At 41.3% G+C, this 243793-nt stretch overlaps 1 protein-coding gene across 2 annotated transcripts; it reads right to left on the bottom strand.

Moving 5' to 3' along the window:
• Positions 1-816: 816 nt before the first annotated feature.
• Positions 817-135995, bottom strand: LOC126094518 (E3 ubiquitin-protein ligase TRIM33-like). 2 transcript variants are annotated; one of them, XM_049908933.1, is made up of 15 exons: positions 135283-135995; positions 134950-135164; positions 134743-134868; positions 109410-109558; positions 109186-109296; positions 105464-105658; positions 105270-105382; positions 95953-96704; positions 91693-91920; positions 81163-81678; positions 76801-76969; positions 67580-67712; positions 58603-58792; positions 29775-29927; positions 817-3205 (listed from the first exon to the last, which is right to left on the bottom strand). In XM_049908933.1, the coding sequence occupies exons 1-15, from the start codon at positions 135578-135580 to the stop codon at positions 3044-3046; spliced, it is 3510 nt and encodes a 1169-aa protein (XP_049764890.1). In that variant the 5' UTR covers positions 135581-135995; the 3' UTR covers positions 817-3043. The 2 variants fall into 2 exon arrangements, with proteins under 2 accessions (XP_049764890.1, XP_049764891.1); XM_049908934.1 differs by having other exon boundaries at positions 817-3202.
• Positions 135996-243793: the final 107798 nt, after the last annotated feature.

Raw genomic sequence — 243793 nt, 5'->3', positions numbered from 1 at the left:
GAGTTCGACAAAAACAAGTGTGCTACAGCTGTTTAGTGGATGTTTAGAACCAAGTACAGTAAGAAGCCACCAACAAGTAAGGTCATTTACCACTGGCACAACAAATTCGTTGCGACAGGTTGCTTGTGCCCGGCGAAGAGAAGCAGACGTCCCAGTGTGAGTGAAATGAATGTGAAGTGCATATGGCAAGAATTTGATTACCGTATTGACAATTCAGAGTTTGTCTTCAAAATGCAATATGTATGACATCTGTACAATGTTTAGTTTTTGTGCAATAAACAATTGAAAGCGTTTCTGGACTTTATGTACACCCTGTATTTATTTAGGCTGGATGTATTTTGAGTGGCCTGTCTCAATCTGCCTGTATTACAGATAGAAAGACATGGAAAGGCAATGAAGGAGAATGGGGAAGACCTGGATACAAATGGATATGTTAGAGGAAAGAATTAAAAGACTCACAAGAGCTGAGTATATGGTACATTGCCTACTAGAATCCAGAGAGTTACAAACCAAGCAGCCATCAACTGATGTAATCTGCAAAACAAATTTTCTGTTTTTATTACAGAGTGTCTACAGCCATTTAGTATTACTAGTAATCCTGGGGCAGGTGTCACTCTGTCAATGCAGGAAGCTGAAAAGAATTTGTAAAGGCATTGATGGATATGTTATAATCAAAAAGTGGCTCTTCCTTTGGCTGTGTATGTCTTCACAAAGGTACGGGCTGGATCAGGTTGCAGAGGTGGGGTCTATGAAAGTTTGGAAATGGGACAGCTCTGGTCTATCACAACAGTAAGTGAATAATAAAAAAGAGACTGGTAAGAAACATATGACTTATATTTTACTGGTCAGGACAGCAATTATAAATCAAACATCTCAGAGAAATAAACTTTCCTCTATGAAAGTAACATACTACAATTTCTTTGTTTCACGACTTAATAGATCACTCGATGTGATCGTATAAGTTAACTGGCAGTGACAACTGACTAAGAATTCTATATTCACATTTATATAAGTACTACAGTTTCCATACTATTTAATCCTGTGTACATACAGCAGACATGATGATGTATAACATCTTCATACTGAAGATCCTGTAGTGGAAACTGGGAGTGCTGTACGATAATGGGTGTTCTTTGTCTAACACTTTCTTACTGATGCAAAATGCACAAAACTAAACATTGTGTGCAACCCATAACAAGAAACAACTGTTTCTTATCTCATTTGAATAACACGATAATTGTTATTTTCCTTTATACAAGAAATCAAAGATCTAGACTGGGATTCACAGGGAGAACAGTAAGAACCTCTTTCCCATTATAAATAATGATATACAAGTGAGCTAACAAAATGAATAAATTATGTTATCGTCTAAAGCCACAAGGATACTATATAACATGCTACTGAAAGTGTTGCTATTTTTAAGATACTTCTAGAACTACTGTATGAACTGCAACACTGATTACGTTACAAATACGTAACTCAGAAACCTATATGCTTTAAAACTGGCATACAGTACTGTATATATGTCATCTATACAAAAATTGTTCACTGTGAAATGATAAACATATGTGGACCATTTCCAAAATTAATATCACACAATTCTGTAACAGTAGCATGACAGCAAAACAATTTATCTATATACAATGCTACAGTTAAACAAACTAATCTCTTTAACATATGATTTTGTATACTGTTATCTTTGAAAATATAATAAAATAGCTGCTGTAACATAATTCTTGCCATTACAGCAACTCTCCAAAAAGTGATACACTTCATGAAAAATGAGCCATTACTCTACTCTTGATACAATTTGTCTAAAAGCCACTATATAATGCAATTACGATGCCATGTTTTGTGTGCTGAATACCTTGCACACAAACAGTTTATATATGTTACCTTTGTCATTACTGAATCTACTTCATACAAATCCACTGAACCTACGCTTACTGACAGATTATGTAATCTCTTGTATATTTTCAGTTTCATGTTATTTATACTTATTGCTTTAGGGATTAACAAAAGACACTACTACTCCTATGAAAGCCTATTGTATAAAAGAAATAGGCAACAACAAAACATACTTCACTTAAAAGTATCACAATATGTTTTAAAAACAAGTTGTTATCAATCTGTGAAGAACAAATAGTACAATTTTGAATGAGACACTAACAAAAAAGATTTACTGTATTGCAATGTTCAAAGCACTTAGCTTTAAAGTAGCTCAGGGTAGGAGGGCAATGCTAAAACGTGCTGGGATGGTAGCCACCAATGGCCTTACATTATATACATTACAACATGCACAAATGCACATAAATAACCACCATAGTGATAGTGGTTTGGAAAAAAAATTTGTACGAGATTCATTTATTTGCGGAGTGCTATTTCCTACAAATATTACAGAAGTATATTCCAACAGAGAACTCCAGATGGCAAGACATATTTCAATTATCATACAAGTTATACTATAACACGGACAAATTGTTTAACATTGGTAGTACATTACTTCATAGTCAGTCAACAGCGACAGGGAATATATAATGCTTCCTGAAACATATTCTACACCGTGTAAGTTGGGGAGTGAGGGAACTATGGAACAATCGAGTGTACAACTCCCAATTAAATTTAACATACAAACAAAATGTTTCACATTAACGACATTTTACACACACATAACAACTGACCAATGGAGCTATTACAGCAGTACCATCAGAATAGAATCAGGGAGAAAATACACATAAGCGCTTTTTTTAAAACATAAAATGGTATTGCTACAATACTTTAAAAGTAGTCACTGATATCAATATCACTACTGAGCAAATTCAGATTGGTCAAAAATGAAATGCCCAAGTTTTAGTGTTCAACAAATTCACTAAAATGGCTAAGATCTGACTGCATGATTCAATGGAAGTCTCCTATACCATCTTGCATTCCATCTTATTAGTAAACCATTCAGCAGTTTATATTATTAGTAATCACGTTTTTGGAGGGCCCTGCTGTAGGTGTGATCAAGCTGACAACTATATATAACATGCTCAGCGAGCAATCAATCTGATACTATTCGTCGTTGTCTCTTCTGAGGTGGAGATATGCAGTCATCATCAGAGCCTGCTGTTGTATCATATGCATACTGAGGAAGCCACTTCTGCAATAGGCTATCAAAAAATTCTTCTAAAGTTTTTGCATCTTGGTAAACTTGGCTCTCCTTCTGCAAAAGACAAAGAAAAGCATCTCTTCACAAATATTGTTAGGTATTAGTTCCAAACAGTAAACTACAGCAATTTTCCAATATACATTTTTTTCATTTGTACAGACAGACTGCTACACTCTCAAGTTGAGGATTATTCCATTACTGTTAACAAGTATCTTTTACAAGTCACATATTGGTTTTTCAGTTTTGGTTTTCTAATAAATTCTATAGATTGAACATATGAGAGGAAACACACAAATTACAGCTCTCGTGGAAAGATCGTAATCTCAAAAGGGTGTGAAAATTTAGAATGTCACATATTCACTATAACCTAAATGTCTGTAAATTCCTCAAGAACATTTTACTGCACAGACTACTAGCAAATTAAAAATCCAACTCAAATGGCACTGGGCCATAATTATGGCATGTTTGGGAAGCTGATACCATCTTTTCTACTGCAGTAATCCTAATTATGATTACAAACATATCTAGTGGCATTTTAAGTTGTAAAGATGTGATTAGCAACTGCATAAATAAATGTTCTGTGAGTACATACAAAATGTATCTGCAACTGCCAGAGCCAGACTTCACACAAGATTCTAATTAGGATAGCAATAAATCCTGGAGCAACACTAAGGAGGGAGGATGGTGAGTATAAAGAGTCAGCACATGAGAGGCAGAAAGTATTCCTAAAAGACTCACTTCCGACAATGCGCTCTGCCAGATGATTCAGATCAAGATCCAGTCCTTGTGAGGTACTGGTTAACAGGTAACCAATAGTAGAACTGAGAATCTGGTAAGGAATATATGGAGTTCAACAAAGTCCAGTGGACAATGGGAATGTTTCAACTATTCAAGTCATCAGGTCTTTGTTGCAACAAGCAGGAGAGTGATTAATCACACTCCTATGCAGACTGTTTAAGAGTCAGTTTTGGTGCAGTTGTCATTCTTAATACTTGGAGAACAGTGAACGTTGTTTCCAGTATGGTGCCAGGTAGAATGATCATACAAGGCTAAGGACATGAGACTTATCAATCTGTTCTCCTTTCACCTAAAGACATAAGAAAAACTGGTTAGCATGCACGTTGCATAAAGAAGGTGAATTGAAGTCTCTCTAAATAAAAACCAACACTCATACTAAACAGACAAATCACACAAAACAGCACTTCATCAACTTGTTGCAAAAGCACTACATTTCCAGGGAATGACACTCTGCATAATCCTGAATACTGTGAGGGCTCGCAGCAATACAAGCTTTGAACCTATGGTAAAAGTCACAGAAGGGCATGACATTAAGACCAACATATCTAGGTAGAATAGGTGGATTAAGACAGTGATGAGAAGACAAAAGGTCAACGCCACCATGATAGATGTCAAACTGGTGAGAAATACCACTAGAGGGTGTTTGCAAGATGGGATCTTGTCCCTGCTACCAGGGAACCTAGTGGTGAATGAACTCATTAAGGAGCTAAATGCTGGACTATTTTTGCCAAGGATATGCAGATGATTTAGTCATAGTAATATTTGGTAAGATTGCAAGAACTGTTAGAATATTGGCACACTGTGCTCTGAGAATTGTGTAAAATTGGTGTTTGAAACAGGATTCAAGGGTTAGTATCATTCTTGAGATAGCTTAACCAGAACAACTACTGGAATCTTCAGCTCTTCAACGAAATTCCATCAGTAGAGGGAGTCAGTGAAGTACTTAGGATTAGCCCTGAATGTGAAACTTACAAGCACCACCACAAAAAGAACACTTATGGGGCTACAATGTGGTGGAATACAATAGCAAAAAAGCTGGCTGCTCAAGGAGCTCAGGAAGATGTAGAGATTGGCCTACCCAGTAATAATGAGTGGAATTAGCCACACTCCCACTGCGGAGTTGGCTACCACACTCGACATGCCCCCCCCCCCCCCCCCCCCTTCTCCAATTACATCACTGGGTTACAATGAAAGCTGCAGTAGGGATCTTTAGGATTTCCAGAATCCCACACTAATATAATGAAAGTGGTAAACATAGCAGTGGTCGGGGAAATGCCAGCTGACTATACAATAACTTCCAGCTGCTTCAATAAACCTTTCTATGTAACCATAGGGAGCAGAGAGCATGGAAGGGTGAACCACAATACTGTTTTACTGACAGGTCAAAAATGGGTGAAGGTGCTGGAGGTGGGGTACACAGTGTGCAGCCTCAACTGAAGAGTACAGTCTCACTAAGGAGGCTGCTGTGGTATTCACAATCAGAGTATGCACATAGAAAAATCTACATAGGCATTACAAGGACTGTAACATCTACATTCATTCAGACAGTCAAGTAGCTGTGAAATCTGTGTCAGCCCCTGGAACAAGATCAAGTATCACTGCAGAACATCATGAAACCTTTGTGAAGCTAGGGTACAGCAACAGGGTAAACTTGCTGTGGGTTCCTAGTCACTCAGAATTAGTGGTTATGAACAAGCAGTTAGGCTGGCCAGGGCATGCACTATGACTCAGTCAGTTGGACCGGAACTTACCTCAGCCATCATTAAGGCAAAGGTAAAATCTAAATTAAATGGTCAGATCAGGAGGTACATGTAGAACAGTGGACTAAAACCGAAAAACAATCATGACAAGCAAAATGCCAAAATCATATTTTAAAAGAAGTTCTGTAACCTTGGGCTTGAACAGGAGGCAGCTTAAACTCTCATTAGGTCTAATAACTGGCCTCAGCACATGATGGCTATAGAGAAAGGAGCTCTAAGTGCAGTCTATATGTTATGAGGGACGAAACACATTACATTTAATCTTTCAATGTGATGCACTGGGAGCCAAAAGACACAAAATATTTGAGCCATAATTCATGAAGAAACTGTGGCAAGCAAAGATGTATTAAAAATACTCCTACAACTCTTTAAGTGTGCTGGTTGTCTTTTCTAGAATGGCAGAGAGATACTACATAATAAACTCAGTCTCAGTGCAGGCAACAGGGTGCTAGGACCACCGTTGTTTTATCTACCTGGTTAAATCAAATCAAACCAAACCAAATCAGTCACCTGAGGAGAGGGAGAGGGAGAGAGAGAGAGAGAGAGAGAGAGAGAGAGAGAGAGAGAGAGAGACTTCATTGATTTTCTTTAGAAGGAAATCATGCTTACAGACAAATTTATTATGGTCAGGTCTTTGTTTCAATACAAGAGAGATACCAGCCACGTACTACTCCCACATACCACTAAGCAGTCTATAAATTACACAGAACTGATACGGATAAGCAAACCCACATAACATAACATTTGAATTGATCTTTCGACATGGTGACTGGTTTTAAATGCGTGACCAAACAAAACAAATTTTGAATTACATAGAACCCACAAAACACGACAGTTGCATGTAAATAAAGAACTGACATTTTGTTATACATCCACTACAAGTTTTTCATGACTCCAACACTTCAATATAGTAAGAACTTATCTATTATAAAGCGGTATACTATACACTGCTAGGGTTACAAGACATCAGCCAAACACTGATAATGTAAGCCTCAACACTTTGTGCAAAATAAAACTGACAAGCCTGATCCTACTTTGGCAGTTGATAAAAAAAGAAAAAAAAGGGGTAGAATGCAAGGACAAGGACAACATCTCACTTTAAGTACTCTAATACAGCCCTGTAATTACATTTTTAATAGAGAACAGGAGTGTTAGAATGGATTCTTAAATAGAAACACAAACCTATTCACTTTTCTGGATATTCTGTAACATGCATTATTTTTCTAACTTATTGAAGTCATACCATTGTGACAGGCAATAATTTCTTTTGTTTTAAAAATAACTGTTCTCTGTTACACTTCTCTTGCTTTGTTTTTGCTGCCACCAAAACACACAGACATATACTTATGCACCCCCCCCCCCCCCGGTCACTCGCGCGTGCGCACACACACACGCAGGACACACACACACACACACACACACACACACACATATATATATATTCTGAAGTGTGTAAACCAATACTCACAGTACACATTAAAAAAAGAAAAAACCTATCCACACCTGATTTCAGTAGGGACATCTAAAACACTAACTAACACATACATGCATTTCCCATTATTCATGAATAATGCACAAGCTTTCAAAGAATGCATTGATACGTTGTTGCATTGAAAGCACTCTCCTACTTCCTACACTTGTACCATTAACAGACAACAGACAAATAGCTTAACCACCCGTCAGTGCAACAAAACAAGTTCTGTTGAAATGTAAGACATTTTTTTTTTTTTTTGGGCAGAGTAGGTTAGTGGAAATCAGTGAAGTGTTACATTAAGCACATGCACAAAATCTAAAATACATTCATACTGTCCAATAAGGTAACATCCAGTAGTTTCACTGCTTGCTCTGCCATGGGAAGTCAAATGTGATTTCACCTTTTAATTGTGGAGGTAGAAATGGAAAATTATGATGATTATAACAAGAGTCTACACACACCTCTCCCTATACTGCAGAACAGTGTAGGGAGTATCAACAAAAATGTGAATACACGGACAGTTAAAAATTATGATATGGTGAAGAAAGGGATGCTATTTCAAGAGAAACTCTTCCTGAAGTTTTTCACATAAGCAATTACATTAATGTTAATTCCTGGACTTAAGTAGTTACTGACTACCGATTCATACTCATCAAGTATGATGTGATGGTAATGAGCCTCGCTAGTTATTCAGATAGTATTCCGGGATATTTACAGTTGAGAAATTTACACCTTAGAAATAAACAGTAAAAAATAATCTAAGTACTGTGTCACAGATAGTTGTGTAACCCAGACCTTAAATAGAGAAAAAAATGTAGATGGCAAGTGTGAGATTCATACGAATGATGATACAAGAAATACCTTGCAGAACTGTGAACATCAATATACCGTTACTGGTCAACGTTAACTAACGAAGTAAAACACGTTGGTGTAGCCACTTCAGAAGAATAGAACACAAAAAAGAACTATATGGTGGTACTTTACTTCAACATAAGAGGTAGAAAATTATGATTAGGGACATTATTTACATTTGCGTGTTGGTGAAGTCAAAAACAAGGCAGAGACGGTGAAATTTAGGAAATATCTAAAACAAATAGAAATGCTAGAACATTAGGTGGTAGAGTGGAAATGCCTGATAAAGGGAATATATTTGCCTTCTCATTCTTTTTCCAGTCATAAGTTGAGACACAATGGATTTGCAAAACATTCATATCTACAAGTCATGGAATCCAGATGACAAAAATAAATAAAGGTAGAAAACAGTGCATCGTGATGAACGTGTGAAGAGTAGATTGGCAGAAAATGGCTTAATTAGTGCACCTGTAAAAATCTTAGATATGGTAGTATTGACTGTTTGCTTAAGAATTTGGTGTATACAATTTGGTAAGCAATCAGGTTGGAACATTAAACTTATCTAGATGACATTACATATAGTTGGATCACTGGGAGACTACAGATTGGCCATATCATAGTTAAGCAGACATTGAGTCGAAGAAACACTCAATGACAGCCTTCACACAGTCAACTATGTGCTACAAAATAATGCCTGTGCTATTTTCTTGCGTCAAGTGCCCGAAGGCATCTAACAAAATTCTTGCACTGGCCTGACCTTTTGGCAGCCTCTCAGTCACACATCCCTCTGTAAGCTCAGTTACCTGTGCCTTCACAAGAAGGAACCAAAGTTTGTGTTGTAATGAGTGAGCCTATGAAAAGTGGGGCAGTATGCTTGTTCACAGGTCAATCACAGTTTACTGTGGAGTATGAATTCCTCCCATGAGTATGTGGCATGCCCCCACCCCTGTCACAATCGACTAATATCGTGGAATGCGACAAAAATGAAATAAAACTTTCCAGTGCCTGAAAGATTCACAAAAAGGCAGTGAATCACTTGCATTTGTATTTCACTTCTACCATGCAAATGAATAATCCATTCACCATGCACAAGCCTTCAGTATATGTTTGCAAAACAAAAGCAACAGAATAGGCATGATGAGATGGCTTCATCAACATAATAACGAACAGCTTGAGTTAAGGATGCAAATATGTACCGCTAAGTAGTTTGTTTATATCTTCTGTAGGCAGCCTAGGTGGCTTACTATCATGCCTATACTGTCATAAAATTTAAATTAAATTTTTAAAAAATTATAAAAAATTTAAAAAATTCAATCTGTTCAGTTTCAAGAATTCAACCAATACTTCCAATACATTTTAAAAAAACATTTATTTTTAGTAGTATTACTTGATTGAAGTCTTAATGTTATTCCTTTACTGACTACACTTTGCCTCTCGTATAAATTCTTCTCTCGTCACATGAACATAGAAGTATAATAAGTAGTGTTGCAGTCAATGAATGTGACCATAACACTCAATTTATTATGTGGGGAATGTTTGTAGAATATACAGGCCAAATACCAGAACCCATAGTCTTTACGCAAACAATTTATCTGAATAACAGAAGACAATATTATGAAATGGATAGTTGCTACTCACCAATAGCAGAGATGCAGAGTCACAGATAGGCACAACAAAATGACTGGCAGAAAGTAAGCTTTCTTCGGCCAACAACGCCTTCATTGAACCCCCCCCACACACACACAGTCTCTGGCTCCTGACGCCTCTGCCAGTCTTTTTGTTGTGCCTATCTGCACTGTATGGTGAGTAGCTAACATCCTTTTCATAATGTTGTCATAGTCCACTCCGCACTTTCCCTTGTTGAATAACAGAAGACATTTGTTTCCAAGAAAATACAAAACATTATTTCCATGAACTTTAATAAGATGACTGACTCTGTTAACAGATAGTCCTATCACACAGCACTACACATAAACAGCGAATCAATGTGTACATGCTGTATAACTGTCGGTAAATATGACCCTGAATATGAAACTCATAACTTCATAATTTCATTCAAGTCAAAACTGAGCTGCATTTAAAGAAAAAATTCAATTTTTAACCAAATATGCCTTCCAACATGCGCCAGACTCTGCACTGGAACAAAACTTTCTGACAGACTCCCTCTTGCATAATAAAACAAATGTGTACGTGGAAAAACAATAAACCATAAGCTGATTTTTAAGTCTGCATTTTTGTACAGAGCAATAGTTGATTTAGATTTTACTACTTCACTAACAATTAGAGTTTTGAAATGAATCAAACAATATTTGTCCTGAAAGTATGAAGCACTAAATAGATTATGCTCACCATGAAGAATGCATTGTAACTTTTGAGATTATAACTACTGCCAAGTTAATGCTTACTGTTGAACCCTCTCAGTGAGCAGCATTAGAAACAATCCTATTTTGTGCATGAAACTTCAATGGGGCCTCAGAACTGAATGCAAGATGTATGGCATGTATTCTACGGAACATGATTCATTGGTTTCCTTAGTCCCATGAAACCACTTATTGGCTCTTGAGGTCCATAAAATGTGCCTTTGTCAGATGTGTTATAATATCAGAAGATGGCTAGTCTCACATAGGGCAAAAGGAGGTGCTGAGTTGACTAGTGAGGATCCATACACATACAGGATATTTTCTCATGGGACATATCTTACCAACAAATATACTTACTCAAATCAAGTTGGTGGTGTCCCTAAAAAGCCACTTGGGGACTTTCTGTATCTCTTTTTGTAATTCTAGTTCTCTACAAACTATACATTCCAGCATTATAATGCATCACACCATAATGGACAAAATGTCGTCCCCCCCCCCCCCCCCCCTCCCCCAAACAATGACATGATGGAGAGGTCTAAAGGGGGGAAGTCCCTACACCTTAAAATGCCAGAAAAATGTGGTCAACTATGAAAATAACATGGTCCAATACATTATCTATAAGTATTTTGTTACTTCATGAATCAGTGTAAGTTTACATTGCTGTATTTTATCAACTGGATTCTCTATAATAATAACTACCTATTCCACAACTTCTGCCTGAGTAGTGAAAAGCTAAATCTGTCCTCCTCTAGCATGCCCCGAACCTCCCCCCCCCCCCCCCCCCTTCAATCCCACTTCTTTCCCCTATTTATTACTCATGTAACTTTGTGTCTGAGTTCTACAGGTATTTTCAAAATTATTTCCCAGCTAATACAAGAGTTCAGTGTTGAGTATAATGAAGAATTTTGTGGTATGAAACTCTCTCAGCCAAAACCCTTGTTAGTTACCATTTTTTTAAAGCAGAAGCATTGTTCCTTTTAACCAATACAGTAGCATATTATGAGCCCCTTTTGTAAAAGCAATAGTCTTCTTGCAGCCATTCCTGTTACATATTGAAAACTAATGCAATTTAGGTGAAATTGGTTATCGACACCAACAAAGATTGCACATAAGCAGCCAAAGGTAAGTGGTCTTTAAACAGCTATGACTGCAATATCTACCACCACATTGCAGTTGATAGTTTTTTCATGGCAATTAAACAAGACCTTTTTCCAAGCTAGAGCAGCAATATAGCAAAATTAATGTCAGCTGCTTACCTTTGATGAAACCGCATTGAGATACACATGAAACGAAACAATAAAAATATTTGAGTGTACACACGTATGCATGACACAGACTTACAAAAATTCTCAAATGACTGTTGATTAATAAGAAATTGCAGAATAACTAGAGCAATTCCATGCAACTAGAACTGATCATTATTTTACAGGTGTGTACTGCAAAATTAAACAGAAGTGGTAACATCAAAAAGTAAGTGATAACTTTTATGAAAGTAAGAGGCTCTTCACATGACTGTTACACAGTAATATTCTATGACACAAATGCAGTGAATAGTAATCATCTGTAATCTGGACGCATGACTGCATTTTTGTCTCATTAGGTATCTAGCCCACAAATTTCAGTTTTGTGTATTGTATTATGAAAACAAATTGCGCACTACTTGGAAAAACTATAAAGCTGACATTTTGTGTAACTCTAAAAGTGAATCTCTAGTAATTGTTTCATGCACATCTATTGTCCTTAACTGCAAAATTAAGACATCAGTCAGATGAAAATTGAAATTTTCAAAGCAGTTGTTGATAATTTAGTTTGGTGACACTTTAAAAACCAATCTTCTATCTTTGGTCTAAAAAAATTCTCAGTGAAAATAATATATAGGCATTAATAATAATGAAAATTTATATAATTTATTTAAAAATATGTTTAGTTGATTTTTTTTTTCAATTTAGAAGTGAATCACTATGCTGATCTGAAGACAATGGTGCTATTGTGTTAATGATTTTTCTCTCTCTGTGCAGTAAAAAAATTACATAGTTATCAATGAAAGAGACAAACTGCGGATGTTCAACAGGATTAATTTGTTTCTGAACTGATTTTGGGCTTAGAAGGCCACCTTCAGGCTATTATCTTATTATGCACCATAATTACACTCTCCACTGTCTGATAGAATAACTCCTGGCATAATGCAGCTAATGTAAATAAAGTATTTATTTAGCAAGTGTGAGCAACAAGAATACTGAGCAAAGTAGATAATCACTTATGTTGCAAAGTTCTTTTATGAACTTTGAACTCCTACACACACTTTCCCATACATTTTCTTCTAAATGATATTTATAGCTGATGATTAACGTCAGTTTCAGATCAAATGTGGTTAACACAAATGATTGTTTATACAAAGAACCTGTAATTTTTTAACCAATTCAGAAGAAAAGAGAGATTTTATCTTACATGTCAGAATAAAATATTTGATTATCCAAATCCAAAAGTTGAAAACTCCTGTTAACAGTGTAACAAGAAATGAAATTCGTGGAAAAAGGGCCTTTTTCTTTCATCATGACAACATTAAACAAGAACTAGTAGATAATCAGCAATGATGTTCTACCTGTGGTCTTTCTCTTGATTTTCCAAGCTCATTTAAAGCTCTTCATGCACAAAGAATAAATGACAGTGAATGGGTGAGAATTGTTAACACAGAGTACAGATGTAGTTCCTGAAGCAGATTCTCTTTGTAAACAAAACAAAACAGTATGATAGTAGGGATTACTGGAGAACTTACCCTACACCCCCCCCCCCCCTCCTCCTCCAAGGTGCAAATCATGTGATCTGGAAAAACCACTAGTCTATAACAACTGGCTCAGCCTTTGGCACATCCACTACCACAAATGGGGGAATATAGCATAATAATAATAATAATAACAACAACAGTAATCACAATAGTAAACACTGTGTGGAACTAGACTAATCCAACATTCCCTGAAGATTCTTCATGACACGGTCTATATACCAAACTCAACGTGTGAGTAAATGACTGAACTTAAAACAGGTTGCATGCAAAAAATTAAAACTCATTGCCTGTTGCTCTTTTTCTTCACCACTCTCCAAGATTTCTGTTGGTTAAAGTGTCAGTTTTACACAATATTATGAAAAGGATAGTTGCTACTCACCATATAGCAGAGTTTTTGAGTCATAGATAGGCACTATAAAAAGACTGGCAGAAACTAAGCTTTCGGCCAACAAGGCCTTCATCGGAAATAGACACACACACACGACCACAGTCTTTGGAAGCTGAAGCCACACTATGAGCAGCAGCAGCAGCAGCAGCTGTGCATGATGGTAGAGGCAACTGGGTGGGGGTAAGGAGGAAGCTACAGTGGGGAGGGGGAGGGATAGCAGGATAGGAGTGGGTGGTGGTGATAAGCTGCTGGAGAGTGTGCAGGGATGAGGTGGGGAGAGGGAGGGCAACTAGGTGCAGTTGGGAGGTTAGTTGGAGGACAGGGGAGAGGGGTAGTAGAAAAGGAGATAAGTAAAATGACACACACTGTGGCCAAGAAACAGCTACACCACCCTATTGCTGAGCACGCCACCCAACACGACATTCTTTGTTTCAATGACTGCTTCACAGCCTGTGCCTCACAGACCCTTCCCACAGACACCAGCTTTTCTGAATTGCGCAGGTGGGAACTCTCCCTGCAATATATCCTATGTTCCTGTAACCCACCTGGCCTTGACCTGTGTTACTCATTGTCCTCACCCACCTTGCCCCTTCCCTGGTCACATTCCAGCACTTACACAGTCCTCTATTCCACCAACGCACCCAGTCTCTTTCTCTTTACTTATCTCCTTTTTCACTATCCCTGCCCTCCTGCACCTCTTCCTCGCCCCTCCCCACCCCAGCTTCCTCCTTACCCTCACCCAGTTGCTTCTCCCATCATCCACTGCTGCTGCTGCTGCTCTAACAAGGAGACAGCACGACTGTGGGGTCTGGGATCTGTCCGAAATTTTGTGTGGTGAAAGAGGACCCCTAACACCTCACGTGGTTAAAATATTAGGACGCACTACTCGGAAAATCATGAGAAAAATCAATCCAAAGTTTCTTAGGTGCCTTATGAGTATAAAACGTTAGTCCATTGCCGAGCCGCCTTCTGGCCTACATGGTTAGCGGTCGGACCCTTACGCTAGAGGTCTCGGGTTCGATTCCTCCTCCGGCACTTTTTTTTTTCTTCTTCTTCTGTTGCTTGCAAAATTGCAGCGCATTGTTACAGGAGAATCGTGAAATTAATTCCCGGGAAGACTGTATAAAAATTCATTCTATAATTCACCACCAGTTATCGTCACCAATATTCCGAAACGTGAGTCAATATGCCTGGTTTGGCTCAAAATTATCAGAAACTCAAACATTTTCGTAAATGTTAATGGGGCATATTTTTGTACAGATTTATTGCAAACGCCCTGTGATTGTAAAAAATCCGCTTTTATATGTTGCGCAAGATGTCACAAAAATTATTGCTTTGTTTGTTTTTACGATATTTACCACTGCGGTTCTTGTTTACAATTATTATATGTATAAGAATTGAATGTTTCCCAATCGAATTTGTTATTCTGATTAAAAACCCAATGATTCTCCAATGAAAAATGGAAAACCCACCGCCATGAATTGTGTTGTTGGACAAAAAGAAAATAATTTTTATTCAATAATGTAACTAATTTGTTAAAGATAATGTAGGTTTGGGAAACTTTCTGAATAATTGGTGGAATAACAAAAGAAAATGAAACAGAAGAAAAAAAAGTGCCAGAGGAGGAATAGAACCCGAGACCTCTGGCGTAAGAGTCCGAGCCCTAAACATCTACGCCAGACGGCGCCTCGGCAATGGACTACATTTTATAGTCATAAGGCAACTAAGAAACTTTGGATCGATTTTTCCCGGGATTTTCTGAGTAGTGCGTCCCAATATTTTAACCACGTGGGGTGTTACGGGTCCTCTTTCACCACACAAAATTTCGGACAAATCCCCAACCCCACGCTCGTGCCGTCTCCTTGTTAGTGTGGCTTCTACTGCCAGAGACTGTGGGTCGTGTGTGAGAGTTGCATATGTGTGTGTGTGTGTGTGTGTGTGTGTGTGTGTGTGTGTGTGTGTGTGTGTGTGTCGTCTATTTTTGACAAAGGCCTTGTTGAGCGAAAGCTTATTTTGTGACAGTCTTTCTGTTGTGCCTATCTGCGAGTCAGCATCTCCATTATATGGTGAATAGCGACTATCCCTTTCATATATTGTTACATTCCACCTTGGGTTTTCCATTGTTTGTTTCACACAATAAAAGTAGATGTAATATATCCGGTTCTTGACTTCCTTGTTTCATTGAATATATCCATTCCTCAGTATTTTCTATATGGACCTAATTGTATCAGACACTTTCATTTACTTCAAATTAAGAAAGATAGAAAGATGGGAGCTAGTGGGAAAAAACACAACACACATTCCTCTAAGAATAACAAAAGTGCTCTCATTTCTGAATATCACTGCCTTCGCAGATGAGAAAGGAAGTAGAATGAGCAGAATCCCACATTCCACCAGCACTTAGAAACATACTAAAAGTGAACCAACTTAAAACAAAGGAATATGAAGATGAAGAAACAAATACATCCTTAGTAGATTACCCAATTTATCATCAGTTTATTTATTAGAAACCACAATAACTAACAACAGAGAGAAAATTCTATAACCAGTTCAAGACTACTTTCCATATTTGCACAGTTGAAGATATGAATCAAAAACACAGATAGTTAATAACGTAAACAATAATTTCTATAAATAATTCCAGATTATGTGTTTGCAGCCATTCAAGACTTGGAGGTCCATGGAGATGATAGTGATTCAATAGAAATGATTAAAGACAGAGGTAATGGTATACAAAAGAAGATAGCACAACTGTGTACAGAATATATGCAGAAGAAGCTAATTTTTCAAAATGAGAACAATTTTGTAATTATTCTGCTTCACAAGAAAGGAGACAGGCTAGGCACAAAACTCTACAGACATATCTGCCTCCTCCTACCATTTACAAAGTATTCACCAAAATTATTGTGCACCACATTAAAAAAAAAATAGATTTTGATTTTGTAAGAAGCCAGTCGTCCTCTGAAGTGGATATATCTGATGGTAGCTACTGTTGCCTTTGGTGTTGGGTGTTCTAAATCCATATTTAGCATGGGTTTTTTTGAATAATATCTTTCTTTTGATAGATCACACATGAGTAGGTCATGGAAATAGCCAATATCCTGTTGTTTCCTTTACTATTTGTCTCTGATGTTCTACTTGCTCATCAGATACCCAGTGTGGTCGCTGTTAACGAAATAAGTTATCCTTGAATATATTGTAAAAATTCCTGGTGTTATTTTTGAAGTCCTGTTTTATATCCATAAGTGAAACATAAGAGCATTTTGTTTTTGCGAATTATTTTGGAGGCTTTTCCTGCATCTTTAGGAAAGTCTCCCATCTTTCAGTAGTTCTACGTCTATTCCACTGATTCAGCACTTTGGTTCAGTCCTCCATCATGCTATCACATCAAATACTTCAGTGACCAACATGGGCATACCCAGCACAAACACAACACAGTACTTGCATACTGCTCTGCAATGCAAAAAATGTGTCAGTTTAGTAACAACTGGACTACAGTTGGATATCTGATTAATATTTACATATCTATAGCCATTTGCAATGAAATCTGGGAACAATTTTGCTGTTCGCTATTTTCTTTGTGACCGAAAACACCAGATGGCTCCATGATCTAAAAGCTTCCAGCAGTGCTGTACCTTCAATATCAAATGTTTTTTCTCATGTTGCTGGCCAATGGCAATAAGCTCATAAAAAAGTTAATGCAGTAAATATTTGCATGTATAAAAGTCTCACAAAAACTATATTCTCTAACATCTGAGCTACCGAAGCACGACTCACGCCCAGTACTCACAGCTTTACTTCTGCCAGTATCTCGTCTCCTACCTTCCAAACTTTACAGAAGCTCTCCTGCGAACCATGCAGAACTAGCACTCCTGAAAGAAAGGATACTGCAGAGACATGGCTTAGCCACAGCCTGGGGATTGTTTCCAGAATGAGATTTTCACTCTGCAGCAGAGTGTGCGCTGATATGAAACTTCCTGGCAGATTATAACTGTGTACCCGACCGAGACTCGAACTCGGGATCTTTGCCTTTCGCGGGCAAGTGCTCTATCATCTGAGCTACCGAAGCACGACTCACGCCCGGTACTCACAGCTTCACTTCTGCCAGTATCTCGTCTCCTACCTTCCAAACTTTACAGAAGCTCTCCTGCGAACCTTGCAGAACTAGCACTCCTGAAAGAAAGGATACTGCGGAGACATGGCTTAGCCACAGCCTGGGGATTGTTTCCAGAATGAGATTTTCACTCTGCAGCGGAGTGTGCACTGATATGAAACTTCCTGGCAGATTAAAACTGTGTGCCCGACCGAGACTCGAACTCGGGTCCTGAGTTCGAGTCTCGGTCGGGCACACAGTTTTAATCTGCCAGGAAGTTTCATATCAGCGCACACTCCGCTGCAGAGTGAAAATCTCATTCTATATTCTCTAAGTTAAAAACATGGTAAATACTAGGTATCTGTGTAAAGTGGTAACACTGGTATATTTCATGATAAAGAAATTGAGTTTCTCAATAATTATGAGTTTTATTTTGTAAGGATCTGTGCTACATTTCCTCCAGCCCTCCCACTTACATGAAACTTGTTTTCAAACCCCATCCCACTCCCTAAGTATAGATCCTGGGTGCATTCCAGGTGACCAGTAACTGGGATGAAAGTACCATGAAACCCAATATGTTGCATTGACAAACATATATTGATAAGAAGTTGAGCACTCTTTATGTTTCATACATAGTGAAATGATGGCATTTAAATTGGTGCTCCAATGGTGAGGTGGGTGAGGCAAAGCCAATCAGCTGTGATGGCAAGAGTTACAATGTTCAGCATCTGCTGCAAGCAATTGCCTGTGTGAGGAAATTAGACCAAGTCGATTAATTGTTGTGATGTAACAAATTGAATTTTCAGTTCATCAATAAATTGAGTAAAATAAGTCTTTTCATTTGTCACACTAGACACTTATTAATAAAGGAAATAAATTTCCTGAACGAGTCTGCAATCATTGCGGGTTTTTGAAAAGCCATGTATATTGTTGAATACATTTCGTTACCCATAATATCATTTTGGCTACTGCCATCATTGGATAAAAACTTAGAATTTCTAAAAGAATATTCAGTGTCAGTTTCCATAAAATCCACAAATTTTACCAAATCTACATATTAAATTGAGTCTATGGGTTTCATTGAAACAAACAGTGAGTATTGTTTTACAAGTTCTAAGTTTAGATTTTTGATGGTGGTACACTAAACAATGTCATAAACAAAGAAAAGCAGGGTGTCTGGGTTAAACGGATAATAATATAAAATGTAATAGCTTGATACATAATCGAGCTATTTATTGGCGAGTTGCTTTCACAAGTACGGTAACTCAAATTGTTGCTTGTGCCACACAGAAACGTGCATAACTGCTTTGTTCGCGTAAATGAGCATTAGTAGCCATGTGTAAACCACAGCAGATGATGTTCTGTGTGCTTTCTGTCATGGAGCTAAAGTCTGTGACACTGATACAATGTCGTTTTTTGCACAAGTATGGACAGAGATCAAGTGACGAAGTTCCCACTTACATAACAATGAAGAAATGGCACAAGCAGCTCTGAGAAATTGGGAGTTTGCTTTTGATATTGGGCCATCATGCCAATCATGCAGTTCCAGAGGCTTCTGTTGAATTAATCTGTATGTTCTTCCAGCAGATTGTCAATCCGACCATCTGTCAATCTGACAATCAAGTAGGCAGTTACGATTACCTCATTCTAGAGTACATTATGTCGTGCATAAAAATTTGCACATATGGGCTTACAAACTCTAACTTCATTACAAATACAGATTATATATCTACGTGCTACTAATGGTGCACAGATAGAGGTATATTAGGTGTTTAAAAAAAGCCCTTTGAGTTAGATTCACATCCCATAAATCATTTTGCACAATAAATCATAATGTTGTGCAATGAGTCATTATACACTCACAGTGCAAATTAATTTTTTCATATGGTTACATTCTACATTTCTAAGGTCGTTCCTTTTTCCCCTACGTACTACCTTTTACACATCATGATAAGAGAAAGTCTTCTACAGAATAGAAGATGTCACGCAGAAACTTTCTTAGCTTGTTTTCAAATTTTACTTTGCAGTCTGTCAGACTATTTATATCATTGGGTTGCAGCACTGTGCATCCTTTTCTAAACTAAAAACAACCTTAAAGTGGAGTAATGAATGTTATTTTTCCTTATGGTAGTGTAATTATACACACCATTGTTCCTTTTGACCTGTAGTGGATTATTTATAACAAACATCATGAGGGAATAAGTACATTGGGAAGTAGTAGTCAGAATCCCCAGCTCCTTAAACGGATGTCTACAAGATGATTGTGGGTGAGCTCCATATATTATTCTTGCAGCATGTTTTTGAACAATGACTTATTTTCTTAAAGATGAGTTGCCCCAGAAAATTATTCCATATGACATTATTGAATGAAAATACGCAAATTATGTCAAAATACTGATTTGTCTCCCACCAACATTTGCAATCATTGTAAGTGCAAATGGGGTTGAGCTAAGTTGTTTTAGGGGATCCAAAATTTGCTTTTCTCATTTTAAATTCTCACTGATAGGGACACCTAATAATTTTGAAGTCTCCACCCTACTTATTATTTCCTTAGCACATATTGCACTTCGCACTGGCGTACTACTGCTAGATACGCAGAAAGCATATGTGGAGTCTTCTTAAAACTGAGGGTGAAACCATTCTCAGAAGACCAGACAATGATACTTTTAAGAAATTTGTTTGTGACTTTTTCTGTTCCTGTATGTATGCTTGGACTGATTCCAATACTAGAGTCATCTGCAAAAAGGACCAATTATGTTTGTTGTGTATTAGACGGAAGATTGTTTACATATATCAGGAACAACAGAGGACCTAAGATTGAGCCTAGAGGAACCCCATGCAAGATTTCTCCTGACTTGGTATTATATCCCTGGACTATATTGGCTGAATTACTATGTCAACTTTCTGCATCGTTCTGGTTAGATACGACATTATCCACTGGTTAGATAGTTCATCAATCCCACAAAACTTCAATTTATCTACGTGAATACTGTGATTCACATAGTCAAATGCCTTAGATAGGTCACAGAAAATACCAAGTGGCGCTATTTTATTATTTAATGTTTATAAAATCTGGTGGGTGAACAAGTAAGTAGCATTTTCAGTAGACAACCATTCTGAAATTGCTGAGGATATTATTGTTGCTAAAATGAGGTGCTGTTCTAGACTACATCACATTCTCAAAACGTTTGGCAAATGATGTCAGTGGTGAAACAGGTTGATGGTTTTTGACATTTTTCTTATCACCTCTCTGAAAAAGAGGTTTAACAACTACATACTTCAGTCTCTCTGGCAAAATGTCTCAAGTTAGTGATGCATTCCATAAAGACCCAGCTTATTATATGGGAACAAATCTTCAGTACTATATTGGAAAGAAAACTAAATGAGCTTTTATTTTGAGAGAATGCATAATTTTTGTAATTTCTGAAGGATAATCTGGCAAGACATTCATATGATTATGCATGTTATTTTTCAACATACTTCTGCATACTAAATGCAAAACAATGCACAGGACCACAAATACAGAGATGACATCTGGAGGGCAACAGGTGAAACCTCCAATAACTACCATAGGAGAACCTTGTTGAAACATCTAGAGATATTCTTGAGTCTTCAGGTATTGCTTATGTAGGAATAATGAAGAATCAGATTAATTATAACATGTATGAAGGCATTTAAGCAGTCAATCTCCCCACATCATGTATTTGACAGACACACAAAGAGACGCACACTTGGTATCATGCCAAGTGTCCTCTGCCATACACATCACAGTGGTTTACAGAGTATGTAAGCAGCTGTAGATGTAGGAAAAAAGTGAGTTTGTGAAGAAAACTTAAAGAACAAATATTACCACTCATCCAGGAAGATAGAATAAGATGATGTAATAAACTGCCTAGCATTTGTAGATTTTTTTCCATATTAAAGCCTGACAAATGCAGTAACACAAGCCATCTCCCAGAAGAGAGCCCGAAAGCCAGGCTTACAAATCTCTATCAAGGGAAACAAATTTATGACCAACATAAACGTAATCAAAAATATTCAGGAATATATGTTGTTCAATAGAAAAGGTAAAGCAACTCAAATGTTTTGTGGGAAACAATCCTAGAAAACATTTAGAAAAATCAGCTATGGAGGAATACACGAGATGGAAAGAGCTTATGGTGAAACTAAGAATTTCTACAACAAAAAAGCTTGTCTAAAAACATTAAAACAAAGTACTATAACACAGTAATGAAACTGCAATTCCAACAAATGTTTGGTACAGAATTACAAGCTTGATAAATTAGAACATTAGGAAGAAGAATTATAATAAATATATTAGGTCCTCTAAAAACATCAACATTTTGGAAATGAAAAGTAACTGAAATTTATGACAACATAGCAATCCTATCAGAAACAGTGAGGAATAGGGTACTGATATTACTTGGACCTATGTAGAAAACGAACAACAGAATAGCCAAAAGGATTTCTAACATCTTTGGGGAAAAGGTCAACAACTACCAGGATTGCTTGGTCAAAAAAGACTTGAAAAGATACAGCATTAGCCAGGAAGTAGTAATGGAAAGAGAAAGATTTAGGAGGAAAGTTTTAAAACTAAAGGTTTCCAAAGGAGGAAGGAAAATAAAACAGGTACAAAGTGGTGTGAAGATAGGAAAAAGAGGCACTGTGAAATAATGAAGGAATACTGGAAGAAAATGATGGAACAACAAAACAAAGAATTGAAAATGGAATGTGGTCCCTTTAAGACCCTACCATAAAAAGAAGAACCAGATAATCAGTAGTTTTATCACCTGATAGTAAGACATCTGAATGGCAAATTTATGGACATATCCTTCCAATGATGAAGCTTGAAATAACATTATCCTAGTATCATTCTCAGGACATCAAAATATATAATACATCCCACGGAACCTACACATAGTTTCTAAAATACTATTGTGATATTGATATTTCTTTTTGATTTCCATGTTATTTATCTGAATAATATATACATCTGCAAAAGTGTGTTGAATCTGATAAGCACCCAGAGATCCATACCATAATTAACAAATATACATGGCGTAATTAAGTAACTGTATAATAATAATCCTTTTTTCAATTCAGCCAAGAAAATTAATGAATGATGTCGAAGAATGGTTCAAAAGAAAGCAAGTAGCATGACTGCCAAGTTCAGGGAAGTGGTATCTTGATTTCATACTGGAAATGAGAGCCTACACCAAATGACTGACTATTTCATTTGACTGGAAAACAGAAAACATTAGTAAATATCGTAAGTATTCATAAAAATCCACTTGACCATACCCAAAAGACAATTAGCAGTTATTTATGGTTTCATAAAACTTTTTTTTAAATGAGTAACAAGATTTAGTAATTTAGAACTATGCATGGTACAAGTTAAGAACTGTACTCACTATTATTCACTCTGAGATGTATTGTACTAATGAAAATCAGAAAATTACTTTCAGAAGAACAGATCCCTTTTACTTGCTGTGTGAACAGCAGCATGTTATTGACGTCAGTTTAACATGAACATTTGTATGGGAAAATTGAAGGATGGGGGAGGGGATGGGGATGGGGGGGGGAGGGGAACCAAACAATATGACGTTTCACACACAGTCCCTTCAAATAGGAGGATTATATGACTAATTAGTTTGTAACCTCAACACTTTAAGAGTGAAATACAATTTCACTTTCATTTTGACACCTCTTCCCTAAGCTTAATCACATATGTCTAAAATATAACATCTGAGGCAAATGCACTCTCTTTAAGGGAAGAAGTACGGAAAATTGTACAAGAAAACTTTTCTTAACATGCGTTTTCTCAGACAAATTAATAAATTAGATGGCCACAAAGAGGACAACATTTACTACCACCTGTGATCCTGAGTTGAGTTTTCCATAAATGTTTTCAATACTTCTATTTCTAAAATATTGATGAAAAGTTGTTTTTTACATGTTTAATGCCAAATCTGTGTTGGTGTTAAACATTTTAAAAAATATTTTCTTCAGGTGTGTTTTCCAATTGCAAAATTACATAAACTGAAACGTCAAAATATCATTCTTCTAGTGACTAAAAGTTAAGGACAGACTGTGGAAGATGGCAGGTGAAAGCTACCACAAAAATCAGAGCTAAATTTATAACTTTCTCCTTTTGAACCTCTTTTATTCCCTATTTTTCTTTTTTTGAAATAGACGAAACCTCTCTTTTTCTCTTTCCTTTTCCTTTTATGAAGTAGATGAAGACTGTGATATTTAATTGATTAGTACTGCCACATCATGTATGTCAACACTGGCTTCTCAAATTCCATCACACTCTTGTTTTCATCCAGGGATGATGTAGCACAGCATTTTAGTTTCTATCACCCACAACTCTAATACATTTTCTTTGCATGGATATCATGAACCATGTTTGTGGTAAATGAATAAAAGACAGAGATAATAAAATATGATGACAATAATGGAATGTGGTTCATGGTGTGGGTTCCAGCAGTCATGTCCCAGTTCATGAGCCACGGGCAACGTATGAGTGGCCAAGTAAGTGGTCCCGACAGTCGGGATACCAGTTACTTTGGAAGAAGGCTGGGCATCTCGGACATATTCTGAGTCGCGGTCACCTTTGTGCTCATACGGCAAAGACTACCAAATCCACCGGTTAGTCCCTCAACCGTTAGGGGTAAAACCCAATGGGACTCGGGGCAAGTAAGGCTAGCAACCTGCTTCCCTGGTACTTTAAATATGATGCTGGCAACAATCAGAGCAAAATGCCTCTGACCTTTGGAGGTGACTAAGTCCCACCTCTAACTGACAAACCAGGGACTCCTAAGATATGACTTGGCAAACAAATGGTAATGAGATGGGAAGCTATTAATATCAATGGGGGGTACTCTGGGAAGAAGGTAGAGCTGGCAGAAGCTGCAAGTAAGATGGGGCTGGACGTTTTAGTTGTTAGTGACATTCGGGTAAGGGGTGAGAAAGAAGAGGAAGTGGGAGAATACAAGGTCTACCTGTCAGGAGTCAAAGCAGGAATAGCACAATGGGGTGTAGGGCTTTACATTAGGAAAGAAATGGAACCCAGCGTAGTTGCAATAAGATATGTAAACGAACGACTGATGTGGATAGATTTGACAGTGTCTAGCAAGAAAATTAGGATTGTGTCAGTATATTCGCATTGTGAAGGGACAGATCAAGATAAGATGGATAGTTTTTATGAGGCACTCAGTGAAGTATTTGTTAGAGTAAAGGACAAGGACAGTATTCTGCTCATGGGTGATTTTAATGCCAGGATTGAAAATCGAACAGAAGGGTATGAAAAGGTTATGGGTAAATTTGGAGAGGACATGGAGGTCAACAGGAACGGGAAACAACTCTTGGATTTCTGTGCCAGTATGGGCTTAGTAATCACAAACTCCGTTTTTAAACATAGGAACATTCACCGGTATACTTGGGAAGGCAGGGGAACCAGATCTGTCATTGACTATATAATAACAGATCAGGAATTCAGGAAGGCTGTGAGGGACACACGTGTATTCAGGGGATTCTTTGATGACACTGATCATTATTTAATCTGCAGTGAAATTGGGATTGTGAGGCCGAAAGTGCAGGAGGTCATGTCCATATGTAGGAGGATAAGAGTGGAGAAACTTCAGGATAAGGAAGTCAGGCACGAGTACATAACAGCGATCTCAGAAAGGTACCAGTTAGTTGAATGTAGTCAATTACAGTCACTGGAAAAGGAATGGACAAGGTACAGGAACACAGTACTAGAAGTGGCTAAAGAATGTCTTGGAACAGTAGTGTGTAAAAGTAGGATGAAGCAAAGAGCTTGGTGGAATGACACAGTCAAGGCAGCCTGTAAAAGGAAAAAGAAGGCGTATCAAAAATGGCTACATACTAGAACTCAGGTAGACAGAGAAAGCTATGTTGAAGAAAGAAACAAAGCCAAACAGATAATTGCAGCATCCAAGAAGAAATCTTGGGAAGACTTTGGAAACAGGTTGGAGACTATGGGTCAAGCTGATGGAAAACCATTCTGGAGTGTAATTAGCAGTCTTCGAAAGGGAGGTAAGAAGGAAATGACAAGTATTTTGGACAGGTGAGGAAAACTGCTGGTGAATCCTGTGGATGCCTTGGGCAGATGGAGGGAATATTTTGAAGAGTTGCTCAATGTAGGTGAAAATACGATCAGTAATGTTTCAGATTTCGAGGTAGAATGGGATAGGAATGATGATGGAAATAGGATCACATTTGAGGAAGTGGAGAAAATTGTCAATAGATTGCAGTGCAATAAAGCGGCTGGGGTGGATGAAATTAAGTCGGAACTCATCAAATACAGTGGAATGTGAGGTCTTAAATGGCTACACAGGATAATTGAAATGGCCTGGGAGTCGGGACAGGTTCCATCAGACTGGACAAAAGCAGTAATCACACCAATCTTTAAACATGGAAACAGAAAAGATTGTAACAACTACAGAGGTATCTCTTTAATCAGCGTTGTTCGTAAAATCTTCTCAGGTATTGTTGAAAGGAAAGTGCGAGTATTAACTGAGGACCAATTGGATGAAAATCAGTGTGGGTTTAGGCCTCTTAGAGGTCGTCAGGACCAGATCTTTAGCTTACGGCAAATAATGGAGAAGTGTTACGAGTGGAACAGGGAATTGTATCTACGCTAGATCTAGAAAACGCACATGACTGGGTTCCTAGGAGGAAGTTATTGTCTGTTCTATGAGATTATGGAATAGGAGGCAAACTTTTGCAAGCAATTAAAGGTCTTTACATGGATAGTCAGGCAGCAGTTAGAGTTGACGGTAAATTGAGTTCATGGTTCAGGGTAGTTTCAGGAGTAAGACAAGGCTGCAACCTGTCTCCACTGTTGTTCAAATTATTTATGGATCATATGTTGAAAACAATAGACTGGCTGGGTGAGATTAAGATATGTGAACACAAAATAAGCAGTCTTGCATATGCGGATGACTTAGTTGTGATGGCAGATTCGACTGAAAGTTTGCAAAGTAATATTTCAGAGCTAGACCAGAAATGTAAGGACTATGGTATGAAGATTAGCATCTCCAAAACGAAAGTAATGTCAGTGGGAAAGAAATATAAACGGATTGAGTGCCAAATAGGAGGAACAAAGTTAGAACAAGTGGACGGTTTCAAGTACTTAGGATGCATATTCTCACAGGGTGGCAACATAGTGAATGAACTGGAAGTGAGGTGTAGCAAAGCTAATGCAGTGAGCGCTCAGCTACAATCTACTCTCTTCTGCAAGAAGGAAGTCAGTACCAAGACTAAGTTATCTGTGCACCATTCAATCTTTCGACCAACTTTGTTGTATGGGAGCAAAAGCTGGGTGGATTCAGGTCACCTTATCAACAAGGTTGAGGTTACGGATATGAAAGTAGCTAGGATGATTGCAGATACTAGTAGATGGGAACAATGGCAGGAGGGTGTCCACAATTAGGAAATCAAAGAAAAACTGGGAATGAACTCTATAGATGTAACAGTCAGGGCGAACAGGCTTAGATGGCAGGGTCATGTTACACGCATGGGAGAAGCAAGGTTACCCAAGAGACTCATGGGTTCAGCAGTAGAGGGTAGGAGGAGTCGGGGGTAGACCAAGGAGAAGGTACCTGGATTCGGTTAAGAATGGTTTTGAAGTAATAGGTTTAACATCAGAAGAGGCACCAATGTTAGCACTGAATAGGGGATCATGGAGGAATTTTATAAGGGGGCTATGCTCCAGACTGAACGCTGAAAGGCATAATCAGTCTTAAATGATGATGATGATGATGATGATGACAATAATGGAGAATACAGTGCTGTAAAAAAATTGAAGAACATATGAGAATGACAACAAGAATCATACAATGTGACAGATAGTAAAACCACAAAATAAGGGTGGAAGACTTGGGCACAACAGATTTGGAATTTTTAATAAAAATACAGTAAATTTCTGATAAAAAGCTCAGTGATTACTGTGGCATGCTTTATCAACAGCATGTCACATTCGAAGAAGTTTTGAGCTTGCAGAAATTCAAAGTTCATGTGAATGGATGACATTTCGACTGGACACATGTCAGTCATCCTCAATTGAGATTGAGGAAATCTTCACCTGTTCTGCAATTTGCTAGTGTGCTATATGTATTCGGTACATGCTTTAAGATCATGATAACAGACTGACAACATTACCTGGTGGGCAGCACAATCACTGGTGGAATTGCAGAACTCAGACTCCTCAGAGTTGCCAGTCACAATGGCCACTGGTGTACTCTGTCACCTCAGTTTCAAGTAATTAGTCGAAATGATGGGGTTCCATGCATTATTCATCAGGTTCCTGCTATCACGATTCATCAGAGTTTTCTTGGATTCTTTAATAATCGAGTCTCAAAAGTATGTTGGTGTGGCCAAAATTATTGCATTATCATTCTTCACTGAATGTTCGGTGGAGATATAATGTTCAGCAATAGCAGACTTGGGTGGTCCCAAAAGGATAGTACAGCAATGATGTGTGGTACAGTATTCTTCCACAGTGTGTGAGGTCTGGCTCATATAAGGCATACCACATTTGCTAAGTATTTTCTTTAGTCCAGCTTTCTGGAATAACAAATCATCTTTCACCAATTCTAGAAGGTCCGCAACCTTGGACTGTGGGCAGGAAAGCATTACTCTAAGGCCATCTGAAGTGTGCTAATAAATTGTAGGCAGTGGAAGTCTTCACCAGTCTTCAATGGCTCACCCAAGGACAATACACAGGCACACAGTCGAAATATCGTGGAGTGGACTGAACTTTGACTTGCTGCAACCATGAAACTTCTTTGAATATTCAGTTTGTCAGGAAGATTTTAAAATTGACGCAGTACATCATGTTCCTATAGAATTAAAAACTGATGTATTAACGGGTATGGGGAAGTCCACTTGGGATTGTTACCATTTGCTTTTATGTTTCACAGTGAATTATGACCTTCAGTACGAATGGCTAGAATATTACTAAAATCCATAAATATTTAAGACAATACCGTTGTGCACCTGACAGAAGAGAATTCAACAAGGAACATAAAAGGATGGTTAAATATGTTTTGTTAATAGACCAAATATATGAAAGGAAAGGATATGGCTGACTCATGGAAATTATTGATGCAGGAATGATGCATTAATGTATGGCCACAAACCAGAGTTATGAGTAAATTCACTTTATTTATCCAAGTATCACTAACAACAATATAGGATTTGTCATCATAATGCAATGGAGACAAGTACTTAAGATATACATATGCACAGAGTATATAAGTATGCTTTTACAAGGATAGGGCACTCATGAAACTGCTCACCTCCATCTGTTGGCAGATCTATTTCCCAATGCATCAAAAATATTGCTTTTTCAACTGGTTACTATTCATTTTAAATCAACTGGTAACAATTCAATTTTTGCCAATTAAGTTTTAAATTAATAATTGTTTCATGTTGTACTAGTTATCAAATGAGGATTTCAAAAGCAAACCCATATAATTAATAAAGAAATAAATTATACGAAGATGAAAATGTTAAGTGATTCCAAGAATTTATGAAGTTCCCCAACCCTTCCCAGTAGCTTCAGGTACTTTTAATGCGGTAGATTTCCTCTACCCCCTTCAAATTCCCCACTTAACATTCTGCAATCAATGATTTTTGGGAGCTAAGTAGCAAAGTTTATGAAGCAACACTTCCCCACATAATTCAAATCCAAGTAAGTTGCAGGAAGAAGGCAATCACACAATTTTGAGGGAGGTATTATAAAACAAATACTCAAGCATTTCAAATCAGATTTTCTGGACAATCTTGACTGTGTAGCCAGTTAACATTTACTATCTTGGAGAAGAACAGACCCCACTGCAGTGTTCTCTCTAGTTGGCAGTGTCTGCCACATAAAATTTTGAAAACATCTTACAGCTGAAATGTTTCGTCATGGGTTATAGTTAAGTAAGATCAGCAAATTATCTACAGTAAACAGCAATTTTGTAATTATTTTGCATATAAATACCTTGCAGCCACACAAAATGGACTACTAACATTCACAGAAAAACAAGACTTTACCTAATGGTACTTGATATATTGTAAAGTGGAATTAAGTTACTTACCGGATTGAACAAATATGCATTGTTGAATATAAGACGAACATCAGCAACAAAATCACGCATGCTACTGTAGTGTTCTGGATGCGTCGAATCCAGTTTTCTCCTGATAATGTCTAATGACATTGGTTTCTTTATTTTCTCATGGTACTCCGTCACCTACAAACATAAAATGCTACGAATAAAACATTTTACCTAGTACAGACATGACACAGGTAATTACAGTCCAACCAAAAGACGACAAAAATGTATTCGCCATTTGCTGGCACAAGGCCTAAAAATCACTTGTGGTTCTGAACTGAATGCTAGCTTTTTGAGTCTTCATACTTCGTATGTTTATTTATTAAAGCAGCATATCATTGAGTCACACAAAGAATGCTATACAAATGCTTACATCCAATGTTCAGTGTCTCTCCCACAGTAATTCTCTGTACAACACATTTTGACTTCATGCGAAAAATGAGTGTGCATCAAAGTGTAACAATTACTCACTTAACTTTCTAAGATGCTGGTGGTAACAGTTCTACCATAAAAAATTTACATACAAGGTTTCATGATGGCTGTCCACCCCTCTGCACACCAAAGTTCTACCAGGACTTCTACTCTGTTCCCAGCATTTTTGTATTGAAATGCCTATCTGTGGGACTACATTGCTGGGCACTGCTCATTTTGTTGGCAAATGTAAACTGCTTAATTGTTTTGTGTTATTTTCCACAGAACATGTTTATGGTAAGTCAAGCTGAGGGCTTTTGAGATTTGGTGCAGTAATGGCTTGTTAGAAATTTCATGACAAAGTAACATATAAACACTTCTGGCCCCTAGCCAGACTATACTCAGGTTTGATCACATACAAATAGTATTTCAGAACTACTCTCATTATTCTCTTGGCTAAGGCACATAACTCATAATGTGAATGTTCACAGAGTTGCCAAACACTTTCTGAAATGTTTCAAAGACTAACTACATCATGAACAGAAATGATGTGTTTTGTATCCTTCATGAGCACCTTTGTCTTCCTCCTGTAATTTCTTTTTTGACACCGACAGACGTGTGTCATGTTTATGCCAGAGATGACAAAAGTTACAAAATGAGCTATATTTGGTAACATACACTATCCACAATATGCAATGAGAGCATCCAATTAACAGACATTCAAACATAATGGGAGGTGGTGCCAAACTGATCATAATGGGACACACACACACAGTTCCTCACCCCCACCAACTACCCACTATCAATCACCCTGCACCATGGGAGAGGGCAGACTGCTCCCTGAGGCCACGAGACTAGCTATATAAAATTGATACAGATGTGGAATATTTAAGGATGTTCTCAAAGTGAGCTAAAATATTTATGTTTCAATTAACTCATGTTCTGCAGAGAACATCTACTTTGGTTGTGATATGCACCAGTCAATTTTTGTGTTGTTCACTGTACTTCTCTCAGCATATGATATCGTTACAGCAGTAACAGGTGACAATGGGCTTCTCGTCACAATGCTATCTGTCTGCTAATAGTACTGTTCACTGAATAAAAAGTAAGTGGAAGTCAACACTAGTCAAAATATGTCTGTTAATTCAACACCAAACCTAACCTCAACATGACTACATGACTTCCTGTTCCACCTTCAACTAACTTCAATTAACCATAACATATCAGGCAGAGGAATACTACTGAAGAGACAGACAACACAAAACTGATTAGAATATCAGAGTCATTCAAATGCATTCCCTCTAATTCATGTAAGAAATCTGCTGAGTTCTTAACATTTGCTACACAATATGTCAGAGCACCAATGTTATTCACAATCAGACAAAGAGGAACCCCTTCTTTGTAAATATTTGGAATGCCATATAACTTAAGGCAAACAGCACAATACATATTATGACTCTTTATAGTTTCATGTAACAAGGAACTTTTCTTCAGGATACTATTAGTCTTTCTCTTGACACTTGTTGTGGGGTTGGCACCAGTTCTGTGATATGCTGAATCAGCTAGTAAACACGGCATCTTTTCAACATAATCCTGCTTTTCCACATGTAAAATAACACTATCCGAATCAGCTCTAAGTGAACGTAAAGCAGCCCTCTCTGCTGCTGTTATAAAACTCTTGTGTGGGCGTGCGGCAGTTAGTGTATGACATGCCTCCTGAAATTCATCTGCAGCCTCAGAAGACCATTTACAAATAGCCTGTTCAACAAACTAATAAAATCAATCACTGGCAAATACTTGAGCACTGGTGCAAAATTTAAACCTTTTCCTAGCATGGGCGAAATTTATGATAGAACACTGAGATATAGTATTAGACTCTGAGCCATGGAAATATTCCGACTTCACCAAATGTCAGGTAGTTACAAAATGAAATTCCTAGTCAGACTGCGAGCATGAAGCATCATCCAGCCAATCACAAGAAAAAACTAACACTCTTGACTTTCTGCTGGCATATACAATGTTCAAATAACTTACAGGAATGTAGCCAAGCGACATCATTGACAACCACTGACAAACAAGCAAACATTGTGTAAGGAATTTAGAACCTTCATTTGCAGAGCAATTCCAACAAGATCCCCCCCCCCCCCAACAAACTCACTCTCTCTCTCTCTCTCTCTCTCTCTCTCTCTCTCTCTCTCTCTCTCTCTCTCTCTTACAAAACACTAGCACCATCACACAAACAAAGATCACTGAGGGAGAGCGCAGAGTTTAAGCAAAAGCCTCCACCTCTATTTACAAGGTTACTTCCTGATTTTATTTCAACTGCTTCCTTAATAACACTATCCCTGTAGCTGGAAGTGCATGCCAGTATCTTCACGTTATGTTCCATAGGATGACTGGTATCAATACAACGTTCTGCAATAGCCGATTTGCTCGGCTGTTATAAGCACGCGTGACCTTGTGCTCAAAAGCCCTCTGCAAACCAAGGTTTTAAATTCTCTTGCCTAGCACTTACTTGCTGCAGTTTTGCCTTGAAAATGAGGGGTGGTCATTTATCAAACTACTGGCGTTTGTTGACAATGTCACCCGATTTCATTTCCATCAGTTATTTGAACATTATACGTGCCAGGAGAAACTCAGGTCTCTGGTCAAATTGATTGACGCCTTATGCAGATGATTTTGTTATCATACGGCAATGTTGCATCCACCTGATAGGGAACTCCAGTTCATGAAGCTGATATGAGTTTCATTAGAAATTTGGAACAGTTGAGAGAAGTTTTCAATTAAATTGATACTAATCACACTTGGCTAAAAGTGATTGGACAGACACACTAGCCCAAAGGACAGAGCAATGAAACTGAGATGATACAAAGTGTCAAGTGTGGTAACGGTTCTGCACATTTCTGCCAGAGCACTGTAATAAAGATGAAAGTCACAAATTGAATGGATGTCTGAGACAGAAACGTATTGTCAAAGAGTACCTTTATATGAAAAAAAAAAGAAAACACACACACATACAGACACACACACACACACACACACACACACACACACACACACTCACTCACTTTAGTTTCGATTCAAGATACACACTCACATTGTAAAATTACACCAGCAAAAATAACTACAAGGAAATTACATAATAAACAGGCCATGAACACTAAAATGCTATTTGTATCATCAAGAGTTCAAAATACTGCAATACAAATTTTTCATCACTGGTGCAAGGACTAGACAGTATTGACTGAGGTGGCACAGAGGTAAGATACCAGACAAGCATTTTGGCAGATGGCAGTTTGGATCCCTGTACATCATTCCCCTAACTCACTTATGTAAATGAAGCAGTTGTTCCTTCGTAAAGGACACGGGTGATTTCCTTCCCCAATTCAGATTTATGTTCCATCTCTAATGATCTTTTTGTCAACAAAATGCTAAATCCTAATCTTCCTTTCCTGCTCCCCTCTCCCTTTTCTTTTGATAGACTGAAGAGTCTCTATCTATAGTTTGAAAATACTGCAAAAATGTGATGTCTTATGCCCTCTTGGTTCATCACAATACATAAACAGACCTATTCTTTGAGTTTATCCAAAAAAGAAAACTGTAGTTCTATCAAATCTGATGATTATGCACATCAACTGACAATTTCCTTCACGTGCTATCCAGCAACACGATGAAAGAGCCGACTTAGTGCTTTCCTAGCCACAAGCAAGCAGTGAACTTTAACACATATTTCCTCTGGGAGAGCTGGTAACACTTCGGAACAAAATTATATTTACCTGCTACCCATAATGGTTTCTTGAATGAAGTTACGGCCAGTTACGTAATTCCTACTAACCCAAGCCAAGCCCGCCCATTCCAAAGCCTCTGATGTTCAACCTACCTTGGCCATTGCAATTTCCACACAGCCCAATAATGGACACTTCTTACATCTGGCTTTCCAGGATTTGTAAAATACACCGAATCAGTAACATAATTTGCTGAAGAAAGAAGCTACAGTCCAGATGTTTCTTCTGAAATTCTACTGGTTTATTTGCTGGCTGAAGCGTTCCATGATCTGAAATGTGTGTATGTTTGAATAAAATTATGATTGTCATTACTTTTAAATAATGTTCTGCATTTTCTTCATTAACCATGCTCCTAAACTGCAGCTTTTTTTGTACATGGACTGTCTCCCGTGCAACTCTTCTGGGTGAGCATCTGTAGTTTCCTCAATACTCACTTTCTACCAAACAACAGAAGGTCCTTCTTCATAAACATGCATATACAGACAATTATTGGACACTGTCTCTTTCAGATGTATAACCTGTCCAACTCTGGACAGATCTGTCAGACTAAAATAATGTAATCTGTTGTGATATTATCCTGAGTGCCATGGTCTTCTCTATTCCATGGCATGCAGCATGTCTCCTAGACAGGATTTCAAAGCATGGAATAAACTGCCAATCCAGCAGATATCACAATGCATAGAAAAAAACTGTTTTTGCCATCTCATTTACAAGATGCGCAGCATCCAAACGCACCAAAATACATGCACAAATAGAAAAACAAACTTCCATATAGTTTGCCATTCAAAATTACTTAACGTAAAAGATATACTGTCACAGGTGGCGATCATCAATCATTGGTACTGTAGACATTGCGCAACACATTACTTTACCAAAGGGATATGCTACACCGTATGGTGAAGTAACACGACAAAGATGAATGCTGTTTGTGCGCAACAAAATGCAATCACGCAGGACTGAGTCATTACAGGAAATGGTAATACCTCAAGAGCTTACATTTAGATTAAGAAGCAGCAGCCACTAGAACATCCATTTCACTTTCTTGCTCACTGCAGGTTTCCCACTTATGCTCTTTATACCATTCCATTGCCATTTCAATAAATTTTTTTTGCACATTTACTGAACTGTCATTCTTGTTGGACAACATCTGTCACCCTAACTTTTTTATGTACAACTTACCTGTTCTCCTCACATTCCTTTAGCATAGCCCGTAAAGAAGTAAAATATTTAACTTTTCTTGGTTTACACAAAACATTAGTTTTCCCCCTAAACAAATAAGCCCTTGATAAAAATGAAATACAGATAATATAAAGGATTTAACTTTTACAAGCTTTTGGAGCCAGTGGCTACTTAATCTGGCAAAATTGAAGGGGAAGTTAGAGGAGTGAAGGAAAAGCATTGGAGAGGATTAGGGAAAGGGGTACAGTTCAGAAAAGTCACCCAGAACCCCGGGTCAGGGGAAGATTTACCAGACAGGATGAGAAGGAACCTCTTCCTTCCCCTTCAACTCTTCTGCCAGAAGAAGGAGCCACTGGCTCCGAAAGCTTGTAAAAGTTAAATCTTCTTGCGTGTGTGTTCCCTGCCGCCGCTTGGGGAGTGGATCTTTTATCTATCTGTTTATACTATATTATCAATAACTGATTATTTTCGTTGTTATAGCACATGAAATACAGAATCAAAATTGAAAGCTACAATTCCTCTGCTATCACAACAGTGCAACACTGTTTACTCCTCATCTGACACAATTTATTTCTTTATTCTGTTATGAAATTGCTGTGTTCATAACTCAAGACGTACACAGGAACAGTTAATTATGAGTGTGTACAATGTACTTTCCGTCATAATGATTAAATCACAGACTTCCAAGATACAGCAAAATTCTTTAGATTTAATTGTATCAGGTACATTACTCCAATTCCACACATACGAGGGTCATTCAATAGTTAAAGAGACAAACTGGTCTGGAGAAAAAAGTGTTTGTTTTTACAAAACAATACTTCTCCTATTTTTCAACATAATCCTCTTGAACATTTATGCAATTGCTCCAATGGGCTGCAACCTTTTTTTATTCTGGCTGCAAAGAACTCTGTGTCTTTATGTTTGAACCAATTTCCCACTAACTTCTTCACATTCTCGTTGTCTTGGAACCTCTTCCCACGTAATGCCTCCTTCAGTGCACCAAACAAATGGAAATCACTAGGTGCTACATCACAACTATAGGAGGGATGACACAGTACTTCCCAGCCCATTATGTCGACTGTTTCACGGGTTGGTTGAGCAATATGAGAATGTGCATTGTCTTGCTGGAGAACCACACATCTCCTCGGAGATCCATGACATCTCTCTCATGGCTGGCTCAATTCTCATTTCCATAGTCACATGGTGGTTGGCACAAATAATGTCATCAATTCAACTTTCAAGTGAGGGAGTTGAAACTGCAACTGGTCAGCCAGACCGGTGTTCCATCAGTCACTGAGATGTAACCATTCTTGAACTGTTCTACCCAATTGCATGATTCATACAACCTTCACCATAAACTTCAGACATTCTACAGTATATATTCACTGGTTCCTCGCCTTCAGCAAGTAAAAAAACGAATAACAGAACCCTGTTCAACTAATGTGGACATTTCAAGCGGACTAACCACCTTGAAATGTATTTTAGAGGTTATAAACAAAACAACGTTGATACATCAGCTGATCAGAGCTCATCCCAGTGATGCCAACTTAAAGCCATAAAAGTACCTACTAACAGTTTTTCCCCCAGACCAATTCGTCTTATTGCAAATATGCAATGTTAATAAATTATTGATAGCATGCCAACATTGCCTCCTTATCGAGAATAACAACAGAAATTTTGTTCTCTGTAGCTGTGGATGTTTAGGCTGAACTGATAACGTCCAGTTACAACATCACAACATTGGTACTGCAGACAGAACATCCAGAATTACTGCAGAAATTTCATCAGCTACCAACATTGGCGAAGAGGAAAAGTAAAGACTGAAGAAAATTTTCACCAGTTTACAACGCTAATGACAAGGAACATGATTCAGGAAAAATGAGGCAGTGCAAACCCACAGAATTATTCTTGTTGCAACAAAGGGAACGAGAAAAAAGAACCAATACTGGCATCAACACAGAACTAAGCAAGTGTTTTTCCCATTACTTTTGAAAGCATGTTTGATTTTGATTTTTGAGGAATCACTTTGTTTTTTACTGCATGCTAATCAGTTTCCTCTCCAGGATGTTTTTTGACAATTTTGTCAACTGTTCTAAGCACGGCTCAACAGAGGAGCTTGTGGTGGTGCACTTGGTCAGACTTTAAGAATGAAAGGAAAAAAGTCAACAGCAATTCCAAAATATTAAAATGTTGCCACCACCCTTTCTGGAATATGATCAGAAATTTGAGGCTTGAAGCAATTATATTCAACACACAGAGCAGCACTCCATTATGTACCACATATCAGCTGATGTAGAAACAAATGCATTTTCAGTATCACCCCACTGTCATTTCAACTCCTCCAGACACTGCCACCAACCTGTAAACCTCTCCATTCTGCCATTAAAGATATTCTTGAAAAATATTACGAGTCTAAAGTCCATGTTGTTGCTGCCAGACATAGGATTTTTTTTCAATGTTTTAAGAAGTTAAATCAAAATTATAAGGAGTGGAGTACTCAATTACAGGGCTTAACTAGAGAGTTTAAATTTCACTGTGGAGATGACTTGTTTCAGAAATCTTATGCATATTCTCTAATTTACGATATGCTTATCAAGCACTTCCCTGGTAATAAATTAAAGAAGAGCCTGCTTAGCCTAACATATCCTTCTTTACAAGACTGCCATTAATTTGGGCACATGAACAATTGCCTTTATCTGCTGAAACGTTACAGTGCAAGGATGCTGATGTGTTCACTGCGTGTCAACAACCAGCATTGGCTAACTGACTGACGAGGACAGATCCGGAAAATAGAGGGTGAGTACATTATTCGACTGAAATAGGTGGTAAACAAGTTCAGAAATGCTGAATTACAATTTTATTCACACTGTGGTGTGGTGCAACACATTGCAATTATTGTAAAAATAACAGACATAGGGCAGAGGTTTAAAAAAACGAAGCACTATTAACAAAAACATCAGATGCTCAAACATACTGCTGTAGTTAACCATAAAAAGGCAAATGTTGTTCATAATGAACATGTGCAAATTCAAAAACTTCCACAGACAAAGTGTCGTCTGAATGTCATATTTTCTGTCAGTTGACAATGTGCTGATCAACTTTTGAATTGACACAGGATCATCAATTTCAATCATAAATCTAGTCATACTGGAAATTGGGATCACCAAAGTTAACCGTTCAGTTACAGCAATCAGCAGATTCCAGAGAAAGGACAATTTTCAACAGATATTATGTATAGACAATTTACAAAACAAGCTACAATCTTAGTTCTAAATTCAAATGAAGCAACAAATTTACTAGGTCTGGATCTCATCTATGCTTTGGGCTTCACCATTCATGAAGAAGTGAATCAAATTCAAACTGATGTTCTGAATGGGATTTAGCACATCTGTTCCAACAAAGGTGATAATTTTTTTCTAAAGTAACAAGTAGAACTAAAGGTTACAAGGCACACATGATGATGAAGTCAACTGCAGTGGCAACATTTTGTGAAGCACACAACATTTCCTTTCCATTAAAAGATAAAGTAAAACAAAGAGAATGAGATTATTGAAGCCACAACCATTAGCCAATGGTAAAGTAACAGAACTGTTCAACTGTTCATGGTGCATCTCCAGAGCTCACTTTAATACTGACTCTTATTCAGTTCCCAAGGTGGAAGAAATGATGTCAAAATTAGCGGGTGGTGTGCACTTTGCCAAACTGAATTTACAGAAGCATATTTGCAATCTCTTTGGTTGAAGGTACGCAGAGATTTATGACAACAGTCCAAACAATTTTTTTAAAAAACTAAGTGATCTAGTACCCATTGAAATGTAGAAAGACAGGGGTACCTGACACAGACACAGAACAGCTTGGCTGTGTACTGTTGAAATTTAATTGTTCACATGGTGTCACAATGGGCTGTAAAAATAAAATCAGACTGCACTGCACTCACACGCTTAGAGGGAGACCTCCTATGCTGCCTTCTTTCACAAACTCAGAAGACCTGGATGCAGTCAGCTGTCTAAGGAACCTGCTGATGCTGATGGCAGCCGTCCCACCAGTGCATCCGACAATGGTTCCCAGCTGCACACAGCCAGCGAGGAACCGATGGAAATGGATGTAGTGCTCATACTTCACACAAAAACATAAAAATGTTTAAGACTTGACCAGTCACCACTTTACTGTGGTACTGACTAGGTTTTGAACAGTGCAATGGGAAAATGCCAATGGAGGCAAGGTGAGTGCCCACAAGCACGGAAGCAGGATGTTAATGAAGCCATTCAGCTTCGACAGTTTGCCCTCCAGGGGAGATGATGTGTACATTGCTCAAGGGGTACACAGCAGTAACACAGAAGTCCATCACCACACAAAAGCACATCACTTGCCAGCACCACCTCAGTTTTACACAGCAGCCTCCAAGACTATCTTCTGCTTCCACACCATGTCCGTCAGTGCATCATATCCATCTGCCAATAGGGTTGCCAGCTGCCATGGAGAGCAATGTCAACTGTGGCCTACTTTGCTTCTGCAAAACACGGGTGCACATGGAGATTCTTTTGCCAACACAGACAGAAGTCGATGCACCACTGACACTCGCTCAGTTCTGTCATAACTCTAACAGTTCCTGCAATTAGGCTATGGAGCATGGTTCTGGCAGTTCCGTTCAGAGGCTAATGCAGTTCCATCTCTTCTATAAACAGTTATGAAGTTCTACAGTGATTACAGTTCTGATATAGCAACCAATACTTACAGAGCAAATAGGGAATAGTTAACTACGAGCGTTAATAGTTAACTGCGAGTGTTAGATATAGGACTCCAATGCCATGCACCCAACTACTAAAGAAGTTATGTACATTTATTGCAAATATTCAATGTTAATAAACTACATGTATGCTCTTAAACTGTGTTGCCACATTTATGTACTAGAGCTGCCCTGTCACAGCTGTGTATGTTAAGATATTAATAATGTGCATATACCACCACTTTAAAAAGTACAATAATAGAAATTTCATTTGCTGCTAGAGTGGTGTTTGGGCTGAACTGATAGTAACATTCAGTTACAAAATCTCAACAGAAGCTGTGAAACTACAATCAGTCTGATGCCAAAACAGAAAAAGCCCTATGATCCATATATTATATTTTCTCATGAACTACTTACTGGACTTTGGGGAGTTAAATGTGGTTGACTTTATCTCTCTAATATTTTCAATACTATCAGCAGAAATTACAATGGGTTTATTCAAAAAAGCAAAGTTGACACTGATATCTCTAATATTCCCACGACAACCAACTAAGCAAGGACTTCCTTAAAACGTGACTGGGTGAAAACAAAATCACAGTATCTTAAACAGGTCTGGAAATAACAGAGCTTAGTTGAAATACCACGTACAGTTAAACAACATATTAACAAACTCGATTCTAATTTCTGCATTTAACAAATATTTTCTTTGGTTCTAGTGATACAGCTAAACAATGAAACTGAGGCATATTTTTGACAAACCAAACTTCAGGAAACATGCTCTTTTTATGGAATAAGAATTAAAAAACTTTTAATTAAAATTCATATTTGAAGGAATCCCTAACAATACAGCAGTGAGTCTGTGACTGTTTATCTAATTTTCAGGCAGATTATGCTAACCTGCTAACAAAATAAGTCAGTAATTCAAATTACATTCTGTTAGTTAAGGGGGAGATCTTAATTTTACAGTCAACAACTTTGACTTTCACTGTAGCAGATTCGACACACACACACACACACACACACACACACACACTCACACACTCACTCACACTCTCTCTCTCTCTCTCTCTCTCTCTCTCTCTCTCTCTCTCTCTCTTGATTTAGGGTGTTTTAAAAACACCTTTCTTAGTAGATCAAAGATGTTGTGTTGAGAAAACCTTTCAAAGCTGCTAATGTGTCCCTGATTATGGATGACGGAAAAACAGGCCTGAGTCAAGACACTGAATGGATACTAGATATTTCTACACCAATGTGCGAGAAAATTCCCATGCCTCCATGTGACAAAAACGTAGAGATACTGAGTCACAGAGAGCTCTTTGAAAATTTCACTAGGCATACTTCTTGTTGCCTGGGATGCTGTGACTCAACAGCTGCCATTGCACTGTTTTGCAAATGCTGATTGTGGTACTGCTTCAGTTACCAGATGATGCTGACCACCATAAAAAGGAATGAAAATTCGCCCAAATGCTTTAGCATATTTCCAGACTCATTCTTGTGACAACACCATGCCTTTCAGAAATCAGAAGGATGTAAGAAATCCATATGATGCTTCTGTGATAGAACAAACTGAAAGAGATATTGGTCATAATGGCTGTGTAAAGGATGAAGAAGATAAGGACTCACCTCCAAGCAAGTGTTTCTATGGCAGTTCAAGGATCTAATACTATTAGGAGTTATTTTTCCTCATCTTGGTCAGTTTTTGCTAGCATCAACCAACTAAAGCAACGACTCTTTGTCAGTATGTTACACAGGAAAGGCAAAACAACCTATAGCATTCGTAAACTCCCTATGCAGAATACATGCTCCACTGTGCTCTGTGAGTTTTTAGTGGGATAAACTAACACTACAATTTTCATTTTTGGTACACAGTGCAGAAGGTGTCATGAAACTATCCGAATGGAAAATCTATGTGTTTTGCACGTTTATAATACATAAGCATTTATAAGCCAAATTCTGTTTTTTCTTTGTGTACTACAAAAGGCAGACGTGTCGCATAAATTCGCTTAGAGAATCTAGATCATAACGTTACACAAAATTTAAACATTTTTTTCAAGTGGCGTTGATTGTTTCAAAGCTCGTGTGTATGTTGTGATATTTATGTATTGTCGATTGCTGAGTGCTGCGAAAAATGTATTTCACACTATAGTATCAGTTGTAGTCTAGATTGTGTTCAAACAACTGCTGCAGTAGTATCCTTGTAATCGTTCCTCCTAACATCCGAATATATCTACATTAGCAATGGTATATTTTTGTAAATTTGAGGAAGTATACAAGTGCTATCTTCCTTTGTTTGCACACAAGTATTGCAGTAGTACTCTTGTTAATTGTTCCCCCTACATCAAAATATATCTACATGAATAATGGTATATTTTTGTAAATTCGAGCTACTGCACACTACAAATTCTGGCAGTATAATCTGGTTTGGAAAATTGTTTATCCTATATCCACATAATTAATGCAACATCTTCACCTCTTTTTTCAGATTGTTGATCAGTTTGTTGTAAATAAGTATATGGAAGTATATCACCCCATGACATAAACAGCTTTTACAAACTTCACTGCTGTGTGTGAAATGGCATTTCATGGCTTTTGTAAATGTCTTATAGTGTTACATTTAGCGTCCCCTTTCGACAGCAGTGTATACGAGGGCTGTTCAAAAAGTAAGGTGATTTTTCAAATTGCGCAGGCAATGTACATTCGGCTATCAATTTTTTTTTTATGTTTGTAAACATTTCCTGAACATATGTTCACAGTTTCAAGTGTACAGCATACTTCGTTTGCTTTTGACAGATAGAAATGTCAGACTCTTTAGTGTGCTCAGCGATTTTCGATTATTATAAAAAATGGAGCAAACAATTTGTATCAAATTTTGTGTGGAAAATGGAATCAAGTGCTCTAATAACACTTGAAATGTTGACAGTGGCATACAGTGAGTCTGCTCTAAGCAAAAAAACTGTTTACAAGTTGTATGGGCTCTTTCAAGATCGCCGTGAAGATGCCGATGACGAACCTCGCTCTGGACACACCAGCACATCAACAACAGATGATAATGTTGAAGTTGTAAGATAATTACTTTGGAAAATCGTCGAGCTACCTTAAGAGAAGTTGTTGAGGATGTTGGCATATCAGTTGACTTGTGTCATGCAATTTTTTCGGATGTTTTGGACATGAGATGTGCATGAGTGAAGTTTGTTACAAAATTCTCAATTCTGATCAGAAGAACCATCACACGAGCATCACTTAAGAGCTCTTGAATGATGTCAATGATCATCCTGATTTACTCAAAAGGGTCATAACTGGTGACGAAACATGGGTTAACAGTTATGATGTCGAAACCAATTAAAGCATCCCTGAGAGCAAAGACCTAAAAAAGCACAACAAGTTTGATCAAATGTCAAAGTTTTTATCAATTACCATGATGTAGTGCATCATGAATTTTTGCCTCAAGGTCGTACAGGCAATAAGGAGTATTACCTTGATGTTATGTGCCGTTTGCAAGAAGCAATACACAAAAAACGTCAGGAATTGTGGAAAAACAATTCATGCCTTTTGCATCATAACAATGCATCTGATCATTCAACATTGCTTGCGAGATATTTTTTGGCCAAAAACAACACGACAATCATGCCTCAGCCACCATATTCACCGGATCTGGCCCCCTGTGACTTTTTCCTGTTCTCAAAACTGAAGAGACTTATAAAAGGATGAAAATTTTCAACGACTGAGGAAATAAAAGCTGCATCGCTGGAAGTATTGAAGGCTGCACCAAAAAGTGCTTATGAGAAGTGCATCAAGGATTGGAAGAAGCATTGGCACAAGAGTATTGTATCTGAGGGGAATTACTTTGAAGGAGACAACATGAATATTGATGAATAAATAAATATTTTTTCATTAAAACATAAAGTCACCTTACTTTTTGAACACGTCTCGTATACACTGATGTATAAAACTTAAGGACAAAAGTAGCTTCCGTACGATGTGTCATTGACAAACAACATAGCTCAATGAAACTTAGGACACACACAGAAAAATCTGCTACGATGTAGTACAGAAGCTAACGGAAATAAATACACAATGAGATGAACAGAAATGACACTTTCATCAAAGAAAATATTTACAATGAATTCATCATAATTCATGACTGCCCCTGGACATTACAAATGATGGGACATTGTTCTTAATAGGATGTTTGATCACCATGGACAGCAGTGCATCCTCTGCAACAAGCTCCCATGCTGCCTACAAGGTTGGTAAAAAGTTCTTGTTGGAGGGGCTTCCATTACTCACAGCAGCACAGTCGATAATAGCTGGATGGTCATTGGTGCATGAGAACATGCCCCAGTACTTCTCCCTAACACATTCCACACATGCTGGATGAGATTTAAGTCAGGGGAACAGGGAGACCGGTCTATTTGCTGAACATCCTGTCATTCCAAGAGCTCCTTCATGTACACTGTTCAATGAAGTCACGCATTTCACACATTGCCATCCGTAAAAATAAAGTCAGAGCTGAGTGCACCCCTGAACAGACGAACATGGGAAGGATTACAGAGTATGGTGTTACAATAACGCTGACCTGTGAGAGCACCATGTTCAAGGATTTGGAGGTCAGTTATACTCATGCAGCATTATGCTTCCCAACACCATAACAACTGGACCACCAAAATGACCGTGTTTGGCAATGCTGGGCATACCGCCATATGGCGAGAGGTGGGATCCTCACAATGGAGCCAGGAACACAGTCGAAGATGATCGTTTTGGTGGTCCAGGTATAATGTGCGGGGAGGTGCAACGTTTCATGGGTGTACTGACTTCCAAATCTTCAAATCCTTGAACACAGTACACTCAAACACCAGTGTTATTGTGACACTGTACTCCTTTCCCATTGTGTCTTTTCAGGGTTGCATTTCATTTTTATGGATGACAATGCCGACTGCATGAAACAATGTACGTGGAGAGGCTTTTGGAAGGACAAAATAGTCACCAAATGGGTTAGCCTGCTCATCCCCCCCTCCCCCTCACCCGACTTACATCCCATTGATCACATGTGGGATGTATTGCAACACGCCCACATGCAGCAACAACCACCCAGCACCTGTTGCTCTACCACAAGAACTTCTTGCCAACCTCATGGACAGCATGAGAGCATGTGGGAAGCATGCATTGCTGTCTTATTGTCACATCCTATTAAGAACCATGTTTCACCTTTTAAAGTGTTCAGGTGACTACCATGAAACACAGTGACTTTAGTGTAGTTATTGTCTTGAAATAAAAGCGTCATTTTTGTTTGTCCCATTGTCCATTTCTTTCAGTCACATTCTGTACTATACTATAGCGGTTCTTTCTATGTATGGTCCAAGTTTCATTAATCTATGCTACCTAGCAGTGACACATCAAGCGAAAGTTACTTTCATCATTAAGTTTTGCACACCAATGTAGTTTCCATTTCTAAATCTACACACACATGCTACAAACTGGTGTGAAGTACATGGTCCAGGGTACTTAGCGTGGAACACCACATTAGGGTTTCGTCACATTATAATCGTGTATGGTGTATGGGAAGACTGACTACTTGAGTGTCCCTATATGTTCTGTAATCAGTATAATTTTTGTTTTTTCATGGTCCTGTGGGAGCAATATGAAGGGTCCAAAGAACATCTCTAGATTCTTCGCTTAATAGTGGTTCTTGGAATTGTGTACATTGGCTTTTGCTTGATACTTTGTCTCTGTCTTCAAGAATCTTCCAATTTGCATTTTTTATCATATCTGTGATGCTGTGCCAAGAGTCAAAATAAAGGTGTGACAATTCATGCCACCCTTCTTTGTATGCATTCAGTATCCCCGGTTAGTCTTGTCTGCTATGGTTCTCACATGCGAACAGTATTTTAAAAGGGGATGCAAGAAGTCTCCTTTGTGGACTGACAGCATTTTCGTAGTATCCTGCCAACAAACCAAAGCCTGGCACTTGTCCTGCCTAGCAATGAGTCTGTGTGATCATTCCATTTTGTATTTATACAAACTGTCATAATCAGTTGCAGTAAAATCTTGATTAATCACAAGCAGATTATTCACTTTGTGGATTGCCCACAGCCTAGGTCTCCCATTTATTTATTTTTTAGCAGCAGAAAATTTTTCTTTTACCCGTGAGAGGTCACCCACGGACGAGAATGTCACGTTACAACGTAAGACTAGTAAAGGACGTGCTGCTCGAATGCTTCAAGTGCTGGGGTATTGTTGCAGTTGATACTGTAGTCATTTGGTTTCTATTAGTGTTGAACAATGTCTGAAAAGCAAAAACGGCTTGTGCTGATGATAAAGCAGAAAATGGAAATAATACACAAACTTGAAGAAGACTGTATTGATATGCGGAATCTGGCACTGATTTACAATGGGGGTGAAGCTCCAATCCGTGATATTTGGAGAAAAAAAGACATAATAATTCAATGTGCTAGGGAAAATATCTACATATGGGATAAAGCAATGTTGGAATGGTTTCAGCAGAAAAGAGCAGAGAGCACACAAGTATCTGGCCCAATGTACACCAAACAGGCCCAGTTTTTCTTCAAAACCTTGGGGTTGAAGGAGGTTTTAATACATATTCTGGCTGGCTAACAATATTTAAACAGTGTCAGATTATTCAAGGGATTGCCACCCAAGGAGAAAAGTTAAGTGCAGATAATAATGTTGCTTCTGAATTTTGAAAAAAATTCCAGGAGTTTATTGAATGAGACAATCTAGAGCTGAAGCAAATACACAACACGGACAGAACTGGGCTGTTTTGGAAGTGTCTACCAACAAAGATTTTAGCTTTTGAGACAGAGCATCTTGCGCCTGGCTGTAACCTGAGTAAGGAAAGAATAATTGTGTTGTGTTGTGCTAATAGTATGAGATCACATAAAAGTTAAGCTTGGTTTAATAGGTAAAGCTAAAAAACCGTGCTGTTTCACTGGAAAAGAAATGCACTACTTATCTGTCCATTATTATATGAGAAATGGGGCTGGATGGACCACACAATGTTTCAAACATGGGCCCATAATTGCTTTGTGCCACAGATGCAAGAACATTTAACACTGAAGGGTCTACCTGCAAGGGCTTTATTGTTACTGGACAATGCACCATCACCTCTGAAAGAACTTGTTCTAATATTGGATGACGTGATATTTGTAAAATATTTAACCCCTAATGTGAGAGCCAATATTCAGCCAATGGATCGGAGTATCATTGCTGCCACAAAGAAAATTTATAGAGGAAATCCGCTACAAACACTTATTGATGAGGGCAGCAATCTTCAAACCTTTTGGAAACTGACTGTGCTATACACAATTTACAAAGTGCCAAAGGTGTGGTATAAGCTAAAACAATCAACCATACGTCACTTCATGGAAAAACTTAATCCTAAAACTGATGAAATCAGTGATTCCGGTGACAAAGAAGACTGCTCACTAGCATCATTAGCTGCTGTTTTGAAAAGTACTCCAGGGTTTGAAACTGTTGACAAAGAAAATATTTCTGAATGATTTGACATGGACTGCACAGAGCTAGGTCATGCGCTGTTGAGTGACAGCGCTATTGTTCAGCAAGTACAAGGAAAATACAAGGAGGTGAATGACAGTGACAAAGATGATAACATTCTTCTAATTCCAGAGACAGTAATTAGTCATGCATCAGCACTTAAACGGGCCAAAGGATTACTGGACTACCTTGAACAACAAGATGATGCTCCCCTTTCTGACTGGTTGGTGTTTCATAAAATCTGTTGTGTAATATTGTTAAAGGCAAAATACCTAACAACAACAGAAATCAGTTCACGGCTATTTTGTTTCAAAGTAGTGTAGTGTAATGTGAAACTGGCTTGCACTCTACTCTTTTTAAGTACTGTATTCTCACAGATAAATGAATACAGTAACTGTATTAACACGATTCACACTGTCCGTCGCACTTCACATAGTGTAGACCGGGAACTGTCTGCTAGGCATGCCCAACGTAAAACTGACTGGGCACGGCCTGTACTGCCTGAGTTGTTGTCGTTTCGCCGGCAGAGGGCATGGCCGAATTCTCACATGCCCTCTGGTGGACGGGACTTTACTTGCGGCCACTACTGTCCGTGACGTGCCGTGCTGATGTGTGCCTCCCGCGAACTTTCTGGTGGCTACTGCACTCCTCCTCCTTCGGGGGGTGAAGCCACTGTGATCCACTGCGTCGGAAGGTGGAGCGTCGTGCAGTAGCGATGATCTCCACCTCCATTGGAATGCTGGAGTCGGGGGGATCTTCGAATACGGTTGGAAGTGACCCACACGAAGAGGCCCTCATCGTCCCACCACCGGAGCCCAGGACAGAACGGGCGACACGCTGTCGAACTCCGGATCCCGTTCCACCTCAGGAGGGGCAAGACCCAGTGGTGGGGACGACGGGGAAGGCACGAAAACAGGTGAACCAGCCTCCTGAGAAACCAAGCCTGCGAGGGGGGCCGGATCTCGCCGGGGCATCTCTAACAATGGCGATGCCTGTGCTGGAGCTACTTGAGGCCGCTAAAGCTGAGAACCAACACAGTGTGGCGGAGTCACAGGTGGGAGGGGCGGTAGCGTCCCCTGAGAAAACAACACGGGTGCCGGCAATGGGGAAGCCGGCGGCTGAGGGGTCGGAGGGTGGGTGCCCAAACGTGGACGTAGCTGATTTTAATGACGACATACCTCCCGGTCCCCAGCCTGCAAGGTATAGAGCCAGCGGCCATTGCGGCGCAGGACCACCACTGGTATCCAATGTGGATTGCGACCAAACCCACGTGCCCAGACCGACATACCCGGTGGAAAGCGGGGTACCCCGTTTTGCGAAGACTGGCGAGGACCAGGCCGGAGGAGGAGCAACTGAGTCCTAGGTTGGCGCCTGTAGAGGAGCTCTGCGGGGCTGCGTTCTCCCATCAGTGAGGTCCGGTATCCCGTCAGGAAAAATGTCAACGCCTCCTCCGCAGGAAATTTGTGCACATACTTTTTCATCTGCGTCGTAAATGTGCGCACCATGTGCTCGGCTTCCTCATTCGATTGTGGATGAAAGGGGGGAGAGCAAACGTGCCGAATACCGAAGCACCTACAAAAATCCTGGAAGGTCTGCGAAATAATCTGAGGTCCATTGTCCGATACCAGAGTGACTGGCAGACCTTCCACAGAAAAGATTTTTGCTAGTGCCTGGATTGCAACTTCTGAAGTGGTTGAGGAGCAGTGAACCACATATGGGAATCGGGAATAAGCATCAATGACAATGAGCCAAAAGCCATTGAGAAACGGGCCTGCAAAATCTATGTGAACACGTTCCCATGCCTGGGTTGCAAGTGGTCATGAAGAGAACGCTGACCTGGGAGATGCCTGTTGGCTCGCACACTGGGAACAGGCGGCCACCAAGTGCTCAATTTCTCTGTCAATACTGGGCCAGTACACATGTCTGCGAGCCAAGGTTTCAGTACGGGAAACACCCCAGTGCCCCTCATGTAATAACATGAGGACCTCCCTTCGCAAACTAGCAGGAACAACCACGCGAGGAGTTGTATCATCGGTAGCTAGAAGGAGAACTCCTTCCAAGACTGAGAGGCGGTCTTGTAGAACAAAATAATTACGAAGAGGGTCCGAGGCCCGGCCTGGAGGTCGGGACGACCACCCCTGCTGAACGAGGCGAACTACTTGCCGGAGAACCGGGTCAGCTGCCGCTTCCCTGGCGACTCTAGAACTAGTGATCAGGAAGCCATCAACAGCTTGGCGGGATAATCTCCTCCCGATCGAACTTAGGATCCGGGCCCACCAGAAGACGGGAAAGAGCGTCGGCGTTGGCATGCTGTCCAGTAGGGCGAAAATGAATGTCGTAATGGTACTTAGAGAGGAACAAGGCCCAACGCTGCAGTCTGTGGGCCGCACTATCCGGAATCTGAGAGGCGGGGCCAAATAACGATATTAATGGCTTATGGTCAGTGATTAACTGAAACTTCATGCCATACAAGAAAGGGTGAAACTTGGTAACAGCGTAGACAATGGCCAAAGCCTCTTTTTCCACCTGGGAGTAATGGGCCTGCACGGGACTAAGAGTTTTAGATGCAAACGCCAGTGGCTGCTCGGAGCCATCCACATTGCGACGGGCCAGGACCGCCCCCACCCCATACTGCGAAGCATCTGTAGCCAGGACCAACGGCTTATTGGGGTCAAAAGTAGCCAAACAAGGCACTGACATGAGGAGGCCCTTCAACGAGCTGAATGCTCGCTCGCATGCAGGCAACCAATCAAAAAGAACACCCTTGTGCAGAAGGCAATACAGGGAGCGGGCTATGGTGGAAGCCCTGGGAATGAACAGGTGGTAATAGGCAATCTTGCCTCAAAAGTTTGTAACTCCTTCAGCAAAGCGGGCCGTGGAAGGGCGACGATACCTTGGACCAAACTTACTAGCGGCTGGACGCCGTGCCGAGAGATGGTGTAGCCCACATATTCAATGGACGGTTGGAAGAAGTTCGACATAAGCAGGTTGCAAAGCATGCCCAAAGACCTGAATTTGAGAAAGAGGGTTCAAAGATTGTGCAAGTGTTCCTTCGTGCTGCGGCCTGTGACAATTATGTCGTCCAGGTAATTAATACAATGAGGGATTGTGGACGTGACATGCTCAAGATAACGCTGAAATATCGCCGGGGTACTGGATATTCCGAAGGCCAACCACTGTTATTAGTAAAGGGCAAACGGGGTGTTGACGACCGCCAGCCTTTTGGAGTCCTCATCAACTGGTATCTGATGATAAGCCTCCGAAAGATCGATATTCGAAAAACATTGGCCTCCCGCCACGTGGGAGAACAATTCATCAGAACAAGGCAAAGGATAGGTGTCCACCACCAACTGAGAATTAATGGTGGCATTGAAATCGCCACAAAGACATAATTTTCCCGAGGGTTTCCTGACAGTAGTGAGAGGTAAAGCCCACTCACTGGAAGAAATGGGAAGAACGACCCCGAGGGCCATCTACATCTACATCTACATCTACATTTATACTCCGCAAGCCACCCAACGGTGTGTGGCGGAGGGCACTTTACGTGCCACTGTCATTATCTCCCTTTCCTGTTCCAGTCGCGTATGGTTCGCGGGAAGAACGACTGTCTGAAAGCCTCTGTGCGCGCTCTAATCTCTCTAATTTTACATTCGTGATCTCCTCGGGAGGTATAAGTAGGGGGAAGCAATATATTCGGTACCTCATCCAGAAACGCACCCTCTCGAAACCTGGCGAGCAAGCTACACCGCGATGCAGAGCGCCTCTCTTGCAGAGTCTGCCACTTGAGTTTGTTAAACATCTCCGTAACGCTATCACGGTTACCAAATAACCCTGTGACGAAACGCGCCGCTCTTCTTTGGATCTTCTCTATCTCCTCCGTCAACCCGATCTGGTACGGATCCCACACTGATGAGCAATACTCAAGTATAGGTCGAACGAGTGTTTTGTAAGCCACCTCCCTTGTTGATGGACTACATTTTCTAAGGACTCTCCCAATGAATCTCAACCTGGTACCCGCCTTACCAACAATTAATTTTATATGATCATTCCACTTCAAATCGTTCCGCACGCATACTCCCAGATATTTTACAGAAGTAACTGCTACCAGTGTTTGTTCCGCTATCATATAATCATACAATAAAGGATCCTTCTTTCTATGTATTCGCAATACATTACATTTGTCTATGTTAAGGGTCAGTTGCCACTCCCTGCACCAAGTGCCTATCCGCTGCAGATCTTCCTGCATTTCGCTACAATTTTCTAATGCTGCAACTTCTCTGTATACTACAGCATCATCCGCGAAAAGCCGCATGGAACTTCCGACACTATCTACTAGGTCATTTATATATATTGTGAAAAGCAATGGTCCCATAACACTCCCCTGTGGCACGCCAGAGGTTACTTTAACGTCTGTAGATGTCTCTCCATTGAGAACAACATGCTGTGTTCTGTTTGCTAAAAACTCTTCAATCCAGCCACACAGCTGGTCTGATATTCCGTAGGCTCTTACTTTGTTTATCAGACGACAGTGCGGAACTGTATCGAACGCCTTCCGGAAGTCAAGGAAAATGGCATCTACCTGGGAGCCTGTATCTAATATTTTCTGGGTTTCATGAACAAATAATGCGAGTTGGGTTTCACACGATCGCTGTTTCCGGAATCCATGTTGATTCCTACATAGTAGATTCTGAGTTTCCAAAAACGACATGATACTCGAGCAAAAGACATGTTCTAAAATTCTACAACAGATCGACGTCAGAGAGATAGGTCTATAGTTTTGCGCATCTGCTCGACGACCCTTCTTGAAGACTGGGACTACCTGTGCTCTTTTCCAATCATTTGGAACCTTCTGTTCCTCTAGAGACTTGCGGTACACGGCTGTTAGAAGGGGGGCAAGTTCTTTCGCGTACTCTGTGTAGAATCGAATTGGTATCCCGTCAGGTCCAGTGGACTTTCCTCTGTTGAGTGATTCCAGTTGCTTTTCTATTCCTTGGACACTTATTTCAATGTCAGCCATTTTTTCGTTGGTGCGAGGATTTAGAGAAGGAACTGCAGTGCGGTCTTCCTCTGTGAAACAGCTCTGGAAAAAGGTGTTTAGTATTTCAGCTTTACGCTTGTCATCCTCTGTTTCAATGCCATCATCATCCCAGAGTGTCTGGACATGATGTTTCGAGCCACTTACTGATTTAACGTAAGACCAGAACTTCCTAGGATTTTCTGTCAAGTCGGTACCTAGTATTTTACTTTCGAATTCACTGAACGCTTCACGCATAGCCCTCCTTACGCTAACTTTGACATCGTTTAGCTTCTGTTTGTCTGAGAGGTTTTGGCTGCGTTTAAACTTGGAGTGAAGCTCTCTTTGCTTTCGCAGTAGTTTCCTAACTTTGTTGTTGTACCACGGTGGGTTTTTCCCGTCCCTCACAGTTTTGCTCGGCACGTACCTGTCTAAAACGCATTTAACGGTTGCCTTGAACTTTTTCCATAAACACTCAACATTGTCAGTGTCGGAACAGAAATTTTCGTTTTGATCTGTTAGGTAGTCTGAAATCTGCCTTCTATTACTCTTGCTAAACAGATAAACCTTCCTCCCTTTTTTTATATTCCTATTAACTTCCATATTCAGGGATGCTGCAACGGCCTTATGATCACTGATTCCCTGTTCTGCACTTACAGAGTCGAAAAGTTCGGGTCTGTTTGTTATCAGTAGGTCCAAGATGTTATCTCCACGAGTCGGTTCTCTGTTTAATTGCTCGAGGTAATTTTCGGATAGTGCACTCAGTATAATGTCACTCGATGCTCTGTCCCTACCACCCGTCCTAAACATCTGAGTGTCCCAGTCTATATCTGGTAAATTGAAATCTCCACCTAAGACCATAACATGCTGAGAAAATTTATGTGAAATGTATTCCAAATTTTCTCTCAGTTGTTCTGCCACTAATGCTGCTGAGTCGGGGGGTCGGTAAAAGGAGCCAATTATTAACCTTGCTCGGTTGTTGAGTGTAACCTCCACCCATAATAATTCACAGGAACTATCCACTTCTACTTCACTACAGGATAAACTACTACTAACAGCGACGAACACTCCGCCACCGGTTGCATGCAATCTATCCTTTCTAAACACCGTCTGTGCCTTTGTAAAAATTTCGGCAGAATTTATCTCTGGCTTCAGCCAGCTTTCTGTACCTATAACGATTTCAGCTTCGGTGCTTTCTATCAGCGCTTGAAGTTCCGGTACTTTACCAACGCAGCTTCGACAGTTTACAATTACAATACCGATTGCTGCTTGGTCCCCGCATGTCCTGACTTTGCCCCGCACCCGTTGAGGCTGTTGCCCTTTCTGCACTTGCCCGAGGCCATCTAACCTAAAAAACCGCCCAGCCCACGCCACACAACCCCTGCTACCCGTGTAGCCGCTTGTTGCGTGTAGTGGACTCCTGACCTATCCAGCGGAACCCGAAACCCCACCACCCTATGGCGCAAGTCGAGGAATCTGCAGCCCACATGGTCGCAGAACCGTCTCAACCTCTGATTCAGACCCTCCACTCGGCTCTGTACCAAAGGTCCGCAGTCAGTCCTGTCGACGATGCTGCAGATGGTGAGCTCTGCATTCATCCCGCTAGCGAGACTGGCAGTCTTCACCAAATCAGATAGCCGCCGGAAGCCAGAGAGGATTTCCTCCGATCCATAGCGACACACATCATTGGTGCCGACATGAGCGACCACCTGCAGATGGGTGCACCCTGTACCCTTCATGGCATCCGGAAGGACCCTTTCCACATCTGGAATGACTCCCCCCGGTATGCACACGGAGTGCACTTTGGTTTTCTTCCCCTCCCTTGCTGCCATATCCCTAAGGGGCCCCATTACGCGCCTGACGTTGGAGCTCCCAACTACCAGTAAGCCCACCCTCTGCGACTGCCCGGATCTTGCAGACTGAGGGGCAACCTCTGGAACAGGACAAGCAGCCATGTCAGGCTGAAGATCAGTATCAGCCTGAGACAGAGCCTGAAACCGGTTCGTCAGACAAACTGGAGAGGCCTTCCGTTCAGCCCTCCGGAATGTCTTTCGCCCCCTGCCACACCTTGAGACGACCTCCCACTCTACCACAGGTGAGGGATCAGCCTCAATGCGGGCAGTATCCCGGGCAACCACAGTCGTAGTCCGATCGGGGGATGCGTGGGACGAGCTGGCCGTCCCCGACAAACCCCCATCCGGACCCCCACAGTGATGCCCATTGGCAACAGCCTCAAGCTGTGTGACCGAAGCCAACACTGCCTGAAGCTGGGAGCGAAGGGATGCCAACTCAGCCTGCATCCGAACACAGCAGTTGCAGTCCCTATCCATGCTAAAAACTGTGCAAAGAACGTCTGAACTAATCTACAGAGAGCGCAAACAAAACGACACAAAATTGAAGCGGTTATTAAAATACAAGATTGCCTAGTAAATGCAGTAATGCTGCCACTTGTGCACTGCTGACACACTGCTCGGCGGCGGAAGGAGACTACGCGATTTAACACTATTCGAGTACTAAAACGTGATGCTACAACTCTCAAATACTATAATACGCCCGAAATTTATGAATTAAACAATGCAAGTACCAAAAACACGCAAAGAAATTAAGAATTAAACTATGTAACAAATGAGTGAGCTAGGAGTATACGACTTGCTGCTGCAGCTGCTTATCCAACGGCGGCAGGGAGCACACTGACTGTGACCAACCGACACTGGCCGTTCAAAACAAAAACAGTTGACAGACGACTACGCGAATTTACACTATTCAGGTACTAAAACGCGATGCTACAACTCTCAAATACTATAATACGCCCGAAATTTATGAATTAAACAATGCAAGTACCAAAAACACGCAAAGAAATTAAGAATTAAACTATGTAACAAATGAGTGAGCTAGGAGTATACGACTTGCTGCTGCAGCTGCTTATCCAACGGCGGCAGGGAGCACACTGACTGTCTAGCTCTGCTTTTACCCGAGGGCAGAGAGCCAAGGGGATCTGCCTCGTGCGTAGAAAACGCGGGCGAGCCGATGCCTTCAACGGTAAGTGAGCTTCAAATTCTGAAACACGCCCCAGGCCCTCCTCAAAGATATCCTTAAAGTCAGAGGTCAAAGATTCCAATGATTGATAGGGATCGTCTTTGGAGACCAACTGTATGGTGTCTGCGATAGAAAAACCGAAAGCTTGAAAGGCATCCAATCCAAAAAGGTTAGCGGAGCTCGCATCACTGACAACAATAAAAGTAAGAGGCCAAGTGACTGATTTGTAAGTAGCGTCGGTAGTGAATTGACCCAGTAGGGGAATGAACTGTTTACCATAACTGCGGAGACGCCGGTAAACTGGCGCCAACGGGGGTGACCCAAGGTCGGAAAAAGTTTGTGCATTCAACAAGGAAACTGCCGCGCCCGTATCTGCTTGCAGTTGTAATCGGCGCGACCGAACCGACACCTCAATAAAGAGTTTGAGTGCCGATGCCGATGCCCCGATAAAACTTCCTGAATGTCAACGTCCATGTCCTCTGTACCTGCTTCCTTCGATTCTTTTGAGGCTGAGCGGCAAACTTTAGCTATGCATCCTTTTTTATTACATTTGTGACAAACGGCCCAACGCTGGGGGCACTCTGACCGATCATGATATATATAGCACGGCGCACAGGACGGTAACAGGGGCTGGTGGCTGGAACCCTGTTTACGCACCGTGCGGGAGCGGCTGTAACGACCGGATTATACCGCTCGCACGTCGTCCACCCCGGATGCAGTGGATGCGGCCGCGCCACCCTGAACCGCGCGACGTCGCACCATGCTTCCAACTGTTGACCTGCGATGTGAGATACTTCATACGATTGAGCAATGGACAGTACTTCCTCAAGGGAAGGGTCTTCCAACTGCAGGGCCCATTGCCGGACCTCCCCATCAGGGGCCGAACGAACAATGACGTCTCATACCATAATGTGGGCATACGACTCTCGCAACTACTGCGTGACAAAATGACACTTGCAACTAAGATCGTGCTCAACCAAAATCCGCACTAAATCCTCCATGCCGTGGATAAGCTGCCAAACTGGAACGACAACACAACACACGAAAGAACGACCCAACTCGTCGCAAATTGTGTATTAACACGATTCACGTTGTCCGTTGCACTTCACATAGTGTAGACCGGGAACTGTCTGCTAGGTATGCCTGATGTAAAACTGACTGGGCACGGCCCGTGCTGCCTGAGTAGTTCGTGCTGCCTGAGTAGTTGTTGTTCAGAATTCTCGCGTGCCCTCTGGTGGACGGGGCTTTACTTGCGTGACGCGCCGTGCCGACGTGCGCCCCCCGCGATCTTTCTGGTGGCTACTGCAGTAACATTTATTATAGACTTTAGTTAAGTGATTTTAATTATGACATTGTAATTAATTTTTGTTTATGAACAATTCTAATACATTACTGTTTACTTTAATTGTGGGTTATCTGCGGAATTCAATTATCCATGGTTTTCAAGTCCGATAAGCAAGAGTACACTGTATTTTTATTGGTTGATTGATTCTAATTATAAATCACTGAAATTGCACACATAGGAAACCTTTGTTAATTTTCTTACATGTATAATTTTACTTTTCTGTACATTTAAAGCAAGTTGCCAATCTTTGCACTACTTTGAAATCCTAATCAATATCTGAGTGAATATTTTTGCAGCTTTTTTCAGACAGTACTTCATGTTAGGCAACTCCATAAGTTGCAAAAAAATCTTAGGTTGCTATTAATATTGTCTATGGATCATTAGTATATAACAAACAATAAGGGTCCCACAAATTCTCAACGTAATTACATTTTGTTGACACCTCATATTTTATTTAATGAATGATGGTGTGGTATACAGTCAATTAATTTTTGGCAGTCAAGAAATATTGCATCTGCCTATCCAAGGCTTTCAGGATGTCAAGTGACAAAACCATAAGTTGGTTTCCACATGACTGATGTTTTCAGAATTCATGATGGTTGGTGTGGAAGAAATTATTCTATTCAAGATACCTCATTATGTTCAAGCTCAAAATATGTTCTAGGATTCTACAACAAACATACGTCAAAGACATTGAACGGTAGTTCTCGGTATCGGCCACAAAATGAGGAAATCCACTGATATAACTGAGCTTGTCAAAGGACGAAGGGGTAAGGTCCTGGCCCTTGAATGAGAATTTCAGAAGCTGTGAAGCTGATTGAAGCTGATTAGTTTTTCATGTGCCACTGTTGAGACAATTTACAGTAAGCGGCTGAAGGACAGCAAAACCACGACTAGTTGACTAGATGTTGGACGTCTGTGGCCCATCATGGAACATGGGAGGTCAAGAGGTTTGCCCCTCTGTAAAGCAGGATAAGGAATGATCTGTGGGAGATCTGATTACGGATTACACTGCTGGTGCAAGCACAAGTGTTCCAGAACACTGTTCAGCGTATGCTATCGATCACGGTGCTTTGCAGCAGACAATCACTATGTGCTCTCATGTTGACCCATAGACACAGTAAATTATGATTGCAGTGGGCACGGGATTATCCAAGGCTGCACTGTGGGTCAATGGAAACCCGTCTCCTGGTCAGATAATTGAGGAGAAGTATTATGTGACGGGGGATATTCATGCAGGCTTCCATTGAATCTGCGGTACTAATGGAAGACACCGTGACAGTGTGGATTAAGTGAACTTTATTACTGATACCTACATCCATTCATGATCGATGTCTTCCCTGATGACAAAGGCATCTTCCAGCATGATAATGTCTATGCCTCAAGACTAGACTCATGCTATAATGGTTACAGAAATGAGATTGTGGGCTCATATTGATGCCTTGGCCACCAACCTTATCTGAACCCAATGGATAGGAACGCTATTGGGCATCAGCTCCATCCCCCTACACACACACAGAGAGAGAGAGAGAGACAGAGAGAGAGAGAGAGAGAGAAATGGGCAATAAGTCTCTCTCAGGGACTGAGAAAGCAGTAAAAAGACAGAATGGAAAATTACATAGAAAGAAAGACCAATACAGCTCAAAAAGTCAAACAATGAATAATTTTTTATTTGGCCATAGTTTGTAAGTACTAGCAATTAATAACAGCATAACAGCAATTATTATTGTTTTGATAACTGCAGTACACGTAATATTTGATGTACATTTCAGTGACAAAAACATGGGTACAAGAAAATATCTCACCTCTGGTCCCACAACCTCTCTGAAATGCAAGCTGGGTTCATACTGGCAGTAGAGTTCCAGAAGCATTCTCTCAGCTAGTTTCTGCTCAGATTTCGACAGTTCTCTCCCTCTAGGGTCCAATGAATTCTTCATGTTGCTCAGGTAGTCCCTCAGCTCGGTACACAAAAGACATTGCCATGTTTCACTTTCCCTGTGGACGAAAGATAAATATATCTTATTTTGATTATTTAATGTACACACAATTTTTCATTGTTTGACTACTACAGCAAAAATTTAAAAAATAATTGAAAGAACACGTCAAATGTATTGTGAAATGATTTTTCTAAAAGTAAGAACCAAAGTAGATCAGAGAAACATTTGATGTGTTTTTGAATGACAGTCGAAGTAATGTACAGCAGCTGAGACGTTCTTACATTAATGATGTAAGGAGACCACTGAGTGAAATTCCACAACACAAATATCTTCTAGTACTCTATAAAATTATCAGATTTTATGTTAAATGTGTTTCAAATGTTTCCCTTATCTACCATGATTCATACTTTCAGACAAATTACTTCGCAAAAATTGGATCTCTTTTTTCCTCCCCAAAAGCTTTTTATTGTCAAACTTTGTTAGGATAGCATGAAATTAACAGAAATACCCATCTGCATGAGGAATTTGACAGAGCACTGAAAGACATAAGTCAGAACAAGAACCTCGGGAGTAGACAACATTCCATTAGACCTACTGATAACCTTGCGAGATCCAGCCATGACAAAACTCTACCATCTGGTGAGCAAGATGTATGAGACAGGTGAAATACTCTCAGACTTCAAGAAGAATATAATAATTCCAATCCCAAAGGAAGCAGTGCTGACAGGTGTGAAAATTAGCAAACTATCAGTTTAATAAGTCACAGCTGCAAAATACCAACACGAATTCTTTACAGACAAAAAGCAAAACTGGTAGAAGCCGACCTTGGGGAAGACCAGTTTGGATTCCAAAGAAATGTTGGAACATGTGAGGCAATACTGACCCTACAACTAATCTTAGAAGATAGATTAAGGAAAGGTAAACATACGTTTCTAGCATCTGTAGACTTAAAGAAAGCATTTGACAATGTTGACTGGAATACTCTCTTTCAAATTATGAAGATGGCAGGGGTCTAATACAGGGAGCGAAAGGCTATTTACAATTTGTGCAGAAACCAGATGGCAGCTATGAAAGTCAAGGGGCTTGAAAGGGAAGCAGTGGTTTGGAAGGGAGCGAGACGGGGTTGTAGCCTATCCCCGATGTTATTCAATCTATATATTGAGCAAGCAGTAAAGCAAACAAAAGAAAATTTGGAGTTGGAATTAAAATCCACGGAGAAGAAATAAAAACTTTGAAGTTTGCCAATGACATTGTAATTCTGTCAGAGACAGCAAAGGACCTGGAAGTACAGCTTAACGGAATGGACAGTGTCTTGAAAGGAGGATATAAGATGAACATCAACAAAAGCAAAGCAAGGATAGTGGAATGCTGTCAAATTAAATCAGGTGATGCTGAGAGAATTAGGTTACGAAATGACACTTAAGATAGTAGATGAGGGTTTTTTTTATTAAAAGAAAAAATAAGAAAAAAAAAAAAAAGAGAGAGAGAGATGCTGGCAGTGTGGCCTCAGCTAGAGATGGTGGTCTTGTGTGTGAGTTGCGGTTGCATGATTTGGGTGTGTGTGTGTGTGTGTGTGTGTGTGTGTGTGTGTGTGTGTGTGTGTGTGTGTGTGTAGTCTATTCCTGATGAAGGCCTTGTTGGTCAAAAGCAACTTTCTGACAGTCTTTTTGTTGTGGCTACCTGTGACTCAGCATCTCCGCTATATGGTGAGTAGCAACTATTCTTTTCATAATATTGTTACATTCCATCCTGGATTTTCCATTGTTTGATTTCCTTGTTAGATATAGAATAACATTTACAGCATGTGTTTTCTCAAATAGACTTGAAAATTGTGGGAAAGAGTTTAGACACTCTAGAAATAACAGTTGATGAGCAGCAGGAGCAGATGGGACACTCCAGATACTTACCACATTTTTCTGTTACGACTAGGGACTGGCAAAATTCGTATTTTGCAATAAATGTGAAATAGATGTGAATTATGCCTCAAAATGTGAAAGCACTAAATTATTTAATAGACAGTATTTTTTACCAAATTGTATCCATATGAAGTATTTTATCAGAGATAGTTTGAAATAGCTTTATTTTTTGCATATAAATATCGAAAATATAACCAATTTTCAGTTACTGGTATTTCTAATCATCTGGCGAACCCAATTTGGAAAAATAATGCGCGTAAGAACTTGTTTTCAAAATAAAAAGTGTACAAACGCAACGATGAATCAATGCACACAATGATCTGGTGCCATTCCAATTGTGGACAGTTGAATGGTCTATTGAAGATAATGCCACATAATGTGATGTAGCAGTACTCAGTTGTGGCACCTAGCATTTTAAAACAAAGAAACCGTACGTTTGTTTGATAGCCAAAGCTCAAAAGATGATACGTTGTGGAAACTTTTACTGCAGCAAATTAGGTGGCTGATGTTTTGAACTGTGGTTGCATCAAATGCCGCTAGACGTTGGGTCTGAACTACATAGTTAGTAATACGCTGCTAACCTCAACAAACAATTGCCCACTGCTGTCTCCGAATGTCTTGTGTCGTGCACTGCTTGTGGTTTTCTTTTCTTATTTTGAAAAATTGTGAAGTGACTAATCCTGGTCTATCACACATTTTGATTACCACCCTCACAACACTAGAAGAGATTGGTGATATCTGTAACAATGTGTCAGTCCTGCTAAAGGGAAGCGGGGCTTGTTTCCCTGTACCTCTCCCCACTCGTCTGATGGTCAAAATTCTGGTTTGTTTACACTTGTGGCTATCTGCCGCTATAGCCAATAATGCCTGCACTCTGTGCTACAGCAACTGGAAAACGAAATCTGTAAATTGTTTTGACTGTGGCAAAATCCTTTACCTAACATAAGAATAGAATTACTGTATGTTCGGTTCTACTTAGATGCAAAATACTTTGTCATTTCAATTTGTAGCATTGTCAAGCATGCGTTGCACAGCTATGAATGCCCACAGAAGGTCTAAATTAATAGTCTGCAGATTTTGTAATGATTGAACTGGGCAGGAAAAGGCAAGTAATGTCTAGAAACTCCCTAAGATGGCAACACATTCAGATCACTGGTGGGAAAATGCCGCTGCTCTTCAACAGAACAATCATTCTTGAAAGCTTGAGTACAGCAAAACCCAGAAAATAAAGGCCACCTCGGAACAAAATGTTTTGTGCAGAAGCAAACAATCCATTCAAAAAGTTCCCAGTCTGCACTTTTTTTAAAAGTCAATTTCAAAGAACTAACGCTTTGTTCATCTTCACTAATGTAGCGTGATAACCTTTTATATTAGTGCATTAAAACAAAAAAGATGAAGGATGAAGTAGTATGTGTAAGGAGTTCTAAAGACCAAGATGAGTCAGTATCCTTTAGGAACAGATATTAAACTGAAGGAGGACAAATGTTGTAACCATGGTAGACTAATGTTTGAACTATGTGAAACTTAGATGGGAAAAAAGGAATATGTATTGGTGGAAAGAGAATACAATGTGTAAGAGTTGCTGATAACATGGTATTGGTGGCAGAAAGTGAGTGTACAGTGAATAACATTATGAAAGATCTGAATGAAGCTTGTGTGGAATATGGCATCCAAATAAACACAGCAAAAACAAAGAGTATGGTCATCAATACAAGACACAGACTGTCCAATATTAAAATAGGACAATCTACCATTAGCCAAGTAAGTGAATTTAAATATCTTAGAAGCACAATAACTGAAGACTTGAGATGTCACCAGGAGGTGAAAACTCGAATTGCCATAGCGAAGGAGGCATTCAACAGAAAGAAGGCTTGGTAAATGTTTTGTCTGGAGTGTCGCACTATATGGGTAAGAAACATGGACACTGAGATGAGAGGATGAAAAAAGGTTAGAAGCATTTGAGATGTGGATGTGGAGGAGAATGGAGAGTATAAGCTGGATGGAAAGAGTGAGTAATGAAAGAGTACTGGAAAAGGTTGGTGAGAGAAGATGTCTGCTGAAGGTTGTAAGAGAAAGGAAAAAGAACTGGTTGGGTCATTCACTGAGAAGGGAGTGCTTGCTAACAGATGCTTTGGAAGGATTTGTTTGTGGGAGAAGACTGAAAGGAAGAAGGAGATACAAGATGATAGACGACATACAGGGAAGACGAAATTATTCAGACCTGAAGAGGATGGCAGAAGACCGGACAGCGTGGAGAATTACCATGTGAAAACCTGCCTTTTGGCAGAACACTGATGATGATGATGATGTGAAGTTCATGTGTCCTATTTCAAAACAATTATTGTAATCATGATAGAAAATCATGGTGTGGGTTCCTGTAGTCATGTCCTAGTTCATGAACCACGGGCAACGTATGAGTGGCCAAGTAAGTGGTCCCGACAGTCGGGATACCAATTACTTTGAAATAAGGCTGGGCATCTCGGACATATTCTGAGTCGTGGTCACCTTTGTGCTCATACGGCAAAGACTACCAAATCCACCGGTTAGTCCCTCAGCCATTAGGGGTAAAACCCAATGGGATTCGGGGCAAGTAAGGCTAGCAACCTGCTTCCCTGGTACTTTAAATATGATGCTGGCAACAATCAGAGCAAAATGCCTCGGACCTTTGGAGGTGACGGAGTCCCACCTCTAACTGACAAACCAGGGACTCCTAAGATACGACTTGGCAAACAAATGGTAATGAGATGGGGAGCTATTAATATCAATGGGGGCTACTCTGGGAAGAAGGTAGAGCTGGCAGAGGCTGCAAGTAAGATGGGGCTGGACATTTTAGCTGTTAGTGACATTCGGGTAAGGGGTGAGAAAGAAGAGGAAGTGGGAGAATACAAGGTCTATCTGTCAGGAGTCAAAGCAGGAATATCACAATGGGGTGTAGGGCTCTACATCAGGAAAGAAATGGAACCCAGCGTAGTTGCAATAAGATATGTAAACGAACGACTGATGTGGATAGATTTGACAGTGTCTAGCAAGAAAATTAGGATTGTGTCAGTATATTCGCATTGTGAAGGGACAGATCAAGATAAGAGGGATAGTTTTTATGAGGCACTCAGTGATGTAGTTGTTAGAGTAAAGGACAAGGACAGTGTTCTGCTCATGGGTGATTTTAACGCCAGGATTGGAAATCGAACAGAAGGGTATGGAAAGGTTATGGGTAAATTTGGAGAGGATATGGAGGCCAACAGGAACGGGAAACAACTCTTGGATTTCTGTGCCAGTATGGGCTTACTAATCACAAACTCCTTTTTTAAACATAAGAACATTCACCGGTATACTTGGGAAGGCAGGGGAACCAGATCTGTCATTGACTATATAATAACAGATCAGGAATTCAGGAAGGCTGTGAGGGACACGCGTGTATTCAGGGGATTCTTTGATGACACTGATCATTATTTAATCTGCAGTGAAATTGGGATTGTGAGGCCGAAAGTGCAGGAGGTCAGGTCCATATGTAGGAGGATAAGAGTGGAGAAACTTCAGGATAAGGAAATCAGGCACAAGTACATAACAGCGATCTCAGAAAGGTACCAGTTAGTTGAATGTAGCCAATTACAGTCATTGGAAAAGGAATGGACAAGGTACAGGGACACAGTACTAGAAGTGGCTAAAGAATGTCTTGGAACAGTAGTGTGTAAAAGTAGGAAGAAGCAAACAGCTTGGTGGAATGATACAGTCAAGGCAGCCTGTAAAAGGAAAAAGAAGGCGTATCAAAAATGGCTACATACCAGAACCCAGGTAGATAGAGAAAGTTATGTTGAAGAAAAAAACAAAGCCAAACAGATAATTGCAGCATCCAAGAAGAAATCGTGGGAAGATTTTCGAAACAGGTTGGAGACTATGGGTCAAGCTGCTGGAAAACCATTCTGGAGTGTAATTAGCAGTCTTCGAAAGGGAGGTAAGAAGGAAATGACAAGTATTTTGGACAGGTGAGGAAAACTGCTGGTGAATCCTGTGGATGCCTTGGGAAGATGGAGGGAATATTTTGAAGAGTTGCTCAATGTAGGTGAAAATGCGATCAGTAATGTTTCAGATTTCGAGGTAGAATGGGATAGGAATGATGATGGAAATAGGATCACATTTGAGGAAGTGGAAAAAATGGTCATTAGATTGCAGTGCAATAAAGCGGCTGGGGTGGATGAAATTAAGTCGGAACTCATCAAATACAGTGGAATGTCAGGTCTTAAATGGCTACACAGGATAATTGAAATGGCCTGGGAGTCGGGACAGGTTCCATCAGACTGGACAAAAGCAGTAATCACACCAATCTTTAAACATGGAAACAGAAAAGATTGTAACAACTACAGAGGTATCTCTTTAATCAACGTTGTGGGTAAAATCTTCTCAGGTATTGTTGAAAGGAAAGTGCGATTATTAGTTGAGGACCAATTGGATGAAAATCAGTGTGGGTTTAGGCCTCTTAGAGGTTGTCACGACCAGATCTTTAGCTTACGGCAAATAATGGAGAAGTGTTATGAGTGGAACAGGGAATTGTATCTATGCTTTATAGATCTAGAAAAGGCATATGACCGGGTTCCTAGGAGGAAGTTATTGTCTATTCTACAAGATTATGGAATACGAGGCAAACTTTTGCAAGCAATTAAATGTCTTTACATGGATAGTCAGGCAGCAGTTAGAGTTGACGGTAAATTGAGTTCATGGTTCAGAGTAGTTTCAGGGGTAAGACAAGGCTGCAACCTGTCTCCACTGTTGTTCATATTATTCATGGATCATATGTTGAAAACAATAGACTGGCTGGGTGAGATTAAGATATGTGAACACAAAATAAGCAGTCTTGCATATGCGGATGACTTAGTTGTGATGGCAGTTTCGATTGAAAGTTTGCAAAGTAATATTTCAGAGCTAGACCAGAAATGTAAGGACTATGGTATGAAGATTAGCATCTCCAAAACGAAAGTAATGTCAGTGGGAAAGAAATATAAACGGATTGAGTGCCAAATAGGAGGAACAAAGTTAGAACAAGTGGACGGTTTCAAGTACTTAGGATGCATATTCTCACAGGACGGCAACATAGTGAAAGAACTGGAAGCGAGGTGTAGCAAAGCTAATCTAGTGAGCGCTCAGCTACGATCTACTCTCTTCTGCAAGAAGGAAGTCAGTACCAAGACTAAGTTATCTGTGCACCGTTCAATCTTTCGACCAACTTTGTTGTATGGGAGCAAAAGCTGGGTGGATTCAGGTTACCTTATCAACAAGGTTGAGGTTACGGATATGAAAGTAGCTAGGATGATTGCAGGTACTAGTAGATGGGAACAATGGCAGGAGGGTGTCCACAATGAGGAAATCAAAGAAAAACTGGGAATGAACTCTATAGATGTAGCAGTCAGGGCGAACAGGCTTAGATGGTGGGGTCATGTTACACGCATGGGAGAAGCAAGGTTACCCAAGAGACTCATGGATTCAGCAGTAGAGGGTAGGAGGAGTCGGGGCAGACCGAGGAGAAGGTACCTGGATTCGGTTAAGAATGATTTTGAAGTAATAGGTTTAACATCAGAAGAGGCACCAATGTTAGCACTGAATAGGGGATCATGGAGGAACTGTATAAGGGGGGCTATGCTCCAGACTGAACGCTGAAAGGCATAATCAGTCTTAAATGATGATGATGATGATAGAAAATGTTTGTTGTAATTGTTGTTCTTCTGTGACTATGTTATGTATTTTATTTCAGGACAAGTATTGTAAAATCATTTTTGAATTCTGTAAAGCACAGTATTGTATCTCAGAACAATCATTGTAATCATACAATAATATTTGAGTGTCATTGTTATACTGTTGTAACTATAGAAAAAAAAATTATTAATAGTAATAATAATAATAATAACCTAAGAAACTGACACCACTCTGAAGGATAATGCCAATTTTTCCAAGGGGAGGGGCATCATGTCTGCAGCGAAAAATTCAAGTACTAGTAAAGAATTCAAGTACTAGTAAAAATATCAAAGTTAACTACGTAAAGACAGAGTCTGAGCATAGGAACAGAAGCAGACACAGATAGGACAAATGACCACATGCCTGAGGTTCTAGGCCATGGACCAGAGAAGACCTGTGCAATAAATAAGGAAGCAGATTTAAGGAAGCAAGAGCTAGGCAATAACACAAGGAGTTATGAGACAGATTCATGAAGGGAATCCATAGATGACAACGGACTAAAAACTTCAGTTAGCCTCTGAAAGATAATTGAAGAATAACACATAGCCAATAATGCTATGTGAAGCCTTTGACGCTATGTCAAGGACTGGTAGGGTCAAAGAGGAAGGCGAACAAAAAGAGAGGACCACAGCCGAGTCCAGAGCGAACTTAGAAACATGTAGGCAGAGTTGGCCAGGAGATGTACATACTGAGAGATATGTCAGTAGACAGTACAGGTTGGATGGAGAAGCAGTCATGGACTGAAGCAGACAGATTGTTCAGCTGAATTTGCTGCAAATAAGATAGCTACAAGGGCTCTGCTGGTCTTAGAATTTATATACAAGAGTTTAGTAAGTGGAAAGAATGGTGATAAAAGTCAATGTCATTGTGTAAGTACATGGCAGCCAACGTACAGCCACCTCAGCTATGGCAGTTAGCTTTGTAAATAATATTTGGAAATAAAATCTGATGTCACTCTCCTCCTCGCTATCCTCCAATCCTGTACATGCTGTTCTGAAATTCTGGTCAGACAATCACGTCCTCCTTCACTTTGATAAAATCGGCTGAATTCAGTTTATCATGAAGCCCTGTTGCTCTATCCCTTGCAAAATCCAAGATTGAGACTGAGACACGACAATGGTAAAAAGAACCACAAAAATGTTTTGTATTTAAAAATATTTGTTCTTTTTGTTTTTATATATAGCATCACAAAAAATAACTCTTACGCAGGAATTGCTTTGAGATGAGGAATGTGGCAGTTAACGTGGAAGACCTTTGGACATTTGTCACAGCATACTAGCTCACCACCATCCATACACACAGCACACCAATCTTCATTCGGATCATCCTTCTGTGGTTCTGCAAAGAAAAAAAAAATAGTATAACCAAATTGGAACTATGTCATGAAGTAATATCACATCTTGTCTCAAATAGGATGCAAACACATTAATAGTACAGTTCAACAGCTGTTATTGACTGCACCTCATTTCAAACTGTCCTCATCTACGTACTTCAAGAAGCTGCAGAAAATTACCATGGAGCTGCATTCTACGAGGGAGCATTCATGGACGTTCTTGATTCTTTCATATAAAAAATGTTGACTGTTTAAAGCTTTTCAGTACAATGTACACACCGAGCACTATTTTTTGTATCATAATTTCATCTCCACTAACATTTATAATTAATACACTGTCTTTCAACAGCCTGATTATAACCAATTTTTATGGTACCCATAAGACCTTGATGTGTGTGACTATTCATTACTGCCAAATCACCTTACACCAACACATTCAATGAGCTTGCTGAACACATTATAATCACTGCACTACTGATATGGGTTGTATCAAAAATGTGCCCTCACCTTCAACTGGGGGAAAAAGAAAGAAAGGAAAGAAAGAAAAAAAGAAAGAAAAAAAAAACACGTGTTGCACAAAGTACCATTCTTACTTGTACAACCCTACTTGGGCCACTCCATCTTTAACGGATTTCATACTGTATTTGACCCATACATTAGGGAAATTTTATCCTGAAGCTTTTAGCACACACAAAAACGGTGTTTCTAATATTTAAATCTGAAGAGTACATCTGCAGTTGATGTAGTATTTTTAGCTGCTATGAGATGTTTTCCAGAAACACCACAACAGAATACTGTTCCGTGCCTACACGACTCGTGATCTGAGTTTCTATATATTTTAGTGATATGCATAACTTGCTATTCACGTTTTCCTTGCAGCAAACATCACACACACAATTAGCTGCAGCAATGCCTGAGGCGTCAACTTATTATTCCTGTGTGCCTGCTTAATCACTGCAGTATTCATCAACTAGAAATATTTTGAAGTTTACAACACACCCCTAAGGCATCTGCAATCTGAACTCACTGAGTAGTCAAATAAAACTGTCGACAAGATGAACATATTTGTCCCATTTGAGAAATATAGAGGCATCCTACAACTAAGACGTGATTTATGTTGTTCCTAAATTATCTGATTTAGTCGAGGAGAATTTGATCCTGCTGAAAGTATGCACACACTGAGTTTATAGTCAATGAGCTCTGTGATGCAGTGCATTAACTGCTACAACTAAAATACTTTATCGCCAAGTGTGTTGTGGAGTGAAAACTGATGATTAAACAACAGAGAGTTGAAACTCACATGTGTTATTTGTAATGATGCCCTATTTAGCCAGTTTTCTATCAAGTAAAGCACCTGAGTGTAACACAGGCTGTCTCAAAACTATCACTGTGACTTGCATTCACAGTCATCCCATCAAAACATTTAATAACTGTAAACACTAACATCCTTATAAGACATATGTATTTTGCTCCCTAAGTTTTTAAGCTGTTTTTGGAGTAAACAACACATGCAAATCAAATCTACATCAGCTAATAGGGGAATTTTTAATTACAAGAGGAAACAGAAATATATGAATATTATAATGTCGTAATAGGTTACTTGAAAAATTGTTAATTAAACCAACAACTATGTTCTGAAGAACAATTAAAGCACCAATCAAAATGACTGTAATCAAAATATCTAAGTATAACATTATATTTAAAAAGAAAGATGATGAGACTTACCAAACAAGAGCGCTGGCAGGTCGATAGACACACAAACAAACACAAACATACACACAAAATCTAGCTTTCGCAACCAACGGTTGCCTCGTCAGGAAAGAGGGAAGGAGAAGGAAAGACAAAAGGATATGGGTTTTAAGGGAGAGGGTAAGGAGTCATTCCAATCCCGGGAGCGGAAAGACTTACCTTAGGGGGAAAAAAGGACAGGTATACACTCGCGCACACACACACATATCCATCCACACATACAAGACGTCTGCTTGTGTCTTGTATGTGTGGATGGATATGTGTGTGTGTGCGAGTGTATACCTGTCCTTTTTTCCCCCTAAGGTAAGTCTTTCCGCTCCCGGGATTGGAATGACTCCTTACCCTCTCCCTTAAAACCCATATCCTTTTGTCTTTCCTTCTCCTTCCCTCTTTCCTGACAAGGCAACCGTTGGTTGCGAAAGCTAGATTTTGTGTGTATGTTTGTGTTTGTTTGTGTGTCTATCGACCTGCCAGCGCTCTTGTTTGGTAAGTCTCATCATCTTTCTTTTTAAATATATTTTTCCCACGTGGAATGTTTCCCTCTATTATATTCATAAGTATAACATTAGTAAGATGATGAGACTTACCAAACAAAAGCGCTGGCAGGTCGATAGACACACAAACAAACACAAACACACACACAAAATTCTAGCTTTCGCAACCAACGGTTGCCTCGTCAGGAAAGAGGGAAGGAGAGGGAAAGACAAAAGGATTTGGGTTTTAAGGGAGAGGGTAAGGAGTCATTCCAATCCCGGGAGTGGAAAGACTTACCTTAGGGGGAAAAAAGGACGGGTATACACTCGCACACACACACATATCCATCCGCATATACACAGACACAAGCAGACATTTTCTGACATTGTCTGCTTGTGTCTGTGTATATGCGGATGGATATGTGTGTGTGTGTGCGCGAGTGTATACCTGTCCTTTTTTCCCCCTAAGGTAAGTCTTTCCGCTCCCGGGATTGGAATGACTCCTTACCCTCTCCCTTAAAACCCAAATCCTTTTGTCTTTCCCTCTCCTTCCCTCTTTCCTGACGAGGCAACCGTTGGTTGCGAAAGCTAGAATTTTGTGTGTATGTTTGTGTTTGTTTGTGTGTCTATCGACCTGCCAGCGCTTTTGTTTGGTAAGTCTCATCATCTTTCTTTTTAGATATATTTTTCCCACGTGGAATGTTTCCCTCTATTATATAAGTATAACATTAGAATAGACTAAAGAAAATAGATAAAACTAACTGATGAAATCCTCCCAATCACCACCTACACCACATACACCATCTATCCCACCAGAGGCAGGAGTATATGTGAAATCAATCATGTGATCCACAAGCTAAGCTAAACCACAGTGCTGCATTCTAATATTGGTATGACAATCAACAAGCTGTCTGTGGGCATGACCGACCACCGACAAACTGTGGAAAAGAAACAGCTGGCCACATAGTTGCTGAGCAATCTGCCCAATAAAATGTTCTTCTTTTTAAAGACTGCTTCACAGCCTGTGTCAGCTGGAATCTTCATATCAACACCAACTTTCCAGAATTGCACAGGTGGGAACTCTCCCTGCTGTATATCCTATGTTCCTGTAACCCAACTCACCTAAACCTTCATTAGTCATCGTCCTACATCCACCTATCTCCTTCCCTGTTCCCATTCCAGCATCACACAGCCCTCTATTCCACCAATGCACCAACAGTCTTTTTCCTTCTCTCCTTTTCCACTGCCACCCCCCTCCCCCTGTCTAATCTTGTGACTGCACCTAGCTGCCCCATCCTCTCTCCAACTTGTCCCTGAACACTCCCACAAGCAGTACTTTACCATCCCCCCACCTCTACCCAGCTAGCCCTCTCCCTCCCCACCCCAGGATCTTTCTAATGCCCACCATCCAGATTGCTTCCCCCAGCATGCATTACTGCTCGCAGTCTGGCCTCAGCAGATATAGACTGTGGTCATATGCGTGTGAGTTACACTTGTGTGTGTGTGTGTGTGTGTGTGTGTGTGTGTGTGTGAGTGTGTGTGTTTGTGTGTGTGTGTGTGTGTGTGTGTGTGTGTGTGTGTGTGTGTGTTGTCTAATTCCAATGCAGGCCTTTTTCGCCAAAAGCTTACTTGTTTGGCAGTCTTTCTGTTGAGTCTATCAGCGATTGAGCATCTCCGCTATATGGTGATTAGCAATTTATCCTTTTCATAATACTCTCATTATTCCATCACGAATTTTCCACTGTTTGATGAAATTTGTTGTGTTTGATAACTTATAGATATGTGAATAACATTAAAAAAGGAAGCTTGGTAATAAATGTGTAAATAATGTAATTTTCCCAAGTGTCAGAAGCACATTTCTTTTTTTTCTCTTTTAACTACAGTTGAACATATTGCTTAAAAAGATGCTATTAGCTATGAGAAACTTAGCCATGGCCTTGTTGAATGGGCAGTTTTAGATAGTGCACACTGTAATGCCCTAAAACTACATTAACTTATATTAATACAACTAATGACCCAGTCTGGCTGCGTAAAGGTAGCATTAAGTACAGGGTGGCACAGATAAAAGTACCCCATGTAAGCACAAAGGAAATACGGTGAAATTAAAGAAACCAAGAGCTGAACTGGACTAACCATTTATTTACAGTGAAAAATACATTTACTGAAGACACTGGAAGTGACCTCCTGCCACATCAATACATAGCTATGCACGTCTAAGCATCTACATATATACTCCGCTAGCCAACAAGCGGTGTGTGGCAGAGGGCACTATTTGTGCCAAAGTCACATCCCCCCCCCCCCCCCCCCCCCCCCCCCCCCCCCGTTCCACTCGCGGATTGCGCAAGGGAAAAATGACTGACTGAACATCTCAGTATGAGTTCTAAGCTCTAAGTTCCCTTATCAAGGCGCAATCTGAAAGTTGGTGGTAATAATATATGCTCTACATCCTCAGCAAAGATCTGATTTTGGAATTTAGTGAGCAGCCCCTTCTGTTTAGTGTGTCGTCTATCTGTAAGTGTGTCCCACTTCAAACTTTCTATGAGACTTGTAACACTCTCGCGATGTCTAAAAGTACCAGTCACGAATCTTGACACTCTTCTTTGGACCTTCTCAATCTCTTGAATCAGACCCAACCAGTAAGGGTTCCAGACAGATGAACAATACTCTAAGACTGGACAAACTAGAGTATTGTAAGCAATTTCCTTTGTTGAAGGACTGCATCGCTTCAGGATTCTACCAATAAACCACAATCTATAGTTCGCCTTGCCCGTTACTTGTGTAATCTGATCATTCCATTTGAGATCATTTCGAATAGTTACACCCAGATACTTGATGGATGTTACCGCTTCCAAAGACTGGGCATTTATTTCGTACTTGTACATTAACGGGGATTTTCGCTTTGTTATACGCAGTAGGGTACTCCTACCAATATTGAGAGATAACTGCCAGTCATTACATAACGCATTTATTTTCTGCAAATCCTCATTGATTTGTTAACAACTTTGTGTGATACTACTTTCCTGTAGACTACAGCATCATCGGCAAACAGTCTAACGCCACTGTCAATACCATCAACCAGACTGTTCATGTAAATCTTAAAAAGCAGCGGACCTATTACAATGCCCTGGGGCACACCTGATGTTACACTTGTTTCTGTTGAAGTCTCCTCATTCAGGATGACATACTGCTCTCCGTCTGTTAGAAAACTTTCTGTCCAACTGCATAGTTATCGGGCAGACCATAAGCGCGCACTTTTTGGAGCAAGTGACAGTGTGGAACTGAGTTGAACAGCTTTTGAAAGTCGAGGAATATGGCATCAACCTGGGAGCCAGTATCTAGAGTCTGTTGTGTATCATGCACAAAGAGGGCCAGCTGTGTCTCGCATGATTGCTGTTTCCTAAAACCGTGCTGGTTTCTGCAGATGAGCTTTTCAGAGTCTAGAAAGTTCATTATGTCTGAACGCAAAATGTGTTCCATGATTCTACAATAAATCGATGTCAGTGAAATTGGCCAGTAATTATGTGCATTCAATTCTCTACCCTTTTTATAGATTGCTATGACCAAGGCCTTCTTCCAGTCATGTGGAACTTGATGCTGTTCCAGTGATCTCTGATAGATAACGGATAAGAATGGTGCTATATTTGTAGCATGGTCAACATAAAATCTTACAGGGATACCATCTGGGCCAGATGCCTTCCTGGCGTCTAAGAATCTTAACGGTTTTACAATCCCAGATGCAGTAAACACAATGTCAGCCATCTTTGAATTGAAAGCATATTCAGACACACATGGTTAAAAGTTTGGATATCGATGGGGGCAACTTCACAGTTGATGTTGTCTTTCAGTTCCTGTATTGTGTGTGGATTTAGGCTCTTCAAGTGTCCCCATAGGGAAAAATCACATGTCGTTACATATGGTGACCGGGGTGGCCATAAATGTTTGCTGACAGTTCATCCTTCAGTGAAGACATCATGGATTCATTCCAAGGATACCTTAAACGTGTAGCATGTTGCCCCTTCTTGCTGGAAGAAGCAGTACCATCTTTCAAATTCAGTGATTAGGAAACAAACTGTATCAAAAATATGCAGCTGTGTTGAAGGTAGTGTCAAAAAATAATGGTCCAATGATATGAATTCCTGTTAGACCACAGCAAATGCTGATTTTTTAAAATCATAGATTGGTTGCTGACACACGATGTTAGGGTTCTCCATTGCCCAGTATCTCATGTTCTGTGAATTCCCGTGACCGGCAAAATGAAACCATGCTTCATCATTCACGATGTAAAGGAAAGTGTCTAACAAACCTTCAGTGATGCTATTCAAAAGCCACATGCAGTAATCTACACTTTCCTGACCGTCATCTTCCCATAATTGCTGCACAACAATCACACGATATGGCTTAAAATTAAGACTCTATGTGTAGACTTCTTTGGACTCTGAATGTCTTTGGCAAATGTCTGCAATAACTTCTGGTGTGCGAACTGAAGGAATTCTTTGTCATTTTAAATTTTGCACAGATCAGAGGGTGCGTCAGTTTTTATACAGACTTTTTATTGCTCTCTTTGCTGGTAGTCCTCTATCCAGATACTTGACCCCAAAAATTTTGGGAGTTTAATTTATCGAACCTGTTTTCACATATGCTTCAACAATTTCAATTATTTCTTCTATCGAGAAAGTCACTTTGCAGTCTGCAAAGAGAAATGTCTAACTTGCCTGATGTAATAAACTGAAATATTGACAGAAGAATGCTAACAATCAATTATTACATAAAACTGTGCATTTTCATTGTTGTTTACTCTATTTCAGAAGTCAAAACATTGCATGCACATTCAAAGGGGGTGGAGTACTTTTAACTGTGCCATCCTGTATCTACGGCCAGGCAACTTATGTGGCAGGCCACTGCATAGAGTTATGAATAAATTTCAGAGAACGAAGCAATGTAAGCAGCGGATGTCAGGAAAGGTGTCTGGAGGGATGAATGTTGTGTGTTCCATATCGCACTGGTGTTTGGAGTGACATTTCATGCCAGTAATGGGAGTACTTTGGAATGTAAGTTAACATGTTTTTAGCCAATGTAAATACTGTATGCGAATCGTGTGTGTGTGTGTGTGTGTGTGTGTGTGTGTGTATATTTCAATATGTATCATAGGCTGGCTGAGGTGGCATAAATAAAAGAAAAAAATAAGAAAAAGCCACATATGACATACATGTTTAGCTTGTCTTACAGCACTTCTCTTGTGAAGCTTAAAACACACAGTGTTGCATTGTTGAGACTCTTTGTCACAATTCTTTGTCATGGACTCTCTATGGCAGACTTCTTTGCCGTGTCATGCAAAAGATCACGCCCACATCAAGGTTAGATTCAAGGAAGTCAGAAAGCCAAAAGTTGAGTAATCTGCTGTACTACTGAAAGAGCATTCTGCATGTAACTCAAGCAAAGCTGCTGAAGTAATTTGATGATGAGGTGGTTATATCTTCGTAAGTAATCAACACTTATTACAATACTTTAAAGCTGAGTAACTCACTGCCCATTGTCTGAAGAACTGCAGTGAATTAAGAGTGCAAGCTGTGAGTGTTAATGCGACGGAAGCAGCAATTAGGTCTGAAATTGCCATCATATTTCTAAATGTGTATCTACACATCATTGTGAGGTGAATGCCAGGTTAAAAGGCATAGTGGGAAAAAGTGATCCACCCGAGATTTGACTCCACGACCTTTCAGTTTCCAACGACATGCTCTATTGCCAGATCAACACACCAGGTGTGAATTTGATCCTGCTTGCTGTGTCCTCGAGGCACTGCTCCTCTCTCGAGTTATGGCAGCTGTTCACTAGGTGGCAATGGCATCGTTTTCACAAAATAACTTTAAATTCATCACAATTCACACAGTTTTGATGAAATATTTATAAATTATATACAAAGCATTTCTCTTGATCTATTAGTCAAAACCGGATCAAAATCCCTACAGCAGTTCCTGACATCAGCCTGTATATACAAACAGATGCGAGCGAGAGACTTAAACACACACACACACACACACACACACACACACACACACAAGAGAGAGAGAGAGAGAGAGAGAGAGAGAGAGAGGGAGAGAGGGAGAGAGGGAGAACGCTACATTGTCATGGTAGCCTAATTGTCCTCATATGGCAGTCACCCATGACAACATAGCCACACGTGTGTGCGTGTGGATTGCATTAGTCAGCTCTGAAGGAGACCCCCGTCCAAGCGTTCAGCAACAGACTCAAGTTCATTTGTGTGTCTCCCGATCACTAAGGAGGAGTGGTTACCCTTATACCTTCCATTATTTGTATTTTACCCATAACTACTCAGTATCATATTAAACTTGTAACAGGACCATTAGACAGTCATATAACATATAACAGGACGATTAGACAGTCATATGAAATCAGCTACTCCCAAACACATGCATTTTAGCTACAGGCCCACATTCATTGCTGACAATGAGTATTAACTTAAAGCTCTTGAAAACAACACCCAAAGAGTAAATGCTTTAAAAGAATTGATGCAAATAAAGCTACAAACAAAATAATCTTACTACAAGTACTCTAAACCACTGAGCACACAAAATTTTTCAGGAAGTCAAGTGTGTGCTAAAAAATATCAAATCAGCAATATTATTACAGAAGTAAATGAACAATACTGGTGGTTTACAAGCATGAGTTCAGTACAAATAAGCTAAAAGACTTGGGTAATAATTTTATTTCTTACTCACATTTACAACTTAGTAGCTAATGTCAAGACTGTGTCAAATACAAGTGATTTGAAACTGTTCAATAATTTTTATTATATTTTCTATTTATGAAAAAAAAGAACACAACTGACTTCAAAGTGCTTTTTAATACAAACCTTGCTCAAGACCACCATTTGAAAGTGGCAGCCCAGAGGTTTCATCGAGTCCAGTGGAGCTGTCTACCAGCGGTGCATCATTGGAACCTACTTTCTGTGTCTCGGGCACCACCTCAATACCATTCCGATCGAGCTTTGCTATTGTTGCCATAAGGTCATTAACAGATTCCTTAAAACAAGAAAGAAAACGAGTGAAATTTTACACTGAAATGTGGTATCACAAAGAATGGCTAGAACATCAAACAAATACTATAATCTATTAAAAACAAAGATGCCATGACTTACCAAACGGGAAAGCGCTGGTAGATAGGCACAATAAAAAAACACACACACAAAATTTCAAGCTTTCGCAACCCACGGTTGCTTTGTCAGGAAAGAGGGAAGGAGAGGGAAAGATGAAAGGATGTGGGTTTTAAGGGAGAGGGTAAGGAGTCATTCCAATCCCGGGAGCGGAAAGACTTACCTTAGGGGGGAAAAAGGACAGGTATACACTCACTCACTCACTCACTCACACACACACACACACACACACACACACACACACACACACACACACACACACACATATATATATCCATCCACACATATACAGACACAAGCAGACATATTTCTGCTTGTGTCTGTATATGTGTGGGTGGATATGTGTGTGTGTGCGCGCGAGTGTATACCTGTCCTTTTTTCCCCCTAAGGTAAGTCTTTCCGCTCCCAGGATTGGAATGACTCCTTACCCTCTCCCTTAAAACCCACATCATTTCATCTTTCCCTCTTTCCTGATGAACCAACCGTGGGTTGCAAAAGCTTGAAATTTTGTGTGTGTGTTTGTGTGTTTTTTTTATTGTGCCTATTTACCAGCGCTTTCCCGTTTGGTAAGTCATGGAATCTTTGTTTTTAATATATTTTTCCCATGTGGAATGTTTCTTTCTATTTTAAATACTATAATCTAGTTCATAATTAATTTATCTAAAAACAAAGATGATGTGAATTACCAAACGAAAGCGCTGGCACGTCGATAGACACACGAAGCAACTGTTGGTTGCGAAAGCTAGAATTTTGTGTGTATGTTTGTGTTTGTTTGTGTGTCTATCGACGTGCCAGCGCTTTCGTTTGGTAAGTCACATCATCTTTGTTTTTAGTTATATTTTTCCCACGTGGAATGTTTCCCTCTATTATATTCATAATTAATTTATATACATCAAACAGCCACCTTTTTTTTATACAAAAAATGACAACCTAGGTAACAGCACTACAAGAAACATTATCAAGTTTCTGTAGAAAATATTCTTCTGTGTATTGTGCTACATGAAAATTTCTAGCCAGTTATTAAGATACATGAGTGATGCTAAAAAACTGAACTTTGCTTACAACATCCTTATTGCTCACTGAACTACATTTTAAGCACTGTACCCATCACAGCAGTCACTTCCACTGGTAACGTTTCTTCCATTTTTGGAAAGCCTCCTGCAACGCACTTTCCAGGATGGCACACAGGTGTTTTGTCACATTGCACACATTGTCCTGAATCTCCTCTGTGGTTTGAAAACAATGTGTTTTTTTTTTCTTTTTTTTCAATATAGTTTTAAGGTTAGGAGACAATAAAAAGTCTGCTGGGCCTCGGTATGGAGAATAAGGTGGACTATCAATGTTTCTCGAGATAGTGCAGACGAGGAGTGATGCTTAAGCTGAGGCAACTCAGGCCTGTTCCTCTGCACAGCCTCCCTCAAACACATTAAAATTCTTTTGTGTACTTCCTTGTTTACTATCTGACCAGGCAGTACAAACTCCTGATGGAAATTACCTTTGCATTAGAAAAAAAAGGAACACAATCAACTGACCAAAATCATCTTGATCTTTGTCCAAGCCATGTATACTTTTTGCAAACAAGGAGACTCTTTGTTCACCCACTGTAAGCAACTGAATCTGCCAACTGAGGCACTATTTCAAAAGTTTGGTCTTTTTCTGAATGCTCCTCGTGTATTCACAATTCCCGATGTTTTGTAACCCATTAACTTGATTTAACCCTACAAAAAGAAGCCACAGGGGTTTGTGGGAGAGGAACATGTAGTCGAAGGAATTGGCCAGCCTTTATCTTTCCACTGATGCATTAAACTGTGCTTGAGCACACACTGAAACATGCACAAATGCAATGCTGTGCCTGAAATACATCTTTGTATGTACTGCTAAAAGTATGTAGTGTGTTGCCCAAGGAAGATCCACCGTTCACTACTGTATGTTTGTTTAGTAAAAACTGGATCTCAATGAGAAATCACCAATAATGCCAACTCTGATTTGACTGAGAATCTCTGCTGATATGAAGTTTGACCATCTGGTCACACCTTTGGAAGCCTAAACATAAGTGGTTCATGTAAGTTATGAGAGATACCGTATTTACTCAAATCTAAGCCGCACTCGAATCTAAGCAGCACCTGAAAAATGAGACTTGAAATAAAGGAAAAAAAAATTTCCTGAATCTAAGCCGCACCTGAAATTTGAGACTCGACACTCAAGGGTAAAGAAAAGTTTTAGGCTGCACCTCCAAATCGAAACAAAGTTGGTCCGTTGTAATATGGGACACAATTTAGGTCGAATGAATGACGATACAGCTACAGTAGTTTGGTTCCAGTCGTAAGCTTAGCAGTTAAGTTTTACCAGGTAGCCATTGCTATGCGTCAGGCGCTCCGTCCGTATTTATACAGGTACCCTTCCTTTTTCACGTGCTTTGAATCGATTGCTTATTTTGCTTTAACCTGATAAGTGCTATTTTCTTTGTTACAGTTGTTTACGTCACTCTAAGCTGAAAATGCATTACTGCACTGTGCCATGCATTGTTTGTCGCATTCTGATAGTGCGTGTTTACGGCCTGTCGCCGCTCATGGAATGGCTTGCTTTTGTGCAAGCTACCGTCGCTTACAATTAAAAAAAAAAAGTCACATTAGCGAAACAATGGCAAGAGACTGCTATTTGTTGTTACTTACACTGCTGCTTTCTTTGATAATGATCAACAAGAACAAAATAATAGACTGCGTAAGATAGAACATGTTCTGAACGAGAGTTAGGCGAAAATTTTTCTCCGTTTGAAAATCTTTGTGGCCGCTTCTTTAGTACATCAAATTCTGCACAGAAATTAGAGTCACCTTAGATTTAAAAATCTAGTCAGTTGCCGTGCTTCTTTTCCGACTGTATCATTATCAGGCATAAGAATAATACGAATATAAACATGACACGATATGTATATTCTTCCGCGTCTGCTGTTGTCTCACTCTAGTTTCATAGTTTATTAGGCAGACAGGATTTAAATGAGATAGCAGCAAACACGAGAGAATACATGGCAAAATGTTTATATTCATATTATTCTTATGGTGAAGAGAATACTGCATGTGATTCACATTTCATCTGGTTCCTATTAACAACCATCTCTTCCCACAGGTAGGAAAAAATTCAGAACATAGAGTTGGCCATATTGACAAACATCCCAAACAGTCTTGCCAGTCGGATTTTCGTAGTACATTGAAATTCTGCTATATTCGAAGATGAACAACACGGAATTTGTATTTACTTCGTTGGATAATGTATGAAAATGCAGTGGTCGAAACTCGGGGCGGAGAAAAAAAGCTCGCCTTCCACCTTTTTTTTTTTATTTATTTACTATTTACTTACGCAGAGGTTTTGGCGCCAGTATTTATCTTTGCACCTACAAAGCATCCCTGTGTAGCGCTACATATATTCGACGGTAGAAGTTAGTTGTGGCGGCACCTACCAACATTTTTCAGAACTTCCGCTTGCTTTGCACTCGATTCTAAGCCGCAGGCGGTTTTTGAGATTACAAAAACCGGAAAAAAGTGCGGCTTAGATTCGAGTAAATATGGTATATGCAAATACAGAAACCCAACATTTAAAGCATCTTTCTTGTTGCAATGATGGGGGTTAACTGGGTTCCCATCCATCAAGCCATAAATGAAATATTCTGCTACTGGTTTTATTACTGAAGTACACAATTAACAACATGTTCTAGCATCTAACACAGATGGTAACATGGGTATTAAAGTGTGTGTGTGTGTGTGTGTGTGTGTGTGTGTGTGTGTGTGTGTGTGTGTGTGCGCGCGCGTGTGTGCGCGCGCGCGCGCGCACACGTGCGCGTTTTAGCTGAATTTTCTAGAAGTTCACTGAATTGCTTATTCAAACGTCATAGAAGCCATAACAGTCATTCTTATTATTTGAAAATTAGGGTTCATTTCCGGGAACAATATTGATTCAAATTCTGGTTAGTTTCGAACATCTCCAAAAGTCTTGCTCACTTTTTTACAAACACACCACAAATGAAATAATACTGTGACAGTAGAATGTCCACCAAAAGCCAAAACTCACCTGACAGAGGTTATCGAGGCTCTTCTCTGTATCCTCTGAACGCCCCTGGCTGGGGCTAGGCGTCTTTGGTACAGAAGAGGTTACAGCCGACGACACCCTCCCCGACAGCTCTCCATTTTGATTTTGAGCCACTGCAGGCACTGTACCTCCTGTCACCCTCTGTGCCTGTGGCTGCACCTGTGACTTCAGCGTGATTTTGAAGGACTCGTCAACCGGCCCCTGCGGCTGTGCAGCTCGGGCTACAGGTGGGTAAGCGTGTCCGTTGGCATTAGATCCGACGCCCTGTTGTGGTATGTGCCACTGCACACCAGAGTGTTGCATCATCTGCGCACTGGAACTGTGCGGGCTCTGGCCGCGGGTGTGCGTGACGGACACTCCTGCTGCTGGCACGACATGCTGCATCCCCACTGCCTGCCGTTGCACTTGTCCTGCAAATGTGTGCCCCACATTCTGTGAGGCCATCCTGTTGTTTGGTATCTGCTGAGGCTGCTGCTGGTGGTGGTGCACAGTGTACAGCTGCAGAGGAAACATTACAGATTCCATGATATAGGCACCAATTTAAGTGACAGAAAACTAGTGGTACAATCAAGAGTGCCACTCTAAATTAGTAAAACAATTACAGACACAGAGTTATTGAAAACCTGAAGGTTGTGGAGTCATTACTTAAACAAAAAGGGGTTTTAGGGATATAATAAATTACTGATTTCCAAATGACAACACAGATCCAAAGGAATAATCTCATCAACACCCCTATCTTGCATAAAAATTGTAGAAAGAAGATTACTCCAGTTATTAATATAAATAGAAAATAAAATGTAGACACTATAACAAAAAGCCATACAGGATGTGCTTCTTAATTCCAATGCTAAAACCTGTTACAGATGGACAAAATCCTAATGGAAAACCCCGAAAAAGCGGAAAAGTTTAAAATAAATTCAACTACCTTAAAGGTAATTAATAACAGTAAAATTTTATGATATAAAATTATGACTGGAAATTAACATTTTGCAAGCAAATTACACACAGCTTACAGAAATTAAAAGTACTTAAGGATTAAAATAATCTTTCTTCGGTGCCCATAACAAATTACATATAAGAAGCAGTTATGATGAGATACATGTCTACAAATGACTTCCAATGAAGAAGGAATAATAATTTAATTTTTAATGCTGTATCACGTGCTAACAAGGAAGGACAGGTCGACACATGGATGAACAGACAGTCACCCATATGTGCTCTCTCTCTCTCTCTCTCTCCCTCTCTCTCTCTCTCCCCCCCCCCCTCTCCCTCCAGATTTACCTTATTGGACATTTTTCTTGAAAATGTTATGTCCATTCCTCTTTTGTCTGAAATGCATTGATTTAGGAAACTGATATGAGCAAAGAGAAGAGTGAACCTTACTCCCTGTAAGCTGGAGGAAATGGACCCAAAATCAGAATTTCAAATCATAAGAGGGCACAAAATTAATGCCGTTGAACAGATGTATCGAAATGAAGTATTCTTGTAAAAAAGTTTTTTGCAATTTTTACGAATTGGATAACACCATGGAGGGGGTAAAGAAGAAAGAAAAAACACCTGTGGACTGGCAACATGCCATGCCACTTCCAACAAAAATGTGTGGCACTAAAAAGCATGATCTGCATTCCTTCATTGATAGTGACATCACTTCTGTCTAATGCGCAACATTTTGGAGGTACAGTGTTACAGGTTTCTACAGAGATCTTTAAGGTGTTTTTGCCATTTGTTTAATAATGAGATGTTCTATCACAGAAGGATTTTCTATGTGTAAGGCAGTTGAAGAATGTCACCAGAGCAACTGACAAGCTTTATGCAGAAAGACATCAAGAATATCCATTTCATCATGACTGTTTTTCAGTGTCTGTAGGCAAGGATTGGAAGTAGTGGTTATGTGTAAGCCACTCACACTTATAACTTGCAAGTTAGACTCTGTGTTAGATATGACAGAAGCACAGAGATACTTCCTGCAATAAATCTGAGCCCACTTTCCAGAAGAAGAATACCATGGGTTTCTGGAATAATCAGAAGTACTCGAGAACTCTACACAATGGTGGTTTACTTCTATGTCACGCCCATATTCAATGGACATTAAGCAGAGATGATTTCCAGACTACAATCACATTCTGCAAATGCTTTCTAAATAAAAATATGGAGTTTATAACTTTTATGCTGTGGATGTTATTGGAGTGAACAAGCTGAATGTTGAAAGCAGTGTTCCTCATTGTCTGACAGGGTGATGCTACAGTGTGTACTGCCACTTAATGAGATTTACAATCTCTTCTTCAAGCACATTACAAGAAATGAGACAGCATTATTTGTGGGAAATATGGCTTTCATGTATGTTCCCTACTACAGAAGCTTCAAGATGCCCTTATTCCTGTGGAACAATTCTTACTCTTATGCTGTGCTGATTTTTCCTCATTGCCTTTGAAACACTAAAATATTGCCTTTGGTGGGTGGTTCCCCCAGGCCTGATACCCACTGAACATACCTGGGATCAGAAATGAAAGTAATCAGTTAGTTACGTGTTCCAGGGATCATAATGACGTGGAACAAGTCATTTTAAATTCACATCACAAATTAATTTGTACACATAGTTACATTCTGAACATATCATTTTTTTTAAGCAAAGATTTGGAGCACCAACTGTAACAGTTGTAGCTTGTTTAGGAGATCAATACAGAGCCTTCCTGTCCTATGTGGAAAAAGAGTAAATTACGCAGTATGTCATCAATATACACTCTCATTTAACAACAAAAAAGGTATATATTACAATTTTAGGTGCATTTCAACCATCTTTTGAGCACAATTTAGCATCTGCTTCTCAGTTTTCAGCCTTTCTGCTCCACCAAGCAAAGTGGTGCAGAAGTTAGCACACTGGAATTGTATTCTGGAGGACGATGGTTCAAACCCGCATCTGGCCTTCCTGATTTAGGTTTTCCGTGATTTCCCTAAATCACTCAAGGCAAACACCAGGATGGTTCCTCTGAAAGGATACAACTGTGAAATCCCATTTAAAGTCACATCACAGTCCGAGGTCTAGGCTGATTCACAGTATTCTTTACGTCAATATAGTTGAATTTTTGGTGGCAGTGAGACAGAAGGGAGTGCGCGGTCCCCTGCTGTGCAATTTTTTACATGGTAACACACATAAGTCACAAGCAATATCTATGAGATATTTCTGCCAGGACTTATGGTCACTGCCAAATAGGCGCCGAGATGATGACCAGCAGTCAGTCGACATGCCTAAATCCTATTGCAGCTGACATTTGGGTCTGAGCAGGGTGTCATACACTTGCTTACCCAGTCCCCAATCTCCTGTGAAACCAGCAAACAGAGGGCTTGTTAGTTACCTGGCATTGAAGAAGTGGTAGATGAGCAGCTCTTTGATTGCTTGTGATAACTATCCATGTCTCTGTTGCAGTCACGCCAAGTCAATAATTCTTCCATCTCCTTGGTCAGTAAATCCACTGTGGTGGACAGCATGTCACAAGTGGTCAATGTTATCGATTGTGACAACAAGTTGTTGCACGCTGGCACCACTGTACTCACTGGCGGAGGCATTATAGCATCAAATATATTGTCAGCTAACTCTGCTACAGTGTCTAAAGACATGTTGGTTTGCGATGCAATAATGGCTTTCACCTGGGGTGCAAACAATTGCTTACAATGTGCACAAAAGACTTACTAAATATTGTGAGGGCCTTCTGTTGCCTGTGTCTTATTGGTTTTGGACTTGTCTGATGTGTTCTTCCTATGAAGTGGTAATCCATTGTATCTTCCCATATGCATCTGTCACAGGTGAAGTGGTGATCACACCTTCAATCTCCATTATGTACTTCTGATCCAGATGGCTCATAACAATTGCAAATTTGGTTGCGTCTGCTGTTATTCAGGCATAGAGAAAACTTCCTTCCACCTGTGCAAACCATTAAGCCAGGTTATGTGACCAAAAGGGTGGCAAACAAATGGTGAGTTGAAACTTCCTGGCAGATTAAAACTGTGTGCTGGGCCGAGACTCGAACTCGGGACCTCTGCTTTTGCCTAAATGGTGAGTTGTCATAACGAAGCCATGGGATCCATCGACGCACCCATCATGTCGAACTGGGGTCCAGACTATTAGCCGCCGATATAGCAAAAGAGAATCTTCACATCAGAATTGGTAACACTTCAATCAAATGCACAGAGAGATGATGATGATGTTTGGTTTGTGGGGCGCTCAACTGCGTGGTTATCAGCGCCCATGCAATTACCCAATCTTTTGCTCAGTCCAATTTCGCCACTTTCCTGGATGATGATGAAATGATGAGGACAACACAAACACCCAGTCATCTCGAGGCAGGTGAAAAGCCCTGACCCCGCCGGGAATCGAACCCGGGACCCCGTGCTCGGGAAATGCACAGAGAGTTGGTTAATAATAAATGTTACATCGAGGCATTTTACATGGAAGTAGAATCAACCCGAAAATTAGAACACGCAATAGTCAAAAGCAACTCCATAACTAATAAAAAATGAAATAAGAAACTACTCTAAGAGTAAGTGCACAAGCATCACAGATTACAGTGCCTCTGGCAGCTGGTGAAGAAGCACTTTGACAATGTTACAAAATTTTGTAAACAAACCATGTGACTTGCACTGCACTGTAGTGTCACTTCTGCACAACCGCAATAAAATACATGAAAACATGAAATGATAAAATGGAAGAAATTAAATCGAAGTTAATACATAAAAGTAATTAAAACTACAAGCAAAAGGAGTCCAGAAGCAAAAAAGAATGACTGGAAGACAAAATAAGAGCATGAAATAGTTAATACAATGATTAAAATGACATGAAAAAGGTTTAAAAATTTAAAAGAATATTATTTATAAAATTACATTTGAATCAATTACTTACATAAAAATAAGTATCAAATTCATTTCCATAAAGATTTAAAAATAAAGAACTTTAAAGGATCTGATGAGATTCGAACAACCAACTTTCCACACACCACGGATGTACCTTTTTAACAACTAAGCCACTTTACGTAGTTTTAAAAATTTTAAAGGTCTAGAGCATGGAGGTCCCACCCTCCAGGACCCATGGATCTCATGGAGGCTTGCATGCCTCAGCGATACAGATAGCCATACTGTAGATGCAACCACAACGGAGGGGTATCTGTGGAGAGGATAGACACACATGTGGTTCCTGAACAGGGATAGCAGCTTTTCCAGTAGTTGCAGGGGCAACAGTCTGGATGATTGACTGATCTGGTCTTGTAACATCAACCAGAAAGGCCTTGCAGTGCTGGTACTCCGAATGGCTGAAAGAAGGGAAAACTAGAGTTGTAATTTTTCCTGAGGGCATGCAGCTTTACTGTATGGTTAAATGATGATTGCGTCCTCTTGGGTAAAATATACCAGAGGTAAAATGTTCCACCATTTGGATCTCCGCACGAGTACTACTCAGGAGGACGTCGTTATCAAGAGAAAGAAAACTGGCATTCTACGGATCAGAGTGTGGAATAGCAGATCCCTTAACTGGGCAGGTAGGTTAGAAAATTTAAAGAGGGAAATGGATAGGTTAGTGCTAAATATGGTGGGAGTTAGTGAAGTTCAGTGGCAGGAGGAACAGGACTTCTGGTCAGGTGAATAGAGAGTTACAAATACAAAATCAAGTAGGTGTAATGCAGGAGTAGGTTTAATAATGAGTTAAAAAGTAGGAACGCAGATAAGCTACTATGAACAGCATTGTGAACAAGTTATTGTAGACAAGATAGACATGAAGCCAGCAACTACCACAGTACAGCAAGTTTACATGACAATTAGGTCCACAGATGATAAAGAGATTGAAGAAATGTATGATGAAATAAAAGAAATTATAGAGAAGTTAAGGAAGGCATAAATGTAATAGTCACGGCGGAATGGAACTCGGTGGTAGGAAAAGGAAGAGGAGGAAAAATAGTAGGTGAATATGGAATGGATGAAAGGAATGAAGGAGGAAGCTGCCTGGTAGAATTTTGCACAGAGCATAATTTAATCATCGGTAACAGTTGGTTAAAGAATCATGAAAGAAGGTTGTGTACATGCAAAAGACATGGAGACAACTGAAGGTTTCAGACTGATTACATAATGGTAAGACAGATTTAGGAACCAGATTTTAAATTTTAATTTTAAGACATTTCCTAGGGCAGATGTGGACTCTGACCACAATTTATTGGTTTTGAACTGTACATTAAAACTAAAGAAACTGCAAAAAGGTAGGAATTTAAGGAGATGGGACCTGGATAAACTGAGAGAACCAGAGGTTGTAACGAGTTTCAGAGGGAGCTCTGCGGAGTGATTGACATGAATGGGGGAAAGAAATATGGTAGAAGAAGAATGGGTAGCTTTGAGAGATGAAGTAATGAAAGCAGCAGAAGATCAACAAGGTAAAAAGACGAGGGCTAGTAGAAACTGGAGGGTAACAACTGATACTGAATTTTACTGGCAAAAGGCGAAAATATAAAACTGTAGTAAATGAAGCAGGCAAAAAAGAATACAAATGTCTAAAAAAATGAGATTGACAGGAATGCTAAATCACAAAGCAGGAATGGATAGAGGACAAATGTATGGATTTAGAAGAATATATCACTGGGAGAAAGATAGATGCCACCTACAGGAAAATTAAAGAAACCCTTGGAGAAATGAGAACCACCTGTATGAACATCATGAGCTCAGATGAGAGACCAGCCCTAAGCAAAAAAGGGAAAGCAGAAATGTAGAATAAGTATATAGAGGGTCTACACAAGGGAAATGTACTTGAGGGCAATATTATGGAAATGGAAGAGGACATAGATGAATATCAGATGGGAGATATGCTATGGCGCAAAAAATTTGACAGAGCTCTGAAAGACCTAGGTCAAAACGAGGTCCCAGGAGCAGACAACATTCTGTTAGAACAACTGATAGCCATGGGAGAATCAGCCTAACAAAACTCTTTCATCACGTGAGCAAGTTGTGTGAGACAGGCAAAATACCCTCAGACTTCATGAAGAATATAATAATTCTAATGCGAAACAAAGCAGGCGCTGACAGGTGTGAAAGTTACCGAATTATCAGTTTAATAAATCATGGCTGCAAGATACTAACACGAATTCTGTACAGAAAAATGGAAAAACTGATAGAAGTTGACCTCGGGGAAGGTCAGATTGGATTCCAGAGAAATGCAGGAACATGCAAGGCAATACTGGCCCTACAACTTCTCACAGAAGATAGGTTAAGGAAAGACAAACCTACATTTACAGCATTTGTAGACTTAGAGAGAAAGCTTTTGACAATGTTGACTGGAATGTTCTCTTTCTAATTCTAAATGCAGCACAGGTAACATAAGGGAGCGAAAGGCTATTTACAATTTGTACAGGAACCAGATGGTAGTAATAAGAGTCAAAGGGCATGCAAGGGAAGCAGTGGTTGAGAATAGAGAGAGACAGAGCTGTAGCCTACACCAGATGTTATTCAATCTGTTACTGAGCAAGCAATAAAGGAAACAAACGAAAAATTTGGAGCAAGCAATAAAAGAAAAATTTGAATTATAGTCCAGGGAGAAGAAACAAAAACTCTGAGGTTTGCCAATGACATCGCAGTTCTGTCAGAGACGCCAAAGGACTCAGAAGAGCAGTTGAATGGACTGAACAGTGTCTTGAAAGGAGGATATAAAATGAACATCAACTAAAGGAAAATGAGGATAATGGAATACAATCGAATTAAATCAGCTGATGCCGAGGGAATCAGATTAGGAAGTGAGACACAGTACTAGATGAGTTTTGCTAGTGCGGTAGCAAAATAACTGATGATGGTCGAAGTAGATAGGATGCAAAATGTAGACTGGAATGGCAAGAAAAGCGTTTTTGAAGAAGAGAAATTTCTTAACATCAAGTATAGTTTTAAGTGTCAGGAAGTCTTTTCTGAAAGTATTTGTGTGGAATGTGGCCATGTAAGAGAAATATGGACAATAAACAGTTTAGAGAAGAAGAGCACAGAAGCTTTTGAAATGTGTTGCTACAGAAGAATGCTGAAGATTAGATGGGCAGATCATACAACTAGTGAGGAGGTACTGAACAGAAATGTGAAGAAAAGAAATTTGTGGCACAACCTGACTACAAGAAGGGATCATTTCGTAGGATACATTCTGACACCACCATTTTAGTACTGGAGGGAAGCGTGGGGGGTAGAAATTGTAAAGATAGACCAAGAGATGAATACAGTAAGCAGATTGAGAAGGATGTAGGTCGCAGTAGTTACTTGGAGATGAACAGGCTTGCACATGATAGAGTAGCACGGAGAGCTGCATCAAACCCATCTTTGCACTGAAGACGACGACTACATTATGAATTATCTTCTAGTCGATTACTCACAAATGAGGGCCCACAAGGGTGAATAGCTGCAGGGTGTGATAATTGGGACCCTAACCAACACATAGTTGGTTTCAAAAATTCGATCCCACACTGACGACTTCTCCTAGTAGGACAGTGACCATAACACATGTTCCATGCAACTGGCACTACTACCTCATTCATATGTATAAAGTTGGGTTCAAGCAGCTATCCATAGTCTCAGTATTGTGTTTCAACTTTCCATAGAACCAACTGTTCAAGTGCATCTCCACTATTGTTTAACAGAGCTGCTGGATATTGGAAAACACAGTATACATGGGTGTTAACTGTTGCAATATTTAATGGGGGGACTGTGAGCCGTCTGTCATAATGTCTCTGGCACTGTGTCATATGACCTAGCACCCTGGGCCTATATGAAGCTTACAATAGGCCTCTGTTAAAGCACCAAACCTGCTATGCAACCTACAGAAATGTTGATCTTTCCAACCAGAAGTTAAATATTTGAGACACATTCTTAAAAACGTAGCATCTGGTCAAGAAATTACTAAGTAAGGGGTATCTGATAACTATACCAATGACCTAAAAAAAATCACAGAATTGTAATTAGCATCTGGGAGAAATATTATCTTCAACCCTGAGAGTAGTATAAAGGTCATGTATAGCTGAGTCAGAGTAAGTTGACCCCTGACAGCAGCCGTGGGCTGGGTATGACAGCTTCATGGGCCTACATCAATCAGCAACACAACATGATTCTGTAAATGTCGCTGCAGCAAGGCCACTGTGTTGTCACAGCTCTGCAGGTGGCTACTGTTTGCACCTGCAGCCATTAGCGCTTCATAGTTGAAAGCTGGCAACAGCACTACGAGCTGTCAGGGAACATCTTACGCTATCTCGACTAAAGGATAGTGCAATGCCATATAAACCAGTCAGCCCCACCTTGTTTTTTCCTTCACCGATACTACATATACAATGAAGGGTGCTGCACTATCACCATAATTAGAGGTAAGGCATCACACAGTGCTGTTTGTCCCCACCACCCCAACAACCACCACCTTTTGGTGGATAAAGTTCAGAGCATATCTAGAGGCTAAGATGAAACATCCATCAAAGAACAATAGCTCAAATAAAATACCTCTGTGATTGACAGATTACACTGGTGGCAGGCACTGTTACTAGAGTGCAGCCAGTCATGCAGCACAAGGCTCTGCACATATCTACGAAACAGGCAACATAGTGAGCACATTGTGCTTGTGAATGAACTACGAATGGCTGTGCTCTACCATTCAAATTACACAAACAGCAGCCGTAAAGCTATAATGACTGCTCAGTTTACCGTCTGGTATTTGTCCATCATGACAGACTAAATCACTAACTGAAGACTGTAGTTCTGACTCAGTCATCAGGTAATTCAAGACAACAGCAATTTTATATTTCATCAATGTGCATTTCACATGGTAGTCATCTAATCAGACAAAACTGCCTCATCATTACAGAAGAACTTGTGCACTGCTGGTATAAGCCAATACTTATAAGAAATGTTGCGAAATACCATCTGTAACGCAAAACAAAAAGAGCTGGCCACGTTTTACATTAACTGACATAGTAGCAAACACTTACAAGAGACAGTTAGGCCCCCCAAATCACTTGCAACTGTGTCACAAGGAAGTGCAGATATAACTGTGGTGGAAAGTCAATGGAGGAAAAGAAAATGACATTATATTTTACAAGCAAGTACTGGATAGATGACAACGGTATTATTTTACAGCATCAAGGGTAGGCACCTTGTCCTACATAAAAGAAGAATGATAAATATTCAATGCTATAAAGACACGCAGGAAGAACAGCACCAAACAATCAATAAAATGTGCTATAGAATGCTTCACATGGGATTACAACTTTCCTTTCAGTAACAAATTTTAAAATGGGTGTTAAGACATTGCCCAGTAAGCATTTCAACACCTGTCCACAGTCCAAAACTCTCATCCCACGATTTTCACAACTGTGACAATCTGAGCAACAGCAATCCTGTTAACGTTCGTAAATATTTGAAACATTATTTTTGAGCTAATAATTCTTAAAAGATATTTTTTGACAAGTAACGCATTTCCTCTTTATTTTCCTAGAAGCTTATTAAAGCACGTAAATATAATACATGGCATACCTGCTGCTGGGCAGAATACCGTGGTGGGTGCTGGTACGCATGTCCAACTGGGACACGGTAAGCTGCGGGAGCTGCACCAACATGTTGTTGGACAGGTTGGTTCGACACACTAAGTCGTATCACTGGTGCACCACCACCTTGCTGATACACTTGATGTGACAGAAGGCCACGGAGATTAGCATTCACACCATCAGTGCCAAGCTGCTGGGGATGTGTTGAAGATGTAACCTGTTGCAAAAATGACAACTAAATTACAACTGTAGATCTTGGTACTTTTCACTGGGAAATTTAGCAACACTTTCTACTTTTTAAATGAGATTAAAATAAAAAATTAACAAAATAACATTGTTGTTATTCTCTATTATGCTTCTAAAATTGAGGTAGTTTCAGCATCTGACCACACGTACCCCTGCCACTGTGTAGTTGTACTGTCACATACCAGCTAGTAAATCACTGCTTGAGCTACTTGTACATGGTTGGTTTTGGCTTTGTTCTGTGAACTCATTGTACTCTGTAGTTCTGTACCATCTGTCCCGTATATTTATTGGTGCACCTGCACAAATGATCTGAATGAAGAGAAGTGATATACTGGTTTTACAAGCACAACAACAACAATATTTTCCTAATGTCAGCAAAAACAGATCAGATCTAAGCCACTAAATTGCATATGAGCCCTAAGAAACACCCACTCCTTACCTTCTGCAAAATGTTAGTCTGAAGTTAAAAAATGTAATGACTGACATAAATTGCTCTTGAAACAAGCAAGGGGTATTGCCTCCTCGAGAGAGATATTTTTGTAGGCACTGTGCACATCATCAAATTCAAGTACTTCTGTTAGTCCTTGGTTCACCTCCAGGACTTCTGTTTCTTCTCTTCCTTTCCCCATAGTTGATGTGTAAGAGCATGCCGAAAAGTAATGACTCCAAATTTTTTATGTAAAACTCTTAATGAACATTATTAACATTCTACATCTTTACTCTTCATGTTGTATATCTGCAACCCTCTGTCACTAGAGGGCTATAACTTGTAACTTGGCTGTGTGTAACATAACTATGTTGGTGCGCAAGAAACAGTGATCTGTAAAGGAGTTTTGAACTCAAAAAGGATTGTCCATACATGGAGCACCCTCCCCTTCACAATAATGCCACACAATAATGCTGTGACCTGCAACAATGCACCGCCTTGGGTTCACTGTTATCGACCATCCTCCATAAAATCCAGACTTGGCCCCATCCGACTCTTCACCTGTTTCCAAATCTTAAAGAAAACCTTCCAAGACTTCATTTTGATGGTGATAAAGTGGTGCAAGGAGTGGTGAGGTTGTGGCTCTGTCAACAAAGCCAAACATTCTGCAGCAATGGTATCGACAAGCTGGTCTCTTATTGGGAGAAATGTGTTTGTTGCCAGGTTGGGTATGTTGAGAAATAAATATGTAGACATAAATAATAAAGACAAAAAAATATGTAGACATAAAGAATAAGTAAAAATAAATATATAGTCATGAAGAATAAAGCCAAACATTCTGCAGTGATGGTATCAACAAACTGGTCTCTTGTTGGGAGAAATGTGTTTGTTGCCTAGCTGGCTGGCAATGTTGAGAAATAAAGGAGTTTAGACATGAAGAATAAAGACGTGTGGAGTGTTAATAACATTTTTTTTAATTTAAAAATCTTTAATGAATTTTCACACAAAAAAATTCTGAGACAGTTTTTCAGCATCTCCTTGTAGCTACATTTTCTGATTTCACATGTACTGTTACTGTCTATAGCATATTTTATAAACTTTCACTATGGTTGTCAGTGTAGTCAACTGCATTTATTCAACGACAGCTTTTCACCAGATAGTTACAAGGGATGCGATGTTCAAATTCATCCTATTATCAATTTAAGTATGTATGCCATCCTCAAAAGATTTTGAAAGATCTTCACATTATCATATTCTAGATTCAAGCCATAATGCGCCAAAATATTTGAATTCATCAAATTTCATGGCTGTACACAGGATAAACATGGTGCTGGAATTAATATTACGAGTTCCACTTGATGGTGATAGTAGCACCCAATTTATCCTGTGTATAATTATGAAATTTGATTATGTAAATTTTTTGGCACATTGTGGTTTGTTTTAGAATGTGAGGTACTGAAGCAATTCATTACGTGATGAAGCTATTCGAAACAGTTTGAACATAGAAAAGCTGTTCCAAATGATTGTAGAATAAACTAATCATCATATGCTTTACATTCATCTAGCAAAAATATTATTTCACAAACATTTTCGGTTTTCTTTTGTATTCTTCCTCAGTTCTGATTTGCAGTTTCAGTTTCTATCACATATAAGACTGATAAGGACAGCCCATCATTTAAGGTGAAGTAAAAGGTTGTAAGTGCACTTTAAACCTGCAGTTGCTTGAAATAAACATTCTACTTTTGATTTGGACAATCTGATGTTGGTACCTTCAGCAATGTTTTATAGCAAATGTCATGTTAAATCAGATATGTTTCTTGTTGATAATACCACTGCTTTGTTGAAGATTACAAGCTTGAGTTATGGCCATTTCTATAACTAACTTGTTCTGCTATTAGCATGAAATTTACTCGTAGTTACTAAAATGATTCAGCAAATTAAGAAGTGAAAAATATGTTGAGTTTATATGGTGGTTTTTATTTATATATACATCACTTGCACCTCTCTCGAGTTTTCTGTTACTTCTGGTTTATCTTTTGATGTGATGAACAGCTGAAAAATATTTTGAACAGTGGAGATACAGTGAATAATGAAGTCCTTAACCGATTAGCAGTACCGTGGCAGTTAAGAATAATGTACTGACATCAACTCTTATTTGTATTTCATGTTATATGGGAACACAAGATGGTGAGGAAAAAAACCAACACTTTGAATGAGGAACAAAGGACAGCTACAGCTAGTGGGTGCTGGATGGACAAGGTAATTGTGCCACTCAGTGTCTATTATAGCAAGTAACAGATGGAACTACAGGGCATGGTGCATGTACATCAGTGTAGGAGGTGCTGAAATTAAATGAGGAATACTGCCAATACCAGTTTTAATGCGTTTTCAAAACATACAATATTAAAATGTATTACCTCTGTATAACCAGATGTTACCATATATCACTGAGACACTTTCCTAAGGGGAGAATACAGTTAATTGTATCTTTTATAAAGAAGGTATCAATGAGTCTGCTTTTAGAAGATCTCTCTCCTATTTGCCTGGTTGGTAGTTGAAGTAATATGTTTCACAATTTGATTATTCACTTCCTTATGAGGATGAGCCAACTGTCTGATTTCCTTAGAAAACATTTTTTTTATATATTGTTATACGGGCATTCACATTTAAATATAGGAGTGAGAGAGCCTTCACATAGAAAATTATTTGTTCTCCATTACAGGTTGTAATATTAAATGTGGATGTTGTATGTTATTGTTTCGCCAACTTTGGCAGACACGAGGGTTTTTGAGGCATTCTTTAGTAATAGATTAGGCAATGTGTATGGTTTGTTCTGATTTATTCTGTAGGGTCAAGTATTCCTTGCTAATCAAATCTATCCGAAAGAAATTTTAAATAATTTTACAAATGGGAAAGGATTAGTATGACTATTAATGTTCAATAATCAAACCATGATATTCAAATATTTCTTGACATTTAACTGTACTAAATTTCATTATAAAGGTCCATTGCTTTTGTTACCCTGAAAGTTGAGAGGTTTTCTGTTGGTGACAATAAACAGAACCTACCTAGCACTGTCAATATCTCCCCCCCCCCCCCCTCACACACACACACAAAGCAATTACTCATGAAAGTTTTATAGAATATTTGAAAGTATTAGGATTGTTGCACTTCATGGCATTCAAACTGACTAGTATTCAGTATGCGAAGGTACCGCTGAAGATGAGTGCTACTCAAAACTGTGTTGGTCAGTTACAAATAAAGTGCGTTCCTAACACAGTAAATGGCAGCTGCTCCTGTATACATCACATAGCACCTTGACAGTTCTAAATCCTACTCTCTCCGATCAGTTATGACTGTTGACACCAACACAGTAAAATGTGAATTTTGTAGATAATTTCCAATATCAAGCTGTAATAATAAAATTTCAAAGAGTGAGAATTCGGCAGTAGCTCCATCCAGAACGACCAAATAAAATATCACCTAAGGAAAAGAAGTATATTGTAAAACAATGGGCTGAACATTTACTCTCTCTGAGGTTTCATTTAGCTTTAAAAATACAGAAGCTAATCTAACCTGCTGATGGTGGTTGGTCTGCATAAGTACTGGCACATGCGGTGGCTGTCGCATCATGTTACGACCGGGTGTTGGTCCCACTGGCACACTCTGGTGAGGAGACATTCGGCTGTGTGGGGAAATACGGTGATGAGGCTGTGGGCTGGGTCCTTGCTGCTGCGGCTGCTGATGCTGATGATGCAGAGGCGGCGGCTGAGGTTGCTGTCGCTGCACCTGCTGAGGGGTTTGAGGATACGGAGGAGGATTTCCAAGCACAGGTGGTGGTGCCAAGGGAGCCTGCTGATGTGGAGGTTGTACATGGCTTGACTGCACAGCTGGATGTTGCTGCTGATGTTGCTGCTGTGGAGACTGCGCGAGGTGCAGCGTCTGCTGAAACTGTGCATGCTGTGGCTGTGGAGATTGCTGAAGATGCTGATGTTGTTGCTGTTGGTGCTGCTGCTGCTGGTGTTGTTGTTGGTGGTGCTGCTGCTGCTGCTGTTGGTGTTGGTGTTGCTGCTGTTGTTGTTGGTGCTGTTGCTGCTGCTGCTGTTGGTGGTGGTGCTGCTGTTGTTGTTGTTGTTGTTGATGTTGTTGTTGTTGCTGCTGCTGCTGCTGCTGTTGTTGGGGTTGGGGTGGTGGTGGTGGAGGTGGTGGAGGTGGGGGTTGTGGTTGCTGCTGTGGTGATTGAGACTGAGCTGGAGGCTGATGAGCTCCACCGCTTCCTGATGTATACATCCGACCATCCACCACTATCCCACCAATACTAGAAACCGCTGCAACAATATATTTGAAAAATGCAATATCCATAATCACTATGAACTGCAACAACATGAACCACTGGTGGTACTGCAATGTGAGATGTGTTTTTATGTATACATAACAATGGACTTGTTAGAACAGATCACTTTAAACATTTAAAAAATGGCATCTCAGAATATAAAGTACTGATAATAAGCTAAATATAGACAGAGTACTGATCAGTAGTGAAGGCTAGGGAAAAAACAGTTATGACCTTTTCAAAAGGATTATTCCAGCCCCCAAGTGAACTAACTGAATGAACTATTGGTAAACCTACAACTGGAAAGATGGATGGGGGGTTTGAACAAAACTTCTCCCAAATGTGAGTGCAGTCCTCACCACAACATCACCTAAAAAACTACAATATCACCTAACGCAGTAGTTTCAATTTTTCTCCTTACTCTTTGCACATAAAACATGGTGACAGAAGAGTTCCCTTTTACAGCACCCAGCTGGATCTCTCTCTCCTCTAACCCAGTCCTCTTATTTCAAGATGAAAAAAATTCCTCCATTCCAAATGATAGCATTTGTGTTGTATTTGTATGTATCCCGTCTTTCCCATTGCTCAGCAAGTACCAATTTTTATTTGACTGGGATCAGTATTTTTCACCTAAATTGTTTTATTACTAAGTGAAACTCTGCCAAGGGCTTTTCAGCAATACCGTACATGACATTAACCTCTGCGCCACTGCATGTCTCGATCTCATTGGTGAGCAGAGGGAAGCAGAGTTTCACACAATTACTGCTTGCATAATTAGTGGTAATTTCGATAGAGGAATTTATCAAAAAAATGGTTCAAATGGCTCTGAGCACTATGGGACTCAACTGCTGAGGTCATTAGTCCCCTAGAACTTAGAACTAGTTAAATCTAACTAACCTAAGGACATCACAAACATCCATGCCCGAGGCAGGATTCGAACCTGCGACCGTAGCGGTCTTGCGGTTCCAGACTGCAGCGCCTTTAACCGCACGGCCACTTCGGCCGGCAGGAATTTATCAGTTCTATTGACTGCAAGAACAGTATAGTCATTATATGTGTACTAAGCAAAGATGTCACTAATTCCAAACATTGGTCTGAAGATCACTGTTGTCTTCCTCAGACTTCTGAAATGACTTACCAAGGTAGTTACTGGGAGACCTACATTTTAATTTGGACTCCAAACCATGGTGAAACTAAGCATTTTCACATCAACAAACACTGTCAGTGACAGATAAAAATTCTAGGACTGACTGGGAATAAAGAACAAAGTAAATTCATATCAAATAGTCAGATTAAATGCTCTTTACATAAGCTGAAATAATTTCAAAGCAAACACAAATAAAGATATACCAACAAAAATAATAAATTTTTGAAACCATAATGTAACTGGATAGATAAAAAATCTACACATTAAGTAGTGCCTGCAGAACATACATATAAAGGTATTTAAATCTGCAAGCTTTTGGAGCCAGTGGTTCCTCATGCTGGCAGAAGGGTTGAAACAGAAGAAATGGGTATAAAATAAAAGGACTGGTGAGGTTTAGGCAATGGGGAGAGCTCAGAAAAGATGCCCAGAACCCTGGGTCAGGAGACACTTACTGGTCAAGATGAAAAGAAAAGACTGATTGTTGGGGACTGCTCTGGACGAGATATGAAATATTGAGAGCTTAAAGGTCGGAGATAAGAAAATAATCAAGACAGAGATTACAGACAAAACATCACGCATGAGTTAATAAGAGAGAAAAGTGAAGTGAGTAGTTTGTAGTAGAGGTGAGGGTGGGAAAAAATAGACAGGTCATAAAACAAAAGATGTAGAAAATTAAAAGTAGTGAAGAGGGAATTGTTACCGAGAAGAAATCAACGTAAATTAAAGACAGGTGGATAGTGGAAACATGTTGTAATGTGAGTTTCTCTTACCTTTGGAGTTCTGAGTGGTCTGGGGAAGAAACCAGACAGCACGTGTGGTGAAACAGGCACCAATGTCACAATGTCATGTTGTAGAGCATGCTCCGCAACAAGATAATGTGGAGGGCAACATAAAGCAGAAAGCTACAGTAGGCATCGTGGACAAAATGTCAAGACAGAATGGACCCCATTTTAGGGTATGATTTTAGGAATTCATAACCTTGTCAAAGCAGGTGATTAATGCATTCAACACGAGGGTAATACTGAGTGATATGAGGTGTAATCCTAAGGACGCCTGGGAAATCTGCTTTTCCACTCGACTGGTGGGTTAATTACACCCAGTGAATGGTGATGTACTGCTGTATGGAGTCTGCATCTAAACTAGACTCACTCAAAAACTGTGCCCGGCGGGCGCGGCTGTGCTCCGCGGGCACAAGGCATTGTAGTTCAGTGCCCCGTACTCGGCTGTGTGTCGCTAGTGTTGGCATAGGAGTGAGAGAGAGTGAGTGACAGCGCTGGACTGTCCCACGGTCAGATCCAACATACACAAAATAACAGAGGAAGTGCAGCTCTGTAAGTGGCTGATGAGTGGTAAAACAAGCAAACCATTTACTGTTTAGGTAACAATTAGTGTTCATGTGGCACAATTACTGCACAAAGCTTTACAAAACAATATCCAAAACAAGAATCAAAGAACAACATAGTAGTTTTCTGACCCACAGGTTGATTCTATTTGTATTGCCCATGCGCACTCATCATACGTATAGTAGATGTCTTTTGAAATATATATCAATTTCTTAAATGAACTAGTGTCATAAATATTCTATTTTAGAAATAATTTTACATAGGGGATATAGAGTCTCATTCTTCTTATTAGTAGTTACAAGTAAATATTTTTGTTGTATTCATGCTACAGCTTTTTGTATCCCTTTTCAGAGTATAGACATCAAATCCTTAGTTTGCTATTTTGTATGCAATAATTTTAATTGATCAAGTTTGAAAACTTATTAAAAAAATAGAAATAAGGTTGTAAAGACCTTTAATCCTTACAGTCAACATTGTTAAAGAAGACCATTAACTTTTTACATGTTTTTATTTTTCAAGGAAATGGTTTTGTCTAGGTTTGGTACAATATTCCGGGAGACTGCTAACCTCAAAGAATTAGTCAAATTTTTATCGCTAAGTAGTGAACGGTTCTTAGTTTTAGCAAACTTTAAAAGGGCGAAAAAGTGCTCACAAATATACGTGAAACCAAACACTGAGGGATTGGCGGCGTGCTTGTGCAAGAAAGGGTACTTCACTCATGGAAAACAGCTGTAAAAGTCGTCCAAAGTTTTACACAAAAGAAAGCGGTCCTTCAGGTGGATATCGCACTGCAGGTCAATCAGCTCTAGTTGAAACACTTGTGGGAAGTCCTTTGTCCAAAGGGAAAACGGCCAAACAAATATATCTAAGGCCGGTTGAAGCTCACTTATTTCTAAAAATCTGTTTTCAAACTCTTCTTGTCATTCGCAAATAATTTTAACATAATCTGAAAAATCTACATCTTCTTTAACGCTGTCTAATGCAGAAAAGTGTCCACAATTCTCCTTGTGCAACTGTTTTTCCCCACTTTTTTTTTTTGAATCCTCTGCACTAAATCAACAACAAAGTGATTTTGACCTAGGAGTGAAATGTTCAAAGTATTTAAATGACCAGTCAGGTCACTCAAAAATGCCAAATTCACCACCCACTTAGGATCACGAAGTAATTCTTCTGGATGTCCTTCCATTTCCAAAAAGGTATTGATTTTGTCCCTCAAGGAGAAAAACTGATGAAGCGCCTTCCCTCTGGTCAGTGATCTTGCTTCAGCGGGGTAGGGGATGTCCGGGTATTCCACTTCGATATCAGCCAGAAATTCTTTAAATTGGCGATGTATGAGTCCATGGGAGCGAAGATAATTAACCGTTGGAACAACTGTGTCCATAATATTTTCATGTTGATAATCTTCGCACAAAGCGTGTCCTTGTGTATGAGACAATGGACTGCCGTGAATAAGGAACAGCTGACTTCAGCCATTTTTGACCTGACGTAAACCAGGAGTCCAGTGCATATCCCTCGTAGTGCAGGGGCTCCATCCATTGTTACACTGGTCAGGCGTTCGCATTTTAAACCCACTGACCAAACATGTTTTCCACGGCTAGAAAAATATCCAAACCCATGGGTTGTGTCTTTTAATGGTAATGTATAAGGTAGAGAAATTCTTCTGTGACACGCATATTGTCGTCGATGCCCCGAATGAATTTGGCGAACTGAGATATGTTAGCAACATCTTTGGACTCGTTAAGAGTGATAGAAAATTTAATGAAGTTTGCTTCTCTCTCCGTTAATTGCTGCTCCATATCTGAGGCCATATCTTTGACTCAGCGAGCAACAGTTTGAGGCAAAAGAGCTATTTTTTCAAATTTTTTCCATAAGGTCTGCTGGACAAATAACAGCTGCCGAGTTGACCAGGTAATCCTTGATGTGATTCCCAGCCGCAAAGGGTTTCCCTGATTTCGCAATTCTCAGCGAGCATTCGTAACTTGTGCGAAAACTTTGCCCACCTGTTTCCTGCTCCTACCACGGCAATAAAGAAAAAATTATAATTAAAAAACACTATTATACACTATTATAATTTTAACATTTAATTGTTTCACTATTTGAAACCCAAATAAAAAACTAACCAAAAAAAGTTTGTTTTAGGTGCGTTTATCCTCACTTCTTCTGAAAAGCAGTCATAGACGCTAGCAAGGACAGTGGAATGTGGTCGCAAAATAAATTTTTATCTACTGGAATAGATGTGTTTTAATTAATTATAAACATAGATCAAACTACAACATATCTCTTTCCATCCATCCAAAACACAAAAACAAAGAATGACTCTTAATGTCACTTTGCTGTCCAAGAGAGAGTTTGTGATGGCTTTTCAGAAAGTGGGAAAAAGTAATGCACCTGAAACTTTTTCTAATGTCTGTGCGACACAATTTAATGCAACCCAAATATAAAAATCAACAGAAATGTTCCTCGTTGCTGACAACCTGATATTCAATAACTGGCACATTGCTAAATGATGTATTATAAAATATCTTTATAAATAATAAAAGAGTCATACAATAGGAAAAACTTACTTCATTGTAATGCAGCTTGAAATTTTCTTTTATTTGTTCAAGCTTCGAATGGCGTTCCTCTAGCGACAAATTTTCGAACTGATCTTTGTAATGGGTATTAAAGTGCCATTAAATCGAGTACTTTTTTTTAATACAAGTGGTTCTGATGGCATACTAAATATTTAGCATGATTTTCGATAGCAGTACAAAAAATGTTAATTTCCTAGTCCGGTTTAAATAGTGCGAATCTGCTGCTCCTACTTTCTACTTTTTTTGTCTGCTGCTGTGGACCATTCATCTCGATCCACTGTAGCCTTGCATCTGTTGACTAACAGCTTTGTGTTGTATCAATGCCTTTGGCTGCTGCTGGCGAGGCAGTCTGTCTTCCGTACGAAGCACACGTACAGCGGCATGGCGAGACACAGCGGGCAGACCACACAGTCAGCTAAGCGGCACGGCTCGGCCACTGCCACAACATACAAATTTGCTTGGGGCACTGGCCTCGGACGATTGCGGGCACTAGCACCCCAGGGGCACAGTTTGCACGAGCCTGATCAAAACGAATACTATTTTGCCTCTGAGGGACAAACAAACATATCAAGAGCATGGCCATGGGAATTAGAAAGGATCCTTCATACGCTAACCTTTCCACGCGCCACTTGGAGTGGGCTTTTCTGGGATCCATATGCCTTCAGATCCTGGTTTGGTTTACACACATTGATGGCATCTTTGCCATGTGGACTCATTGTGAGGCTGACCTGTTAAAATTCTTGAAATCTCTAAATACATTCTCCCAATTAAATTTCACACAACCATATTCCAAATCCCATGCCACCTTCCTTGCTGCAGACCTCATCCTCAACTGAGGCTCAGCTACACTCTTCTGTTCACATAAAACAAATTAGGATCACATCTCTTTGTCACTCAGTATTATCCTGGTTTTGAATCAGCTATTTCGACAAGGCTTTGACTGCAAGAAATCATGCCCTAAAATGAGGTTCACTCTGTCCCACATTTTTGCTATCACACCTAGAATAGCTTTTCATCGTCCTCACAATCTCTGCAAGATCCTTGTCAGACACTATGCTCCTTTTGCACCCTATCCCATGGCTCCCACTCCTCTGACCATCCTCACTGTAACACTTGCCCTGAGCATCCTTACCACCCACTATACCTGCCCTGCAACTGGCAACATATATACTATCAAGAGGAGAACCACCTGTGAAATGACACATCATGTAACAGCTGTCATGTAAATACTATTTGGTCTTCTACACTGGCATAAATACCATCAAGTTATCAGTTAGGATGAATGGGCATAGACAGAGGATGCATACTGGCAACACACTGAGCTATGTCAACTCATATCGATTTCTCTTCCAGGTGACTTCGTGTGCTTGGTTTTTCCCCTGGTCGTCCAGTGGTGCTGCCACCACACTGCAGCCGGTGGGCCAAATTTTCGCGGTGTGCAGCACTCATTTGGAAAGCGCTGGGAGGAAGTGCGGGCTCGAGCTGAAGCAATCAGGACAACGGTTGGCTGATTGTGCAGGAAGTGTCCAAAGGCTCAGTTCCATGAGAGACTGATGGCTATTGGTTTTACATCAAAGGTATGTTGCTGCCACTACCTATATTGTTGCCTTCTGTCGAAATGACCTCTTGGTAACAAACTGTCAGTTGGCGATTCACTTGCAACCTTTCCCCTTGCATGTGATTTTATTGGGAATGGGAACAACCATTGGTCGGTTGATCATCTCAGTGGATCACAGTGTTGGGTTTTTGGACGGTTCTGGGTTGTGTGTGCCACTTATTGCTTGCAATTCATCCCTGTTGCTATACAATGACTGGATCAAGTGGGGAATTATTCTTGTGTTTTACCGGTTACTGTCTACATTAATCTAACACTAATATCATGTTGTCAGTTTCGCAGACTGGGCTAGTTAGCCATATTGTATGCCAACCCAGCTACTGTTTTTGTACGAATGGCCAATAAATTGTTCCAGTGTGCTTCACCAGATAGCTGACTTGGCAATGAGAGAGGAGTGGGCATGGTACTAGGACCTCATTGGGACAAATATTCCATGCCGAGTTGCGGTTGTGGGTCATCAGGCACTTAAGTTCTTATGCTTATTTCACCACTCAGTCCTGGGAATCATCTTAATTTTCTGTTCATCATTAAATTTGCCCTTGCCTGCCTCCCCTCATGGTATCAAGTCTCAAAATTGTGCATATAGGAAGGTTTCAAGTCATGACACAGTTACTGAATTTCACCAAGTTAAACTCTATTGGTATAAACATTTATTTGGAATTATTATCAATTTATGCTACTTGCTGTCTCTGTTTTTACATTTGTTGCAATCTTGTCAGCCACCACCGTGGCCTAGTTGTTTTGAATCAGGGCATTTACTCACTTAAATTGTTTTGGAAGAATTGTAAAATATCTTGATCTATTTCTGTTGAAGTGCCCCCTCCACCACCCTTTTTTTAAGGGAATATTTCCAAACCTTCAAGGGTTCTGTATCGATCTTGATCTTGATGTAGTCCTTAAAAATTTCTAAGCTTTCTGGTGTCGGATAATTATTGATTTTGGTCTTATTCTAAATTATTTTCAAAGAGAGAAATTTAAAGTAATTCTAAGCCTCCTGGCACTCTGCCTTTTTTCTATTTTTTTATACATTTCAAAACAAATTTTAAGCCCTTCTGGCACTCCATGATTATTGGTTGTTGTTAACTGGCTTTTTGCTTCATTGCATTGTAAAGGAAAATTTTGAATGTTTTCACAAAATGAATCTAGATGTTTTCAGCCATAAGTGGTGTTGAACTTGAGGCTTGGCCCTTCCACGAGTTCCTGCCACCACCAATGAAAGTCCATTTAACACACAATATCCTGTTGCACAGTATGCTATATAATATGACAGTCATGACATCGGTGCCTTTTTCAGGCACCAGTTTCTCAGAACTCCGCACATTAATTTCTTCTAACTACCCCTTCTTCACTCCCTCTTATTTTTCTGTATCTTTTATTTTCTGAACTGTCTATCTTTTACCTGCCCCCATCTCTACCACTAAAATGCACTTCATTTCCACACTTATTAACTGCTGCATGATATTTTGTCAATGATCTTTGTCTTGCATATTATCCTATCTTCAACATTTAAGCTCCCAGTTTTACAAACCTCGTCTGGTGCAGTCCTCAACAATCAGTCTTTCCCTCTCATCCTGTCCAGTAAGTTGCCGCTGATCTGTGGTTCTGAGTGACTTTTCCAAACTCCCCCCATTTCTTAAACCTCATTAGTCCTTTCCCTTCATCCCTCTTCCTTCCACTTAAACCATTCTGCCAGATGAAGATGACACTGGCTCTGAAAGCTTGCAAATTTCAGTACCTCTATATGTGTACTCTCCTGTCACTGCTTGGTGAGCAGATTCTTTAGCTATCTAATTACAAATAAAGATAGGGATCAGAATGTCCCAATATGAGAGTATTATCACATGAAAAGACATATTTAAAAAAAATTAGGGTGAACTCTTACCTTTAATGAGTTCATTAACTTTCTCAGAGGACAAATGAATTCTAACTGGAATTTCTGGATTAGGAATATCAGCCCTTCTACTTTTAATCCTTTGTAAATGATTTGTGACTGCCCTGCAAGATTAAGACAATTACATGATTTATTTTCTGGTAAACCTGAGTGCTTTATAGTATGAAAATAAAAAAAAGAAATACCTTTTGCTAAAAAGCAGGGCCATATCACTGCTCTTATTAAGAGCATTTTTCACAAAATCAATGCAGTGGTCTGTTAACTGAGACAACTGCTCCAGAGCTACCTTTTTATCCATTAGTGTATGCTGCTTATTATCACATATCTCATTCAACTGCAAAATCAATTGCTTTCCTCTGTGATTTATAGCCTTTGTCAGCCTGCACACAAAAAAACAAATGTGAATGATAAGCTTGTCACTCAAATACAGTTACAGTTGTTTTCAGATGTTTCTAATATTATGAACAGTGACAAATCAAAGCATTTGCTGGAACTACAGCTGCAAGACACTGATATCTCAAACAGTTAACATTACTCTGTTGCTCTAATGACAGAAGTGTTTCCTTGAAGATGTTTTAGAGAAACTAAACTTGAGATACATTCCTATCACACACAGATTATTTTGCTACAAGGAGACAAACACTAAAGCAACTACTTCAAGAGACATCAATGTGTTTTGCAACAACAGGCAAGATCGCTCTGTCTCCTTCTTTATTGAGTACTGATGTCCACCAGAGTCTTGTTAAACTATGTAAACTTTATCTGAAGAGACCTGCACACTTACAGTAGAACAATAATTTCTCTCAGTTCAACAAGAATTGTTCTACAACTGACAAAGACTGCCTTACAATTTGTAAGTTCTGATCAAATTTATTTGGCCATCAAGGCCCTACTGAAAGATCTGTCAGGGTCACAAGCAAAATGGCCATTGAACTTCAAGGGTACACTGTCACAACGGTAAAGGAAAATGGATGCAAACAAAGTATGGTATATGCTGCCGAATGCATTTGAAGAACACCGCAGCATAGGTGGTATTCCAGTCACCACATCATTATAGGACATGGCTGCTGAACAAAGTGAAGTTACAGAATTGCTAAAGACCATATGAGGTGTTCCCAAAAAGTACAGAACCTCTGGCTGGCAGAAATATAATTACTGATCAGGAAGTATAGAAACCTAATCTCATTCATCTCTTTGGTAATGCACAAATTTCTGTCAGTGTTCCCACCTTTGTCAGAAGCACTTCTGGAATATGTCTTTTGAATGGTGATCAGTCAGATCGTCAGTTTCCACATATCTTCTCTTGATCATACTGTTTTTCTTATAGGGTAATTTTCAGCTTTGGAAATAACCAAAAGTCACTCAGAGCTGTGTCTAGAGAGAGAGTGCCTGACCAACTACAGGAATGTTGTATTTGGTAAGAAACTTCTGAATCAGACATACTGTACAGCATCAAAAAGGTGCTGAAGGACCTCCTAGTTGTATTCCTTTGTGATGATTTGGCCATGGAGAGAGTACTCATGATGCACCATCCCATAAAAGTTGAAGGAAATGGTCAACAAGACCGTGCTGCAGACCTAGCAAACTTTTTCTGGCCTCAGGGATGTCAGGTGTTTCCACTGTGATGACCACATCTAGGTTTCTGGGTTGAACCTAAAAACCCACGTCTTAACACCCACAAACAAGCAAGGTGTTAAGAAAGTTGGGGTGACTGCTTGCATTGTCCTGTGTGATTTCCAGACAGCTTTGCTTCTGCTCCATTGTCAGCAGCTGTGGTACGAATTTTGCATATACTCTCCTCATGCACAATTCATTAGTCAAAATTATATGTACTTATACAGTGCTTAACCCCACATCATTCAAAAGTTCTCGTACTGTGATACAGTGATCTTCCATGACCAAACTCCCCACTTGCTCAATTAAATTGTCATTTTGGCTTGCTGAGTGTTTGCCTGAATGTGGTTTGCTGTTAACTGATGTACAGCCATCTTTGAACAAGTTGTACCACTCTTTTATCCACATGTCACACATAGTGTCAACCTCGAAAGCCTGTTGAAACTTGTGAAAGGTTTTCACTCAGATATCACCACACTTCTGGCCAAATTTGATGCAATATCAATGCTGAATTTGTTCCATCATTTTACAACTTACTGGGATCTGAGGAGTGCTCACCACATGTCCTAACTCATAGATTGCCAGCGACTGATGCTTTTAACTGGCGGGAAAAAATTCACAGTAGCTATGAATATGTCCCACCAAATATTCACCGAAGAAAATCTCCCGCACTTCATTGGTTCAAGTGGGAAAGAAAAAGGTTTAATACTTTTTGAACATACCGGTAAGGGTACTAGAGAAGGAAGATGTCATAAGACGAAAGCACTGATTAATAGAATGAGTATGATACAAAATGAAATGAATTAGACTCCAATGAGATGGAAATTGTTCTTTGTCATTCCAGATACTTTACAACCATCATCTTAAAGTATTTTTATGACAATCCAACATCAGGTAACTTGGTTTTCTTGCAGAAATTTGACAGAACAAGGTGCCTGCAGGCCTCCATAATCACTTCCATTGTGACGTTAGTTATGCATCGCTCAGTCTTCATGAGCAAGTTACATCAACCTATCACTTAATCAATCCTCACAAACAAGTGCTGAAATAGCAGAACAAAAGAAGGGAGGCCATTATTAATAGAGGGCTCAATTGCCTGAGCACAAATGAGATGGAATTATGTGTACATCATTCTGTAGCATTCAGTACATCATCATGTGATGATCTAAAACTAGTGTCATAAGTAATTTTATATTGCAACATCATCCACAGGAATGGTATATGACACCAATCCACAGACATATTTTACTAACATATTGGCAGATATGTCCCTCACATTCATGGAGATTGAGTAGAAAGACTAGTAACATTCATATACAGCACAGGATGGTTGCCCAAATGGAACAAAAACAAGGGACATCCCGTGTCCATTGTCTGATGATAATCAAGAAGATCACATCACACAGCTCACTACCAGAACTGTAGAAGCAAGAAACCTGGCTTTCATCTGTACTTCATTACTTCAGCTAAAGGACAAGAGTATAACAACTGCAAACAGTGGTCAATTACGTCACAGCTCAGGTGATTCAGGACACCCATATGGGAAACTGGGTTATTAAAAACATTAAGAAAACAGTGCATTGGTGCACATAGAAGCCTGTGCTACTCGTTAAAATCCTACAGTAAAAAGACAAAAACAACACAAGAGACTTCTGTACATTCAACATGAAGATTTGTTAAAGTCCTCAGGTGCAAGAAGAAGATTGGAATTTACTATGTAAAGTTCTTGGAAGACATTTGGCATCTGCAATGATTCAATCAGAGCAGTTACCTTCAAACATCACAATAATGGTGGTAAGGATGTGACAATACAAGTAGACAATTAGAATTATTAAGCACAGTCATATTACAAACCTTTGTCAACTTCCAGCCTATATTTTGTAGCGCATTCCATAACATCCACTGAAAAAGCAGATTATCAATTTCCTGAGAGATGAGCTGCAGCCTGTACATCATCCTGTGTAGTGTGAAAGGTAGAATCACAGGCCAGTGTGCGCTTGTTCTAAATTTACTGACCCACTGTCAGTATTTGCCATTTAATTAGTAAGTTTTCTTGAAGTTTCCAGAAACCACTCATTAACAAAATGTTTGCATGATACAACGAACTCTGTGTCTTTTCACAAACAGGAACACACTCCGTTTAGAAGGCAGTTCAATTTCTTCTGAGCTTTTTACTGTGTTTGCATAATAAAACTGAATTCAGTATTAAAAGTTAGAGAGTTCACTGGCAACCCTACTCTTGCATTTTCTATAAAATTCTGTCAATTTTGGCAATATTAATTTATGTACTTACTTGAAGACTAGATTTTTTATTTCTTCAACAGTAACTTTTTTCTTCTCTAAGATTAGTGTTTGTCGATCATCTATAACTTTCATTGCACTTGTCAACAGCACACGTTTGTAGCTGTAAAAGACATAACAAGCTTCCTGAACAAAACTAGTAAACATGAATAATACACTGTGCTAAAATTAAATGCTGGAGAAAGAAATACAGAATATTCATAATGTTAAAATTACCTGACTTCTGATAGAAGGCCAGATATAGTTTCCCTTGTTTCAGCTGCAATTTCATGTATAAACTTGTATTTGTGATCTCTGTGGTCAGTTAGCTGACAATCTCGACATGTCAACTTGTCACAGGTTTCACAAAACAAAGATAGCCGCTCCTATAAAGATACATGTATTTTGTTACTGCAACCAGAAGAACACATTCACCACACAACTACATTTCAATGCCTGCGACGTTTAATAAAATACTTTGAATGCACTCTACACATATTTCTAGTTTCATAAGCACACACTTAAATTAGCACCCTGTAGCTCCTTTAAATAATCCAGTTACTGGAATGTGTGTGAACAACTGCAATTTTGTGGACTATATAAAATCACAAATTGACATTTTCAGTTACTGATATTGTACACCAAACATACAAAATGTATTCATGACAAAAAAGAAAATTATGCTAATTTCATGTACCATTAGTCTATGCACATCTTGTACATATGTATTTAAACAGTTAAGAACATTAACAGTCTCCCCCTGCTACATTAATTTTCTGCTAATGTATCTTACTACAAACACAACACTCAAAGGAATAATAACTAAACTATACCATATAGACCAGTTTCGAAGTTTAGCAATGGGAGGCTGCAGGTGACAGATTATATCTTGCTTTCTTGAACATTTAACCTAATTATAATTTCTCTTTGGATGAGAGATTCGTTTAGCAATAGTTGTGGGTAAGTTAACACCATGAGAAGTCACAATGAAACAAAGAAAAGTGTTACACAGATGTCCATGTTGATTTTTCAGGAAGGAAGAGATGAACAATATTTCAAAGAACTATCTCCAGTGCCTGAAACAGACTGTCTACATTTCTCAGTCATTTTCAGATGACTCGGAGTTTTTTTTTAAATATGACCTAGAGACTAACATCGCTGGCTATTCACACATGGACTTCAGGTTCAATTCCCGGTGAGAAACTTAGATTTTCCTCACATGGGAATGTCTTCAACTTCAGGTGCCCAAATAAGAAACGTTATAGGTAAATAAGCTGTGAAAATGACTGCCACTATGCGTCAGACAAGAGAGTGATAGATGTTGGGAGCCATATGTACTCTAGCTTCAGAGGGATAACTACAGCTTCGAAAGTACTAACCACTCACATCAACCATCTATATTGCTGTGACTAAAGTGGTTTCTCACTGCATTCCTTTGACCTTTTATTGAGTGTTTAAGTGTATTCGTATTGTGTGGATGATTATATGAGTCCGTGTGCATTTTTACATTTGTTTTGTCATTAAGGAACAGTACAGAACATAAGGGGATATTGTCCAACAGACTACACTTCTTGAATAGCACCAATGGTTCTCCTGAGCTTAATGCACTCTTCCATATTGATAGACAACAATCAACAATGTCACATCCCTTTACTACAAGCGATTTTGTGAAGAGGTTTGAAATGTAAGCCAGAACACGGACACAAAGACAAGTAATTATGAACTGTAGATCACCACTCTGTTTCCCCTTGTATGTTAAATTGCTGGTTGGTTAGGGGTTAAGGAACTAAACTGTGAGATCATCAGTTCCCTGGTACGGTGTTAGTTCACTTAGAGTTATAATATTTGCCAGAAATGTGATCAGACAATTAAAGTGCAAAGGAAGGGTAAAATCGAGGCACTGAAGGTAATACTGATGCTAGAGCTGAGAAACAATTCACAGAAGTAATAGTATGTAGTCCAGGCCGGTATGTAGGTCAGGACAGACAGACAGACAGACAGATAGACAGACAGACAGACAGTACTCCAGGGCTCATCTGTGGCACAGGAAACCCCACTCTAACTGAATACCTTCCCCCCACCCCAATCCCAACTCAATTAAGGGCACAAAGACAGTTACAGTGTAAAGAATGCATTCTAGTCACGAGATTTCAGTAATGGACATCAGTTTGCTCATAAATAATGAAACAAGGTACGAGAAATAATTTAGGCAGCAAGTGGGGGGGGGGGGGAGGGGGGGCATTCACCTGTGAGTGTCCCCTAGGACTTTGCATGTGGTGGGAGCTGTGCCTTCCACAGTACTGCCCTCGATCCATTACAGTAAAAGTATTAATGACTTAAAGAAGAGAACAGCGTCCACCGTTCAACAGAAAAAGAGGGTGTGGCAGAAAACACAGGGAACTGCATCTAAAAGTAATTAAAAGGAGTTAAAAGGAGTGAAAGAAGAGTGACAGAGGTACCTGGCAAAGGAGGTGTGGTCGGGGTCTGACGGACCCAGCATGTGGCAGGCAACACCTCAACCCCAACTACGCAGCCCACATCCTGGAGATAGTTTGGCAGTTTAAGGGGTTAATTCTGAGAATAAATACCACTCACACAGAGAAAACAGAGAACCAGTTCAATTGGCCAAGCCATCAATATTAGAGGCAAAGAATCTGGAAGATCACATTTGGAGAATCACAGGAAGAGGTCTTTCCACAAGGATATGTATGAGCTACTGTATATAAGGCTCCACAACCATATTGTAGGAGTGTCTCATTACATAAAATAACACTATGAGTTAGTCTGGTATGACTGATGTGGTGCAACACAGGACAGTGGATTCGTTAAGGTGGAACGGAAGGAGAAGCGCAATGCAGCAGTAGTCTCCTCTAGAGTGTGCAGTTTACATTAGCCCACCAGATGTTCTATCTCTGAATGAGGAGAGGCCTTATATGCACCCGAAAATCCGCACCTGGTATTGTCAAAATGAAAGCTGGGCAGCTAATCACTTCTAAACCAAATGGTTGACCAGACTGTTCGCTGGGACACCCACACAACTTGTGACCCAAATCAACTCTTTGTCTCAACTGACTACTTGAGACAAGTGCATCTACTGCTGCGCCCCTGGCGTTATATTCCTGTACTGAGTCTTGTTTGCTTTGAGAGGTCACTTTTGTTCAAAAGTTAGCACCAAAAATGCTAATGTAGTGAGAGTTGTTTGTTGTGCAGTTTGGCATTTGAGTGGTGAAAGTGGGATTATGAGGGACTTTCCTTTTTATAGAAAAATCAAAATGTAGTAACAAACAATGACAACACAGTTTATTAATGACCGAAGCAGATTTCATAGTGGAAGTTCTTGTCAACAGTCTTGTGGTAAATTCTCTACTGTCATAAAAACATATGCAAGAATTTTCTCTAGAAAATACGTTCATGCAAACACATGCCACAATATGTAGAACACAGTAAATAGTGCCTTTTTGCTTTACCCTTTGTATCTTGTTTCCTTGCTAAGTGCCAAATAAAAAAAATATTTTTCTCGTCCAATAAATCAGACTTTTTCACTATTGAAATAACTTTCATTACATTTTTATTTTTGCATAGTACAGTTTTATTCTCTGTAAAAAGTGAATATTTTTGTTTTCAGATATTTTGTCTCTCTTGTAGGAGAATACGAGTAGGAAAAAATACCAGGACATCATGTAACTTTTCAATGTGCCACAAATACAAAGAAAACAACATAATAAGGATTATTTTTGGAATACAACCTACGATCAGCTTAGAGACAGAACTGATGACACTTTCTGCAGGACCTGACCATCATTTTGCAGGACAATGCTCAAGCACGTACAGTACAAGCTGTTACTGATTTACTTTAATGTATGTAGCCCTCTAATTAGAGCTTTGTATACAACTTGTAGGTTTGAAGATGACCACAGTAGTGGTCGAAACTGGTCACCTTGTTAAACAAATCGTGATCAAGACTGTTTTTAATAGTAATTATTTGTTACTGATTTGTTTGATTGATGGAGACTGCTCACTGAGTCACTATGAATTAAGATGTGTTTGAGGCAGTCTTTTTAGTAAAACATAAGGCTATGTTAATGGGTATTGGTGCTGCCATAAAAACATTAAATGTTCCATGCAACAAATCTTGTTCCTGACTGGTTGGAGATGAAAAGTATATCAAATACTACCCTTCATTTTAGAAGTAACAGTGTAAATGACGGCAGCAACTTGATCCTCTAGAAGAACGAAAGGGATAAATGCCACAGGATAAAATCAATACTAATACCTGGTCTGGATGCCGAACAAGGGGTCAAGGGGTTTGAAGGGGGGCGGGAGGGGGGGGGGGGGCAGAAAAACACAGGGAGCACATTCCAAGGAGGTTAGGTGGAGGTCTTGTCAGAGTACCTTGAGGTGCATTCAAACAGGTAATTTCACTCAAGGGTAGGAGTCAGGTCGCTGATGCCCCCTTGTATGCAAAAATAATGTGATAAGTTCGACGATAAAGAAATTGTTGAATAGTGTTGATCCATAAACCTGGTAAATGGAGTCCAATCAGGATGAGACAAGGGACAAGGGCCAAACAACTATAGGCGAGTGAAGCGTTATCTGTATGAATGCATGCTTTCGCGGCGATATCCGTTAATAAAACATTCATGGGTTTCAAGCCGCGTCAAGTGGTTTACTGCCCACGAGCTTTTGGCAGAGACCTCCTCTGCCATTGTCAAATGGATGACTGTCGTGTGGTTGTCACTACCGCGCTTATGTAGCCGCACCGTCACTCGTGACGAGACTGGTGCTCAATCCCACACCATATATGATAATGTTTTGGCCACGCAACGGCCGGGCCCACTTCAACTCCCTAAACACCAGATCCCACGCTGTACTCAGCTGCAATCCACTGTCTCCATCAAAGGTGGTGTCAGATCTATTCTAATCTCTATGGCCTTGTTTATCACGCCATCCCAGAAGCCATTAGTCCGTTTAATAACAGACGTCTCATTGAATGCAATCCGGTGTGCTACAGCTGACTTCTCGGGATAGCGCACACAGTAACACCTTTCATGTGCTATGCGGCACTGTTCAATATTGTGAACAGTCTGGCTTACATAGAACTGCCCACATCCACATGGTATCTTGTAAATTCCTGGCATTCTGAGGCCTACATCGTTTTTCACAGATTTCATTACTTTCCGGAGGCCTGAAGATTGTGTATTTTATGCCTCTTCAGGAGCCAACTACTCTTCCCTGTTGTCGAACCACAAAAAGATAAGAATGCAACCTGCTTGGTGTCTTCTTCCGAGGTCTTCTTCCTTTGAGGCTTGGATGACACTGCTTGTGAGATATGTTTGTTGTCATAACCATTTTCCTTAAAAACTTTGCCTAAGTGGCTCAATTCTCTCGGCAAGTTTTCAGCATCTGGGACAGTTTCAGCTCAATGTACTAAGGTCCTCAGAACTGACTATTTCTGTGCTGGGTGATGGAAGCTGGTGGCGTGTAGATACTGATCCGTGTGGGTGGGCTTGCGGTAAACACTCTGACCTAGAGACCCATTGGGTTTACGGCAGACAAGCACGTTCAAGAACGGCAGGGAGCCCTCCTTCTCCACTTCCATTGTGAAGTTGATGTGGTCGTGGATGCTGATGAGGTGCTCCAGGAACTCTTCTAACTTTTCTTCTCCATGTGGCCAAATGACGAAGGTATTGTCAACGTAGCGATAAAAACAGCTCAGCTTTGCAGGAGCCGTGTCCAAGGCGATGTCTTCGAAATGCTACATAAAGAGGTTGGCTACTACTGGAGCTAATGGACTTCCCATCGCCACACCGTCAGTTTGGTTAAAATATTCTCCATCATGTATGAAATATGAGGACGTGAGAGTGTGCTTAAATAAATCCACGATGGTGTCAAAGAGCTGGGACAGCAAGTCAACAGAGTCTGTGATGGGGACACACGTGAATAAAGAAACCACATCGAAGCTAACCATAATATCCCCTTCAGCAAGTCGCAGATCTTTAATCCGATTGATGAAGTCCGCCGTATTCTTTCTATGGTGTCCACAGCATCCAACGTGTGTAGAGAGGAGGCTGGCCAGATGTTCAGCAAGTTTATAGGTCGGCGATTCGATGGTACTCACTATCGGCCTTGATGGTGTGCACTTCTTATGCACCTTTCGCAGACCGTAGAACGTGGGCAGTCTTGGTGCCTTTGGGAGGATGACCATTTGAGAAGCTCTTAAGTCTTCCTCACTTTTCTGGATTTTTTATCCCGAGGTAATTTTTGGTACGTGTCTTCCTCCAACATCCATCTGATTTTTGCGTCATAGTCGGCCCATTCAACTGAGATGGCAGAAATGCCCTTGTTAGCTGGTAGGACGACGGTGAGAGAATCATTCCGGAGAGAACGGAGGCCACTGTGTTCAGCTCTAGTCATGATTGAAGCTGGTGGTTTGGGTTTTAAAAGAAGATGGCTCGTTTCTATACTAATTTCCTCAGCTACATCAGTTGGAAACTTATGAACCGCTTGTTCAACACCACTCAATATGTCAGCGAAGGGGATGCTTCATGGCAAAGGAGCAAAGTTACGTCCCTTCTTAAGTGCTGAGATGGCACCTGCGTTGATGTTTCTTGCTGTCATGTTGATCACAGAATGTTCCACAGCTTTTAGCTTTATGTTCTGCTCCATGCTGTTGCAGTGAAAGCCTACTGAATTTCCCTTTCTGCTTCTCCGTTGCTCTCTGTCTCGATGATGTTTGCTGTGCAACTGTTGCTGCACAGAGTGTTATAAGCTTCCACAAGCAGCTAGTCTTTAGTTGAGTGTGGTCTCAGCTCTCTGAGACTGCAGACGTGTGTGCAAGTTGTGTGTGTGTGTGTGTGTGTGTGTGTGTGTGTGTGTGTGTGTACTGCTGACAAAGGCCTTAATGGCTGAAAGCTTTGATAGTGTGAATCTTTTTATTGTGCCTATCGCGACTCAGCATCTCCGCTATATGGTGTGTAGAAACTTTCCTTCTCTGGTATTGTTACATTCCATCCTGGATTTTCCATTGTTTGCTTCAGTTGATAGAAATAATATGGGGAAGCCAAGTCAGCTTTTCTTCACAGCAGTCTCAAAAATTGGGACTGTACAACAACAACCAAGCACTGGGAGTTCTGTGTCACGATGACAACAGAAAACCATCACCCGCATTTTTGCAGGAGGGAACTGAAAACCTTAGGAAAGGGTACAATTGGGGGCTCTTTGGATGGTGCCTTGGAGCTGGCGTTCAGCCAAGACAGCAGGGGGTGAACTATACCAAATGCAAAATGCGTTAACATGGGTAATCAATGGCACAATGGAGGGCACTAGACAATTGATGGTGATGAGAAACGGTGTAAAATTCAGCAAAGAGCCCTGTGGGAGCTGAGTGTCATACAATTTCTAACCTGAAAAAACAGGTGGGACAAAACCTGAAGAGTAAAAATCAGTAGTGAGCCTCGGAAGTCCCAGTCACAGCAGTTAAATACAAAGTGATGGTGCCAATCAGTATCATATGCCTTATGCAAGTCAAAAAAGACTGCACTGGGGTGTTGATATTTAGATAAAGTCTATAAGGCTGCCATTACCAACTTAAGCAGGTGGTTGGCAATGGAACATCCCTCCCAGAAAGCACAATGATGGAGGGACAAAAGGCTCCGAGATTCGAGAACCCCGTATAATTGGCAAACAGTTTGCAAAGCATGTAGGTGAGACTAATTATGTGATAGCTGCTGAATGACATTGTGTTTCTGCCTGATTTTAGGATTTGGATGATGATACCACCCACCACTATGAAGGGAGACACCTTCAAACCAAATACAGCTGAAAATCCCAAGTGAACAGAGCCTTTGAAGGCCTTCTTGCTATCATGGATGATGCGACGGCATTGCGCACGTAACTGCTTGTCACAGATACAGTTGGCCAACATAGGATGATGGCAGAAAATGCCAAGAGCATGTCTCCGCTCATGTATTGCATCACGGCATGCCTCGTGCCACCAAGGAACTGGGGGAGGGAGGAGGGGGGGGGGGCAGGGCAAAGGGGAGGTACCAGGTATTGAACATTCCATGGCTGTAAGAATAACTTCCGTAACATGAGTGACCTGATCGTTGATGCTAGGAAACTGAGGGTCATCAAATGTTGCTAGAGAGGAGAAAAGTGTGCAATCGGCCTGGGAAAACTGCCAGCATCTAGGGTACATAGATGGCAGTTGTGGCTGTAATCAAAGGACACTTGGAAAATGGTCACTAGAATGTGTATCAGCAAGAGCAAACCATTCAAAGTGCTGAGATAGCTGAACAATACTGACCGAAAAGGTCCAAATGAGAGTAGGTTGACATGGAGTCAGACAAAAAAGTAGGTTCCCCAGTGTTGAGGCAAACAAGATCCACTTGGTGGAAGAGGTCAATCAATAGGGAGCCTCTCGGACAAGGATGTGGAGATGTCCAAAGCGGGTAGTGGGTGTTGAAGTCTCCAACCAGCAAATGGGGTGTGGGAGTTGACCAAGGAGATGAAGGAGATATCTCTTGCCATTGGTGCGGATGATGGAATGTATATGGTACAGAGAGAGAAGGTGTATGCAGAAAGGGAAAGACGTACAGTGACAGCTTCGAAGGAAGTGTTTAAGGGGATTGTGTGATAATGGACATATCAGAGAGAAGTATCGTAAGTCCTCCGTGTGCTGGAGTGTCATTAACAGATGGGAGATCAAACTGGACTGATTGGAAGTGTGGAAAGACAAAGTGATCATGGGGATGTAGCTTTATTTCCTGAAGACAGAAGACGGCAGGAGAGTAAGATCATAAGAGGATCGACAATTCATCCCGATTGGAATGAATTTCATGGATATTCCAATGGATAATTGACAGAGAGTGGACAGAAAAGGGAAAAATCTCACCACGGTTGCCATCAACTCAACGACCGCTGAGAGCCGGCGGCTGACGGTGTGGAATGGCATTCAGCCAAAGGCAGAAGCCCTGATCCATAGGTTGTTGGGGGGCAGCTACCGCCGCCAGTGATCAGCTGGTTGGTCGGCCACCAGCAGTGCATCTCAGCAACACGGAAGGAGGCCGAGGGCAGCTACTGCTGGGTGGCACTGTAGAAGAGACACGCCGCGGAGAAGGAAAGGAACTTTGTTTCTTATGAGCCTTCTTGGAAGCAGGATGTTGAGATGAGGGAGGATTCAATGGTTGTGAGGTCTGGGTATGCAAAAAATCTTCACAAATAGGCTCTTTTTTGGAAGTACGGGTGTCTGATTTGGGGGCCAGTGATTTTGAGCGGGAAATAGTGGGGAGGTTGAACAGGTGATCTTTGGGCTGGTTGATCTAACGACCATAGTGCTAAAGGTGAGATCACAAGTCTGCATGGCTACCTCCTTAGTAGATCAAGGAGAGGCGATGACAGTGCTATATTTCCCCGCTGGGAGCACAGTGGGCTTTCTACTGGCAAATAACTTACGAGCAGCAAGGGTAGACACCTTTTCCTTCACTCGCATTTCCTGAATAATGTGTTCATCTTTAAAAATAGGCCAATCTCTTAGAGGCAGCAGTGTGGTCACCCATACAGTTGATGCAACGAGGGGATGGAGGTGGACAATCACCCTCATGGTCACAGGTAACACATTTGGCCATATTGGAACGTGACTGGCTGGTACCATTAAACCTCTACCACCGATAGCTACGTGTAGGGTTGGGGATGTAAGGGTGAACTGAAATTATCTCATATTCTGCTTTAATGTTCGATGAAAGTTGAACTCTGTCAAATATCAAGAAGAGAGTGTGGGTCGGTACCAATTCCTTTTCAACCCTTTTCATGACTCGACATATGGCCGTTACACCCTGATCAGACAGGTAATTTTGAATGTCCTCATTGGATAATCCGTCAAGTGATCTTGTATAAACCACCCCATGCGATGAATTTAAAGTACGGTACACTTCCACCTGGACAGGGAAGGTGTGTAGCAGTGTAGTTCGAAGCAATTTATGTGCTTGGAGGGCACTGACTGTTTCTAAGAACAAGGTGCCATTTCGTAACTGGGAACAAGACTTTACAGGACCTGCAATTGTGTCGACACCTTTCTGAATAATGAAAGGGTTTATTGTTGAGAAGTCTTGACCTTTGTCAGACTGAGATACAACTAGGAACTTTAGCACTGACGGAAGAGGTGTTCGTGGCTGAGACTCATCTACCTTTCTCTTGTAAGCATCAGTTTTAGAATTGGATAAAACCATTGTGAAAGTATCCCCCATGATTACCGGCGCCTCCTATAGTGTGCTCCTTCCTAGTGGGGGCCCTCCCTGAGGTCACTCCCGCCTTAGGTGATTGTCGACACCTCAGGTCATACCTCCCGAGAAATGGATGGAGGGACCATCGGCACATTCGGAAGGTACCAGCTCGGGTTATCGCCCCTCCCTGGGCCTGGCCTTTACCAGGGGGTACATACGTGTCCTACTTGTCTACCCGGGGCGGGGAATTACGCATTACCCTGTCAATGGCTACGTGTGGGAACGTGTAGGTCAGCCTTCAGAAACACACAGGGAGGAAAGAAATAGAATAGGGGGGAACAAAAAAAGGAAAGAAGAGAAGAATTCTCAAACACCGCAGTGGAGAAGAAGGTAAAGAGAAGAATCAAGGAAAAGAGAAGGACAAAGTAAGGCTAGAGACTTTCTAGTAGAGAGATAAAAAGAAAAGAAACCACATCTTACAGTCACAAGTGTGTTTCTGGACATAGGCACAAAACATACTGCCAAAGAGAGGGAGAAGGGGATGGGGATGGGGAAGGGGAAGGGAAGGGGCAGGGATGGGGGCAGGATGGATTGAGGGTAGGGAGGGGGGGATGGATTGGGGGCAGGGAGGGAGGGGGATGGATTGGGGACAGGGAGGGATGTGGAAAGGGAAGGTACACAGCCTGGAAAGGAAAGAGAACTGCACTACCTTGGGATTCTGCGGTTGCCATGCATGTATCCACAAAACCCCCTAGGGAGGGGGGTTGTTTAATGTGGTAGGTATTTTGCAGGGCTTTTAGTCCCTGATATCTTTCAGACTGATTCCTGTAACTTTGTTGCTGCTGTGCAGTCCAACTTTTTTACTGCTGACGGTCTACTGAGGCAATAGTTACAATGTTACACGCCTTCACTTCATGTCAGTCATCACAGAAAACTGCATCAACGTAGCACTCCACAATAAATGTTGATATAGCAGGAGAAAAGAAGGGAGGTTGCCCACCGACACTGGGGTCATTATTGATGGAGGGCTAACTCCGACAGGCGACAAATGAGAAGAAATCAGTCACGACTTTGTTGAAGAAATAATATCAGTATTTGAACTCATTAAGCGACACCAATGGAAATCTATATTTTATTAAATACACGGATTCAGCTTGCCTTGCCTCTCTTGTTCATACATCTTTCTCTGCTCTGTTACGATCTGACAGGGCAAAGAAACAACTGCTAGATGTAGGTAGCTCAAATGTTAGGTGTGTGATGACCCCTCTAAAGGAAACAGCATCACAGGAGGAGAATGAATTAAATGCGCACTTGGTGTGTACCCCTGGAGAAATCACAGAGCATGCTAAGGTGGCCATCCCAAGAACAACTGAAAGAATGAGTTTCATTCAGCTACAGAATGTCACTCATACTGGCTTTGCCTGGAATCGGAGGCCATTCTTGGTTCTTCCCAGAGAATGGGAAAAATGATGAAGAGTGTGTCTGTTTGCTACACTATTTCAAGAACTGATCGGATTTTACTAATCTGGAGCCAAGTGGGGGGGATTCTGAATTTTTGATAACTCAGGGAACATATCTGGTATTAGAAACATACATTAGAATATCCAATCAAGGTATGTTTTTAACAACAAGAAAACCAGACCCATTAAGCGAGGTAAAAAAAAAAACTGCAAATTCATAAGTGCAAGACTATCTAGGATTGGCACTCAGATTATTAACTGCATGTTTCAATTTGTCAACAGATTCAGATACATTAGTCATAGTACGATTCAAACATGGACTAAACTTGATAGCATGGAAATTGTTGGGGGTGACTTTAATTTGCTTAGTAACTAATGCAAAAAATTACGCATAATTACTGGTAACAAGGACATACAGGTTTAAAAAGTAATACCAAATCCATTCCTAGTAAACAGCCTCAAATAACTAGTGCAACAGCCCATATGGGGAAAAAAATCCAACAAAAATGCAGAAGAGCTTTGATTGAAGCTAAAAATCATCATAAATGATCAATGTAACTACATATCAAGTAGTACAGTAAAATCCTCAACTTGATTTAATGATATCATTCAAAGAATGTTGCTAAAACAGGCAATGTTACTACTTCACTACAAAAGTAGTTACAGGGAAACTGATAAAGAGAACTTCTTGGCAATGCGTGCATCCTTAAGAGGGGTTATGCATGAAGAAATGTTGACCAAAAATCTATCACGAAATTCTAGCATATTCTGATCATGTATAAAACCAATGAACAGGCCCAGATTATTACTCTCTCATGGATCAGCTTGATGTTAAAACTGGAGAAGACAAATAGAGGGCCGAAACAGGTGAAAGTGCACTTGTGGTTTCTTTCAGCTGAAGATAAGAACTGTTTACATTTGTTTTAGATATATAGAACACCAGAATAACTTTTAGTGGTCTGGGTATTTTAATATTGATTACTGACTTTTGTATTACTTTGATTACTCAAGAAAGATGGATGTGCTGGCAGACTGACCTGTAGTGAACCCCAAGGCGTAGGGTACATTACAATATGGCAGTTTGGTTGTGATATGGTGAAGCCAATGAATATAAATGGAAGATAACTAGATGTAGTGGCAGACTGATCTGCAGCATAGCCTGATGCTAGGTCAGACTGGAATGTAATCATTTGTATGAGTTGTTGAAGCGAACAACTATCAACACGAAAATATGATTGCCATACTCAACTGACCTGAAGCGTACCCCAATACACGGGATGTCAAAAAAAACACCCACAAAACTTAGTATGTTATGCAGGAAAGCAAACTGATCGGTTTTCAAGAATGAATCCATGTCCCGCAAAGCATGGCCTGAGCACTGGAAAGCACGGAAGTCTGAGAACGAATAGTTGTGACAGTTTGTTCCAATACTTCTTGGGTCTGAATAAGGAAGGTATGCAACCCTTTAGCTATCTGTGTACTGCAGATGGATGACCTGTGCCTAATAACATTCCTGGGCATGTGCTACATTCCTCTGTCCAGCCCTTGTGCACACTCTACTGTGGACCTTGGACTGCAAGTGCAGTTAACATTATTCACACCAATGCGAAATGTACCAGTGCACAGCTGCAGAAATGACCGGCACGGTATTTGCACACAGTAAAGCAGATTGCAATGGGAGAGCTACTTCAAGATTGTATGCGGAATGTTTTCCAAACAGCCATAACCCACATCATTCCAAGTTCGTGGCTATCGAGAGATGTCGCAGAGAACTGGAAAGTTGCATGTACATATTTTGAGCATTATGTGCGTCTGTTGTACAGTAAAGTAGTAGCACTTCAGGGTGGTACTTGTGAATAGTATCCCCAGTCTACTGTTTTACCTCTGTGGTAGAAGCCAAAATGTGATGTGCATCATCCACACTCAGCTCGAACACTACAGTTGGAGAAGGACATACTAACTATATCTGACGAGGACACAGCCACCAGCACTCGGCTCACGTTTAGTAAAAATAGCATATTAAACTTACACAATATGGATGTTTGGGTAGTCAAAAACCTGTGTGCACAGGTGATCACAAACACAGGGTCAGTATTAACATCTGGGCCAGAGTAATTGATGACCACGCCATTGGGCCGCATGTATGTTTTGCCTACCCTATTGGATGTAGTGCCACTAATCGTTAGGATGGACTTGTGGCGGCAAAATGACGGAGCTCCAGCTTCCTTTGATGTCAATGTGCAGAACCACTTCAACACTGCAAATCCCAATCGATAAACTGGCAGGGTGGACCAGTTCCATGACCAATATGGTCATCAGAATTGACACATCTTGACTACTTTCTGTGGGGCAGTATGAAGAGTGCAGTATATGCTACACCAGTAATGTCTATGAAGGACCTTATTACTAGATCCACAGAGAGATTGAAATACTTCAAAAACAACTGCATGTATTGGCTCATGTGCCTAAGGATCACGTGTTATTTTTAGATTTTGCCAAAAACTCTGATATTGTGATTAATTTCTAACCTAACAGAAGAAAATACCTGCTAACTTTATTTACAAAACATAGGAAATTATTGTTGCTGTGGTCTTCAGTCCAAAGACTGGTTTGGTGCAGCTCTCCATGCTACTCTATCCTGGGCAAGCCTATTCCTCTCCAAGTTACTACTACAACACACATCCTTCTTAATCTACCTAGTGTTTCCATCTCTGGATCTTTCTCTGTGATTTTTGCCCTCCAAACTTCTCTCCAGTACTAAATTGGTGAGCCCTTGATGCCTCAGAATGTGTCCTACCAAATGATCCTTTGTTCTAGTCAAGTTGAGCCACAAATTCCTCTTCTACCCAATTCTATTCAGTACCTACTCGTTAGTTACATGATCTACCCATCTAATCTTCAGCATTCTTCCATAGCACCACATTTAAAAGCTTCTATTCTCTTCTTGTCTAAACTGTTTATTCTCCATGTTTCACATGTATACAGGGCTACATTCCACACAAATACTTTCACAAAAGTCTTCCCTACACTTAAATCTATACTCGATGTTAACAAACTTCTCTTCTTCAGAAATTATTTCCTTGGTATCGCCTGTATACTTCGACCATCCTCCGTTATTTTGCTGCCCATATATCAAAACTCATCTACTGCTTTAAGTGTCTCATTTCCTAATATAATTCCCTCAGCATCTCCTGATTTAATTCAACTATATTCCATTATCTTTGTTTTGTTTTTGTTGATGTTTATCCTATATCCTCCTTTCAAGACACTGTCCATTCCATTCATCTGTTCTTCCAAGGCATATGCTGTCTGACAGAATTAAAATTTCATCGGCAAACCTGAAGGTTTTTATTTCTTCTCCCTGGATTTTAATTCCTACTCCAAATTTTTCTTTGGTTTCCTTTACTGCGTGTTCAATGTACAGATTGAATAACATCGTGGATAGGCTAAAACTCTGTCTCACTCCTTCCTCAACCATTGCTTCCCTTCTACGTACCGCAACTCCTATAACTGCCTTCTGGTTTCTGTTCAAATTGTAGATAGCCTTTTGCTCCCTGTATTTTACCCCTGCCACCTTCAGAGTTTAAAAGAGAGTATTCCAGTCAACATTGTCAAAACCCAATTCCCAGTACCGGCACGGATTTTTCCTTGGTGTGAGAACTGGTACGGTGTGAGTTCACATTGTTATAGTTCTCACACAAAGGAAAAATGTTGTGCACCATCTTGAAGGACAAGTAATGGCTCCTCGGTCTGCAAAGCTGACAACAGTTGGGAGGGCACAGTGCTGAGCACACGCCCCTCCACATCACATCCTAATGACATCGTTTGACAGAGACTAAGGGGGGTGGGTAGTGGTTTTCTTGGTAATAACGTAAAAGAACGGAAACAAGACCTCGACATATTAGACTCAGAAGAGATACGACGAGAATAATTCAACTAAGAAGATCCAGTGGGGGGAGCGTACAGCTCTCACACACATCGTGGTGGCGCCACTGACACCAGTTGCGATTCACTGGTGCTGACCTGCTTCCACAGCTGCCTACCGACACTGACACCGTCTGACGCCACCGGCTTGCTGTTCACCGGTGATGACTCGCCGTCACATCCGCTTACCTACATTGCAAGAATTCTACATCCGGTGAGCGCAAAATAGAACTTTAGTACCTCAGCAACAAGTGATACAAACAGCAGAGTGACTTTTATTGGTGTAGTTATTATACTTAGAGTTGAATTTTTTAAAATGATTACTAGGGCTAAATCTCATAAGAATATGGATCAGGAACAGCAAATTGGAGAAACGTCAAAACCAGGCATGGTTATGAAAATTATTAAACAAGGGCCACACTGGTCTGAATTGGTAAACTTAATCAAAGCTCAAAATGCTAAATTAGATACCCAGAGTGCAGATTCAACTGCTCAAAATGCTACTTTAAGTAAAGAAATAGGCTCAGTAAATTCTCAATTAAATTTGTTAAATGCCAAAGTAGAATCACAAAGCAAAGAATTTGGTAGTCTATGTGTAAGCATGGGGGCTTTAAAGACTGAATTTGACAATTTAAATAATAAAGTAGAGGATTTGCAATTAGAATTAAAGAATGAAGTAACTAACTCTTTAAACCTCCATGTAAATCAACTGTTCACTGACTTTAGTCAGAAACAGAATGAGCAAATTCAGGATTTGATAAAGTTAGAATTTCTTACTGAAGATAAATGTAATAATGTGGAATCTGAACTTAGTGGAAGGTTAGGATCATTTGATTCAGGATTTGATCAAGTTAGAATTTGTTACTGAAGATAAATGTAATAATGTGGAATCTGAACTTAGTGGAAGGTTAAGATCATTTGAAAATGTGTGTAATGTTAAATTTGATTCTGTAATACAGAGACTGCATACTTTAAAAGGGAGCGTCGATAAGAATAGCGAATCAATAGCAATAATCCAATCGCAAATTACAGTCGTTAATACATCGAGTAGAAAATGTAGAAAGAAATTTCCAAGAGAGAATAGCTAACTCTGATATAGTAAATATAAGTAGTCTGGAGGAACAATTTGAAGGAATTATAGATCAAAAAGTCACCAAGAGAATAACATCTGGGAATCTGACACCTATGGCTTCTTCCGAATTTACTTATAACAGGAAGAGCATAGACGAACTCTGGAGAGAATTCAAACTTATCCAGGAACAAGTAGAAAAACGAATAATTTCACCTAATGTTGCGTTATCTAGTGAAGTAGTGATTGTTTTGCAGTGGGGAGACTTTCAAACAAAATTTAACAAGAAGTACTGGTCTGCACTCACTCAAGCGAAGTTAATATCAGATCCATGGGATCCGGGCGGAGTCATATATCTCCCAGTGACGTTAACATTCTTAGATAACAGGTGGAGTGATGACCATCGGGTCCCAGAGTTGTTTTCGGTGTTTCTCCTGTAATAATTTTCCTGCACCGAATTCCCCAAAACTCTTAACCTATTATATCCCCCCACACTTAGAGGTACTGGTAAATACCTAACCAGCAAGAATTTGTTATTACATCATTCAAAATTGTTGCTGGTAAGAGATTTACTTGTTACAGTCATGTAGACTACTAACAACCTCTAACTCCCAATAAATTTTTGATTGTGTTGTACTCGGTTTTGAGAAAAACATAGCAGCGAGCATTTGTTATTACATCATCCAAAATTGCTCCTGGTAAGAGATTTACTCTTTCCAGTCAGGTAGATGTCCTGATTTTGTTCGGCTGCAACATGAGGCAAAGAACTGCAGACATGTTGTCTCTGATCTCAGTCATTTGGCACAGCCTTGGGACAGGATATATTAGGTGCTTGGTCAGTTCTTATCTCCCTCGGTCATGGGAATACTATTCTCATGTAGAATGTATTATAGTCAAACCAGCTTTTGCCTTTTTGCTCAACATGAGGTTTCCGTCTTCGCTGAGGTGGCCTTAGGACAATTGCATTATTCTTTGACAGAGAAGTGTTATGAGTGGAACAGGGAACTGTATCTATGCTTTATAGATCTAGAAAAGGCATATGACCGGGTTCCTAGGAGGAAGTTATTGTCTGTTCTACAAGATTATGGAACAGGAGGCAAACTTTTGCAAGCAATTAAAAGTCTTTACATGGATAGTCAGGCAACAGTTAGAGTTGATGGTAAATTGAGTTCATGGTTCAGAGTAGTTTCAGGGGTAAGACAAGGCTGCAACCTGTCTCCACTGTTGTTCATATTATTTATGGATCATATGTTGAAAACAATAGACTGGCTGGGTGAGATTAAGATATGTGAACACAAAATAAGCAGTCTTGCATATGCGGATGACTTAGTTGTGATGGCAGATTCGACTGAAAGTTTGCAAAGTAATATTTCAGACGTAGATCAGAAATGTAAGCACTATGGTATGAAGATTAGCATCTCCAAAACGAAAGTAATGTCAGTGGGAAAGAAATATAAACGGATTGAGTGCCAAATAGGAGGAACAAAGTTAGAACAGGTGGACAGTTTCAAGTACTTAGGATGCATATTCTCACAGGATGGCAACATAGTGAAAGAACTGGAAGTGAGGTGTAGCAAAGCTAATGCAGTGAGCGCTCAGCTACGATCTACTCTCTTCTGCAAGAAGGAAGTCAGTAGCAAGACTAAGTTATCTGTGCACCGATCAATCTTTCGACCAACTTTGTTGTATGGGAGCGAAAGCTGGGTGGATTCAGGTTACCTTATCAACAAGGTTGAGGTTACGGATATGAAAGTAGCTAGGATGATTGCAGGTACTAGTAGATGGGAACAATGGCAGGAGGGTGTCCACAATGAGGAAATCAAAGAAAAACTGGGAATGAACTCTATAGATGTAGCAGTCAGGGCGAACAGGCTTAGATGGTGGGGTCATGTTACACGCATGGGAGAAGCAAGGTTACCCAAGAGACTCATAGATTCAGCAGTAGAGGGTAGGAGGAGTCAGGGCAGACCGAGGAGAAGGTACCTGGATTCGGTTAAGAATGATTTTGAAGTAATAGGTTTAACATCAGAAGAGGCACCAATGTTAGCACTGAATAGGGGATCATGGAGGAACTGTATAAGGGGGGCTATGCTCCAGACTGAATGCTGAAAGGCATAATCAGTCTTAAATGATGATGATGATATGTATTGCCACAGTCGCTCCAAAATTCAAATTTATATTTCCTAACGCATATTTGTCTTAATAAACGGAAGTGAATATTACATTAGCAGAACATATAATATTGGATGAATAATTAAATAATGATGATACTATAGCATATAATGTTCTATTTTGTATAGAATATTTTATACCTTTTATGAGATGTGATGTAGATGGGAGGGTGTGTATTGATTTTGAAAGGGTGGGCAGTGTACATAAGAGCATGATTTACATCAACAGATAAATCAAGGCTAACACAGAATACACATCACATCTTTCAAACAACCCTCGCAAACAAGAGTGACTGCTTCTTCACCATTTGCTGTTTCCATAGAGTTGCTAAGATTTTCTTCGGGGAACTCAATGGTGAAGGTGGGAATGTCCATTCTGTAGGAGACAATTTAACACCATACCTCCTCTGGCTTCTCACTCAAGTACCGGCAAGGTAGGGATCCAGGGGAAGTGGGGTGGGAAGGGTTTCCTGTCTTTGGGGCTGTCTTCTTTCTCTTCTTCAATTTTAACAACCATTTCTATTTTTTCCTTTCTTACTTCTCTTTTGAGAAGCTAACTATTTTTTCCCTCTTTCCATATTCATATACTTCTATCGCAGAAGTCCTTCCTAGTCTCTGTGGTTTCCAATAACCTACAACTTATTTTCACATAAGGAGGCCGAAGAATCAGAACACACAAACAAACTTACGCATACACACAAAGAAATACAAATACACAAACAATGAAGCTACAGATCAGAAGGATGTAAGAACCGCCAAGGGTTGTAGGGTAGAAGATGTATGTACATCTAGAAAGATGCACACATTGTTTTTATTATGACAGTTCTACATCACCTATTTACCTGAAAAGCCATCATATATATATATATATATATATATATATATATATATATATATATATATATATATATATATAATAGAGGGAAACGTTCCACGTGGGAAAAATATATTTAAAAAGAAAGATGATGAGACTTACCAAACAAAAGCGCTGGCAGGTCGATAGACACACAGACAAACACAAACATACACACAAAATCTAGCTTTCGCAACCAATGGTTGCCTCGTCAGGAAAGAGGGAAGGAGAGGGAAAGACAAAAGGATTTGGGTTTTAAAATCCTTTTGTCTTTCCCTCTCCTTCCCTCTTTCCTGACGAGGCAACCATTGGTTGCGAAAGCTAGATTTTGTGTGTATGTTTGTGTTTGTCTGTGTGTCTATCGACCTGCCAGCGCTTTTGTTTGGTAAGTCTCATCATCTTTCTTTTTAAATATATATATATATATATATATATATATATATATATATATATATATATATATATATTTTTTTTTTAAAAAGAAAGATGATGAGACTTACCAAACAAAAGTGCTGGCAGGTCGATAGACACACAAACAAACACAAACAAACACAAACATACACACAAAATTCTAGCTTTCGCAACCAACGGTTGCCTCGTCAGGAAAGAGGGAAGGAGAAGGAAAGACAAAAGGATATGGGTTTTAAGGGAGAGGGTAAGGAGTCATTCCAATCCCGGGAGCGGAAAGACTTACCTTAGGGGGAAAAAAGGACAGGTATACACTTGCACACACACACATATCCATCCACACATACACAGACACAAGCAGACATTTGTAAAGGCAAAGAGTTTGGGCAGAGATGTCAGTCGGGACGGAAGTACAGAGGCAAAGATGATGTTGAAAGACAGGTGAGGTATGAGCGGTGGCAGATTGAAATTAGAAATTAGCGGAGATTGAGGCCTGGCGGATAGCGAGAAGAGAGGATATGCTGAAGGGCAAGTTCCCATCTCCGGAGTTCTGACAGGTTGGTGTTGGTGGGAAGTATCCAGATAACCCGGACGGTGTAACACTGTGCCAAGATGTGCTGGCCGTGCACCAAGGCATGTTTAGCCACAGGGTGATCCTCATTACCAACAAACACTGTCTGCCTGTGTCCATTCATGCGAATTGACAGTTTGTTGCTGGTCATTCCCATATAGAACGCTTCACAGTGTAGGCAGGTCAGTTGGTAAATCACGTGGGTGCTTTCACACGTGGCTCTGCCTTTGATCGTGTACACCTTCCGGGTTACAGGACTGGAATAGGTGGTGGTGGGAGGGTGCATGGGACAGGTTTTACACCGGGGGCGGTTACAGGGGTAGGAGCCAGAGGGTAGGGAAGGTGGTTTGGGGATTTCATAGGGATGAACTAAGAGGTTACGAAGGTTAGGTGGACGGCAGAAAGACACTCTTGGTGGAGTGGGGAGGATTTCATGAAGGATGGATCTCATTTCAGGGCAGGATTTGATGAAGTCGTATCCCTGCTGGAGAGCCACATTCAGAATCTGATCCAGTCCCGGAAAGTATCCTGTCACAAGTGGGTGATGATGATGATGATGATGTTTGGTTTGTGGGGCGCTCAACTGCGTGGTTATCAGCGCCCGTACAATTTTCCAACCTTTGCTCAGTCCAATTTCGCCACTTTCCTGGATGATGATGAAATGATGCGGACAACACAAACACCCAGTCATTGTCACAAGTGGGGCACTTTTGGGGTTCTTCTGTGGAAGGTTCCGGGTTTGAGGAGATGAGGAAGTGGCTCTGGTTACTTGCTTCTGTATCAGGTCGGGAGGGTAGTTACGGGATGCAAAAGCTGTTTTCAGGTTGTTGGTGTAATGGTTCAAGGATTCCGGACTGGAGCAGATTCGTTTGCCACGAAGACCTAGGCTGTAGGGAAGGGACCGTTTGATGTGGAATGGGTGGCAGCTGTCATAATGGAGGTACTGTTGCTTGTTGGTGGGTTTGATGTGGACGGACGTGTGAAGCTGGTCATTGGACAGGTGGAGGTCAACGTCAAGGAAAGTGGCATGGGATTTAGAGTAGGACCAGGTGAATCTGATGGAACCAAAGGAGTTGAGGTTGGAGAGGAAATTCTGGAGTTCTTCTTCACTGTGAGTCCAGATCATGAAAATGTCATCAATAAATCTGTACCAAACTTTGGGTTGGCAGGCCTGGGTAACCAAGAAGGCTTCCTCTAGGCGACCCATGAATAGGTTGGCGTACGAGGGGGCCATCCTGGTACCCATGGCTGTTCCCTTTAATTGTTGGTATGTCTGGCCTTCAAAAGTGAAGAAGTTGTGGGTCAGGATGAAGCTGGCTAAGGTAATGAGGAAAGAGGTTTTAGGTAGGGCGGCAGGTGATCGGTGTGAAAGGAAGTGCTCCATCGCAGCGAGGCCCTGGACATGCGGAATATTTGTGTATAAGGAAGTGGCATCAGTGGTTACAAGGATGGTTTCCGGGGGTAACAGACTGGGTAGGGATTCCAGGCGTTCGAGAAAGTGGTTGGTGTCTTTGATGAAGGATGGGAGACTGCATGTAATGGGTTGAAGGTGTTGATCTACGTAGGCAGAGATGCGTTCTGTGGGGGCTTGGTAACCAGCTACAATGGGACGGCCGGGATGATTGGGTTTGTGAATTTTGGGAAGAAGGTAGAAGGTAGGGGTGCGGGGTGTTGGTGGGGTCAGGAGGTTGATGGAGTCAGGTGAAAGGTTTTGTAGGGGGCCTAAGGTTCTGAGGATTCCTTGAAGCTCCGCCTGGACATCAGGAATGGGATTACTGTGGCAAACTTTGTAAGTAGTGTTGTCTGAAAGCTGACGCAGTCCCTCAGCCACATACTCCCGACGATCAAGTACCACAGTCGTGGAACCCTTGTCCGCCGGAAGAATGACGATGGACTGGTCAGCCTTCAGATCACGGATAGCCTGGGCTTCAGCAGTGGTGATGTTGGGAGTAGGATTAAGGTTTTTTAAGAAGGATTGAGAGGCAAGGCTGGAAGTCAGAAATTCCTGGAAGGTTAGGAGAGGGTGATTTTGAGGAAGAGGAGGTGGGTCCCGCTGTGACGGAGGACGGAACTGTTCCAGGCAGGGTTCAATTTGGATAGTAACTTGGGGAGTTGGATCATTAGGAATAGGATTAGGATTCCTGATGAAGCAACCGTGGGTTGCGAAAGCTAGAAATGTGTGTGTGTGTGTGTGTGTGTGTGTGTGTGTGTGTTTGTTATTGTCTCTATCAACGTACCAACGCTTTCATTTGGTAAGTTACAGAATCTTTGTTATATATATAAAAAATAAGAACAATGAAGATTCCATAACACATATGTACATAAGTATAGAAAAACTATGATGATCTTACAATCAGTACACATAAGCAGGAAGCATGAGTAATGAAGGAGAACGCAAACCAGATTGGAGTTAATTGTGATGCTTATTTAAGAAAAGTCAGTGTAGTGAATACTCGGATAAATTGATGAATATTAGGATAGCGAGGCCTGAACAAAATAGGTGAACATAGTATCTCCATGAATTGAATAACGTGTGTAGACAGAGAATCTACTAAGATTATAGAAGTTGAAAAGTAGAGGAGGATTCTAGGGTGTTAAATGAGGTACTAAGAAGTGAGAGTGAAGTGTAAAATAGATTTTTATTTTACCAGGGAATATTTAATTATAGTGCACATAAAGACGTATACTAGGGCAATGAACCATGAGGCCTACTCAAAGGATAAGGGGGATGTACCCAGCATTTGCTAAGGATATAGGGCCGGCGTACCTATGTAGAGTAAGGATGTCCTGTGGCCTGATGAATAGGGATGTTTTATAAAGAGTCGTACCTACCAGAACGGAAGGAGGAAGTGCACTCATAGGGTCAACCCACATGTAAGGTATAGGTACTGATCCTAGGGGAAAAGGACAGTATCATGACAAGTAACACATTCAATAGGAATTATTCTGGTAAGTTTGAATTCTATACACCACTAGCTTTATTAGGCCTATGTTTTATTTGAGTTTACAAGTGTCGAAAAGAACACTTTCAGTTGCTCCGAGTACCTCTGGACTACAAACTACCTCCAGACTACAAACTACTATAAATAATGATACTATTAAGTACTAAGGAGAAAATAGTACAAGGAATTACCTAGAATAAAGTACTCAAGTGTCATGAACACCTGGAGCTTGCGACTGGAAACTAAAGGTTTAGTCCTTACAATTCCTAGATATAAGAAAACAAACTCCAACATTGATTGAAATGTTCACATTTTATAATTAAAGTAAAACGCAAAAAAAAGGAATAGCTAAATAATAAGAAAAAGGGTGTTCACAGTTATGAAAGGAACAAAGTATACTGTTGAAATATGAATAATTGTTATATGTGATATAATGCACATAATGATTGTATATAAAGTATCGCGTGTTCGATCTGAAAGGGGGGGGGGGGTGGGGGGGGGATATGTAGAGCTTCGTGAATTTCTGCGTAAATTGTAGAACAACTTGGCCTTCCCTCGTCTCAAACACATGACATTTTAAATAGAAGTGAGAGAGAGACGAATCTGACCTAATGCGCATTGCATGCTTGTATGTGCAGGTCTAAAAACAGTCACGAGCGAAATGTGGACGCGGCCACCAACAAGTACCTGCTGTACAATCCATAGAGTTTCAGTGTATGTGTAGAGAAGAACAAGGAGTGTTTATGTATTATTCTGTGCTTTTAGTGACTGTGATGATTGTTAAGGACAAATGAAGAAATGAAATTAGACTTTTAAGTAATTCATGTGTTGGACTTGCTAGTAGCAAGACATGTTCATAAATTATATGGTTGTTAAACCAACACTATTGTAAATTTGTAAATGTATTTAATGGAGTCTAATGTGAGATAAATCGGTTGACTTGCAAACTTCTGAATATTTATGTGAGAAATGGTGAATTTGTTCTTTGTAGAAGTAGAAATATACCACGACTAATCTTCAGAGAAGAAGTTTTTGGAGATCGACTATCCAGAGAGGAACATCAGCTGTGCATACCAAGTAAGTGAAATGATGTGAGAGGAGTGTGAATTTGGCAAATCAGCTGGAGACACTAAAAGGTATCAGATAGATTATATAATGGTAAGACAGAGATTTAGGAACCAGGTTTTAAATTGTAAGACATTTCCAGGGGCAGATGTGGACTCTGACCACAATCTATTGGTTATGACCTGTAGATTAAAACTGAAGAAACTGCAAAAAGGTGGGAACTTAAGGAGATGGGACCTGGATAAACTGAAAGAACCAGAGGTTGTACAGAGTTTCAGGGAGAGCATAAGGGAACAACTGACAGGAATGGGGGAAAGAAATACAGTAGAAGAAGAATGGGTAGCTTTGAGGGATGAAGTAGTGAAGGCAGCAGAGGATCAAGTAGGTAAAAAGACGAGGGCTAGTAGAAATCCTTGGATAACAGAAGAAATATTGAATTTAATTGAAGAAAGGAGAGAAATAGAGTAGCATGGAGAGCTGCATCAAACCAGTCTCAGGACTGAAGACCACAACAACAACAACAACAACAACAACAACAGCTCCACGTCGACTCTTGTCGTCGAGAGCGTTAGAGAACCTTCTTATGCTGTCTTAACTACAGCCCTACACAATGTATTTGTGCTCATTTAAAACTGTCACAGTTCATTTTTCAAAGGTGAATTGTGTTATAAGTAACATGTTTTCTATAGGTTTAGGGTAAATATTTTGCTTTCTAACTACAGATACATGTTGTAACTGGATTTTTACTAGTATTATTATTACGCTAATTTAGTTGCCGAGATTCATTTATTTCCTTACTTAACTACAACAGCTGCAGCAGGAAAACTGATATGAAAACCACATATTCATGTAGTTTATAAACGACTTAAAATATTACACTCTCATACCTGTCTATGCACAGCACAGTAGAGACTTCTGGGGGCATTCGTAACAGCTGAAGCTTGATTGTCATTTTCAGCCTCTTCCTTTGGCTTTATGGTATGTTCTTTCGTAATTTTTAAACGTTGATGTGCCTACATCAAAGGTTCATTAAGTACATAATATTTCTTCCGTTACACAACAGTGAATAGGTCTAATTAAAAACATATGATTACCTGAACACAACCATCACAAATATATTCAGAGCACTCCACACACCAACTTGTGACAATGGAATTATCTAAACAACTTGTGCACTTCTGATCACTAACTTTAGAACAGCCTTGACCATTTTCATTGTCACCCTCTGCTTCCAAGAGAAACTGGTTTTCAATTATGTTGGCAGCATAACAGTGAACACGACATATGGGGCACACCACATTACTATTCTCTGCAATATAAGAAGAGCACTTGTAGAAAATTGTTTAAAAACCTAATGCCAAAATGTAAAGCGCTATTTCGATTTAGTTACTACGCTGTTGATTAACGTAAACAAAATATAATCTTACCAACTACTTCAACGTCAAGTTGCTCCTGTTCGTTAAATTTTAATGACAAGCAAGAAGAACAACTGGCGTGAAGACAATCTAAAAGTTTTGGAGCGTCTCCGGACGATAACACATGTTGGCAAAAAACACATTTTGTATTGCACCAAGGGTTTCCAGTTGGGTTGTCACCAGTTGTTGGACTAGGTATAGTATCTTCACTACAGTCGTTCATCTGTTTGTCCGAGGTTACTGATGCATGAGTGTTATTCTCGTTTGCTTCTTGTTTCACAACAGCGATAACTTGTTCTTGCCTATCCATTTCCCCGACTAAAAATCTTCTGTCACGCTACGGTTCAAAATTCGCGACCTAAGCCATCAATGTAAACAACTCAGTATCGGTACGCAGGCCAGTCACTGCGGTAACACACTTTCCACTACTACTCTCAGTTATATGAACGCAAATATGATTTTTAAAATAATTACGGCTTTCTGATACAATTCATCATTTACACGGCATTTCTGACAACAGCCATTTCTCCGTGCGGCCGTGCCAGGGATTTAAGAAGGTCGAATTAGCGTTAAACGCATGGACTTCAGAGCGATAATAACAGCATTATAGACACATAAGTCATCTATGTTTTCAAATTAATGTAAATAGTCGTCCCACGTATCATTAACGCATTCCATCCTGTCAATATCCTACATTTTCATACCGCCAAAACACCACCTACCACCATCTAATTCCTCTTATCGATATATTCCATGGTCGATATTACCAAACTCACTTCCTGCAATTGCAACTACACTCCGACCGTTTCAAATATCGATATTATCGATTAAACCGAGTTGCGATTTGCATGCAGATAGTAATTGCGGCGCGTAATTTATCATGACAGGGTGTACCACACTGTTATACATGACTGATAGAATGTTATAAAACTAAACTATCTTTAAATTCTTAGCGTAATTAAGTTGTTCTTGATTATTTCACTGCAAAATAATTGATTTATTGATTGCAGACGACAGTCAGACACTATCATAGCTGAGTAACTGGATATTTCGTTACATGATATGTTAAAAACGAGTCATCATTAATAAAGTGTCGCGCATTAGTATTTCTTTTGTCCATAATTGATATCGGAAGGTACCAAATATTAATGGTGAACAGTGCCACGTGGATGGCGTTTCCAGCTAGGAATGCATCAGTCAATACACGCTGTAGTTAAATTGTTCGTGGTTGGAGGCATACTAAGTCTACATGTGAAATCGTTGTAACTGAAGACACCAAAATTCGGTTTAAATTTGTACGTCATGGGTAACTGAATATTTTCAGTTTTTCGTAAGTGATATGCGATTCTTTCCAAATTACAAAATTTGTTAGACTAGATACACAGGAAACGTGCAACAAACACCGTAAACAATATGGCGACAAAACGTGATGTTATTGGCGATTTTTTCAAATGGGATAAGCTATATATCAGTCTTTCATCACAACCAGATTTATTTACTTTCAGATTCGTTGGCTTCGCCAACTCACAACCATATTGTCACCTTCTAACCTAACCTCAGGCTAAGCCACAGATCAATCTTTTTGTCTTCTAAATTGGTTGGCTTCGCCAACTAACGACAAAACTGTGGATATATGCACAAAAAACTGACGTGACAGCAGCCATTAACATTACGTGACTGGCCAAAGCCGACGATTCGTATCGAATTTTCCTCTTCACCCGACATAAGAGTTCGATCGTTGAACTCCATAACAGGGGTTTCGAAGCCCGAGCCCGCACGCGGTCTAAAGCATGCATTAGTGCGGCCCAAGAAGTGAGCAATTATAACATAACCGGTAAAAATAAATAAATACAATAGAGCTATGTAAAGTTATGATAAATTGGATATTTTCAGTCTGAAACACCCGCCACATGTTGATATTCTCTGCTTGGTCCATCACGATTTTTTTGTCGGCAGTTATTGTTGGTAGTGTTAAGGATACTACGTGAGGCCCAAGAATACTCGCCTTCTTCCAGTGTGGTCCAGGTAAGCTAAAAAAATGGACATCTCTGCTCTACAGCTTTCGATGGCCTAGTGAGAATGCGTAAAAACTGAATTATAAGGTGTGAAATGTGAATTAAATTGCTCAAAGGTATATCGATTACAGTAATTTGAACTGCAGCCTGAGATACGAAGCTAAGAATCACATTTAGCTGTAGAACGAGCTAGGACGAAAAGGCCGTTTTATAGAAAAAAAATGAGTTAGTCGGGAGTAAAACAATTTCAGAAGAATAAACAATTCTTAGCAGTTTGGAAGTGATGGAGCCTAGTGCAAAGGAATAACATAAAACATGTAAAAAGAATGTTTAAAAAATTATTTTCATCGTACGCTTCGCTTTAATGTTAACTGCGTCATAAATAATAATATAATATTGTAAAATTGTGTGCCGCGGGGGGAAAATTATAACTAGAAGCTTAGGGAGTTATGAAATAAGTCTATGACACGAGACTGTAAAATTAGATAACACGCCTACCACTTTTCCATAGCCAGTACTAATTTCTTCGCACAGATTTATAAACAACTGATCCGTTTTGGCGCGATTGTCTCATGAATGCACGAGAAAAAGTAGCTGTAAAATTTAATAACATTTATGGCGTGCGTTCAAGGAAAGCCACCATCGTTTCCATTACCAGCAACACACGCAAGCAATTCTTTAATTTGAGCGCTATCACAAAGCTTATGTGGGAGGTCCACCATTTGGCACAAGAGACACGAATTTGCAAAAACTGGCAATTTGTATATCTGATAACGGATTGTTATGCGTTCGGTTCCCCAGGTTCTGAATCGCTAGAAGTCGGAGTACTTCGGCCCGTTAGCTAGTGTTTTGTCTTCTATCACTGCCAACGTAACGCACGGCAAAGCCATTGCCCGCAGGCTGCAAAGCACTCGCTAGGAATTAAAGTGCAGATGAACCGTTACTGGTCGCATATTACTTGCTTTATTAGTAGTTTCGTTACATAAACGACAGTGTCTTGAAATATTCACTAACCTAATGTTGACATGCTTGCTATATGTTCAAAGCTGTTCTCAGCACAATCGTCAACACGAGGAGCTGAGAGAAGCTTTGAGACATTAACATACTGCAGTCGGTGCAATGAATATCTGAAGAGGCTCTCTTTTATAGAGAGAGACTAGTAAAATAACAAATAATATACGACCTGCTGAGGTTTATCTATGCATTAGTTAACCAGTATATTCGTGAGACTCCGGCTTCTATGCTGCGTTCATCATAAGAATAAACCTGATGTAAACTGTAAACATTATCCCATGTATTCCTTCACGCTTGCTGGAGTCTCATTAGATTTCGTTCCACGTGGAGCGGAAGCCAAGCTGTCTCTAGAACAGCAAAATACGGCAGTAGAGATACGTTTTGTGCTGTGCGTTACGCTCACATCGACTGAGCGATAATACACGGTAGCAACTTCACCGGCGCATTTAACTTGGACGACACCGGCCAGCAAGCTGGTCTAGCTAACCTGCAGTGAGGTGGGCATTTGCAATTACGATGTAAAAACAGAGGAACAAAGAAACAATATAGTTTAGAATGTCATTTCATTTTTAAAGAGAGCTCCAATACTGCACGCCTCCTAGGGGACCAGACGGGAAGAATAACATGCTCTCGTTCTTGGCTAACATCGTATTGTAATTAAAAACAAGAGTGATGAAAATTCCTAACTTAAACACGAGGTAATTTTTCTGCGCGCGATATGTGTGGCGTTACAGCGTATTGCAGGGGTTTCACCGTATAAAAGTATTGAAGCCACTGAATGTATTCGCAAAATACATTTTAGTGCTTGAACTGTCATCTGCTACACTGATAACAAGTAGGTCAATAACAGAATCCACGAAATTATCCAAGCACAACATTTTCTCATCTGGCGTGGCGTTGTGTGTCTCGCCAGCGTTAGGCAGTGACGTGCGACAAAAGCTTTGTGCATTAGTTCCTATATGTCTGGAAGCTTAAAATGCCTTGTTATTTCTCGCGAGATATCCCATAACTTGGCTCCAGATCAGTTGAGTTCTGTTGGGACCGGCCGCTGTGGCCGAGCGGTTCTAGGCGCTTCAGTCCGGAACCGCGCTGCTGCTACGGTCGCAGGTTCGAATCCTGCCTCGGGCATGGATGTGTGTGATGTCCTTAGGTTAGCGGTTCTAGGCGCTTCAGTCCGGAACCGCGCTGCTGCTACTGTCGCAGGTTCGAATCCTGCCTCGAGCATGGATGTGTGTGATTGGGTGACCAGACGTCCGGATTAATCAGGACACGTCCTCCTTTTTAGCTCTTTGTCCGGGGTCCGGGTGGATTTTTACAGTGTCCGTCTTTTTCGCAAAGTTGAGCGTAATACAGTTAAATTTACAATTCGTCCCGTTCTATTGCTCTTTTTTTAAATACTTTAACTATTGGACAGCCTTCGTGATAAACACGCGCGAAGGCGGTGTTAGTAGGTGGCACCAGGATCGTCGATGTTATCGTTGATCTACCTATAAGCGAATGCAAAGTATTGGCTTGGCTTCCTGTAGTGCACGTGTGATTTGTGAGTGTAATTTTTAACCGAGTGAGTTACGTAAAATATTTGGCTATGCCTAAACGAAAGTGTATATTTTCTGATGTCCTTTCCTGCAAATATCCGGCTTTAAGAAAGGGACAAATGAATTTGAAGCGGAATGTAAGATATGTGGAGCTGGTTCGTACGTCTCAGTGGCCAATAAAGGTAAAAAATAACTCGACAGATTAACTGTCATGGTTTTATTTCATTGCTTCATAGTCATTCAATTTATTTGTATTCGGAAGGTTAAAGTGCAGTTTACATGTCGTCAGCTGCTGCTTGAATTGTAGATGTTGGTAGCGGTGCGTTGAATGAAGGGAGGTAAATGGTCTTAACGTTTTTCGCTTTGTAAACAATTCCGTGTTGTTGACATAACAAAACAATTGACGCCACACTGTCACCACAATCATTGTTTTAATTTTTTTATATTGCTCATTTAACCACCAGCTGACCATCAGTAACAATTAACTACTAGTTTTACCGGTAAGTCCCGGCAGTCACGTGACTTATCCAAATCTGGCGGGTGGTATCCTGATCTGCAGTTGACCCGTTTGATGTGTCCTCTGTTTTTCTTCCTTTGTCCTCCTTTTTGAAGCTGTTTGTCCTCCTTTTTAAACAATTGCATCTGGTCACCCTATGTGTGATGTCCTTAGGTTAATTAGGTTTAAGTAGTTCTAAGTCTAGGGGACTGATGACCTCAGATGTTAAGTCCCTTAGTGCTTAGAGCCATTTGAACTATTTAGTTCCGTTGGGTTCATACTGCAGTAGAACGATAATTTTGATGCAATATGTTATTAGAAGCAAGAAGACGTATATTTTTCGTTAAAATGGTGGTTAGATGTGCGTTAATTAGCATATATTTGATGAGTTTTATGTTAAAGAGTGATGAAAAAATATTATTTATAGGCAAGAAAACATTTTATTAGCTTTGTAATTACACCCTGGATACGGAAAAACAAAACATTTACTGTAAGAAAAAACACAGAAGTTACACACAAGCCAAGAATAAAGATATTGACAGCAGAGTCATGGAGCAGCACATAAATATAGACGTCAAGGAATTTTTTCTTTTCTTTTAACACTTCCTCCAAAAGAAAAAATCATGAAATTGTTGCTTTGTCTCTTGCATGCCAATTTCTGAACATAGAAAATTAAATCGAACTCGTTCAAGAGGTTTCGTCAAAATATCTGCCAACTGGTTGTGTCCATCAATGTGTTCCAAGAAAATCTCACCGTTCAGATATCTTTCACGAACATAGAAATGTCGGACCTCTATATGTTTAGAACGTCGATGATATTCTGGATTTTTTGCCAACTTCAATGCACTAGCATTGTCAATGTAAAGAACTGGAGGCTGCCCCGACATTTCCACTAATTCTGATAGCAGACGACGTAACCAAACTAACTCTTTTGCTCCTTCACTAGCTGCAATTATTTCCGCCTCGGTTGTGGATGTGGCCACTACTTTCTGCAACTGACTTGTCCATGACACTGCACCACCTGAGTACTTTGCAAGAATTCCAGTTGTTGAGCGCCTTGTCCGGTTATCACCTGCGAAATCTGCATCAGCGTAAATCTTTAACTCTTCTTTTTTATTATATACAATTCCAAAATTTAAGGGTCCTTTCAAATACCGGAAAATGCGCTTTACTCTGTTCCAGTCTTCAGTGGTTGGTTTCTCTATAGCTCGAGCGGCTTTATTGACTGCAAAAGTGATGTCTGGACGAGTTACTGTTGAAAGGTACATGAGACAACCAATTGCTTCACGGTAGGGTACAGATGACGAAACTTCTTCGTTTTGATTATTGTCCTCACGTCCAATAGGAGTTGAGATTGTATTGCATTCTGCCATTCGAAATCTTTGCAGAATTTCTTCTGTGTATTTCTCTTGACATATCATTATTGCTCCATCTTCATATTGCTTTATTTTTATGCCAAGAAAATTGTCAAGACTGCCAGTTGTTATTTCGAATTCATGTTGTAAAACATCCATAAAAACAGCAATTTCTTTCTTGTTACTGCCGACAATCAGGCCATCATCAACGTAGATTGCCACATAAAGGCTATTTCCATTTTGTCTACGATAAAATAGGCATGGGTCTGCATCACTGTTTGAAAAACCAGCTTTCTTCATGAACTCAACAAAACGTTTGTTCCAGCAACGTGGCGCTTGCTTCAACCCATAAAGACCTTTTTTTAAGAAACATACTCGGCCTGTACCATCTTCGAAACCTTCTGGTTGTTCCATATATACTTCATCTTCAAGTATTCCATTCAAAAAAGCTGTCTTTACATCGAATTGTTCTAGCAGCATTTTCTTTGAAGCAGCTACAGCCAACAGAGTTCGTATGGTGTCATAACATGCCACAGGGCTAAAGGCGTCGTCATAATCAATTCCTGCTTTCTGAATACAACCTTTTGCAACCAATCTGGCTTTAAAGCGAGTACCTCCATTGACTGCGACCTTTCGCCGTAGAACCCAGCGGTTTTGCAATACTTTGGCATTCTTCGGACGGTCAACCAGCACCCAGGTATTGTTTTCCTTAAGTGATTGAAGTTCTTCACTGATAGCTTGCATCCATTCTTCCTTCTCGTTTGACTGCAATATTTCTGAAAAACAGTTTGGATCTTTCTATCCAAGAGCATCAACTTTTGTTGCCATACAAAATTCACCACTTTCCATCCAGGTTGGTTTTCTTCGTTGTCTTTTATTCTTCTGTTTCTTTTCATTAGAAGATTCAGCAGCTTCTGCTGTTAATTCTTTATTTTCTTCAGATTCACTCGACTCTTGACTTTCTCTAGAATTGAGAGTGCCAGTTTTTTCTTGAGTTTGGCTTCCTCCAGAAGTGTACAGCCTAGGAGATTTACATTGGTCATCTTTAGATGAATTCGGATCATTAAATTCTTCCCGAGGGACTTCAAATTCAACATGATCACTATGTAAATGACAAACAATTTCTGGCTTAAATTTTACATCGTGACTCAACACCACTTTTCTTTTAGATGGAATCCAAACTCTGAACCCATCTTTGTCATTAACATATCCAACAAGTCGTCCAAAAATTGCCTTATCATCAAACTTGGAACGGAATTGTTTGTTAATGTGAACATAGCAGCCTGTGCCAAAAATTCTGAGATGATCAAGTCGTCCTACTGGTCGATTAAACTATAGTTCATAAGGGGTTTTATTTTCAACTGAAGATTTTCCAGTACGATTTATTAGGTAGACTGCTGTGTTACATGCCTCTGCCCACAACCCTTTAGGTAATTTAGTCGGATTTAGCATTGACCGGGCAGCTTCAACAATAGTCCTATTTTCCCGTTCAGCCACACCATTTTGTTCAGGAGTGTAAGGAGGAGGAATCAGTAGCTCTATTCCCCTGTCTGCAAGCAGTTCACCGACATTCTTATTGTTAAATTCTTTTCCACCATCACATCTAAATTGTTTGACAACATGTCCATTAGTTCGTGCTTCATTTAAAAACTGCTTAAGCACAGTACACACTTCACTTTTGTGTCTTAAAAAGAAAATTCGACGAAATTTACTAAAATCGTCTTTGAAACATACATAATAATGCTTGCCTCCAAAAGATTTCGTGCTCATTGGTCCATTTACATCCGCGTGGATTAATTCACCAGTACTGGTAGCGCGTATTGTTCGTGTTTTGAATGGCAGCCTATGCATCTTTCCAACCGCACAGCCGTCACAAAATTCACTCTTGGCATCTTCCACATTAATGTTCATTCCTTTTAAAATATTCTTCACATGTTGTTTATTCTGATGACCAAACCTTTCATGGTACACTTGCAATGTTTCGGATGAAGTCATCAAGCTCATACGATTCATTTTTGCATTTCTAACAACACGCATGTTCAACACATAAAGTCCATTTTTCACATAACCTGTCATAACAATATTGCCACTGACTTGTTTTCGAACACAGACATTATTATAACTAAAATTAGTACTGTGGCCTCTGCAGGCAATGGCTCTCACAGAGAACAGATTAGCACTTGCATCAGGGACGTACAAAACATTGTCCCTTCTAGCATTGTACCATTTATTGTTTCGTCGGATTTGGATGTAAACTGTTCCTTGACCGTACGCACACATTTTGACATCTTGTTTTCCCAATGAAATTACTTGAGAAACATCAAATTCACTATACGAAACAAAATACTGTTTGTTGGGAGTGATATGATTTGTAGCGCCACTGTCGCAATACCATTTATTTGGGTCACTGTGATTACTGGTACACACACCCATAGCGTATGAAGTAAATGCAGCGTGTTCACTGTCTCGCTTCTTCTCTTTTCTTTTATTGCTGTCACGAGTGTTCTGTGGACACACTGCTGCCCAGTGACCTAATTGTTTGCATTTATTACATGGAAACTTCTGTTTTAATTGTGACTTCGTCATCTTTACTTGCTGATTACTTGTTTGCCGTTTTCTTGTTTTAGAAACAACAAAAGCTGCGCTTCCATTAACGTCTTGTTCACGCAGTTCAATAGTACAGAGTTTTTCAATCAATAAATTCAAGCTTTGCTTTTCTGTCGGTATCGTATCCCAGAGATCCTTAAAATTGTCGTAGTCTTTTCCCAGTGTAGACAAAATTCGACCATTTAAGATTCTTTCAGATAGCGTATTTTCTTCATGTTTTGCTAATTCATCGTTCAGGTCCACAAATAACTTTTGCAGTTTGGCCACATGTGCACTAATATCTTCCGATTCATCACGTTTAACACGGAAAAATGTGTCAATCAACATATTCAAACGCTGAGTACTGCTACGTTCAAATCGGGCGCGTAATTTGTCCCAGATTTCTTTAGCATTCTTGCACGTTAAGACGAGTTCTGCAACAGGTTTACTTAGCGCACTTGCTATAAGACTTGCTGCCTTTGCGTCGTCCTTGAGCCATTCCACATACGCTTCTTTTTGTTCACTTGTCGCATCTTGCGGCAACTTTACACGTTCACGTGTACCGTTAATAATATCTTCTAGTCCATATGAACGTAGCACCATAGAAATATGCCATTTCTATTTGGCCCAGTCGTCAGGTCCTTCAAGCTTATCAATGTTGACCTTATAATCGCCGCTAGCAGTCATGTTTCTTTACAGACATACGCTCATTTCAAATATTGTTTTAATTAAACTGTGTTGTTTGCCTTTACACGTGTACTGGGCCCATAACCTGATGAAAAACTATTATTTAAAGGCAAGAAAACATTTTATTAGCTTTGTAATTACACCCTGGATACGGAAAAACAAAACATTTACTGTAAGAAAAAACACAGAAGTTACACACAAGCCAAGAATAAAGATATTGACAGCAGAGTCATGGAGCAGCACATAAATATAGACGTCAAGGAATTTTTTCTTTTCTTTTAACAAAGAGATTTAGAGATGTCAAACTGAACGAAAACGAAGAGAAAACCAAATCAATATTTGTAACATCGATCCATGATTTGTATCGATTTATCATTCTACAACGCTATCTATTCAGCTACACATTCGGTTTTCAAAATTCCCTTAACTTTAGTAAATACACTTAGTCAGAACCTCAAAGCTTATCTTTCTGTAAACCAATGAACAACATTTAGAACAACCTGTTTCTCGCCACTTTTTAACCGTGTTCTACGCGCATGTTTCACTACGGAGCAGCAAGCATTGTCAGCCGTTTTCACAGTACATATGAACAGAACGACAATCAGTGCACAACATTACAGAGATAGACCTGTACAAGATTTCTGAAGTAAAAACTACATATCTAAAGTATGACTAAGAAAAAAGTTGATAGCTTTTAATACTTTAGAATATCGTAAAGTTTCATTTACTGTAACTTAGTAACAAGAAGAAGGACCTACTTCCGAGAGCGTAACATCAGTGTACGTGAGCTACGATTGCTAACCAACTATCGCACAGGACGTAGCAAGGAATTTCTCAAAAGGGGTTGGGGCTCGGGTTCGCTTTGTTAAAGATGGCCTTAAAAGGGCTCATGCTTTTCATTAATTCTGAAAAAAAAACGTTTATTTTTTTTTAATTTTATGTACAAAATTTACATTCAGGTGTCCTTCATACAAATAGCATTTGGTTCATAAAGTTAAGCAACAAAAACCTCTTTAAAAAGTGTAGCATATACTCTCAACAGTATGTAAGAATACCCAAAAGCACAATTTAATATTTATTTATTTGGCAATGTGATAACTTTACGCTATTGCGAAACGAATTCTAAGTCTAATATAATATACTGCCTCTTTACTAACAAAACACAGCTGAGCCTTCTAACATTAGGTTCACCATCACCTTCCCGAATCCCGGAAGCTGCGTGCTAACGGGTGCGGCTATCCGTGTGGGTCGGATGAACCTTAGTCATTTGAAACAAATTATTACCATTCGTGCTATATCACAGCATGAGGCAATCTTAGGTTTTCTCGGTATAGCTTGCATATTTTGATCTTATAGGAAGTAAATTCATGCATACTACATATTTTGATTTTCATATACTTAACTTGACATATTTTACACTTAAATCATGCATATTAATCACCTTTTCCTGCCATTAGTATATTGTCCATGATACTGCGTTATGGAATTTCCATAAAGAGATATACACCGTTTTCACCAAGCAGAGATCTAATCTCGTTCCTTATGAGTGCTGCATTTTGGCAAACAACTTAGAAGCCGTCATGCTCTAATCTCCCGTCCCACTCAAAGGTTATTTTACGCTCTTCTTCTGTCAATTTAGGTCTGAGTTGAGGAAGTGATCAGGATTCAACGGACGTGAACTTTTTCGGACACGACGATTATTACCGACAGTATTGTTGAAATAAATAGATCGAACATTATTGTGTTAGACAGAGAAGTACAACAATTTCTGATGGCGAAAATGGAAATGATTTGAAATTATCCAACCTTACAATTTCCCAAACTATCTCATTTAAGTATTCATGTGTCACTTCTTGCAATGGAAAAAGGTCGTTTTTTACAGATAAACTCATCAGCTTACCAGTGGGAAAATGCTCCTGTCGGAACAAAAGAAAGGCGAATATGTTCCTGTTTAAAAGAGTCCGAGGGGACTGATGACCTCAGATGTTAAATCCCATAGTGCTTTGAACCATTTGAAAAGAGTGTGACTGAAAAGTCGGGTGTCAGCTGCCACACTCTGTTCTCCTCAGCACTTTTAAAAATTTTCCCAAACATTTTGGCATGCGAATGTAGGCCATTAAAATTGCTACACCAAGAAGAAATGCAGATGATAAACGGGTATCCATTGGACGAATATATTATACTAGAACGGACATGTGATTACATTTTCACGCAATTTGGGTGCATAGATCCTGAGAAATCAGTGCCCAGAACAGCCACCTCTGGCTGTAATAACGGCCTTGATACGCCTGGGCATTGAGTCAAACAGAGCTTGGATGGCGTGTACAGGTACAGCTGCCCATGCAGCTTCAACACGATACCACAGTTCATCAAGAGTAAAGAGTAGTGACTGGCATATTGTGACGAGCCACTTGCTCGAGCACCATTGACCGGACGTTTTCGGTTGGTGAGAGATCTGGAGAATGTGCTGGCCAGGGCAGCAGTCGAACATTTTCTGTATCCAGAAGGGCCCGTACAGGACCTGTAACATGGGGTCGTGCATTATCCTGCTAAAATGTAGGATTCCGCAGGGATCGAATGAAGGGTAGAGCCACGGGTCGTAACACATATGAAATGTAACGTTCACTGTTCAAAGTGCCGTCAATGCGAACAAGAGGTGACCGAGACGTGTAAGATAAGATACCATCACGCCGGGTGATACGCCAGTATGGCGAAGACGAATACACGCTTCCAATGTGCGTTCACCGCGATATCGCCAAACACGGATGCGACCATCATAATGCTGTAAACAGAACCTGGATTCATCCGAAAAAATGACGTTTTGCCATTCGTGCACCCAGGTTCGTCGTTGAGTACACCATCGCAGGCGCTCCTGTCGGTGATGCAGCGCTAAGGATAACCGCAGCCATGGTCTCCGAGCTGGTAGTCCATGCTGCTGAAAACGTAGTCGAACTGCTCGTGCAGATGGTTGTTGTCTTGCAAACGTCCCCATCTGTTGACTCAGGGATCGAGACGTGGCTGCACGATCCGTTACAGTCATGCGGATAAGATGCCTGTCATCTCGACTGCTAGCGATACGAGGCCGTTGGGATCCAGCACGGTGTTCCGTATTACCCTCCTGAACCCACCGATTCCATACTCTGCTAACAGTCATTGGATCTCGACCAACGCGAGCAGCAATGTCGCGATACGATAAACCGCAATCGCGATAGGCTACAATCCGACTTTTATCAAAGCCGGAAACGTGATGGTACGCATTTCTCCTACTTACACGAGGCATCATAACAACGTTTCACCAGGCAACGCCGGTCAACTGCTGTTTTGTGTATGAAAAATCGGTTGGAAACTTTCCTCATGTCAGCACGTTGTAGGTATCACCACCGGCGTCAACCTTGTGTGAATGCTCTGAAAAGCTAATCATTTGCATACCACAGCATCTTCTTTTTGTCGGTTAAATTTCGCATCTGTAGCACGTCATCTTCGTGGTGTAGCAATTTTAATAGCCAGTAGTGTATTCACGCTCTTTGTAATGTGCAGCTCACTTCACGCTCCCACAAGCTCCCCTAACCGTAAGTCGCTCTAAGTTTCTCGTACCCATCGATTCCTAGTTGCCCTTTCTGAGTCACTCATTCAGCCCAACTCATTAGCTCTTTGTGTCTCTCTGTCATTGTCTCCGTGTCACAACCTCGGTCCCCTTCATTCCCTCCTAGTACTGTTGTCTGCTCTCACTGTCGCTGACTTCCACTTGCCCCCTCTTACTGCTACTGTCTCATTTATTTCTTCCCACTGCTGTTGTCTCTTCTCACTGTCATTATCCCTCTCTTCCTCGTTGTCATTGTCACAGACTCTGTCTCTCATTATCACTGGCTCTCTCCCTCTTTCACTTTCGTCCGTGGCTCGTGGTCTATCGTAGCATCGTAGCTCAGCGTATTCGGTCAGAGGGTTAGCTCCACTATAACAAAAAAACTGAGTTAATGAATCAACTATGAACTCGAATAAGGGTCCTGGGACGTCCTCCCCGAACAAATACAACGACCATTAACGAGCAAAATAAGATCATCCCCCCCCCCCCAAAAAAAAAATATTGGCTAGCGTTGCTGCCTCTGAATCACAGGGTCCCGGGTTCGATTACCGACCAGCTCGGTGATTTTCTCTGCCCGGGGACTGGGTGTTTGTGTTGCCCTCATCATTTCATCATCATCATTCGTGACAGTTGGATTGTGTAAAAATTGGACTGTGTATTTGGGACTTTGTATGGGCTCTGAAGATCACGCCGTTGGGCGCCCCACAAACCATACATCATCATCTTTCACTTTCTGCGCCCCTTTATTCCTCTCCCACTGTCACTGTCTCCTTCACTCTTCCTAGCACCGTTCCGCCAGTGTGAACTGCGTTCCACTGCCACTGTGTCCCTCTCTTTCTCTCACACAGACATTGTCTCCTTCGCTCTCTCTATACCACAACCACTGTCTTCTATCTTCTAGTATTTATTACCCTTCCATCTCTCTGCCACTGGCCCTGTTTATTTCTCTCTCGGCATAAAAAAGTGCGAATATATTCGCATCATCATCATCATTTATTGCGTTAACGGGCCTTTGAGGCCTACAGCAGAACAACAGGAAAAAAACCATTACAATCAGAAAGATCCCAGTAAAAGGAATGTCTGTCAATCACAAGAGAGGAGGTATTTGCTGCAGCTGGCATTCCATCTTTTTCGGTCTCTAGCATCATCCTCCACGCCCGCTGATTCCGCTTCTTGAAGGATCGTCGTCACTCGATCCTTCCATCGCGTTCTTGGGCGTCCTCTCGGGCGTTTTCCCGTGGGTTGAGAGTGGAGGAATGGATCCGTCCTCTCGTAAGATGTGGCCAAACGATTGTAGTCGCCTCAGTCCCAATATTCGTCCAATGTGTGGCTTTCCAAACCTCGGGTACAGGTCTTCTTTCTATTTTCTTTCCCATTTACCGTCCATGTTATTGTAGATATGGGTCCATACATCTTCTGAAGTACCTTTCCTTCAAATGCACATATTGAATCTGTTGCTGGTGTCGCCCAAGTTTCACAGCCATATATAAGTACTGGTCTCACCAGTGTTGTGTACAGATGGACTTCGTACTTCTGAGATATCAGATGAGATTTAAAAAAATTGTTCAGACTAAAGAACACGCGATTAGCACTTGTTGTAAGTTGATGAACTTCTTTCTTCACTTCACTTTTGTTGCTTAATATTGAGCCCAGGTACGTGAACTCTTCAACACGTTCGAAGGCATACCCGTCTACAACAATGGCCGGCCACTGTGTCCGAGCGGTTCTAGGCGCTTCAGTCCGGAATCGCACTGCTGCTACGGTCGCAGGTTCGAATCCTGCCGCGGGCATGGATGTGTGTGATGTCCTTAGGTTAGTTAGGTTTAAGTAGTTCTAAGTCTAGGGGACTGATGACCTCAGATGTTAAGTCCCATAGTGCTTAGAGCCATTTGAACCATCTACAACAATGGTGGGAGGGAGAACTCGACGATGTGATACTCCAAGATATTTAGTTTTCTCCTCGTTCACCTCCAGCCCAATTTCCTTTGCAGTTTTGGAGGAATGGGGAAGTATCAGAACACATTTGCTCTAGAGTTTCGCCAAGGATCACAACATCATCAGCAAATACCAGAATTGTGTCTGCTCCCAACATGTCCATTTTTCTGGTTCGGCAAGTGTCACGGCTTTTCCAAGGCGAAGTTACATAATATTAGTACCAATGGATCTCCTTGTCTCAATCCATTTTGGATAGTGAAAGATGGTGATAGCTGGTTGCCACACCGTACTTTAGAAGTTGACTGGGAGTAGCAAGCTGCAGTTAGACGGATATATTTCGATGGGATTCCCAGTTCCTCTAACATTTCCCATAATGTGACGCGGTCAGTGCTGTCATAAGCTTGCCGAAAATCGATGAAGATGAGGTGTAGTTTCCGATTGAACTCGTAGAATTTTTCTATCAACTGCCTCAAAGTAGATATGTGGTCAATGGTAGACCGTCCGGGGACGAATCCACATTGATATGTGCCTACAGTTTCTTCAGTCAGTTGTTTCATTTGGTTTAGCAGCAGATTTGTAAGGACTTTGTATTCAATTTCAAGAAGTGAAATTCCTCGGTAGTTGGATAGTTGGGTTACATCATCCTTCTTGAAGATGGGTCGTATAATTGCTCCCTTCCATTCTTCAGGAATTATAGCAGCAGAGTTGTAAAGACTTTGTATCCAATTTCAAAAAGTGAAATTCCTCGGTAGTTGGATATACCTGGGTTACATCATCCTTCTTGAAGATGGGACATATAATTGCTCCCTTCCATTCTTCAGGAATTATTTCTGCTGCCCTGATGGTTGATATTAATCGTTTCAGTGCATCCATCAGTGGTTGCCCTCCCAAGCGAGGCATCTCAGCTGTGATACCTCTACCTCCTGGGGCAGTTTTAGGGCAAAACTGATTTCTTCCTCTGATGGTTCAGGAACTTCTACTCTATCAAAACGGGCTCCTGTCTGAATTGTCACCGACAGTTCGCATACCAAACTTTTGGGGAAAAAAATTTGAAGGTGCTGAGGCAGATAGAATGAGGCAGCTGATACCGCAACTTTTCAGTCAGAGACTTTTAAACATGAGCTTATTTGCATTTTCTGTACTCCGATAGGAGAATTTTTCCGTTGCTTTCTTTTGTCCCTGCACCAGCAGGGTATGTCACTAATAAGAAAAGCTGTAAGGATCAGTAAAATTTTGATAGTTTACTTATGTGGAATTCACATAATGCAAAATTCATTTTACACCTCATACTGGCTTTTACGTACACAAAAATTTTGCTTGTGCTTAAGTACTACAACAGGGGGTTCCCAGAACCATTCTGATGATAACGGAGACACGCAACAGCATATTCCTCCGTGATACGCCACTTCGTAAACCGTGTTTTCACCTGACGCCGGGCTTTACGTGTGTATTCTGCATCTACAAGTACGGTAACTTTGAACCTCTGAATCTCGAGAACGGGTAACGACACCAAGAAAATTTTCAAGCTTGTTTCAGATCCATATCTTAGTAATATATAGTAAAGAATACACCCATTTGCTGTGCATAACCATTTTGGACTCTGTGGCTGTGCTTTGGTACAGAAAAAACGGGTTTCTGGGGTATTTTTCGATAACAGATGAAGAGTTTTGAAAACGGAAAGATGACACTTCTAGATAAATGCCTAGAGGATATAAAGTTAAAATTTGACCAATTTGCTGCGGTTATTTATTATTTAGGTTTCCCCTTGTAAGGTGTCAGGCAAATCCAACACCTTCCATGAAAACCCTGACATGATAAGCAAATCCAGTAGTATGTCACATAGCTCCGAATAAATCAAATGGCTCTGAGCACTATGGGACTTAACATCTTAGGTCATCAGTCCCCTAGAACTTAGAACTACTTAAACCTAACTAACCTAAGGACATCATACACATCCATGCCCGAGGCAGGATTCGAACCTGCGACCGTAGCAGTCCCGCGGTTCCGGACTGCAGCGCCTAGAACCGCACGGCCACCGCGGCCGGCTCCGAATAAATCGTGACATTAAATTAACCAAAGTAATACGAGTAACGAGTGAGCAAATGGAATACCACAGACTAACACAAGAATGCCTAAATGCATGTCATACCTTCCCACCGTGAGACAGACGCAGTTCCGAGGGGAGAAACTAGAACAGAAGCTGAGAGCAGAACCGTGTTAAGCTGGAAGGCCCTACGATAAGGGACGGACACCCACGTCGCCAGCTAACCGCTAGGACCACCCCCCAGCCCATGTTAAAAGCTAGAGCCCTCCAGAAGAACAGTATAGATCTTACGACAACACAAAAAGGGCCACCCGAGCCGCAAGTTTTAGCGTGAGACTTTTTCGCGTCTCTGTTACGTCAGGACCCCCCCCCCCCCCAGCCCATGTTAAAAGATAGAGCCCTCCAGAAGAACAGTATAGATCTTACGATAACACTAAAAGGACCACACCAGCTGCAAGTTTTAGCGCGAGACTTTTTCGTGTGTCTGTTGCTTAAAAAACGTTGCCCTACCACGAAAAGTATAACGTTTCTCATTGGATAGACAGAAATTTTGTAGGCAGAGCTTAAGGTTAACATTGAGACCCTGATTGGTCAGATGAAAACACAGCCAGATAGTATTTTTAAACCAACTTCGGTAAATTGTAGTAAGGAGAAGTTAGGGGAGAGTTGCTTCCGAGACGGCGAGGTGAGCGGAGCTGTGCTGCCCGCCGCCCCTGACGAACACCGACAAGGTAATGAACGCACGCTATGCCGCGTAACAGCGCATAAAGCTTCACTCAGAACTGCAGAAGTCTCAACTGTTACACCCCATTTTTGCGTAATACTAGTGTCGATCGTCAATTAAAGCTCATGGTGTTCACAGTTGCCACTTGAAGTAAAAATCTGAAACGCGATGATTTTTCTGTTATATAGTTATTGAGAAGCAACATCAGCCACTGTAATTTACGACAAGTTAGATAAGTAATTAAAGATAATTGAGGGTCACTGTAGACCGTTTTGATAGTTTTCTCTTTTGTGAAACTTAATTTAAACCTAGATTATAGATGTGATATGGCATAGGTCATCCTTCGATCCATTGTAGAACTTGGAAACCCATTCAGGGAATATTCGTTCACATTTTTGTTGAACGCAGTTGGTTTTTACCATCCTGTATTAAAACATTTCCTTTTATCAATAGTGCAATCTATAAACAATGTTTTGTGAGTAGAATAAAATTTCCAATGGTAAACTTAACTGCTTTTTCGACGTTATTTTATCAGCTAACTAAAAATAGGAAAGCCTTGAACCCCTTCCACTAAATTTAGTTAGTATTAAGATTCTTTTACAGGGAGTGCAGTGGAGCTGACGCTGAAATCATTAAGTATTTGGTTATATCATCGCTAGTCTCACTGAACTCTACATGTCATGTGTGGTCTGGCGTCTCCTTACCAGCAACAGGTCCCAGGTTCAAACTAGTCAATTCCCTAAAAAACACGCTCAGAGCGTCGTTGCGCGAAAGTGGCAGGGAGACACGATATAGAACAAACAGACACCACGCAGAATGTTAGACCCGCACACCGGATTTTACGTGTACATGTAACGTAACCGCGCTGATGAAATAAATGTTAATAAACAATAGGAAGAAATAAGGACCTCTGTAACTGAAGCAGCTGAAGAAATTCTAGGAGACAGAAAGCTAACAATGAAGAAGAAATGGTTCAATGAGACATATGAACAAGATGTGAAGACCCGGAAGAGAGCAAGGGCGGTGCACATGCTGGACAGACAAAGTGCTGTACTACAGGAAGCGCTCATGACCGTAAGAAGAGAAACAAATAGGATTCTGAGAACAGCAAAAAGAAAGTTCTTGAACAATATGATAGATGAATTCGAAAAGAGAAATACAATATCAGAAAGCAGGAAAATGTTTCAGATGTTGAAACATGTGAGGAATGTCACAGAAACGAAGCTTTAGTTGTTAATGATAAGGATGTAAATATGTTAACAGACAAGAAAAAAATTCTGAATAGGTGAAGTGACTATTTTGAAGAGCTATTGAATGCTGAAGATGCAGAGAGTGTCTTTCCACATGAGAATAATACAGAGGATGAAGGAGAAGCCGCAAACATTCAAGTGACTCATCAAGATGTAGAAAGAGCAATGAGGAAACTAAAGAATAATAAGGCACCAGGAGAGGATAGGATAACGGCAGAGATGTTGAAGGCAGGAGGAGAAACACTTCAGGAGGAGCTATACAGTCTCATAAAAGAAATATGGGAAAAAGAGGAAATTCCAGAAGCGTGGAAATCAGCCGTCATTCTCCCACTGCATAAAAAGAACAGTGACGGCCATTGTGACCGAGCGGTTCTAGGCGCTTCAGTCCGGAACCACGCGGCTGCTACGGTCGCAGGTTCGAATCCTGCCTCGGGCATGGATGTGTGTGATTTTCTTAGGTTAGTTAAGTTTATGTAGTTCTAAGTCTAGGGGACTGATGACCTCAGATGTTAAGTCCCATAGCGCTTAGAGACATTTTGAAAAAGAACAGTAATAGGTATTGTAGCAACTCTGGAGGCATTTCTCTCCTAAGTGTACTTTATAAAGTTCTGTCTTTAATAATACTTGAAAAACTTACGTCGTTTTCAAAAGATATTGTGAGAGAGTACCAGACAGGCTTCCAGGAAGGACGGTTGACCATCGATCAAACTTTCACCATGAGGCAAATGTGGGAAAAGTGCTGGGAATTCAACCATCGGTTTCTGGTGACGTTCGGGGACTTCTCAAACGCTTATGACAGTATCCACAGATTAAGTATGTACAACATCCTGAGAGAGCTTTGTATACCAATGAAGTTAATAAATGTGGTCAAGGTGTGTACAGTGGAGACAATAGCCAAAGTCAAATACCAAGGGGAGCTGCCCGAGGAATTCCATATCAGAACGGGTGTGAGACAAGGTGATGTTATTTCACCACTGTTATTTAATCTGGTCCTAGAGAAAGCAATCGGAGAAATGAAAAGAGAAAACAAAGGGGTGACACTAAATGGTAGGACAGATTTATTGGGTTACGCAGACGACATCGCAGTTCTAGCAGAATCAGAGGAAGAGATGGCAGAAACTGCGCAAAATGCAAGTAAGATGGGGTTACGGATTAATGCGGAAAAGACCGAGGTAATGGAGGTATCAAGAGAAGCCCCTAAATACATCCCATTACAGGTAGGGATATGTAAATTTGCTAAAGTGGAAAATTTTAAATACCTTGGTACATGGTTCAACAGGCAAAATAATTTAAAACAGGAAATAAACCAACGTATTGTGAACGGGTCTAAAAGTTATTTCAGTCTAAAGCAGATAATGTCATCCAAGAATCTGTCAATTAAGATCAAACTTAAAGCGTACAATGCCGTGATAGTGCCAGTATTGTTGTATAGGACAGAAACCCTAAGAACAACAAAGAAGGATGAAGAAAACTTGTTGGTTTTCGAAAGAAAAATTATGAGAAGGATCTTTGGACCTGTCCAGGAAAGGAGCTCGTGGAGAAGTATAAAAAACCAAGATTTGTATGAGCTGATGAGGCAACCGAACATCGCTCAAAAACTGAAAGCGCTGAGAATAAGCTTAGCAGGTCACACTGCTAGGAGACCAGACACCCCTCGGGCAAAAGCCATACTCATGGGTAGACCTGACGGTACCCGTCCAATCGGAAGACCCAGGAAGCGATGGGAGGATGAGCTACAGAAAGACCTCTGTCAACTAGGAGTTCGTGGCAAACGGATCCAAAGTTCACAAGATCGCCGTCTATGGAGGAGCATTGTGAAGTCGGCGCATGATCTACGGGGTCCTCGATCGCCGATTTGATTGATTGATGTAACGTAATTTTGAACGTCTGTATATCGGAAGTGGATAAAGATATCAACAAAATTTTCCAGATTATTCGAGATCGGAATCTTAGGAATGTATTGTAAAAATTTCAGCCATTTGCTGTGCATGCATAGCCGTCTTCGAATCCACGTATTGGTTTTTGTACGAAAAAATGGTAAAAAATCCTTTTGTGGGGATTTCTAATGAGCCGCCCATGAACTAATGATGCCTCCATAAGCCCCTTAATCCCCTGTAATCCACATCAAATACAAAAATAAACAACCCATGTGTTCCATCTGCCTAAGCAGGACTGAGTGTGTAATACTCATATTTTGACCTTGTACTGTAGGATGGCGACTCTAAGACGATACTTCTGATGGGTATACAAATGGTCCCATGCTGTTGCATACGTACCGATTTATCGTGAATTTTCGTGCTGGACGTCTCCGAAGATATTTTCTGTTCGCCTTCGATGCAGCTCTTTTCATGTAAGCAGTAAGGAAAGAATGGAATTCGGAAGGAATTGCCTGTGACATTTAGTAAGGGACCAACATCGGAATTCGTCAATATTGAGAATGGGAAACCACAGAAACATATTTTCAAGGTTGCCGGCAGATGGATTCGAACCACCTCGCCTTCTGAATCCAGGGATTGCAAGGTCAGTGCCTCAAGGCGCAGAGCTTCTCCAGTCGGTGGAGAATTTGGGAAAACTGGTTTTCGTACATTGTTTTCAGATAAAACGATACGCATCACAACAAAAGGAAGGAAGGAAGATTGAGTTTAACGTCCCTTTGCTATTGAGGTCATTAGAGACGGGAGCACAAGCTCGGATTGTGGCAAGGACGGTGATGGAAATCGGCGGTTCCCTTTCAAAGGAATAATCCCGGTATTTGCCTGGACCGATTTAGGGAAATCAGAGAACATCTAAATCTGGATGGCCGGACGGAGCTTTGAACCGTCGTCCTTCCGAATGCGAATCCAGTGTGCTACCCACTGCGCCACCTAGTTCCGTGTCACCAGGGATAGAATTCTGATACTGCATGTTCCCCTTTAATCGTGCACGTTTAGTCATTTTATAGTGCACGAATGCATGTATATTTTAGGGTTTAATTAATGAAATTCCCGGCTTCTGTTACGATAGCTTTACAAGAGGGTAAATAGATTTTGAACGAAAGGGTGTGGAATGGGGGAGGGGGCGGGGAAGAGATGCAAGGCGCAGTCGAATCTAATGAATTCAAGTAGCCTGCCGGCCGCTGTGGCCGAGCGGTTCTAGGCGCTTCAGTCCGGAACCGCGGGACTGCTACGGTCGCGGGTTCGAATCCTGCCTGGGGCATGGATGTGTGTGACGTCCTTAGGTTAGTTAGGTTTAAGTAGCTCTACGCCTAGGGGACTGATGACCTCAGATGTTAAGTCCCATAGTGCTTAGAGCCATTTGAACCATTTTTTTTCAAGTAGCCTGCTGCAAAAAATCTTTTAGAAACAAACGAATGGGCTATCATCGTATACCCTTTCCGCTCAACGTAAACCCATTGTTCCGTGTCGGAAATGATTGGAACAGATTGGACGATGTTTTGTCATTTGGGCTACTGCTGACAGAATTTAGAGCAAATTTTATCGATTTTTTGTTGATCAAGGCGATGTATGGGTGACTCAGGCAAATCCAAGTGTGTTTTTATGTAGCGGTTTTAATATAATGTTATTTATCGTTTCGCTGTCTTGTGAAATACTGAATTTTGCAACCCTAAAGTTCTACCAGTGGCCAAACGACCCCAGAGCTAATATTAAACAATTACATAGGTAATTAGGCTATTATAGTTGTTGTTGTTGTTGTTGTTGTGGTCTTCAGTCCTGAGACTGGTTTGATGCAGCTCTCCATGCTACCCTATCCTGTGCAAGCTTCTTCATCTCCCAGTACTTACTGCAACCTACATCCTTCTGAATCTGCTTAGTGTATTCATCTCTTGGTCTCCCTCTACGATTTTTACCCTCTACGCTGCCCTCCAATGCTAAATTTGTGATCCCTTGATGCCTCAGAACATGCCCTACCAACCGGTCCCTTCTTCTTGTCAAGTTGTGCCACAAGCTCCTCTTCTCCCCAATTCTATTCAATACCTCCTCATTAGTTATGTGATCTACCCATCTAATCTTCAGCATTCTTCTGTAGCACCACATTTCGAAAGCTTCTATTCTCTTCTTGTCCAAACTATTTATCGTCCATGTTTCACATCCATACAAGGCTACACTCCATACAAATACTTTCAGAAACGCCTTCCTGACACTTAAATCTATACTCGATGTTAACAAATTTCTCTTCTTCAGAAACGCTTTCCTTACCATTGCCAGTCTACATTTTATATCTTCTCTACTTCGATCATCATCAGTTATTTCGCTCCTCAAATAGCAAAACTCCTTTACTACTTCAAGTGTGTCATTTCCTAATCTAATTCCCTCAGCATCACCCGACTTAATTCGACTACATTCCATTATCCCCGTTTTGCTTTTGTTGATGTTCATCTTATATCCTCCTTTCAAGACAATATACATTCCGTTCAAATGCTCCTCCAAGTCCTTTGCTGTCTCTGACAGAATTACAATGTCATCGGCGAACCTCAAAGTATTTATTACTTCTCCATGGATTTTAATACCCACTCCGAATTTTTCTTTTGTTTCCTTTACTGCTTGCTCAATATACAGATTGAATAACATCGGGGAGAGGCTACAATCCTGTCTCACTCCCTTCCCAACCACTGCTTCTCGTTCATGCCCCTCGACTCTTAATATTGCCATCTGGTTTCTGTACAAATTGTAAATAGCCTTTCGCTCCCTGTATTTTACTCCCGCCACCTATAGAATTTGAAAGAGAGTATTCCAGTCAACATTGTCAAAATCCCTCTCCAAGCCTGCAGATGCCAGAAACGTAGGTTTGCCCTTCCTTAATCTTTCCTCTAAGATAAGTCGTAGGGTCAGTATTGTCTCGCGTGTTCCAACATTTCTGCGGAATCCAAACTGATCTTCGCCGAGGTCAGCTTCCACCAGTTTTTCTATTTGTCTGTAAAGAATTCGTGTTAGCATTTTGCAGCTGTGACTTATTAAACTGATAGTTCGATAATTTTCACATCTGTCAACACCTGATTTCTTTAGGATTGGAATTATTATATTCTTCTTGAGGTCTGAGGGTATTTCGCCTGTCTCATGCATCTTGCTCACAAGATGGTTGAGATTTGTCAGGACTGGCTCTCCCAAGGCCGTCAGTAGTTCTAATGGAATGTTGTCTACTCCCGGGGCCTTGTTTCGACTCAGGTCGTTCAGTGCCCTGGCAAACTCTTCACGCAGTATCGTATCTCCCATTTCATTTTCATCTACATCCTCTTCCATTTCCATAATATTGTCCTCAAGTACATCGCCCTTGTATAGACCCTCTATATACTCCTTCCACCTTTCTGCTTTCCCTTCCTTGCTTAGAACTGGATTTCCGTCTGAGCTCTTGGTATTCATACAAGTAGTTCCCTTTTCTCCAAAGGTCTCTTTAATTTTCCTGTAGGCAGTGTCTATCTTACCCCTAGTGAGATAAGCCTCTACATCCTTACATTTGTCCTCTAGCCATCCCTGCTTAGCCATTTTGCACTTCTTGTCGATCTCATTTTTGAGACGTTTGTATTCCTTTTTGCCTGCTTCATTTACTGCACTTTTATATTTTCTCCTTTCATCAATTAAATTCAATATTTCTTCTGTCACCCAAGGATTTCTACTAGCTCTCGTCTTTTTACCTACTTGGTCCTCTGCTGCCTGCACTACTTCATCCCTCAAAGCTACCCATTCTTCTTCTATTGTATTTCTTTCCCCCATTCCTGTCAATTGTTCCCTTATGCTCTCCCTGAACCTCTGTACAACCTCTGGTTTTGTCAGTTTATCCAGGTTCCATCTCCTCAAATTCCCACCTTTTTGCAGTTTCTTCAGTTTTAATGTACAGTTCATAACCAATAGATTGTGGTCAGAGTCCACACCTGCCCCTGTAAATGTCTTACAATTTAAAACCTGGTTCCTAAATATCTGTCTTACCATTATATAATCTGTCTGAGACCTTCCAGTATCTCCAGGCTTCTACCATGTTTACAACCTTCTTTTATGATTCTTGAACCAAATATTAGCTATGATTAAGTTATGCTCTGTGCAAAATTCTACGAGGCGGCTTCCTCTTTCATTTCTTACCCCCATTCCATATTCACCTACTACGTTTCCTTCTCTTCCTTTTCCTACTATCGAATTCCAGTCTCCCCAGACTTTTAAATTTTCGACCCCCTTCACTATCTGAATAATTTCTTTTATCTCATCATACATTTCATCAATCTCTTCGTCTTCTGAGGAGCTAGTTGACATATGAACTTGTACTACTGTGGTAGGCGTGGGATTCGTATCTATCTTGGCCACAATAATGCGTTCACTATGCTGTTTGTAGTAGCTTACCCGCATTCCTGTTTTCCTATTCATTATTAAACCTATTCCTGCATTATTCCTATTTGATTTTGTATTTATAACCCTGTATTCACCTGACCAGAAGTCTTGTTCCTTCTGCCACCGAACTTCACTAATTCCCACTATATCTAACTTTAACCTATCCATTTCCGTTTTAAATTTTCTAACCTACCTGCCCGATTAAGGGATCTGACATTCCACGCTCCGATCCGTAGAACGCCAGTTTTCTTTCTCCTGATAACAACGTCCTCACGAGTAGTCCCCGCCCGGAGATCCAAATGGGGGACTATTTTACCTCCGGAATATTTTACCCAAGAGGACGCCATCATCATTTAACCATACAGTAAAGCTGCATGCCCTCGGGAAAAATGTACGGCTGTAGTTTCCCCTCACTTTCAGCCGTGCGCAGTACCAGCACAGCAAGGCCAGATCAGTCAATCAACCATACTGTTACCCCTGCAACTACTTAAAAGGCTGCTGCCCCTCTTCAGGAACCACACGTTTATCTGGCCTCTCAAAAGATATCCTTCCGTTGTGGTTGCACCTACGGTACGGCTATCTGTATCGCTGCCGGACGCAAGCCGCCCCCCCCCCCCCCACACCAACAGCACGGTGCATGGTTCATGGGGGGGGGGGGGGGGAGTGTACTAGAGTGTGTACTTATTGTTATTGTAATGCAAATGGAAGAATCAAATTCGGATCTCCTCTTTTTTCGTATTACAAACTTATACATAATTAGAAACCATCATAACACCACATACCACAAAAAACAGTAAACGGCAGTAAATTCAACTGCAAGTAAGAAGTGAAATGATTAACAAAACGAAAACTGAACTGAAGTAAGGCGAAGAATGTACAGTAATTGGTCTTGGCTAAATTATGGATGAGCGATAGCCGATAATGCTACAGACAGTTTAAACCTATCAATGGCCTTGTTAGCTATCACTAATGCGTGCCGCTCTTCCGTCGTATGATTTAAAATCAAAATATCTTTCAGTCTCACCACACGGCAACTAAATCGTGTGTAGCTTCATTTAGGTGTTGGGGTGGGAGGTCCGGATCCCCTGACAGCCCCTTTCGCTACGCCCTTGTTACCACATTTGTATTTCGATCGTTCGATATGTATGTTGTCTCTCCAATCATTGCCAATTTCGTGGTTAAAAAAAGGTAGTTACACCACGACCGTCGTAGTTATTGCGACTGCATTTTTTTGATGATGTGTGTGATGGAAATGGCTGAAGGTATCAGCAATTACTTCTTGCAAAAGCAGATTACTATCACAGATGCTCGGAACGAAATACGGTACTAAACAGCCTGACAACAGTAACAATTCCTAAATTGCTTGCAGCAAATACCAACCTTCCTTGCCTTCCTTGCGCTCTGTCCCCGTTGGTCCTGTTCTTGCAGAATCTTTTTCGGCCGCAGCGATGTCGGAGATTTGATGTTTTACCGGTTTCCTGATATTCATGGTACACTCGTGAAATGGTCGTACAGGAAATAACCCCACTTCATCGCTATCTCGGAGATGCTTTGTCCCATCGCTCGTACACTGATTATAACACCACGTTCAAACTCACTTCAATCTTGATAACTTGCCATTGTATCAGCAGTAACTGATCTAACAACTGCGCCAGACAGTCTTTGTCTTATACAGGCGTTGCCGACTGCAACGCCGTGTTCTGCCTGTTTACATATCTTTGTATTTGAACAGGCATGCCTATACGAGTTTCTTGGGCGCTTAAGTGTACGGTACATTAGTTCTGACTAGTTAAAGATATTTTTACAATTTTTAGACGTGTTTGAAACTCAGTATGTTCCTAGAATTTGTAGATCTGGCCAATGAGCCATGGTTTTTTTTCTGGGTAGGGAATTGCAATTCGCTGTCTCAAGTCTACCAACCACCTGTTACCTTTATACATGCAACGGCATGCGCACCTAATGTGTTTGAAAACGCCGCGTATAAAAACGAGATTTTCGGTGCTCATAGTTCTGGATAGCCTTGGGCTAGGGACCATCTGTCTACCGAACAGACGGACCGTCTTATTGTCACTCTCAAAATATGTTTAGGCAAATCGAGAAAATCGGTTCGTTCTTTTTGCATTTGATGTGTTACAACATAGACCTTATGTTGGTACCATTAGTTAACGGTAGGTTCCTCGAAAAGCCCAATAAAATTTTTTAAAAACATATTTTCGCCGTCACCAGCACCCCAAAACCAAACAGAGGATTCCAAGACGGCTATCTATGGAAAATGGCTGAAATTTTTACGATTAATCCAAAGATCCCGTTCTCGAACAACCATGAAAGTTTTCTTGATATCTTTATCCGTTTCCAAGATACAGACGTTCAAAGTTACTACTTCTACACCTAAAGACCGGTATCAGGCGAAATCAAAATAATAAATAATCGTCGCAGATAGCTCAGATTCTAACGATGTATTCTCTAGGCATTTATCTAGAAGAGCCATCTCCACGTTTTCAAAAATTTTTATCCGTTATCTAGAAAAACCTCAGAATTTTTCTTTTTCTTTTTTTTTTGTTACCAAAATCCAGCTGCGGATTCCGAGACGACTACACAGACCAAATGGCTGTAATTTTTACGATGCATTCCTAAGATACTTATCTCGAACAACCTTGAAAATTTTCTTCATATCTTTATTCTTTTCGAAGATACGGAGGTTTGAAGTTAGGTTACTTGTAAACGTAAAATACGCACATAAAATTCGACGTGAGGCGAAAACGTAGTTTACAAAGTGACGTAGCATGGAGAAATATGCTGCAAAGTGTCTCTGTTACCATCTGGGAACTTTATGTTGTAACGCTGAAGCACATGCAAAATTGTTTTGTACGCAAGATCCGGTCTGAGGTGGGAAATTAGTTTTGCATTATTTCACTCCTACATAATCAAAGTATCTAAATTTTACTGATGAATATATTTCTTTCATATGAATTACATGCCCTGTTGCAGCCGGGTAAAGGAGGGAACCAACGGAAAAGTGTTCCTGTTGGAGCACAAAAATTCGAATATGTTCCTGACTCTGACTGAAAACTGGGGCATCAGTTGCCTCATCTACTTTCCTTAGCACCTTTAAAATTACTCAAAATTTTTTGCATGCGAACATATTCGCGCTCTTTTAAGTTGGCAGAGAAGAGGACTTTGGCAGTAGCAAAGAGAGCGGATGGTAATAAATTCTGGAAGGTAGACGACAATGCTGTGGTATAGAAAAAGCGAAGGGGACAATGGCAGTGTGAGAGAAAGGCAGGAGAACTGGCAGTGGAGCGTAGTTGACAATGACAGAACGGGTTAGGAAAAGAGTGAAGGAGACAGTGCCAAGGAGGTGGAAGAAATAAAGAGAAAGAGAAAGTGGAAGTGGGTGAGAGCCAGTGATAATGAGAGAGAGAGTATATGACAATGACAACGAGGAAGAGTGAGAGGTGACAGTGGGAAGAGATAGCAGTAGCAGTAAGAAAGGAATGAGATATTAGCAGTAAGAGAGAGCAGGAGGGAGACAGTGATAGTGAGAGCAGATTGTAGTAATAGAACAGGACGAAGGGGACTGTGATTGTGACACAGGAGAGAATGACAGAGAGATAATGACAATGAGTTGGACTGAATGAGTGAGCAAGAAAGGACAATTGGAAACGGATGGGTATAAGTGACTTACAGCAATAGACTAGTGGGTAGGCGGGAGTTACAATAAGAGGAGCTTGTGGGAATTTGAAGTGAGCTACATTAAGAAAAAAAAAGCATGAATACACCGACCTACCATCGACATAAACCCGTCCAGGCGTTAGCAGTGTCAGCTGGCGAGGAATGACTGTTAGTGAGACACTCACACGTGTCAGGGATCACTGAGCGTGCTGCCCGTGTGTAGAATGGGGAAGGCGCGCCATCTATCTGGTTTGACCAAAGGGAGACTGTGAATGCCTAGAGGCTCAGCATGAGCATTTCGGAAACTGCACAACTTTCCGGGTGTTCGAGGAATGCTGTGGTCAGTGTCTTCAGCACGTGGCGAAACCGTGGCAACGCCCGGCAAGTTGAGCCTCTGGGCCATCACAGTCTCCCCTTGGTCAAACTCAGATAGATCGCGCGTCTTCCCCATTCTACACGCGGACTGCACGCTCACTCTCTTCAACAAGTGGCGAAATCATGGTGAAACCACGTCCAGACTTCGTGGGGTTGGACGGTCACCCCTCATTGCGGATGTCGGACGTTGTAGGCTGCGCAGACTGGTGAAACAGGGCAGGCGGCAAACTGTGGCGGAACTAGTTCTGGGCAGAGTAGAAGTGTGTCTGAACACTCCTAAGGATGGGCCTCCGCAGCCAACGATCGACGCATGTGCAGATGTTAACACCACGACATCGGCAGCTACGATTGAAGTGGGCACGTGGTCACCTTCACTGGACGTTGGCGCAGTATCAGAGCGTTGCACGATCTGAAGAGTTCCGGTACCTTCTTCAACATGCTGATGGGAGGACGCGAATCCGTCTTCTTCCAGGGGAACAGCTCCTTGACATCTGTACTGCAGGACGGAGACAAGCTGACGGTGGCACCATAATGTTCTGGGGAAAATTCACATGGGCATCCATAGGTTCAGTGGAGCTCGTGCAAGGCACCTGATGCCCAATGAGTACCGCACACTGGTTGCAGACTACGTACACCCCTTCAAGACGATCATGTTTCCCGAATTTAGTGACTTTTTCAACAATATAACGCGCCATGTTATAAGGCCAGGATTGTGATGGAGTGGTCCGAGGAACACAGTGGCGTGTTCCAGTTGATGTGCTGGCCCCCAAACTCGTCAGATCTGAACCAGATCCAACACATGTGGGATGTGATAAAACGTGGTGACCAGAGCTCATCGCCCCCTCCCCCAGAATTGACAGGAGTTAGGTGGCTTGTGTGTCCAGATGTGGTGCCAACTGCCTCTCCAGCGACCTACCAAGGCCGCATTGCTCCCATGCCACGACGCGTCGTCGATGTTATCCGTGCCAAAGGTGGACATATCAGCTACCAGGTAGGCAGTCATAATATTCCGGGTGATCGGTGCCGATATTAACACCACAACATCGGCAACTACGACTGAAATGGGCACGTGGTCATTGCCAAAATAATGTTTGGGAAAATGATTAAAGGTGATGACGAAGGTAGAATGAGGCACCCGGTATCCCACTTTTCAGTCAGAGTGTTTTAAATTAACAGGAACATATTCGCATTTCTTGTGCTTCGATAGGAGTATTTTTCCGCTGGTAGACCTTTGCCTTGGAATATAAAACTCGATACTGAGCTCTAGACGCGGATTAACAGACTATCTGGAAAGTTTTATTTCTAATATTATGGAAGTGAATTCTACAGTTCACCTCTGACCTGTAATTCTCTTTTGTTGGAATATATTACGAACTAAAACAGGTGTAAGAATCCCTGTATCCCTGCAGGCACTTTTGCAAGATGTTTCATTATCAACTGACCGCAATAGTCTAACTTCACTTTCCATAAGAATAAATAGCGCCCGCTTTTTTCTACACTGTGATGTAAGATTGTGGCAAACGAAAATACTGAGAAAGTATGCTAGCAATCTCTCTTACAGATCAAAATAATAAGAGAGATATGTAACTACTAACCAAGCAGAACTGAGAAGTTTGCTTAAGTTATCCACATACCAATGGCACATCAGTTTGATTAAATGATTTCTATCAGTAGCATCTAAAAGAGGATATGGGTAAAGCTCTACGTTAATATCTACAGTTGTCACTTGTATGCTTTTTATCTTGTGGACAAGTGAATAGGGTTGCAGAAGACAAGTAAAAGTTATTGTTATCTACACGATAAACTTTATATTGTGTTTCCTATGATACATCATGATTGTACTCTCCCAGAAAGCAGATGAAGTCGAAATACCACAAACTTGGGTTATGTATTTCACCGTCGGCGGCGTCAGACCTAATAGACTTCGTTACTTTGCTTAGCTCTTTGAGGTCAACAGCCCGCAACGAATGTTTTTACTATTGTTTCCCTTTTTGTCGCAGCATCAGCCTCTCCTAATTTCTCTAGTAAAGATCAGTATATACAGGGTTTTACAAAAAGGTACGGCCAAACTTTCAGGAAACATTCCTCAAACACAAATAAAGAAAATATGTTATGTGGACATGAGTCCGGAAACGCTTAATTTCCATGTTAGAGCTCATTTTAGTTTCGTCAGTATGTACTGTACTTCCTCGATTCACCGCCAGTTGGCCAACTGAAGGAAGGTAATGTTGACTTCGGTGCTTGTGTTGACATACGACTCATTGCTCTACAGTACTAGCATCGAGCACATCAGTACGTAGCATCAACAGGTTAGTGTTCATTACGAACGTGGTTTTGCAGTCAGTGCAATGTTTACAAATGCGGAGTTGGCAGATGCCCATTTGATGTATGGATTAGCACGGGGCAATAGCCGTGGCGCGGTACGTTTGTATCGAGACAGATTTCCAGAACGAAGGTGTCCCGACAGGAAGACGTTCGAAGCAATTGATCGGCGTCTTAGGGAGCACGGAACATTCCAGCCTATGACTCGCGACTGGGGAAGACCTAGAACGTCGAGGACACCTGCAATGGACGAGGCAATTCTTCGTGCAGTTGACGATAACCCTAATGTCAGCGTCAGAGAAGTTGCTGCTGTACAAGGTAACGTTGACCACGTCACTGTATGGAGAGTGTTACGGAAGAACCAGTTGTATCCGTACCATGTACAGCGTGTGCAGGCACTATCAGCAGCTGATTGGCCTCCACGGGTACACTTCTTCGAATGGTTCATCCAAGAACGTGTCAATCCTCATTTCAGTGCAAATGTTCTCTTTACGTATGAGGCTTCATTCCAACGTGATCAAATTGTAAATTTTCACAATCAACATGTGTGAGCTGACGAGAATCCGCACGCAATTGTGCAATCACATCAACACAGATTTTCTGTGAACGTTTGGGCAGGCATTGTTGGTGATGTCTTGATTGGGCCCCGTGTTTTTCCACCTACGCTGAATGGAGCACGTTATCATGATTTCATACGGGATACTGTACCTGTGCTGCTAGAACATGTGCCTTTACAAGTACGACACAACATGTGGTTCATGCACGATGGAGCTCCTGCACATTTCAGTCGAAGTGTTCGTACGCTTCTCAACAACAGATTCGGTGACCGATGGATTGGTAGAGGCGGACCAATTCCATGGCCTCCACGCTCTCCTGACCTCAACCCTCTTGACTTTCATTTATGGGGGCATTTGAAAGCTCTTGTCTACGCAACCCCGGTACCAAATGTAGAGACTCTTCGTGCTCGTATTGTGGACGGCTGTGATACAATACGCCATTCTCCAGGGCTGCATCAGCGCATCAGGGATTCCATGCGACGGAGGGTGGATGCATGTATCCTCGCTAACGGAGGACATTTTGAACATTTCCTGTAACAAAGTGTTTGAAGTCACGCTGGTACGTTCTGTTGCTGTGTGTTTCCATTCCATGATGAATGTGATTTGAAGAGAAGTAATAAAATGAGCTCTAACATGGAAAGTAAGCGTTTCCGGACACATGTACACATAACACATTTTCTTTCTTTGTGTGTGAGGAATGTTTCCTGAAAGTTTGGCCGTACCTTTTTGTAACACCTTGTTTATCCATAAATGTGTGTAACTCCAGTACGTTTCAGTAAGTTCAGCAGTGAGCATTTACCTGTATCTGCCATTTTAAAATTCAGAGTGCACAGTGCAAGCAGCTGCAGTTTTGCTTAAATCTTCACCTCCAACTCCCAATTTTGTGCTCATCTCGTATCTGCGCAACTCTCCCATTCACACGCAACGAACTGTCTGCGCAGATATGACGTGTGATGACAGATCGTTGCGTGTGGACGGGTCTTAACGAATATAATAATGAATCATTAGCATAAGGGAGATTTACAGAGCATCTAAACCGGGCAAGAAGTGAACCTCTGCTAAAGATAGATAACGCAGAAGACATACAAAACTACCGACCCACTTCTCTATTACCATCATTCTCAAAAATCATGGACCCAAGTATGAGAGACATTAATTAATTACGTGAATAAATACAACCTTTTAAGTGAATCACAGTTCGGTTTCAGAAGAGGTAGAAGTTCAAAATCAGCGATAGTAGAATTCACAAAAGTGTTAGTTTCTTGATGCTCTTGACAAAAGCATATTTTTAGATATTTCCAGGATTTTTGATACTGTTGACCATGAGATCCAACTACAATGAAGCTCCATAAAAACTGGTGTAGGCATGTGTAATCAAATACAGAGATATGTAAACAGGCCGAAGCGGCTCTGCGGTCGGCAACGCCTATATAAGACAACAAGTGTCTGACGCAGCTTTTAGATCAGTTACTGCTGCTACAGTGGCAGGTTATCAAGATTTAATTGAGTTTGAACTGTAAGTAGACTGTTTAGGTTCTTACATTGGTAACGCCGCCGCCACGTAGCGCTCTCTGTATGAAAATCACTGGCTGTGCTGTGTGTAGTCTGTGGCTAGTTTGCATTGTTATCTGCCATTGTAGTGTTGGGCATGGCAGCTGGATGTGAACAGCGCATAGCGTTGCGGAGTTGGAGGTGAGCCGCCAGCAGTGGTGCATGTGGGGAGAGAAATGGCGGAGACTTGAAATTTGTAAGACTGGATGGTATATATATTATGATTATTAAGGTAAATACATTGTTTGTTCTCTATTAAAATCTTTCATTTGCTAACTATGCCTATCAGTAGTTAGTGCCTTCAGTAGTTTGAATCTTTTATTTAGCTGGCAGTAGTAGCGCTCGCTGTATTGCAGTAGTTCGAGTAACGAAGATTTTTGGTGAGGTAAGTGATTTGTGAAAGGTACAGGTTAATGTTGGTCAGGGCCATTCCTTTGTAGGGATTTCTGAAAGTCAGATTGCGTTGCGCTAAAAATATTGTGTGTCAGTTTAAGCACAGTCGTGTTGTTGTTGTTGTGGTCTTCAGTCCTGAGACTGGTTTGATGCAGCTCTCCATGCTACTCTATCCTGTGCAAGCTTCTTCATCTCCCAGTATCTACTGCAACCTACATCCTTCTGAATCTGCTTAGTGTATTCATCTCTTGGTCTCCCTCTACGATTTTTACCCTCCAGACTGCCCTCCAATGCTAAATTTGTGATCCCTTGATGCCTCAAAACATGTCCTACCAACCGATCCCTTCTTCTGGTCAAGTTGTGCCACAAACTTCTCTTCTCCCCAATCCTATTCAATACCTCCTCATTAGTTACGTGATCTACCCACCTTATCTTCAGCATTCTTCTGTAGCACCACATTTCGAAAGCTTCTATTCTCATCTTGTCCAAACTAGTTATCGTCCATGTTTCACTTCCATACATGGCTACACTCCATACAAATACTTTCAGAAACGACTTCCTGACACTTAAATCTATACTCGACGTTAACAAAGTCCTCTTCTTGAGAAACGCTTTCCTTGCCATTGCCAGTCTACATTTTATATCCTCTCTACTTCGACCATCATCGGTTATTTTACTCCCTAAATAGCAAAACTCCTTTACTACTTTAAGTGTCTCATTTCCTAATCTAATTCCCTCAGAATCACCCGACTTAATTTGACTACATTCCATTATCCTCGTTTTGCTTTTGTTGATGTTCATCTTATATCCTCCTTTCAAGACACTGTCCATTCCGTTCAACTGCTCTTCCAAGTCCTTTGCTGTCTCTGACATAATTACAATGTCATCGGCGAACCTCAAAGTTTTTACTTCTTCTCCATGAATTTTAATACCTATTCCGAATTTTTCTTTTGTTTCCTTTACTGCTTGCTCAATATACAGATTGAATAACATCGGGGAGAGGCTACAACCCTGTCTTACTCCTTTCCCAACCACTGCTTCCCTTTCATGCCCCTCGACTCTTATAACTGCCATCTGGTTTCTGTACAAACTGTAAATAGCCTTTCGCTCCCTGTATTTTACCCCTGCCACCTTCAGAATTTGAAAGAGAGTATTCCAGTTAACATTGTCAAAAGCTTTCTCTAAGTCTACAAATGCTAGAAACGTACGTTTGCCTTTTCTTAATCTTTCTTCTAAGATAAGTCGTAAGGTCAGTATTGCCTCACGTGTTCCAACATTTCTACGGAATCCAAACTGATCTTCCCCGAGGTCGGCTTCTACCAGTTTTTCCATTCGTCTGTAAAGAATTCGCGTTAGTATTTTGCAGCTGTGACTTATTAAACTGATAGTTCGGTAATTTTCACATCTGTCAACACCTGCTTTCTTTGGTATTGGAATTATTATATTCTTCTTGAAGTCTGATGGTATTTCGCCAGTCTCATACATCGTGCTCACCAAATGGTAGAGTTTTGTCATGACTGGCTCTCCCGAGGCCATCAGTAGTTCAAATGGAATGTTGTCTACTCCCGGGGCCTTGTTTCGACTCAGGTCTTTCAGTGCTCTGTCAAACTCTTCACGCAGTATCTTATCTCCCATTTCGTCTTCATCTACATCCTCTTCCATTTCCATAATATTGTCCTCAAGTACATCGCCCTTGTATAAACCCTCTATATACTCCTTCCACCTTTCTGCCTTCCCTTCTTTGCTTAGAACTGGGTTGGCATCTGAGCTCTTGATATTCATACAAGTGGTTCTCTTCTCTCCAAAGGTCTCTTTAATTTTCCTGTAGGCAGTATCTATCTCACCCCTAGTGAGACAAGCCTCTACATCCTTACAGTTGTCCTCTAGCCATCCCTGCTTGGCCATTTTGCACTTCCTGTCGATATCATTTTTGAGACGTTTGTATTCCTTTTTGCCTGCTTCATTTACTGCATTTTTATATTTTCTCCTTTCATCAATTAAATTTAATATTTCTTCTGTTACCCAAGGATTTCTATTAGCCCTCGTCTTTTTACCTACTTGATCCTCTGCTGCCTTCACTACTTCATCCCTCAGAGCTACCCATTCTTCTTCTACTGTATTTCTTTCCCCCATTCCTGTCAATTGTACCCTTATGCTCTCCCTGAAACTCTGTACAACCTCTGGTTCTTTCAGTTTATCCAGGTCCCATCTCCTGAAATTCCCACCTTTTTGCAGTTTCTTCAGTTTCAATCTGCAGTTCATAACCAATAGATTGTGGTCAGAATCCACATCTGCCCCAGGAAAAGTCTTACAATTTAAAACCTGGTTCCTAAATCTCTGTCTTACCATTATATAATCTATCTGATACCTTTTAGTATCTCCAGGATTCTTCCAGGTATACAACCTTCTTTTGTGATTCTTGAACCAAGTGTTGGCTATGATTAAGTTATGCTCTGCGCAAAATTCTACAAGGTGGCTTCCTCTTTCATTCCTTCCCCCGAATCCATATTCACCTACTATGTTTCCTTCTCTCCCTTTTCCTACTGACGAATTCCAGTCACCCATGACTATTAAATTTTCGTCTCCCTTCACTACCTGAATAATTTCTTTTATCTCGTCATACACTTCATCTATTTCTTCATCATCTGTCACAGAGTGATGTACTTCTCGCAAGTGAGAGACTGTTTGTTTACTCTTTGGACAATGTATCTTTGACTTGTTGTATTGTATGTTCTGTGACTATGGAATCAAGTGTTGTTGGACTGCTAATCGCTGCTCTATTGTGATTCACGACATATTTTGGTGCCGAAACCCGGGACAGACTTTGCCGGAGACAATTTCCACGATTGCCGTTGTGAAACACGAATTCTGGACGCACGTCACGCGGCAATACTACGACGGGGTTTACTGCAGCGATTTGTTACACCACGCAACAAGCTCTTCGACGACAACCGCCATCATATACAGCTAAGTTCAACTGAATTATCACGCAACATGTTTTGTAGTGCCATTTGCAAAAGGAACTGATTACATTATTGCCGCTGTGTACTGCTATTGTAGCTGTTCGATTAGCGCTTTAACGAATTATCAGATCCTACGCTACGCCTACATATTGTTTATGACTAGTGCTGCCATCTAGCGACCATCAATTGAACTACTTCGACTAGCGATCCAAAGATAACGCCTTACTAGGACCAGCTGATCGTTAGCCGACACTGCTTTAAACTTTCGAGTAATCGGACGGAATGGACGTGCCAGACCATAAACCAGAAGCGCAATTACACTCTCTAAAGAGAAAACGTACGAGAGAAAGAGCAAACATTACGCGACTCGTGGCGGAAGTTGCAAGGTTGCCCGACACATCAGAAATCGCGGATTATAAATATTACAATGACAGATTGGGAAGCGTTCTGGACCGCCTCGTTAAATTAGATGAGGATATTCACGAGTTGTTAGACGATGGCGAATACGAAGAAGATGTTCCTAAATGCGAAGATTATATAGACACCGCGAAACTCACAATTTCCCGATTGTCTCACGAAATAGAGAAACAGCTTGCGAAATCGGTAGCAGACATAAAGATTCCCGACAATCCGCCGGCACAATCTGTAACAATGAGTGTTCCCACAGCTTCAGTAAAACTTCCGCCGATCAAACTTGAGCCTTTTTCAGGCGATATTGAAACATGGGCGCGATTCTGGGAGCAGTTTGAGCAGTCGGTTGACAAAGATCCGACGGTAACTACAATCAATAAACACATTTTTCTTCGCGGCTATCTCTCCGGAGAACCAAAGCATTTAGTGGACGGTATTGCGGTGACGGCCGAGACGTACGCAGAAACGAAGAGGATTCTCCGAGCGCGTTATGGCAACAAGGATCGAATAATTCAAGCCCACTTAGATTATCTCGAAGCCATAAAACCAATTAAGCTGTCCACCCCAGAGGAACTTAATTCAACATTCATTGAATGCCAGCGACGTATTCAAGCTCTCCGGGCACTTGGAGAAGACGTGAACGGATACGGCCGAGTCCTCGCGCCGAAAATTTTACGCGCCTTTCCGGATGACATATGCCGCCGCTGGATAATTCACGCCAAGCGTACAGGAATATCCGAAGGGGACATTTTGCAACTGATGGAGTTTCTGAACGAGGAAGTCGACGGGGCGCTTACCACGCAGAAGATACGCGGTGAATTTTCAAGCACTTCTAGTAACCTTCCCACAGCGTCCACACTTCATGTACACGCGAAATCTAAAAGATCGACTCCGAAGGATACCAGCATAAAGGAACCATTCTGCGTCTTTTGTGAATCTGACGGTCATTGGGCACAAGACTGTAAGAAGATCGTACGCGTTAATGATCGAATAGATAAATTGAAACTAGCAAACAGATGCTTTCTTTGTCTTCAACGTGGGCACAAGGTGTCAAATTGCAAAAAGAAGGAAAAGGCTCGGTGTGTTAACTGTAAAAGACTGCATCATAAGTCCATTTGTGAGGAACGAAAGGATATTAGGGGTCCTGCGGGTCAGACAAACGTTACTTCCGTGGGAAAGGTATCTGTCGCTCCTCACGGATATACGTACCTTCAGACAGCTCAAGTATGCGTCTCAGGACCTACAGGATTGAGCAGGACAATGCGATGTCTACTGGACGCAGGTAGTCAGTCCAGCTTCATAGCAAAATCGCTGATTGATGATCTGAAACTGCAAACGGTAGACCGACAAGAACTAACTGTTTGTTCCTTTGAATCAAACCCTACACGCCCACGCCACCGCAGGCTTGTTCAGTTTAATATGAAGGGGCTTTGGCAGGATTCTTCAGTGCCGCTTACTGCCTTCGAAAGTACTCACGTTATTTCTCACCAGCCTTCGGTTCCACAACATATAAAGAGTCTACCAGATGCCCGTAAGATTACGCTCGCAGATCCGAAAACCGATTCAACAGAAGATCTTCCCGTGGAGATTCTTATAGGAGGCGATTTTTATTGGAAGATAGTGAAGCACAATTCGCCCATACGCATCTCTGTTTGGCTGGATACTTAGTGGTAACAAGTCACAAGCCTGTGTGCATGCAACCGTGGTAAATTTTGCTCAGACTGACCGATCTCCTCTGCACTCTGACAATGATTTCAGACGCTTTTGGGACTTGGAAACTATAGGGATTACTGCCGATCAGGATCTACCTGTGAACAACAAGGATACGAGACTTCTTGAAGAGTTTAGAGCATCTTTCTCTATAAAGGATCATCGAGCAGTAGTTACACTTCCAAAAATGCAACATAAAGTGCTTTCGAGTAACAGACCTATCGCGGAAAAACGATTCAAGCACCTCAGGGAAAGATTTCAACGTCAAGAGACATTTAAGCAAATGTATTTCGATCTTATGCTAGACTACATTACGAAGGGGCAAGTAGAGGTCGCTCCCACCCCACTCTCAGGAAAGGAGCTATTTTATCTCCCTCATCATGCAGTGAGGAAGGAGAAATACGGAACCACTAAGTGGAGAATAGTCTTTGACGCCTCATCTCACGAAAACAATGCACCTTCTCTGAATGAGGTATTAGAAGCAGGACCGAACCTATTACCAGAGATTATGGAAATTTTACTGCGTTTCAGATTATATTCTACGGCTATCGTCGCGGACATCACACAAGCTTTCCTTCAATTAACCTTGAGCGAAAAGGACAAAGACTTGACCAGATTTTTCTGGTTCAAAATTAGCCAGGATCAAACAGGAAATCTTCAAACGACGGACGAACTAACAGAATACCGTTTTAACAGACTCCCATTCGGCCTGACCTGCAGCCCATTTTTACTTTCTGCAACACTAAGAGAACTTGCCGACAAGTGTATGACAGCATTTCCCACCGTAGCGCCACTTATAAACAAGACTGCATATATGGACGATTTTGTGATATCAGTAGAAGGTGATAATTTGGGGATAACTATATACTATGAACTTGTAACCCTAATGAAATTGATCAGTCTCCCCTTATCAAAATGGGCTACCAACTGTGAACAACTCCACACTATCTGGAGGGCAGAAGGGCGAGAACTCCACACCCAGACTCAAGTTTTAGGTGTAGACTGGAACACCGCAGGTGACTACTTCTGTATCGATCCTAGCGAAATCATCAGAAGGTCGTCAGAAGAGCCAGCCACCAAACGACTCCTTTTACAATGTACGGCTAAATTCTATGACCCACTCGGACTGTTTTCCCCAGTTTCTCTTGTTGGGAAATTGCTATTCCAGGACACATGGTGCCGAGGAATTGGCTGGGATGAACTTATGCCCTGGGACTTAGGGGCACGATGGCGCACTTGGATATCTAGCTTACCTTCATTGTCACATATACGTGTCCCTAGATGGATTGCTACAGCTCATGGAAGAGACTCTCAGCTGCACGTATTCTGTGACGCCTCGGAAAAGGCATATGGAGCAGCTTTGTACATTCGTACTGTCTTAGATGATGACGTCGTAACCCATTTAGTCTGTAGCAAGAACAGACTTGCTCCTATTAAGAAGGTGACATTGCCTCGACTCGAACTTTTAGCGGCAGTAGTTGGGACCAGACTATTGTGTTACTTTTGCCGTGCAACAGACTTTAAAATTGCCCATGCGATATTGTGGACGGATTCTACAATAACACTAAGTTGGATTCGCTGTGATCCTAACAGATGGAAGACCTTTGTTTGTAATCGGGTAACTGAGATACAAACACACACGACTCCCACGCAATGGAAACACTGCCCAGGACCAGACAATCCTGCTGACCACCTCTCACGTGGACTCCTCGGCTACCAAATGAATTCTCTGGATATTTGGTGGCATGGGCCGCCTTGGCTTACACGCCCTCCTGAATGGTGGCCAAATAACGATACTCCAACGATGGTACGACTTCCTCCCGAAGAAAAGAGGAAGAAAACCCAGAGCCAAGTTTTGTCGATATCTACGCCAACCAGCCTTTTGAACTTACTTAAATTCAGCTCCTACTGGAAGCTCATTCGTATCACAGCATGGACTCTCCGTTTCCTACACAACATTCGTCAGAAGAATAAATCTTCAGGAGAACTTACAGCCACCGAATTATCAGCTGCCAAAATGTATTGGATTCGAGTGGGCCAGAGAGATTCCTTCCCCAACGAATTACATGCACTTCAGAATAACTTACCACTGCCAAGAGAGTCAAAAATCGCACGATACAATCCTTTCCTAGAAGATGGACTGATACGTCTAGGAGGTCGACTGCAGTGCACTAGCCTAAATAGGGAACAAAAACATCCTGTACTCCTTGACGGTTCCCACCACTTCACACAATTGGTTATTCGAGAGACACACATCCGCCTTCATCACTTTGGTGTTCGTTCTGTACTATCCGAACTGCGAACCGAATTTTGGATCCTTAGAGCTCGTCAGGCCATCAAAAGAATCCTATACTCATGTCTCGCATGCAAGATCTTGAAGAATCCACGAGGGCAACAGATCGAAGCACCGCTGCCACCTGAACGAGTTTCACCTGCCAAACCATTTGCTGTAACCGGAATAGACTTTGCTGGCCCACTATTCATCAAAGTGGGGAAGGAAACGCACAAGTCATATATCACTCTTTTCACATGTGCTACCACACGAGCTGTCCATCTCGAACTCTGTACAGACTTGTCAACGGACAAGTTTCTTATGGCACTTCAGCGATTCGCCGGAAGACGCGGACTACCCCACACGATATATACAGATAACGCGAAAACATTCCACGCCACGAATATGGAACTAGCCCAACTTTGGAAGGCATTAACCACCACAAAATCTTATCAGTTCCTCGCCCACCACGGTATTACTTGGAAATTCATTGTCTCCCGTGCGGCTTGGTGGGGAGGATGGTGGGAAAGAATGGTGGGCACTATAAAGCGTTGCCTACGGAAGGTATTGGGACTCGCAAAGCTCACTGAGGAACAACTGAATACCACCTTGATCAGTATTGAAGCCGCGGTGAACTCCAGGCCCATCACACCAGGAGATGATTGTGATGCACTCACACCATCCCATTTTCTGACGGGAGAAAAACTTACGACTATTCCGACGGGACCAGAGCCTTCAGCGAGCACAAATTTAACAAAGGAATTCCGACTGAGACAGCAACTCTGTGACAGTTTTTGGAACCGTTGGGTTAAAGAATACCTATTGGAGCTCCGGAACTACCATGAAGTTAAACGCCCATCGGGACGAGTCATCCCCTTTCGCCCTGGCGACATCGTGCTGATCCAAGAGGACCTTCGTCCGCGACATATGTGGAAGAAGGCCAGGATAGAAAAGGTACTACCAGGAAGAGACGGCAGGGTAAGGACGATAATACTCCGGACACCAGAAGGTCACATCATTAGTCGTCCTGTGCAGCTGGCCGTACCTTTGGAGGTCGACCAGGGTGGGGAGGATGTCACAGAGTGATGTACTTCTCGCAAGTGAGAGACTGTTTGTTTACTCTTTGGACAATGTATCTTTGACTTGTTGTATTGTATGTTCTGTGACTATGGAATAAAGTGTTGTTGGACTGCTAATCGCTGCTCTATTGTGATTCACGACATCATCTGCAGAGGTAGTTGGCATATAAACTTGTACTACTGTAGTAGGCATGGGCTTTGTGTCTATCTTGGCCACAATAATGCGTTCACTATGCTGTTTGTAGTAGCTAACTGGCACTCCTATTTTTTTTATTCATTATTAAACCTACTCCTGCATTACCCCTATTTGATTTTGTATTTATAACCCTGTAATCACCTGACCAAAAGTCTTGTTCCTCCTGCCACCGAACTTCACTAATTCCCACTATATCTAACTTTAACCTATCCATTTCCCTTTTTAAATTTTCTAACCTACCTGCCCGATTAAGGGATCTGACATTCCACGCTCCGATCCGTAGAACGCCAGTTTTCTTTCTCCTGATAACGATGTCCTCCTGAGTAGTCCCCGCCCGGAGATCCGAATGGGGGACTATTTTACCTCCGGAATATTTTACCCAAGAGGATGCCATCATCATTTAATCATACAGTAGAGCTGCATGTCCTCGGGAAAAATTACGGCTGTAGTTTCCCCTTGCTTTCAGCCGTTCGCAGTACCAGCACGGCAAGGCCGTTTTGGTTAGTGTTACAAGGCCAGATCAGTCAATCATCCAGACTGTTGCCCCTGCAACTACTGAAAAGGCTGATGCCCCTCTTCAGGAACCACATGTTTGTCTGGCCTCTCAACAGATACCCCTCCGTTGTGGTTGCACCTACGGTACGGCCATCTGTATCGCTGAGGCACGCAAGCCTCCCCACCAACGGCAAGGTCCATGGTTCATGGGGGGCGGCACAGTCGTGTATAATTGTTGAAAGGGGACGTTACAGAACGTGGTGTTATAGTCGGCGCACGAGCGATGGGACACAACATCTCCGAGGTAGCAATGAAGTGGGGATTATCCGGTACGATCATTTCCCGAGTGTACCGTGAACATCAGGTATCTGGTGTCCGCCCCATTGGGTGAATGGTCAGCCCATGGAATGCCACGCACGAGGGCCCAGGGTTCGATTCCCGGGTGGGGTGGGAGATTTTATCCCCTCAGGGACTGGGTTTTGTGCTGTTCTCATCATCATTTCAACCCCATTATCGACGCGCAAGTTGCCCGATGTGGCGCCGCACTTACACTTGGCGGCCGAACTTCCCGCCTGGGAACTCCCGGCCACTGACGCCATACGATCTTTTCCACTTTCCATCAGGAATCCAGTAAAACATCAAATCTCCGACATCACTGCGGCCGGAAGAAGATCCTGCAAGAAAGGGACCAACGACGACTGAAGAGAATCGTTCAACGAGACAGAAGTGCAACCCTTCCGCAAATTGCTGAAGAGTTCAGTGCTGGGCCATCAACAAGTGTCAGCGCGCGAACCATTCAACGAAACATCTTCGATATGGACCTTCGGAGCCGAAGGCCCTCTCGTGGACCCTTGATGACGGCAGGACACAAAGATTTACGCCTCGGCTGGGCCCGTCAACACCGACAGTGGACTGTTGATGACTGTAAACATGTTGTCTGGTCGGACGACTCCCGTTTTAAATTGTTTCGAGCCGATGGACGCGTACGGGTATCGAGACAACCTGATGAATCCGTGGACTCCGCTTGTCAGCAGGGGACTGTTCAAGCTGGTGGAGGCTCTGTAATGGTGTGGGGCGCGTGCAGTTGGAGTGATATGGGACCGATGATACGTCTAGATACGACTCTCACAGGTGACACGAACGTAAGCATCCTGTCTGATCACCGTATCCATTCAAGTCCATTGTGCATTCCGACGGACTTGGGCAATTCCAGCAGGAAAATGCGACGCCCCACACGTCCAGAATTGCTACAGAGTGGCTCCAGGAACACTCTTCTGAGTTTAAACACTTCCGCTGGCCATCAAACTCCCCAGACATGAACACCATTAAGCATATCTGGGATGCCTTGCAACGTGCTGTTCAGAAGAGATCTCCAACACCTACTACTTATACGGATTTGTGGACAGCCCTGCAGGATTCATGGTGTCAATTCCCTCCAGCACTACTTCAGACATTAATCGTGTCCATGCCACGTCGTGTTGCGGCAGTTCTGCCTGTTCGCGGGGGTCCTACACGATATTAGGCATGTGTAGCAGTGTCTTTGGTTCTTCAATGTAAATAAGCTACAAGCAGTAGGAACAAGATGCGTAACTAAGGACTGGTTCTAATAATACCTAGCAGATGGGGTACACAGAATTGAAATAACACTTGCCAGAACCAAAATACACTCCTGGAAATTGAAATAAGAACACCGTGAATTCATTGTCCCAGGAAGGGGAAACTTTATTGACACATTCCTGGGGTCAGATACATCACATGATCACACTGACAGAACCACAGGCACATAGACACAGGCAACAGAGCATGCACAATGTCGGCACTAGTACAGTGTATATCCACCTTTCGCAGCAATGCAGGCTGCTATTCTCCCATGGAGACGATCGTAGAGATGCTGGATGTAGTCCTGTGGAACGGCTTGCCATGCCATTTCCACCTGGCGCCTCAGTTGGACCAGCGTTCGTGCTGGACGTGCAGACCACGTGAGACGACGCTTCATCCAGTCCCAAACATGCTCAATGGGGGACAGATCCGGAGATCTTGCTGGCCACGGTAGTTGACTTACACCTTCTAGAGCACGTTGGGTGGCACGGGATACATGCGGACGTGCATTGTCCTGTTGGAACAGCAAGTTCCCTTGCCGGTCTAGGAATGGTAGAACGATGGGTTCGATGACGGTTTGGATGTACCGTGCACTATTCAGTGTCCCCTCGACGATCACCAGTGGTGTACGGCCAGTGTAGGAGATCGCTCCCCACACCATGATGCCGGGTGTTGGCCCTGTGTGCCTCGGTCGTATGCAGTCCTGATTGTGGCGCTCACCTGCACGGCGCCAAACACGCATACGACCATCATTGGCACCAAGGCAGAAGCGACTCTCATCGCTGAAGACGACACGTCTCCATTCGTCCCTCCATTCACGCCTGTCGCGACACCACTGGAGGCGGGCTGCACGATGTTGGGGCGTGAGCGGAAGACGGCCTAACGGTGTGCGGGACCGTAGCCCAGCTTCATGGAGACGGTTGCGAATGGTCCTCGCCGATACCCCAGGAGCAACAGTGTCCCTAATTTGCTGGGAAGTGGCGGTGCGGTCCCCTACGGCACTGCGTAGGATCCTACGGTCTTGGCGTGCATCCGTGCGTCGCTGTGGTCCGATCCCAGGTCGACGGGCACGTACACCTTCCGCCGACCACTGGCGACAACATCGATGTACTGTGGAGACCTCACGCCCCACGTGTTGAGCAATTCGGCGGTACGTCCACCCGGCCTCCCACATGCCCACTATACGCCCTCGCTCAAAGTCCGTCAACTGCACATACGGTTCACGTCCACGCTGTCGCGGCATGCTACCAGTGTTAAAGACTGCGATGGAGCTCCGTATTCCACGGCAAACTGGCTGACACTGACGGCGGCGGTGCACAAATGCTGCGCAGCTAGCGCCATTCGACGGCCAACACCGCGGTTCCTGGTGTGTCCGCTGTGCCGTGCGTGTGATCATTGCTTGTACAGCCCTCTCGCAGTGTCCGGAGCAAGTATGGTGGGTCTGGCACACCGGTGTCAATGTGTTCTTTATTCCATTTCCAGGAGTGTATATTAATACGGGTGTTGCTCAGGGGAGCGTATGTAGGGCCAATACTGTTCCTAATATACATCAATGAACGGTCAACGTCCATGGTGAGGAGGAAGCACCGTTCCCCATTAAACTGCCGAAATGAAGGCCACCGGCCCTCCAGTACTTGGATGGGTGACTCCAAGAATACCCCCTCCCCCCCGTGTTGTTGACAATTTTCTGTTTGTCTTCACGGCAGAGGGGTCAAGAGTGGTGGTGGCGTGAAGTCTTTGCGCCGGTGTTCTGGATTCAATTCCAAAACCTCTCCGCAGCATGTCATGAGGTGAGGGCATGTGACACTGTTAGCGGCGATCTGACCGTCCATCGAATGGGAACGTTAAGCTCGCAGCTGTGCTATTCGACAGGAGTAGGCTACGTGCCAGCAACGGATTTTATCATCTGCCTTTTGTCATCGTCTCTAGCACGAACGAAACATTGACTCGAAATTTGGTAGAAAATCCGAAGAAATTCTGGTCGTATGTAAAGTACACAAGCGGCAAGACGCAGTCAATACCTTCGCTGCGCAGTGCCGATGGTACTGTTACCGACGACTGTGCCGCTAAAGTGGAGTTATTGAACGCAGTTTTCCGAAATTCCTTCACCAGGGAAGACGAATGGAATATTCCAGAATTTGAAGCACGAACAGCTGCTAGCATGGGTTTCTTACAAGTAGATACCTTAGGGGTTGTGAAGCAACTCAAATCGCTTGATACGGGCAAGTCTTCAGGTCCAGATTGTATACCGGTTCCTTTCAAATTACGCTGATACAATAGCTGCCTACTTACCAATCATATACAACCGCTCGCTCACCGATAGGTCTGTACCGACAGATTGGAAAATTGCGCAGGTCGCACCAGTGTTTGAGAAGGGTAGTAGGAGTAATCCTTCGAACTACAGACCTATATCATTGACGTCGGTTTGCAGTAGGGTTTTGGAGCATATACTGTATTCAAACATTATGAATCACCTCGAAGGGAACGATCTATTGATACGTAATCAGCATGGTTTCAGAAAACATCGTTCTTGTGCAACGCAGCTAGCTCTTTATTCGCACGAAGTAATGGCCGCTATCGACAGGGGATCTCAAGTTGATTCCGTATTTCTAGATTTCCCGAAAGCTTTTGAGACCGTTCCTCACAAGCGACTTCTAATCAAGCTGCGGGCCTATGGGGTATCGTCTCAGTTGTGCGACTGGATTCGTGATTTCCTGTCAGGAAGGTCGCAGTTCGTAGTAATAGACGGCAAATCATCGAGTAAAACTGAAGTGATATCAGGTGTTCCCCAGGGAAGCGTCCTGGGACCTCTGCTGTTCCTGATCTACATAAATGACCTGGGTGACAATCTGAGCAGTTCTCTTAGGTTGTTCGCAGATGATGCTGTAATTTATCATCTAGTAAGGTCATCCGAAGACCAGTATCAGTTGCAAAGCGATTTAGAAAAGACTGCTGTATGGTGTAGCAGGTGGCAGTTGACGCTAAATAACGAAAAGTGTGAGGTGATCCAAAAGAAATCCGTTGGAATTCGATTACTCGATAAATAGTAGAATTCTCAAGTCTGTCAATTCAACTAAGTACCTGCGTGTTAAAATTACGAACAACTTCAGTTGGAAAGACCACATAGATAATATTGGCGGGAATGCGAGCCGAAGGTTCCGTTTCATTGGCAGGACACTTAGAAGATGCAACAAGTCCACTAAAGAGACAGCTTACACTACACTCGTTCGTCCTCTGTTAGAATATTGCTGCGCGGTGTGAGATCCTTACCAGGTGGAATTGACGGAGGACATCGAAAGGGTGCAAAAAAGGGCAGCTCGTTTTGTATTATCACGTAATAGGGGAGAGAGTGTGGCAGATATGATACGCGAGTTGGGATGGAAGTCATTAAAGCAAAGACGTTTTTCGTCGCGGCGAGATCTATTTAGGAAATTTCTTCCGAATGCGAAAATATTTTGTTGAGCCCAGCCTACATAGGTAGGAATGATCATCAAAATAAAATAAGAGAAATCAGAGCTCGAACAGAAAGGTTTAGGTGTTCGTTTTTCCCGCGCGCTGTTCGGGAGTGGAATGGTAGAGAGATAGTATGATTGTGATTCGATGAACCCTCTGTCAAGCACTTAAATGTGAATTGCAGAGTAATCATGTAGATGTAGATGTAGATGTACCACGCACGCACATACGCTATGTGATCAAAAGTATCCGGATACCTGGCTGAAAATGACTTATAAGTTCGTGGCGGTCTCCATCGGTAATGCAGGAATTCAATATGGTACTGGTTCAACCTTAGCCTTGAAGACAGCTTCCACTTCGCAGGCATACGTTCAATCAGGTGCTGGAAGGTTTCTTGACGAATGGCAGTCCATTTTTCACGATGTGCTGCACTGAGGAGAGGTGTCGATCTCGGTCGGTGAGGCCTGGCACGAAGTCGGCGTTCCAGAACATGCCAAAGGTGTTCTTTAAGATTCAGGTCAGGTCTCTGTTCAGGACAGTCCATTACAGGGATGTTATTGTCGTGTAACCACTCCGCCACAGGCCGTGCGTTATGAACAGGTGCTCGATCGTGTCGAAAGATGCAATCGCCATCCCCGAATTGCTCTTCACTGTGGGAAGCAAGAAGGTGCTTAAAACACCAATGTAGGCCTGTGCTGTGATAGTGCCACGCAAAACAACAAGGGGTGTAATCCCATCCTTAAAAAAACACGACCACATCATAACCCCACGTTCTCCGAATTGTTGGCACTACACACGTTGGCAGATGACGTTCACCGGGCGTTCACCGTACCCACGCCCTGCCGTCGGAACGCCGCATTGTGTACCGTAATTCGTCACTCCACACAACGTTCTTCCACTCTTCAATCGTTCAATGTTTACGCTCCTTACATCAAGCAAGGCTCCGTTTGGCATTTATCGGCTTGATGTGTGGCTTATGAACAGCCACTCGACCATGAAATCCAAGTTTTCTCACCTCCCGCCTAACTGTCATAGTACTTGCAGTGGATCCTGATGCAGTTTGGAATTCCGGTGTGATGGTCTGGATAGATGTCTCCATATTACACATTTCGACCCACTTCAAATGTCGGTGGTTCAAAAATGGCTCTGAGCACTATCGGACTTAACATCTGTTCCGGGCTGAAGCGCCTAGAACCGCTCGGCCACCGCGGCCGGCTCAAATGTCGGTGGTCTCTGTCGGTCAACAGACGAGGTCGGCCTGTACGCTTTTGTGCTGTACGTGTCCCTTCACGTTTCCACTTCACTATCACATCGGAAGCAGTGGATCTAGGGATGTTCAGGAGTGTGGAAATCTTGCGCACAGGCGTATGTCCTTGAGTTCCGCGGAGCGCCCGATTCTGCTCTCTCATGATGTCTAATGGGTACTGAGGTCGCTGATACGTAGTACCTGGCAGTAGGTGGCAGCACAATGCACCTAATATGAAAAACGTATGTTTATTGAGGTGTCCGTATACTTTTGATTGCATAGTGTACATAACAGTCAGATACACATACATGTACAGTTCCCATATTTCCCGAAGAGGAATGTACCTGCGGGCGCGAAGGATACGAAAAATCTTTCCCATTAGGAGGCTGGAAAAATCTTGTGTATAACACGAATACCTTATCCTCATTAGGAGGCCATTCATGGCATACGGCTTGTTAGTCACGGGGGAAAAAAAATTATTTTGCCTGCGACAGGATTTTATAGTTACTGAGAAAACATGAGAGTTCCTTGCAGAGAAAGCAAATGAAATCCTCACATAATACGCCCGTCGGAGGTTGGAGTCCTCCCTCGGGCTTGGGTGTGTGTGTTGTCCTTAGCTGAAGTTAGATTAAGTAGTGTGTGTAAGCTTAGGGACCCATGATCTCAGCAGTTTGGTCCCATAGGATCTTACCATAAATTTCCAATTTTTTCCTCACAGAAGTTTACAGCTGGTCAATGTGCAATAAAGTGACTTTGAACATAAAGAAAACAAAAACAGTCTGAAGAGAGTAAATGACACCGTTAAATTAAAAGCAGATGGCCCCTCTAAAGACTGTGTAACAAACACTGAATTTCCAGAAATAAATATTGATTCTTTGTTGAAGCGGTGTGAGCCCGCAAAGATACTTGCAGACCGAACGTCATCAGCAATAATGAATGCCTTTTGAGTCCAGTCATCAGTGTATAACAGCCAGCGTACTTAAGTTACATACTGTTCATAGGTATACTCAATTCTTAACTATGGCACTCTTGTCTGGGGAACAAGTACATAAAATATGAAAATAGTTTTCAAATTACAGAGAAGGGTCGTAAGAATATTAACCATAACTAGTAGCTGAGCTCATTGTACAGGTATGTGCAAAACACTGAGGACTGTAACGATGCCATGCGAGTATATTTACCATTCAGTTGTGCACTTCAAAAATAACGTTGATAATTAGTGCACAAACAGCTTCTTCTATGACCATAGAACAAGAACTGGACTGAACTTACATTTACTTACATTTTCTTCCAAGGAATACTGTACAATAAGTTTCCCGAGGAGATCAGAGAAACTACTTAAATAAACTTATTTAAAAAGGCAACTTTTTAGTATCTGTTGAGCAATACTTGCTATACTTTGAAGCATTACTTAGATAAAACAGAGTAGAGGCTTGGTAAAAAAAATGTACCACATATAAATAATAACAACGATAGTACAAAATACACTCCTGGAAATGGAAAAAAGAACACATTGACACCGGTGTGTCACACCCACCATACTTGCTCCGGACACTGCGAGAGGGCTGTACAAGCAATGAACACACGCACGGCACAGCGGACACACCAGGAACCGCGGTGTTGGCCGTCGAATGGCGCTAGCTGCGCAGCATTTGTGCCGCCGCCGCCGTCAGTGTCAGCCAGTTTGCCGTGGCATACGGAGCTCCATCGCAGTCTTTAACACTGGTAGCATGCCGCGACAGCGTGGACGTGAACCGTATGTGCAGTTGACGGACTTTGAGCGAGGGCGTATAGTGGGCATGCGGGAGGCCGGGTGGACGTACCGCCGAATTGCTCAACACGTGGGGCGTGAGGTCTCCACAGTACATCGATGTTGTCGCCAGTGGTCGGCGGAAGGTGCACGTGCCCGTCGACCTGGGACCGGACCGCAGCGACGCACGGATGCACGCCAAGACCGTAGGATCCTACGCAGTGCCGTAGGGGACCGCACCGCCACTTCCCAGCAAATTAGGGACACTGTTGCTCCTGCGGTATCGGCGAGGACCATTCGCAACCGTCTCCATGAAGCTGGGCTACGGTCCCGCACACCGTTAGGCCGTCTTCCGCTCACGCCCCAACATCGTGCAGCCCGCCTCCAGTGGTGTCGCGACAGGCGTGAATGGAGGGACGAATGGAGACGTGTCGTCTTCAGCAATGAGAGTCGCTTCTGCCTTGGTGCCAATGATGGTCGTATGCGTGTTTGGCGCCGTGCAGGTGAGCGCCACAATCAGGACTGCATACGACCGAGGCACACAGGGCCAACACCCGGCATCATGGTGTGGGGAGCGATCTCTTACACTGGTCGTATACCACTGGTGATCGTCGAGGGGACACTGAATAGTGCACGGTACATCCAAACCGTCATCGAACCCATCGTTGTACCATTCCTAGACCGGCAAGGGAACTTGCTGTTCCAACAGGACAATGCACGTCCGCATATATCCCGTGCCACCCAACGTGCTCTAGAAGGTGTAAGTCAACTACCCTGGCCAGCAAGATCTCCGGATCTGTCCCCCATTGAACATGTTTGGGACTGGATGAAGCGTCGTCTCACGCAGTCTGCACGTCCTGCACGAACGCTGGTCCAACTGAGGCGCCAGGTGGAAATGGCATGGCAAGCCGTTCCACAGGACTACATCCAGCATCTCTACGATCGTCTCCATGGGAGAATAGCAGCCTGCATTGCTGCGAAAGGTGGATATACACTGTACTAGTGCCGACATTGTGCATGCTCTGTTGCCTGTGTCTATGTGCCTGTGGTTCTGTCAGTGTGATCATGTGATGTATCTGACCCCAGGAATGTGTCAATAAAGTTTCCCCTTCCTGGGACAATGAATTCACGGTGTTCTTATTTCAATTTCCAGGAGTGTATATCATTTCACGTAACACTTTTACTTTATTTTTTTCCTTCTTTTTCCAATTTTCTGGAAAAACTTACTCCCAAAGCTATGCAATGTATAACACCAATACCTTATCCTCATTCTGAGCTCAACATCTCACTCATGATAGAAGGATACTGCTAAGTGTCAGTTTTCAGGTTAGTTGCTATGGCCATAACAGCAGCTTACAGGGCGTGTCGTGTTACATCGTGAAACAATGTGTAGCGTGTGCAGCTATTGGGGATGGGAAATGAATGAAAAGCGTAGCATTAGCCTCTTACATTACTAAATAGTTTCAATGTAAGACAGTTTTATATACTAGGGATGAACTGGAATGAGATAGCACTGTAGCAGACTGGTATTGTAGGAGGGTGAAGGCCCCACTCCTCACTCGGCCAGACTGATTTATGTTTCCCATGGTTTCACTAAATTTCTTCAGGCACATTCCAGGATGGTACCCACTATAATGCCTAATGACCGACTACATGTCCCATCCCTGTCAAATTAGGCTTTCAAGCATGTAAATGCTTGTATACGTGAATTACGTTATTTTTGGTGCTCTGTAATACCAGACATGTCCAATATCCTTGTAAAAGTTGTAAGAGGTCCGACCAGATGTAATTTCGATGTATTGCTCATGCGCTGCCTGCGATATGCAAGGTAGAAGAGAATCTCTGACCAGAGAGCAGTGTAGACTGCAGTAGGAACTGTGTAGCTGTAGCAGTAAGTTGTTGCTAGTCTGCAGTCTGCTCTCGTCTGGTCTGGTGTATCGTGTTGGCTGGGCCGGTCGCGGTGCAGCGATGCCGGAGCCTGAGTATTATTGTATAAGGTAAAAAGCAGCCTCGCGCATATGTAGTAATGCCATCTCAAGTCCCATGTAAATGTTTTAAAAATCTCGTAATAATAATCTTTCTCATAAAAAGTAACTTTTAACAACCATTCATTTCAATTTAAAGAATTTACTAATTTCTCCCATCCATGATCATCCCGATTGTTGCAAAAGAAAAATCAGTTGCTTTCTTTCATAAATGACAGATCTATCGGCCAGCATTGCACAGGGCTGTGCCAGAAAACATTATTTTAAGAGCGGATATATATGCGTTATCCGGCGACTTCATTGAGGTAACAATTTTTCTATTTTTTATTCAGAATGATCCTTCAGGGCATGACGCAGCACTGATGACGTCCAAAATTTACCAGGTTAAATTCAAAGTCAATTATTGAAAAGTTATAAGTGAGTGACAATTTAATTGAGAGGTTAGTTACATTGTATTATCACCAGGTTACTGAAATTTTTTTTTTTTTTTGTTGGGACGTTACACTGAATGTGAACGACATAATTATAAATTTTTAATGTTGAGAGGTTTAGGAATTTTTCTGTTTTGAGCTTAGATTAAATGTGAATAAATTTTTGTAGGGAGGCTAAATGTGAATGAATTTTGTGGGTAGATTAAATCAGAAAGAATTTTGTGGGGAGGTTAAATGAGAATATAAAATTTTGTTGGGAGGTTACACTAAATTAGAACATTATTCATATTATTTATTATATTTTGTGGGGAGGTTACAAAGTGATATGTAGATGAACAAAATTACTACTATTACTATTACTAGTAATACTACGTACACTACCCACACCGGCCTGTGACACGATGTATGACTCGAGCAGCCATTCGCCTGGGCGCCGCCATATCCGGGCACAGCCATTGACGTGGTGCAACAATAAACGTGGTCCATCGCTGATTATGACACCGTGCGAGATGTTTCCATTTATTCACAATCCAGTCTCGATGATCCTATTATAATACACTCTAAAAGAAAAAAAAACTACACAGCACGAAGGAATTATCTGAATGGGATGGAAATTTTTGGGAATTTGTGGTAAGGGACCAAACTGCTGAGGTCATCGTTCCCTAAGCTTACATACTATTTAATCTAACTTAAACAAACTTACGCTAAGGACGACACACACACCCATGCCCGAGGGAGGACTGGAACTTCCGATGGAGGGAGCCGCGAGGACCGTGACAAGACACCCCAGACCACGCGGCTACCCCGCGCGGCTGAATAGGATGCAAATCGGTAGAATGGGATGTACATGTACAGACAAACAAATGATTACAATTGCAGAAAACCTGGATTATTTATTGACGAGAAAGGTCTTCACAAATTGAGCATTGGTCCACCTCTGGCCTTATAACACTGACAGAGTTTTTGACTGTTCTCCTGAGGGATCTCGTGCCGTATTCTGTTCAAAAGGCGCGTTAGATCGTGAAACTCCCGTGCTGGCTGGGGGTCCCTGCCCATAATGTTCCAAACGTTGTCAATTGGACAGCCAGCGTTTTGCAATGCTGTAAGGGTGGCGCAGATGACAACCAAAAGGGCCCTGCTCTGAAAAGAAATGGCACCTCAGGTTGTCTTCCTGCTTACCTACCTTGGCCAGCAAAGTTGCCATATCTCTTCCCACTCGAGAACATGTGGAGCATTGTGGGCGGGGCCTCCACCCATCACGGGATTTTGACGATCTGACGAGCCAGTTGGACAAAATTTGGCGTGATATACCTCAGGATGACATCTAACAGCTCTATCAGTCAATGACAAGACAAATAACTGCTTGCATAAGTGCCAGAGCAGAACGAACGTGTTATTGACTTACTCAGTTTATGAAAGTCTTTCTCTTGAATAAATCATCCAAATTTTCTGAAACTGTAGTCATTTGTTTGTCTGTACATGTTCATCACATCTACCAGTTTCCGTCCAATTCGAATAATTCCTTGGTGGTATACCTTTTTTTTTGTCTTGGAGTGTAGATGATGTCGTTGGATCGACATGGGAACACATGAGAGTCATCTGTTGAGAATGCTCACGTTCAGCAGTGTGCACTGAACGGTGTCTTCCGATACAGTTGCGCCTTCACAAGCATTGTACCCCCACAAACACTGTACTGCCGCAGATCGTCGCATATCCGCTTTACATAGCGGGCAAGCCTCCCAACTCCAGGTCCTCAATGAGGCGTGGGTATCCAACAGTTTGTTGTCTATCTGTGGTTTCACTGTTTTTCAACTAATTGTCATATATGGCCACTGCAGTAGCTTGCGAATAGCCGACCACTCTCACCGTTCCTGAAAAGCTCGTTCGCGGACGCTGGGCCATAACAATCCGCCCAATGTCAACGTCGTTTATGTCAGTGAATTTCCCCATATGCAGCCAGTATCATCTCCAGAATGATTGCTGATTCGTCTCTGCTCCACACCTCCGCTTATACAGGGTAATTCACAAAGATATGCAAATATTTTAATATATCCTACAAGTAAAACTAAAGAAAAAAGTTCATATAAACATAGGTCCGCGAATGTTTAGTTATGGCTAATAAAAGATTTTGCCTGAAATTTAGTAGCTTCGCTAATATGAAGCCATCGCAAAACTGTACGAGGTTAAAGTAAAGCATGATTTCCATTTATTTTGTTGTTATTGGTCTGGTGAATCTAATAAAACGTGTCCCAGTTGTGTATCTGCAGTAGTTTTCCAGAACATCCAGAGAAGCTGAGATTATTATACTAGTAAATTTCCATTAAGAATGCAGAAACGTTTGTTGGCAACCGTTAGTGAATTGTTTCAGTTGTTTCCTAACCTTGAAACAAGTTAGTTTTCTGCATTTTTCAGTGAAAGAACATAATAATAACAGTGTACTTCTGCGAAATCACATAATAACTATTGTAGTATGTAGATCATTTGTGAAATAGGGAAGCTTTTCAAATTTACGACAGAGGAATACGCTCATATGGTGTTTGTTTATGACAAATGTGATGATAATGCTACGGCTGCAGTTAACGAATATCGCATACGCTATCCAGCTCGGAGGATTCCGAACGCACGAACCATTTGTGGAGTATTTCGAATGTTACGGGAGACAAGTTCTCTACCTAGCGTTCATAATCAATACTAGTGCTCGACACGTGAAGACGATGATGACGATATTATGGATACAGTTCATCGTAGCCCGGGTACCAGTACTCGACGTATCTCTCAACGATTAGGCAATTCACAATCTAAGGTATGGCGTACACTGAAGTACAGTATCTGTATCCATACCATAAGCAAAAAGTGCATCATTTACATCCGGGAGAAACTGCCCTTCGTTTGAGGTTGTGCAACAGGTTAAATACTAATCGGCAGTTACACAAAAGTATTTTATTTACTGGTGAGGCACAGTTTACTTGAGATGGTATAAACAATTTACATAACGAGCACGTATGATCTGAAACAAACGCAAATGCAACAGTGCAACGCAATTTCCAGCATCGATTTAGCATAAATGTGCGGTGTGGTATAATCAACACGCACTTTGTTCCATAAAAACACAGGAGAACTGCCGGATATCAGTAACGTCCTGCCACGATATTTCGTCGCAGAGTCTTCTGGCCATCTTCAGGTGAGTGCCACTGTAGTAGTACTGGGGAGTACGCTTTTTTTTCTTTATTGTAATTTTAAGCACCTCATACAGGCGGGCTGTCAGCAGCATATTACGCCGCTCTTCAGCCTTAAGTGGTACAATAATATGACTTTTAGGTGACACAGACAATACAATAAAAACGGCGGGCAAAATAAAAAAGTAGATACAAAAAACAATAAACATGAAGCCTTCACGCTGGACGAGAAAAACAATAACACTTGTTGACACGGCGCATATAACACGGAGGACTGCGACGGCACACGTGAACAGTGGAGGCATGACGGCGAAAGAACACTAAACACAAAACGAAGGCGCACACACGCGAGACACTGATGGCGATGATCTCCGGCTCGTGAATGTCCACTGAGCATGTACGAGTCCGGGAACCTGCCAAGAGAGGAGGAGGGGGGTGGGAGAGGGAGAGGGGAGAGATGCCATGGGCAGAGGAGATAGGGGGAAGGGAGGAAGGGGGAGGGGAAGCCCGGGGGAAGAGGGGTGGAGGAAGGGGGAAAAGGAGAGAGAAGGGAGGGAGGGTGCCTAAAGGAAAAGACACAGGAAGTGGGGGGGGGGAGGATCAAAGTTGATAGGAGGGGTAGATGGAGGGGAGGAGGACATCATCAGGGAGGGGGAGCTACAGTCTTCAAGCGGATCTGGAACACCTGCAAAAAGTATTTTTGAAGAATGGCTTTTCACCTAGGCAACTGAACAGAGTGATGCAGACCTACAAACGACGGAACAAGGAAGAGGAAGAGGCCTTCAGGTCGACTGTTTATCTACCATTTATTGGGAATATTTCTTCACAGATAGGCAGAATATTAGAAAGTATCAAGTGAGAGTCATCTTTCGCCCTCCTTCCAAAATTTCATCACTGTTGGGATCCGTTAAAGACGACCTGGGCCTGCATAAATCAGGTGTTTACAAAATTCCGTGTGAATGAGGAAAATCATATATAGGGCAAACAACACGAACTGTGCAGGGACGCATTGTGGAACACCAACGGCATACTCGCCTTCTCCAACCCACCAAGTCCGCAATCGCCGAACATTGTATTTCCACAGACCATTCCATGAATTACAACGACACAAAAATGTTGGCCCATACATCAAACTTTTGGAGCTCGATTATCAATAAATCTGTGGAAATAAGATTGTCTGACAACGAGACTCTCATCAATCGAGATGGCGGTTTTCAGCTAAACTCTGGTTGGAATCCTGTTATAGAGAAACTTCGTAGTCGACGTAGTTATCTGCACAAAGATGAAAATCGACCTGACACCGATACGCCAGGCTTTCACCGTGGAGGGCGCGACGCGCAGCGCACAGAGCCGTTAGGAACGCGCACGCTGAGCAGCGCATGCGCAATGTCACCTCAGTATGGCTTTAAATAGCGGAGCTCAGCGCGTACTCCCCAGTACTACTACAGTGGCACTCACCTGAAGATGGCCATAAGATTCTGCGACGAAATATCGTGGCAGGACGTTACTGATATCCGGCAGTTCTCCCGTGTTTTTATGGAACAATCAGTACGCCGGGAACGCTTTAAACATCACAACACGCACTTTATTGGACCATTCAGTTTCCCAGGGCGTCTAATTGGTGCATTGTACTAACAATTCCTTCAAGAAGAAATGCCCCGCTTGCTCGAAGATTGCAAATGTATTTCAACATGACGGCGCGCTTCCACATTTCATCAACACCGTTACTACACATTTAAATGAACATTTTTCCCAGAATAGTATTGGTCGTGGTGTTACTCGTCTGTGGCCACTCAGATCGCCCGATTTAATATCAATGGATTTTTGTGTATGGGGGTGGATGAAAGACATAGTTTATGAGGACAAAGTCAATACACTTGAGGCATTACTTGCTCGCATTTTGAATGTAATAGACGAAATTAAGAACAACCCTGTGAAACTGAGGTGAGCAACAATATCTGCTCATACACGTGCAGCTAAATCAATTGAACTCGGTGGAGACGTTTTTGAATATTTATTGTGAATGTATTGTGAAACTGTATGTGCACTGTACAACTTCCTTAACATTGAGCTTTGTTTTTCCCCGTTTAATATGAATTCATGTGTGCTATGGTATCAATAAAAGCAGATTATCTGACACATTCATACAGTTTCAGTTAACGTTGTTACCATCATTTCTCCAAAATTAAATTCTCTACAACTTCTGTTGAAAACTTTGTGCAATTGTCTGAAATTTAAAAAACAAATTGGGCCAGGTAGTTAATAAATTAAAAGTTTTATGAAATTACTTTTGCTTCTCTGGATGTTCTGGAAAACTACTGCAGATACACGTCTGGGACATGTTTTACTAGGTTCACCAGATCAATAAAAACAAAATAACTGGAAGTCGTGCTTTACTTTAACCTCGGATAGTTTTGCGATGGCTTCATATTAGCGAATTTGCTAAATTTCAGGCAAAAAATTGCCGTAACTCCGTAACTAAAAATTTTTCGGACCTATGTTTGTATGAACTCTTTTCCTTCAGTTTTACTTGTAGAATAATATATTACTAATATCTGCAATATTTGAATCACCCTGTATACGAGGCGCGTTCAATAAATAAGGCAAAACTTTTTTTCTGAAAAAAACGTTTGTTTTATGCAGGATTCCATATTATTTCCCGCTCTTTTGGCTACAAAATCCTATTTGTCAACAAAATTTCTGTTGAAAGCGACACTCTTACGCCATCTTACTGGGAGGGCCTGTAGGAGGGGCCTTTGAAAAGCCCATGCAAAAATAAAAACTACATACGTGTTTTAGACTTATACACGTCGTCCAACGCTGTTCTAATTTGTTGATCCCTTCCGAATAATAGGAATTGTCCAAGTCTGCAAAATAGCTATTAGTTGCTGCAATCACATCCTCGTTTAAATAAAATTTTTGTCCTACCAGCCATTTCTTCAAATTGGGGAACAAATAGTAGTCCGAGGGAGCCAAGTCTGGAGAATAGGGAGGATGTGAAACGAGTTGGAATCCTACCTGCATTAATTTTGCGACCACAACAGCTGAGGTGTGTGCTGGTGCATTCTTGTGATGGAAAAGGACTTTTTTGCAGCCCTGTCACCGGCGTTTTTCTTGCAGCTTGGTTTCCAAACAGTCCAATAACGATTAATAATATTCCCCTTTAATAGTTTTACCCTTTTCCAGATAGTCGATGCGGATTATTCCTTGCGAATCCCAAAAGACAGTTGCCACAACCTTTCCCGCCGAAGGAATGGTCTTCGCCTTTTTTGGTGCAGATTCTCCCTTCGTAACCCATTGTTTAGATTGTTGTTTGGTCTCAGGAGTATAGTAATGTATCCATGTTTCAGCCTCAGTGACGAAACGATGCTTAAAGTCCTGCGGATTCTTCCTGAACAGCTGCAAACCATCCTTGCAACACTTCACACGATTTCGTTTTCGGTCAAGCGTGAGCAATCGCGGAACCCATCTTGTGGATAGCTTTCTCATGTCCAAATGTTTCTGCAAAATATTATGCACCCGTTCATTCGAGATGCCTACAGCACTAGCAATCTCACACACCTTAACTCTTCTGTCATCCATCACCATACCATGGATTTTATCAATGATTTCTGGAGTTATAACCTCCACAGGGCATCAAGAACGTTTAGCGTCACTTGTGCCCATATGACCACTTTGAAAATTTTGAAACCACTTATAAATTGTTCTAATTGAAGGTGCAGAGTCACCTTAATGTTTATCAAGCTTCTCTTTAGTCTCCTGAAGCGTTTTGCCTTTCATAAAGTAATGTTTAATCACCACACGAAATTCATTTGCGTGTATTTTTTGACAATCACTCGACTTCCTCGATTCATACGAATGCCAAACACAAAGAAATAGAGCAATATGGCTGAAACTCGATGTGCGTTCTTTCCAAAGATGCTACTAACTAAACATGACCTCGATACGCGCCAGTGGTGCCATCTCCCGGACTTTTCAAACGCCCCTCGTATGTCCGCATACTATCATTTTGCTGGTCGACTTCGGAGCCACGTTTTGCTGCATCAGTAACCTCCCCACCATCCATGTATTGCTTGCCACAGAGTGGACCCTTCATTGGGCCAAACAGATTGAAGCCAGAAGTTGTAAGATCTGGGTTGTTGGGTGAATGAGGAAGAACAGTCCAATGAAGTTTTGTGCGCAGACTTGTGTGGAGTCTTGCGTTGTCGTGGAGAAGTTCATTTGCATTTTTCTGGAGAAGAGCTTCAATCTTCAATCTCCTGAGGGCAGCTATGTGCGGCCGGCCGCCACACGAAGGATCGGACAGGTTTGCTAGACATTGTTACGAAGATGACAGATGCCTAGCCCAACGACTCACCGTGCTTTTGTTCACTGCCATGTCCCCGTACACATTTTGCAAGCGCCTATGAATTGTCTGCGATGTTCTGGTTTTCCACCGAAAGAAACTCATTGACAGCTCTTTATCTGGAATGCACCTCCGTTGCAGACGCTGTTTTGAAGGGCACGTATAGTGCCGTCACCTATCGGAACTTCATGAAACGATAGGAGGCTGCAGGGAGAATATTCCACACTGTCCCACAACAAAGCCCAATTTTTTCAACTGAAAATGGCCGAGAAAAAAAAGTTTCACCTTACTTATTGAACCCCCTCGGCAGTAGTTATAAAATTTTGGCACATCAGTGAACTCGTATATATCTCCTCTCAGGCGTTCGTCACTGAGATCCTGCAAAGCATTGAGGATGTCTCTCCTGAACACAGCGATTCCATATTCGCAAAACGGAAACATCATGAAACAATAAACTGCAGTCTTGATATGTCACGATTCTACAGATTTCGAATTGCCGCACGTGCCGGCAGATGTTTGTCCTCCTTCCGCGACGCATATCACTATCTTCTTGCACACAGACAACACTGAGAGGTGATTTTAAAATGTGAAACCTGCTCCGTAACCTTTCCTTACATTCATACTGTACATCGCTTTACTCCTACCTGCTTTATGCTGTTGTGCTGAAATGCTAATAATTTTTCACCCAAGCATGTTGCACACTTTATGCCGGTTTCAAGTTTTTCGCATGTTACTACATGAGGTTTCAATTTCAATGGCCATGTGTCGACTATCGCGTGGTCTTTAGAGCCTTATGGCGGGGTCTCCTTCCCCTTATCAGTGTACTGTCTCTGCGCCCGCTGCTTCGCCCGTATAGACTGCACGGTGTGCACAGATTTGTATTTTGTTAGGTCTATCGCTCATGTGCAAATCTACACATAGAATCTCATTTAAACGTGGTATCTATTTTGTCGTCGGTAATGATTAGTTTACATACTAATTTCAGCAAAAATAATTTTATATAAACATGTATTAGCTCTAGTGAAAGATACGTGTATTAAAGTCCCGTTTCTTTTTCTGTGTAATTCTGACAAAGTCGATTTTTCGTGGTGACTGTTAAATAGCTTTCTTTGATTTAGTCCATAAACTGCAACACCCTCTATACTTTTCACATTAAGGCCATAGAATCATGGTCTTCTACGAACTTTTACGAATGTACTTCTGACCAGAAAGCGATTCTGTTAGCTGGAGTCGGAGGTTTTTGTGAATCCTGTCTTTTAAATTCTTGTGGCGATATTTCCATAAAAACTTCCATGCCCTAACATATATTTCTTCTAACCGAGAAGCGAAATACCAGTTTTCATAGATGTAGCTTTATAAATGCTCTGGTGGTTCTTTAATAACGATTTATTAAAAAAAAGTTAACTCACTGTTCACCCTCTTAGGAGCTGGATTACCAGATGTTCTGAAATACAAAATTTTTTTTTATTTCTGACTGACAAACCAAATACTAATTTTCGCAATTCTAACTTCAAAATTTTCTTAATAGAGACAGATTTTCCAAACCACTTTCATCACGTATTTTACCCCCTTAGGGATGGATTTTCTAAAAATCCCCTCTTAAACTATGCCTACAGTATCAGTCAACACCGTTTCCGAATTTCAAGTTTTAATCCTTATCGGTTTGGGTTGGGCGATGATGAGCCAGTGTATCAGTCAGGAAATTTCTTTTTATATACGGAAATAACCACTATAGGTATTAAAATGTATTATAAGCCAGAAAAGATGATTTATCAACATCTATAACCCGGAAAAATTTTCAAATAGTAGGAAAAATTCGCTTATTATAATTATACACTGAAGAGCCAAAGAAACTTGTATAAACGCGCCACAAAATCTTTTGAACTGTTGACCAAGGGAGACAATTTCTGTGACACAGCTCGAGCACTGGCTGCAGAATTTGAGACATGTGCTACACGATCGACTAAAGCTACAGCAACTTATCAACCACTGCCACGGGAATGGCCCACCGCCCTCTCCCTCCTGCACCATCTAATTCACTTGTTTCTTCAAATATCTTGATCATATTCTTTAGTCCACGTACTGACATGGGGGCTCTTCCCAGCAGTTTTAATGGCGATATTCCTGCTATGCAGCCTTGCTATATCTGCTCTGCTGATAAAACATTACAAGTAGTGCGCGGTCTTTCATCTCAACAGACATCGCGTTTCTTATTAAAAATTTCAACCTTCCTTACCCTTTACACCAACAGACACTTCACAAAAGAAATCAACTCGAATCGCCTAGCGAGAAAAAGCATACTGATGCTGCTTACAGCGCCATGTTTTCACCTGGCGGCAAAAGTGCAACTACTACACTACTGGCCATTAAAATTGCTACACCCAGAAGAAATGCAGATGATAAACGTGTATTCATTGGACAAGTATATTATACTAGAACTGACATGCGATTACATTTTCATCAATTTGGATGCGTAGATCCTGAGAAATCAGTACCCAGAACAACCACCTCTGGCCGTAATAACGGCCTTGATACGCCTGGGCATTGAGTCAAACAGAGCTTGGTTGGCGTGTACAGGTACAGCTGCCCATGCAGCTTCAGCAGGATACCACAGTTCATCAAGAGTAGTGACTGGCGTATTGCGACGAGCCAGTTGCTCGGCCACCATTGACCAGACGTTTTCAATTGGTGAGAGATCTGGAGAATGTGCTGGCCAGGGCAGCAGTCCAACATTTTCTGTATCCAGAAGGGCCCGCACAGGACCTGCAACATGCGGTCGTGCATTATCCTGCTGAAATGTAGGGTTTCGCAGGGATCGAATGAAGGGTAGAGCCACGGGTCGTAACACATCTGAAATATAACGTCCACTGTTCAAAGTGCCGTCAATGCGAACAAGAGGTGACCGAGACGTGTAACCAATGGCAGCCCATACCATCACGCCGGGTGATACGCCAGTATGGCGATGACGAATACACGCTTCCAATGTGCGTCCACCGTGATGTTGCCAAACACGGATGCGACCATCATGATGCTGTATACAGAACCTGGATTCATCCGAAAAAATTACGTTTTGTCATTCGTGCACTCAGGTTCGTCGTTGAGTACACCATCGCAGGTGCTCCTGTCTGTGATGCAGCGTCAAGGGTAACCGCAGCCATGGTCTCCGAACTGATAGTCCATGCTGCTGAAAACGTCGTGGAATTGTTCGTGCAGATGGTTGTTGTCTTGGAAATGTCCCCATCTGTTGACTCAGGGATCGAGACGTGGCTGCACGATCCTTTACAGCCATGCGGATAAGATGCCTGTCATCTAGATTGCTAGCGATACGAGGCCGTTGGGATCCAGCACGGTGTTCCGTATTACCCTACTGAACCCACCGATTCCATATTCTGCTAATAGTCATTGGATCTCGACCAACGCGAGCAGCAATGTCGCGATACGATAAACCGCAATCGCGATAGACTACAATCCGACCTTTATCAAAGTCGGAAACGTGATGGTACGTATTTCTCCTCCTTACACGAGGCATCACAACAACGTTTCACCAGGCAACGCCGGTCAACTGCCGTTTGTGTATGAGAAATCGGTTGGAAACTTTCCTCATGACAGCACGTTGTAGGTGTCGCCAGCGGCGCCAACCTTGTGTGAATGCTCTGAAAAGGTAATCATTTGCATATCAGCATCTTCTTCCTGTCGGTTAAATTTCGCGTCTGTAGCACGTCATCTTCTTGGTGTAGCAATTTTAATGGCCAGTAGTGTATTTTTTCCCTCATACGAGCACACGGATTAATGAACATGTCTATGCTGTTTCAACGTCTTGCGATACACTCATCCAGCACTGCAGCACTCGGAACACTGTCAGTTTTTATTATAACCAACAGGTACATTAGCATATCTTTTATTGTAAATATTTAATCTACATACCTGTTTTTCTGGCATGTTCTACGCTCTGGTGGACTTCCTTACTACGGAGCCACTGGAATGAAAAGTAAATATAATCTAACTTAATCTAATTCGGAGTTGGGCGCACCTTTTCTGACAGGAGACATTTTGTGGCTATTTCGTGTTAAAATGTGCAAGCTCTACCATTCATGCACTGTTATACGAGGTGGGTGGCAGTTGTCGTTCAGATTTCTCGTGCAACAGTCGTATGTAGTCCAGTCACACCAAAAATATATGAATAGTTTGAAGATGCTGATAAAATATGGAAGTGGAAGTTTTCTGTCGAATAGTAGAGCAACAATGAGTGATTCATCGGTCTGTTTTTGGATGGTGTGCTTATCTACACACGAAAACAGTGCAAAAATCAGTGTGAAAATGTGGAATTATCTTAACAACGGGGACGAATTAATGGGCCAGTGTAATCTGTAATTGTTACTCTGCTGCTAGACCCTGATACACTGTTGCATGACCGTGGAGGGAAATATACGAGGGTCACTCCAAAAGGAGTGCACACAATTTTTTTTTAAATCCATCTTTTATTCTACATGTTGGAAAGTTTTACAGTGTGTAGATACATCGTTTAGGAACAATATTTTCATTTCTCCACATAATTTCCATCCCTCTCAACTGGCTTACGCCATCTTGGAACCAGCGTCTGTATACGTGCACGGTAAAATTCTGGACCAACCTGTTGGAGCCACTGTTTGACAGAGTGCACAAGGGAGTCATCATCTTCAAACCTTGTTCCACGAAGAGAGTCTTTCAGCTTCCCAAAGAGATAATAGTCACCTGGAACCAGGTCAGGACTGTAAGGTGGGTGTTTCAGTGTTGTCCATCCGAGTTTTGTGATCGCTTCCATGGTTTTTGAGTGACATGTGGCCGTGCATTCTCGTGCAACAGCAAAACATCCTGCTTTTGCCGATGTGGTCGAACACGACTCTGTCGAGCTTGGAGTTTCTTCAGTGTCGTCACATATGCATCAGAATCTATGGTGGTTCCACTTGGCATGATTTCCACAAGCAAGAGTCCTTCGAAATCGAAAAACACCGTAGCCATAACTTTTCCAGCAGAAGGTGTCGTTATCATTTTTTTTTTGGGAGGGGGGGGGGTGAATTTGAATAATGCCACGCCATTGATTGCCTCTTCGTCTCTGGTTAAAAATGATGGACCCATATTTCATCACCTGACACAATTCTTCCAAGAAATTCATCTCCACCATTCTCGTACTGTTCCAAAAGTTCGCTGCATACCGTTTTTCTTGTTTCTTTGTGAGCCACTGTCACCATCCTGGGAACCCACCTGGCACAAACCTTTTTTGACGCCAACACTTTCAGTATTCTGCAAACACTTTCTTCCCCTATCCCAACGTAGCATGACAATTCGTTCACTGTGATGCGTCTGTCAGCAGTCACCAATTCGTTAACACTCTGCACATTGTCTGGAGTGTGTGCAGTACGAGGCCTGCTGCTGCGAGAACAATCCTCAATACTGCTGTGCCCGCTTTCATCACGTAACCTGCTTGCCCACCGACTAACTGTACTGTGATCGACAGCAGCATCTCCATACACCTTTTCAATCTCTTGTGGAAGTTTCCCACTGTCTCGTTTTCACAGCACAGGAATTCTATGACAGCACTTTGCTTCTGACGAACTTCAAGTGTAGCAGCTATCTTGAAGAAATGCTGTGACGCCGCCACTCACGGGAACAGGTTGAACTAAGTTTGAAAACAAGCGGGAAGGATATATCTACACACTGTAATACTTTCACACATGCAGAATGAAAACTGTATTTTTACAAAAATAGTGTGCATTTCTTTTGGAGTGACCCTGGTAAGTATTTCAACGCTATTATTAGCGTAAAAAAGGGACGTGGATCAGACTTTGAAAACCAAATTCTGGAAAAAACGCAGGTTCTTTTATGATCATGCAGTTTAAGGCTGCAGGCAGTGGCTGCCGATCAATAGCATGACCATATTAGTAACACCAGTGTCATTTTCGTCGCCGATCATATTTCTGTAAAATGTATTCAAAAAAATGGTTCAAATGGCTCTGAGCACTATGGGACTCAACTGCTGAGGTCATTAGTCCCCTAGAACTTAGAACTAGTTAAACCTAACTAACCTAAGGACATCACAAACATCCATGCCCGAGGCAGGATTCGAACCTGCGACCGTAGCGGTCTTGCGGTTCCAGACTGCAGCGCCTTTAACCGCACGGCCACTTCGGCCGGCCAAAATGTATTCAGAAATAAGATTAGGACAGGAAATATCGATAACGTTACACCATGTTAATTCATGTTTAAATCGAATGTAATTATTCTCAATTGTACAACAGCATCAATTCTGGTATCCGTGCAGACAGACAAGGCAAGGAGAGACAAGTCAAACAAGAAGAAGTAGTAGTCATACCAAATTCTTTCAGACAAATACATTATGAAAAAATCACAGAGAATATAGTGTCTATTATACCTGAGATTTTTCTTAATTTTTAATCTATTACAGACGATCCTGCATACCCGCCAGGATAGCCGAAAGCACTAACGCGCTGCTTCCTGGACTCGGGTAGGCGCGCCGGCCCCGGATCGGATCCGCCCGGCGGATTAACGACGACGGCCGGTGTGCCGGCCAGCCTGGATGTGGTTTTTAGGCGGTCTCCACATCCTACTAGGTGAATACCGGGCTGTTCCCAATGATCCGCCTCAGTTACACGACTCACAGACATCTGAAACACATTTACACTATTTCATGATCTACACTCGACGCAGACAGCTGGGGTATACTAATTCCGTCCTGGGGGGGGCGGGGGGGGGGGGGTACAGGGTGGCGGCAGGAAGGGCATCCGGCTACCCCTTAAAATTAACATGCCAAATCCGGTTAACCATGACCGACCCTGCGTAACTGGAGGACAAGGCGCAAGCGATAGATAGACGATCCTGCATGGGACTGATGTAAGAATAAGGTATGGTTTATCACCTTTACCGTTCGGTTGTGTTTTAGAGGGAATGTAAAGATCTGGAGTTTGGAGCTAAATGGGCGCAAAATTGAACGAATAATTCTAGGAGGATAATCGAATAGAACTAAGGTAAACTGCATAGCTTTTGCAGACTATTTTGCAATATTTTCAGAAAATCTGTTGGAAGCACTTACTCAGATAAATCATCTGTATAGAATACGCTAACGGAACTGATCCCAGAATTTCAGGTAAAATACCAAAATAATGTCAAATAAAAAAGTACCAAAATACATATAATCATAAGTAGGTAAAGTACAGGATGGGGCAAATAAAAGTGGTTCGGACGAGTGTATACGATTGGACGTGAATGTAAGCATATAACCACTCACAACAGGATGGAGCAACTGCCCATACAGCCGGCCGAACCTTGGAGGACATTTACACAATCTTCACACCTGACAGAGTTGTTAGCAGAGAACAGTCTTTTCAAGGCCCTAGCTAGCCACCACGTTCACCTGATCTGTCAGCATGCGATTACTATGTGTGGGGAGCCCTAAAGTCTAATTCGTATCGCATCAACCGTGACAGTTTTCAAGAAATGCGGTAGAACATTTCGAATGAGACTGCAGCAATTCCAGCAGTCCAGATTCGATCCGCCTTCAGCAAGTTGCTGACTAGGGCCCAAAAGTGCCAAGAGATGAGTGGTGGTCATTTTCAACATCTGCTATAGTCAAGTTGGTACCGTGTTTCCTTTTCTCTGCTGTGTTTCTTTGTAGCCTGCACCTCTGTTCTCAGGGCCAATTTTATTTGCCCAAACCTGTAGATCGAATCTGTTTGGTTGTTTGGTTGGTTTGGGGGAGGGGGCCAAACAGCGAGGTCATCGGTCCCATCAGATTAGGGAAGGATGGGGAAGGAAGTCGGCCGTGCCCTTTCAAAGGAACCATCCTGGCATTTCCCTGAAGCGATTTAGGGAAATCACCCTGTAGAACGAGTTAGTAAATTTAACTCTCTTGGGGAAACAATGCAAAAGACTGGGCTAGAAAAATTTACAGTAGATGTGAGAGTATAACAGAAAGTGAGTGTGGGTTGACTAAAAATATCTATAACAGGAAAAGTGAAAGTAAATCATCTTGGGGCACCTCTACTTAATAATGGAGCACTCTAGCACTCTGTCTTCAGGCCACGAGTTGCCTACCGGAACCATCCTCAGTCATCCTCAGTCGTGGATGTGGATAGGAGGGGCGTAGGGTCAGCACACCGCTCTCCCGGTCGTTATGATGGTATTCTTGACCGAAGCCGCTGCTATTCGGTCGAGTAGCTCCTCAATTGGCATCACGAGGCTGAGTGCAGCCCGAAAAATGGCAACAGCGCATGGTGGCCTGGATGATCATCCATCCAAGTGCCGACCATGCCCGACAGCGTTTAACTTCGGTGATCTCACAGGAACCGTTGTATCCACTGCGGCAAAGCCGTTTCCCTAATAATGGAACACAGGCCAATAAAAGAAATATTCTTGTATTTCTGAAAAGTGATGTCAAAAGTGGTATGGAAATAACACAAGAACAAGAAAGCAACGATATCAAAGAATCATAAGTAGTGGAAAGAAACATTTTGAAGATGCTAAATTTGGAAGGATTTCAAGGCAGAAAAAACAGGAAATCAAGAACAATATGAACAATAGAAAGGAAAGTACAACATGAAGAGATGATGAAGACAAAAAAAAAGGAAACAAGACAGAAAGAATAAAAGTTGAAGTTGTTAAGGAATCCCTGTTGGAGAATACAAAGAAAAAAATTCAATGTGAAATTCGTACGGTCAGACTACAGACACCTTGCATTGCATTGGTGCACTTTTAGTAGCACATTTCGAAAATCTGAGGAGGTTTTTTCCATTGTTCATGTATGTAAACGATCTGCAACGTGACCTTAATTGCTCTGACGTCACAAATTTCGTTCATACGAGCCCTGCAGCAAACTTGTGACGCCACACTAGTTGACTTGTCTGCCACACTTCGCAAACTTTCAGTTCCGTGTAGGGGCTGCGGGAAATCAATATTTAATTGCAAAGGTACCCACTTAAGGTTTTAATTTGGTCGTCTGCTATCGAGAACTTGCATATGTTTAAACACATAGTCAAGAATGATTTATCTGAAACAGGTACTAGCTCCCTGCCGGAGGCGGCTACGGGCACCTGTAAGACCTGCAGTGTCACGTGCTCTGACGTATGCACCACGGCCTGTCTTTCTCGTGGGCCTCGTTTCGTTCCTGCGGATAAACGGCCTGAGCTGCTAGTGCAATGTGTGACACGCTTCCAACTCTGGCACCAGATTTGCTGGTTTTGCAACTGACGATGTTTACAAATAAGTACCGCAGCTGACTTAGAGTGGTGAATCAATTACGGCACTGCAGTTTGGTGCAGTAACGGCGTTCAGTCTTGAATGAACGAGATTTCATGTTCCCCGAATTCACCATTATCCATTCTACTAGTGCCACAGTGAGACTGTAAACACGCCAGCACAAAGCGAATCTGTGATTCGATGCTGAAATGGTGTGACACCGAGTAGAAGTCACAGACCAACTGGCTTAGCCCCTCTCTTAACAATAGTATAGCAAATATTACTCAAACAAACTGGCGCATGACCCCCTCTCCAACCCCCACCCCACCCCAAAGAAAATTTTAGTACGAGAGTTTATAATTATATTTCGGTTAATCAAAAAGGAAGAACAGATTTCAATTGTTTATTACAGGCAAAGTATAAAAGATAGGAACACTTTGCAGATGTCACTGTGTAAGATGTTGGGCAAATTACACAACTTCCATTGAATTCCTGAAAAAATTCCGGTTAAATCGATATGTCACATGACATAGTTACATTGATAGGCAAATGAAAAAAACAAGCCAATATTTAGTGAATATAAACCACTAACTCACATTAGGAATTGCATGCAAGTAATTTCGCAGGCCTGCTCTATGAGACGCAGTTCTGAGTAAAGGTGAATTTTACGATGGCAATGCCCATCTCATGTTCGGCCAAACCTTCACAGCGGGACAGCCAGCGGTCACAAAGCGACGCCGTAGCCACTGCGCAAACCAGCGGCAAAAGCCGCCCTAGTCTCTGGAAAACACCCAATCGATAAATCTAGCTTTAAACGATGACCCCTTTGGAAAGCCTTTCTGCAGGAATGCGGCTGGAGATGGCAGTTAGTCTCCCCCCCCCCCCAAAAAAAAATAAATAAATAAATAAATAAGTATCCACTTGTGCTAAAGACCATGTGGAAAAACGCTGTTTGTCTTAGTATTACGTAGCAAAAATTAAACTCTGCCCTACGAAAGATACGACGCCTTTGATAGGCTACAGAAACTCTAGTCGGTGGAGTTATAACAGGTACAAATACTCTGATTGGCCAGAAAGAAAAAGCATGGCCACCAGCTTTGATCTAGGCAAAATGCAGACAAAAAAATTGACTCTTCTCACGCAACAAATCGTCGTGTGTTTAAGCAAGGCGATTCGCGCCGAGCTGAGACGATTGCCCGATTAATCATGTGACCTCCTTTTCATTGGCTCGTTACAATTCTTAAGGAGTTGAAATGCAAAGTCTCCTAGTACGAAGAATTGCACCAAGCACTGAAAATGCTTGCACGCGATTTGAAGGCAGCGATGCACGCACTATTACAACCACATAGCGTGTACCATGCCAATAGACCTAGCTAGGGAATAACCACCGAGCGAGGTGGCGCAGTGGTTAGCCCACTGGACTCGCATTCGGGAGGACGACGGTTCAATCCCGCATCCGGCCATCCTGATTTAGGTTTTCTGTGATTTCCCTAAATCGCTCCAGGCAAATGCCAGGATGGTTCCTTTGAAAGGGCACGGCCGACTTCCTTCCCTAATCCGATGAGACCGATGACCTCGCTGTTTGGTCTCTTTCCCCAAACAACCCAACCCAATCCTAGGGAATAACTAGGAGCCTCGGCTTCAAGTAAGACATAGGAAATGTATCAGACTGCTGTTTAAAAGTCGAGAGAGATTTAGAATAGATTTTGTGGTTCACAGCTCGCGCCGACAGCAGCCACTGCCGCCGCCGACGAAAGGTAAACAAGCGCACTCGCGCTACACCAGCAAATGACATTCAATTGACACTCAGAACTGCGATCGTCTCTGTCTCTCCTATTTTTTTCGTACATCAACCATGACCCATAGTTAAACATATTCACAACTGTCGAGCTTAATTGAAAGGAAAGCATGCGATAAATTTAATCTAATGAAAAGGATTGATCAGCCACTGCAGAGTGCTTTATACTCTGAAGTTATTGAACTGTTTTAATTGTGAAATTATATTTGCAGTGATATTTACGTGCCCTATACCGACCCCATTCATTTTTGGGTATTTTCATTGTGCATTTTAGCTTAATTATAACCCTGGCCGCAATTCTATTTAATTTGTTTGTATGTTATCGACTCCCAGGCATGATCATCAGCCGGCCGGGGTGGCCGAGCGGTTCTACGCGCTTCAGTCTGGAACTGCGAGATCGCTACGGTCCTTAAGTTAGTTAGGTTTAAGTAGTTCTAAGTTCTTGGGGACTGATAACGTCAGATGTTAAGTCCCATAGTGCTCAGAGCCATTTTTTGTTTTTTAGAAACTTCAGACCCCTCGAACAATGGTGGGGCGTGTTCTGAAACGACGCCTGCATATGAAGCCTTTCAAGTTGTAGCAATTGCCTCCAAGCGACCACAACAAAAGGTACGATTTTTGCTTTTCAGTTCTCCAGGAAATCGCAGAGGATACTTTTTGTGAGAGAGTCATATTTAAGGACGAATCGACATTTCATCTATCGGGTAAGGTAAACCACCATAATTTAAGAATTTGGAGATTACACAATCCAGGCGTCGTCATCAGTTTGGAAGAGAGTACCGAAACTGATTGTGTTATGTGCCGTTTCTGTTCGTATAGTTTATGGACCTATCTTTTTTGCGAAGGAAACGGTGACAGGAATGTCATACCTGTACATTCTGCAAGACTGGTTGTTTCCTCAACTTCACAAAGATTCCAGTGATTTAATTTTTATGCTTGATGGCGACCCGCCTTTCTTTCACCCTGAGGTGCGACGTTGTGTTAACAACACCATCCCACAACAATGGATCGGAATAGGTGGCCAATAACATCTTGTTCAGGTCACCAGACCTCACACCTTACGATTCTTTTCTGTGGGGGACATAAAAGACTGAGTCTTTGTCCCACCTATGGCCTATGGGCGCTACTCTTGAAAGGCTGAGAAATCTAATTGTTGAAACTGCCGATTCAATAAACAGGCAATTATTGTTTCGTGTATGGAATGAGATGCACTACAGTTTATATGGAGATGGTATATGAAGGAGATATCTGTTTTTTCGGACATGTTCATGTTAAGGCTAACTGGCCATTGACCGTCTTCTTCTGTGCGGATGCACACGTATTGCCCGAACTATTATGGGACTCGGCAAGATTGTCTGCCGCGAATAATGAGTGTAATTGGCAGGGGCACTACAAATGTAGGTTGTGGACACTAAGTTGGGAAGTGGGTCTCACGGGGAGCGTGCAAGGGATAAGTCCCTGCAGTCGCACTATCCTCTATACCCTCGGTGGCTCGGATGGATGCCGGCACGGTAACTCAGCGTGTTCGGTCAGCGGGTTAGCTGCCCTCGGTAATAAAAAAACTGAGTTAATGGATCAACGACGCACTGCAAATGGTTGAAATAGCTCTGAGCACTAAGGGACTTAACTTCTGAGGTCATCAGTCTCCTAGAACTTAGAACTACTTAAACCTAACTAACCTAAGGACATCACACACATCCATGCCCGAGGCAGGATTCGAACCTGCGACCGTAGCAGTCGCGCGGTTCCAGACTGTAGCGCCTAGAACCGCTCGGCCACACCGGCCGGCAACGACGAACTGAAACGAGTGTCTTGCGACGTCCGCCCCGAGCAGATGTAACGAACGAAAACGAACAAAATGAGATTAAAAAGAAAAGATGGATAGAGCGTCTGGCATGTAAGCAGGAGATCCCGGGTTCGAGTCCCGGTCGGGGCACACATTTTCAACTGTCCCCATTGATGTATATCACCGCCTGTCGACAGCATAGCGTCCGATTTAATTAGCATTTCAATCGGACTACTGTTTGAATGTTTCTCGAGAGACACACTGTGCTCATGTTGAGTGTATGGTACAGTATCTGTGCGAACATAAAACTCTAACCCATCCTCTGTCCAGTGATATGCGCAATGTGTTTTCATCTTTCTTAGTTTGTCTGTAATAAACCACTGAAATCTGTTATTTGTTTTTGAATAACCCTGTATGTCTCAGTTCCCAAATTTCAGAGAAAAGGTACCGGTGGCATGAAAGGAGAGTCTCGAAAATGAAAAGGAATTCCAAAAGATTCAAATTCCATTTAACACAGGATATTTTTCAGTTGCTTCGATGAGGGCTTACCCACGTGCATGATCTTGGAGCCTGGCTGCTATAATACTAGCCAAGCAAGGCTACACATTCAGATGCTGAACGTGCCTGTTATCTACACAAAATGTTACACGATTCGTGAGTCCACAGTTAGAGTCAGCAAACATACTGCCAAGTGAAATACCGATAATGGTGGGTCATGGATCGTGTGACTAGGGACCCGCCTGGATAGCCGAGAGCGCTAACATTCTGCTTCCTGGACTCGGGTTGGTGCGCCGGCCCCGGATCGAATCCACCCGGCGAATTAACGACGAAGGCCCGTGTGCCGGCCAGCCTGGATGTGGTTTTTAGGCGGTTTTCCACATCCTCTTAGGTGAATACTGGGCTGGTCCCCACGTCCCGCCTCAGTTACACGACTCGAAGACATTTGTAACACATTCACACTATTTCACGATTTACACTAGACGCAGACAGCTGGGGTACACTACTTCCGTCCCAGGGGGTATGGGGTGGCGGCAGGAAGGCCATCCGGCCACCCCTTAAAATTAACCATGCTAATTCGTACTTAACACTGCCGACCCTGCGCACAATGCGGGATAAAGGCTGTAGTAAAAGAAAAAAAAAAGAATGGGTCGTGTGAGTAGGGCCTCCCGTCGGGTAGATTTCGATTTGACGCCACTTCGGTGACTTGCGCGCCGATGGGGATGAAATGGTGATGATTGGGACAACACAACACCCAGTCCCTGAGCGGAGAAAATCTCCGACCCAGCCGGGAATCGAACCTGGGCCTGTAGGATTGGCATTCTGTCGCACTGACCACTCAGCTACCGGAGGCGGACACCGATAATGGTGAGAGCATACTTCGATTTTGTATTGTGTACAAGGGGGGTTCAATAAGTAATGCTAAACATTTATTTCTGAAAGCAGAATTTTTTTTCACTATTCCAATACATCATATTACTCTCCACTCTTTTAGCTACAAAATCGTATTTTTCAAAATAATCTCCTTTCAATGCGGCTGCCATACGTCGCCTTACTGGGAGGGCGTGTGTGACCGCATGGGACCACTCTACTGGTAGACCTCAGAGCCAACGTCTTGCTGTATCCATAACCTCCCCATGTACTGCTTCCAGCGGAGGACATCTTTCATCGGGCTTATCAAATGGAAGTCTGAATTTTCGAGATCTGAGTTGTAGGGTGGATGAGGAAGAAGAGTCCAGTGAAGTTTTGTGAGCTCCTCTCGGGTGTGCAGACTTGTGTGAGGCCTTGTGCTGTCATGGAGAAGTAGAAATTTGTCTCCATTTTTGTCGTGACGAACACGCTGAAGTCGTTTCTTCGATTTCCTCAGGGTAGCGCAATGCAACTCAGAGTTGGTCGTTGCACCGTGAGGGAGGACATGAAACACGTAACCCCTTCAGAGTCCTAGAAGACCGTCGCCATGAATTTAACAGCTGGAGGTGCGACTTTGAACTTTTTCTTCGGACTAGAGCTGGTGTGGCGCCATTCTATCGATTTCCGTTTTGTTTCCAGCTCGAAGTTCAAATGGCTCTAAGCACTATGGGACTTAACATCTGAGGTCATCGGTCCCCTAGACTTAGATCTACTTAAACCTAACTAACCTAAGGACATCACACACATCCATGCCCGAGGCAGGATTCGAACCTGCGACCGTAGCAGCAGCGCGGTTCCGGACTGAAGCGCCTAGAACCGCTCGGCCACATTGGCCGGCAGTTCGAAGTGATGAATCCATGTTTCACTGCGTATGACCATGTTCAACAGAAAATCGTCACGACAAGCAACACACACACACATGTAACTTCCTGGCAGATTAAAACTGTGTGCCGGACCGAGACTCGAACTCGGGACCTTGGCCTTCGCGGGCAAGTGCTCTACCATCTGAGCTACCCAAGCACGACTCAGGGCCCGTCCTCACAGCTTTACTTCTGCCAGTACCTCGTCTCCTACCTTCCTAACTGCACAGAAGCTCTCCTGCGAACCTGCAGAACTAGCACTCCTAAAAGAAAGGATATTGCAGAGACATGGCTTAGCCACAGCCTGGGGGATGTTTCCAGAATGAGAAAGGTAGTTTGGAAGGTAGGAGACGAGGTACTGGCAGAAGTAAAGCTGTGAGAACGGGGCGTGAGTCGTGCTTGGGTAGCTCAGTTGGTAGAGCACTTCCCCGCGAAAGGCAAAGTTCCCGAGTTCGAGTCTCGGTCCGGCACACAGTTTTAATCTGCCAGGAAGTTTCATATCAGCGCACACTCCGCTGCAGAGTGAAAATATTCTGGAAACATTCCCCAGGCTGTGGCTAAACCATGTCTCCGCAATATCCTTTCTTACAGGTGTGCTAGTTCTGCAGGTTCGCAGGAGAGCTTCTGTAAAGTTTGGAAGGTAGGAAACGAGTCATTGGAAGAAGTAAAGCTGTGAGGACGGGGCGTGTGTTGTGCTTGGGTAGCTCAGTTGGTAGAGCACTTGCCCGCGAAAGGCAAAGGTCCCGAGTTCGAGTCTCGGTCCTGCACACAGTTTTAATCTGCCAGGAAGTTTCATATCAGCGCACACTCCGCTGCAGAGTGAAATTCTCATTCTGAACACACACACAAATCCGCACAGATTGTCCTTCGTTGCTCTTTATGGTGTTCTGTTAGCCAGCGAGGAACCCAACCGGTGGACGAGTGTGTCAGCACTATCAGTAGTGACTACCAGTTGAGCAGCGAGGAGTATCCGCAAGTTCCAACAATGCATGAGTCACAGCTTTGTGCGGCCTTGTTAACGATGATAATAGGCATCTCTCCCAACTATGGGGTTGGAACACTTGCTCGGAGTGACAATGTGCATGGAGTGACACTTGCACGTAGCCCGGGGCTCTCACTGGGCTAACCGGCTTTTCACAGGTACAGGCACGGCTTTTCAAAGGTACAGGCACACCTAGTGTAGCATTTCAGTACAGTTACTGGTGCGAGCTGGCTCGCGCTCACACCGCAGTAATGAGCAACCATGTATAGCTTCAGTGTGGCTCATTAACGCGTTTTGTGGCAAATTTATTTTTAAGACTGTTGTATTAATGAGAACTTGCAATTAAATTCAATATAATGAGAAATGGCAATTAAATTCAACATCTTTCTTAATACAAACACCAAAAAAAGTTTTGCCTCAACTCGGTTCCGAGAGTTCCGGAATCTGTACATAAAATTGGAATAAAGATCAACATAAGCATCGTTTCCGCCCTTTTTATTGCTCATGAAAACCACACATTGCATGTTGTGCCACCGTACAGCGAGACCTTCAGAGGTGGTGGTCCAGATTGCTGTACACACCGGTACCTCTAGCACCCAGTAGCACGTCCTCTTGCATTGATGCACGCCTATATTCGTCGTGGCATACTATGCACAAGATCATCAACGCACTGATGGTTCAGATTGTTCCACTCCTCAATAGCGTTCAAATGGTTCAAATAACTCTGAGAACTATGGGACTTAACTTCTGAGGTCATCAGTCCCCTAGAACTTAGAACTACTTAAACCTAACTAATCTAAGGACATCACATACATCCATGCCCGAGGCAGGATTCGAACCTGCTTCCGTAGCCGCCGCGCGGTTCCAGACAGTAGTGGCTAGAACCTCTCGGCCACTCAGGCCGGCCCTCAATAGCGGTTCGGCGTAGATCCCTCATAGTGGTTGGTGGGTCACGTCGTCCATAAAAGGCCCTTTCCAATCTATGAAAGGCATGTTCGATAAGGTTCACGCCTGGAGAACATGTTGGCCACTCTAGTGGAGCGATGTTGTTATCGTGAAGAAAGTCATTCGCAAGATGTGCACGATGGGGGCGCGAACTGTCGTCCATGAAGACGAATGCCTCGCCAATATGCTGCTGATATGGTTGCACTATCGGTCGGAGGATGGCATTCCCGTATCTTACAGCCGTTACGGCGCCTTCCATGACCATCAATGGCGTACGTCGGCCCCACGTAATGCCACCCCAAAGCAGCAGGGAACCTCCACCTTGCTGCACTCTCTGTACAGCACGTCTAAGGCGGATTGCCTACAAACACGTTCCGACGATTGTCTAGTTGAAGGCATATGCGACACTCATCAGTGAAGAGAACATGATGCCAGTCCTAAACGGTCCATTCAGCATGTTGTTGGGTCCATCTGTACCGCACTGCATGGTGTCATGATTGCAAAGATGGACCTCACCATGGACGTCGGGAGTGAACTTGCGCATCATGCAGCCTATTGCGCACAGTTTGAATCATAACACGACGTCCTGTGGCTGCACGAAAAGCATTATTCAGCATGGTGGCGTTACTGTCACGGTTCCTGCGAGCCATAATCCATAGGTAGCGGTCATCCACTGCAGTAGTAGTAGCCTTGGGCGGCCTGAGCGAGGCATGTCATCGACAGTTCCTGTCTCTCTGTATCTCCTCCATGTCCGAACAACATCGCTTTGTTTCACTCCGAGACGGCTGGGCACTTCCCTTATTGAGAGCCATTCCTGGCACAAAATATCAATGTGGAAGCGATCGAACCGCGGTATTGACCGTCTAGGCATGGTTGAACTACAGACAACACGAGCCGTAGCCTACTTCCTGGTGGAATGACTGCAACTGATCGGCTGTCGGACCCCCTCCGTCTAATAGGCGCCGCTCATGCATGGTTGCTTACATCTTTGGCCTGGTTTAGTGACATCTCTGAACAGTCAAAGGGACTGTGTCTGCGATACAATATTCACAGTTAACGTCTATCTTTAGGAGTTCTGGGAACCAGGGTGATGCAAAACTTTTTTTATGCGTGTATTTTGATGATGCAAAGAACCGTGGTCAAGGGGGGAGGGGGGCAGCTAATTAAGAAACAAGGCATTTCTTACGACTCTTGCAGCCATATGATGACTATCATTTTAGGACGAAATTTGAAGAACTTATATTTACATTACCGTTTTATTTAAACGTTAAACAAAGAACACAGAATGTCAATGAATATAACTTATTTTGCTTTTCACTAAAGTATCAACGTGTGGTACATTTTTTTGAATAATACTAATTCGAAGCCAAGCTCTTAAGTTCCCAATGAGCTTTTTGGGCGGATTCCGTTCTCTTCATTCCGTAAAAAGCAGCTTGTACATGCAAGTCTAAGCATCCACATAATCGTAGCTACAGACTTCTAAAGTAGTGAAACTTTACATTGAAGAAGCAGAAGTCGGGGAAACTAATTTAACTGTGAAACTATAATCACACATATTTCACACTGCAGGCGTAGAGGTTCTAGCTGTAGCGGGGTTTCCACACTGTCAGCATAACCCGAAAACCAGCGAAAGTGCACCACCCTCTGCAAGCTGTAAAGCAGTTGTGGTAACCTAATCGAACTGCAGATTCATTCGCTTAGTGTTCCTCCACAAAAAAACGAAAATGTATTTTTGTAGTGAAAATTATTGAGATCTTTATTTCTCTGCTCCCGTATGATGAATCCTTTCTTCACTCATGTTGCTTATGCCGGCCGCGGTGGCCGTGCGGTTCTAGGCGCTTCAGTCCGTAACCGCGTGACTGCTACGGTCGCAGGTTCGAATCCTGCCTCGGGCATGGATGTGTGTGATGTGCTTAGGTTAGTTAGGTTTAAGTAGTTCTAAGTTCTAGGGGACTGATGACCTAAGATGTTAAGTCCCATAGTGCTCAGAGCCATTTGAACCATGTTGCTTATAAGCGTTTTTTTCCATCTTTTTTACACATCAGCTTCTCGCTGTTCGCCTTCCAAGTGTCCATAATCTTTTGCATGGAAGCTATTGCAATGTTGTTGTAAACAGAATTTTTTCGTTGGGTTCAATGTTTTGAAGCACATTAATAGAACACTAAGTGAATCAAGATAGCATCACATACAATAAACATATAGAGTAGGCTTCCTGAACTGTTATATTGAAGCTGATGTGTCTGCTTTGAAGTTCCTAACCTGACCGTTACGCTACTTTTCATCCCTTTAGAAACAGCTACAATCTGTTTTAAGGGGAGACTCCACCCTAAAACTTCAAATTTTTTTTCAAAAGAAATTTAATTATTATTTCACATCTTTGGAGTGTTTACTCTTAGATCCCAAAACGATTTGGCTGTATTCAGATTATAAGTACGTCTAGGAAATGTTTGAAATATGGACTGCTAAGGGGGTGTAGCACACCGAGAGATGCAAAAGATAATTTTTGGTTTCTATCAGCATCAAACGGAACTAGCTTTACACCGAACTTGGCATAAACTCAAACTGGGAGAAACAAGTCGCAAGACTTCCAGGAAAACTGCAGAGATGCAGCTGGCAGTCAGTCGTTGGAAATCAGTTCCTTTGCCTGTTGACTGTGTAAATACAAATTTAGGGAAAACAATGAGGTTTTGTTCAGTACAATCAACAAGCTCCAAAGAAATAGGCATTGGCTTACGGTCAGGTATACCTACCACTGTACCTCGTTTTGCTTTTGTTGACGTTCATCTTATACCCTCCTTTCAAGACACTGTCCATTCCGTTCAGCTGCTCTTCCAAGTCCTTTGCTGTCTCTGACAGAATTACAATGTCATCGGCGAACCTCAAAGTTGGCCTCTAATTAAAAAAAACTGAGTGAAAGGATCAACAACGAACTTGAACGGATGTCATGTGACGACCGCGAGTAGGTCGTTATTCAGAAAATTCAAGAAAAAGGCTATCTTGATCTTGAAATTACAAGAAGAAGCCTCGTATAAACAAGAAGTGAAAACGTTATGGTGCTGGTGAATTTTAATGTGTATTTCTCTTGTAGTAATATTCATTTATTTATAAAATTTTTCAATTTTTTTTACGATAAGTTTGTTGTCCTAAGCTTAGTGCCAGCTTTTTATCGTAAATATTAACTAATATGAATGAAATTTTGCAGGATGTAGTCTTGATGTGTTTGCGTACTTCTGTTCATTAATATTATAGAAAATGTAATTTGTTTATTTTATCATCACATTTAAGTACCGATAACTAAAGAAAATTTAAGGCTGAAATCTGAAAGAAACACTGAAACCAAGGATATTAATGTGCAGGACCATTGAACCATGTCTTGAAAATGTACCTACACAATCTGTCGTGTGGAAACTGTGCTGTACCAAAAGTTGGTTTTTAAGAATACCGTTAAAATCATATTAAAAATTCAGAACTCGGCCGCGCTGAGTGACCGCGTGGTTTGAGGCGCCATGTCGCGGATTGCGCGGTACCTCCCGCCGGAGGTTCGAGTCCTCCCTCGGGAATGGGTGTGTGTGTTGTTCGTAGCGTAAGTTACTTTACGTTAGTTTAAGTGCTGTGTAAGTCTAGGGACCGATGACCTCACCCGTTTGGTCCCTTAGGAATTCAGACATTTTTGAACTCGAAAACCAGTGAAGCTATGAACTTCTAAACTTCGGTATTGCTACATCCTTACGTAATAGACACGATTTTAAAATTTGGTTACTATCGGTAACGTAGAAGAAAATTTAAATATTTGTATGGAATTTCCCTTTACTTTGTGTTCTGCCTTATGGTAGGTCTTGTCATAGGGGAAGCCTCGTCAGAGAGGTTCACCACATGAGGGAAGTGATTCCAGTGGTGGTTTCCCGTTGCCTTCCACTGATGATGATGAAATGTTAATGGGGGCAACACAACACCCAGTCGCTGAGCGGAGAAAATCTCTGACGCAGCCGGGAATGGAACCTGGGCCCTTTGGCGTGATAGACCGCCGCGCTGACCACATTTTTGCTCGTTGTTTATAGTTGTGTTTGGTCGTTGCAGACATCACATGACATCCGTTCAAGTTCGTTGTTGATCCTTTCACTCAATTTTGTTTTATTAGAGGCCAACTTTGAGGTTCGCCGATGACATTGTAATTCTGTCAGAGACAGCAAAGGACTTGGAAGAGCAGCTGAACGGAATGGACAGTATCTTGAAAGGAGGGTATAAGATGAACGTCAACAAAAGCAAAACGAGCATAATGGAATGTAGTCGAATTAAGTCGGGTGATGCTGAGGGAATTAGATCAGGAAATAAGACACTTAAAGTAATAAAGGAGTTTTGCTATTTGGGGAGCAAAATAACTGATGATGGTCGAAGTAGAGAAGATATAAAATGTAGTATGGCAATGGCAAGGAAAGCGTTTCTGAAGAAGAAATTTGTTAACATCGAGTATAGATTTAAATGTCAGGAAGTCATTTCTGAAAGTATTTGTATGGAGTGTAGCCATGTATGGAAGTGAAACGTGGACGATAAATAGTTTAGACAAGAAAAGAATAGAAGCTTTCGAAATGTGGTGCTACAGAAGAATGCTGAAGATTAGATGGTTACATCACATAATTAATGAGAAGGTATTGAATAGAATTGGGGAGAAGAGGAGTTTGTGGCACAACTTGACTAGAAGAAGGGATCGGTTGGTAGGAGATGTTCTGAGACATCGAGGGATCACCAATTTAGTATTGGAGGGCAGCGTGGAGGGTAAAAATCGTAGAGGGAGACCAAGAGATGAATACACTAAGCAGATTCAGAAGGATGTAGGTTGCAGTAGGTACTGGGAGATGAAGAAGCTTGCACAGGATAGAGTAGCATGGAGAGCTGCATCAAACCAGTCTCAGGACTGAAGACCACAACAACAACAACAACCAGAGCTCTGACCGAACACGCTAAGCTACCGTACCGGCATCACTCACCTATCGGGGCGGACAGTTTCGCCTTACGCACTGTATATTCGTATCTAAGGCTACGCCGAAGCTGGTTATGGTCACTCCCGTGAAGCCAGCACATTGTTTGCACCTTTATTGCCCTACCATCGGCCGTATCTCGCTACGTAACGACACCGGACCATCCGGTTTTATGGCAAGCACTCACAACACAGGCGGTGAACTAGGTGACCGCTCTTGTTTGCCCAACCGCATTCTCAGCAGGCCTGCAGTGGTCTAAGACGTGTTTTAGAAATTAATTTTAACATATGTCGAAAGGTTGCAAAACTGCAATCGGTCACTTTTTTCTGATAATTTATTTTGTGTTTGCTAATTTCATGCTGCTTTACTCATCTTCTAACGGAGGGAGAAGTATGAATTTCATTGAATGATATTTGCCTGCGTTTCCGCTCCAAAGATCTTGTATTCGGTGTCTGCCCACACAGATTTTGATTCTAAGAACCTCTAAAGGCTAACGTTGCGATTATTTCTTGGAAAAAGCTGTCTTTGAGGTAGTCTTGTCAGGATGTCAGTCTTCATTAGGGAATAGTTCACAAATTTCAAGAAACATTTGGTCGACTTTTTGTCGTTTCCAGGGAACCCCATCAGGAAATAGTCTCTTTTCATCCACAATTAAATTTACTTACAATATTTGTAAGATTTCCGATGATTACATTAAACTTCTTTTCAGTATTTAGAGATGTTTGAATGATTCCGACGTTTTCTTCTTCATTGTAATTTCTGTGAGGAGGCCACACAAGTCACAAATGATTTTAAGTTCCCACCAGTTTGGAGTTTCTTTAAAGCCTTTGCAATCGTTTTGTCAATCTGACTGCTGACTTTTTTTTCTGTTCCCATCAAGGTTTAAAATTAGTCGGTCAAACTGGTGACCGTGGTACTTTGCATCTTCTCGAAGATTTGTTCACTAGGGAGTAAATATTCGGATGAACTTTTGATATTAATGTGTTCATTCTTCGGTTCCATCCTTCTGAGAACCTATTAGTGCGATGGCACCTTCCACTGCAATTCCACATCTCTCTTGGCATATGTTTGTTATGGAACCACTGGTCCACAAAATAGTCATAACAGTCCTGAAGCTTTTGGTTTTCAGGCGTGCTCTCCTGAATACGCAGCCAACTATCATACAACATTTCCAAGGGAAGATGTGCTAGAACAGAACACATTCTTATGTGGCGGCGTATTTCCTCGTTTTCCTTGTAGGCTGGAACGAGGCCGCAACATTGAACTTGTTTCCACACGCATTGATTAGAATGATAATTGCAGCCAGTAATCTCTGTTCCAGCAAACAAACTGTTAACTGCTTGGACGATGGCAATTTCGAAGTCCGTCATCAGAGATGCGGTGTTCCATCCAGCCACGTCGGTTTTAATAATTAAAAAAAAAAGTTCATACGTTTCTCGCTTTTCATTTGGCAGCAAAGCGTAAACAACTTTAAATGTGTTAAATTCCACCCAATAACTGTTAAGGTCGGCGTCCAGACTGTTTGCTCGATGTCTTGAACGTTCCATCCACAAAAAACGATGCGTAATTTGATAAACACGCTTTTTCCCTTTCCGCTAGCAAACACCAGTGTTCTGTCATTCGGTCTCCTGTTATCATCTGCAAGTAAAAATTTGCTACAATCATTCATCAACAAATTATTTTCTGGGAAGACTATCTCTCTAGAATCGGTGGGATCTTGCCTATTTCCCATATATTTTCGCCTAATACGGTGTAACGATTGTTTTGCACTTCTGTGAAATGGTAACGATGTCCCTATTGAAGAGCTTCTCTGGATGAAATTGTAGCGTGTTTCTTTTGTCAGCTTCTTTGTGCTGACAAAACGTTTTCGCCCTTCATTTGCTGCTTCATCTGGAATACATTCTCCTAAAACTCTGTTACATGTTGTGGACAGTCTCCCCTTGCATTTATTCTTTTTAAAGTTTACACAATACGAGTAAGTCACTTCTTGTTTGTTTGTGTAGTCCACTATACAGGGTGTCCCATTTATCTTGACCGCCCTAAACAACTGTTTGGCTTTGTTTTTTACACAGATGTGAACAGCGGTATGACTTTTTTAAATGGCACCCTGTATTGTTTGATTGTTTGTTCGGTAATTCATTTCCTCTCCGAAAGACCTATTCAAAAATGAATCACAGTGTATCATTCACTGAAACACGACGTTATTAATTACTTAACAAAACACTGACGTTGACGCTCCAGCTCTCAGTGCAGGTACTCGGGGTAATGGAACACATCCACGTGCTGACGTTGACAGAGGACAAATGTAAAAATAAGTAGAATGCAAACCCGTCATTCCGTCAACTATCGTCAGTTGAAGAGTTGTGTGAGTAGAATGTACACCAACGAAGACAAAAGTAGCTGTACGCTGTACAGCTCATATCAGCATACATAAGTGAAATAATCGTAGGAAAACAATTTTTGCAAACAATCACATCACAAGTTTTCAAAACGTTCACCGTTGGCACTACAGAGGTGGCGCAAACGAAGAATGAAATTCGCCATCACATTTCGTAGTGTCTCAACCGAAATGGATTCACATGCCACAGAGATCGCCGATTCAAGCTCGATCAACGTGGCGGGATGCTTCGGGTAGACCATGTCTTTCACTGTGCCCCACAAAAAAAGTCACAGGGAGTCAAATCCGGCGAATATGGAGGCTAATCCATGCCTGCACCAGTAAATTTGGGATATTCCAAAGCAATGACTCGATTCCCGAAGTATTCCTTAAGAAAGCGAAACACTTGTTCGGTCCGATGTGGTCGGGCTCCATCTTGCATAAACCATTCAGTACCTGGTCGATCCTCTAACGCTTGCTGTGTGGCGACAAATTGTTCCAAAATTGCAACGTAACGTGCACCAGTGATCGTTTCTCGAATGAAAAAAGTGCCAATAATGCCTCTGCTGCATACTGCAGCCCACACAGTAACTTTAGGAGAATACAGGGGTTTCTTTTCGGAACCCCAAAATCGCCAGTTCTGCTGATTCACGTATCCATTCAGGTGGAAGTGCTTTATCTGTAAACCAGATGCAGTCAACATCAAATCCTTCACTATCAATCATTGTGAGCATCTGATTAGCAAAGGCAACCCTTTGTTGCACAGCTTGTACGGGTATGGCCTGGTGCGTTTGAATTCTGAATGGAAACATGTGCAGGCTCTTTCTCAGTATTTTCTGCGTGCTGGAAAGCTTCAAACGAGTCTCAGATGCAATTCTACGGACGAATGACATTGGATTTCGCTGAATAATTCCAGAAACTGTGGCGATATTTTCAGGCGTAACTGCGGTTTGCTTGCGGCCAACATTCCCGACTAGATCATCAGTTACGTTGCCTGTTCGTTGAAATTTTGCGAAGAGCGTACGAATGGTTTTCGCATCGGCTCCTTTTGGAACATTAAATTGTGCTTGAAAACTTCGCCTTGTTGCCGTAGGATTCTCTTCTAACCTGTGTATTCTAGCACCAGAAAAATGCGTTGTTCAATGGAGTACATGGCTTTAATCTGTTCCTTCGGTACGCTAACCTGCTTTCACGTTTCAATAGTGGAACTGATCGCTCTGGGCTTCGGATCACTATTTATACTAGGCATTACGTATGGCGATTACAGCGCCATCTGTTAGCAGCTTTTGTAACTATTATTTCAAACTGCTGTATAAACTTCTTACAGCTTTCACAATAAACATACCGTTTACTGCATTCCTCTATCGATCTTTGTTTTCGAGATATTTAATTTTGAAATCAGGGAGTCCTTTTCTGGACACCCTGTATGAGTCTCTAATTCTGAGTGTACGCTTTTCAAATGACACATGTCTCTGAATTGCAGTTTCTTGGACGTTGTCGTACAGTGATGTAATCGCCTGTAACTGTACACAAACTTTTCGATAATTCAACAGCTACAAAATGGCGTTCTGAGGACACAAAAATGTTTACACGTTTGCTACCAATCGAATTCAGGCTGTAGATCATAATGAACAACGGTACTTCCTTAGTCGTGAATGTGGCCTACGAGAATGTGCGAACTGACTGACCGTCAGTATTGAGTGGAGAATAGCGGGTTAACGGGTGGAATGGGCAGAAACGCATCTACGAGTTAGGGCACGCTTCTCTGCACCTCGCTGCCTTCCAGACATTTTTCTGGAAGGAAGAATGGTGCCAGAATGTTGGAGGAAAACAAGTGGCGACAAACAACAGCCTACTCGAGCTCCCCATTAGGGAGGCTGAACACCTACACATTTCTGCCGTCAGAGATTTCTCCCAGTTGTAAACATACAGCTGCTGTCCGGGTTTTACCAGTAGAAAGTCCACTGCTGTCGCTGTAGGCTTTTGCTACGGTAAACAGCTTGTTGTTGGCCGACTTTTTTTCGGCGGTAGGGGTGAAGAAAGGAATGCGGTATAGCAGTTATTATATACCCAGAAAACATTATTACGCCACAGCAGATGACTGCGTAACAGCTATTAATATGAACTGAAACTTAATAGCATCGCCGCTTCGAGTTCATGTATTTGTGAAACAAACAATTGTATTTTGTAACAACAGTGCTTGCTATTGCCTGCAACGGCAATTTGTGCTTTGTCTGTGTGCCTTCTAAACCTGCTTTGTGATAGATCGGTAGAGTTAAACTTTAAATGTTATCAAAATTACACTGACGGAAATGGAAAGTTATACACCATGAATACCTCTACCGTACACTACCATACGGATACTTTAGTACGAAAAAAAATGGTTGAAATGGCTCTGAGCACTATGGGACTTAACATATGAGGTCATTAGTCCCCTAGACTTAGAACTACTTAAACCTAAGGACATCACACAGATCCATGCCCAAGGCAGGATTCGAACCTGCGACCGTAGCGGCAGCGTGGTTCCGGACTGAAGCGCCTAGAACCGCTCGGCCACAACGGCCGGCATACTTTAGTACGCCCATGCTGTGAGATATGCTGGTTAAAATTTCATTCTCATGCGAACTTACACTCAGGTGACAAAATTTATGGGATAGCGATACGCACGTGTACAGATGGAGGTAGTATACAAAGTACGAAAGGGCAGTGCATAGGCGGAGCTGTCATTTGTACGCTTCCGACGAGATTATGGCCGCACGACGGGAATTAACAGACTTTGGAAGTGGAATGGTGATTGGCGCTAGAAGCATGGGTCTTTTCATTTAGGAAATAATTAGGGAATTCAATATTTCGAGATCCACAGTGTCAAGAGTGTGCTGAAAATACCCAGTTGCAGAAATCACGTCTTACCACGGACAACTTATGCAGAAAGGAGTGCAGTATTCTGCTACATCCATTTTCAATAAGCTACCACAAGAACTCAAAAATCTTAGCAGTAGCCCAAAGACTTTTAAGTCTAAACTGAAGAGTTTCCTCATGGCTCTTTCCTTCTATTCTATCGAGGAGCTCCTGAAAGAGCTGAAAAATTAAGCAAATGCCAGTGTTACATTGTTGATTTTCTTTATTTAAACTTACGAATTGTCGCCCGATATTTCTTACTTATATTTCATTTTATCTGTTTCTACTATCGTGTTATAATTTCATGTATTGACTCGTTCTATAACAGTGGAGACTTCTCCTTAATTTGGTCCCACGGAACAATAAATAAATAAATAAATTAAATAAAAATAAACAATCTGTGGCCGACGGCCTTTACTAAACGATCGAGAGCAGCGGTGTCCGTGTAGAGTTGTCAGTGCTAACAACAAGCAACACTGCGTGAAATAACTGCAGAAATCAATGTGGGACGTACGACGAATCTATCCGTTAGGACAGTGCGGCGAAATAAGGCGTTAATGGGCTGTTGCAGCCGACAACCGACGCGAGTGTCTTTGCAAACAGCACTACATCGCCGGCAGCGCCTCTCTTGGGCTCGTGACCATATCGGTTGGACGCTATACGGCTGGAAAACCGTGGCCTGGCCATATGAGTCTCGATTGCACTTAGTATGAGCTGGTTGTAGGGTTCGAGTGTGGCGCTGACGCCACGAAGCCTTGAACCCAAGTTGTCAAGCTGGTTGTGGCTCCGTGACGGTGTGGTCTATGTGACATGGAATGGACTGGCCCAACTGAACCAATCATTCACTGGAAATAGCTGTTTGGCTACTTACAGACAATTTGCAGCCGTTCGTGGACTTCATGTTCCTTAACAAGGGTGGACTTTTTATGTATGACAGTGCGTCATGTCACTGGGCCACAATTGTTCGTGATTGGTTTGAAGAACATTTTGAACAGTTCGAATGAATGGTTTGGCCACCTAGATCGCCCGACATGAATCCCATCGAACATTTATGGGACGAAATCGAGAGTTCAGTTCGTGCACACAATCCTGCGCCGACAACACTTTTGCAATTATATATAGGCAGCATGGATCAGTATTTCTACAGGGGACTTCCAACGATTTAAGTCCATGCCACATCGTTTGCTGCACTAGGCGTGGCAAAAGGTGGTCCGACATGATATTAGAAGGTACCCCATGGCTTCTGTCACCTCAGTCTATTTGCGGTATAGAAAAGGGCCATTCCTGCAGATGAAGAATGCTGAGAGTTCATGACGGCTTTTGAGTATGTCTAACGTTACTGCAATTTTTCAGCTTGGAGACCGTAAGACAGCATGCTCTGCGGGCGTGTTTGTACACCTTATTATCATCTTTCAAACTTTGTAAAGGGACGATTCATTAGCATGAGGATCGCGGAAACATCATACCGACAGGTCAGACGGAAGTTGGCTGTAGTGCAATCATTGGAGAACGTTTGGTGTCGAGATGAACTGAGGATAATAGTGTGGCAAGAAGTATATTCATGGATCCTTCCACAAGTATTCCACCACAGGAAGGTCAGAAAACTGTTCTACTGGGTGTGAGGAACAGAACATTGACAACTGAAAGCAGGCGGAGGGTGTACGAAGAGTGTCACTGCGAACTGTTGGGAGATACAGGTGTAAACTAATTTGAGATCTTTACATGAACCACGTAGGTGTCAAGAGAGTAAGCAGATTTTAACGTAGTTTCGGAATATTTTTATCATTTTCCTTTACCTTTTTAGTGATGTAGGTACTTATTAAGATTCATTACATTGGCACTTCGTCGTCGTTTCGCGTACAGAAGAATAGAAGTGAATGGATATCTAACACCAATTTTATTACTTTATTTTCACAAAATTAAAATATTTTACAATGTATACAATAGTTCATAAGAGAAATATTAACACTTCATTTTCTCTTTTTCTCATTACAACAGTCCATTTTCATTACGAGAAACCGAGCGAGGTGGCACAGTGGCTAACACACTGGACTCGCATTCGGCAGGACGTTGGGTAAATCCCGTGTCCGACCATCCTGATTTAGGTTTTCCGTGGTTTCCCTAAATCGATCCAGGCAAATGCCGGGATGGTTCCTTTGAAAGGGCACAGCCGACTTCCTTCCCCGTTCTTCCTTAATCCGATGACCTCGCTGTCTGGTCTCCTCGCCCAAACACCCCACTCCATTACGAGAACAAGCCTTTCTATGGTGTCGACTACGCAGGTGACGCGAGAGACCCCTAAATGCCACCAGGTTCAGTTATCATTCCAAAAGGCAATTGCTCTGTCCAGTCGCATTAATGTGACCACGTGTCAAAAACCTGAATAACTATCTTTTGTAGCGCTGACTGGTGCGAGACGTACAGGAAGAGAGACACTGAGATTCTGGAAGTATCGATAGGGACGTGGAGTCATGTCGACCCCAGTACCGTGACCAGCTGCGCTAGGTTTATCGGTTGAGGATCCATGGCACTAACGCCCAATCGAGGTGGCCCCACACGTTCTCGACTGGATTTAAATCTGAGTAATTTGGTGGCCGGACGAATATGATAAAATGATCCTCGTGCCAAGGAAAAACAAACTGTATGTACGGGGATAGATGCATATTTATGTTGATCCACTGTACCTTCAAGAATTTTGAAATCACCCGGGGAATACCACGAAAACATTCCCCAGATCACAATGATCTCTCGATTGCTGCAGCCAGTTGAGATACTGATGTGTAAATTCCAGCCTTTGAGCCGATGAACAGTAGTAAGAATGGCTGCATGAACAAGGCATCTCCTGTGAAGGCACCTACGCAGCACCGTTCACTGAACGGTCGTTGAGAAGACACTGTTGCTAACCCATTGGTGTTGGAACAACCTGCCTACCACCCCAAAGTACCGTTATCCAAGATGGCAGCGATGACGTGATCCAAGATGGCAGCGATGACGTCATCCAAGATGGCGGCCGTGACGTCATTCAAGATGGTGGATTTTGGAGGGAAATTTGAGTTTTGGCGGGAAAGTGCCAAGCCCCCCTCGCCCAGAAAAATGAGGGGAAGGTCAAATTCCAACAGGATAATGCATCACACCTAGGAAAATGGCGGGAAAAATGTACTTATTATGTAACCAATTTCAAGCATGGTGTTCGCCACGAGCTCTAGAGCCCAACTGGCTTAGTTGATATCATCGCCACCAGAGAGCGCCACTGTGACGTCATCCAATATGGCGACTGTGACGTCAATCAAGATCACCCAGTGTTTCCACCATGTGGTGTAAGATTTTACACTTGGCCTACCTCCACTAACCTAACCCTCTTCCCAATAAAAATCGCGCGCACTTCAAATTCCAACATGATAATGCGGCACACCTACAATAATGGCGGCAAAAACGGACTTGTCTTTATTATTTAACCAATTTCGAGCAGATGTGTTCTCAACTGGGTCTGGACTCCAACTGGCTTAGTTCAAATCGGTGCCGCCAGAGGGCGCTCTCCTAACGTCAGATCATGACGCAATTACCGTTATTTAAGATGGCTGTCATCTTGTTCCAATACTCCCATCGGTTCATCTTGGCGGTTAGTTGCTCAACAATTGCACTTCTTTTCGTATACAGTAAATATGTACACAAAAACCTGAAATGGCATATGCGATTAAAAATGAAAAGTATTTGTCTATGTGTCGTGTTTACCTTATAAATTTTGTAATCAGGGAAAGACTTCTGGGAACGCGGTATATAGATTTGAATACCGATAAAAGATCGCCCGCGAACAACGATTCTTAATGAAGAGTTTGTTATTTTGGGGATAGAAAAACTATAATATGCTACATAAAACCTGTCTCTGGTATTATTCAACCTCTCCAAATTCCACAACTACCAATTTCTCTGTGATTTCATAAAATGTCGCTTTGAAGAACAAAAGTAACTTTGTGTGGATACCAACAGCTTTATCTCTTGAATGAAGAATTATGATCCATATGAGATGTTAAGTTACCACCCCAGTTGACCCATCAGCATATGCCGTCGGACAGTATTATATCAATTAACAAAAGATTATTAGCGTGTTGAAAAACGAGGCAAATGGATTGGAGATTGTAACGTTTGGAGGCCCTTTATCTAAGATGAGATCGTAATAGAAGGAGTCAAATCCAACTATAATATGCTACATAAAATCTGTCTCTCGCATTATTCAGCTTCTCCCAATTCCACAGCTACCAATTTCATTGTGAGTTTGTATAAAGTCGCTTTGAAGAACCAAAGACTGGCTGATGGTTGAGGCATGTTTGCGTGTGGGAGGATGACACACTCTACACGTGGCCGGACGGATTAATTTCTAGGGTAAGTGTCTTGTATTCACACTGTGATTTACTCGAAAATCGGGCTGACTTGTCACGTCGATTTGCGAATGCCTTTGAAAATCTAAATGTACTGAGTTAGGAACAACGATTGGAGGAGAGCGTCTGTGTACCACAGGAAATGATCATATATAATGAACACGTACTTACGTAATAATTTTTGAGAACATTTATTGTGGAGAACAGCGGTTTTCTTAATTCTTTAAAATGAACATAAACAGTGTCAACCGCAAGAAACCTTTATTTTTGTGGTTACCGGTTTCGGTCAGTTACTGACCATCTTCGGACCTCATACCATGTTGGTAGGCGGTGGTGGTGAACGGAACAGGCGTTACGGAATCCACGAACGTGAAACTGACAACTGGTGACCACAGGTTTGTTGTAGCTAGGCTCAATAACATAACAGCAGATAAAAATTCGCTTGTCATCTTTCTGAGAGAAAGTCTCCACTCCTTTCAGTTTGACTATGTAAGCGTAGACCAGATGTAGCTAAGATTCAGAGAAATAGTATCGACAGCAATTGAGAGATATATGCCAAATAAATTAACAAGAAATGGACGATCCTCCATGGTACACAAAACAGGCCAGAACACTATTGCAGGAGCAACGAAAAAAGTGCACCAAATAAAAAAAAAACGCACAATCCCCTAGACTGGCGAATTTATACAGAAGCTCGAAATTTAGCACGAACTTCAATGCGACACGCTTTTAACAGTTTCCACAGCGAAACTCTCTCTCGAAATCCGGCAGGAAACCGAAAGAGATTCTGGTTAAATGTAAAGTACACCAGCGGCAAGGCGCAGTCAATACCTTCACTACTCGATAAACTGTTTTCCGAAATTCCTTCATAAAAGAAGACGAAGTAAATATTACAAAATACGAATCAAGACCATCTAGCAACATGTGTAAATTAAAAGTAGGTATCCTCGGTGTAGCGGAGCACCATAAAACAGTTAGTAAAGACAAGGCCTCCGGTCCAAATTGGATACCAGTTAGGTTCCTTTCAGAGTACCCTCCATACTTAGAAATCATATACAACCGCCACCTCGTAGAAAGATCCTTACCCAAACACTGGAAAGTTGCGCAAGTCACACCAATACCCAAGAGAGGAAATAGGAGCAATCCCCTGAATTACAGACCCATATCACTAACGTCGATTTGCTGTAGGATTCTGGACTTAGAGATGCCCTCTGTTTTTAACGCAGCTAGCTCTTTATTCTCACGAAGTAATGAGTGCTACCGACAGAGGACGTCAAATTGATTCCAAATTTTGAGATTTCCAGAAGGCTTTTTTCACCGTTCCTCACAAGCGATTTGTAATCATATTGAGTGTCCATGAAGTATTATCTAGGCTGTGTGACTACATCTGCATCTCCATCTACATGGATGCTCTGCAAATCACATTTAAGTGCCTGGCAGAGGGTTCATCGAACCACCTTCACACTTCTCCATTATTCCAATCTCGTATAGCTCTGATTTCCCTTATTTTATCTTTTACTAGATTTGTGATTTCCTGTGAGAAAGATCACAGTTCGTAGAAACTGACAGAAAGTCATCGTATAAAACAGAAGTAATATCTGGCGTTTCCCCAGGAAGTGTTACAGGTGCTGTGCTGCTCCTTTCATCCGCGGCTGTATACTACAGCATCATCCGCGGCTTTCCGCGGATGATGCTGTAGTATACAGAGAAGTTGCAGCATTAGAAAATTGTAGCGAAATGCAGGAAGATCTGCAGCGGATAGGCACTTGGTGCAGGGAGTGGCAACTGACCCTTAACATAGACAAATGTAATGTATTGCGAATACATAGAAAGAAGGATCCTTTATTGTATGATTATATGATAGCGGAACAAACACTGGTAGCAGTTACTTCTGTAAAATATCTGGGAGTATGCGTGCGGAACGATTTGAAGTGGAATGATCATATAAAATTAATTGTTGGTAAGGCGGGTACCAGGTTGAGATTCATTGGGAGAGTCCTTAGAAAATGTAGTCCATCAACAAAGGAGGTGGCTTACAAAACACTCGTTCGACCTATACTTGAGTATTGCTCATCAGTGTGGGATCCGTACCAGATCGGGTTGACGGAGGAGATAGAGAAGATTCACAGAAGAGCGGCGCGTTTCGTCACAGGGTTATTTGGTAACCGTGATAGCGTTACGGAGATGTTTAACAAACTCAAGTGGCGGACTCTGCAAGAGAGGCGCTCTGCTTCGCGGTGTAGCTTGCTCGCCAGGTTTCGAGAGGGTGCGTTTCTGGATGAGGTATCGAATATATTGCTTCCCCCTACTTATACCTCCCGAGGAGATCACGAATGTAAAATTAGAGAGATTAGAGCGCGCACAGAGGCTTTCAGACAGTCGTTCTTCCCGCGAACCATACGCGACTGGAACAGGAAAGGGAGGTAATGACAGTGGCACGTAAAGTGCCCTCCGCCACACACCGTTGGGTGGCTTGTGGAGTAGAAATGTAGATGTAGATGTAGATGTAGCTATTGAGAACACAATCTGAGTAGCCCTCTTAGACTGTTTGGAGATAATGCTGTCATTTACCGTCCTGTAAAGTCATCAAATGATCAAGACGAATTGCAAAATGATTTCGACAAGTTATTAGTATGGTGCAGTGACAATTTACTCTAAATAATGAAAAGTATGAAGTCATCCACGTGAGTACTGAAAGGAATCCGCTAAATATTTGTTACATGATAAATCACACAAATCTGAAGGCTGTAAACTCAACTAAATTCTTAGCGAGTACAGTTACGAATAATTAAAATAGGAACGATCACATAGATAATGTTTTGGGTAAAGCAAATCAAAAACTGTGATTTAATAGCAGAACGCTCAGAAAATGCAACAGGTTTGCCCTGCTCTGGAGTACTGGTGTGAGGTGTGGGATCGGCGTCAGATAGATTTGACGGAGAACATCGAAGATGTTAAAAAAGGGCAGCTCATTTTGTATTATCGTGATATTTCATTAATTGATGTGCTGTCTTTAAAACAAAGACTTTTTTCCCTACAGGAGGACCTTCTCATGACATTTCAATTACCAACTTGCTCCTCAGAGTGTGAAAATATTTTACTGTCGGCCACCTACATAGGGAGAAATGATCATTGGTCGCGCTTAAAGATTTAAGTTTGTTTTTCCCGCGCCCTGTTCGAGAGTAGAACGGTAGAGAAGTAGTTTGAAGGTGGTTCGATGAACTCTCTGCCAAGCTCTCAATTGTGAATTGCAGAGTAATCATGTAGCTGTAGCCGCAAATCAATTATAAAATGAGTGACATTGTTAAAGATACTAATTTAAAGGTTCAGCAATCGGATTAGACCACTATTTGTTTGTTTCAGAAATTAGAAAGTTAAGAACATGTAATAACAATGAAGTAGTGTAAGAAATATATCTTATGCAAGAAGGAAGTATCTAAGTTTTATATCGAGGAAGATCACAGAAATATCTAGCTAATGGGACAACAAGACAAGATGTAAATAATGGACTGTGTGATGACATATGTAAAGGAAAGTGAAAACGAGGTCCTGAGAAAAAAAGACCAAATCGGGAAAGAAAAAGGTTAATGATATGGGACGATGAAATTAAGAAAATAATACAAGAGAATAAAGGAGCCTATAATAAACAGCTACAAATACCGACATCATAAATTCGCGATAAATATAAAAGGATGCGAAATCAAGCAAAAGATTCTACTAGAAAGTTCATCAACACGCTTGGGACAAGTATGCTCACAAAGTACTAAAATACCTTATTACAATAAAAAAGACACAGTAAGATTAAATATGATTGATGAAGAAACGTGGCAAACTACTACAAAGTGTAGTGAGATCAAGAATTTAAAACATAACAGCGATAAACAATAACACTAGCAGAATTAGGAGAAGCATTAAAAGTGTTTTTTTTTTAAGCAGAAAAGCTTGTGGTGTAGATCAAATAAGCAGTGAATTTCTAAAATAGGGTGAACTACGGTTCCTAGTCTTAGCAAACGTTTGTTGGAAGAAATGTGACATACCCCTTTCATGGCACGGAGCTGAAGTAATACCTTTGTTTCAGAAAGGTGAAAGAAACAACAAAAAGACACAGTAAGATTAAATATGATTGATGAAGAAACGTGGCAAACTACTACAAAGTGTAGTGAGATCAAGAATTTAAAACATAACAGCGAGACACTGGACTCGCATTCGGAAGGACGACGGTTCAATCCCGCGTCCGGCCATCCTGATTTAGGTTTTCCGTGATTTCCCTAAATCACTCCAGGCAAATGCCGGGATGGTTCCTCTGAAAGGGCACGGCCGACTTCCTTCCCCATCCTTCCCTAATCCGATGAGACCGGTGACCACGCTGTCTAGTCTTCTTCCCCAAACCAACCAACCAACCATAACAGCGATAAACAATAACACTAGCAGAATTAGGAGGAGCATTAAAAGTTTTTTTTAAAAAAAGCAGAAAAGCTTGTGGTGTAGATCAAATAAGCAGTGAATTTCTAAAATAGGGTGAACTACGGTTCTTAGTCTTAGCAAACGTATGTTGGAAGAAATATGACATACCCCTTTCATGGCATGGAGCTGAAGTAATACCTCTGTTTCAGAAAGGTGAAAGAAACAACTGCTCAGCTCCGCCTATAAAGTATACTCCACGGTAATAAATAACCAGCTTAAGGTAATAACTAACGTAATATTTAAAAACGATAGTATAAAAATGCCGAGAATTCATCCCAAAGACTCATACTGCATTTATTGACTCCAAGAAAGCCTTCGGTAATGTAAAGATATCTAAACTATGGGACATTATGAGTCTCTGAGGATACTCTTGCTATTCTATTCAAACACTAAACAGGAATATACCATAGAGCTTAAATTTTAATCACTAGCACAAGGACTAAGAACGTAAGTTAACAACTGCTCGAGGACTAATACCGAAATTATTTAACATATTGTTAAACAATGGAAAACAGATATCAGATCCGAGATAAAATCGACTCACGATACAGCAATATATGTTTCACTGTTTGTGTATGATCTTGTGGTCATACCAAAAAAGAGATGATCTGTGTATAGACTTGAACAGATTGTTAAAATATATAACATAGAAATTTTGGTACCTAAAACTGTAAATGGCATTTCAGGATAAATACCTAGTCCATTTAAAGATAATTATCAACAGAAAACACATAGAACAAATCTGTTACCTAGGAGCATATAAGGTGTAACACCCGACCCGTCACTTAGCTGGTTTTGGCGTTTGTTCACCCCAAATAATTGACTATCAGATCAACAGAGAGTGCAAAACTGCCGCAATATGGGATAACGCAAAAAAGGAATATGGCCCTGTGACTCCTGATTGAACTGCAGTGGCAGTGTTGACATTAATTTATTCAGAATTGATCACTTTGTAAGAGGTCCGAGCAGATATAATTTCGATGTATTGCTCATGCGCTGCCTGCGATATGCAAGGTATAAGAGAATCGCTGACCAGAAAGCAGTGTTGACTGCAGTAGGAACTGTGTAGCTGTAGCAGTAAGTTGTTGCTAGTCTGCGCTAGTCTGATCTTGTCTGCAGTCTGCTCTGGTCTGCTTTAGTGTATTGTGTATCATGTTGGCTGCGCCGGTCGCGGTGCAGCGATGCCGGAGCCTGAGTATTATTGTATAAAGTAAAAAGCAGCCTCGCGCATATCTAGTATTGTTATGTGAACTCCCACGTAAATCTTTTAAAAAACTGTCCTAATAATAATCTTTGTGATATAAAGTAATTTCTAACAAGCATTCATTTCAATTTAAAGAATTTACTAATTTCTGCAATCCATGATCATTCCTATTGTTGCAAAAGAAAAATCAGTTGCTTCCTTTCATAAATGACAAATCTATCGGCCAGCATAGCACAGAGCTGTGCCGGAAAAATTTTATATAAGAGCAGATATATTCGCCGTTTTTATTGAGGTAAGAATTTTTCCTTTTTTTTAATTCAGAATGATCTTACAGGGCCATGACGCAGCACTGCTGTCGTCCAAAATTTACCAGGTTACTGAATTTATTTTTTATTACGAGGTTTAGGAATTTTTTTGTTTCGAGCTTACATTAAATGAAAAAAAGAATTTTGTGGGTACATTAAATGTGAATGCATTTCTGTACGGAGATTTGGGAGGTTACACTAAAATTAGAATCGTTATCAAAAATAATTTTATTATTTTTTTGTGGGGAGGTTACACTTGGCTCAGAATCATTAACCCAATAATATTCATTTTTATTATTTTGCGTGGGGAGGTTACCCTTGGCGACAACCGGCTAGGATCGAATTTCTTTGTGAATCTCTGAGAAGTAGTCATATATCTGCTCTTATTTACTTAAATGTAGTTTGCATCTGGCGCAACGCATTTACTAATTTGTCACTTTTTCTTTCACAGATCATCGGCAATTTATTGCTTTTAGTTGTAATTGTGTTTGTTCCATTTTTGCTTTGTCTTTGTTTTATTTTTGTGCTTATTTTTTGATTTGTGAAAAATGCCGCGAATAACTGTTAACAGTACATCGCGATGTGCAATGAGTGAAACAGCCGACTCGAATAATTTGACCGATAATACTTGCGACACTCAGTGTCTTAATGATAGTCCTCTATTTACAGACAATCAGTGCGTACCGATCGCTAGTAATGATTTTAATGCTAATGATGATCAAACAAATTCAATTGTGTCCTCTGTTAATTTAACGATAATTGATGACGCGGCACGTGCCGTTACAATGAACGCTGCTCAGCCTGACACACCCGATTTGCAAAATTTACGTAACGAACAGATAATTGTTTCTAACGAAGGTGAACAATGTACTCAAAGTACGTCAGATTTATTTAATTCCGATGTAGTGACCAACAGTGCTCATCCGAGTAACAAACCTTTTCGTGAATCAAATAATGGTCAAATGGTTTCACAAAACGTGACAAATACAGATACGTCTTCAAATAGCACAGAGAATAGAGTAGGTAATATTGGGTGGGATCAAGTTATGGCATTATTGCTACAAATTAATGAATCGTACAAACAACTTAATGAAAGTTTCAAACAGCGGAATGAAAAAATGAAAGTTTCAAACAGCGGAATGAAAAATTCGACAACCATTTCAAACAACTTAAAGAAAAACTAGATGAAAATTCCAAACAGTTGAATGAAAGTTTCAAACAGTCGAATGAAAAACACGACAACCTTAACGAACAGAACAAACAACTTAGTGAACAGATTACAGCCGTTTCCGTGCAACGTTATGATACTAAAGAACAATTACGTGAGGAAATTGAGGCTTGTGCTAGGAACAGTAGTGAAGAAATTAGATATGTTGCACAGGAATTAAATAATACACATGCAGCCACAACAGAATCACTTAGAGATGAAATTAATGCAGTCACTGAACAATGTTCAGAAAACGACAGATACGCGACGAGTTTAAATTAATGTCAGCAGAAGTTTCACGCACTCTGGATACAGAAGTCGATAAGAAATTTGAACAACAGATCAGCCAAATTGATGAAAGTATTAAAGTGACAGAAATGAAAAATGTTTCAATCACTAACACGTCACAGCATACGCCACATTCCGAACATTTGTCACACTCACACAGTCAGTATAACTTAGGTAATTTACAGAGACTACGTGACTTAGAATCCGAAGAGACACAGACAAACAGATTCTCATGCAATCCTGATTCACACATTCAGAGACGATAACGTTGATTATAAGCAATTTTTATCCGTAAAAAAATCTGAGGTATTTAAAAATGACAGAACACAAATACATCCTTTGGACTGGATATGACAAATTGCTTTTGTAGTTTTATCAGCTTGGCCTGTAATGCAGAAACTAGAATTGGATTGGATACAACAATTTGCTTTTGAATTTTCACCGGCATTGCCTGTAACACAGAAACTAAAATTTATTTGCAGCGCGTAAGTGACCTCAGGGGATTCATTGCACTTCGATGAATATGTGCCGTAGCGTGCACAGGGCCCCGAGCCGTAGTAGTGCAGTTTCATCTTTAGTTTTCTGCACTGCTGCCTTCTCTTTTACTATCCTTTATATCTATCAAAACAGCTCTTCAACTATCGACCTATCTAGGATTAAGAATGAGTAAAGTAAACCCGATATGACAAATTTTACCGAAAGTGATAATTTTCATTAGACGCTCCAGAAATGACAACCACGAGAACTTTAATACCAGACAAAAAATTAATCATCAGTATGTGCAAAATTATAAGCAACAGCAAACGCATTTTGGTAACAATAGAGGTTTTTCCCCACAACAGCAACAGAACCAGCCGGTTAGCATACCTAACCAACAATGCAGTCTGCAAGGTCAACCAAACTTTAATGTTTCGCCGCCTACACATATAGCGTCGGCTCCGTCAAATAGTAACGCACAGCAACAAGGAAATAACTACGTACAGAAAACACATCATTTCAACTCATATCGCAATGCGCCGTATAGAAATTACTATTATGACAGACGTAAAAGTAATGAGCAGAATTTTCAGCGTACGTTTAATAACAGTCGGTCTTACCAGCAGCAAAATCATCAGCAGGAACAGATTATCATGAATGAACCAGACAGTAGATATCATCCCGAACGTAATACGTCAGGACGAAATAACAGAACAGTACAAATAGTCGAAATGCCACAGCATCTTCCCGCAAATAATAGCACGTCAGATAGAATTTGACTAGATACAGTACAGGTTGCATCTTCCAGCAACGCAAGCAATACTTTTGACACAAAGAATTTTGTTCACGAAAATGTTATTACTTTTGACGACATCTGAGACACACTTTTACATGAAAAACCAATAGTCTGAATTTGTCAATCTGAAACAAGCTTTGTTGAATGCAGCACTTTTATCACATCCAGATCTTACTAGAAATTTTTCCATTGCTACCGACAGTTCTAACACTGCTTTAGGCGTACACATTTTTCAGGAAATTGAAGAAGATGGTTGTACAGTAATTAAAAACATCGCATTTGCGAGTCGCATTCTGTCACCTACTGAACGCAATTATTCTGTCACAGAACTTGAAACATTATGTGTTGTATGGGCATTTACGAGATTTCGGCATTTTCTTTATGGAAGACATACGACCGTTTACACAGATCATAGAGCTATACAATTTTTACTTTCCGCAAAATTTACACATGACAGGTTAAGCAGATGGAAACTTTATTTACAGGAATTTAATTTTACAATTGTTCACATTCCCGGTACACAAAATATTGTAGCAGACGCACTATCCCGTTCTCTCAGCAACAATCAGCAAGACATCGCAACCAACTTCTGCAAAGCAAATTTCAGCGTCATGTATATTCAACAAGTTGCATTTGAAAATTTCATTTCGTCGTCATTACGAGACATAGCACAAGAGCAGAGCAAAGCAAAGACAACGTATGGAAAGAAATTAAACACCTTTGGCAAGATAGGACTAATGTTACCATTAGAAACCATTATACTGTACGCAGTAATATTCTGTTTCGCCGCTCTCACCCTGACAGCAACAACTGGTTACTATGCATTCCTGACGAACTTGTTAACAAATTAATTTGGTATACTCATTTAAGTTACGCACATTACGGAGCCAGAAAATGTTTTCTTATACTGAGACAGAACTGTTATTTTGCCAACATGGAGAAACGTATTCGACGAGTTTTAGCGTCATGTAAAATCTGCCAGAAAGCTAAGTCAGATACGACTTCACATATTCCTCCATTACATCCCATTGTACCTGTTAAATTGAGACACATGGCCGCTGTAGATATTTTTGGCCCGATTCCCAGAACTAATAGAGGTTTTTGCTACATCTTTGTCGCCGTTGAACTCACTTCGAAATTTGTTACCTTCACTCCGTTACGCAAAGCTACTGCTAAATCTGTTTCGAATGCATTTGTAAAACATTTTCTATTTCATGTAGGACATGTATTGAAAGTAATTTCCGACAATGGATCACAGTTTCGATCTGCTATATGGACACGTATGTTACGAGCTAGAAACATTTCTCCGATCTATATATATCCAAGTACCACGCTTCTTCGAACCCTTGTGAACGACTAATGAAAGAAATTGGTAAACTGTGTAGAATATACTGCCATAAAAGACATATGGATTGGGACACACACATACTCTCATTCCAGGATGTAATTAATTCCATACCAAATGAATCTACTATGCTATCTCCGACTGTTATACTGAAAAATGTTGAACCACCTAACAAAATTAAAGAATTAGTATCCTTTCCTACATCTCGTCGACTGCGACACCATGAAATAATTGACATTGCGCTGAACAACATCAAACGTGCCGCAGAGCGCCGGAGAAGACAGCAAAAACAGGTTTGTACACGCTGTGACTTTCACATTGGACAGAAGATATTAGTACGTACACACTATTTATCCAGCAGAGGAAAAAGTTGATGTAAATTTGAGCTTTTATACGCAGGTCCATATCGAATTCGCAGCATTCATCACCCCAATGTTGTGCACGTCGAAGCTCTGAGAACCAGAAAAAGTAAAGGCAATCACCATGTCTCCAATATTAAACTCTTTATTGAATGAACATACTTTATAATTTATCACACTGTAATGCCATTTTCTGATTTTTATATGACCAATGATGCAATTATATTTATGTGACTACTTACTGATGATTATCATATTTTTTCTTGGCAAGTGGCCGGCAAGGTAAGGTTAGCAGGTCGCTTTTCTTGTCGTTACACATCAGACCGTGCACATTTTTCCAGATAAACTTACATATTTTATGACCAATTAACCGTGCACATTTTCCGTTTTTCGTGTATGTATGATTGTTTTCCTGTTTTGTCTGTATGCACTATGAAATGTTTAAGATGTAACAAACACCAGTTGACTTTGACATCTTTCCTTATGATATATCAACATATTGACTATTCTACACTTTTGGCTAGTGCATTATGAGACTGCGTGTACATTTTTTGCACCTGAACACTCTCTATGTTTTTGAAATAATACGTTTTCTGTCATGCTATGCTGTATGCTTAATTATATCACTAGAAACCAGTTTTTATTTAATGGGTATATGATTTAAATGCAAGATATTAATCCTTATTCATCATTTTCAGAAAGCAATAACGTGTAAAAGATATAAATTAAACAAACCACAATGGATTACTATGAAATGGGAATTTCACCTTCGGAATGAACGAAAGAAGATGCAATACCTCGTCACGAAGAGTAAATGGATCAGAATTAACAAGCATTAACAAGAATATACTATACACATCGTATGATAGCAATCTTAACTAATTTTTTCTTTCAGAATACGAGGCGATTGGTGCAGGCTGTCAGACAGAACTACACATCTTAGTTTTAGTGATGAAATATGCTAGAAATAAGAAACTCTATACTATGAATAGTTGTGTGAAGTAAATGGTAATATGAATAATGAAGTGTCTATTTTCTGCAGATGATAATAAATGATGATGAATAGTTATATGAAGAATATGCTAATATGAATAATGAAGTTTTTTCTTTGCAGGTGATGATAGTGATAAATTTTATATGGCCACTTAACGCACCACTTTTAAGTTTTTCTTTGCAGATGAGAATAATGATGAAGTTTACATATTTACTATTAGTTAAGAGATGCTATGTAGTTATTTAAGTATTTGTTGCAGTTCGTTTTGACAGTATGTCTTATGTCGCATGGTATAATGACTGAATGTTTTGGATAGCACAGCTAGAGTACGTACATATTGAGTACACATTACATTACCTGTTAATTCGAAGTTCACTACTTTTCAGCATAATATGCGTTTTTTTTCAACTTAATAATCCATTTTGTATTTTTTCTAGGAGAAGCTATTCATGAATTTAATGTACTATAAGCAGTTAGTTATTAAACCTGTTCTAGTACTTGCATTTTTTTACCCATTTGTGTGTGCCATTCATGAATGTGATCACATATACTCTACTTGTTTCATAACCTTGCTACAGCTGACTCATGTCGAATGACGTTACTTATCCTTATTTGCAGCAATAAGTCAAAAGCAAATATTTTCATGCCCCAGCAATTAATTATCAATCCCAGTGCAATGCATTGCTAGCACAAAAAAATGTTTTACCAGTCCCAAATAATGCTACCAGTTTAAGAGAGTTCTGAGTAATACTGAATGATGTTTTCTAATCACAGACCTTGAGTAATAGTTACAGTGTGTTACATTTTAAATATGTCCTATGTCACTTGAATGATGACTTTTGAATAATACTGAATAATGTTTTATAAAACTATATGAATACTTTGTAATTGGGTAATGAATGCCACTGTTTCTTATATTTTAAATTTGTCTTATGTCACTTACATGCTATTATACATGAATACCAGTAGCTTCGTGCTACACTCATTACCTCCTGTTTTGAATGATGACTTCTGATGGTTTGTAACTGGCCAATGAGTGCCAATGAATACTTTGTAACTGGCCAATGAATGTCACTGTTTCTTATATTTTAAATTTGTCTTATCTAACTTACATGCTATTATATATGAATACCAGTAGCTTGATGCTACACTCATTAGCTCCTGTTTTGAATGATGACTTCTGATGGTTTGTAACTGGCCAATGAGTGCCGATGATTACTATAACTAGATGAATTATGTTAATGCTATGCCATTAATTAACTCATGCTTTGAATGATCACTTTTGAATAATGCACAAAATGGTTTGTAACTGGCCAATGAGTGCCAATGTTCACTGTAATCAGATGACTTATGAATAATATTCTGTAATACTTCATACATAGTACAGAAATGTTTAGTAACTAGGCAATGAGTGCCACAAATTACTCAAATCAGTTGATAGACTAGTGTAATTCTCAATGATGACTAGCATAAGACTTAATGTCCTTCACCTTCTGACCTAATTACCAGAAATTACTGCAATATCCGTTTGTCCTGTCCATCCTCATGATCATGGAGCACTATATTTGGTTTTTGCACTAATTCTACGTTGATGTACCTTACAAGAATGTGGTGTTGACACGACATGCTGTCCACCACCTTGAACAATGGAGATGTTATTATGGTCCCACTGTTTGGTGTACCTAATGTACTACTGAAATGATAACATTGAATATTAATACAACATTTCAGTGTCTTGGGTACACTGATTAATACTTCAGGGAAGAGAACTTCAGATTGTCTCACCTGGTGTTGTGCTTCTGTAGAAAGATATGGACTTTCAGTGCAGCTGCGTGCAACCTACTGTGCTACAACCATGATGCAATCCTTCCCTTTCCTATCGTAGTTCTTGTAAAATGGTAGAAATATATACATTGCGTGTGCACTTTATGTCATTTGTTAATATGATTTGTACTCATTGCGTATACATTTTGTCATTGCTTGATATATTCTGTACTTTATGTTATTTATTAATATGTTTTGTACTCATTGCATATCCTAGTTCTTGTAAAATGGTGGAAATATATACAGTGTGTGTGCACTTTATGTCATTTGTTAATATGATTTGTACTCATTACGTATACATTTTGTCATTGCTTGATATGTTCTGTACTACAGTGTATGCACTTTATGTCATTTGCTAATATGTTTTGTACTCATTGCGTATACATTTTGTCATTGCTTGATATGTTCTGTACTACAGTGGGTGTGCACTTTATATCATTTGTTAAAGTGTTTTGTACTCATTGCGTATACATTTTGTCATTGCTTGATATTTGTCATTGCTTGTTATGTTCTGTACTCAGTGCATGTGCACTCTATTTCATTTCATGTTCTGCACTTATATATATGTATATATTCTGTGACTGTAAACTTAGTTAATTAAGAAAAATTTGTTGCTCATGGCAAGTCCAATTGACTCACCATCGCTGCCAAATTTTGCCCCCCCCCCCCCAGTGGAGGGATATGTATGTAATTTTATGTAAGAGGTCCGAGCAGATGTAATTTCGATGTATTGCTCATGCGCTGCCTGCGATATGCAAGGTATAAGAGAATCGCTGACCAGAGAGCAGTGTTGACCTCAGTAGGAACTATGTAGCTGTAGCAGTAAGTTGTTGCTAGTCTGCGCTAGTCTGTGTTAGTATCCGCTTGTCTGCAGTCTGCTCTGGTCTGCTACAGTGTATCATGTTGGCTGCGCCGGTCGCGGTGCAGTGATGCCGGAGCCTGAATATTATTGTATAAGGTAAAAAGCAGCCTCGCGCATATCTAGTAATGTTATGTGAACTCCCATGTAAATCTTTAAAAAGAAATATCCTAGTAATAATCTTTGTGGTATAAAGTAATTTATAACAAGGATTCATTTCAATTTAAAGAATTTACTAATTTCTGCAATCCATGATCATTCCTATTGTTGCAAAAGAAAATCAGTTGCTTCCTTTCATAAATGACAAATCTATCGGCCAGCATTGCACAGAGCTGTGCCAGAAAAATTTTATATAAGAGCAGATATATTCGCCGTTTTTATTGAGGTAAGAATTTTTCCTTTTTTTAATATTCAGAGTGATCTTACAGGGCCATGACGCAGCACTGCTGTTGTCCAATATTTACCAGGTTACTGAATTTATTTTTTAATACGAGGTTTAGGAATTTTATTGTTTCAAGCTTACATTAAATGAAAAAAAGAATTTTGTGGGTACATTAAATGTGAATGCATTTCTGTACGGAGATTTGGGAGGTTACACTAAAATTAGAATCATTATCAAAAATAATTTTATTATTTTTTTGTGGGGAGGTTACAACTTTTAATTAAAAATGGGTGCACATTGATGTTATATTCTGCTATTGAACACCAGATGCAAATGTTGAACATAAAATTAATTAAGAAAGTGAGTTGGGATTTCAACTACTTGATTGAAATCACTTGCAGTCTATTAGCACATATTTCTTTTAACTCCCGACCTTCAATCATCACATTACAAGACTCTCCTATCAGGCAGTGGTAATAAATTGCGTTTGCGTGGAGTAAAGCACAATAACTCAAAAGTAATTCCTATCGACTGACCCAGGCGTAATGCAAAGTGCGAGAAGAATTCTACAATACACAGCCCATGCAACACTCGTGTAAACTTTGCTGACGTGATCCAATAAATTAATCAGTGGCCGGAGCGGGTGCAATATCACTGAATACCATGTGGCGGAGTGTTGTCGTTGAGTGGACATCGGCCGACCTCATGGTGCTGCAAGGCTGCGCTCGTCTATTCACTCCTAGCTATCTTGCTCAGTACATAGCTGAACCAAAACTTCCTATCTCCAAGCTCAATCGTTCCATTTGCTAAGTCATAAACTGCAGAGATGCTCACTCTTTCTCAGGCAAGCTGAGTAAAGAACGCCAC

The sequence above is a fragment of the Schistocerca cancellata genome, chromosome 8, assembly GCF_023864275.1.
Source record: "Schistocerca cancellata isolate TAMUIC-IGC-003103 chromosome 8, iqSchCanc2.1, whole genome shotgun sequence".
NCBI lineage: Eukaryota > Metazoa > Arthropoda > Insecta > Orthoptera > Acrididae > Schistocerca > Schistocerca cancellata.
The sequence above is the reverse complement of the archived record's forward strand: the minus strand, read 5'-3'. Positions and strand labels throughout refer to the sequence as shown.

Excerpts from the sequence above, each read along its gene's own strand:
- LOC126094518 (XM_049908933.1), bottom strand. The coding sequence starts at position 135,580 with ATGGATAGGCAAGAACAAGTTATCGCTGTTGTGAAACAAGAAGCAAAC. Across the intron at positions 109,297-109,409 it reads GGCCTTCTATCAGAAGTCAG|CTACAAACGTGTGCTGTTGA; the intron begins GTAATTTTAACA and ends TGTCTTTTACAG. Across the intron at positions 67,713-76,800 it reads AAATGGTGGTCTTGAGCAAG|AACCACAGAAGGATGATCCG; the intron begins GTTTGTATTAAA and ends TTTTCTTTGCAG.